The 245,301-nt window shown below is 47.3% G+C and overlaps 2 protein-coding genes and 3 non-coding genes across 5 annotated transcripts in view; 3 read left to right on the plus strand and 2 right to left on the minus strand.

Moving 5' to 3' along the window:
• LOC129380785 (uncharacterized) overlaps window positions 1-20,904 on the plus strand; it is a 215,359-nt gene extending 194,455 nt beyond the window's left edge. The window contains exon 4 of the mRNA XM_072285912.1: window positions 20,435-20,904. Within this exon, the coding sequence (XP_072142013.1) occupies window positions 20,435-20,835 (401 nt within the window). The 3' untranslated portion in view covers window positions 20,836-20,904. The remainder of the gene's footprint in view (window positions 1-20,434) is intronic.
• Window positions 17,663-17,851, minus strand: LOC126547475 (U2 spliceosomal RNA). Its single transcript, XR_007602728.2, has one exon. It is a non-coding gene; the product is annotated as a U2 spliceosomal RNA (small nuclear RNA).
• A 35,498-nt stretch (window positions 20,905-56,402) lies between the features above and the next one.
• LOC126547419 (uncharacterized) lies at window positions 56,403-204,378 on the plus strand. The gene is made up of 20 exons (XM_055063016.2): window positions 56,403-56,535; window positions 68,718-68,927; window positions 69,900-70,827; window positions 94,386-94,489; window positions 111,107-111,307; window positions 126,533-126,866; window positions 128,815-129,005; window positions 129,610-129,767; window positions 131,514-131,673; window positions 132,483-132,626; window positions 133,992-134,253; window positions 134,459-134,671; window positions 136,139-136,462; window positions 167,809-168,374; window positions 172,411-172,557; window positions 175,374-175,601; window positions 179,476-179,673; window positions 180,030-182,448; window positions 184,935-185,069; window positions 193,910-204,378. Exons 1-20 carry the CDS (start codon window positions 56,403-56,405, stop codon window positions 194,127-194,129), a joined length of 7,275 nt encoding a protein of 2,424 aa, XP_054918991.2. The 3' UTR covers window positions 194,130-204,378.
• TRNAY-GUA (transfer RNA tyrosine (anticodon GUA)) lies at window positions 156,534-156,608 on the minus strand. Its single transcript has one exon. It is a non-coding gene; the product is annotated as a tRNA-Tyr (tRNA).
• Window positions 204,379-214,481: 10,103 nt separating the features above from the next.
• On the plus strand, window positions 214,482-214,553 carry TRNAE-CUC (transfer RNA alanine (anticodon CGC)). Its single transcript has one exon. It is a non-coding gene; the product is annotated as a tRNA-Glu (tRNA).
• The last annotated feature ends 30,748 nt before the right edge of the window (window positions 214,554-245,301 follow it).

The following is a 245,301-nucleotide window of genomic DNA, read 5'->3' on the forward strand; positions in this document are numbered from 1 at the left end:
ACTGGCTTTTTGCACCCAATAGTTTGCGTCTAATAGAATGCCTTTGCAACTAGTGCCAGCTTGCGGTGCATTGCGCACAACGACCTTCTCCGTACGAGAGAGTGCTGGAGCCATGGTTGCGGCGTGCGTCGCCGCAATAACTTCTGCACACAGAGTTCGAATAACAGGGAGTCGCAGGCTGTTTGCATTTGTTCTTGCCCATTTACATTCATCCATCATCCGACGAGTTTACGCTTATAGAAACAGATATTCGCTATGTTTATGTTTATGTCTGTCGGTTGAATTCAACGTAAGAATGCGCCAAAATACGCGCGCATGCAGGGACACGCAGGATCTCTTCCGTCAGTATCATTCAGGTCGAGGGAAAAAAGTGCCTATTCCACTGAAAGAAATAAAAGCCAGAAATGTAAAAAAGTTCAGACCTGATTAGGAGAACGTGTTTGGCCTTCTACTGCACATTGGCGGAAGGAGAAGAATTTATACACTATTACATCATATAATTTCGTCGCGGGGAAACAAAGGAAGGCACAGAAGGGAAACAACATACTCAAGCGCTATGTATGTCTATACTATGTGACATTCCTAACTACGACAGCGTTAGAAATATCAGTATAGAAAGCAGTTCTCACTGATTGCAAAGTTTGACGACTCTACACTTGAGGCCTACCTTCGAGTCATCTTGCCTCGTTACCCGGTGGGAAACGATATCCACGCCGTATCTCTAATCCTCCTCGATTTGGTTCATGCTTGGACAAGCCAGTGATTTCCTTAAGCTGGCTTTGTGTTGATCCGCTGCGCTTCCTTTGCGTCACAGCAACGGCGGCGCTCGTTGTTAGTCAGCGAACTTCACTGCTTTATCTTTTGTGCAGTTAGTTGTGAGACTTATTTTTTAAATAAGGAAACAAAAACACTTCGGCAGTCTCGCGCCTAATCAGAGTGGTGTTGTTGTCTTACTCATCCGTCCTACACTTTTCACCTACACGATTGCTTCGTAAGGTTCTCCACACATTGTGCGAAAGCATTGCGGATTAAATATGAAAGAAACCTCCTTTATAAAGAAACCATTCGTTTGGTGAAGTGCCGCGCTTTGAAGGAGTGGAGGTAATAATGACCCGAATTATAGCCGTGCGTGCTATTAATTATTTTTTTCTTCTTCTAAATAACAAACAGGGACGGCGCACCTGTTCTGCAGAAACTGGTGAAACTGGTGAAAAAGTAAAGAAAAAGAATGGGAGTTCAGTTGCGAGCTGTATCAATAATAAAAAGGCAAGAAAGTTCTGAGAAACAAGCGATTCGAGGCGCGCTTCTGCTATAGAAACACCTTGAGCCAGAACTCATGGCTTGTCCCTTGGCGACATCCATTTTGTGGACACCGTGCAACGCACCCTGTTCTTTCCTTTTTTATTTAATCCGCCGCGCATTTGATCCACTTATGCAACGAAACGTTGCACCGTACTCTGGAGATTTCTCATGCTTCCACGCAAGAAGTCATTATTTAACAAAATAGTAAAAAAATAGCAATAACAATTCTCCTGGTATTAAATTAAAAATGAATGAAAGTAGTACGATGTTCTGTGAATGGTGTGTCGGATGGAGGCACCGCAATATCGTGTGCTACACTTACAGCACTTCGCAACAAGATTCGACCATTTGCCTGCAGGTTCTCTTTTTTTAATGAAGCGTTTTGTGTAGCATAAGTTTCAGACGCGACGATGTAGCCCTTTGTTTTCTAAGAATTAAAATAGAAGACTTGGCTGTGCCCGCGGCGAACATTACTTATCACACTCATTACGGCGTTACGGCTGGTTATTTATTTCCATTTGCGAGCGTCGTTTCAGTTTCGGAGAACTTCGATACTTCGCTTCAATGCTAGTGGCATATATCATTCAGGTTGGTCTTAACATAGACATTTTCTTTAATCTGTGAAAACGAAATGAGTGGCGAAATCCGGTGCGCATTTGCTTGCGTATGCGCACGCGCGTATTGTATGCGGTTGCAAGGGGGAGGGGGGGGGTATGCAGCGTCCTGCCTGTGTGTGCGAGCGCGGGCGCATGAATGTTTTTCTTGTGCGTATCAGGTAGCGGCTTTTGTATTACAGCTAATTAGCTACATTGTGATTGCTACTCATTCGCAATAAGTTCGCGAAACCTTTTGAAACCCATCCGCATATTTACGAAATAGCCGTACGGTATCAAAGGCGTGTAACCTGAACGATTCAGGAATCCCACATTCAGCATCGTTTGATAGCGATTCTTTGAAACTTCAACATTCTTGCAGTGCATGCAGCTACAGTTGCACGAACGAAGTGTGAATCAAATCCAGTTGCACCAAACTTCTTCGGAATCGCGAACGTTTATCATGCAACTTACCCTCGCACAGTATACAACACAGGCACCGCTGAAAGCGCTCGAAACCGCTAAGCGCCTCGCCGGCGCCTCTGTTTGCTGGACTACTGTCAGCACACGTTGTGAAGGCAACAAGCTACGGGCCTGAGAACGGTGATTATATAACACGAAGTTGTAGACTTTGGTTAGGTAATGTAATGATTCGATTTCCATCTCCAGTGGTTCCTGACCGTCCGCGCACAACTTTCGCCGTGGTCCACTTGCCGAAGCGTTGACTCCCGTTTTTACTTTCCTCTTGTTTTGCTGATCGTCTTGAATTGTCATCTCCCCCCCCCCCCCCCCCCCCCTTCCCCGTGTTCTCCCTGGAGTTCGCCGTATATGGGCTTCGTTCATCTATATTTCGCGGCGAATATCGCGCTCACTTGTGCAGAACCTTCTCAATTTTAAATCCATCTGCAGCATCGAAAGCGGCGCACACGACGTAGGCGAATTCAATGACTGACGTCGCGCTGTGCTTTAACCCTTTGAGGGTCAAGGAATTAAATATACGGTGCCACGAACAAGCCCCAAAATAGTTAATGCCGTATATTTACGGCGCCGTCTGTACGTTTAAAATGATGTTGAATTATGGTCTAGTATGAAACCTCGAGTATCACCACAGCTGCTGTCGATGCCTTAGGTGACGCGGAGCCGTCTGTGTAAACATGAACATATGTCTGGTATTCTGACCAGATGTACGCGAGAGCAAGTTGTTGTAGTCCGGCTGCAGAGCTTGTGGCTATTCGGGAAGCGATTCGCCACATCTGCGGGGAAAGACCTCAAGAGTGGTGCATTTTCACGGACTCAAAACCCGCGCTGCAAATTTTGGGATGCTTCCTGCGCCACACCGCATATCAGGTTCTGGCCCTGCAGATCACCGAGCTACTTTCATACGCTCAAGAAAAACACCACCGCATAGTGTTCCAATGGATCCCGGGACACTGTGGGCTCAACGGTAATGAGATGGCCGATGCTGCAGCAAGGCGCGCCCTCAGCAATGGCCTGCGAACTGTAGTGCCATTCTCCAGACCGGACATCACATGCCTCCTGTCGGAATTAATGAGGAGTGCGACGAGAAGATACTGGGCCCAGCCAGACTCTCGTCACGTCCGCCTTAAAAGCCTGGATCCCGATATGAAATTTCCTATTCTGCGTGGAATTCCACGCCCTCATACATGCCTGATACACAGACTGCGATTAGGCGTCGCCTTCACGCGCAAATATTTGCACATTACTGGACGGACAGACTCCCCGGACTGTTCAGTGTGTGGCGCTGTAGAGACTATAGAACATGTGCTCGTGGTGTTCCCTGAGTATGCGCGAGAAAGACTGATATTGGCAGATACATTGAGACATTTACACAATGGACCACTGTCGGAGGACCTCTTGCTAGGCGCGTGGCCACAGAGTTGGCAGACGACAGAGACAATGCGTGCACTTTCACGTTTCCTAGGTGACACGGGCCTGGACTCACGCCTGTGATACCAGTTGTGTAATGTGTCATTCACCTCGTTCCTCCCATTATCATCCCCCATTGTGACCCTTTTTCTTCCCCTCTTCCCCTTCCCTTACGTAGAGTAGCAGGCCAGATGCTCCATTATCCGGCCGACCTCTCTACATTTCCAATCATTAAAATACTTCTTCCTCCTTGTACGTTTAAAAAGCGCGCCAAGTTCCAAACTTTTCTTTTCTGTCATGTGCTGCCACTATGTGGGAATACAGGGAACTTTTTTCGCGCGCCTCCCTCTCTTTCTTTTCGTTGTATCATCATCATCATCATCAGCAGCAGCAGCAGCAGCAGCAGCAGCAGCAGCAGCAGCAGCAGCCTGGTTACGACCACTGCAGGGCAAAGGCCTCTCCCATACTTCTGCAACAACCCCGGTCATGTACTAATTGTGGCCATGTTATCCCTGCAAACTTCTTAATCTCATCCGCCCACCTAACTTTCTGCCGCCCCCTGCTACGCTTCCCTTCCATTGGAATCCAGTCCGTAACCCTTAATGACCATCGGTTATCTTCCCTCCTCATTACATGTCCTGCGCATGCCCACTTCTTTTTCTTGATTTCAACTAAGATGTCATTAACTCGCGTTTGTTCCCTCACCCAATCTGTTCTTTTCTTATCCCTTAACGTTACACCCATCATTCTTCTTTCCATAGCTCGTTGCGTCGTCCTCAATTTAAGTAGATCCCTTTTCGTAAGCCTCCAGGTTTCTGTCCCGTAGGTGAGTATTGGTAAGACACAGCTATTATACACTTTTCTCTTGAGGGATAATGGCAACCTGCTGTTCATGATCTGAGAATGCCTGCCAAACGCACCCCACCCCATTCCTTTTCTTCTGATTATTTCCGTCTCATGATCCGGATCCACCGTCACTACCTGCCCTAAGTAGATGTATTCTTTTACCACTTCCAGTGCCTCGCTACCTATTGTAAATTGCTGTTCTCTTCCGAGACTGTTGAACATTACTTTAGTTTTCTGCAGATTAATTTTTAGACCCACTCTTCTGCTTTGCCTCTCCAGGTCAGTGAGCATGCATTGCAATTGGTCCCCTGAGTTACTAAGCAAGGCAATATCGTCAGCGAATCGCAAGTTACTAAGGTATTCTCCATTAACTTTTATCCCCAATTCTTAACAATCCAGGTCTCTGAATACCTCCTGTAAACACGCTGTGAATAGCATTGGAGAGATCGTATCTCCCTGCCTGACGCCTTTCTTTATTGGGATTTTGTTGCTTTCTTTATGGAGGACTACGGTGGCTGTGGAGCCGCTATAGGTATCTTTCAGTATTTTTACATACGGCTCGTCTACATCCTGATTCCGTAATGCCTCCATGACTGCTGAGGTTTCGACAGAATCAAACGCTTTCTCGTAATCAATAAAAGCTATATATAAGGGTTGGTTATATTCCGCACATTTCTATTTCACCTGATTGATAGTGTGAATATGGTCTATTGTTGAGTAGCCTTTGCGGAATCCTGCCTGGTCCTTTGCTTGACAGAAGTCTAAGGTGTTCCTGATTCTATTTGCGATTACCTTAGTAAATAGTTTGTAGGCAACTGACAGTAAGCTGATAGGTCTATAATTTTTCAAGTCTTTGGCTTCATGTCTTTCGTTGTATGGTTTGTTTTAAAGCTAGTTTGCTCCCGCGCCTCTATATACTACCGCTGGTGCATTGGGGCATTGGTGTGCACGTGGGCGGTGTCAGTTTTTTGCGCTTGCAAAAGTGATGGCTCATTACTAATCGCTCAAAGGGCAACCGCCTCTTTCTCGGTCGTTTAGTGGTGCGCATAAGAAGGATGCGCATAAGAAGGTGCGCACGAGAAGGATGCTGCCGTGAATGCGTTTCCGTTGCTTTCTTTTTTGACACTCGTGAAAACTAATTGCCTCTGGTTGGCGATAAGATTAAGATTAGCGGAAGTTTGTCACACGTGCTTTTTTGACGGGCACAGAACCACATAGATTTCTTGAGTGCGCGCACCTACGCAGTTTGATTACGCTATGGACGTACATATTAGTGTAAGAGCAGGAACGTTTGAGTCTTGCAAAATATGCTCGTGTGTGCATCTTTAAGGCCTTGAAATATGTGTATAAAAATGCATCAAATTTATAATCTTTATAAGTTTATTTCCTTTTTTATTGTTATTATTCATGAATGAAGAGTACATATATACCAACACAAAATATTCTTTTCTCACTATACAGTCACCCTAGAAAAATTGAGGTAAATTTTTTTCGAAATAAGTCCCTAAGAAGAATTGGAATCTGCAATAAAAGAAATCGACCCTGAGCGGTCCCATCTACATTTACCCATTACCCATTTACAATATCAAAAGCACCACTCTTACCACGATAAGACGCTTGGTAAGCCAGAAAAAGCGCAATAACGAGCGACGGGTGCCGACAGCGCCTTGAAATTCCCGCGCCAGCTGACTGTGACGTCAAGGATTTTGACAGCATCTTCTAGCATCTAGTTAATTCTTTAGCAGTAGAGATAGACAGCATTGTGCCCTACAGGACCCAAAGACTGCGTGGCGAGTTTTGGGAACTTTTGCTGAGCCAAAGTGGCCCGAATACGAGAACGTACTTCGAAATCCGTGATGTCACAGTGACGTACCGGCCTTGAGGATTCGCTTCCCAACTCTGGGCCGTCCAGCAAGTCCACGACGCGCCAGGAAACTCAACCTCCCGGTTCCGTCGTGGGAGACGCCCACTCCATGAGAGTCCAAAGCTCTCGTGGCCTGCAGGACCTTGAATAGAGTTGATTTCCTTCCTTCCTTCCTTCCTTCCTTTGGCGTGAAGCTCAAAAACTGAAACTCTGACCTTCATTTTCTGTTCTAATAATCAACCTAATATTTCAAAATGAGCGACAACATAGTTTTAAAAGAACGCTTTATTCGTTTAAGCTGATTTAGCGTTTCGCTTCAGTGTCCCTTTAAGGGACAAAAAAGAAAAACACTAAATCAGTTCAGGCGGATAAAATATTCATTCAGAACTATATTTTCGCGAATTTCGCGGTAATTGGTAAACCATAGAAAACAAAACTGTCAAACACACAGTTTGTTTTTTTTATTTCACTCTGAAATCTCAGAGTTGGTGCGTCAGCGTGATGTTATTGATTCCAAAGTATTTTCTCGTATTACGGCTGTTTTAGCGCAGTGAACGTTATCGTAACCCTTAATGTTTCCTCTTTGGCTCCTTTAAAATACAATGTACTCCATCTTCAGCGCTAGAAAATTAACTATAGCAGGATACAACTTAAAAAAAAAAACAGAAGTTGGCAACCAAAGCACATGGACCGCGCGAGATTGTTACTCCGCCAGCCAATCACAGAAGTAAACACAATCGTCGTCATTCGACTATTTCAAAATGGCGTCGTACTTGATACCTCCGGAGCGTCTGCTGTTCTTGAAGAGTCTTTTCATTGGCGGAAGTGATGAGGTATGCAAGAGACACGGACAAAGTGTATGAAGTTTGAGCTTTTCACTCTTCAAAACTCGGCGGCACTGTTCATTTCACTGCTAACCCCGTTTTACTTCACTACCAACTGATGTGAAACTTGACAATAAATAGATGCAGCGAAGCATGCGTTTTATTTCAGTTCAATAAATAATGAAGCTTTCACCATTCCACTATAATAGACGAGTGAAAACGTACAAAATTACGCGCTCATAATTTCATTTTTGTGGTTACCACCTTATTTAGGTAACCAGGAAAGCTTTAGGTCCGAAATATTTGCAGCCTCGCGGAAGAACAGTGCCTGGCGGTTATGCGGGCGTGGGCGGGGCTTCACTGCAGACTTGAGTTGTATCCGACTGTAGGTTGGAGCAGGCGTCATCAAAATCAGTGACGTCACGGCGAGCCGGTACAGGAATTTTTGAGGTGACCTCGACATTCGTTTTTCGCTATTGCGTCTTTTCTCGCATATCAAACCGCCTCTCACGGTTAAAGTGGCTTTTTTTTTTCTTCTTTGGTATTGTATAATGATAGGTTACTCACACATCTCAACTGAATTGTCTCGTTATTTTTCCTTTAAGGAATAATTCCCTCGCGCGCTATGGAAATTTCGACATGTTTCGAAGCAAGCATTTTAGGGAACTGCATGCCTTATCGAGAGTGCAATCTACATGACGGTGTCAGGATAAAGGTTGAGTAAAATAGTCACGTAAATGTGACTGGTCGATCTCGGGGGCGTTGTAGTCTAACACGGCGTCTCGAAGCGCAAGCGGCCACGAGGGACGATTGGAAGATACTGGCACGCTCTCGCTTTTATACGCATACTTGACGGTATGCCACATGTCGCGCGCGAAAGACAGCGGTACAATTCTCGATTCGCGCGTCCCATTGATGTGCGGGTGGCCTAACGAAAAGCGGCTCGCGTGCCCATGCTTTCCCGCTCTTTTTGCGAATGCAGGCGCAGGACCCACATTAACAAACTGTTCTTGCGCTAGAATTGTCCGAAGAAAAAATTCTCGCCAATGCTGATGCTCGACATATTATCAGCGAAGGTAGCCGGCCGAGGACAAATATGTCGTACGAAAGAAAAGCTGCGTGAAGACGAATCCGGGGGCCAAATTCGCAAAGGTTTTTGTTCGTGAAAACTCTTGAAGATTGGTCGGCGACCTTGGCCGATAACGAGCTCACTGTCCCTATTGCACGTCTTTTGTGTTGTTTTGTGAATACTGCTGAATACGGGCCCTGGGCCCGAATTCACGAAGCTTTTCGTTCGTAAGTGATATTTGCCATTGGCCGGTCGCCTCCGCTAATAATATGTCCAGCATCAGGATTGACTTTAATTTACTCTTACGAACATTTATAGCGCAATAGCTTTTTCTAAATACAGGCCTGGTCTCTTAGAAAGGTTAAAAGTCTCTTCGTTGTTCGGGATGCACAGTTGTCGCTAGTCCATGAGCCAAGTACATATCGTAGGTCAAGGAAAAACTAATAGGATGATGTATACGGAACTACGGTCATCTTGCGCTGCAGCTAATTTATGCGTCACTTCTATCGGCTGGATTATACAAAACAAATCCCTTCAAGCCTATGTTGGTAAGAGTTTGTACTTAACTGTGGGCATGAATATGCGCTGTAGAAGTTTGCACCGCACATGTTAGCAATATTGGACGGTGATTGCTAGCGATGTTAGGGGGAGGAGATTTATGTATTGGGGTGACATACCGTGGTTCACATATACGCTATTCTCACTCATCTGTAAGAGAGGCGTCCTATTGTGATTACCCAACAATTACATTTAAGCGTAGTGAGACAGTACATTTGCAAGACCTAAGAAAGGCATTCGGTGGTTCACCTGGACCAAGAGTCTTTTGAGGTATTGAAGCCATCAAAGAAGATTTGTATACCGTGGGCAATAATTAAATTTTTTTGCCATATCTGTTGGTACAGTCCAAGTTGTCCCTGCGTATTAATCATCTAGGGCAGCTGGAGAGGAAAAAACAGTGTTGAAATACTATTAAAAAGATATGCTTTGTCCGCTGTGTTATGAATAATGACGCCGTCATTTGCGAAAGAGCAAGCAGAGGCATTATGCTTTCTGCTTTTTTTAATGTAGTTGAAGAAGTCTTTTCAGTTATCGTTGATGAGAAAGTGCAAACATTGGAGAACAGACGAGATTTCATTCAGCGGTTGTTGCTTTAAGTTTGCTGAGCCTTTCAGGTTAGCTATTCATTTACAATGCGCAGTAGGGGCCCTTAGTTCCTTCTGCATTAGTGTTTGGAATTTTTGTTGTTGTTGTTGTTGTTGTTGAACCACGGTGATTTTTTTTCGTTTATCTGGTTTGTTAGCGTCCCGGGAGTAACAAAAAACGGTCGCATAGTTGCAATATGTTTTTGCTAATTATTAACCAAATAACATTTGCATTATAACGTTCGGCAAGCGTTTCAAGGACGACGGCATAACCCATAATCACCTGATTTTTTTTATACTTTGCCTTGGCTTAATTATAGGTTCGCCGACGGGTGCTATCATTATTTTTTTCACGTTCCAGAATCATTTCACGAAGAATGGCTTTGGGATTATTTAAGCCGACTATGAGTGTAATAGACAAAACATTGTCTGGCCTGATTCCATTTTGCCGATTCATTTACAGGTTAGGTTCGGGTTGGGAAATTGATAAAATTTGTTACTTCTGCGTTCACTGCCCGGGTCTCTCCGTAGCACGGATGCTGCTGCATGCGATTAAAGCCTGGAAGATTAAAGTCCACTCCGAAAGTAATATAGCCTCGTTCAACTGTTTTAGCCAAAGCAGCAAATTTAGACAGGACAAGCCTTGTACTTGAACGAGGGTGGCAGAAAGATCAATATTCATTATTCTTTATTTCGAATGCTATGTGATAACTAAAGGGGCCAGTACACTGTATTGAACGGAAAATTTCAATGCAAGATTTTATTCTTTTTTCAATAAAACCCCCATAAATAATAGCGAATGCAAAAAAAAAAAATCCTTCATGGTTCGATAACGTCCGAATTTGGGCTTATTGGTTGCACGTTACGAATCTTGAACAGCGCAACACAAGAAAAGTACCATGGGGAAGAAGCAGCACATAGTGTTGTTTCCAAAAGCTTCTTCATTAAGAAACCCACACGTATAAATACGAAAAGAATAAATGAAATGAGACGATTACGTTTCAATGTCATGCCACTCCCACCGTTCAGGCCGAGATACCTTAACTTTTTAATGGGTAGCGGCAGTGACGTCATGCGTTGCGATGAAGTTCTCAAGCGACAAATCTCAATTGCTTCAATGATTTTCCTAGTCAACTTATATGCAGTGCCTGTGCAAAGTCATCGTGCACTTAAAATTTGAGCCACACTGCTAGCAGTGACTAATCTATTTTCTTGTCTCCTTGCAATCTGAGATTTCCCTCGTGCTTACTTAGCCCATTGCTAACGTTCCACCTAGTTTGCCCAGTGTAACTACCACTTGCCGCGGGATAGCGAAATGTCATATGCTACCCAATATGCACATGGCACTTTAACGTTACGATGCCTGCGATGCTTAATTTTTTGCTAAACTATTTTTGCAATACGAAGCACCCAATATGAGAGGTGCCGAAATAATCACCTTGACATTAGTGCGCTATGCAATCTTTAGGATGTGGGCGATTCCCGTGAAAATGCGAAATGACAGCTTGTCTTCTTTTTTTCTTTTCTTTTTGTTTTCTTTCTACCCAAATTGAACTTATCTTCCGGTTCTTTCCGCGACAGACGGTAATACCCTAGTTACACGGGCAGCTTAACCGGGGTTAAGCTTAATCGTGGTTAACTCGCTCAACCGGGGTTAACATGAACCGTAGTCCGCCAGAGTTACACGGGCTATCCCGATCCCGGTTTATGGTCTGATGATGCGTCACGTGATCTCTTGCGTACAGGCTTCATTTTGAATAATTTTTCTTCGAAATTTGATTAAAGTGGTACAAATATGTTATTTTTTCAGCAAAACAATTGTCATATTTGAGAGTTTTAACGTGTAAGACTGCGTTTTGCACGTGTAGGCTATTTATTTTCGATACTCCTGCTCTCAGTTGTGAGCATGCCTGGTGTGCATACAAATATATAAAAAGTCAGAATTAAGGGTCACAAATGGGTAAATATAAAATAAAATTAAGTCCACTGAACAAAAAGGTAAAGTATATTCTTAATGAACAAATGAATGTTTCAACTAACAAACATTGGTTACATAATTAAAGGGAGTACAACTTTACGCGAATGCACTTTGGAACTATGCGCTTGCATTTACAAAAAAAGAATAAAAAAGGAAGCAAAGGTAGTACTTTCAGGTGTTAACGTATGTACACTGCGATTTCACATTGCACAAGTTATCACAAAAAAGTACATGTTAAAAATACTGAAGTTATAAGTTTAAAAGCAGCGCCATCAAACTGGACAAGAAAGTGAAACGCACACAACCACACAGCGTTTGTGTGTGTCTCACTTGTCCAGTTTGATGGCGCTGTTCTTAAATTTTGAAATTCATGTGTATCCGTCATCTCCGTGTAGAGGCGTGCGTTTCGACTACTTGAGCGCAGAGCGGCCAGATTATCTTCCCAAATGCTTACCAGTGCCTCAGTTGTCGCGCCAGGCCAAAGTATACGCTTTTTGGAAGATATCTGGGAAGCGGCAGCGCTGCACCCGGGAGAAGTACCGTCCGCCATTTTGCCCGTTTTTGAAACGTCGGTTACACTTAACCGAGGTTGCCAAGCTCGGTTGGCGGTCAGCCGCGGTTAGCGACCTAACGGCTGTTTCGCCTGCCGTGTAACCGCGCTAACCGCGTTTAGCGATAACCGCGGTTAACGTAACCGCGATTAAGGTCGCCCGTGTAACAGGGGTATAGCAGGCCGTCAGAGCAACATGCAAACCGCCATCTTGCTATCTGAGAAATGAAGGCTTTTTTATACACGTGCGCACATGATGGGTAAAAAAAAAAAAAAAGCTGATTTTGTTTAAGTGCATTTATAAGGCAGAGGTGGACTAAGCTGCAGTTTACTGACTTAGAGCGGGCAGAACAAATGGGAAGGCAGCCTTTCTAGACCTCATTTTATACATCCAAGAAAGGTGCTCATTAGATGGCGTTAGTTCTATGCGCAAAGCACTTAGGTTCTAATTTGAGGTCGGCGCTGATTAGAGATTATCGTTTACACACCCATCGTGTTTTTCTATCCTTGTATTGTGTTCCGAAGCTGAAGTTTCAAGACGCTTTAATGCGGCAACCATCATTGAATAATTTACTATTTGTGGAGAAGCCGGTGAGAATTATTTGCCAATATTTCGAAGTACATTTGTATAAACTATTCAATAACAAGTAACAGAGCTGTTTACGTTCAACAGACTGGGAGGTTGTGGTGAGCTGTCCCTCATTTACCAAGCAATGCGGAAAATTTATCAAACTAAAATTTCAAAGACGAACTTTTGTGAGAGGGGCAATTAAGGCCACTGACTCGTGGAAACACTTTTATAGGCGCGCCTTACATGCATGAGTTTATTAAATGCGATTACTTACACCTCGGTGAAAACACCGGTGCATTTCTGTACATTCATTTTCTGTCCACTGCATACCTTTAAAACTTTGTCACCGTGGCAACCTTTTCAATATTATGGTGCTTGTATTACTTTCTCATAAAACATTACACTTTGAACATTACGTTGCCTCTGTGCTGTACTACTAGTATTTGCACCTGTAGGTCACTTGCTTATAGAGCGCGGGAGCGGTGCAGTCACTCACGTGTTTGCAACGCCTACCACGGGCCCCAGGCATGACACAACCTTCTTTGAGCATAAGCCTACAAGTGAGCAGGCCGTCGGAGCTTCCACATCTTGCTCTGCAGTTTTCCTTCCACGGCTCCCATTTACCAACGGTGTTTGGCGGGCATTTCAATACTCTTCAACCTTCAATGCTCAGACACGCCGAGCACTGAAGGCGTGCCTTTTTACTTCGTGGAGCCTGTATCACAAAGCAGCACCCGTTTGTGCTGCGCAACGAAATGTGCGGCAAGCGTAAGCCTGCAATCAGGCAGAACTCACTTCAATAACAGGGTCCACGTTCACGACGAACTTTTCGCTGATGCTGATGACGAACTTAATATTTGTGAAGGCAGGTCACCCGCTAAAGACTACCCGCTATTATTTTAAGATCGAGAGCATGTGGATTGCGTTCTAGATGCTCTCGGCTCAGTGGCCCGACTAGATGGCACGACACACACTTCGGAGCATAGAGCTCCTGCACTCTGGTCAAGTGCGCAATACGCTCTACATATGCGTGTGTTCTCTCTAATTCGCTTTTTCTCAGAGATCATTGCCATGCGTTCAATACGCCAACATCTTGATATCGCTGGAATAAAACTAGGAGTATCTTAATGGTAGCCTACAGCCTATGCCACTCCTGGTTGTTCACTGGAATGAAAAAAGTAGTAATCGGGCCGTATACATGATATGTCGCAGGGCCAGACATGTTTTTTTTTTCTGGTTTTCATAGCCATAAAGTTTGAGGAAAGTATGAGTCGAGAATCGAAGGCTTTAGTAACCCAGAAAGCCAGGGGAGCTGCAAATGGAGTTACACAGGCCAAATGTTTGAGGCCCCTTATCTCGCGTATTCGTCGGTTAATGATGTCCAGTTTGGTGCCGTCAGTACTAGTGACAGTGTACATTAAGTTCTTAAGGACTATTGTTCAAGCGTTGCCAATGGGTGGGATGACTTTCAGAACCAGTCACCAACCACTTCACCACCATGATATCCTGCTTTTTAGGGCGTAACTGAGTATGATTCGTATTTTACAGACAGTGTCCACGTTTTCGCTATGCCCAGAAGGTCGCCTCAATGCCACATAATGCCACCCGCCGTGCTATCTTTGTGGCTATGGCGTCGTGCTGCTCAGCTTGAGGTCGCGGGTTTCATCCCGGTCGCTGCGGCCGCATTTCGATTGGAAAAAAATCCAACAATGCTCGTGTACTTAGGTTTAGGTTCATGTTAAAGAACGCCAGGTGGTGAAATTAATCTGCAGTCTCCCGCTACGGCCTGCCTCATTATCAGATGATGGTCTGGGTACGTAAAACTGCAGAATTTATTTAACAAATCAAGCCATCAGAACTCCGTATTGTAAAGCAAGCTCTACTATTTGGGCTTAAAGTGAGCCATAGGCAGTTCACGTAATGTTTCGATAACACATTAGTGTCCACTCCCAGCTAAAAACACATGCTATTCAGTTATAGTCGAAACGTTTGCATCATGTTTGGTTATCCTAGTAGCTGTGAGACGGAGGACGGCCGACAGAAACGTAGCAGGACACCGGCCTGGTGTCGTGGCCCTGCGACGTTTCTTTAGTGCCTCTGTGGTGCGTCGTCCAATGAATCTCGAAGTCTCTGCACTAGCACATCGCCGTCATTGCGCGGCGCTTTGTCGCATCGACAAGGGCAAGGGAGGTTCCAATGCCGCGCAGCGTTTAGCCTCGCGGGCTGCGGACCTGCCTTGGTCGATGACGAGGCGAAAGGCGATCCGTCATCGCGGCGCGCTTCCGGCCGCCAGTACCCCCCACGCACGCACCGCTGCCCACGGCACGCAATCACGGCCGCCGAAAGTGCGCTCGCCAGCCAAGACGTGTCGCCCGCACACGAGCACCCACAAAGACGTGAGCGAGCGCTGTTCACGAGCGAGGAGAAGAAATTCAGTGCACACGTTTGACTATCTATTCCGCTCAGCACCCTCTTAGCCTCGAGTATCCAAAAGTTAGCCTCGAACAGCCGAGTGACATAACGTCATTTAGTCTTTAGTCGGCGATTCTAGTGATGGAGGGAACGGTGCCCACTGTTTAAAGAAAAAAAATCGTGGGCCCACAACATTCATATGGAGACGGATTCCCAACGAAGCTGTTTAGGCTGCATATATGGGCTGTATTCATGAGCTGCATACATTAGGAAATTATACATTTTTTCATACTGAACCACACTACGCCGAGACAAGCGCCGCGGCGGTCAGCGCACCTCCCATGCAACCGCTGCTGCGGCCGCGCCGGCACCTCCGATACGCGTGACGTTATAACCGCAGAAGCGCAGGCCACGTGCACAGGCTCTGTCGTCACACTATTTCCTCCTCTCCCCTACACGTTTCCATTGCTGCAGCGCCGTCACCACACCCGCTCCTCCTCTCCCCTACCCGTCTCCGTTACTCCAGTGCCGTCGCCACACTATTCCCCCTCTATCCTACCCGTTTCCATTGCTGCAGAGCCGTCGGCAAACGCTGTCCCCCTCTCCCCTACCCGTCTCCATTGGTCCAGCGCCGTCGCCAGAATGTTTCCTCCTCTCCCCTACCCGTCTCCATTGCGGCAGCGCCGTCGCCAACATGCTTTCGCCCTCTCCCCTACCCGTCTCCATTGCTTCAGTGCCGTCGCCACACTATTCCCCTCTCTCCTGCCCGTTTCCATTGCTGCAGCGCCGTCGCCACACTCGCCCCCTCCTCCCCAACCCGTCTCCATTGTTGCAGCGTCGCCACCACACTCGCTCCCTCTCTCCCCAACCCATCTCCATTGCTGTAGCGCTGTCAGCAAATGCTCTTCCTCTCTGCCCTACTCGTCTCCGTTGCTGCAGCGCCGTTGCCACACTATTTCCCCCTCTACCCTACCCGTCTCCATTGCTTCAGCGCTGTGGACACACTCTTTCATCCTCTTCCCTACGCCTCTCCATTGCTGCAGCGCCGTCGCCACACTCATTCTCGCTCTCCCCTACCCGTCTCGATTGCTGCAGCCGCGGCACCTCCGACGCGCGTGACGTTGTAACCACGGAAGCGCAGACCACGTGCACAGGCGCCATCGCCACATACTTTCCCCCTCTCCCCCAGATGGTCAACTGCGCGAGCATTCCTGTCCGCGATACGGACGCAAGCCGCTAGTGTAGCTTCTCTGGTAACGCACGCGGGGGATGCATACGGGGGCTAGAGGTAAAAAGCTTCACTGTAAAAAAAATTCTCGAGCTCGCGATCTACGAGTTGTCAGAAATATAAGGCGTATTACTGACACCTACTGTACCCTAACAGGCAAGCCAGTCTATTTTGTTTGCTGATGTGCTAGCATTTCTGCTAACTTCTGATTCCGCATTGTGACGCAGCCATATTTTCGTAGAGAGAAAGTATAAGAGACGCTGAGAAAAAAACTCGGCCTCCTTTGTCAGACAGAGAGAGTGTTTACACATAATATCAAGGAAGCAAAACGAAGAAACAAATGTCATGCAGAAGCGGCAGCTTGCTTAACCGTCACGTTGGCGTACATGTTTTTTCTTCTTTCTTTTTGGTATATACTGTAGGAGCACCTAATGCAGCTTTCTGTTCGTGCCATCATAATATGTACACATTTCGAGCGTCTCGCATTGGTGCAAGTCAAGAGTGCGTTACTGCCAGACGATACTTCAGCGGCAGGGAACGGGCTTCTTGCTCCAAACACGTACTAACAACGCTTATGTACTTTAGGAAACAGACTGAAGACACGTTCTTTATTGCCTGCGCTTTATTAGGTAATATTGAGCCATGAAAAACTCCCGGGCAACTGAAGGGTAAGCCATGATCTGACGCATGAGCCAAAGACAGTCTTCCATTTCCTGCCTCGCAAAAGATTTCGGAGAGGCTGCCAAGAATGCTATAACCTGTGATAACCATAAGGATATGTCGCCTCGAAATAAATAAGTCCGCTTGTCGAAACGTTGGCTCCTGCTTTCGCCGTGTTCTCTTTTTCTTCATGACCTGTGATTGACATTTATTTGACCACTGGTTACCGCCTTAGGAAAGGAACACCGTGAGGACACATAGCCACCCTCCACGTAATCCATGTATCGACCTGTCCCCATCAACACAAATTCTAAGCCAAGAGCGCCCAAAATAGGAATCTTTCTCAGCGCAGCGAATCCGCCTGCGGCTAAATACCTCGTTCTGTTTAATGACTGCCATGCCGACAGCGTTCTATACGAATATGCACCGGTGTTGGAATGATGAGCGCCTCCTCGCTACTTACAGAGCTTAGCCAACATGGTGAGATTGAGCAGGCTGTGTGCAAACATAGCGATTCAACAGGCGCAATATATTAGTTACGCGGGCTCCCCGTGCCCTTCAGGCGGTATACTCGAAGCATCAAGATGTGCTAGCCCTTTGTAGGATGCTGTGCCGGGAATAAGAGCAGGCAGGCGTTGTGCCCGTTCCGGTGGCAGTTGCCAGCCTGCTCCTTGGTTTCTTTTTACAGCGAAGCTGTGTATGGCTAGTTTCCAGTGGATCGATGTCCGTAGACCAAAAACTGTGGGCCGATTCCAAAGATAGTGCAATAGTGGGCCGACCCGCGGCGGAGGTGAAGCAGACTTCAGGCACTCCGCCACCTTGCAAAAATAAGTTTAATATATCAGGTTCAAATACAACCCGTATGAGATATTAGGCTGCTAAGAACAGATTTTATTCGAATGTTGAAGACAAACAGAACAGCGAGAGTGACAAGAAAAAAAGGGGAATGAAAAAGAAAGATACATAGAAGTCCAGGAAACCCGGGGAAAGTGCTAACAGAGTGGCACTATCGGTGGGCGACGTGGCGCTGGTAGATCTGCCGTGGCACGGCAATGGCGTCGCTGGCGGTCAACCTCTTGAAAAGCCGCAGGTAGGACCATGAGCAGGGCCGCCGCACCACGCGGTCGTTGGCGGGGTCCCAAGAGCCCAAGGCACCGACGATAACTGCGTGCAGCGTCACACGTTGGTACCGCTGGGCCAGATTGAGAGGGGCAGGCTCACCTTTAGTGATCATAGCGTGATGTGCGTTGATGAATGCCTGCGGGCCGTTGTCAAAAGGACAGCAGACATTTAAGATGACTTCCTCCTCGGCACGTGCGAGGACGATGTCAGAGCGAAGGTTGGTTTCACCGATTGGCCGGTTGTCGTAGAGAATGGTGAACCGATCCCGGCACGCCGTACGTAGACGCGACACGATGTAGTTGTGTCGTGCCGTGTACAGCGCACTCTTCGCCATGCAGTGACACAGGACGTGCGGTAGTGTCTCCGTGGCATAACTGTACACCCTGAATCGCTGATCGCGTTCGGCCGTCATCCACATACAGGCTCGATTGAGGTGAATGAGGTTGAGCCTAACCCTATGGATGAAACGCCAGTCCGCGAACCGGATGCAAGAATCTGTGTACATTAAGTGCGAAGTGGATGCAAGAATCCGTGTGCATTAAGTGCGAAGTGGCGGGCTCAGCGGCCACACACTGCAGGACATTGACCTGGTTTGGTTTGTCATGGGTTTGTCAGATTTCGATGGTAAAATGATGCATGCATGCCATCAGATGTGAATAATGTTTCTTTCATCACACAAATTCATTTGAAATATTCATAACTGCTACATTTATTTGCGCGTGAGAGCCCTGTGGATAAAAATCATTTGATGAAATTTAAGTAAACCGCAGCTCCGCGCTTAACCGAGCTTACGTGGCGTGCACTTAGGTTCGTCTTTGTCACGGCAATACGCTTATTCAGCAAAGCACGCTTTACAGTTGGAACTTTACGCATGTGCGATGTTTTCCCACTATCGATGCCTTGCTGAGGTGAAGCACGCTTCACAGGCTCCAAAAGACTGTATGCTCGCTTTTCAACGCGCACGCGGCACATTGCTGCAAGATTTGAAAGGTTATGAACACCGTTAACACCACAGGAAGTAAATCAGTTGCTGATAGTAATATTTCTAACCGTCGCTACTAATTTTAATAAACAAAATAGGAACATCTAAAATAGCTTTCGCAACAGTTTCGAAGGGAACAATTGTTTTAAAATAGCTAAACGTGAGCAACCACAAAGAGAAAGACGAGCTTGTTTCTTTCTATTTTGTTTCTGATTCCAAGTCCAGGTGCCGTAGCCTAAGTATTCATCCTTTACAACACATTTCATTTCTTATCATCCATCCCATCGAGCGGGGGCGGGACGGGGGATCATCAGCTGCAATCATGGCGGCTCCCGCTCGACGGAATCAACGGAACATTACAGAAGCACGGGTATGTGCGAGTCATTGAGAAAGGGCAAATAAGGTGAACATAAAATGAAATAAATAAAACTAAATATACAAGGGTTGTCTGAGTTAACGTTAGCAAACTTATTGAAAAGTGAAATCGTACGATATGCTGTTATGGAACCTACTAGGTTTGTTTATTAGTTCTCTTCCGCCGCTGGGCTAATTATTTCTGCTAATTCCCGGCAAATCAGAGAAAGTAATTTTACCACGTTTATATTTATGAATTAAGCGCGTTACTTCTGATAGGAAAACTGTTATTGTATCCTAAAAATGCCCCATTTAATCTTTTTCAGTGCGTTATGTCCTGCGCAACTATTTTTTACCGCGACTTGTAACGCGCGAAACACGAGAAGTGCCGCATGATTACGCGCCCGGTGGGCCACGGCACCAGTTGCCCCAAAACTTAGTTGACGGAACAAACTGCCCTCGTTCCCTGATACGGCAACCGCTGCAATGAGTACCACGCAACGTGTGGCAGCATAGGAGACAACCAAAGTATCCGGAGCGAGTACCAAAGCGTCACGATGTACTGCACCTACGTGACCACCGTCTGCGTCACGACGTCACGTCACATACACCTTGTGGTAAACGATGCCGGAACGGTTGGTTCAAAGCTATATGATAAATTATTTTGGCCCCTCGTATGCTAGCCAGTATTCTTCCTAGGTTTCCCGCTCCCGAGCCTTCACTTAATGCAAGAAATGAAAAGTAGAAAATGTCGTGTCAGTGCTCCTTTAACTCTCGCCACCGTCAGAACTAATCTCTCTGAGCTTGTCGTTGGAAGAGTTGAAGCTGCTTTACCGTACCTCACACTCCTGAATACATATTTAGGAGAGGAGGGTCAGAAAAGAGTCATTCAAAATTGTCACATTATATTTACTTGTGTTATGCTGGTTAACGACCAAAAAGCTTCATAAAAGGAATGAGTATGCAATAGTGACACTCCGGATTGTCTAGGGCTCACTTAACTAAAAGAGAGTCACTCATCATTTTCCTGTACTGACTTTTCTTTTTCAGACTGTTTGGTCCTCTTCCGAGCGCAGTATGCCGTCATCCAAAGCACTGACTTGGACAAAAAATACCTGGAGTGTCCTAAGCTGACCATCCTCTTCGAGGCACCGGCAGACACAACGCCCATTGTGCAGGTAGGGTCTCCTGTCTTTGTTACGTGTCCTGTTGGAATAATATTACTCGGAAGTATAAAAAAAAAACTACTGTTTTTGATTAATTTCTGTCACATTTGTGTAGCTACTTGTATGTTTAAACAAACATGGCAAAGTCGCAAAAAAGAAAAAAATGCCAGCCAGTATTTAAATCTGCAATTTATATGTTTTCTGTGTCATCGGCGTGCGATCGTATGCATTACTGTTGCTCGTGCATTATTAATATACCATTCTCACACAGCGCTGCTCATCTAATAATTGGAAACATACGAGAGGTGAAAAAACCAGAGCACCTAGAGACCTAAACTGCTTATTTTCAACTTGTATAAATACCTGAGCGAAGTTCAGAAAAGGAGTTAACGCGTGCTGAGAATTTCACAATTTAAAACATTAGGATACTAAAATTAAATGTTTCAAGGAGAGCTGTCGAAATGTTTAGCAGAGGCAGAGGGTGGAGCGAACAACAAGCGGATGTTGCGGCAGAAAGTGATCGCGTCCTCTGCAATCGTTACTTCAAAATAATTTGGAACGTCAACATTTTCAATGCACTCTCCAAATTGCTCTCAGAATTACCTCCCGTGATTCCGTGGCAGTGCTTTTACTTGTCAGGAGAATGGTGCATGCAGCAATGGTTGTAGAGAGAGGGTAATTCAAATGCCAAGGTGACGCCTGCTTTTCATTGACGTACTAAGAATGTAGGATCATGTGGCATAGGAGGAGATACGGTTCTATGTTCTACCTAAGGTGAACTGCAGCCTCTGAAACTCGCTGGGCGCGCACAGAAGCGCGCCTTGGAGAGCGCCACCTTCGTCGGCTACCGTTTGGCACGGCCCAGACGCACGCCCCACGGAAGTAGATGGAGACGGGGCTGTTCACTAAGCAGTTCACGCTGTTCACTCAGACTCTGGCGCTCTCGCTTCTTTTGAGCTAGCTTCGCGGAACACGTCCGCAATTAAGGACTGTTCATCGGCCACTATGTCGTCTCTGTCATCCACTCGGCGTCACGTTATGGCACGCCCTCACTTCGGCGCCCTGAACTTCAGCTCGGGAAATTCGTGCTCAACTTCTTTGGAAATCAGATGCGCAGTTTCCTCATACCAGCACTTCTGTCTGTTCTCTCTCAAATTACATGTCCGCCCTCCTGTTCACGCGTTCAGAATACATTTTTCGTGTGGTCAAGTCGCCGCTAGCGCGACGCACCAGTGACAATTTTCTGCAAGTAAAATTGTCCGCTACGTCATCAATTGTTGATACAGCCAGCATGCCAATAGCACGCACTGCAGTGGTTGTTTCTGACATTGAATTTTGATGGTCTGGGCTTCTTAGACCATGACACTCGCATCCCGTATCGCGAGCACGAGATCAGCACTCATTACCTAGCGAGGTGTAGCTGGCGCCTGCTTAAACAGGAAAGACGATGAGTTCTTGCGTTCCGCCTTTACCGGAATGCGGCTGCTGCAGCGAGAAATAGAACCGGCGGCCTCGTGTTCTGCACAGGAATACCATAGCCATAGCCAAAAACTGTACGCTGACAATTCTTTCAGTGAGGTTTAACGTCCGGTTTGTAGCTTAATGCAGATTGCCTCCGAGCAACGCACGTTTTGACAAGACAAAAGAGAAAGACAGGGGCAGCCCGGACTTATCTCGAGCTCGCGAGGGGGCATGTAACAGACACTTAAAGCACGGCAAATGATCAGTTTAAAGTAAAATAATTCTTCTATTGATGATAAGTCCACGTTAGAGGACCAAACCCGGATTAAATGTTGTCATAAGCATGATTACATGAATGCGTTGGCCACTATGTCAGTTGGTTTTTATCTCTTCTAACTACAAGGCCCTGCAGGCATAATGCGGGTGATGTGGGTTTGGTCCCCACCTGCGGCAAGTTATCTTTTCGTCCACTTTAATGTTCCCGTACGTAATTTTTTGTACATTTAAATTCAACATAAAGCATATTATTTGTGCTTTCTTTTTTTTCCTTGTCTGTTACTTCACAAAAGTCTGTGCTTCACAAAAGATCGGTCCCCTTAGATCTCCTTATTTTTTTCAATTGTTTCATAAATAAACATGCACGGAAAACAACATGAGTGTTTCTCCAGCGCAGGACCCTCTGTTTTCTGCTTCTTCTTCCTCGGACGATAACAATATATCGTGTAAAGCTTATAGGAGTGATGATTACTCACCATCGTCTTCCAAAGGGTTATGTGCTGTTATTTCTTTGAAGTGTGTATACATACATACATATATATATATATATATATATATATATATATATATATATATATATATATATATATATATATATATATGTACATATATATATATATATATATATCACCTAGTCTGGCGATCTCTGCTTGAGCGCTCCTTTACAGCGTGCAAGTGAATTCTGAAATTCTTAGGCCGTGTTCAATAACGTGCCCATCGAGAGGGATACAGAAATTACCGGAAGTTGTCAAAAAAGACGTTGCGACTAACGTTTTCAGCGGCGGAGCACTGACACAAAAAAAAAACGAGGCTGGCGACGACGCGAAAAAGCTTGGGCACGCGAAAAAAGCGGAAAGGCGAATTGATATTTCGGGAAAAAAAGTGAGGGACGGCATTAGGGCGCCCAGCGAGATTAAATTTCTGCCTTGTTTGTGCGACTGGAATGCTAGCAACAGGAAGCCGCGGGAAGCCGCAGCACCACCCTTGCATGGCCCACCTCCCGCTGTCGTACTTCTCGCGTACCGTCGCGTCAGACAGGGTTCGGCGAAGGCGTGCGAAATTTCTCTCGAATGCAGCCATGCTCCACCCCCAACTCCGATCTCGTATTTCCTGAAATAGGAAGCAGCACATCTGCGTAGCTGAACGAAATGCTCCCTTTAACCTATACTTCTTTATTCCCACTCGCCTCGCAAGTTAAGTGGTCGTTATAATACTGAATTTCCTCTGAAGTATTCACCTTAGCGCAAACGCAAAATTAGATGTCCGTAATGTTTTGAACATATCCGGTGATCCTACTTGGAAGCTTGCTTTCGAGTTCGTGTGAGCTCATGAACTCAGATTCCCTATGCCACTGCATCATGATGGCTGTATTGCAGCACTATGCGGCGCACTGAGAATGCACTAGCACAATCACTTCACAACGCTTTGACACGAGCTTCGACGCGAAAGGCATCGATCGGTGGCGCTGTTCTCATTCCTATCGTACAAAAGACGCCTTCCTTTTGAACAGCCCAGTCCGTGCGTACAAGCCCGTTTTTCAAGTCTTGCGAATGCTCCCGAAGCTTGGTTCCTGTTCAGAATGCTTCTCTTGTGCAAGTGCGGTCATCAATGGACCATCGCCACATCGTACATATCCTTCTCACAATGATAACCGTCATAAACACCGACCCTTCGAACGCAAGCCAATGAGGAAACGCTGCTGAGCAAGAGAACCTTTCTTTTAGATGTGATTCTCAAAGCTAGATTGGTTCGCATGAAACTCGATGTGGTGAGGCCCAATCACTCTTAAATGCTTCTTGCGATTCGCACATATGGTGTCTCTTGTTTGTCTTGTCTTCCTGAGTACTTTGGCTTCACGCATACAAGTGTTGAATCCTTTCAGTAGTGGACCAGCTCGCTCAAAAGAAACACACTTTGCCGTCATTTTTTTTTTTTTTTTGGCATCGCCCTCAGCGCACAAGGCTAGATGCGCTGTTCGTTCATACGTGGCATTTTTAAGTGCCCTGCGATCGCAGAGTCCAATCGATCATGTCAGGTGCCTTTTTTGTTTTCATTTTTAGAAGGCTTTCTTTAGGATGCAGAGACAATAATTACTTATCAAGTAGGAAGTCGGAATCTGCTGAATTACATGTTTTCTTTAGAATTTTCTAGGACTTTCTTATTGGAAATTTGGCCTCGAGTTAAAACTTGCAAACTTTGCTAGTCACTTCTTATTAATTATGCAATTAAGCAAACTGCAAAACTATATTGTGAATTGCTCCATACAAGAGCTAACAAGATACATTTGGTCGCATCCTCCTAGCTTGCTTCGTCATATATTTAAAACATGGCTGCAATTAGCTGGGTCACCCTGTATACCGTATGTCTAGTGTCCGAAGTACTCCACTTCTGCGCCTGTAGCGGATGCCCGCCAGGTACTTTGAACGTGGCCTAGAACAAACACGGTCCGCGAACGTGTAATGATAGGAGGAGGAAAGAGAAAAGCAGAAGGCATGGAGGTTAACCAGAATAACGTCCGGTTGGCTACTCTACACCGGGGGAATGGGGAAGGGGGAAACAAAGATAACAGAGAGAGAGAGAGAGGAGGGCAGGAAAGAAGGAAATTTCGTCGAGTTCGCTGACGCGTGTTGTCGTACAGAAATTGCATTAATAGTCACAGATGGTCGCACAAACCCGTCGTCCTTAAGAAACACAAAAGCGCCTTCACCACTTTATGGACCGACGGGCGATGGGGGCGGTGTTTCAGCAGCACCTGCACAGAAAGCGGCCGATTGTCCAGTTTTTGGAAAGCTTTGGCAAGTTCTTGTCTCTCTGGGGCATATCTTGGACAGTGGCACAGTTCGGGGTTCACTGCAGACATAATATATATTTTTGCTGCACCGTCAAACCAAAGTTTCCCCTCGAAACGAAGAAGGGAACCACGATTGCACGTCGGTAGGGAGAAAGACGCTAGGTTTTCAACGCGAAGGGGGTATCGCAAGTTAACTTTCAGCTTGGAGTTACCTACTGCGGCACTTTACCACTTAGAAAGCTTTTGAAGCGAATCAGCTGGGGAAAGAGCGGTAAAATGTTGAATAGGAAAGTGTTCATAAAGAACACCAACCTCAGATTGCAATGGGACGCAGCTGTTAGAAAGCCGTAAAATATTAAACGGGAAAGAGAACGCGAACCCCAGATAACAATGAGACACAGCTGTTACAAGGAAAAGGAAAGAAGGAAAAATACTTTTAAAGTGTCTACTAAACACTGCGAGCTGCGGATACCACGTGTTCTTGGTATTTTTTATAGGCCGACACTTATCTGTTTCCGAATTTTGCTCTAAAGGAGAGAAGTGTGGTTTGATTCGTTCTTGCTGAATATCCTTTTCTCGCACGACACATCTTCTGGTGGTTCCTCAACGCATGAGCGCGCAGATGCTCGTCGCGAAGGAAAGGGGCGAAACAATCAGACACGGCGGCGCTTGCGCTTTCATTCGCTTATTTGCCGGAGGCCTCAGCCGGCGTGAGCGGCGCGCCGACGTGCCCGGAATAAACATGAGCCCCGGAGTCTCACGGGTTGCCCTCCAGTGTCAATGTTTGTTGATCACTCATAGGCAGAGACCTGCGCCACTGCTCGCTGCTCCCCCGGGCGCCGCAGCAGCCGGCCGCCTCTGTTTGCCTTTGTGCCGAATCATTTGCCTGCTGCGGGCGTTACCACGTAGCAGAAGCGCACGAAACACGAGGAGACTGCCTTCCCGCAGCCTCGTCGGTCGGCGGGCCCGGTGACTCTTTTCTACTGCGAAGAGCGAGTGCCGTTGGGCGTCGCCCACGGGCCGTGTCCTACCGATTCGTTGGGATTCTCCTCAGCGTCCCAACTCGAGTGCTGCAAATGTGCCCACAGCACGCGAGAAAGCGCTGCGCGTTTGAAGGGGCACGCACACACACAAACGCTCGCATAGGAAGCATAGGAAGACGCAGGAGTGGCGGAAGAAAAAAAAAAAAGGAAATGCCCTCGTGCACATTGCCCCCTTCCCTCTACCGGATTTTTCTTGTTTTCCATTAGAGCGTTACGGTGTTCGAGAACAAGAAGTGGCCCCCTTTTTGCCGCGAATTTCTTTTGCATTTTTATCGCTCCCGTACGGCGGACCTCTGACACGAAAACGCGCGCAGAGAAAGCACACGCTCAGCCGTGACCGTGCGCCGGGATGCGCACGCAAACACCGTAAGCGGAACGAGCGGCACATACTGCGCGCGCCTCTCAGTGAAATTGGCGCACTCCGCGGCTGCATTGTTTCGGTTGCTTCTTGTTTCCGCGTGCCTCGTTTGACGCGAGTGGGTTTTAGCCGCCGTTGTCGGGGAAACGCTCCGGTAAACCTCCTTGGCGCTGCGTTATGCTCGACCTCAAGTCTTTCCGTTTACGTCACCTTTCTTTTCTTGTTTCCTCTTTTTATCTCTTGTCTATAAGGAAGCGCTCATCATCATCATCATCATCATCATCATCAGCCTGATTACGCCCACTGCAGGGCAAAGGCCTCTCCCATACTCCTCCAACTACCCCGGTCATGTACTAATTGTGGCCATGTTAATCCTCCAAACTTCCTAATCTCATCTGCCCACCTAACTTTCTGTCGCCCCCTGCTACGCTTCCCTTTCCTCGGAATCCAGTCGGTAACCCTTAATGACCATCGGTTATCTTCCCTCCTCATTACATGTCCTGCCCATGCCCATTTCTTTTTCTTGATTTCAACTAAGATGTCATTAACGCGCGTTTGTTCCCTCACCCAATCTGCTCTTTTCTTATCCCTTAACGTTACACCTATCATTCTTCTTTCCATAGCTCGTTGCGTCGTCCTCAATTTAAGTAGAACCCTTTTCGTAAGCCTCCAGGTTTCTGCCCCGTACGTGAGTACTGGTAAGACACAGCTGTTATACACTTTTCTCTTGAGGGATAATGGCAACCTGCTGTTCATGATCTGCGAATGCCTGCCAAACGCACCCCAGCCCATTCTTATTCTTCTGATTATTTCACTCTCATGATCTGGATCAGCAGTCACTAACTGTCCTAAGTAGATGTATTCTCTTACCACTTCCAGTGCCTCGCTACCTATCGTAAACTGCTGTTCCCTTCCAAGACTGTTAAACATTACTTTAGTTTTCTGCAGATTCATTTTTAGTCCCACCCTTCTGCTCTGCCTCTCCAGATCAGTGAGCATGCATTGCAGTTGGTCCCCTGAGTTACTAAGCAAAGCAATATCATCAGCGAAGCGCAAGTTACTAAGGTATTCTCCATTTACTCTTATCCCCAATTCTTCCCAATCCAGGTCTCTGAATACCTCCTGTAAACACGCTGTGAATAGCATTGGAGAGATCGTATCTCCCTGCCTGACGCCTTTCTTTATTGGGATTTTGTTGCTTTCTTTATGGAGGAGTACAGTGGCTGTGGAACCGCTATAGATATCTTTCAGTATTTTTACATACGGCTCGTCTACACCCTGATTCCGCAATGCCTCCATGACTGCTGAGGTTTCGACTGAATCAAACGCTTTCTCGTAATCAATGAAAGCTATATATAATGGTTGGTTATATTCCGCACATTTCTCTATCACCTGATTGATAGTGTGAATATGATCTATTGTTGAGAAGCCTTTACGGAATCCTGCCTGGTCTTTTGGTTGACGGAAGTCTAAGGTGTTCCGGATTCTATTTGCAATTACCTTAGTAAATACTTTGTAGGCAACAGACAGTAAGCTGATCGGTCTATAATTTTTCAAGTCTTTGGCGTCGCCTTTCTTATGGATTAGGATTATGTTAGCGTTCTTCCAAGATTCCGGTACGCTCGAGGTCTTGAGGCATTGTGTATACAGGGTGGCCAGTTTTTCTAGGACAATCTGCCCACCATCCTTCAGCAAATCTGCTGTTACCTGATCCTCCCCAGCTGCCTTCCCCCTTTGCATAGCTCCCAAGGCTTTCTTTACTTCTTCCGGCGTTACTTCTGGGATATCGAATTCCTCTAGATTATTCTCTCTTCCATTATCATCGTGGGTGCCACTCGTACTGTATAAATCTCTATAGAACTCCTCAGCCACTTGAACTATCTCATCCATATTAGTAATGATATTGCCGGCTTTGTCTCTTAACGCATACATCTGATTCTTGCCAATTCCTAGTTTCTTCTTCACTGCTTTTAGGCTTCCTCCGTTCCTGAGAGCTTGTTCAATTCTATCCATGTTATGCTTCCTTATGTCAGCTGTCTTACGCTTGTTGATTAACTTCGAAAGTTCTGCCAGTTCTATTCTAGCTGTAGGGTTAGAGGCTTTCATACATTGGCGTTTCTTGATCAGATCTTTCGTCTCCTGCGATAGCTTACTGGTATCCTGTCTAACGGAGTTACCACCGACTTCTATTGCACACTCCTTAATGATGCCCACAAGATTGTCGTTCATTGCTTCAACACTAAGGTCCTCTTCGTGACTTAAAGCCGAATACCTGTTCTGTAGCTTGATCTGGAATTCCTCTATTTTCCCTCTTAGCGCTAACTCATTGATCGGCTTCTTATGTACCAGTTTCTTCCGTTCCCTCCTCAGGTCTAGGCTAATCCGAGTTCTTACCATCCTGTGGTCACTGCAGCGCACCTTACCGAGCACGTCCACATCTTGTATGATGCCAGGGTTAGCGCAGAGTATGAAATCTATTTCATTTCTAGTCTCGCCGTTCGGGCTCCTCCATGTCCACTTTCGGCTATACCGCTTGCGGAAGAAGGTATTCATTATCCGCATATTATTCTGTTCTGCAAACTCTACTAATAACTCTCCCCTGCTATTCCTAGTGCCTATGCCATATTCCCCCACTGCCTTGTCTCCAGCATGCTTCTTGCCTACCTTGGCATTGAAATCGCCCATCAGTATAGTGTATTTTGTTTTCACTCTACCCATCGCCGATTCCACGTCTTCATAGAAGCTTTCGACTTCCTGGTCATCATGACTGGATGTAGGGGCGTAGACCTGTACAACCTTCATTTTGTACCTCTTATTAAGTTTCACAACAAGACATGCCACCCTCTCGTTAATGCTATAGAATTCCTGTATGTTACCAGCTATACTCTTATTAATCAGGAATCCGACTCCTAGTTCTCGTCTCTCCGCTAAGCCCCGGTAGCACAGGACGTGCCCGCTTCTTAACACTGTATATGCTTCTTTTGGCCTCCTAACTTCACTGAGCCCTATTATATCCCATTTACTGCCCTCTAATTCTTCCAATAGCACTGCTAGACTCGCCTCACTAGATAATGTTCTTGCGTTAAACGTTGCCAGGTTCATATTCCAATGGCGGCCTGTCCGGAGCCAGGGATTCTTAGCACCCTCTGCAGCGTCGCAGGTCTGACCGCCGCCGTGGTCAGTTGCTTCGCAGCTGCTGGGGACTGAGGGCCGGGGTTTGATTGTAGTGTTCATATAGGAGGTTGTGGCCAAGTACTGCACCAGGGTGGCCAATCCTGCTCTGGTGAGGGAGTGCGTTACCGGTTCTGGTCACCGGCATCAGGCCACACTCCAGGCCTGTTTATGCAATTTTATCAACACGCGGATTTATTATTATTATTATTATTTTTTTTTTTAATCCGGTGGAAAATTGCGCGGCACCGGGATTCGAACCACGGACCTCTTGCACGCGAGGCGGGTGTTCTACCTCTACGCCACCGCTGCACTCAAGGAAGCGCTAGCGTTATCTAAATTGTGCGGGCGAGGCTAGATTTTGTCAGCCCTGGTGGGTGGTAATCAAGATGAGTAAACATCTTTTTAGCCACGCCGCTTCCGTCAGTTGACCCATTGCGGCAGATTAATATCAGGCACTGCTGACGTAATTTTGACACCCTTTCTACTACCTGCATCTCCTACAGGAAAAAAAATATGGGGCAGCTTCGGACTAGTGGCATGAAGACTGGGCAAACAGCGAAGCTGATGGCGCCACCTCGGTTATTCTTAGTTCGGCTAAGTTTATGCGGGGTTATGCTTGGAGACTCGGCCAAGTTTTCTGCGTGGTGTCGTTGTTCGCCCCCAAAGAGCAATGAACACTCCGTCATTAAAGTATGTACAGTGTGTTGTATCGATCTTCTGCAAGTCGCTGACGTTTTGCTGCCGCTTCACCCACGTGATATTCCGGGTTGGACCTAACTCGTGGCATCCGTTCTCGAGTAGCGGCGCGACGGCTTTCGCGCCGCGCTTCCACTTCGGGAGTATCGCTCTTCTTCTGTCGCCCCATCTCCCTCCCTCTCACTTCGTCGAAGACCCGGCTGTTATGTCGGCGCGGCGGCGGAGCTGCTTTTATACCCCCGTGGTGACGTCACGGCTTCGATCTGCATCTGCGCATGCGCGGCCTTCGTGCGGCGAGCAAAGCTACGGTATGGTGGCTTGAACTTCTAGCCACCATAGCTACGGTGAAGCGGTGCCGTCGCGCGCGATGATGCTCGGCGACGTTTCGCTGCGCACGTTCGCCGGCCTAACCACCAGCTTAAACAGCGTCGCTGTTAAAAATCTACGATTGGCTTGATTGCACACTTCACTTCTTCACTTCCATCCTCTGAGTAAGCAGGCTAGTATTTCCTACTTCAACAGCGACAAACAAGCATTAACAAAAAAGTGTAATGCCACAATTCATTTTTCTTCACTTTCCCCTTTTACCACTTTCATGACTGTTTTGTAAACCATGTATCGTGATGATTCATTTCAGAGCAGCTCTAATCATGTACGTATTACGCCACCTGTCCTTCCTCTTTCGTTCAAGTGTAAACTTAAACTTCGCCCACTGTCTTACAGGAAACACAAACCCGCAAATTTTCGCGTGAAGGTCCGAATTTAAAAGAGGTTGGTGGCAGTGGTGTAGCTGCTTTTAGTAGCGCGACGTAAAATCGTAATATTGTGTTCTCGCGTGCTGCCGCGTAGCACGAGCTCGCGCATTGATCGCCGGAAGGAAAAAATGCAAAACGCTTGTGTACTTAGATGTAGGTGCACGTTAAGGAGCCCCACACGGTCAAAATTTATCCGGAATCCTACACTACGGAGTACCTCATAATCCACTGGGCAGTTCAGGGACGGTAAACTCCACAATTAGATAAAGTCTACGGACAGAAAATCCAGACGTTTATAGTTTCCCATAAAAAAACGAAGAGTAATAAGCACGTGTAGCTCCGCTCTAGTGCCCATTCCCAGTCACTGACCCCCCTCCCCCCCGTTCCCTCTCCTCTTCTGCCGTTTCTGTCATCAAACGGTAATACAGGCGCACTTTGACCGGCTCATGAGGCCGCGGAGCGTATAAACTGCCCGAAAACATTTGCCGGCCTCAGAGCTTTCGCAAAGCTCTGTCGGAGACACTCGTAGCGCGGGAGGCACAGGCGGAGTGGAGCGAGACAGCGCTTGCCCGCAGGAATTAATCCGGCAGTGGTGCTGTCTAATGGGTCCCGGCGGAGCAGGGACCCAGGGGCCGTTGCCTCCTCTCTGTCTGGCCACGTCCATCGCTCACAGACTGTCCCACATGGCGCAATTGTGGGCCCCACGCGGTGGGGAGACGCTCGGACCGCGATTCGGCGTTTAGTGACCGCACTTGGGCGCTAGGTATATCTCACACGCTGCGCCTGTCAACGCACGCCCACGCGGATGGTCCACATACCCCATTAGCGCATCCCGCGTGATGGATACAGGGAGCGTTTTTGCCGAACCCGGAGGCACGCTGTTGCATTATCTTCTTCGAATCCATTTGAACCCGAATGAACTGGTTCACAAAGCTCCGAATTGGTTCTAAACGCTATATTTATTCAGCAGAGCTGAACATGAAACCAACCGAAAAGCATGAACCCGAACTGAACCATAAAACGTTTCGGATTGACACCCTAGCAACACCACCGCATATGCCATAATTTTGCACAAAATTATGGCAAGGTGGCATACTTTATGAAAAAGAATGAAGTTGACAAGTGCTGGCAAGTCGTTGCAAGAAAGTGTAACCAGTGACGTTCATGCCAGTGAGCAGTAGAGCATTGAGAAGTATGAATGTCTACCAAGTACAATTGCCAGGTTGGAAACATCAGGACTTGGCTTAGAGACGCAGCTTGAAATCTTGAATTCTGTAGCAGAAACGTTGGACGGTTCTGCTAAAGAACTTTCAAATTCACTCGCGAAACGCATCCTCACCGTAGAGTAATATAGCAAACGTAAAGAGTGGACACTCCCGAGGCTCTTGCGACCGACTTTGGCTCTCAGCGCTCCTAGCGGAATCGGCGAAACTCACCAGCCTCCAAGACGACCGCCGCACGTCGCCGAATCTCAGACGCCACAATTTCATTTTCGTTTCTTCAACTTTTTGTGTGGGACCAGTAACGTTGCATGCACCAAGTGATTTCATGCAAGCGTCTGCGCCGCTGTTCCATATGTTGTATATGTTGTGACGACGAGTGCGCAAAGCTGTTGTTTCGCTTAATGTTAGTTTTATTTAAATTCACATTCATTATGTTTCAAGTTGTTAATTAGCGCAACAATCATGCCAACTGTTGATGAGGAAGTAGAACTTTATCGTTTGTAATATTGTACTTCTAATAATTCACACCAAAAAGAGTGCCATAAATAAATGTCATCTTCATTCAATATCAGTGAGCTTGCTGGGCAGCCGAGAACACTAAAATAGCAGACAAGAATTTATTGCAGCAAGATTGTAAGTGGCAGATACATGAAAACGGGAAGAAACTGCGAAATGCAAGTGACACGGGTGTCACACGGCACACTTTTAATCGCGATCAAGTCCGATCCGGATTGAATTTCTCGGTCGCGATTGATTCCTATGCGCAAGCTGCGCGAGTGAGCCAATTGCAGTCGATAATGTTGATCCGGATCGGGCTTGATCGCGATCGAAAGTGGTCGTGTGACACCGATATAATGGAGAATAGTCGGAAATTAATGGCGTACATAAAATAAGCTTCACACAAGCGTAACAGCAGACACAAGACGTGTTGTAAGTATGCAGATAATGAAAAAGAAAGCTGCACAGATAAGCCTGCAAATATTTACTCAGAATGGGATTGTCGTAGAAGGAATAAATATGACGCTTTCTTTTTGTACTTCGACGAAGGAAAGTGGTTTAATGCGGCAAAATTATGTGAATGGTTGCGTGCCAAAATAAAGTGACTACATAAGAAATTGGGCACGCACTAAGATTATCATCTTTAAGGCGTAATCCAGTGAGTCTCCCGTCAAACAGCTGCAAGATACTGGCATCTCAGCCAATTAAGCACTTCGACAGTTTTGGGGTCTTCACCTGCTCTCTTCGAAGCGTTGCAATCGTCTTCCGATACTTTGAATATGCCGGTGTTTCCGGTGCCTTTGAATATGCATGATGTCCTTTTTCTGTAGAGGATATTTTGAGGAAGGAGAAGTGGACATTCCTGCGAAACGTAGAATAACAGAGGCAAGGTAAGCGGTGCTGGAGCCTTCAAAGCTTTTGATGGAGATGCTACGATCCTTTGTGTAATGCATATTTTTCTGATCTAACACAGCGAGTGTTTCTGGTATTAATGTATGTCATCAAAAGGAATGGCTGTTAAGGAAGCACTGTAATAAATGCTGAGAAACAAGAAACTTTCTACGGTAAGGACTCCATACACAATTAAAACGTGGAAACACGTATGTTCAGCCCAATGCAAACAGCTAACAAAGCTCGAGTGCAGATATCTTGGTACAGAGGTTGAGAGAGTGCATTATTGCTATACTGCAAATATTGCACGTGTACGGCTTTAGATATATCCATATTTCTTTTGCAAAACTGGGGCACCATGCTTTTTCAGAAGCCGCTGCGGACTACCTTCTTCAATTAATCAACACAAAGCCCTCTGCACTGAACAGCATGTGTTCATAGGCCGCATTTCTTAACGAACCATTTTACTTGAAATAATGTAAGTTGGGCATGTTGGTGTTTCATTTCTGCATCTAGCTCACAACACAAGTCGGTTTTCACTCTGTCCTTGTCTTGTGTTGTGCGCTAGATGCAGAAATGAACTGTTTTATTTTCGAACTTCGTCATTGTATCGAATGTGCCTCGCAGTAACGGACGATGCCGCGTCGCTGGCATCACCACTGATTAATGCGCATGATAAGAAAAAAAAAAAAAGAAGAATGCAAAATGAAATTCAAGTTTACAAATGGGCAGCAGCTGTTTATGGCTTTATGGCTTCATGGCCGCCATGCCCCCCCCCCCCCCCCCCGCCTCTCGTCCATGCGGCTAATAGTGGCAAAACGAAATACGAAGAGAATGGCTTTAACAACGCGCAAAAGTACTTCCTGTAGCCTTACCGTGAAATGGCGACGAAGCAGTAGTGTCGGACGCTGGCAGAAAAGCCCGACAACGATCCTCGGGCGCATTTTACAGAGTAATGACATCATAGAATAAAGAATGGCGACATCGCGAGCCGCGCGATGGTGACGGCATGGATGACGGGATCTGACTGGCCGCCTGTCAAGCCGCTAGCCACGGCCGCAGCCGCAGCCACATTTTTCTTTATGTGTTCTGCCACCTAGAGGAATCGGCGAATCTCCGTAGCTCGGCCGCGAAACAGCTCCAGTGTCCACTCTTGTCGTTTACTATGGTAATCTATGCCCTCACATGAGGAGCGAGTGCGTTTGCCAAGAACAGGGAATGGCGATTACGACGTGGGCGCACGACGAGCGTACGAGCTTTTCCCTCTCGTCTCTTTAGAAGTGGGGCGCGCATTTTTCGACTTCAAGATTCTCTTAAGTGAGAAAAGACAGGCTGAGCTATCAGGCGCATGAGAAGTTCTTAACGTTTTTCTCAACGGTAGGGAATAAAGTTACAAGCCCATGTTCCGCCCATTTACTGCGCAAAACACGACAAACATTTCATGCCGATAAACCCGATTAAACCTATCCAGTGCTCCGCCCATTGTCCCGATTTTTCTTTGCATTTTCTGTCCAGACTTTGTGCAGATATTAGTGATGTGCCTGCCTTGGTTTTCTCAACTCTAGAAATGATGACCACATTTTTTCAGGTTGGTCTATAAACCACCAAGGGTTCTCATAACCAATATCTGCTTTCTTGAACAGTTTCTTTTTTCAGCTAAAGATGACATAAAGATTGTTCCTGGAAGCGATCTAAATATTAATCGATTGGAATATAATGCGAAACAAACATGTCTCACTAACGAATGCCGAATCTTAAGATGAGATTTTTTTAGAACTCCAAACGGAATTATGGAGAACTGATCTACGTTAGTCATTTTTATTCTAACCCATCATTCTCCAGCAATGCTTATAACGAACGTCATGTCTTCAAATATAATTAGTCATCTTCCAGACATTTCTCAAATGGATAAAGGAAGAATGTTTCAAAAAGAAAACGAGACGCGTACTTTCCATGTTAAATGCCAAAGAAAGCTACAACTTTGCGCGATCTTTCAAAGCGCTAGCTGATATGAATTACACAAAACGCGTGATTCAAAAATGGCCTACGAATAGTTCACAGAGAGCGTAGAAAGTAATTTACAACACCAGTTTTGAAATGAAGGCAAGACAAAGTAATCGTAGCATTAGATTATTCTAGGAGGTACGAAAACAAATAGGTAGCAAAAACGCACATTATGAGGATTTCTTCAAAACTAAATGTCCTAATGTGTTCATTGAGTTCAAAGAACTTGAATATAAGCCTGTTACGCAAACATTTTTTTCACAGGAAATTAAGTGGTTTGACCTTAGTAGATAGCAAGAAGATGTGTTTCAACGCATTCAGCGGGCAAATATCATCCAGTCAATCCTTCACAGTGACGAAAAAATTGAGGAATAATAATTTCCAGATAAATTTAATGAAGTTTTAGTTAGCTTACGCGTTATCTACAGCACATAGATGTCTAGAATGCACTACACTCATTAAGCTAACGAGATGTTTTATTTATAGCTGCAACAAATGAACAAAAGGTAGTTTTCCCTATAAAAATTCAGCAGAGACACTTAAGACTGCTTACGTGTGAGAATTCGGAACCATTATGATCGCTTAGGTGAAATGTTTTCGACGTGCATTAAAGCTCTTTTTGCTGAATAGGTGTGTGTGTGTGTTTGCGTATATGTTGTCCACAGGCTGTAAACATTCGGACCATTTCGGTCTGTCGTGACTACGTCGTCTTCTTTTGTGTTCCCTTCATTCGTTGTCTCAGGCGTGCTTTCCCGGGCGACCACGTTTCACAGCTGCCGCTGAAGTAAATGCTTCGCAGTGCATCGCAGTAGACACAACACCGATGAAATCCGAAGAGCAAGTGACGGGCGCGGGAGGCAGCAATGTGACGTGTACGATCACGCACGCACTAGGCACAACCTTAGTCAACCATAACCACGGGACACGGCTTTATTGATTGTATAGATGCCGCTTTATTCTGGGATGTCCTCCATAGAAATCTGCAAAAGTATGTTGATCTCAATTCTCACAGTATCCATATCTTCTTGTTCCGTGCAATGACGTACCATACGATATGTTTTTACTGATAGGCTTGCATAACTTATGGATAACTCGTATGCAATACCGAAATGCAGAAATAACAATTTCTTCAAGATCGCATTTCGCTCGAATGATTACGCACTTAAAGGACATTTACGATCAAGAGGAATGTCATCCGGATTGGTGTCAACTTTTGATCAGATGTTTAACTTCTCCTTTCAAGGCTTTGTTGTGATGGAAGATGTTGCTTTGTGTGACGTTTTCTTTGTATGCACTGCTCATATACCTGTCATCACTTATTGCCACCTGCTGCTCATAATATTGTAAATAGTTCCCGTACATGCATAATTACATTCATTGTAATAAATACCATGTTTGGAAAAAGAAAAGGCACTGTGGCGTCGGTGAAGCGTGCTTGACTCTCATCCCGGAGGCCCGTGTTCGATTCCCACCTAGACCGAATTTTTCTTTCGAAGCTATAATTTACGTTGTTTACACAAGCCTGCCTGACAAATTTGACGTCAATCCCAGCATTTTTTATGTATTTTTACTTCTCGCGCCGTCGGCCATTTTTGGTACCACCTTTCGGTCACGCCGCCGACGACAACGCCAGATTTTCGCGTAATGGGGCATATAATGCTTTCGCATTAATAGAAAAGTTCTGCAGAGCTCTCGAACCGTTTGTCTTTGGTGGACTTCGTAGGTAAGATATCAGGTATCTACCACTTAACACGCATCCTTGTTTTAATGCGGTCAACTGGTGCCGTTCCTAAAAATGCAAATCGCTGAGTTTATGGTCTTCTTTCCTGTGGCTGCACCCGCCGCGGTGTCTGGCTGGCTAGGGCGTTCTGGCGATCAGCATGTGGCTGTGGGCTCGAAATGCGGCCACTGTGGGTGTATTCTGATGGGGACGAAATGCGCAAAGCTCGTGTATATAAATTGAATCCCAGGCCGTCGCAATGGATCCGGTGCCATCAGCAACGGTGTGTCTCATGGCTCCATTGTTGGTGTGAGACGTTGAAAGCTATGAATCAATTCAAAGACGCTTTCAGTGTCGGAGCACGGGGACCCTGTGCGAAATCTGATAAGACAGTTGTGTACAGTACTTCAACCCCTCCTCTGTTCACTGGTCCCCCGAAAGACGACACGTGGATTCCGCACAGTCGGCTGGTGAGGATCAAGGCTCAGTTCAGACGAAGGGCCGAACGGAACAAACGCGAATGCAGCAGTTCGCTCCGAGGCACGAACGGTACGGGTCACGTTCGAGCGAGTTTATTTAGTTTATGTCATTCGCACTTCTTGCGACTGGACTTACGTAGGGCAAACGGGACGCCGCCTTAACGAACGTTTACGTGGGCATGCGTACTGTGTCAAGATTAAGACTGGTAGCAATCCAGCTGTTCATTGTGCAAAGTGTGGCTGTTCACCGCGTCTAAAAGGCACACGTGTGCTGAGAAGATACGGTGGTCAGATGGCCAGGGAAATCTTTGAGGCCTTTTCAATTTGTAAGTTAGGAGCCACTTGCGTAAGCAACCTTTGTATAGCTCTTTGCGATAAGGAACTTTAGTTCCTTAGAAGTTAGTCAGTTTCGATTATGTACATATTGTGTATATTACAGTTCCTTAGTTTCACGATTGACGCATGCGCAGCAGAGGCTGATTGACGATCACTCGCCTTCCCTTTCTTCATTTCTCTCTTTCAGCCTTTTGCGAATAGTATATGTTTGTGCGGGCTTCAGTAAAGATGTTGTTAACCGTCAACGCTGGTCCTGTGCTCTTCCTTGTCCGTCTTTTCTCTCTGTTTTTTTTTTTTTTTTTTGGCGCTGTTGAAAATGAATGCGCGAGATGCTCGAAGAATCCTCTATGAGCGTACCCTATTTGTGACCAGTTACCAGAGCCACAATTTTATTCCCTTTCTAGCCAAACCGATTCTCATCTTCTCGGAAATGACGATCGAAATGTGTTAAACTTCTATAGGCGATAATAATTCTGCCAGTACTTTCTAAAGCGGTTAAGAAGCTAATAAATATATGAACCAGCCACTTTTGTAAGCGTTCCGTACTAGTTAATTTTCAACATGCCTTTATGAAACAGTTGTGTCGATGTACTAATCCTTGCAAACCAATAATTGACGCCTAAAGTGTAAGTTGATATCTTTGTATCTTTTGATTCGTTAAAGATTTAAATTTTGTTGGTTTTTGAAAAAGACAACAATCGCAAGCCACTTCCTGCGAGCGAAGCAGCATACAAGCGGCAATCTTCTGGGTGGGGTAGTGGGACTCTGCCTATTCGGCGAGTAATAAATGATATAGGTACACTGCTGATGATGATCATTATTGGTGCATTGCCCTTTGTAGAGGGCGATAAGGCGGAAAATCCGGTTAGCGTTAGGCTGTTGCTCTGCTAAGCTCTAAGACGCGGGTTTGATTCCCGGCAGCGGCAGCCGCATTTCGATGGGGGCGAAATGCAACTACACCCGTGCACTTAGATTTAGGCGCACGTTGAAGAACTCCAGCTGGTCGAAATAAATCCGGTCCCCACTACGGCGTGCCTGGTAATCATATCGTGGCTTTCGCACGTAATACGCCAGAATATAAAGGAAATGTTTGCTTATGGGGTACATGAAAAGTCATTACAGTAAAAATATAGCGACAATAAAACATCGTGGAAAAAAAATGAAAATAAAACGAACATGAAAAAGCGGATACGAGCAAATCCATGCAGGGGATTCTCCTTTATGCTCTTGTCTACACTTCACGTTAGAAACAATAACGATTACACAATTTGTTAAAAGAGGCTCTTGATTAATAACTGGTTGCAGCAAGATAAAAAACCTTACGGTTTTATATGGTGAACCGCAAGCAAAAGCAGATTAAATGTAAATCATTCATATTCAAATTTCGACGCGTAAACGTAATCGCGACGTACGATATAAATTATATAATCAAGCTGTCACACATTATGCTTCAGGCCATCTCAGATAAAAGGTGGCTCCCTTTTTATGTAATAAGCAGAAAACACGCCTAAAATAACACGCAGTGATACAAAAAGCCTGCACCCGAAAACGATGTCACGAGAATAGGACTGCACGAAGGCCAGGAAAAGGCAAAAAAAATTCGACAGAGACACTTAAGACTGCTTACGTGTGGGATTGCGAAAGCCTTATAGTCGCTTTGGTGAAATGCTTTTTCTTTTTTGCGCGTTCCTTGTCCACGCAAGCTCTCGCTTGCGTCTTAACAGCGCATCTTTAAGGCCAAATGAAAACGCGCGAAGCGTCTCAATGCACTCGCTTGCCCGCGAGGAGTTCACAACTCGAAGGACCGCTCAGCGGCATTCAATTGGACATTAATGCTTTTCATTTTATACACTCATGACGTGGCGGCACGTGCTACCCATTGGCTGCGCCGACACGTGCCCAACAACGCACGCACTAGGCCGCACGTTCAGTTAGCCACATGACTGCGACGTGACGTGCGCAATGACGCACGCACTAGGCACACATTTAGTCAGCCAAAACCGTGGAGCCACCGTAGCGTCGGGAAAGCGTGCTCGTCTCGCACCCCGGAGGCCCGGGATCTATTCCGATCCAGATCGCAATTTACCTAACATTCTTTACAAAGGCATTAAATTACATTGTTTGCAGGAACCTCCGTAAGAAATGTGACGTCAATTCGATTTTTTTCTGTTTTGTCATTTCACTCTTTGCCGTCGGCCATTTTTGGCACCATCATTCGGTTACGCCGCCGACGACAACGCCTGATTTTCCGGTAATGGGACATATAATGCTTTCACATTAAAATCTAGCTGTTCTTGCGCAAAAATAACAGGTTGGCCAGGCCCTCCGGCTTCAAGCAGGTCTTCCTCTTTTGGAGTTCGTACTGTGATAGCAACGGTTCGTGGGCCCAGGGGCTCAACACACAGTGAGGGAGACGTGGCGACCCGACATTGCCTTTATCTGGCGTATAATAGGGTGCGAATGGCAGTTACCAGCACACAATACACGTGAACACATATAACACCTAGAAACACTTTAAATGTGCCTTCGCGGCGCGTATCTAATCGTCCGTGGCTACGCACTAGAGTTCGTCGACTTCGAGCGTCCATTGTCACTCCGCCGGCGACTCACCCACCCGTAGTACCACGGCGAGGTTTCACGGTAGGATGAATGACCGCGGCTGTGTTGGCAGCTGGCGAAGCTGCCGCGCCCAGGCACCAGGGAAGCAAGTGACGTCTGCCGCTCTGGCCTCGCGGAGCTTTACTGGCCCGTTGGCGGCGATCTCCGCTGGCTCCGGCCCACGGCAAGGGCCGTCAGCACGACTGGCAGCCGCGCGAGCCGTAGCGCTGTGTGGTTTCGGCGGCGGCCCTCAGGCGGGACCGCAAGCACGGCCAACAGGGCGAACCGTCAGCCGCCGGAGCCGTTCTGTGGCCTCGATGGTTCGCGGTGCTCGATAGTGCCCGAGCGGACCATCAGCCGCTCGCGTGCAGGCGGGCCCAGCTGGGTTCGTGAACAGTCAGTCGCCCAGGCGGACCGGTAGCCGCCCCGGACACCCCGCACACGTCCCACCAGGTCCTCCCCGGTCCAAGCTCCTTCCGCCGTCCGCCATCGAAGCCCGGCGCGCGCTCCTCCTAGCGCTCCACTCGTCACAGTACCCAGATGCACTAAAATTGGGTTCGCTACTTACGGATTGTTCTCTCTCAACAACAGGCAGTTTACTGGCGAAAGCTGCAGACAGGAACTTTCCCAAATTTACATATACTATGCAAAATGTTCCCAAGTCAATACAGGGACACATGCCCGTGGTGTGGCGCAATACCCACACTTTATCACATCACATGGGAGTGCAATACGATTAAGGCATTCCACAAAATAGAAAATCCGAGTGCGGAGCAGTGGGAGAGCGTGCTCTCCAGCGGCGACCCTAGCCTCCAACGGAGGCTGGTGGATCATGCCCGACGAGCAGCCACGCTCAGTGGGGCCCTGGAATAGGGGCGCCAACCATGCAGGCCGGAGATCGTCATCAATCAATAGAAGATGAAGACATCCGTCCTGACCGCTGAATTACTCTTTCTAGAGCAATAAAGTTTACTTTCTCCTCCTCCTCCTCCTCTCGCCGTATGTGTCAGCCTCACCTTCTGGGGGTCAGATCAGCTACAGTGTATAAGCAATAAAAGACCGAAATCTTTGTTTTTCCCATGTAAACATGAGTGATCTGGCTCATTGCCTGAGCGGTTATTTTTCCGCTGGTGCGCATGCATTTACCTTGATCGTACGATTCGGTCCTTTGAGGTCATTGAGCATGCGAATTCACAAATTCACGAATTCATACAGGTAGTCGAATTCATGAGCATACGGCATAAAATAAACGCACAAGTATAGCAATAGACACCTCTTGCGTTTGCGTTAAAATAGTATAATAGTATCGTGATTGGTAATCGTGCAATCGCAAAAGCGGTAACAGGGAAATGGTTTGAAAAGAGGTTTTTTGCATAATCTATTTTTCCTTAACTACGCGCAAACAATGCTCGTTTTCGTCGAAAAAAAAATGAGAAATTCATCTGTTTTTCTACTTTCTTTGCTTATGTATACTAAGAAGCTCTTCGCAAGTGTCCTTCAGCTTGGCACAGAATGCCTTGGACCATGCAATGCGCAACGTTAGCTTGTGCTCGAAGGCCCGACTCGAAGGCCCTTTAATGAGCGGGCCCGAGTCCGGCCGGGCCCGTGCCTTCAAGCCCGAGTCCGGTACGGGCCCACGGCCTCATGCCCGAGCCCGGTCTGGGCCCGCAGCTTCAAGCTCGGCCTTTCGGATCGGCCCGGGCCCATGCAGTGCTCTAACATTGCTTCGCTCTAAATCCAGAGGCATCTATTATCTGACTAACGGATAATACTACATTACAGAGAAAAAAATACTAGCCAATTTTTATCTTCTAGCTTCTACCGACCAAAATCTTTTAGTTACTCGATAAATACAGAATAGAAAAAAAGTATTATTTCACCGCGTGCCCTTGCCGCACAAAGTCTTTGTTGCATTACTCGCCATTTTCGCCACACCTCAACTCCCAACATAATTTGTAGATTATAACCTACATCGTGCGTGTTTTAACCGCCTATACGTAGCCACTAAAAGGCACTGCAAGCAGCTTCGGAGACATTCTTTGGCAATGCTCTGCGGCACGCTTGATGTACAACGCGAATTTTTGTATTGAAGCACTTGGACTGTGGGAGCGGTCCAGTGCCCCAGGTGAAGAAGGTATGACATATACAACGATATAAATCGCCCATGAGTACTGATGAATTGTTCTATCAACGAATGTTAGATGCATAGAATGAGAGTTAGTGCTCCTGGGAAAACTGCACTTGATTGGAAGTAATAAGCAGTCGTTCCTATGCTTAATCAGGCATGTGTGACAGACCTCTTGAAGTATTATCGTTCCGTTACTCCCTAATCTAGTACTGGGAGGTTGCAAAAACACGTGTTAAACAAGCGTCGAACTAACGTTGGGTCGAATTCATGAGGCTTTTATTTGGCAAGTTCTCTTCGCCATTGGCCCACCGCCTTCACTAATGATATGTCTAGCACCAGGACTGGCTGAACTTTTCTCTTACAAACAATTCTAGCGCAAGCAGCTTTTATGAATTCGGGCCCTGGGGCTGTATTCACAAAAAATCTTATTACGCTAGAAATATTCCTAAGAACAGGCACCAGCCAATTGTGTTACTGGCCATATCATTATTGGAGGTGGCCGGAAAATGCCGAAAATTTCTAACGAAAAGCTTTGTCAATTCGACCCTTGTAGCTAAATTCGCTAATCGTATGACCGTTTTGGGTGAAATGTTCTCTTATGAAAAATTCTAGTGTAAGAGCTTCTTCTGAATATATTCCCTGGTTTGCAGGGATGTTTCTTTCTAGAAGTTATGGTTTTCGCCAAAAAGTATGTCCACAGCGCACCGCTCCGCAGTCTGCTGTGAAGTGATTGCTGGCCTCTCATCATGCATTATTTTATGTGCGTGCACAGATCCATCTTTGTGGACCCATCTTCCCCGCAAGCCTATGAACCTCTTCCGCGTGTGGCTATTCTTGAACCCTTTAGAAGCGCGGGAGTTGAAAGTCACACATGTGGTTATTATCTCAGACATTGTGTCGCGCAGAAAAGGCACTCGCTGGTCACGTGATAAACAAGTCTTGCCATTTTACTTGTGGATTTCCTCAAGGCAACGTTCTCTCCCCACCTAAAATCTGTGACAGTACTCAGAGCCAACGGCAGCTGTCACGGACAGTCAACTGATCTGCGTGTTTTCCAATGAACCGTGCTGCCAGGAGTGCTCATTACTTTCTTTGCTGAATGTTCCACTTCGTGTAATGGATCAGTTGGAGAAGGGCCATCGAGTTGCTCTTCGAACGACACTGTGCCTTCCCCGTTTGGACTATCGACACACCTGTATTTGATATTGTGCTTCAAAGTGAGTTATAGCACTGCTTTGTTAACCAACTCTAAGGCCAGAAGCAAATCAAAGGTCCTTGCACCATATAGATCGCGTCTGTCGGATCCAAGAGCAAGAAAACGTTTTGAGCGATTACTGAGCAGAGCGAAGCCTTGCACCAGGAAAATTATATTTGCCTTACTTGATTTAGTGAATCTCGAGGAAGACGGTACCCTTGAGCGAGCAAGCAATCGTCCCGGATTACTGGTGTGCACCAGCTGACAGAGACCTTTCTAGGAGACCCATACATTGATTTCACGAGGTGTACACCGACGCTTCTGTTCAAGAAAAGAGTAGAGCCTCCGCGTTTTATTTCCCTTCAGCCTATGGCACAGCGTTCTCTTCAAATAGAATATACGGTGACATGAACATCTGTAGAACGGTTAAGAAATTATCATAAGTTTGAAGTATATTGTCCAACAGCCATAATAGTCAAAAGCTATTATCTATATGAGTGACTCCCCCGTGGCTCTCTGTAAGTTGTCCAGTCCCAACGTTGACTATCTTCTATTACCTTATTACATGAAGCATTCAAGACGATCCACGACATCAGATTTCAGGGGCAAACGCTAAAAGTTCAGTGGATTCCATCACGCATTCGTAGCTAAGGAAACGAGCCAGCTGATGCTTTGGCGACTTCAACACCCATTCTTCACTGCACTGGGGATACCTTGTGCAAATTCAACCACACTCGGCTGCCGTATACACCGCCACCTACAATTTTCACACCTGGATGAACGTGTCTCCAAATAATTATACTGTACATGAATGTTTGGCCATGCTGAACGTGCCTCGCAAAGTTCCTCCAAATTGCGCATCGTTTGTACTAATGTGGAGCATAACATGCACTGTCAAGAACGCGTGCTCAGTTCTTCAGGCCCACGTTGCGGACTCTGCCGTGATTTGTTTGAGCATTTGCTTTTGCAATATCCAACTTTCAACAGTCAGCGCTGTGGGCCACTGAGCAAGTTCCAGCAGGCTAACCTTTTCCGAACTGTGCTCAATAACTTAGGGAGCATGAACTATCCCTGAAAGGGGTTGTGGCATTGCATATTGTAGTGCATTGCAAATCCGGTGGGTGCGTCCCGCCCCCCCCCCCCTTTTTATTTTAATGAAGCAGCTATAATTAACAAGCACGTAAGCTTGTTGACAAAAATAGCAGAAGCCTACAACATAAGAATTGGAAATGGCACATGCATAAGTGAACCGCCCCATGATTCTCCAGGAGAAAGAATTTTATAACTTGCAACAATGTTGATAGTTTCACCTTTGACTACATCATTGCAGCTTGCCCTGTATCCTATGCATGTCCAGTTTTTGCTTTTGCTTTTTCTTGGACCTTTGGTTCTTATAAATATGCATGATGTTTTTTTTTTCTTTTAACAAAGTCAGTTGAGAGTCAGCGCCGTGTCGCCGTTCTTTTTGTATTTTATCCCTGTGCGTTTCAGCTATGTGCACATTCAAAATGAACCATTTTTACACCTGCTACAATATTTGCAGACGAGACACGACACGACAGGGACAAGCATATGGCACAGTATGCTGTTCTGTGGACGATGTTTTCAAGTTCATGTGTTTGCGTAGAATGCATCCCTCGACAGGCCGTACATCGCTTGCATCATGCGTGATGTGAGCGTGACCAGCAGTATCACGTGCACATTGTTTACAACAGCCTCCATGCTCCCCTTCATCCAGTAAAGTCAAGTAAAAGTGCACTTATGATCTACCTAAGTGACTACATCAACCCGGAGGCAAGTACAGGTTATGAAGCTGGCGACGTCGTTCGTGCAAGTTTTTTTACAATAGAAAAGTACAAAAGGAACATTTTGCTATCACTTAAAATTATAGTTTTATTTAAGAACACGAATAAATGCTTTGTCTTCAAACTTAGAAAGCAGCCCTAAGCCTTACTACGCAGTCAGAGGCATATCTTTAGGTACGTTTTACAACCACATGGTTCCCTTTCTTGGGCGGCCCCAAAAACCATGCTATGTTTCCACGGGAATTATCGTGACCAAAGGCACTGCGTGCATCGAATACTTTATTACGCAGTAAATCTGGGTCCCCTGCAAAAATAAACCAAATGTGCAGAGACAGCTAAGCAATAATCTACCTGTCAGAAGCTGCGGATTTGCTGCGTCGGCAGTATTCTTCTGATCCCGCAGCTGCCTTGTGTAGGACGCAAGAAAGCCACGTACGCAGCAAACGACACAGGGTGTCCGAAATGTCTGCAATACACTCTTGACGAGCAATAACACTGCCATGCTTTCGGCATAGAGAGTGAATCACAAAATATTTGATGGTGGTACTTTGCTAGCGCATTTACGAGCCATGACAATAAGCATAAGGAGTCGCATTGCGAGGACCACGCAGGCGGCCGGTTCTTAAGGCATAGGGGAATGTGTCGTTTATTTGTATCTGTAGTCTTCACTGTGTAACGAATTACACTTAGAATTAAGGTTGGAATTCCGTAAATTATATTTATTTATTTATAGACTGGTGATAGCCATAATTATTTTGTACTTTGTTGTCGGTGTCAAATATCGTAGGCCATCGGTTTTCCTCTGCGAAAGCGTGCGCGTTTTATATCTGACACTCGCTTTGTTTTCCATATGACCTTTTCCCACGAGAAGCCAAAGTTTATGGATCAATAAAAGACAAGGAAGCAATTTCGCTGGTGTCTCAGTGCTGCGCACATGAACATACCCTTCGCAGGGCCGTCCTGGGTTATCGTCGTTTACATCGAGGAACCGCGTGGTGACTGTAAACTGGGACAGGCCTCGCGTGCGGCAGCCCATCAAGCACGTCTCCTATACGAGGGGTGTATACGTTTTGTCCCTCAATTGGTTTCTTAAAAGGAATCGAAAATTCGATGACAATATTCTTTTTTTATTATTTTGGCTCGGACATCCGCAGAAAACTGATCGATGAAAGCTGCTTATACAAGACACGCCGCCCTGCGTGGCGTATAATGGGCCTTGCGTTTCGCCTTTACGCTATACACGCGTCCATTCGGGCGCTCATAGAGCAGCTCACCGCGTAAGCAGCGAGCAGACGTTCTGCTCCTGCTATCTTTTCTCCCGCCGCCTGTGCAGCGAACCTGTTAACGGGCCGAGTCATCAACGGAAAAGCTATCGCCGCGCCCATGATGGCGTCTTGCCGGGAACGTATTCCGGACGCCGTTTTCGGTGCTGCCGCCTCGGCAGAATGCGCCGCACAAATGGCAATTCGAGCCCGCTTCCGGGACGGCGGTGGCTACTCGTTTTCGCTTGCTGCTTCCTGTCCCAGGCGAATGTCGGGCATGCTGCTGCGGCACGTGACTCAGTTTTCACAATGTCCCCTGTTTTTCGTCATTTGTAACTTCTTTTTTATGTGAAGGCAGTGTAGGTGGCGAGAGGGCGGCAGGTGGTTAGTAGAAGAAGGCTTCATTTTCCTGCTGCAGTGCCAGCATCACTGTCGTGGTGTGTTCGATACGCTGTTTCTTTGCGACTTGCCATGACTGTCGAGTTCGCATCACGTGCAGAGTGCACGTCGTCAGCCATAAGGTGCCTGATCTTTTGGAGCGAAACGAGGATCAAGGGGGGGGGGGGGGGGGAGAGGGGAGGATGGGTATGGGCGCCAAGTATATTTAGGCGCAGTGAAGTAAAACTGTGCGCCACATGAAGGTACCGCTGCATATAAATGGAGATAAGGCCGTCTAATTTTTTTCTTTAATATGATATAGGATGTTTAAAAGAATTAAATTAAATTATGGGGTTTTACGTGCCAAAACCACTTTCTGATTATGAGGCACACCGTAGTGGGGGACTCCGGAAATTTCGACCACCTGGGGTTCTTTAACGTGCACCTAAATCTAAGTACACGCGTGTTTTCGCATTTCGCCCCCATCGAAATGCGGCCGCCGTGGCCGGGATTCGATCCCGCGACCTCGTGCTCAGCAGCCTAACACCATAGCCACTGAGCAACCACGGCGGGTTAGGATGTTTATGATGCTTCGCTTAAGTCCAAACTTTTTCAAACAGCCGCACCCTATTTATATGTAATACAGCCACTGCTTTTATTCAATTTTCTTCGCGTTATTACTTACACTTTTTTCTTGTCAAACAAACGAAATAAATTTGAGGATGCATTGGGCCACTGTTGAAATTAGACGGCAGAAAGTAAATTGCGGTTGGTTATATTTATTTATTTATTTATTTATTTATTTATTTATTTATGTATTTATTTATTTATTTATTTGAATACCTTCAGGGCCCGTAGGGCGTTACAGAAGGGAGTGGTAACACTAAATATAAAAAAAGAACACAAAGAAAATATCAGGTAACATATTCAAGCGCATTTTCAAAGTCTCTGGGGTCCATAATAGATACAGTGTAGGTGGGCAAGTGGTTCGAATCATTACAAGTTTGAACAACGAAAGAATTAAAGTGGTGGTTAGGGTGAAAACAAGGAGCAAACACTTTATGACGATGGTCGATACGAGATGATATGAATGAAGGATGGGAAAGTAATTCTTGCTTAAGACGAGGGTTATACTAGTAAATCTTATGAATAAGGATATTGATGATTTTCTGGCACTTGTAACGAAAGCTTTCTCATCTGACGACACTAGTGCAGCGGCCACGTTCTTGCTGCGAGACACCTCTCAAGCAGAGCTAGAGCCTAATCCAGGCATTTTTTTTCCCCGTGTGAAGTATTATTGGGCTCAATCCTCCGTGTCTTTGTACGGCACACCGAGTAGTATGGTCGAATTCCTACCTTCTAGTAGTGCGACTCAGGGTGCCTCTGTTAGGCGTATTGAAACGATAAATCGCGGCATAACACTTGTATATACAGTGCCGGCTCGTGGGTATCTCCAAGGCACACCGACATATTAACGTAATAGTGCGTGATATTCAATTTCTTCTTTGATGTATAATATTGTGCATGCAGCATTATCGTATGTGCCACCGGATGTTCCGGCTTATATAGCACGAAATTTAGAGCGACGAAGCACTGACAGTGAGTACGGCTCTGTTCTGCGTAATCAAATATTAAATCACGACCTAAAGACTAAATATGATGTCGTCTTGTAGGTATCTTTAAAGCGCGCGCACCACTTAACAGAAGGGCCCACGACATTCAACAGCTTCCTTCGTTTTCTATAAAAACTTGCATTTAGCCTACCCCATTCTTGCGTCACAGTTAAGTGCCTTTATTGACCACTCCTCCAGAATGGGTAAGCGAAACTGCGACACAAGGGGTGTAGAATGCTTAAATATACTTACATAGAAGTCATATACACCCTCGACAAGCACCATATATTGCCTTAGTTTTCGCCACATCCCTGCGTCGAGGTATCACACTATGCGTCCGCCTGATTATGGTGTTTCTGAAGCGAAGCTTAAAAGCGATGCTTTCTTTGCCTCCTCCTTCGACTTTTTGACTGCTGCTGCTGCTGTCGTCTTCCGCGCCGCATCGGGAGATGATTCAGACTGTGTAGATACGCGGCTGGGGCATGGCAGAGACAAAGTCGGCGCGAGAAACTCGTTTGGGCCTTTCTATCGCGTGGTATGCGCGCAATGCCATCTAGAGCACCCTGGTTGTCACCACACTACCCTCTTGACAGCTGTGATTATCTGTGACCCTCCTCAAAATAATTGCAAAAACTGCAGAGCTTACCTTTCTACTAACGTGCAAGTCCAGCGGGGACGTAGATAGAACTGCAGAGAGGAGGGGTGGATGATGCAGAGAATGGGCAGAACCGACGCAGTCACGAAACGAGCCTTGCCACTCTTCGCTCGCAACTCCCACGCAAGATGTACAAAATCGCCATCGCGGTTTTGCGCACATTATTGCAAATCCCTTGTAATCTATTGTCATTGAAAGTGCCCGTCTAGCCTGTACGCCCAATGACGCGCTTACATTCATTTATAACATTTTTTTCTGCTCATGTAAATTCGTTCTCCAGCTTTGGAAATTATTTCCGCGCGCGCGCGTGTGTGTGTGTGTGTGTGTGTGTGTGTGTGTGTGTGTGTGTGTGTGTGTGTGTGTGTGTGTGTGTGTGTGTGTGTGTGTGTGTGTGTGTGTGTGTGTGTGTGTGTGTGTGTGTGTGTGTGTGTGTGTGTGTGTGAGAGAGAGAGAGAGAGAGCGCGCGCGGGGGGGGGGGGTGATAACAGCTAGTTACCACTGCATATCACTTGTTTGCCCCGAGGGTAGTTCGTAATTAAGTTCTCCAGAAACAAAAAAAAAGAGCTGCTGCCTTAATAAGCCGGCAAACCGACCGGACACGGTTTACTCATTGAAATTTCAACATTTGAAGAACGACGTTAACCAAACTGCAGATAATAACTTCGACAATACGCCCATTTTTCGTAGTCGATCAGGCTCGATCGAACTCAAACTTCTGTTTGATCTTCCACTGTTTACACTGACGTGCAAGCACCAAAGGTCGAACATCACCTTATCTATGGCAAGTATGTGTTTCCTTGAAGGCAGGGGATCCAAAAATATGTAAGCTGAATGTCTTCCACTTGAGTTGACGATTCCACGTCCACTGTCACAAATCACGCGATTTGATTCAGTCAGTTCGTGGTGTTTGAAAGAGGCGCAAGATATTTGATGAACTGCAGGCTCGCCGCCATTAGAATGCCGTAGCATTGACTCATATCCACACACGTAGACGTAATATTCCACCCGTATCGACTTAGGTGCAAGAGAACACTGTCGCAGAAACCAAAGATTGGCTTAAGACGGCTACTGGTTCTTCAGGATTTTGTTGTGCTCTCAGGGCTCAATGAGAATAGCATGACGTCAGCTTCTTCTCCGGGACTGTTCACATCTAAAGAAAGCCGAGTGTCGGGCCGGGGGACGCTTACGCCCTCTTGGGTAACCGGGGAGTAACCGGAGGATAACCGGGGGGTTACCGGGGTATAACCGGGGGGTAACCGGTGGCAGCATGGTTTTGAACCAACGTCCTCCCGCAGCCGAGGCGAACGTTCAACTCCGAGGCCATGGCCACCATGTGCGCACGATACCGATTGTAACAGCGCATAATCTGTTGAATAGGCAAATGGAGTGCGCCGAAGGTAAAAGTAAACTCTTGCATCCGCTTTCGTCGGGAGAGCGGTAGCGGAATCTTCACGTACACACACCGAATTAGTGATCTAGCAATGTTTGAAATATATCATTCAATCGTCATGCATCTTGAACGCATTTCTCGCAGAATAAAGCTTTGATCATAAACTCATATCAAGCGCATTGTACAACGACGTGCAATGCGTGGTTGTAGCGTGCGTGCTTCCTTCGAACCCTTGCTATCTCTTAATTTACGGTGAACTGCTGCTTGTCAGCTCCCCCGCTAATTCGTAAAAGGCGATGTCAGCATCAAGTGACATACACAGAAAGCACTGTACTAGGTTAAGTTCGCCTTCCTGTTCCCGTAAATTTGGTACAGTAAGGTTGAAAAACTAAGTAAACAAGGTCTTTATTAGATCACTGATAAGACTAATAGAAGAGAAACGTTTAGTTCACGTATTCATCTTTAGCTAGCAAAAGTAGACCAGATCCTGAGGGTGACTAAATATTCCGCAGAGATGGAACGCTCGGCTTCTATGGAAGGAATGAAACCATTGCTCCATAAACGGTTCCGATGGTTTGTGGAGACGAACCCAAAGTTGATCTGTCGAAGGAGGTCGTCCTGCCACAGCTTCGGCTAGCGACGAGCGCCGCTACCGATAAAGGCGTCTCAGTAAACAAGCAGCACGAACGCTGCGACGCAGCGCTGTGCGATCATTTGGGCGAAGGACAAGACAGAGAAGCACACACTCGAAATGAACCATCTCGAATGAAACAGAATGGAGAAATAAAAAAATTGCTCGTTGTGCTTTGGGCGATCGGAACTGAAGCTTCGCCGACCCTTGGGGTGTGGCAAGTGCTTCGTCTCTTGGCCTCCGCTGGTGTGGTCCGCAAGAGTTTCTGTTTCCGGCGAATTCTTAGCCGGACCTGAATGCTTTGTTGTTGTTGAATGAAACAAACGGTGTCCTACTTTCGTTCGCAACTGCTCGAATTTTTGTGTGTGTGTGTGTGCTTGTGAAATGAAATTCGCAAGAGAATATAGAACGGTAGTGAGAGAGAAATTTATTTCTCAACAAATCCGGCGTTTCACCGCTATTTACTGCATTTCAGCAAGCTCTTTTCTCGAAGCAGAAAATACTTTCGTTTTATCCTTCTTTTTCACATGGGGGCGTATGTGACTGAAATTTCGAGGAAAGACACCTTGAAGTTTCACAAGATGCGCCGTATTTTTTTATTCATGAGGCTGTTGTAAAACCAAGATATTCAGAAAAATACGCTAACACACGATGAGTAGGACAGCGCGCCTTTTTATGCAGTCGACATATTTCCAGGTAAGCGGCCGCAGCTTCAGTGGCGGTTTCGTCGAAGCATTTTTTCTTCATATTGCGCCCTGGTTCATGCGCTCGTTCTCAGTGTTAAAATATTTTGGCCATATTTTGATAAGAAGCAAGAAAAAATTTTTATGAAAAACACTTACACTGGGTTGGCACAAGGAAACTCGTACGCCGAGATATTTCTCGAGAACGTTGTGGCATGAAGCGTTTTTTTTTTTTTTCACTAGCATCTGTATACACCTTGTATATAGCGGACCTAAAGAAATGCTTCAGCGTGATCTCACCAATACTCTTCAACATCGCAATGATCGGACTGGCTCGACGACTCAGCAAGATTGATGGCATCCAGCATGCAATATATGCTGACGACATCACGGTCTGGGTCAATCGAGGCTCCCTGGGGCATAAGCAAGAAAAATTGCAGGAAGCGGCCGAGTGCGTGGAAGAATACGTCAGAGCAAGGGGCCTGGCGTGCTCCACCGAAAAATCAGAAATCCTGAGAGTGGGAAGAAACCCCACCAAGGAAGAACTAATAGTAAAACTAGACGGACAAAACATACCTGAAAGGAGCATGATACGCGTCCTAGGCATGTGGATTCAAGGAAGCAAGAAATGCAGCCACACAATCAGCTTACTAAAAAAATCGACAGAACAAGTAAGCCGAATGATAACCAGGGTATCTCAAAGAAGAAGCGGAATGAGAGAAGAAGACACAATCAAGCTGGTCAGAAGCCTAGTGGTCAGCAGAGTCACGTACTCGCTCCCGTACCACAACATGACCAAGCACGAAAAAGAACAGACGGAAACGCTACTAAGGAAAGCGTATAAGACGGCGCTACATCTGCCTAGAAACACGCCCAACGATAAACTGTTACAGATGGGCCTAAGCAACACTTTCGAAGAACTCGCGGAAGCGCAGCTCATTGCACAGATCGCCAGGCTCCAGCAGACTGCCACCGGCCGCAAGCTCCTAAAAAGAATAGGGCATAACACAGACGGAATAGAGGATCGGGCTGCTAGCATCCCAGACAGCGTTCGCCAGACACTGGAGGTTAGCCCCCTACCGAGAAACATGGACCCGAATCTCCACGCCGCCAGAAGGCAGGCACGAGCAGATTTCGTGGAACGAAACCTAGCCGCACTAGAAAACACGGTATACACAGACGCGGCTGTATACCCATGGGACCGCAACACTAGAATGTTTAGAGTCGCGGCAGCAGTGGTAAACCACACGGGAGAACCAATTAGCTGCGCGACCCTGAGAAACTGCACGGTAACGGAGGGGGAGGAAGTCGCCGTAGCTCTAGCGGCGGTTGATGGTTACCGCAGGAACAAATCTCTGATAATTCTAACGGACTCCAAAGCAACATGCAGGAACTACACACAAGGCAGAGTTAGTAAGGAAGCACTGAGAATCCTCCTCAAAACAGAGCCTCCTAACAAAAAGATAAAACATAGGATCTTCTGGATACCGGCACACACCGGGATAGAGGGCAACTCAAGGGTGGACCGCCTAGTTCGCGAACTCACGCACCGAGCAGGGCAGTCGGAAACCCTAGAGGCCCCCTTAACGGTGGAGCCGACGTATGCAGAAATACTTAACTACTACAGAGGAAGGAGACTTAAATACCCCCCACCCCACACATCGCTCACACAACATGAGGCAGTAAGCTGGCGAAGACTGCAAGCAGGTACTTTCTTCAACCTGCACACATTACACAAAATGTTCCCTACCCAGTACAGGGATACATGTCCGTGGTGCGGAACAACCCCCACGTTATACCACATCACGTGGGAATGCAAGCGTAATTTCGCATTCCATAAAGTAAATAACCCAAGTGCGGAACAATGGGAGGGTCTGCTCACCAGCAGCGAGCTCACAGCCCAACGGGCAATTGTGCAGCACGCCTGCGAGGCAGCAAGACTCAGCGGTGCCCTGGAATAGGGGCGCCGACCTTGTGAAGCGGCCAGGACTCAAAACATGAAGAAACCGGCCCACCGCTAATCTCTCTGAGATATAGAGAAATAAAGTTTTTCCATTCCATTCCATTCCGCGACATCTTTACTAACATAACTTGTACAAGTAAAACTCTTGCTTGGGCTAGTTGGTTCATGCTTGAATTAGTAAATGCAAGGCGCAGAAGAACAGGACTCAAGAAGAACACACACGACAGGACCGGTGCCACTGGCAAGCTGAGACGGCGATCAGGAAGCCGCACAAAATAGCAGGATCGGTGCAAAAGCTTTGTTGAAAGAACGGACCCAATGTAGAAGAAATATGCTCAAGTAAAACTCTTTATTGGGCTAGTTGGTTCATGCTTGAATTAGTAAAGGCAAGGTGCAGAAGAACAGGACTCAAGAAGAACACACACGACGGGACCGGCGTCAACCTGATCGCCGTCTCAGCTTGCCAGTGGCGCCGGTCCTGTCGTGTGTGTTCTTTTTGAGTCCTGTTCTTCTGCACCTTGCCTTTACTAATTCAATAACTTGTACAGTTATGTTTGAGTTATCAACGTTTAAATAGTCGCGCGATGACGTTTACATTGAGCGTCTTGCCTAAAAAGGCTTGCGAAGTGTGGGAAATTGGCGAGTGGGTTGCCCAGACGTAGAGATCTCTCCGATAGGGTTCGCAACATGAGTTCTACTCTGATCAAGAGCTACTCGACTCTGCTGCGTACGTGTACCGAAGAAGGGGCAATAGTAACAGAACACTCGGCCACTTTTCACAAACACGCAGGACTAACTACGCTGGCCTCTGCTGCAAACTTTTACCATGTAGTGTTTCCGGAAGAGCTAGAAGAGGTCCGTAGATTGATGTTTGCTTGCCAGATGGAGTCGCGCGCTTGCTGTTGCGTTATTCCGGGACACTACTTTGATCGACACTTCTTGAACACTTCTGCATTTACTTCAGACATATCAACAGTGGTCGAACAAGGCATGTGTCTCAGGCTGGAGCCGAGGTTTCGGCAAGACGGCTGACAAAGACAAGTCCCCTCGTCAAAACGTTCGCTCAAGCCTTAGGGCTCTCATTCACACCGGCGACTCGCAGAGGTCGCGCGGCCGGTCACAAACGGTGGATTTGGTCGAAAAGTGGCGGTTTTGGGCCACTCGGGGGCTGCTCGATTTCGCAGTCGCGCGACTGAACTCGCGAAGCTGCTGAACCTATCCGCGGTGCTTATTTCGCTGTGGCGACGGGCAGGTCGTGTTGGCCGGTGTGAACGTCGGCGGCTGTGAGTTGATCGTTTGGTCGCCAGTCGCTGTCGGTCATGCGACCTCTGTCAGCGGCCGGTGAGAGTGAGCCCTTAGACGTCCCTTTTTAGACTACTGTCCATCGCGTCGAGTATCCATCTTCCTGGGAACCTCTGTCTCCGTTGGGTTGAGGCAGAGAGAGTCATGCGGAAAGCGAGCCTTCTGAGCAGGCCAAACCTCTTGTAGCAACATAAACAGCGACCTAAACGACGACGTAACATTTCTTTTTTTTTTTACATTTTAAAGGAGTACTGACACAAAATATTTCGATCTTGTTTTCCCCTGCAATAAGTAGCTAATGACCCAGTAATCGCGGCACGAAACATAATTTGCTTCCGAGCACGACGGGTAATTATTTGGAGTCTTGTTTGTAGTGACCAGTCCAAGTTTCGGTTTCAGAGAGCAACGAGATGGGCTGAAGAAGGAATGCGAACACAGCTGGGCACGTGATCGCACAAAACTGTGACGTGCGCACGCCAGCGCGCTTGCCGGTGCGCGAGCTTCTTATTGCCAGTTTGTCTGCTACGCCTGCACGTGCTTTGCGATGTTCTCGCCATCATCGTCGTCCTCGTTTTCGTCCTCCAGCGGCGGCTATTTCCTGCAGGCGGGAGTCGCCGCCGTATTAGACGTGGCCAAGCACTTGGGATTGGATCCACTACAAAGCAGCGACTCGGAAAGTGCGACCAGCGACAGCTATCAATATGTGTACGCACTGCTACAAGTACTAGACATTCGTTGATGGCGCTTTGGAAATGAAGCATATTCCGGATCAGGACACAAGGTGGGGTAAAAGTCGGCACAGCATCAGGCTTGGGGGTATGTAGTCTTGGTGGAAGATCATCGGACTGTTCTAAGCTCGGCGGGTTTTGTTTATGCCAGGCACGCTCAAAATGAAACGAGCAAATCTGGCTGCTCTTCAGCGGTGTTCATTCTAAGCGTCCAGCGGCGATCGCTGAGAAACGACATAGGCCTAGCTCGTTGGCCGTCGGATCCGAGGCCGACGGCACATGCGATCCGTCCGCAGCTCGTAATAAAGCACCTATATTCGTCAACACAATCAACGTTTGCACATTTATGTCGCTTTTAAGTGACAATACAATTAGTTTTCCCTACGCCGTTGGTAGCGATGAGAAAACACGTTAACCAGGCGAGCCACTTCGCAGAGACGATTGCTGCGGCGGCTGCGCTGACCGCTTGCGAGTCAAAATCACGCCAATGATTTACTATTTCGCGCAACGTTTTGTGACATGCACACTTTGAAGGTCACTTATCTCTGAGTTATTCTGTGTCAAAAACAAATTTTAGCAGATTTTTTGTGCTGCCGGGCCAATCGTGGTGGCGAGAAACTTGCTCGCAGGGCCCGCACCGACGGCAGCGCGAACTCGTGACGTAGCATTTTCTCGCTTGGTTACATTCCTTCCTTGATATCGATGTCGCGAGGTGCTACGTTTTGCAGTTGGCTGCGCGCACGCGTACCTTAAAATTGATTTGAAATATGTTTTAAGCTATATTGGCCGTTTATATTTTGCAGACGATGTGCGTGTGCCCACATAAAACGATCTCACACGTTAACTCGACTTCGAATTTTTGTGTCAGTGCTCCTTTTAGCAGAGAAAAACACATGACGATCCTCAGCATAGAACTCAAAAGAAGGCTTCAGCTAGGGGCCAACTCCGATTTCTCTATTGAAGTAAATGGAAAAGGCAGACAAATTTTTATAATACAGCCGCTGGGCCGATTTCAATGCAATTTAGTGCTTTTCAAAAAAAATAATTTCTAGTGACTTCCGCTAACAGAATATTGATTTAATGCCTTGAATTCCTTTAAGATATTGCCCGAAATTTACAAGCTTCAGAAAAATAGAAGCTCGAATTTTACAAATCAGTAACTCTGCATAGAAAGCAGATAGTGCAGTTCTATAAACTACATCTGTTAGAGCATCTAAAGTGGACAAACTTGATATATGAATTTACAGCCTACGTGAATTTGGTACAGTGATTACAGAGCTCTTGTAAAGGGTATACTCACAAATTAGTGATATACTTCAGAGGGGTGTATAATACATCGGTTTTGTCCGCTCTATATGTAATAATAGTTGCAGTTTACGGAATTGTGATATCCTTTTTCATTGCTTATTTACAGAGTTCTGAAACTTGACATTTTCAGTGCCTGAAGTTTTGAAATTTTCAACAATTTTTATTAAAAAGCTGGCGGCCTAATTAAACATTTGCTTTTTACAGTGATTATTTTTAATCGTTTTCTTTTAATTCAACAAAAATAACTATATGTATACATGAAAACTGGCGCAATGGTTGCTGACCAAACGATTTCTCCGTCCCTATGTATTTAGGTACATAGAGTTGTTCTTAAGGGTAGGCTAAAGATTCCTCTTAAGAGCAACTCTGGTCGCATGCCCCATAGGATTGGATTAGGTTAACGGGGGTTTAATAAGAAACGGTTGCAAACAGCAGGCCTCCGGCCATGACATTTCTGTTATGAAGAAACTAGCATTGTATGATAAAAATAGCTCTGCATGTTAAAAATAATAAATATACACAATATCAACCGAAAACGACACTCAAGCACGCGCGAACAAAAAACATATATTCTGAAGTTTTTCGCCTGATTCTGCAAACACCACAATACAACCGCGCAGGGAAGGTCAATGATTGTGTTCACATCGCCCTGCTGCTCTCCTTGTTCGCAATGTTCCACAAAGATGTCTAAGAGGCGTATAACGTAAGACTATTCTATTCTATTTATTCCAATCTCCTGACGTCAAATTCAAGGAACCACCGAAGCAAGAATCGGGCGGTGACCCACAGTGTTGTATGAACAGCCCAATTAAACACTTTTTTCGTTTATAGAAGGTCACTTTTGTTTGCTTTCAAAGCGAATAGCTTTTCCTACTTTGAAATATTTTTTTTCCTATATAAATGGCTGACAAAAGGCGAGCAGCGCGTGGAAGTGAAGAGGGTTTCTCTGGGGCCGAGTTAGCGCACTGAAACCGCATGAGGGGAGTGGGGCAGCGTCAGCGATCGGTCGGTCGGCTTCCGCGATGAGAGGGCACGCTTGTGTTGCTGGTGGTTTTAAATTATCTATCCTATATAATACGCTAACAAAATGTACTACTTTAAAAAGCAACTGAACAAACATTCGCGACGGCGATCAGGAATACGTTGCATCAAATTGGCTAGTGGACTTGGCCACAGCGCTGCCGTAGAAGCAAGCAGTAAAATATGGAATGACTCTGAAACTAGGCGTTAGAACTACGGAAAATAATATATATATATATATATATATATATATATATATATATATATATATATATATATATATATATATATATATATATATATATATATATATATATATATATATATATATATATATATATATATATATATATATGGGGGGCCAGTAAAAATCGGTGCCTGCCGAGGGAATGAATTTCGGTCATCGAAGATCACGCAGCTATCTTTAGCTGCTCCTAATGAAACAATTTAATAATGCATATGTGAATCAACTTCCGCATGTGACTCAGACAAAAAGTCAAGTGCGCTACACGAGAACTGCATATAAAGCGAGTCAGAGAAGTGCCACGCAGGTGTGAGCAATATAAGAACCAAATAATAAAAAAAAAAAGATGCACGTTACAGTCATGCCGTCCCGAGCTTTCAGTGTAACACTGAAATGTCTGGGCTCTGCGATACGATGGAGAAAAGCCTCAATTCACAAATACTTAACTTTCCTTTGATGGCTACGAGAGCACAGACTCCTAGCGCTGAGACGCGTTTACGAGCTGGCGCTCACGTGCTCGAATTTCCCGAACGTTGCTCTTTGGGATCCTCGTTTCCCGGTGTCACACACCTCGTCGTAGCAGTCGCGACACAGCCGTGTCCCAGGTGGCACACGACAAACATTTCGGAACGCCTGCTCCGTCTGTGGAAACTAGTTTGGCGGAGAAAGGCGGTGATTATAGCTGAAAAACAAAAGAAAGAACAAAAATCTGAAAGGGCTAGTGGTCTGAGTAACGCTCTTGTGACATCCGCGTGGTTCGTTTATGTTTATTGCACGTGTGAACAACATCGCGCGAGAGGAATACGAAAAACGGTGCTAGCTGAACGAGCTCATTTTTACTGTCCATAAAAAGTTTATATGAATGTTGTGGCATAACGAAAGTATAAGCGAACACAAGAACGTTTGTGGGTAGCGTAGCATTGGCGAGATGTATGTTAAGGCTGAAAATAGCAGTGATCAGATCATAGACAAATTCTTAGTTTCTACCTTGATGGAACGTTTATAACGGCCCGTTTTGAGGACAGGACACAGAAAGAATGCACACAGGACAGTCGCAGATCCTGTGTTCGGCGACTGTCCTTTGTGCATTCTTTCTGTGTTCTGTCCTCAAAACGCGCCGTTATAACCATGTTTCATCAAGCCAGCAACCAACTAGCCCATCTAAAGGGATGTCCTCACTTGCAGAAAAAAGCGCGCAAGGCGGCGTGCTTAAAAACGCGCGCCGCGAAAGGCGCTTTCGCGGCAAGAATTCTTTGCCGCGCGAGGATGGGTCCCGAACCCACTTTTTCGTGGCGCCTCGTTTTTGCAAACCCGAGCGAGCCAATCACAGGCGCCGAAGTCGTCACGTGGGCGGTGAGGTCAATGCTCTCGTCGGCAACAACGGCTGAAACGCGCGGGAATTCTCGCGGTCTCCCGAGGCATCTCGAGAGAGGGCGAGAACTCTCGCCTGCCCGCCGCTCTCCGCGACCGCCAACGCGCAGTGGTGTGCCCTTCGGAACGCGGCGCGTTTTTAAGCGCGCCGCCTTGCGCGCGCTTTTTTTTCCGCAAATGAGGGCGCACCTTTAGTCTGTTAATCTCCGTTTATAATCGCGGAAGCTTGCTATACACATGTTTGTAAAGGCAGGCCGCCCGCTGTGAACCTTTTCAAACTCCGTCAACACTTTTTCGAACGAGGCAACTGCGAGGAGGCGCAAATCCTGTAAAGGGCTTTACCTAGCGGCATGCCTAGTATGCTGCTCCAGACGGGTATGATGAAAAATCAAATTATACGCACACATCACAGGAAAACAACACATACACACAAGACGCACCACAACGCGATTGATACAAACTAATCAATGTATCTGATTGAGACCACTGTCACTATGGGAGGTTAAACGTGCGTTCGCTGGGCGAGACGCACGGGCAGCGTTAGTTGATGAGCCAACTGCGTGTCGTAGCTGAAGGCATGACAGTGTTTGATGAATATGCACTGCGGGCACGAGCACTACTCTTTCTGTGCGAATTGCCTGCAAGAGCAGACTAAGAGGGATACGTCATCCCTACGTTGCTCGTAGGGTACAGTGACGACCTTCATCCATCTAATCTTAAAATAGGAAGTGCGTGGTATTTTATCGAAAAGAAGGGTTTGCGCTCATAAATACCCGAAAATGTTTTGAAATGAATGCTGTCCAAAATAAACGATCAAATATACAATTCAAATGGCTTCTTGACCTCAGCGCAGTATAATCATACCAAACGTGCCTTCCAAAGCCTAAGCAGGAAAAACGGTAACATATGTTTTCCTTGGTTAGGTCGCCCAAGACAATTTTTACTCGATGTATTTACAGCAATAGGATTTCTTGCCTCTTTTTTTTTTGCGAAAGGTTCCTTTACACTGTTGCACACAATTACAGGTTCCAGTTGATACTTTTAAACGGTTAAGAGAGGCATGTCCTGTGATAACACGCAGAAGATAAAGCACTGTTAGCATTGTCACTAGCACGCAATAATGTTGCTCCACGGAACAAAAGCGTTGTGTTATCGCTGCGTTTGATCGCTGCAGGAACCGTAACACGGACTTGGAAGGCAACAAAGCGACAGTATACCGTTTTTTTTTTTCTTTTGCTTTCGTGCACGTAAACAATTAGCCAAACAAGCGGACAAGTAAGAGGTCTAGTAGAAGGGGCATTTCCACGCGGTAAAAAGCGCTTTCTCTTCTGGTAAATCTTATTAAAGCCGCTTATGCGCTATTCCTGACACGGAGGCAAAGCTGGGGTTCGAACAATGGGGTTGCTGCAAGAATCCTAGATACAAAAGTCTTTAAGGATGCCGCACATCTCGTAACCGCTATTTATTTAGCACCCCGTGAGTTCACTCATCGGAGCAAACGCAAGAGCACTTAATTTAGGGGTGCAATTTAGGTGTCACTGGTGGCGATGCAGTGCTTTGAGCTAAGAATATCCGAAGATCAAAGTTCTTTTTTTAAAACAACCCGTTGTTTCTCTCTCTCTCTCTCTCTCTCTTTTTTTTTTTTTACTGGTTGATGTTTTTTTATGTTTTTCAGTTATAAACGAACAGTCGGAAACCTAACCCTAAAGGTCAAACTACACGTACGCGTGTCAGCGCGCAAAAGCTCGCGCCCACGCGCCTCACGCATGCGCAGATTGTGCAGGACAGATGGTACGCGTCGAAGCACGGCGCGAGCCCAGCTATCTTCTCCAGACAAATATCGGTGCTCTGGCTGCCTCACAAAAATTCGAAATGATGTTTAACCAAGGCGAAAATGTGAGCCAAGTAGACACGCGATGCCGCCCGTCTTGTGGTTCAAAGCGCCATTCCAGTTCAACGCAAGGCGCGCGGGCGCGAGCTCTCGCGCACCGGCAAGCGTACGCGTAGCTTGGTCTTTAGAGATACATTTCTCTAGTTTTTACTTGTTGCTACTTTAGTTTCCTGAACGTACATCAAAGTGACATCACGTGGACGATCTTGCATTCCGTTAACACCTGGTTATGGCCCCCAACGGCCGCGAATCGTACCCGCATCCCATGTTCTATATAAAGTCTAAACTAAACAGGTGGGTTGCATTTTGTATGAGGTCACAGCCTGCATAGCTCAAGGTACGTGCGACCATTGACCTGATTGTCTATTGCCTTGTTCTAAAGGTATCTGCTGCAACGCCAACGAGCTACATGTGGTTCCAGTTGCAAAAAAGAAAGAGAAAGAGGTAGGGAGTTCAAGCAGACGCGTGTCCGGTTTGCTACCACACACAAGGGGAAGGAGTGAAGGGAAGAAAGAGGAAAAGGGAGGAGAGAATATCCGGATGTGCACATCGAGATCACGGTTTGTCACTGAAGTCAGTTGAATAGTGCTTAAATTCACGTCCCCCCCCCCCCCGGCCAAGACAACTGTAGCACTGGGGCACCAGCGCTGGAGGTGATTTTTTACCAGTGCTGCCTTGTGCGCGGTAGTAGTCCTACCGACCAATATCCCTAACTTCAAACATCATCAAGTTAATGGAGCGAATGGTCTTGTTTCGCTTAGATGTCAGGCTAGAGGAGCTGAATTTTTTCCCTGATGTCATGAGTGGCTTTCGTCGCCGCCGTTCGGCTCTGGACAGCATCTGAGACCTTGTCTCAGCACTCGAATTTGCTAAAGAAAACAAGCATTCCGCCTACATGCTCTTCCTAGACATACAGCAAGCTTTCGATTCAGTTCCGCATAAGGCGATTATTTTCGCTCTTGCAACCGCGGGAATTTCGGGTCGTCTGCTCCAGTTTGTGCATAATTTTCTATCGGAGCGCCGGATGAAAGTGCGTGTCGGAGGAGTAACTAGTGAATACCAAAATGTGAAGTGCGGTGTTCCACAGGGCAGAGTATTATCACCGCTTTTGTTTAACGCGGTACTCGCCACGCTTCCAAGTCGTTTGCCTCGAGATACTGACTTCCCTGTGAGCATAGCTGTCTACGCAGATGACATTGCTCTGTGGATAAGCGGCCCTTCGCACCTTGGTCCGCGGCTTCGTGCAAACTTGCAAAGAGCTCTCAACACTACTTCGGAGTACTTGGGTGAAGTTGGCCTGCTCATATCACCCGCTAAGTCGGCTGCAATAGCATATCACCCTAAACAACGCGCTCGTCGAACAATGAGCCCACTGTATTTTGACGAAACGCCTATAAACTGGGTGCTACAACACCGTTATTTGGGGTTAATTGTAGATGATCGCATCTCTTGGCGTCCTGCCGTTAAATCTGTACGACGCAAATCACGCTCCCTTCTTAAGTATGTGGCCGCCTTGACTGCTCGAGGTGCTCGTTGCGACCAAACAACGGCTCTTCAGGTGTACCAGTCATCTGTACTCTCAGGCATGCTGTACGCATTACCAATTTTGAACATACCACCTAGTTTGATGGCCCAACTGGAGCGAGATCATCGCATTGCCCTTCGACTAAGGCGCAATCTATTGCATTACTTACTGAAGCGCATCAGTTACCCCTGAGGCTGCAAGCAGATCAGAGAGCTCTATATCATATTGAGCGTCTGCACCGCGCATCGAATGGTCAATCGCTCCTTGATCGTCTGATTCACCGCCCATTATCTCGCATGGGAAAAATGGCGGCATTATTTATGGATATCACTATCATTTATGAACATGCTGCTTCACATACGTCTCCGCCTCCAAAAGGTATCACGAAACACGTATTCCCCATTTTCCTCACAATCCCTGACATGCACAAAAAGTCTGATATGGCTGTTTCGGCAATATTCCAATTGGCTCAGTCTCACTTGTTCGAAAAGTTTCCAGATTATCTTCAAGTTTTCACAGATGCATCTGTACACAACGACGGTCAAGGCGCCTCTGCAGCTTTTTACTGCCCTTCAACTCAAGTACGACGTATCTTTCAAATACCTCATCCAACTTCGTCAACAACTGCGGAACTAGCAGCGATTAATGTTGCACTGAAATACGTGCAAGAGGAGTTAATTACATCGAAGGTTGTCATCTTTACGGACTCCCGTGCTGCCCTTAGCAGGTTACAACGCAGTGAGCTTGATTGTCCGCTTGTGCGCAGCATTAATGACTCTGCGAGCAAAATTACATCACGTGGGGTATCTCTCGTTGCTCACTGGATGCCTTCACACGTAGGAATCGCCGGAAATGAAGAGGCTGATCGGCTCGCTTCAAGTTGCGTTCGTAACAACTGTGACTGCCCAGAAATCTTGTGTAAGCTTGATGACGCTCGTCTGCTGATTCGTCGCCACCTACTCAAGCAGCATCCAGATCAGCGCGTCGCAAATGGAACGTTCCCGCCCCGTGTTCGTGGTCGAGGCTTGCCTCGTCGCGCTAGAGCACGACTGCTCAAGCTGAGGGTTGGTTGCGTGAACGTGCACAAATGTTTATACAGACAAGGCCGTGCGGAAAGTCCATTGTGTACGTCTTGTGGCTGCTACGAGACACTTCAGCACCTTATATTTGGGTGTCCCGCTTTCAGTGCGCAGCGGATGTCGCTAGTGAGAAACTATCATCTCCTTGGCCTGCGGTGTGCGACACTCGAGGAATGTTTATACCCCAGTGGCTGTGCATCTAAACGTGATCAGGCCCATCGCGCCCTACTAACCTTTATAGAACTAACTAACTTAGGTTCACGTTTGTAGCATGAACATTCGACATTCCGTAGTAGCGTGTCCTTCAGTGACCGGCCCTACTGTGTGTGATCAGTACTGTACCCTAACGCTTCTTCCTTCGAAGATGGGAGGTGGCGGGTTCAAACACCTTCTAGTGTACATTGTGAACCGACTACCGGTGAAACGGTGATTACGTGCAGCTTTACTTGGCGTCTCATCATGGAGAACACAATTAGCCGCATAGCGAACTAGCCATGGATGTGGTTGATAATTGTGGAGGCTGTTCGACGTGGCGTCACTTTAATTCCGGCTGCAGAGTTCTACTTTAGTCTTTAGATTTGTCCTGTTGCAGTGTTCTACTTTGGTCTTTAGATTTGTCCTGTTGCTCTCCTTTCCTCTTTCCTTTTTCCTCCCCTCCTTCCTATCTTCCATTTCTGTGTTGCTGTCACCTCCCTTCAGAAGAGTAGGCAGGCGTTGTGCCCCTTCCGGTGGCAGTTGCCAGCCTGCTCCTCGCTTTCCTTTTCCTGATACCTGTGTATATGTGTATATGTGTTCAAAACAAATAGTAATAATAATTGTGCGCGGACAATTCTAACTCTCCAACTTTTATGGATGATTTAATCGCGATTGATCGGTTAATAGGTCATGAGCAAAAACAGGACAGCAGGTATTGTCGTACTGCTGCATGCATTTTCCCGAGGCAATGCACAAAACTGTAAGCAGCAGTGTTCCACTCAGATTCTTGGCATAGCATACTGTTTCATGAGCAACCTGAGCGTAAAGGTATAATTATTGAGTGAAGATTTCTTCGTTTTTCTGTTGTTTGACCTGTTTCACTACCGGATCCTTTGATTGAACGCATAACTGATATATATATATATATATATATATATATATATATATATATATAATGCCACCCCTCCACTGAAGGGTGGCATTGTGCCCTGCTTTGGAGATCGGTCCTTGAGCTTCAAATATTGGTTCTTGTCTTAAGACTACTACATGGGAGACATATGTAAGGCTCGTGCAGATATAAATGAACAATTTATTGTGGTCGCCGTAGCTTGAAGAGTTGATGGAACGTAAGAGTGGTCTGTGGAGGTGTAAATGACCAGCGCTGTGTTCGCCAGATGTTGACGAGTCGATGGATCCGTAGCCAGAAAGCGTAAAAACACTGAGGCAGAACCCATCTCGCGACGACAGTCGACGGCAATGCGTTAGCATTGAACCAATATAGCGCCACGACGTATTACCACAATCGAAATGAGGTGTGTATGAGGCGTATACTGCAGCGGGTCTCCTCTTTCGCGCTTCCCTGAGAACACTGGGCGCCATCTGGTACCGCCGCCGCGAAGCCTACTCGTGGCCTCCGAAATGCATGGCGCGCCGGTGCGTGCGAACGTTGAGAAACGCGTCATGCCGAGAACCAGGCTCTCCTCTCTCGCGCTTCTTTCCGAACACACTGCGCCATCTAGTGGCGCTGCCGAGAAGTACTCGCGTCGCCTCCGAGACGAGAAGCGTGGTGCGCTGGTGTGTACTAAGGCTGAGAATTGTTCCCTCGCTTGCTGCACACTCAGCAGTAAATACTCAGTGACCCAAAGTGGTGAGTCGTTCATTCAAAAGTGGCACATATACCCAGTGCATTTGTGGCGCAGCCAGCTAATGCGTGTGGTTGCACTCCTTCAGGAACTCCTGTGACGTGGGTTCAATTGCACTCAGCATTGGAGAAATTTAAGGGAATTTTTTTCGGCATTTCCAGTGGTACATACCTAGTTACCCAAGCTGGTGTCAAAGGTGTTCATTGAAGAGCGGCACACACCTTCTGGAACATATCCAGTAACCCAAGTTAGCACCAAAGAGATTCATTGAAGACTAGCGCAGATCGAGTGGCTCATGCCCAGTACTCCAAGTCGGCGTCAAAGAGTTTCTGGGTACCTACCCAGTCTGGGTACCTACTGGGTACCTACCCAGTAGACGCGCGACTGGGTACCTACCCAGTCGCGCGTCCACAGTGATCCATGTCAGCGTGAAAGAGCTTCGTCGAATAGCGGCAAGAATGTACACATTGCCACATACTCAGTGACCCAAGTTGGTCGGATGGCTGGTTTCGAAAACTGTTACTACAGCACAGCAGTATGATGCGCCACTTATTCCCCCAGTGACTATCCAGTGACGGAGATAGGCGGGGAAATGGCTAGATACAGACATACAAACACGTATAGATAGATACATAGATACATAACATGTATACATAGCCCCGAAAGTACGTGGTTACATTTCCAATAAGATGCACGCCCATTTCCTTTGCAACGTAAGCCTACCTTTCATTGCCGAATAGTAAAGCGTACGGAAAGACCCACACCGACGCAATACATGACGCGGTGCAGGCCAATCCTGTACTGTAAACCTAACGACGTTTATTCTGCACTATTGTGAAACTACTGCGTCATATTGATTCATAAGTTTTTAATATTGATAAACTGTTAAATTAATTTACCGTATTACTCATGGCTACAAAATTACAGTAACGATTGTAGGGTCATTGTAGGGCCTGATCTCAAGCAGATCGCAATCCAAGCTAGGCTACGAAGCGTATAGGCTGCATGGAAACAATGCAATCGAGTAAAATACAAGAGACATTGACGTCGAGAAAACAAATCAAAGGAGGCATTTTCTCAAGGACCTTAGATTCCTGGGAAATTAATGCGAAATAAAGGAAGTTTATAATGCTAATCTAGCACCCCCTCGATGCCAATAGAATATATATTTAGTCCGGCTTTTTGTAGTTTAGGTGCTTTTATTTGACATTCAGAACTTTCGGAAGTCTATAGTGTGAATGGGTATTTAAAGGGATTGTCCATTCTGCTGCTGAGAATGGGTAGTCACCAAGGTCCCTCAATCCTAACAATTTATTTTGTATTCTATAGGGATTCCAATAAATATTTTATGTAAATTCTATGTAATGTGTCCATTAGTCTCAGGACATATGGCCTTACATTTTTTGTGAACTAATGCTTACAGACTTGCTTGCTCATTGTAATAATTGTTTACTCTTTATACTCTGTAAAATTTTTGAAGCTTCCCTTACCCAATGCCCATTTTTCGGGCCTGTAAGGTATCTTGAGTAAATAAATAAATAAATAAAAACAAATGCTTAGGAATGTTCGCAAAAAAAAAAAAAAAAAACGTGTGTGGCAACTTATGTTCAGCAACAAGACCTAAAGAAATAGAATAATTGAACAAATTATATCTACAGAGACTTTTTAGACATCATATAGCCGTAAGGTCAAGACAGTTAAGATAACCAAAGCAGTCAGCATGAAATCTGCGAAACATCTATGGATCATGCAACTTCCTTCTTATAAGATGCAGCCCGGCTGTGCCTTTCGAAGCGAATCAGCCGCCGGCGCGAGCGGCTTCGTCGTACGAATCGCCTATACTGCTGACGATGAGGTTTTTCTCAGTTCCAGGAGGTGCGCCTTTCCGGCAGCGCAGCAGCGCAAGTCGAAGTGCTGGTGGAGACTGAGGCAGCTAAGGGTCTCGTTTTAGGCAACAGCTCTGTACTGCGGGCCTCGGGGAGAGACCGCTGGCTCGCGCTTCGAGCGCGGTCGTGCCGCTCCTGCTACTACCGAACCGTTGTTTACGCCTTGGACAGCCGCGAAGGTGAGTTGATCATCCCATTTGCGTGTGCACGCCCACGTTTTTTCATACGCAGCAAAAGATTGCCAAATGCGTCCACACATAGAACGATGCCTAACTCTTCTGCATGATGGTAAAAGTCAGTATGACGCCCACTGCTGCTTTTCGGGCAGTGAGAAAAGACCGTAAGCCGTCCATTACGTCTGGCCAGGATTCAGGGGTTCAGTCACCTACCAGACTGTTTTTTTTTTATTCTTAAGTAAAGTTGCACTCCTTGAGCGTAAAGATTGGGACACTGCTAGTACGAAAGGACCATGCATGACCTTTGCCTGCTTCGTGTCACAGCAAGGCAGCTTGGGTCTCCTTTTTGGTCCAATATTGCCCGAGCGGTAGTATACTGCTACTGTAGCTTAAGACAGTGAGCCAATATATGGTCAAGTGTTTGCCAGCGAGCTCGCAGGATTAATCTGAGCCTGAGCCGGCATTACAAGTGACCGTGTTGCACTTCCTCATAATGGAGTTCGGGCATACAGTGGCGGCGCAAAGCTGATCTACGGCAGGGTGTTCGCCGTGTCGCTTTATCCGCGACCAAACAACGCGCGGGCTAAAGCACCCCGAGAATTCTGGCGTTCCGCCTGCGTCACTGCAGATTGCGCCACTCGGCAGGTTGGGTCATTCATCTCAGCTCGCGGAGAGCGCCAGCAGCGTGGGCAACAACGTCTCGTGCCAGGCAATGTCCATGACTTATGCAGACGGCATTCATTACAGCTGGGCACAAGGGCTCGTCATTTTGCATCCTTCACAAGTAGCAAGTTATCAAACTACCCCCTTCCCTTTTTTTTCTACTTTCTGATAAAGATACACCGCAAGCATGCCGAATTCGGTTGGCATGTCTGTAGCTTCTACAAAAAAAAAAGCACGTTTCTCTAGAGACATCTCTCTCCCTCTCTTTGGAAAAGGTGTTGAAGCCGGCACGCATATTTTTGCGCCGCGCAGGTTGCAACGCGACACTCACCAGAACAAGAGGAGAATGGCACAGCCCCCACCATCCGGATTTCTACCCTCCGGGATTGCACTGTTTCATAACCATACTGGCACCCGTTGGACACCGCATACTGCTCCGTATCCCGTTCCTTGAGTTGCCGCCCGCAAAGGACCCCCGCTGTGAGCACGACAGCCTGGAGATTGGACCCCTGGCGGGCCGCGGGCCCAGCACCGTCGTGCTCTGCGGAAGCCGGCGGAACCTCACGTACCTGTCTCTCGACGAGAGGCTCTCCATCGCGTTCCACAGCGACCCCCTGCTGGAGGCCGAAGGCTGGACGGTCAAGTACGAGTTCGTCAGGCTCTGTCGGAACGAGACCCACGGCGAGGCGAACGGCCGCGTCTGCTATCCGCCCGGCAAGAGCACGTCGCTCCTTTACTCGGCTCCCGGCGACTGCCACTTTGCGCTGGTCGTGCCGCTGGGCTACGAGGTGCAGCTCAGCTTTAGCATGCTCCAGGTGTCGGCCGTGCGCGCTTCCTCGTCCTGCCCTGACAGCTTCCTCGAAGTGTCGTCCGGAGGCGTGGAGCACCGGTTCTGCGGCAACTGGACGGGAAGCCCCGAGCTGGCGGCGCTGCGATCCGCGGGCAACGCAATGACCATCCGTGTGCACCTCCAGGAACCAGCCGGGGGCCCCAGCTTGCTGGCGCTCAGTGCCGCCAGCCTGGGCTTCTGTGCCACGTACGACGCGGTGCTCGTGAACCAGTCTCTGGCGGAGGACTGCGAGTTCGGCTGGGTCTCCTGGGGGCTGCACTGCTACAGGGTGTTCAACGAAAGCCTCTCCTGGGCCAAGGCCAATGACGTGTGCGCCTTGCATGGCGGCCACTTAGCCAGTGTCACCGGAGAAGACGTGCAGTCGCTTCTGGATGCTATGCTGCTCGCGAGGTAAGAACTGCGCTCGGCTGTGGTAGTCCTAATCACCCTTCGTGCCACCGTGCGTGTTTCATACGGGCACTGCACAGCGGCACTGAGTATACTCTGAGCACAGATTGGGTGAATGAGCCAAAACTTTAGTGACATGCCTTTGGCCCATGAAAATCATGCTTATGACTTTGGCACGGTACACTGCATTACGCTCGGTTTATTTATATACACAAAGTTGAAACATGTAAACCACATAATAAAACAGAGCGACTAAATCAAATTACTCATGCATAGTATCAGTACTGTTATAAATACAGAAAACCGTTTTGTGGCTTGTCAGCAATATTCTGGTGGTCATGCGGACGAGTATCTTTATCCAGGATATTTCGAGTGGCCGGAACTACACGGATAATGAGGTGGGGTTCAAAGTTGTTCGATCCCAGTCATTTAACCTACAGAAAGAAAAAAAATAATTTGCCAATTGCTAACATAAACAGTGCAAACGAATTGCTTTCAGCCTTAAAAATAGCTTTTTTTTTTTAGATAGTAAAAATATCGGACACTAATCAAGTCATCGCGTGGGTGCTCACTGTTGTTTGCGTCTGTTACGGACAACTATTTATTCTGTGCAAAGTTATGCACGTGTCTTACACACATTAGATTAGTTCATTACGTGTTGCTTATCATATTATCTGCGACATACATTTCTGTGACATCTCTTCCCTGTTTGTTTGCATTAATTTCTTTCTTATGGGCTTCTATATCCTCTGAAACTTTCTGGTTAAACGTCGCGGCGGTATTGTTATATGCTCCGTGTAACTGTAGATCTGTGAAGTTAATTAAATTCTGGGGTTTTATGAGGCACGGCGTAATGGGGGACTTCGGAAATTTGGACCACCTGGGGTTCCTTAACGTGCACCTACATCTAAGTACACGGGTATTTTCGCATTTCGCTCCCATCGAAATGCGGCCGTCGTGGCTGGGATTCGATCCGGCGACCTCGTGCTTAGCAGCCCCACACTATAACCACTAAGCACGCACGGCGGGTGTCTGTGACGTTAACACTGCTTTTTATTGGCCTACTCATTTGTAACACTCATGTACATGTATTCTTAATCTTCGACAAGCTAAAGTCGGCACCTTCTATAAAGGCGTCATGGTCTAATTTCAACTTCTCTGATTAAATATACAAAGCCTTAGATATCTACCCGCCCTGATCAGAAATTCAATAAACCAACCTCAGTATTCAAGTCGAGCCTCATTGTTGGAAGCGACAAAACTTTTTAACTTTTTTTTTACCTTTTTTTGCTTTCGAATTTGCTTTCGCGGGACGCGTAGGTATAGATGAGAGAAACTCCTGAAGCCTGAGATGGCACTACTTTTTCCCAAATATATTGGCCTCATCTTCACAGCTTCCCCCCCCCCCCCGCCCCCCGCTTCGTGTCGCTAACACGGCGCGGCGCTCCGGCATCGCGGCGACCATATATATTCAAGAGCTGGCAACGATCTCGTAACAAGCTGCATATATGCGTAGCTGCTTCGACAGAGGAAATCACCAGCAACAGCAGCAGACAGCGAGACCCGTGTCCCCAAGGCACATGCGCGGCTCCTCTTTGACGTAACCCCTATAAAGGAAATAAACCACGGCGTCTGCACGGTCCCACAGCCACGAAGCGGCACCGCGTCTTCCGAACGTCAATTTCTCTGAGGCCGATACATCGCGGCGCGGGCGCAAAACTCACGCCGCTGAACCGTGCCGCGCCGCTTCCATGCGTGACGCTGCCAACTTGTTTGATCTTGGGCGGCGGGGGCGGCAGAGGCGGACAAGCACGTAGCGCCGAGGGCACTTGTGGGAACAGCAGAAGAAACAGCAGAGCGCTGGCTTCGGGAGATGTCGGCGGCGGGCAAATGGCCGCCTTGTGCGCGCGCCAGCGCCCCGCAGCCTCCCCCTCGCGAACTGGGCCGACAAACAAGGAACGCAGCGGGTTTCGACATAAATCACTGCGGACTCCGCAATCCTTCGGGTTTCTTTCTCGTAGTTTTTTTTTTTTTCAGAAAGGGATTACGGTATAGCCACTCGTACCCTGCAACCCTAGCAACGAGCGAAACGGGAAGCGTACCTTCGCATTTATATAGGCCCTTCTGACGACAGGAAACAGTGAGACAAGGAAACGAAATCCCCGAACAGCCGAAGCAGTTTTCCACTTGGTTGTGAGAGAAGTGTTTTATATTTCGGCGACGCCGACATCAGAGTACCTCGAATGTAACGCTGTCAGAACTGCCCCTTCACTTTAATTGATCACTGTGGGAAAACCTTACTGGTAACGAGAAGCTAGTTGTACTAGAAGGCCAAAAAACACTCCGAAATATTAGGATAACTTTGAAAGCACTCTCCGAATTCAGCTGTTGGTTGCGCTTCAGTGGCTCAAACAATGGAGTGTTTTCATTGCGATGACAATTATGCGGACACTCGAGGCGCGTTCACGCTGTCGCCACCGTCGTGCTGTCACAGTGTCGACTGCGTCTGCGCGGCCCGCAAACAAAGGCGCAGGAGGTCTCCAGAGACGTGAGAGACGCACAGTGTGTTTGGCTGCAAGAAAGACGAAGCCAAGTGGAGGCACCGTCTGGCTCCTCTCAGTCGACTTGTCATCGAAGCCAGGGCAGCTTTCTGCTTTCCACTGCTGCTGGCATGAGCGTAGTTCGCGCGAACACTGTATAGTGTTCCTGCTAAGCCGCTACGTGCATATACCACACCGTGGGGCACTGGTCCGAGCGCAATGGATAATAAACGCCCAGATACGCTGACCGCAGCGGTACGGTCTTTTGTTTCCTTTTCACGAACTGTGGGGATTAATATTTTTGGTTGTTAGTGTTGTCGATTGTTCGCACAGGAGAGTGATTGAAACCCGCAGAAGAAAGCTGATTCTCTCGTGAATATAAGCACCCGCAAGCTGCTTGTATACATAAAACATGAATAAATGTTCTTTGGATTCAATGTCATCCGAGTTATTATGAAGCCTCAGAGTATAGTACTCAATATACTCGACTGTTCTTAGATCTCTGAAGTAACCTTCGCGAATTATCTCTTCCCGCGACATACCAGTTACAATGCGTCCTTTATAACGAGGTTTCATTGATCGTGGCCTTCCGAACAGTAGAAAAGGGTTAATCGATTACGGAAATGGGCCTGCCGTTGAGAGAAAGTACTCGAAAGACCGCGCGGAGTGCGCCTGAAATTAAGGTCAGGCAAAACGCGCAGTGTCCAATTTTCTCAAACGCGTTGATGAGCAGTCGTGTTCAGTGCAGGCGTCATACTAAAGCGGTTCCTAATGGGAGCTTCATGTTTTCGCGCCAGAGCATTTTTTTTTAGGAAAAGGACACATTTGATGGCGGTAGCAGTGGCTCCGCTAAGTACACGTGACTCGGAAACGAATCACTTGTGACAAAGACACCCGTTCTAAGGGGCTCCTGTGCTACAAGCACGTGCACACGTGGGCATGGGCACACGCGTTCTACAGGGCCTTGCCAAAAAGTTCATGTTCAGCTACAACAAGCCCCAATATCCATTTTTAAGGAAACTGGAAGAGCCCGCAACATTCAAAAGAGCTCATTCGTGAAATGGGAGTAATTGGCTTTCTTTTTCAGCATTTCTTCATTGCACTCAGGTAGCTGCTTATTCTAACCCAGACCTTAGTTTCGTGCGGCGACAAATGCGGTGACAAGTAACTTTTAACAAATGGTATACTCGAAGCACATGTGCCATCACAAATGACATGCACGGATGTACGACGTCTTGCTTTGATAAACTTGGAAACTTCGCTGCTCCAATTATTATTCTTGTTTGTTCGTCTTACACATGCGCGCGCGCGCCCGCGCACATCATGTGATTCTTCATATTTCTTCGAATTGCTTTAGGCTACCTTTGCTGATTGGGTTCGTGACTGCATAAAAAATGTCTGCTACCATGATTTCTTCTGTTATTTGGGAGACGGGAAGCGTTTCATGAGACCATCATCTGCTTTGTTGACGATGTCGTTTATCACCCGCACCTTCATTCGTATTAGATGTTGCTCGTATTTTTTAATGGTATCGTGACATTGTCCTTCTGGTGACGGTACTCACTGCAAAACACTCTTAACGAAGCTTAGGCCGCGGCCAAGTTGTCATATTCTACCGAATAACTGACGCCGCGATAAGGGCGAGAGAGGACCAGGAGAAATGATGCTGCAAGCTAATTAACCGCATGCTTTTCTCTATTTAAGCAAGAATGAATATCCCCGCTTAAGTAAAAGGAGTACAAGACGAAGAATGTCAACATCGCACGAAGCGCAGGTTTATTCGGATGACGAAACACACAGAGACAACCAGCACTTCCTGCTTTGGTCACTGGGCCTCGAGCCCGTCGTATTTTTTCTCCTGATACACTTTTGTGTATACTTAGGAGAAATTCGAATTTTGGCTTTTTTTTTTTACAGTTTTCACGCCTGTACAAGCGTTAAACCAGTTGTTTGCGCTGAGCAATAATAAATCATTAAAGGTGCTCCGCACAGGAATTGCGCCGAGTGGCTGAGCGACTCTGAGGACAGAAGGCAAACGCCTCTCGGGATGATCGATTGTCGTCTGCAGTGCGGCCTCTATGAGTGCCACGCCTGCAAAGGCCTAGGTCTTTAAAAAAAGATCAAGCTGACATTAATCTTCCAGGGATCATTACTCAGCAGAAGAACGTATACGTTTCACGTGCGCAACTGATGAGCACTGTCAAGTCTTTCACCAAGCAATGACAGTCTTATAGTCTTACGTCAACACCTGGATTTTACTAGACTACGGTAATAACGTTCAGAGGCAGCTTCGATTTCACTTAAACTGAATAGTTAGCACATCGACTGCCTAAAAAAAAAAAAAGTATCTTTAAATTTCCGCGGAGCAGTTTCAGGACGCCCTAGTCTTACGCTTGAGGCGCGTAAACGCATACCTTTAATAAATATATGCATTAAAGAAGTATCGCTCGTAATTGAAAAATCGTTTCGGTTGTCCGTGCATAAGGTACCTGATGAAGAGCAACTGCGGTTCTCCAACAGTCACGTATCCGCTGCGTGTTTAATGGTGCAACCTTTTGACAGGCTTACATGCTATACTTCAAACGGCTGGGTTCCACAATGCCACACTTCTTCGCTTCTCCCATGTCACGCTTCTGCCGCACCCTGCAACCTACCTTATCCGTTCCTGCCAGCGTGGCGCCACGTGTGGAACATTGATCGGCTCCTTGACTTCTGTCCCTCCTTCTCCCTTTTCATTTAACGCAGACGTCGCCTGAAATTTGCGCATGTCTACTCACTGTGGGGAGAAATTGGACTGATAAGACTTTCCGCAACTACGCACCGCTCTTCGTTAACAAATGATGTCCGCGAAAAACTTAGTCAGAAAATGACGCCACCTCTCACAGATAACTGGCCGCCTGCTTCTTTCTTATTTGGTATCGCATGACGAAGAGAAAAACTAAGTGCCCCAGCTACCTATAAGATATGATTTTAAAAAAAGACAAACGAGAATGTTTTCAAGTAAACAGGTGTACGTGGAGCACAGAAACATCAAAATGAAAGCACAGGCCCTCCTAAAGCAGTACTTCCTTTTTTACATTACGCCAACAAACAAGTCGCAGTATCGCCCGAAATGCGAAGCATCGATTGCGATAGCAAAGTATTAGACGGCTATACGAAGTAAGGATAGTAGTTTTATTGGTCATTATAAGCTTGTAAACATTCGCTTACTAAGTTAACAAGCATGGCGTCACGCGTGCACAGGCAATCATGAACAGTTCCCACTCGATGACCGCGAGCACTCGCTGTGAAAGCGCTGGCGAGGAAGAGCGGCAGCAGCAGCGAGCGAATTGACGTTCGTGCTTCATCTCGCTTGAACTATAACTAAGGGTCGAGAACACAATGCATACCAAGATATCAGCCGTCGGTGTGCCTAGACTCTGTACCCATCGCAGATCGTTTTTAAGATATTGCCCGCGCGGCCGCGCTTCAAGCAGCCGCGCCGGAGTAGATTGACCCCCCCACCCCCGGGGGGGGGGGGGGGGGGGACTTATGGGCCATGGAAGATAGTGCGCTTTCTCCCTTGCGCGCGCGAGATCGCGCCACCATCCTCGACTGACCCTTTCAAGCCTTCACTCGCACCCACAGCGTACGGCGCGCTGCCACGATGTTATCGCACTTGGACGGAACATCACGATGACGGCGACGGCGGTAATGCTTCTGGAGTGTCCATATAAGCGTAAAAATAAAATGCAATTGAAGGCGTATAGTTGTTGCATAAATAATATTTATGTACCGTTTATTATTTCACTGTGTATATACGTAGAGTAGTTGAAAATGGAGCTGTTCAACGGCACATCTGTAGGGGTAACACAGATAGTATAGGGAGTCTTTCTCCTGCACTGCACGACAAACTAATGTAAACGAAGAGGTTCGAAACAACACGCTTCCGGCTACTAAGCTCATATTTTGGAGAACGAACTCATGTGACCTTATACAAGCACATAGATATTGTAGTGGTCGTTGACATCCTTATTTCCAGTCTCGATGACACTTTCTCTTTCACAGAACAGTATTCCTGAGACTACATGACACGCTGAGAAGTCGACATTTTTGAGCATCGCTGTTTATGAAAAAAGAAAGAAGTGATCGCACTTCTGATACCTAGTTCACTAAAAGAGAGATGAACTTTATTATGTCCTTGATGGGGTCCAGGGGTGGCGGGGGTTGGGAGACTAACCCCCCCAGTCCCCCCTCTTCTTCAGACGACGGCCAGTCCTTGCTTTCTGGCGGCGTTTTCGGCCATCCAGGCGGCCTAGAGCTGCTCCTTTTGGTCCAAGCTGAGCAGAAAAGTCTCCCGCGGCTCGGCAGTAGTTATGATGCGTGTAGCGTTAATGCGGTAGGTGTTAGTGGGTGAGGCTTTGGGGCATTGCCAGATAATGTGATCGAGGTCAGCGCGGGCCTCGCATGCTTTGCAGAGTGGGGAGTATGCATCGGGTAAATGCGTTTGTATAGCCCGGGGTTCGGGAAGGTTCACGTCTGAAGTAGTCACCAAGTGGTGGATTGAGATTTAATCAGTGTTTTATGTGCTGGGGGTAGCGTAACCGCTCTCTGCGGTAGTGGAGGAGGATTTCTCTGAACGTGACCATTCGGTCCCGCGCGTGACCGCGATGCAGAACAGAGGGCTGGTCAGGATCGGAAGCCTCAGGAGAAGGATGATGTGCCCGGTGTGCAAGAGCTCGGGCGGCATCATGGGCGGCTTCGTTTCCAGCCAGACCCGAGTGACCAGGAGCCCAGATGATCTGGACGTGGCGTTGCCTTGAGGAAGGAATGCCAGAAAGTATCTTCTGCGCTTGGGGCGCTATCACTCCTCTTGTGTAGTTGCGAATGACCGTCTTCGAATCGCTGAGGTTGCAGTGTGCATTGCTGGCGGCGTAGGCGAAGCGATGGCCGTTTCTTCTCCTTCTTCGGCTTGCGTGGTGAGAATTGATGCGGCCGCGGGGAGGTGGTACTGCGAGCCCGCGACTGCGACGACCGCCATGGCGTTTTGGTTGGAGTTTTCCACTGTGTCCATGTAGGCTACGTCAGCGGCTTGGTCGTAGCGCTTTTGTAGTCGTTTAGCTCTTTCTGCACGTCGCTCCGGATTGTGTTCAAGGTGCATATTGCGAGATATGGGCGGGATAACTAGCTGAGCGCGAATGTTTGGAGGGAACGGTACTTTTGGTCCGAATATGGTTGTGTAGGTTATGCCTAGGGTGCCTAGAATGTGCCTGCCCGTGGCGGAATTGGCGAGTCGTTCATATTGGCTAATAGGCTGAGCTTCAATAAGCTCGTCTGTGGTGTTGTGAATGCCGAGGGCGTCCAGATTCTCGTTAGAGGGGGAGATGGGAAGATGTAGGGCTTGTTTATAGGCCCTCTTGATCATGGTATTGAGTTTGAGCTTGTCAGTTGCATTGAGGCTAAGGTACGCGGCGACATAGGTGATCATGCTCAGGGCTTAGGTGGTTACCAAGCGTATAAGGCTGTTTTCTTTCATCCCGTGATGTCGATTTGTGATGCGTGCAATGAGGCGAGTGGTTTGGTGCACATAGTATCTAATTACTTGAGTATCTCCGTGTTTCTAGCGTTTTGTTGGATGCGTAAGCCAAGGATACGGGTGCTAGGTACAGTAGGTATGCGTTGCTGATGCACGTGGAGTTCTATCTCGGGGCGTGAGGGTCTGGACGTCGACCTCCCCAATTAGGCTTGTATAGAAGGAGCTCCGATTTTTGTGGGGAGCACTCCAGGCCGCGTGGTTCTACGTATGCAACAGCCTCGTTGATGGCTTGCTGCAGCGTGTCTTAGATGTCCCCGTCGCGGCATCCGGTGACCCACAGGGTGATATCGTCTGCGTATAGGCTATGCTTGAGGTTGGGGTGCTAGCTAATGCAGGCGGTAGTTCGAGCAAGGCCACGTTAAACAGAAAAGGGGACAGAACCGATCCTTGCGGCGTGCCTTTGCTGCTGAAGTGAATAATTGACGACTGCAACCATCCGATGGTGATGGTGGCCGTGCGACTTGTAAGGAAATTCTTGACGTAGTTATATGTTCGATGTCCAACCTGGAATTGTGCCAGTTGGTTCAGTATGGCCTCATGCGTGACGTTATCGAAGGCCTTGGTTAGGTCTAGCCCCAAGATGGCTCTGGTGTCCAGCCTGGAGCTTTTACCGCCATCGATAATTTGGTGCTTGAACTAAATCATGATATCTTGAGCAGAAAGTTTAGGGCGGAAGCCAACCATGGTATTGGGGAAGCGGTCGTTGTCGTTCATATGTATGTGTAAGCGTATGAGGATGACGTGTTCGAGGACCTTTCCGACACATGTAGTAAGGGAGATAGGGCGGAGGTTTTCGAGTAGGAGGCGCTTCCCTGGTTTGGGAATCAATAATTTTGGCTTCTTTCCATTGTGAGGGGACGTGTCCAGTTTCCCAGTATAGGGTTAAAATAAGCTGTGAGGGCTAGTACAGAATCCTCATCTAGGTTTCGAAGCATTTTATTAGTAATGCCATCAGGTCCCGGGGTGACTGTTTGGGCATGTTGGTAGGACATGAATGCAGCTTTTTGCGCACAAGACGAGGACGAAGAAGAGGCTGAGACACACGAACGCAGTGTGACACGTGAATCTTTGACACGTGATGTGTCACATATCCTGCTATATATGTGGTCACTTGTTTCAAAATAAAACAATGTTGTAATTCTGCGCTCGTGTGTCTCAGCCTCTTCTTCGTCCTCGTCTTGTGCGCAAAAAGCTGCATTCTGATACAGAGTCCATAACACCATTTTTTGATGCAATATACATTGTCAGCTGCCATGTACAGGTTGACTGTTCGAGTAACGTAATCAGTTTGAGGCGAGTACAACAGATGAACGAAAATGCCATGGTCAGTACCCGTTCGTTCATACTATGCGCAGTCATTGAGCGTTCGCAATAGTCCGTGTCGTTGCGAGGGGATTCTGCCGCTGCAGACCAATATTTCAACCAGTATTTTATCGGTGACGCCCATACCGTGCATGGCAAGCAAAGAAAGTCGTATCTGCAAGAAGTGTGTATACAATAACAGTGCGTTGCAATTGCTTGGGACGCATGTCGATGACAGATGCAGATATTAGCAGTATAGCAGTAACGTAAGAACTGTGCCTTGCAATTTCTCGTTGGCATGTGAAACTGCAGTTCTCTTTTTGTATACAGCAGGACGTTGCGTAAACGGGTCACTTGTCGCACGTTACTCACAACCACGCATCAGAGCACGCTGGCCGCGGCCCGAATGATGTGCTGCATGCCCAGCACTTCAAACTGCGCTGAGGCGCCATCGACTTCATCTTTGGGCTATTTTCGGTTCGTGATAGCACGGAGCCAATTTTGCTCTGCGTACCTCAAGTTTTTAATGTTGATAGCTATTCTGTTGATCACAAACGAGTTTTCACGCAATGCCTTCAGTCCGTCATCAAAAAACCCCTTTCTTCATAAAAAAAAAGAAATTCTTGTTCTCGACACTAATAAACGCGATCGGCTGCGAGTCACATATTATCACCACAGAACTTGTTTTTTTTCCTCTTACCCCCGTATTCAGAAATGCAACTTATGTTGAAGCCCATGCTTGACTTGATCTAAATGACGCCTATCGTGAACGCGCCAAAGGAAACGCAGTGAGCGTCTTTGGGCAAGTTAACGCCGGGTGTCATTTAAGCCAAGTCAAGCATGGGCTTCAACTTAAGTTGCATTTCTGAATACAGGGGTTAGAACCTGGAGCTGCAAGCATTGGAACGCTATGTACGAGTGAGCGCCATGCTTCGTAGTTTCTCTTCTCTGTATTGCGTCTGTGTTTTGCGCAGCCGTCCAAATATGCATTTCAACGAACTGTAGCAAGTATATGACTTATTAGAGTGAAAGAGCAAATTTCGTTCAGTATGTAGCCGAATTTCTCGTGTATTGAATAAACCTGAAACATTGGCACCGGGGAAGATTCGTGGATGAGCCGCGTCTACACATCCTGTGGCGTAAACGGATTGTAAGTAAACGCGTCCTAAAGTGCCTGTGTGAGCGCATTTATCAGAGGAAACGTAGGTTCTAATCCAATATCGCAATTACATCTCCTCGCCCATTCTCAAAAGCTAAAATTCTCGTATATTTATAATATAATTGTTATTTTTATTGGTCAGTAATAAGTGCCTGTTTGAAGAATTACCAACGCAATGAAACATCCACCTGGTATATTGTTGCGACACTATACCGCGGATATACACAATCGAAACTTACTTCCAAAGTGATTGACGGGCTCCTTGAGTGGTTGCTGCAAAGGTGCGTTACTCACGTTTGATGAACAAGCACACAAGCCACTATTGGATTCAGATGCGCTCAATTTCGTTGAGAGGGGCTCCTGTGCCAGCCTTACGTGAACATTTAGCGGCTCTGTTTACAACCAGTACTCACAAAATTATTTTCGAAAAAACTTTACATGGCTCCACAGTCCTCTTCACGCGTCAATTCCTGGCGTTGCAAGAGGAATGCAATATTATTAACTTCCTTTGCGAAGATGTATACCTTAATTTTCAGCACTTATGTATTCCATTCTCGAGTTCTTCAACTGTCTTATGTTAGCCCGGCTTTCCATTTAGCTTGTTCAGCTCACCTGAGCCTTGCACGCCTTACGCCCCAACTCGACATAAGGACTGAACTCAAATGAGATAAACAAGACTGGTGGAATTTCAGTCCAAAAAAGTGAAGGTGTGTTTTATTTTGTTAACATAGCGAGAATACATGTCACTTATGAACTGACTATAATTAATTACGCAGATTGATTGAAAACACATTTTACTGCCACTTTTGCGCAAGTATGTTGGTGCGCACATACCATGCTTGATGAAGAATACAATCCTTTTTTGTGCCTGCGGCGTTGAGGCAGGGCCTTGACGTTCCCCCGTGGGAGACCTGAGCCCAGGTCGCGTTAAACTTTGCCGGACGTGCAAGAAAGTTGTATCCATCCATCCATCCATTTTTTGTGCCTCATACCGGCTCTTAAAAAATTGTGAAGTTCTCTCGCTGCAAGTGCGCCATGTAGTTGGCATGCGAACAAGGTCAGCATCCATAAATGTCGGCTTGGCAGATGTGCGGATTTTTCTGCAGAGGTGAGCACCTATGTTATCTATAATTCCGCAGTACTGCACCAGGTGAGGAGGACTTCGTGTATAAATTATACCTGTGTAGTGGACAGTACTCATAGAGTCCCGTGGTGGAAGAAAAAGAGACTGTACTGGCGCTATCAGGCATATACACTCGACGATGCTAGCCGCGACATCAACGTAGTCTTCTGTTTAACAAATGGCAATTCTTTATGGGCCTTCTGTTCCTACACCAGTTTCATATTACAAGGTAGTGTAAAGTAAGATGACAGAGAACAAAAGTGAACTTGTATTGGCGTCAGAGATGCCACAGGCGCGTGCACGCTGCAGCTCCGGCATAGCTGTCTTGAACATCCGTAGAACCTATTTGCAGTGACAACTTTATACCTTCAGCTGTCGCGTTCGCGCACATTCACGGTGCGCCACAAATCCAAGCCGTGCCTTGCATGTTTTAGTAGATTAGCAGTGCTGGGTGTCTGTGAATCTGTGAACAAAGCCTGTGATTGCGATGACGAGAATGTTGTGCTGCTCTCATAGCCCGAAAATCGCGGGCTATGATCGGAATATGTTTGGGCTTGTTTATCGCTTGTATTTATTCTTATTTCACCACAGAAGAGAGGAATGAAATTGTACAAGGGCTATGAGATAGGGACCGTAGTGACGAGCTCAGGAATAGTTTCGGCAACTTGGAATTTCTAACGTGCACTTTAGGCACAGTATACGAGCGTTTTTTGCATAGCGTCCTCCTTGGAATGCGGCCTCTCTGCGGACTCGTGCGCAGTGACAGTATGACGCAATACCGCTCAGACAACACGACGGGTGACGTCTCGTTTGAGCAGTTATACACTCCCCACTTCACTACCATTAGTTTCGTCACATAACTTACGCGCGCAATAGTTAAGACAATTATGGAGTGTGCATGCGTTTCCCTGAATCTAGATTAACTTCGGCAAGTAACACTCACCATGTGTAACTTTCTCTATTATGCGCGATAATATTGGTTTGTTATGTTCTAAACGCTATCGAATAGTAAAAAATTGAAGGCCACGCGAGACCAATCATTGCATGAAAGAGAATTGTCGGCGAAAAATGAGCTTCAGTAAGCGAAATACCAGAATTCAGAAAGCCATTCGAAGCCAAAAGAAAGAAGTTTAGGCAAATTTGTGCCCGACGGTTAGTGCCCTAGAAATCACACTGGCGACACATAGTGACACTAGTAGCCAGATTTTCCTCTATTATTCTTAACATTAAACACTATGCTTTGCGAAACGCACAACTGCAGGCAACTTCATTTTTTTCCGTAAGCTTGCACTCTACGGCTACGCGAATTGCAGCGTGGTGTGCACGTGCCGGCGCCGTAGACGAAGAAGAAGCAGAGAGCGGTAGCGAGGCGCTCGTGGAGGTGCATTATGCTTTCGGTGCTTCCGTGGCTGTTCGACCTGTGTTGTCAGCTACCCAGCTTTGCCAAGGCTTTTTCTCCGAACTCGGGAATGGACAAGGAGACCTACTTGCGCACTGTGACGAAGCTCCAGTCGAGGATCCAGCGCCTCGAGGAGAACCTGGAGAACTCGCGCCTGGAGGCGGCGCAGAAGAACGCCATGCTCAAGGCGCTCCGCCAACTGTGCGTCGAGAAGGACGACCAGCTTCGAAGAGACATCGAGGAGGTGAACGAGATCCGCAAGGACTTTGAGGAACTCAAGCGGCTCTACGCTGAACGCTGTCGCCGCAAGACTTGTGCCATCATGTAAGAACTGCCGGTGTCACGCGCTGCCGCCGGAAACCTGCGCACCTTCCTGTCCGAACGCGTTCCGCGGCGGCGCTCCCACCCACTCTGCCGTGAAATTAAGGTCCCCACGAAGTCTTCGCGTAACACCTTCAGCGCTGCTCGACCGCCACATCTTTGTCACGAGAGACAACTGCCGCACCTCACCCGCAAGCTGCTAGTGCCCCATAGCGTCGCATTTCCCTCCTGCACAGCGTTCGGACGCCGTTCTTCGTCACCGACCACATGCCGCCTCGCTAGCTGTGTTAGGGCAATTTAAGATTGGACGCTCCGCTCTCTCAAGCTTCAAAACTGACGTTCGTAAAATTAAGAGGAAAAAAAAGATAGAAAGCAAATCCTACTGTTGCTCCTTTCAAGACTGGCGGGACGCGAGTGGAACTGTTTCTGTGCCTCCGGAGGACTTCGTAAATGCGTTTCACGTGTTTTGCCGTTCCGATCGTCTTTTAGTTTACCTTCTGTTTCTTCACTTTCTCTTTTTCTTTCTTTCCTCAGTCTCCTCAACGCAGGCTTTGTTTTTACGCGCCCACTGTACTTTCACTAAAAATAAAAAACGGGGTGACGTGACTTCGGTGTGCGTAAGACAATGACACCTCTTTTACTTTCTCTTTCCTACGTTGGAGCTACTGAGTCGCAGTGATTCGAAGGCACGTGTGTTAAACGCGGAGGGTCCAACAAAAAAATAAAGAAGGAAAGCAAACTTGTTTCAGGTTGAAGGCTCATCGATTTTGCTCCGATTCATTTAGGGTTCCTATTGGGGGACTACTAGCCCTTAGTGGCTATGGTGTTCCATTGCTAAGCACGAGGCCGCGGGATCAAATCTCGGCCACTGCGGCCGCATTCCGAATGCGGCGACATGCAGAAACGCCAGTGTTTCGTTCATTGGAAGCGCGTTAAAGATCCCCAGATGCTCAAAATTAATCCGGCGTCCCCCACTACGGCGTGCCGCATAATCAGATCTTAATTTTGGCACGTAAAACCCCAGATTGTATTTAATTGATCGGGGAAATAAGCTATAACGGGACCACAAACCGGTCACCAACAGCTAGCCTGTCTCTGAAACGGCTTAGCGATCCCTATGTATCACATTCCCCGAAAGCAGTAGAAAAACTTGCAGTGAAATTGCCACAGGCAAAGCTGAAGGCTTGCAACGCTTTTGCTTAGCAAGTGTTTGACGGCCGTCTTCGCTAATAGTATGTCCAACATCACGATTGGCTGGCATGTGCTCTTACGAACCATTTTAGCGTGAGAACTATTTTTGTGAAGACGGACCCTTGCTTTTAGCAAGACACCTTATCCTCGGCGCACTGCATCGGTTAAGACTCTGCCGCCATCATTCATTTAGAGTCCCACACTAGCAGTAACAAACACCGGTCATTTACTGCTTCTCATAAGTAAAAAAACAAATGGGCTGAGATGGGGCTCCATTTTGAAATGTTTTTCAGTTTCTCCACTTTTGTTGAATATCGCGGCTGCCCTTAGTATGTTGGACTGATCTGGCCATGGTAACGTCTTCGGTGTATTCTCCCAGATACTATCTGTTAAGAGTGTTCCTGCCATGTGATGCTTCACTTCGGAAGCTTCGCGGTTAATGCAGGCCCCAGAGCAATGGTTAGCTCCGGCCACTTCTTCCTTCTCTTCCTTAGTACGATGAACCGCGTTCTTGGCCATCGCCGTAGTGCATCGGTTTCGCTTTCTTACGCTAACATATTTTATGAAACAGCTTCCTATTCCAAATATTATTGTTCAACAGTGTTCTTAAAGCAGCGCTGCGGACGAGGGCGAAATGTACACAAACGACAGGATGGGCGCCCGACCGGTCGTCTGTGTACTTTTCATCCTCGTCCATGGCGCTGTTTAAAGAACACTTTCAAGATGAACCAACTCAGCCAGATCAAGGTATTGTTGTTATTCAACCATGGGGCGACTTCACTCTACTCTGTTCACGGTTCCTCATCCGCCACTGGTACATGTGGCCCGGTATTTGCAGTCGCAGTCATACCGAAGACTGGACGGGGAGGGGGCGACCGCCTACACACTTTCGACGTTGCCGTTTAGTTTGCCGTGAGAAAACGGATATACAAAAGATCGAGTGTATATAACCAGTTATTGTTCTTCATTTCTATATATCCGGCCCCAACGATGGAAGGAAATTAAAAAGAGGACGCTTGCGGAAAAAATGATCGCACCGTGAGCCAGTATAAAAATTTCGCCACTCGGAAGCGTCACTAAATGCATCACCATGCCGTCTTTCACTTCTATGCTGAACCAACTGTCTTTGTACCCCGTTATAACACAGACTTCAGGCGCTCTGAACGCATTAGTACACGTGAATGAGCAGTCTGCCACTATGCCCGTTTATGTAGTCACCCGTTCCTACGGCCTGTGTCCCTTGATTTCTGTCGCGCATGACTCTGTGGCACTCATCATGAATATAAGTGCTTGCGGCTCGCTTCCATTTCTTTCTTTTTTTTTAAGTGAACTGATTTTTTGGAAGAAATTCAGTTTGGCCTAGTTGGTATTTACTGCATATCATATTGACCGCAGATGAAGACGGGGACAGCGGAAGAGAACACAAAGACGACACGGACGGTAACTTTCAGCTGGTTTATTCACGGCAACCCGAGGCAATATACAGACAAATAGAACATGCGCAGAACGCAGCCACAAGGACACTCATCAGCCTAGCGTGGCAATCAATTATCGAAAAAATATATCTCTGAATGAAACAACCTAATGGAAGTATCACTAGCACAGTCTTGGCCTTTCTTTTTTATGTGATATGCCTCCATCAGTTCGCGTGCAGTCTAGTCCTGGCTTCTCCCGAGAATCTTTATCTCCTTGAAAAGTGTTTCACAGGGGCAGGCAAGTGCGCCTATTCATCTTTCGTTAACTTTTGTTCATGTTCCCTGGCTCGATCATTCAACCACCGTCCCGTCTGCCCTATGTAAGACTTGCCACAAACCAGGGGGATTTCGTACCCAACTCCTACATTGCATTTTGCATACGGCTTGGTATGGTTCTTGCCACAGCCTTGCCATCCTTTAGGATCACCGGAGGCGCGAGGGCAGAGCCGCTCCAGCTTAAAAGGGGCTGAAAAGACAAGGAGGACTCCAAACCTGCCTGCCACCTTCCTTAGGTTGTGAGTGACCCTGTGAACATACGGTACCACTTCAGGTCTTACGGCCATAGTAATCGTCCCCAGTCTTGCTTTGCTCCTAGATTGTTTTATCTTCTGCAGGAGTTCCCTGACTCTATGGTAACGCCACTGCTGGAAACCCTCCTGCCAACACCTCCTTGTCTAGGAGGTGTTGGCGTAACGCGAGCGTTCGCGTAACCAAGTGACGTGGAGGAACTGGAGGGAGGAGGAGAAGCTCTCGCTCTTTCGTCGCACGTCTCGCTGGCCGCCCGGTGGGGAGGCAGCCCATCGTGGACGATGCGGTGGCCGAGAAGTCAGCGGATTCTCGTCCACGAAATAGACGCGTAGTGCACCGTCTATAGAGGCTCCACCGATGGCCACATAGCGGGCGCTTTGGAAAGTATGTTCGGGATGCCGTAGCCGACAATGCTTTGCAGCAAGGATGGCTGAAGTTCGCGACTGAGATTCCCCTTTCGTTCGGGTGCCACACCACTACTTCAGCTGTGACAGGAGCAGGAAAGGCGCGGGCCTCCGTGAGAGCGGACATGTACACGATGTAACCGGAGCATGAGACAACGCCGTCCGCATACGTGCCAGGTGCGTCCCGCAGACAAGCGCAACGAAGCCGTTATAGGAAGTGGAACTTGTGTCAAGTAGCCGGCCTTCCCTTTGTTGAGTAATGCGATGTATCGATTGTTCTTTTTTAATTCTACTCTTGCCGTAATAATGTTTCTCTACGTCAATAATAGGCACACGTCGTCGTTGCAGACTTATATCTCAAACGACTCTGCACGTCACAATGCCTGCACACACTCTAGTGATGAATACATGTCACATCACCGAATACGTGCCGGAAAAATCGCCTAAGAACAGTAATTGGGTACACTAGTTAAGGAAGCCACCAAACGAACGTGTGAATTAAAGCTCCCCTTAGCGCTGCACCGTCAATGCAATTCCACTGCGTACGTCAACAAACTGCCCTTGCCGCTGCAGTTTTCATAATTTGAAATTCCCTTAGTAACCTGCTTGGACACGTACAAAGCTCAAGTTTTATCAACTTTTGAGGCTTTTCTCTTTTGTTCTTTTTTTCAGTGTTACGCAGGAGAGAAGGCACAAGATATATTTACAGGCGGAGTAGCGCCGGACTAGGCAAGCGGCCCTGGCGACAAGGCCGGGTTTAGTCCTTTGCGGCGTAGGCATTGCACACCTACGCCGCAATATGTATTAAGGAAGGATACAACTGGGTACAAAAATGCACACGCAAAAAGGCACTCAGCTGTGAAGCAAACAAAGCACTCTGCGTAGTAAGTCTGCTGAGACAGCATCAAGGTGTAATAACTTCACAAACATGACGCGAATTACTCAGCGAAAATCAAACAGCAATACGCTATGCAGCAGCTAACAGAAATTATCGCCCTGAGTGACCTCTTTTCTAATACATTTCCCAAGCAAGCACAATATCGAAGATTTCCTCGGGCGAAAAGACTAAAGCTGCTGGTAAAGCCACTAATCATTCCGATAAAACACAGCGCGATGTACGCCCCTTAGCAATAAAGCGGGGCCATCGCTCGTTCACTCGATCACTCGTCCGTTCGTTCGGGCTATTCGCTTACATTGACAATAATCGTCGATGGTCTATGCATAATATTTTATTGACCCTCTGTATTCAGTAAACTTTAGTTTTTAACGCTGACTCGCTATTAAGCCTAATGAGAACACATTACGCACTTTCAACCAATGTACAGTGACCTTTAATGACAACATGAATATATTTAACGCTTACTGCGGCTTCGATTTCGTTGAAATTTGGCAACAAGGTACATCCGGAAAAAACAAACACTGTCATAAGCGCCCCTTGCCACCTGCTGCAAAGAAGTGGGCCCGTATTCACGAAAAAGTACTTACGCTAGACGTGTTCGCACGGGCAGGTGTCGACCAATCGTAACAACGTACTATCGCGCTCAATATGAGCCGCAACACGCGAGGCCGTGCCGCAGCTACGCTCCCCATAAGAAAGTGGAGATGGATTCGCCATTCCAGAAATCCGCATACCCCCGTGCTTTACGTTGTCTGCTTTCCTCGCGAAGCGATAATACAGTGGCCCGCAGAGCAGTCCGTAAATCCTTGGCGCTTAGCGCAGCGTGCTCCGTCATGGCGCACGTTGCCCCAGCTCCATAATTATTTTTGTTTTTACGGCGACAGCAATTATATGGACACTCCAGGTACATTTCCGCAGTTTTCGTCGCCGTTATGTTCTGTATGCGGGCCGTATGCTGTAGATGCGAGTAAAAGCATGCAAGGGTGAGCCGAGGGTGGTGGCTTGATATCGCGCGCGCAAGGGAGCTACGCGGGGAGGCAGTGCGCCATCTTCCACCGCTCTCAAGGCACCGGTAGGGAGGCGTCTTACTCCGGCGGGGGCTGCGTATGACGCAGCTGAGCGCGGGTCCTATCTTGAAAGCGATCTGCCATGAGCACAGAGTCTAGGTGCGCCGAAGGCTTATAGCTTTGTGTGCGCTGTGTTCTCGCCGCTTAGCTCTCGTTGAAGCGAGAGGCAGCACGAAGGTCTATTCGTTCGCTGCTGCTGCCGCTCTTCCTCAATCCAGCGTTTTGACATCGAGTGTCCGCACGCATCGAGTGAGATATGCTTATGTTTGCCTGTGCGCGCGGGACACCATGCTTATTAATTTAGTTAGTAAACGAAAGCTTACGGGTTTATACGGCTGATAAAACAACTATCCTTACTTCGTATAGCTGCTTACTACTTTTCTGTCACAATCGATGCTTCGCCTTCAAGGCGAAACTGCTACTTTCTTTCTTTTTTTTTTATCCACCACCATGCAGTGGGAGATCCTCGTTGGACCAGTGCATTATCGCTCCGCGAGGAAAGCAGGTGACGGAAAGCAGGGGGTATGCGCGTTTCTCAAATGGCGAGCCCCTCTCCACTTTCTTTTTTTCTTGAGAGCGTCGCTGCAGCCACGGCTCGCGTGTTGCAGCTCACATTGAGCGCGATAGCACATATTAGCGAAGGTACTTGGCCAGTGGCAAACAGCACTTACGAACGAAAAGCTCTGTGAATTCGGTCCATGGACTGGTTTCGCTGCCTGCTGGCAAATGAATGACCGGACCACGTGGACTGAACGAAAAGCTGCACAGTGACACAAAGTCTATTATTGAGCGATACGACGAGAGTTGCGCGGAGATAATGTAGCGGCGATAGCTAAATATTTTTAAAACGTTGTAAGAACAAAAGTGAACCTGTAGATGCCCCTTTACCGTGCAAATTAACCCTACTGATCTCTAACGTGTCGTCAGATATTAGCGGCACCATGCAAATAAGCAAAGATGTTGACAAGGCTGGGCACACTTTGTGCGGACATTCCTTCCCCGGGTCACGACCAACTAAATGACACGCTGTGCGTCACGTGGCGCGAAGCATAGTGTAAGAGAAAACGACGGGCCACACATAGTAATTGTGGACGATGAGCAAAACGAGAACAAGGTGAAAGCGGGAGCCAACGTTTCGACAAGTAGACTTGTCTTCTTCAATGCGACATGTGCTTTCCTCGCCACAGTATATATAGGTGGGGTTCTTCTAAAGCGGACAGGGCTTAACGCGGGTGGGTGTGGCAACGAGCGAAGGTGTGTTAACGGCGAGAGTGTCGAATTGAAAATAAAGGAGTGCTGTGGAAGGCCAGGGACACGGCCATCTGTCAATCACGTGTCAACGGCCGTGTGTCAGCCGGCGTGTCAACGGCGTGTACAGTACCCCTCTATTACCTGTTTCGCTGGTGGTCGTGGGCTATCGTGTCTCTGAAAGAGATAATAGAAGGAGCGGCAAAAACCTATGCTCGTGAAAAAAAATATTAAAAGAAAATATTAAAATGGGGGAGGAGGAAAGAACTTTATTGTGTGCCCTGCGAGTTGGTGGGGAGGGCCAAAGGCCCCGCCTAGGTGACGGCCAGGAGTTCTTGGGTCCTGGCGGCATCCTCGGCCCGCTGGACGACCCATAGTTGATCTTCGAGAGCGGGGCTGAGCAGCACGGCTTCCCAGCGCGTGCGAAGGCTGCTGCTAGAAGCCGCGTTTTCTGTATTGTTATTTATCCCTCGGCATTCCCATAATATATGCTCCAGAGTGGCTCTGGATTCACATGTTTTGCATTTGTCCGTAGGGTATACATCCGGATATATGATGTGCGAGAGCGCAGGATTCGGATACGTCCTAGTTTGTAACTGCCGCCATGCGACAGACTGCTTTTTTGTCAATTTTGCGTGAGGTCGCGGGAATATGCGCCTCTGTAACCTATAATGTTTCGTAATGTCATTATATGTTGTCATTCTGTCCTCCCACTCCCACTCATTTACCGCACCGTCACGTCCGGAGGGTGTCGGGGCGTCACTTGCGACTGCGGCTCGGTCCGTAAGCCCTCGAGCCGCGTCGTGTGCCGCCTCGTTGTTGCCGTCCTCCGCGAGGGTGTGAGCGGGTGTCCAGGTGATGTATATCTTCCTTTTGTAATTTTGGCCTCCTGCAAGAAGAATTCGTAGTGCCTCCGGGGAGATTCGGCCGTTGGCAAAGTTTCTTATTGCCGTCTGAGAGTCGCTGACTATCATCATCATCATCATCATCATCATCATCATCAGCCTAGTTACGCCCACTGCAGGGCAAAGGCCTCTCCCATACTTCTCCAGCTACCCCGGTCATGTACTAATTGTGGCCATGTTGTCCCTGCAAACGTCTTAATGTCATCCGCCCACCTAACTTTCTGCCGCCCCCTACTACGCTTCCCTTCCCTTGGAATCCAGTCCGTAACCCTTAATGACCATCGGTTATCTTCCCTCCTCATTACATGTCCGGCCCATGCCCATTTCCTTTTCTTGATTTCAACTACGATGTCATTTACCCGTGTTTGTTCCCTCACCCAATCTGCTCTTTTCTTATCCCTTAACGTTACACCTATCATTCTTCTTTCCATAGCTCGTTGCGTCGTCCTCAATTTCAGCAGAACCCTTTTCGTAAGCCTCCAGGTTTCTGCTCCGTACGTGAGTACTGGTAAGACACAGCTGTTATACACTTTCCTCTTGAGGGATAGCGGCAACCTGCTGTTCATGATTTGAGAATGCCTGCCAAACGCACCCCAGCCCATTCTTATTCTTCTGGTTATTTCAGTCTCATGATCCGGGTCCGTGGTCACTACCTGCCCTAAGTAGATGTATTCCCTTACCACTTCCAGTGCCTCGCTACCTATCGTAAACTGCTGTTCTCTTCCGAGACTGTTAAACATTACTTTAGTTTTCTGTAGATTAATTTTCAGACCCACCCTTCTGCTTTGCCTCTCCAGGTCAGTGAGCATGCATTGCGATTGGTCTCCTGAGTTACTAAGCAAGGCAATATCATCAGCGAAACGCAAGTTCCTAAGGTATAATTCCTGTATGTTACCAGCTATGTTCTTATTAATCAGGAATCCGACTCCTAGTTCTCGTCTCTCTGCTAAGCCCCGGTAGCACAGGACGTGCCCGCTTTTTAGCACTGTATATGCTTCTTTTGGCCTCCTAACTTCACTGAGCCCTATTATATCCCATTTACTGCCCTCTAATTCCTCCAATAGGACTGCTAGACTCGCCTCACTAGATAACGTTCTAGCGTTAAACGTTGCCAGGTTCATATTCCAATGGCGGCCTGTCCGGAGCCAGGGATTCTTAGCACCCTCTGCAGCGTCGCAGGTCTGACCGCCGCCGTGGTCAGTTGCTTCGCAGCTGCTGGGGACTGAGGGCCGGGGTTTGATTGTTGGGTTCATATAGGATCGCTGACTATCACGGTTGCGTTAGTCTGAGCTGCTGCGAGTGCTATGGCTACTTCTTCAGCTATCTCGTTACTTGTGGTGCGTATCGTCGCGCACGTCTTGCACCGTTTCTCCCTATCGATTACGGCTGCCGTAAACCCCCGTCTGCGACTAATAAATAAAAAAGGGAAGAAACCAGAAGAAAGGAAAAACACACTAAGCAATCAAGCTACGTGTTGTTGCCTATAGCTTGGAATTTAGCATAGCGAATAGATTAGAAAGCTTCCTTTGAAACGTTTATGCCTATTGGTTGCAATGTCTTGAACTTATGGATAAGGTGTGATTCTCTGTATTTTCTTTCTCGTTCAGAACGGAAATTTGACCGTAAGATGTAGGGGGTGTTTAAGTTCATCAAAGTTATGACCTGGTTGGTTGAAATGCTCGGCGACGGCTTTGTGAAGCTTTTTAGCTGTGTCCGTGCGATGTCCGTTTAACCGACAAGTCCACTTGTCGAAACGTTGGCTCCTGCTTTCACCTTGTTCTCGTTTTGCTCATCGTCTTGAATTTCCATCTCCCGCCTTCTCCCTGTTTTCCCTGGATATAGTAATTGTGAAGGACACGAACGAGTTCGGTGAACTGTGCTGGGCTGCTTTAATAGAGAGAGTGGTTAATTAGAGGAAAGGCAGAGAGGTTGGCCAGAGGAACCTGCCTATGGTCTGCTACTCTAGAGTGGAGTAAAGGATAAGAGGGTAAAAACAGGAAAGTAGAAGAGGATGAGGAGTCATGATGAAAGACTGCGATCAGCTAAGCACCTGCTGTTCGATGTTGTACATGCGCAGTGTCCCTGAAAAGTGCACAAGAAGATGCTCACTATGTAGAAACAATAGGCTTTATATTTACACACAATTAGCACAAAGCCGTGGATATACGTACACACACAAACCAGCTACAGGTATTGCACGAAGATGTCATAGCCGCCGAAACAGGCTTGTAGATGTTCTTCCACGCGCCGATGATTTCATCTGTGGTGGGAAAACGATTGAAAAGCACGTCTAAACTTACTTGCCGTACCACAGCAAGCATCAAAACATTCATTATGACTGCGACAGTAAGCCCTATAATATTGCCAGAGCACGTGAAAAAGAACTAAAAGAAAGATATATATATATGTAATCTTTTTTTTTTCAGTACCGAGTACAAGAACCATCATCACACCTTCTGGATTGGTGGGAATGACCTGCAGTACGAAAATTGTTTCACCTGGGCTGACGGTCAGGAATTTGAGTACACACGTAAGTTCTGATCTCTATACAATTTAGATATTAATCAAAGGTGCCACGTATTCTGTGGCCATTAAGCTCAGTGTCGCGTGTATTCTAGCATGTGCCAGCGAACGTGACTCCAAGCTGCTGTCTTCGTAAGACGATCTCATTGAATGTCCTCATTATCAGCGTCTGCGAAGACGTTGACAGACGTGCTTTAGCCGTGGTCAAGCTACTTGTACCCCACAGTCGTACCCCATTTATATTCTGTTTTTTTTTTTCTGTTTACTCCACCCCAAGCCCACCCAACTTTTTTTTTTTCTGCGGACGATGTAATTCTGCGATTATTAGGACCTCTCAAGCTTGTTTCTGTCGCAGAGCACGAAATAGCATTCTAGTGCATGCAATCACATTTCACGTTGCTAACATCTCTGCACGTATGATTCAAAGACGGCATCTCCCGATTTCAACTGGAGGGGCAGGAATGAAACTGTTCTTCAGACAGGAAAACAGTGGCTAACGGTGAGGTGTCAGATGTTTTCAGAAACGAGTGCTGTTGAGTTACCATTTCTAGAGCACAAGCACAGCAGATGGCGAAGACAATTGACGAGGTCCATGTTTGACGGCGGACAGTGAAGAGGCAAGCAACATTCGAACAACACTGGCATTTCACGCATTCAGCCGACGCTACGCGAGCGTTCAGGCAGCATGTATGTGCTAGGAATAGTGTGTGCGCGCGCGTGTGTGTGTGTGTGTGTGTGTGTGTGTGTGTGTGTGTGTGTGTGTGTGTATGTGTGTGTGTGTGCGTGTGCGTGTGCGTGTGTGCGTGTGTGCGTGCGTGCGTGCGTGCGTGCGTGCGTGTCGGTATCGTAGGAAGGGTCATTGAAGCTCGAAACAAGGAAGGAGATCTGTGCCGCACGTGTAGTCCAGCAAGAACGCCGGAGCGGAGATCACTTTCACGCGTCGATCGCAGCATGCCGCTGCCCAAGCCTGTAACACGAGAAAGCACTTGCACCCTACGCGACTAGCTATCCATCGATAAGTTCGTTTCTTCCTTCCTTTCTTTCCTTGTTTCTTTCTTTCATTTTCTTTTCGCGTTCAGTTCCGAAGGGAGCCGCCGCCTTCTTAACTCTGATAAACGAGGCAAATCGGCTGAGCCGCATCCCTGGAAGCCAGGAATCTGCATCCCTCCTCCCTGCCTGCGTATTCCCTCTTCCATAGGCGCAACATGAACAATAACGTCCCTGCGAGGCGCTCGGCCCGTCCACGCGGATCTTCGCGAACCTCACGGAGCGCGCCAAGTTTCCGGCGCGGCGCGCGGACGAGCTTGGCGGCCTGCGCCATTCCTGCGCCCCCGCCTCTCCTCGTCGTCGCGCCCGGGGGCCGGATGTGGGCTTCTTCTCGCTCCCGTCTGAGAAACGACGCCTTCCTAGCATAGCGTAGTGTGTATGCGAGCGCCGTCGTTAACTCGTGGCGGGTGAGCCTCGCGTGCGCCGTGAAGAGGATCAGCGGCCGGAGATACCCGGGATCAGCGAGGCCCACTGTTGGAGAAGGTCGCCGGACGCTTCTCCTGCATGAGTCGAGGTGCGCGCTCGCCGCGTGGCTGCCCTACGCGCTGATTTACGGCCGCCGAGGCGCGCGCTCTCGCAGCGGCGAAATGCAGCGAAGGATCAACCGCTGTGCCGCCATGAGTTCTCGGCAAGGCCACCTCCGAAAGCGCGAATGCGCCTGCTGTGGCCTTCGCCAGCAGTATGTGCGTAATTTTTTTCATTCGGCACTTATAATACTTGCACTCTTTTTTTCTCTGGCGTGTGAAATAGCCCCAGTGTGTACCAGCACGTACTGTCGCTCCCAATATTCTGCTCTGTTTCTACGTTATGAATTGGACCTTGCCGTGTGTGGAAAGTGGGAAAAAATAGAATTGCTATAACGCGGTCGCTCGTGATTTGTCACTTTATGAAATTTCCTTTTGAGTAAAATATCTGCTCAAGCAATTCCATAGAACACTTGATGATTCATTTATTGGTCGGTGCTTTCCTTAGATAATGGTGCGTCAAGCAATGGTCAAAACGATTTGTGAGCTTGCACAGCACAAGCACTGCATTATACTGTACGCACATGGTGTCAGTTCAGGTAAAGAAAATGCACAACGCCGCTCTCAGAGAATGAAATTCTGGAGTCTTACGTGCCAGAATAATGACATGATTATGAGGCACGACGGGCGCATTAATTTTGACCATTTCGGGTTCTTTAACGTGCACCCAATGCACGGTACACGAGCGTTTTCTCATTCCGTCCCCATCGTAATGCGGCTTGCCGTGGCCGGTATCGAACCCACGAGCTCAGCAGCGCAACGCCATAGCCACTGGGCAATGCGCCGCTCTCGGCTTGCGCGTCAAGTTCTTTTGGTGAATACAAGAATGTTGACTTTCTCTGGCATATAGAATAACAGCACCTGCAGGCACGGCGTGCCTTGCATCAGCTGTGGCTGGTCCCGGCGTTCACATGCAGACAAACGAGTAAATGCGTCACGGGAGCTCGTGCGCGTTTGCGCTTCAGCACCACTGAATTTAATTACCGTGTTGTTGCGCATTGAGTTAAGAAAATAATGGCCAAGTATAAAAGCACCAACAAGTGCACCAGCAAAGAGCATTTTTCATGCGGCTTTTAAGCAAGCACTAGAAAATTTTGAGCTGTATAACGCAAGAATACGTGTCACACTCTGTCTTTGTTAATGCCGCCGCATACCTTGTTTTTCATTTTTTTTCATTTATATATTTATTTCAAATCTGTTATATTTCAAATCTTTTCTCACTCTCGCGCCATGGATGCATCAAGGTATCTCGCAACAAGTGCGTCCTCGTATGCCAAGCAGCATGCATGGCCGCGGGGAGCCGGCAATACTTGTTTGTTCGCCACATAAAGCGCGTTCCTCTAAGCTTCCATTTCCGTTCGCGCATGTTTTCGTTTACTCTTTCCAGGTTCAAACGCGGCGCGCAAAGCAGTGAAGCCACCTGCGCGAACGGTGTGCATCGTGCTGCGTGGCCGCAATAAGTTGTGGAATGCTGTGCGTGCGGCCCAGGAACGCAGCCGTCCCTTTGGACACCGCGTGTATTTTTTTCTTTTTAGTTTCTCGTCGCTGATGTTTCCTCTCTGTTGCGCTGCCCCAACTTCCATATATATATATATATAGATATATATATATATATATATATATATATATATATATATATATATATATATATATATATATATATATAGAGAGAGAGAGAGAGAGAGAGAGAGAGAGAGAGAGAGAGGCAACGTGCCCCTGTGTTTAACAGCGCCTTGTGCAGTGGTTCGGCAGAATCGCGACTTTCTCCACGAATCTCGCGGCCTATCGGGCACTCGAAAAGGGAAGGAGCAACGAGAAATAAGAGAGGGAGCAGACGATTCAATGTCTGTGCGCCGCCAAGGAATGCACCGACGCGAAAGTATTAAACGGGAGCGCGCACTGACATAAATAATTCAGCACGTCGAATCGTCGTCCGACATCGGAGGAGGACGGGAATAAAAGCGGCTTTAAAAAGAAAGCGATGGGCCTCGCAGAACCCACGCTACGGGCAAGCAGAGGAGGAGCCGGCTAGCAAAAGCAGACGGTTCGCTGACGATCGCGTGGCAGAGCCAAACCTAAAATAGATTTCCGGGTAATTGCATTTTTTGGCTTAGCGTGGCGCATTCTTTTCATTCTGCTGCGGTATATCTTAAGCAGCATTTCTTTAAGGGGAAGGAAGAAAGGTGGGGAGAGGGGTGAAGGGGCGTTGGCGGTTCCGGAGCGGTAGGCCTTTTCACTTGATCATAAGAAGAGTCGCGCAATAAAAAACAAAAGCGGAAAAGGAGGCAAGGGTTATGCAGGGGAAAACATACGTTTTATTCGGCTGGCGTAAGCAACGTACAATTCGTATATATGCTGAACTGAAGGCGTGTGCTGTAAGGTGAAAGGCGGGAATGGCATTTCTTTCTTTCTTCCTTTCTTTCTTTCTTTTCTTGTGTCCTGAGCTTCGCTAGGCTGATCTACATTAACTGCTTTAGAGACAGGTGACCTTTACGAGAACAACAACTTTTACCAAGCACAGGTTAGGGCTATATCCTTATTAGTTCACCCTTTGCGCTGGTGCCATGTCGGCAGTTATGGCTCGTAAGCAGTATTTGCTTTAGAGCGTGCAACGAACTTTCGCTTCGTAAGGGCTGTCTGTAAATTGATTGAAGGAGCGAAGCTCGAAGCCAATAACGTGATAAAGGTATACATTGGCTTCGTTTTGGATCTGTGTTTACACTACACGCTTAACATAAAAGCAAAATAGCGGCTTAATCTCCGAATATTTTTCCATGTTCCTTATTTTATCGCTTGTTATTCTGTCAAAAAAGATGCATACGTTTCTGTTTGGTTAGCTGCGTAAACGTTAAGGCTCGTTGTATGAAGCATAGGGATAAAAAACAAAAAAAAAAACAAGCTGGCTGTTGACGCTTTGCAGAAAACTTGGTTAGCTTCCCGTAAATGTTTACACACTCTCGCCATCTAGGAAAACCTGTACGACCTTTAGAAACGTAATTAGCCTTTGGTCGTCTTCTCGAGTTCATTAGGGCTTGGAAAAACCTGGCTGTACTGTTGTGGAAGACCTTTCATCCCTTGCAACGGGATTCGAGTTAAGCTAATTAAATATAAGTGAACTTAAAATGTTTTCCGGCCTTCTCGCAGTGCGCACATTGATTAAGAAAGATGCTGCATTCTCTTGCCTTTTTTAACATGTGCCTCTTCTACACTTGCATGCCTGGTACAAAGGAGGTGTCTCATGCACTGCAACGTTAGCTTGCACCAGCCGGGGAAGACCGGGTCTCTCATAATTGCTCTCCCGGGAGGCCGTTAGCGGCGGCAACATGGAGCCACAAACGCGCTCATGTGTAACAGCAGCGCGCGGAACGAAGCCACGTGCCTGTCCCGGTGCGGGCGAGAGTAGCCTCTCGGCGCTTTGACGAGAACAACAATGCTCGCCGCCGTCGTGGGAGCGACGCAGCAATTTTGCGATTTTGCTTCGAGGGAAAAGGCCCTTCGCTTCTGCGTCTACTTTGTGAAATAAGAGCCAGTATAGCAACGCGAGTTTTCATTTCATTTTCTGGCCCCGATTTAATTCTTTGAAGTGCGCAGCAACAACCTGCTTCGAACACGTCATTTGGCTGTCTAAAGAAAGGCTAGCACTATGTCTTTAATGCGTAACTTTTCGCCCGACTCTTGAACACATGGTTCGGGTGGAGAAACAGACCGCAGTTGGTGGTGTACAAGGCCATTGGTCCGCCAGTAGCTGGCAAAATGTACTTCCTATTCGTCCAGTATATACGTCTCCAGTCCTCCCCTTCTCCTCATCGTCAATAATCCTTATAAGTTCGTGCCATTTTCCTTTTTCCCAGTGCAGAGCAGCAGGTTAGAGCACATCAGCTTAGGGCGACCTGTTCTATAAATAAACTTGTCTCTTTCTCGCTGCTTTCCTCCTATGCATCCGTGGTTAATTGTCTTTTTTTTTTTTTGGCTGGACTTTCTTGTGCTTCCGCAAGATAAGCTAAAAACGATGGACGTGCAGGATTAACTCAGTACACTATTCTCTGTTCAGAGATCTCTTTAATACAGTACAGATACTGAAAGAAACCTGTCTACTTGACTCCACCTGCGCATTAGGCGCTTATGCCCGTGACGAATGCCAAACTAAGGTGGACGCAAAACTCCTCACGCGAGCACTGATGCATGTTGTTGGAATCGCACCGCTGGTACGAGTTGATGGGGTCTCGGTGCTGACGCCCGTTATTGCCAATGGGTCGCAAGCCCCAAGGGTAGCGTTGGCCTGGCGGCCTGGGGCACTGGAAGCATCCGAAGGTCCCGGCAAAGCAAGAGAAGACTGGTAACAGAACAACTTGTTTATTCTAACATAGCAAAAGGGCGGCCGGTCAGGTCGACCGAAGTGGAGAGACGGGAGAGCACGTAACTCAACAGTACAAATCGGAGCCTCTCTCCTGGCGTCCGGGGGCAGCTGCTCTTATACTCTCGGCGTCGCGGTCCAAAAGGGAAGGAGGGAAGGTCACGGGATGAAGGTCACGGGACGGCGGAGCATGAGCCCACGACGGCGCGAACTGTCGGGCCGAGAGACCTGCTGAACCGAGTGTAGTGACGCATCGCCAACCCTCACCCACACGACGGCGCGAACAGTTGAGCCGAGAGACGTCCAGGCTCCTCATTCGGGGAACTCCGCTCCCCGGCTGCCGCGCTTTGACAAGCGAGGGCACACACACACACACGCACACACGAAGACACGTGGCACTGAAACACGCCTGGACACGCTTGGCGGGTAGGCGTTGCGGCGGCGTCGAACAGGCCAAAATGTCCGCCGTTTTGAACAAAGCCCCGGCGTCCGTTGCATCCGCGCCGGCATTACCGCGCGTTGTAGGCGAAACGTAACAGACCGCCCCGCCGGGGGAAGGAGATCCCGATGGTCAGGGGACTGCATCCGCTGTCCGGAGGGATGTCGCTCGATGATGCTCATAACCGAAGTTGGGCGTCCTTTGGCTTTCTTGAGCGCAGCGCACAGAGAAGGCCTCGTTCTCACGTTCAGGTGCACACAGGACACTGCAAAGTGACTTCGGGAGAGTTGACATTTTTGTTCTCGTTTCCGGCAAGCGTTAGAACCACGCCAAAAGTCAACCGCTCAGTCAGCAAGCACGGCACAACCCTCACTAAGCCCTGCCAGGCTCTTTCCCCTTTTATACTGCTGCCTAGTTCCTTACAGTAGTTTAGCAGCACTCAGAACGCGTCCACAAATCGGAAAAATTGCACTAAAAAGCACATCATCACTTTGAAACACTACACAAAAGCAATAAGTTAAAAATCCTGCCTCAGGAAGAAAAACATCAGTAACAAACAATTTTGAGGCTGATTCCCACGTTAGGGGCTTCGACTTAAGCCATCGGCGTTACCGTTGAGACTCCCCTTTTTGTAACGCACCTCAAAGGAATATTGTTGCAAAGCGAGGCTCCAGCGCAGGAGGCGGCCATTTTTGGGAGAGATGGTCTGCAGCCATTGGAGAGGGCAGTGATCCGTTTCAATGATAAACCTCGAGCTAGCTAGGTAACATGACAATTTCTGAACGGCCCACACGATACACGCACACTCTTTCTTGGTGGCGCTATACGCCTGCTCACGACTGGTCAGCTTACGACTAGCATACAGGACGGGGTGTTCTACTTCTCCATTTTCCCGTTGGCACAGTACAACGCCCATGCCTCGCTCACTAGCATCACACTGAACAACGAACCCTTTTGTGTAGTCGGGTGATCGTAGCACAGGCTGGCTTGTTAGGGCGCTCTTTAGGGCGCTAAAAGCTCTTTCCTTCGTCTCATCCCAGACGACTGTTTGCGGCTCTGTCTTTCTTAGAGCATCCGTCAAGGGAGCCGCGATATCAGAGTACCTGGGGATGTACCTCTGATAGTAGCCGGCGACACCTAAGAACGACCGAATATCGGTCTTCGTGCGCGGTTGCGGGAAGTCTCGCACAGCGGCCACCTTTATTTCAGAGGGGCGGCGACGACCCCGACCAATCACGTGTCCGAGGTAGACAACCTCGGCCTGTGCTAACTGGCACTTGGGAGCCTTGACTGTCAAGCCCGCATCGCGCAGGCGGGTTAGCACTGCCCGCAAGTGCGCCATATGCTCAGGCCAGGATGCGGAGAATACCGCTACGTCGTCTAGATACGGTAAAGCGAATTCTTGCTGTCCCCGCAACACTTTATCCATGAGGCTTGAAAAGCAGTATGGCGCGTTCCTCAAACCAAAACTCAAAACTTTAGGACGGAATGTCCCCATTGGTGAAATGAACGCCGCATACCTACTAGCCTCTTCTGTAAGTGGAACCTGCCAATAACCCCTGACAAGATCTAGGGTGGAAATAAACTGAGCGCTACTCACTCTCTCAAGGCGCTCCTCGATGTTAGGGATCGGATAAATTTGATCCTTAGTGATGGAATTAAGCCTGCGGTAGTCGACGCAAGGACGAGGTTCCTTGCCCGGTACCTCAACTAAAATCAAAGGGGAGGTATAATCACTCTCACCCGCTTCAATAACACCGAGCTGTAGCATTTTCTTTACCTCAGCCTCCATAATATCGCTCTGGCGGGGTGACACCCGGTACGCCTTGGATCGTACTGGCTCTGGGGAGGTAAGTTCTATGTCATGAGTAAGGACAGAAGTCCTACCAGGCCTCTCAGAGAACAGACCTTGAAACTCTTGTAAGAGCTGGTGTAGTTCGGTTTTTTGCTCAGGCGACAGCGATGCTTTACTTATTAAGTCACTAATGACTTGATCGGTGTCTTTCCTGTTTGTCACTGAGCCTAGTCCCGGAAGCTCGACCGGAAGCTCTTCTAACTTTCCCGCATCTGGAATTTCCTCTCCAGTATCTGGTGCCTTTAACGCTACAGGCTCAATTTTATCCCGTTCGGGCGTGCTCCGAATACCAGCTTGCTGCGCCTCTGACCCTTTCTCATCGTTCAACAACGTCGGCCCCGCAACTACCGCCTTTGCAGCGAGCTCCCGAACCTTCGATCTGGTTAAGGCCTGAACGCTAGCCTCACCAAACAAAAGCCCCTTCTCGCGCAGGAGGTGATCGGACCTGTTCGAAAATAGGTACGGGTACTGGGGGGGCAGCATAGATGACACTGCGGCCTCCGTCTCAAGTGCTCCGAAAGGTCCTTCAATAAGCACTTTCGCTACCGGCAGACACACGCTATGAGCTTCCACTGCTTGCTTGATCCATGCGCACTCGCCCGTGAACATATCGGGTTCTACGTAAGAGGGGTGAACTACATCCATTGTAGCTGCGGTATCGCGAAGCACTCGGCACTCTTTCCCGTTCACGAGGAGGTCTCGCATGTAAGGCTCGAGAAGCTTCATGTTCTCGTCAGTGCTGCCTAATGAAAAAAACACGACTTTTGGTTTTGTTTCTGGGCACTGCGCCGAAAAGTGACCCGGCTTCTGGCACGTATAACACAGGCGCGCTTGCCTCGCCTCGAACCGCTTTCTGCGTTCGGCTTCGGCTGCCGCCGTCTCCTTACGTTCGGTCGGACACTGCGCCGAAAAGTGACCCGGCTTCTGGCACGTATAACAAACGCGCGCTTGCCTCATCTCGAACCGCTTTCTGCGTTCGGCTTCGGTTGCCGCCGTCTCCGTACGTTCGGTCGGACTGCTTTCACTCGCATCCGAACTACGTGTGTCCCCCTTTGCTCTCATGGGCGTGAACTTTGGCCTCTCAAACTTGGAGCCAAATTCACCCTTTTGACCGTCCTTAGCTCCGCGAGCCCGACGCGTCACAAACTCCTCGGCTAACTCAGCGGCTCTAGCCACCGTACTAACGTCTGGCCTATCCAAGACCCAGTACCGCACGTTCTCAGGTAACTGACTATAAAACTGTTCTAGCCCGAAACACTGCAGAACTTTCTCGTGGTCACCAAACGCTTTCTCTTCTTTGAGCCACTCCTGCATGTTTGACATAAGCCTGTAGGCAAACTCTGTATATGACTCACTTTTGCCTTTCTCATTTTCCCGAAACTTCCGACGGAACGCCTCCGCTGACAGCCGGTATTTTTTTAGCAGACTCGATTTCACTTTGTCGAAATCCTCTGCCTCCTCTCTCTCCAAGCGAGCGACTACGTCGGCCAAACTAAGGTGGACGCAAAACTCCTCACGCGAGCACTGATGCATGTTGTTGGAATCGCACCGCTGGTACGAGTTGATGGGGTCTCGGTGCTGACGCCCGTTATTGCCAATGGGTCGCAAGCCCCAAGGGTAGCGTTGGCCTGGCGGCCTGGGGCACTGGAAGCATCCGAAGGTCCCGGCAAAGCAAGAGAAGACTGGTAACAGAACAACTTGTTTATTCTAACATAGCAAAAGAGCGGCCGGTCAGGTCGACCGAAGTGGAGAGACGGGAGAGCACGTAACTCAACAGTACAAATCGGAGCCTCTCTCCTGGCGTCCGGGGGCAGCTGCTCTTATACTCTCGGCGTCGCGGTCCAAAAGGGAAGGAGGGAAGGTCACGGGATGAAGGTCACGGGACGGCGGAGCATGAGCCCACGACGGCGCGAACTGTCGGGCCGAGAGACCTGCTGAACCGAGTGTAGTGACGCATCGCCAACCCTCACCCACACGACGGCGCGAACAGTTGAGCCGAGAGACGTCCAGGCTCCTCATTCGGGGAACTCCGCTCCCCGGCTGCCGCGCTTTGACAAGCGAGGGCACACACACACACACGCACACACGAAGACACGTGGCACTGAAACACGCCTGGACACGCTTGGCGGGTAGGCGTTGCGGCGGCGTCGAACAGGCCAAAATGTCCGCCGTTTTGAACAAAGCCCCGGCGTCCGTTGCATCCGCGCCGGCATTACCGCGCGTTGTAGGCGAAACGTAACAATGTTAAAGAAGCAGCAAAAAAAAATGGCTGTGTATCTATCTTTTGGAGATTATTGCATAGCGACGTTAATACGATTAGCGATCTCTCTTATGGTGGGTGAGTAATTGATGATGATATACTGTATATGTTAAGCTCGGCACATACCTAATTTCACATTTCCAATGACCCGATTTGGCGTTAAAGAGGCTCATTAAAGAGCATCATATGCCCTTGGAAGTCGTGGACAGGTTGAAGTCAAGTGAGATATGTGCCAATGATGTGATGTCTGTAGATATTAATTGAGGGCGTGTTTTATTCTATCCCGCACGAGGACCTGCTTACAGCTGTACGCGATCTCATTGAAGAACAAGGGGAACTAGGCTTTATGAATTCATGCGCTCTGTAACTTGAGTCTTTTATGGAACTTCTCACGTTTTACCTGTCAAATACTATAGTGTCCTTTAAAATGGATCTTCTAATTCAGAAAAAGGGCATTTGCATCGGATCTATGGTTGCTCCTGTACTGCATCATGTTTTTTTATCCACATTTGGCAGTAATGTAATTAACAGGCTACAGGACAAACTAATTGTGCGCATTTCTAGGTATGTGGATAATTTTTTAGACTTTTAAGGTTACATTCCGATGATATTGGACTGTAGCACGAAGTGACACGGGCACAGACTAGAAGCAGACAGGACGAGCGCTCGTCCTTTCTGCTTCTAGTCTGTGTCCGTGTCACTTCGCGCTACAATCCAAAATCATGTTACCGTACCAACTCGCCCAACTTTCTATTCTTTTGCATTACATTCCGATGATAGACTAGTATCGAATGCGAGAAGGATTTTAACGTGTTTTGAAGAGTCTTCTCGGCATCTTAGGTGCAGTTATGAACTCTGCAAAGAAAACTTCAATGGATTTCTCGGTTTGGAAATTAAATTTTAGTGATGGTCATGTATGTTGGCGTTACTTCCCTAGATCGAAAAAAGCGCTCCTCCCGTACGAATCGTCCCACTCCAAATTATTTAAGTATGGCTTCCTTGTGCTTCACGAATGCTCTAAGCAAGAGCTGTACCCACTCTTTGCAGGAGATTTTTGATGCTCAGAAGGCGAGGTCAACGTAGGCAGGGTACCCGGCCTCACTTTTATTTTATTTATTTATTTGTACATACTGCAGCCCCATAGGAGGGCTATTGCAGGAGTGGGTAAAAACAGTGTTGAACAAAAATAAAGTGAAATCAACAATGACTCTTACAACATCGTTACAATCGTTTACAAAATCTTACAAATTGTTTTCATCGATTCATAAAAAGCAAAGACACAGCAATACGCACTCATAAAGTATAAACTAAACCTGATTTAAGTAGTTACATATACTGGTTTTCATAGACAGCACTTTCGAATTCGTTTATCGGGAGTGAACGAAGGCAGCCAGGCAAGGAATTCCATACTTCTATTGTGCGGGGAAAGAAGCTGTACTTGAAGGTATTTGTACGGGCATAGAGAGGGTTAAGATTAAGCTCGTGGAAATTACGCGTGCAAGAAGGCTTGGTGAAAGATATGCAAGCTGTGCTTGAAGTGTGGTATGACTTGTTAAGTATGTTGTGCAAGAATTTTAATGATTCCACATCACGACGTACTGAAAGTAATGTTAGATTCAGCGTAGGGAGGGCAGACGAGGGTGAAAAATAGCGGTCATACCGATGTAAAATGAAACGGACGGCTTTTTTCTGAACTGCTTCTAGTTTGATTATGTTGTTTTGGTTATGTGGGGACCAGACTGTAGCGGCATAATCGATAATGGGGCGAACAAGAGTTTTATACATTAAAAGTTTAGTTGCCTTCGGAGCCTTTTGCATAGTACGACGCAGGTATCCAAGCTGTTTTAGGGCCTTTGAACATGTTTGGTCAATGTGTGTAGTCCATGAGAGATTGTGAGTAAATGTTACGCCAAGGTATTTGTATTGTCGAACTCTGGTTAAAGGTGATCCATTCAAGGAATATGTCGCAATTACAGGTGCTGCTCTTTTCGTGAAGGACAAAACAACCGTTTTTTTAAAATTAATGTTCATTTTCCATTTTTCACACCAAGCACTGAAAGAGACAAAGGAATCATTTAATCGCTGAAAACTATTCGGGGAATCAATCACGTCGTATAAGACGCAATCGTCAGCATAAAGACGAATATTAGAGGAAACATGCTTTGGGAGGTCATTGACATAAATTAAAAACAATAAAGGACCAAGGACGGATCCTTGAGGAACCCCGGAGCCTACTTCAAGTATGGATGACCTTGCATAACTAAAGTCGACGTATTGGGACCGGTTAGAAAGAAAACTAGCGATCCAATTGACCAGATGGGAATTTTTTAGTATTGCATTTAATTTTTGCAAGAGGTGAGAATGAAGTAATGAACCGAATGCTTTAGAAAAATCAATGAAGATAGCATCAATCTGATTACCTAGATCCAACTGGTAAGCGATGTCATGGGTGAAGTCGGTTAACTGCGTGATAGTACTGAAACCACGTCTAAAGCCGTGCTGGACATTAGTTAGAATGGTGTTGGACTCCAGAAAATCTATTATGTGTTTGTAAATAATATGTTCCAGTATTTTGCACGATTGGGAAGTTAAAGAAATTGGTCTGTAATTCATTATGTCTGTCTTCCTGCCGGTTTTATACAAGGGTATTACTCTTGCAAGTTTCCATGATGAAGGAACGATTCCTGTATCTAGAGACTTATTGAATATAATTTCAAGATAGCGTGATGTCCATTGTGAATAGCGAAGTAAAAAGGAATTAGGAATGCCGTCGGGGCCACTAGACTTTTTTGTGTCTAAATTTAATATCAAATTAAGAACGCCATTAACATCAACGGAAATGTTGGAAATAGAAAGATCTGAATCATTATCGAAAGCAGGGCAGACATGGGAATAGTTTGCGTACACCGAATGGAAATATTCATTGAATGCATTGGAGATGCGTGCAGGATCATTTATAGTTTCATCATTGATGGTAAATGAAGATGAAGATTCAGTAGTAGGCATGACAGAACGCCAGAACTTCCGAGGATTATTTCTTAGTAATCCTGGCAGCTCGGTATGAAAGAAAAAATCTTTGGCCGTATTCATTTTCAAATTCAGTTCCTCTTTGGCAGAGGTGAATCTAGCAATTGCATCAGGGTCATTACTGCGTTTTGAGCGTCTCAGTCTTCTAACGCGGCGTGATAACTGCAAGATTTCTCTAGTCATCCAAGGAAGGGCACGATTTTTTTTCTTACTTTTTAACGGAACAAAGCGTCGAATACACAGCTTTATAATGTTTTCAAATTGGCGAACTAATGTATTCACGTCACAATCTTTACTAAGTGTGCAAAACGATTCAAAACGTTCTGATAAGACATCAAGAATAGACGTGTCGTCAGAGCGATTAAAGTCGAAAAAAGTTTGAATTTCGGCCCGCGGTTTACAAACTGTGCAGTTTAGCGATATAAACACTGCCCTGTGATCTGAAATTCCGTCAGTAATTTCACACTCAGACAGCTTATCAACAAGGTCTGAACTAATGAACACTAGGTCAAGAAGTGTGTTTTGTCTTGTTGCGCCATTGACTACTTGTGTAAGCCCAAAAGATAAAGAAAAGTTAATTAGTTCGCTACCTAAACGACTGTGATGCGATAGTGAGGGCCAATGAATATCTGGTGTGTTAAAGTCTCCCATTAGAATTAAGCTAGATGCATGAAAACTGTGCGTGTTGATGTAATCAGCTAGAAGAAAAATGTTATCAGGTGAGGAGGCAGGTGGATGGTAGAAAACAGAGACTATGATTGTTTTTTTGCCTAGGTATAATTTACACCAAACAGACTCAAGATCTGCTGGAGGACAGATAACTGAAAACTTTAAGTCCGATTTAAAAAACAGGGCGACACCGCCTCCCCTGCCAGTTTTGCGGTCTGATCGGACAGCTACATAGCCGGGTGGAGTGATTTCAGAGTCATATATGTGATCGTGAAGCCATGTTTCGGTGACACCAATGAAATGAGGGGAATAGGAGGCTACCAAGGAAAGAAACAGCGGGAACTTATTTACCAGACTTCTTGCATTAAAATTCAAGAAAGTAAGCTTGTACGGTTGTAGCTGAAACTTTTGCTTACAAAAATGACGAAAATGAAACCCGTGAAAACCGCGGACGACAATGAATCCTTGAAATGAAAAGAAGGTCGTAGTGATTCCTTATTTGCATGGCCTTTCTCATAACCTTAAGCTTGTGGCCACTAGGAATGACATCACGCTGGTGTTTTCTGCGCCGAGCAACCTGGTAAGGTTGTGCAAAGCATAAAAGGGGAGAGGAAAGATGTGAGCAGTTGCTGTGGAACAAAGCACACCACTTTTTTTCTCAAAATAAGTGTGCCTCATCGGTCGTGTATCACATATTTCGCTCAAGCGGATGGTCCTACGTTGGCCAGGCGAGCCGTAGTATCAATGAGCGCATTTATGAGCACCGCAATTTTCTTTCTACTGATACAGGAGGGAACTTGCCCTTGCATTGCAAAAAATGAGAATACCGACCAGTTTTACAGCGAAGCCGTATATGGCTAGCCGATTCGTCCGTCCACCCTTCCGTCTGTCGGTCGCCTGTCCGCCGAAAACTCCTCCGGCGCTACACCGTGCGCATGCGCGAGAAAAATAAATTGAGAAAGAGATGCGCACGATTAGCCAACACCACCTAGATAGCACAAAGCTTGTTTACTCCGATGCATAACGCCAGGCTACCTGGCCCGAAATTTCCATTGACAAGACTGGCGTGATGAAAGCGGTGACGTGAAAATCACTGTTGTCTACTCGGAAGCATCCCCATTAGATTCTGTAGTAGTCGGGCCAGGTAACATGACGTCATGAACTAGAGTGAAGAGGCCTTGTGCTATCTAGGTCGTGTTGGATTAGCTACGCCAGTAGTGACGTCGTTTCTCTCGGTGGCAGCCGAGAGCGCAAGCAGCAGTTTCTCTCCGGCTCCGAAATTGGTAGGCCGCGCGTCATACGTACTCCTTAGGAGCAGGCACCTTTTGATCAGCAAGGCCGCGAGGAGAACCGGGAACGAGCTCGTCTAGGCCATGCCGATGGCGCACCCTGGGCACAAGAACAAGCTCGTGCAGCCGAGCGCAAGCAGAAACTGCGTACAGAGGATCCGGCAGCCTACCAAGCCATCGTTTAATGAACCGTCGGGATAATTCCAGTGATAAACACCGGGGCCGCACGTTTGAGCTTCGCTGGTTAACCATTTGTACGGAGGGCTAGGGTGGTGATTTTTGATAGTATTTCGATTGTGGGGAGAGAGCGTAGAAGACTGGAAAAAAAATAAGCGAAGCGTTCCACATCAGAAAGTTGGTGCACATTCATGTGTGAGTGAACCTTCGATCGATCTCACTGATAAGGAATTTCAATTTTTAAATTGACCACGCTAATCCACGTGTTGTGGCACTTGTCGGGAGGGGGTGTGACTAGGCTTTTTTTGCGTTGATCTTTCATTCTAAAGCTTGTTACTCTTCTTGGTTTTCTACGCATGCGGGGCGGAGATTTATCGAATGTATTCGCGATAAATTTCAGTTGTAAGTCCAGCGTTGACCTGTGCGTTTCTGTTGTGCTCGCGTCTGTACTTGCTGCAACCCTCTGTACTGTCATTGGAAATGTTGGCCTCCTTAAAGCCGGCTGTTTTAAAATCTTGAAATGCGCTTTTCATTAAAGAATCACAAGATAAAGCAAGATCAAAATAATAACAAACAATATACACACTAACACAAGTCACAAACACACATGTAGTATCACCACAGGCACTAGCACGGGAGGCAAGGTCTAGCACTTGGGCCAGTCACCACGTCATTGTGAGTGGTCGAGGTAGTCTGTAGAGTTATGTCTTCACGTTAAGTGCGCCGAAGTCACTGACGCGACAGTAGCCAATCATTGTTCACAAACAAATGCGTATTCTTCTGCCGCCCTCGGGCTCCTGCTTTGGGTACTTGGAGGTTTACTTTGACTATCTTGACTACTGGAGGCACGTGCGTTTGATGATCTGCACAATGCACTGCGGATATACTACAGGCATTGCAGGCCTAACCTTGCAAGCGAGAGCGAGGTGAGGACTTGTGGCGTGCGCGGGCTCAATCAGATGAACTCCACCCGGCCCTCGCAGATTGGTTCCCTGGCTGGAGCAGTCACGGCGGCTATGGCGCCCAGCCCAGCGACGACGGCCTGGCGCAGCAGGACTGCGTCGAGGTGCGCGACGTGTTCCTGTTCCCCAGCAAGGGCCAGGGGCACACGGCCACCTTCTTCTGGAACGACCGGCACTGTGCGGTCGCCAACCCGTTCGTCTGCCAGCGGCTGCGCCAAGGTGGTAAGGGAAACACATTCCACCACACGCGCCCTAGGAGGCACAAGGCGGGAAACCGCACGTGGACGAATCAGACCAATTTTTTTAGAAGCTTGGTGCAGTAGCCCGCTGGGGCCGTGTTCACAAAGCTTTTGAATATTAAGAACCGTTTATCATTGATTGTTCGTCTTTACTGGCAATATACCGGCCATCACGATTGGCCGGTGCCTGCTTTGCGAATCATCTCGAATACAAAGAGCATTCTGATTAAAGGCCCAGTTTTTGACGAGAGGCTACTGACTACTACTGACTAGTGCAGTTTCTTAACTGAGAATTATACCAAATACTAATAAAAGATTTCAGAGCTGCGGACGTAACGCCCGTTATCGTGATATCGTTCAACATTGTCTTCGAATTTTTCTATTAAGTCTACATGGTGTTGTTTAAGGTTATGCTATGCTAGCATTTCATAATAATGAAAGCGCTCTCGACACCGAAAACCTTTTGATTCCTATAATTAAACTACAGCGAACACCAACTACGAAGACCACCAACTCCTCCTCTCGTTTAGACTCGCCTAAACCAGTACCCTTCTTTAAACTGTTTGGAGACTCCCACGCAATTTCTAAAGGATCCCTTGAGTAGGACAAAGACGTGTTCCAGCGCGTAAGGAAAACGTGAAAAGGTGCAGAGACAAAAGGACGACAGCAAAGGTAGAGCGTTGGTACCTTTGCTGTCGTCCTCTTGTCTATGCCCCTCTTTTTATTTTTCTTAGAATAAAAACAGGAATAGCGCAACACAGGACGAGCGAGTAAAGAGCACAGAACAGAGCGCGAAACGCAGGGCAGCGCTATGTCCTGTACTCTTTACTCGCTCATCCTATGTTGCGCTGTTCGTGTTTTTATTCTAAAGATGAACCAACCAGCCCCATTGAACACACTGCTTACCTTATTTTTCTTAGGCGCTGGAGCACGTCTCCGTCTAAATTCCAGCTAGCCCAACACTCTGCCTTAAAGCACTTGAGTACTCGAGTTATACCTGGGAAACTCCTAGAAACTCCTTAACAATGCAAAGCGGCTCCTCCATATTAAGCGTAGAGCTTGTATGCAGCAGCAGATGATGATGATTATGATCTCTATTGGCGTCTCCTTCGAAACTAAGCGACGAGAAACGGTCACCTAGCCGGCTAGAGCTAATCAGATCTACACTATCTACACTTCTGCGCAATATTGCACCATTTATACAGCGAAGCTGCTAGCCTCTCGGTGGTCGGCATTTTTCGTGTCCCTCCGTGAGCAGAAATTATGATAATCGGCAACGGCTCATACCCCCTAAACAAGCAAAAATGCAATTGCTCATCCCCCTCGTATTGCAATCGCTACAAGCACTCAGCAAAGTGAAGCGAACAGTGCATACATTCATTCTAATCATGCTTGCAACGTACAGAACAGCGTACATTTTAATGAAGAACAAGTTCAAAAGAAGGACCTATCATAATCAGCTATGGATCATACCCCCGAAGCAAGCAAAAATGCAATGGTTCATCTCATACCCCTGAAAGGCAGAGGCTACAGTCGCTCAGTAAATTGAAGCGAACAGTGCATACATTCATTAGAAATCACCCATGCAATACACAGAACAGTATACGTTTCAATAAAGCACAAGCTCAAAACAAGCATCAGAACCATAAATTAAGCATCGCATATCTCCCTCAGAAGTTTTAGTGGTAGTTTTGCAACAGCTTCGCTGGACATCCGCCTTCGCAGAGCCGGGATGGCGAGTCAATTTTTATTCAATTATATGGACACTCCAGGTACATTTCTGTTGTCGCCGTCGCCGTGAGGTTCCGTATAAAATCCAAGGACCATGAAATTGCCGCGCACCGTATGCTGTATGTGCGAGTGAAAACGTGCGCAGGTGAGCCGGTAATCGCGGCTTAACCTCGCGCGCGCACGAGAGGAAAGCGGGAAGGAAGCGCGGTCTTCCGTCGCGCTCAAGGCTCTGGGGGATGGTAAGGAGGGGGGGGGGCGCGTTCTACTCCGGGCCGCTGTATCTAGAAAGCCATCTGCGACGGTGACAAAACCCGCCGCGCAATTTGTCTTTTTTGTTGTTTTATTTTTTTTTTTGTTGTTGACGCCTAATGCCCGAGGCATAAATTAAATAAAAAGATTTAACTCTGTTTCCTGGATGAAGTTCAAGAGCGGCCGGTACAGAGGTCCATGAATCCAGCGCGTTAGGTGAGGTGATCCACCTGGGTAGTAGCCAAGGGTAGTAGCAGGCCTCGTGAAGGCCCGGACAGGTCCACAGGAGGTGATTCAGCGTTATCTCTGTGGCTGGGGCATGTGCAGAAGGGAAACCAGCGGGCGAGGCTGTACACCGGACGTCGAAGTGGCCTGCATGGCAGGAGTCAAGGCGGCGTCCAAGCGGATCCTCCTGAGCTCAACCTCCTCTGGGCGAGTTAAGCCGCAGGGAAAGTCCGATCCACGCGGAGGGATGAGTGCACGCGTGGAGCGCCGGGGTGATTGTTCGTGCAAGAGCAAGCTTTCCTTTGGGGAAAGACGAAGTAGAGGCAGCGGGTTTTGGACTTCCGCTGGATGGCAGACGGCATCTGCGCCTAGTTGGGCAGGTACAGATCGACCGGTCCACAGTACCCGGACAGGAAAGATTCTCGAATCGATAAGGTGGTGCACGTCTGAGGCTATATCTAGGAAGCCGGTCACTTTTCGTAGCTCTTGAACAGCCTACGTGAAGTATGTGTACATAAATCTGTTCGGCAGCAAGCAATGTAGCTGAGGTATCATGAGTGATAAACCATCCCGTATAGCTGCGAGCTCCGCCAATACAGAGGGAAACGGTGCCTCTGTAATATAGGAGCATGCCTTTTGCCCGTCAGGTAGCGTGGGGCATACGAGGCTGGTGTGCAAAACGCAGTCATCGATAGTTGCGTGTACGTATACCGCTACTGAATCACCGGTGGCTGGGAGGGCGGGTTCCTGCGCCACCTGACGGTTGGACTGTCGCAGGTGAGTCAGCGGTCGGTTGTCGCTGGCCTGGGTCTTAAGCTATGGCGGAATCTGTAGCAAGGGTGCGACAGGCTGTGGCAGTGTTGGATTGCAGTAGTCGGCTAAAGACGCTGCAGCAGCTACAGTTTGACTCTTTAAGCGGCGAACCATTCGAGGATGTTGCACGATTTCATCGATCGTGTTCAGCTGCGCTTCCGCCTGAAGTGTCGGGATAGCGGTGAGCCGAGGAAGGCGTGTGATCGTCCGCATGGCCTCTTGGTTCGCGGTTTCAAGCAGGTCTCTATATCTCTACGTGAGGTATTTAAACTGAGCTTGATAGACAAGCTGAGGTTGCAGGATCGACCGCACCAAAACGCTGGCCATTCGAGAACGAGCACCGCCGTTCTTTCGAGAAATGCGGTGGATAAATGCATGGTATTAACGCTTTTCCGACGTGCGGAGCGAACCCATGCAGTCGCAGAGCTAGATGCGTTCAGTTCGACTTCGATAACCCGGATTGTTGATACAGTGGGGATTGCTTGGCCATTTAGGCTCAAACAAATCGGTGTCTGCAGGAGGCGACAGTGACCTCGTCTACTGGCGATGAACATGAATAAAGTCTTTGTAGCAGAAAGGGTCAGTCTACGTGTGTACACCAGTCTAAGGTCTTGTTCAGGGCAGGTCTGCATGTAGTTAGTGTCTACACTGTCACATCGTCCGCGTACAGAAGGAAGAAGGTATCTGAAATATCGGTGAGCAATATGGCGATGTTAAACAGTATCGGAGCATGCAGCGAGCCCTGTAGTACACCCGGCTTCGAAACTAAATGTCCGGTTCTTTCCTTGCCGACTCGGATACAGAAGGGGCGGTGCAACAAAAAAGACATCACAAAGTCACAGACACGCGGCGGAAGTTGGAGCCATTGGATTATGCGAATTATCGCTGAGTGGCTAACGTTGTCATAAGCTTTATGAACGAACATCTATGGTGAGGAGGGATCGAATGCCGCCTGTTCTTCCTCCCACAAGCACCATGGAAGTCAAATGTTCTAGGCCATTTTCCGTGGCCAGGTGCAGTCGAAAGTCAACCTGGGCTGGATGGTACCAGGCGTGTTTTTCCAACCACCAGGAGATGCGCGATGCCAACTTGCGTTCAAGAAGCCTGCACAACGCTCACATTAGGGTGATAGGCCGAAGGTTAGACAGCTTGTCCGTTGGCCATCCTGGCTTCGGTATTGGCACAACCTCGGCATGCTTGCATAATTCAGGCAGCTCTCCGGTCGTCCAAATTACATTAGGCAAGTCAAGCAGCCACTGCATCGCAGGGTCATCAGTCTTCTTGAACACTTCATAAGAAATACCATCTGGGCCGGGCGCCTTGCGTATTTTTGCTTGGTCAATGGCTGCCTGGAGATATGCGATTGTAAACGGCGCTTGCATGCTTTCCATGTCTGACTGACTGGGAGTCGCGCCAACTTCCGGAGGAAGGTTATACGGACAGTCGAATCATGGCGGCGCCTGATCGTACTTTGGGAAGAAAGACCTGGCTACTTCTGGTACGAACTGGCTCTGCGTACATCCAGAAGACAGGCATACACTGGCTGCTGGGTCCGGCGTCCGACCGCCTAATTCCATGCTCCGGAACGCTCGCTAGGTCGAGGCGGACGAAAGAGATGGCCAAGCGTCGCGCACCAGTCCATCCACTGTTCCCGGGAGAGGTGCTTCTCGCAGCGGCAGGCTGATGCGGTGAGTCTATTTAGGTTCACATAAAGTTCAGCGGCGACCGGTTCTCGCTTTAAGGCTAGTTCTGCACAACGGCGTGCTGCCCACAGACGCAAAATATGTAAATTCGGGGGTGGATTGTTCGCCTCCACCCAGTCGGACTGCGTGGCGTCCTGCAACGCTGTGGTTAACACCTGCAACGGGTCAGACGGTGTAGCCGCGATCGAGGCATTCAATTCCTTGCAGAATAAATCTCAATTTCTAACGTAGCATCGACGGCGAAGTCGGCATTGGCTGACCGCGGACAAAACGATTATCAAGGGGTGGCGATCACTACCCCAACAGTCCGCCTCTCGATCCCAGGAAACAGCACGCGTACCAGCCACCACGGCGAGTAGAAGTGTCCGGGGTATTCAAAAGGACAACCTGCGCATTTGTAAACGTGTCTAACATAATATTGCAACGGAGGAAAGGTATATAGCCTCACGACTGATGAGGCGCATTCAAGTCTCCCCCGATCAGCACTGAGAACCCATGGTGACTTCAACGAAGATGAGCTAGCCACCCTAGCCGCAATCGAGGAGCACTGCCACTGTACGGACGCACGTAACATGACACCACAATCACGCCTGTGCGCGGGAGACGAACCAGCATTGCCACCACTTCTTGCCACTCGTTGCACCATGACAGTAGGGGCACTTGCGTCTGAGGATAAGAGGTCACAACATATAGTGCAACCTTGCCTGGGCGCCCCGTCGCTGTCTTGCAGCATTGATCAGGGATGGTTGAGGAAGCATATGCAGTAAATCTGGGGACGCGCGTAAGCAAGTTCGTCTCCTGTAGGAGCACGCACCAAGCGGAGAGCTTTCCCATGGCAAGGTGATGGCGAAGCTGTCCTATTTTATTGACATGCCCTTGGCAGTTGCACTGCAGGACACAATGCTGTCGCGTTGCTTTTGTAGGAGCAGTCGTTGTAGCGATGGGAGATTGGCCAGCAGCACCTTGAATAGCTCTTGCAGTTGCCAGGCCACTAAGTGGGTAAGCTCAGCTGGGCTCAGTTTGGCCTGTGTCGATACACAGGCGGAGAATGATGCAGGTGCTGAGTGCGACACGTCTGTTTCACGTGTCGTATTTCGTCCGGCGGATCGAGCGAGAATGAGAGAGAGAGAGATGCAAATGAGAGAAAGGCAGGGAGGTTAAGCGGAGTTAAAGCCTCCGGTTGGCTACCCTGCACTAGGTGAAGGGAAAGAGGAAGTAAAGACGGAAAGAAGTACGGGGACAAAAAGAAAGGCGTGAAGGAAAAGGACGGGATCATTATAGTCTTTCTAACAGGCCACTGCCACGTAAAAGGGTCAACAAAACCTTGACCGACTTTCGGTGTGACGACAGTTCATGTCGGCATTCCAAGGTTGTCTGTTCTGAAGGTGAATTCATTTTTCTCGGCAACCACTGCACCAAATTTGGCGAGATTGGTAGCATTTAAAAGAAAACTTAAATTATAGTGACTCTTGGTTTCGAATTTTTTATTTAGGTCGTCCACTTTTTACTAAAAATTGGCAAAAATCGCAAATTTTCAGAAAACGAAACTATCAAGTTTACAACTCTAACTCAGCAATTAAAAATGATACCACAATTATGTGAAGTGCATCTAATAGTACATCTAAAGCAGACAAAATTGATATGTCACAAGTGAATCTAAAAAAGTTTAGTAATATGGAAATACAGCTTTTGCGGAACCCTTGTATACAACGTAACGAATTCACGTAATATGTAAGTTGACATATAGAATTTGTCCGCTTTCAATGATCTAATGGATTCCGTTTACAGAACCGCGATATCTGTTTTTGATGCAAAGCTATTAACTTGTAAACTTTGTGATTCTATTTTTTTTTTTCAAACTTTCGAACTTTTGAAAATCTTTTTGACAAGATTCAGGCCCTAAATCGAAATTCCGCTTCCAACAGTCACTAGAATTTACCTTCTCTCCTTAAAATCCAACAAATTTCATTAAAATTGGTTCAGGGGTTATCTCAGAAAAGCATTTTTGCGTTTTAGATGTATTTGAATAAGCCGCGTCGGAGTTGAGCCCGAGCTAAAGCTTCCCCTTAACACATCCTGACACCGCTCACTACGATGGCTCCGGGTACAGCGACATCGTCAAGCGGGGCAAAGCACGTGCACAGTATGACACGACTTTGACTAAATTGACTAAATTGAATGACTCTTCGTTGGGTGAGGCGCGTGACTTCCTTTTGGGACTGAGTTATCTGTTGATCCAGCTTCGCCAGATCGTCTGCTGTCGTATCAGTCAATTTACTCAAAGTCGTGTCATGTTGCGCACGTGCTTTACCCTGCTGGCGATGTCGCTGTACAAGCCATTGTAGTGAGCGGTGCCAGGATGTGTTACTGTTGGTGTGTCTTCTGTGGGTGGGGGGGGGGGGGGGGGGGGAGGGAGGCAGCAATGAGAACCAATTGTTCGTTGGAATGACATTGTCCCTTTCATACGGTGTCATTGAATTCTGGCGGTGCTTGGGGCTGCGGCGGGATTTGATAGCCTTCTGTTTGACTGGACAGTCTTTGGACGTTATATCATGATCGTCCGTTTGGCAGAGTCCGCATTTGTATGTGGGTGTCTCGGGCGACTACATAGAGGCGTCTACGGCATGTGGACACGAGGCTAGCGTATGACCGGGACGGCAACACCAATAGCAGTGTGCCACCCTGGCTTATACACATGGAATTGCAAGGTGCATCCATAGTACGTAATTCGGCTCGGCGGAGTCCGAGAACCTTGGAGAGTGACCAGGCACGTGCGTCCGAGAACCATGTATAACGAGCAGTCACGACCATGTGGGTGGAATACTTCAAAGCGTCAATAAGGCTCTCCCGTGACTCCCCCGGGTCAACACCAGAAACCACATACCGACGCAAGTTAGAGCACTGCACGGACCCGGGCTCGGGTAGGTAAACTATCTCTATTGCGGGCCCGGGCCAGGCGCGGACCAAGGAGCTTCGGGCTCGGGTCGCGCCCGGCCTGGGTCAGCCCCGTAACAGGCCGGGTATGCTATTGGCAACTTTTGAAAACTGCCTACTATAGGTAGGAAAAACTTTAATTTCGTCAGCGTTAGGTGGGGTGATTAGGCGTTGTTTCTTCAGGCGGGCCAGATGGCCTTCAATCGATGTTTGATGGCGACCTCTTCAGCTCGTTCTATGGCCTGGAGTTGGGTGTCTAAGTTGACCTGCGCAGCATCCCCTCCCACGCTTCAAGTGAGGGAGAGGCCATCAGGTTAGGAGGAGGCTTGTCCTCCTCGCAGTCCCGTATTATGTGATTCAGTGTTGCTAGTTCCCCACATGATCTACATAATTGGCTCAACCGCGTGGACAGCGATGCACAGCCTGTGCTACTGCGGAGGAGGAGAAACGCGCTTGCCTCTTCCTCCCTCCCCCTACCACGCTCACTTTGCACCCCCCCCCCCCCACCTCGCTCCCGCACTAGCCATCTTTTGATCACGTGACCTCCAACATCGGGCATGCTGGAGGACGGCGCACATCAAACCAGCATCCTTCTCCTTCACTCAAGCAAGCTCTTTTCTGCATACACAGCAAATGGCTGTGCGTTCGACAGTGCGTTCCGAAAATTGCAATGCTAGTGAATAAGATCTGCGAAGTCTAACACAAGGTAGAAAAATTTAATTTATCGAAGCGACAGCTTTCGCGGTCATTGCTTTGTATTATTTCTAGCCTTACACCGGTTTGCCAGGAGTGAAAAGAGAGCTATCGCACCTCAACATGCTAGAGTCAGTATATGCCGTACTTACATTGCGCTGAATACCCTGCATGTTGAAACAAAATCGACACAGTCCGCCTTCACTTATATTACGAAACACAGTATTAAAGTTGATGCCTGAAAATTCAACCATTGGAATCAACCGGCATTGAAATAAAGCAACAAAAGTTGCTTGTTGCGCGGGAAATATGGCTCCATATGAGCGTTACCGTTGCGTGTCATCAATTTATATTTTATAGAGCGATACATTTCAAGCCAAGTTTATTCGCCTGAGTTCTGGTATTGTACGTTGCAATGTTTCTTTTTCTTTAAATACAATATTCAGAAAAAGTTGGTGGCGGTTGTGCACGTGAGTAGGGCCCTATTATTTCAATATATATTGCCGCGCAACTATTTCGCAAATGTAGGACAGGCTTTCATATCGCATGTAAACGCACGAGTATAATAGGTTGAATATATAACATTTCTTTCTATTTTACCTGCTCATTCATCATCAACAACGCCAGGCGAAGTCCTGACGCAGTCAAAACTATAGAAAATGTCATGTGCCGCGGATGGTATCTTCACAATTACCGAGAATCGGACCATGTTTCGCTTACGCTCAAGGGCTAACGGGGCGTACTGGGCCGGGCCGGGTACGGATCAGGTTTGAAACTACGGAGTCGGGCTCGGGCGGGCCGCCGCATAGCACTTTCGGGCTTGTGGGTGGCAGAGCTTGCAGGTGAGTGAGGCGGTCTACATCCAACGCATCCACACGGATATGCTGTTGCTGTGATGGTGAATTGAGAACGCTTGAAACGCAGTGGTTTTGAGGCAAGCGTCGCTGGCTGAGTGAAGGAGGCGATTTGATAGTTTTTATACGTCGAAGCATTCGCATGGTTTCACCACTACTTTGTACTTCGATTCGGAGCCGGACGATGCGGAAGCTGCCGAGGAGGGGCATTCCCGCTTGCTGGCCGGTGTTTCTGAAGCAGACGATGCACCTTTATCCAATTGTGAATCAGTCGTGCGCTTCGCACGACCATTCGGTCCGGAGGCAAGTGGTGGTGGTTTCGTCATTGGCTCCGCTGCAGGCGCCGGTACTGTTAAGTGTAAAAAATGAGGGCGCATTGCCGCAGCCAGACGCAACCAACGAGCCGCCGGGGGTGTCTTGACGAGCATTCCGCGCATAACTCTGAAGCGAGCGGCGTTAACGGTGGTCAGTCCAGGTCGTCGATGATGTCCAGAAGACGAGAGCCGAGGGGCGACTCCGCGGCCTCGCCCAAAGCTTCTGGCAGACCACTCCTTTGCCTGCGAGGCCAGGCAGCTAGTCCTGGTAACGTTCAGCCAAGGGCGGGGCCATGGTCGTAACATAGGTGAGGCGGCAACGGCTGGTGCACGGTGATGGCTTGCGAGCCGGTGCTATCAGCCGATTCGATTCATTGACCGATCGAAACACGTCCGCTCTTATCGGCAGCTGGTGAGCAAGTCCGCGCTGAGTTTTCGCGGCTTAGTTCGCGTGGATGCAAGACGCAGCACGAAGGTTATTTCTCTCACTTCTGCTGCCGCGCTTCCTCACTCCAGCGTTTTGACAGCGAGTTTCCGCTGTCATAAAGCGAGATGCGTTCGTGTTTGCTTCTGCGTGCGTGACATCATGCTTGTTTACTTAGTATGCTTATGTTTATAACATTATACGACCGATGAAACTACTATCCTTACTTCGTATAGCTGTCCGCTAATTTGAATCGATCCTTCGCCTCTCGGGTGAAACTGCGTCTTTTTTTATCTCTCTCTTGAGGCAGCATCTTGAAAATTGTAATTTTCGACATGCTTTTTGTTCTTTAGACAGGCTCTTCGTGTAGAATGAAATACCTATCACTAAACCATGTACAATTTACAATTTATGCGATTTATTTTCTCCACTAGTGCCTTACTTCTTTTTAAATAAAGGGGCTCCCCAAATTTGAAGATTTTAATTGAATTCCACATTTGGACAAAAACATTGGTGAGAAAAGAGATAAGCAGAACATCATCGCTGCAGACAGGATGTGCAAATGAGCTTGTAGCATTTGTTTCCACCCGTTAGCTTCCACTTAGTTTTCACTGTCCCATTCCTATGGGGCAGTCGTAAGATGGCATTACACCTCTAGTTGACGGAATATCTTTCGGCAATGTATCATAATAATGCCAACTGCAAAGTGCTTCCGCGTATGCTTCCATCCGCTTTGAAATTCAGCGCTTCGAGAGGTAGATTACGGGTCTTGCTGCTTGAATATCCTGGCTTTCCGTTACAATGTGCTGAGTCGTTTCCACACTTTTGCTGCAGCAGGCACATGCCTCACCCTTTTTCGAATATTTACTCCGGTATGTTCTTTCCTTCAGGCAGCCAGCTCCGCCCTGCCCTTTCTAGCAAAGCACGGCCCTTTATTTTATTGCACTGATTTCCCTCCTGATTTCTTTCTTGTTGCATTTGTAAGTCCCCGTCCTCTTTTTTGTGCCCATCCATTGCATCCCAATTCACTGTCTGTCACTTTCTTTTCGATGTCTACGGGTTGTCTGCTTACACTTTCAATTACCTTGTATTTGGTTGCCAAGTTTACTGACTTCTTCAGTCGCAGACATCCGACTACTCCACCATTACGCAATCGACAAGGGACACAACATCATCTACCAGTGGATACCGGGTCACTGCGGAATTTCGGGAAATGACAGGGCGGATGACGCTGCCCGGTCGGCCCATGATGGTGCCCAGATTGTACCCATACCGCTGTCAAGAACAGATGCAGCCACAAGTCTTCGCTCCCTCGCACGCGAGCTTACGCTAACTCTGTGGAACACCAGCGAATTCACGAACACACGTCTTCACAGATTGGATCCAAGTTTGCAACTCCGTCTTCCACCAGGGTTGCCACGAGCGGAAGCAACACTTCTGTGCCGTCTATGGCTCGGCGTGGCATTCACGAACTCCTATTCCTTGCGCATTGGAATGGCCGACAGCCCTGCTTGCGACACCTGCGGCTTCGAAGAGACGATCGCGCACCTCCTCTGTGACTGTCCACGTTACAATGTGCAAAGAAAAGTGCTCGTGACTGTGCTCGAAAAACTGGACAATCGCCCCTTCACAGAAGAGAAAGTTCTAGGACACTGGTCCAGACGGGTTTCGGCACTCAAGGCCTTAAGGGCCTTGCTCAAGTTCTTAAGAACATGTGAATTGTGCGAACGCCTTTGACTATTGTTGCGCGTAACATCGCGTTACTGTGTGCATTTTTCTTGTTTTTTTTTCTTCTCTCTTCCTTCTCCTTTTATTCCCTTTACCCCTTTATCCAGCACAGGGTATCCAGCCGGTATTTACACTGGCTAACCTCCCTGTCTTTCCTTCCCTTTTGTCTCTCTCTCTCTTACTGACTTCTTCCTCTATTCGTTGTCCACGCTGTTGAGGTGCGAATATTTGTGCACTTTAGTAGCTGATCTCCTTTCATGCATATGTTCCCGAGTCTTTCTTCAAAACTAATTTTGCTCTGCGCTTCTCTGACTTCAAACGAGACCCCAACCCATGTCGCCCTGGCCTGTCTCATTTGTGGTTTTTAATTGGGCTTCCAATGCCTATCGGCCCACCGACCTTTGGTTAACTTCCAATCTCGACAAGATCTTTGATTTCAAGCACAGAATGGCATTTGCAAATGTTAGCGCTAGCACCACTACTCCTTTCCGATTTCCTCGCACCATCTAATATTTACTGAAGCTCCAAATTTCTCTATGTTTAATTATTACTGCATTTCACCTTCCTTATGTGCTGTCTCATTAAGAGAAGATTGAAATGTTCACTCCAGCGTCCACGAAAATCTATGAAGAGAGCAATTAAAGCAAGCGCAGCGAGATTTGGAGAGGATGCTGCGCAAGCCACAATGATCAGTGGACGAAGTTAGAAGCATGTGGGAATTAGACGAGTGGTGATAAATTACGAACATTCTGGTAATTGCGCTTTCGAGCTGTATGGATGTAATGGTCTACAGAGCTTCGTTTCAGAACAATTGAGCGTATTTGGATGAACCATGGTAGCAATGAAGTGCCTTTTAGGAGCAGCGTGCGAGAAAATTTTTTAAGGTTCGGGTGTCCTTTGAGAGCGCTGTAGAAAAATTATCAATTTTGTGCTAATGATGCTTCATATCGATGCTTGCCGTCGTACTGAAAACGTCTGCCATATCGCAAACTGCCATGCGTAACAAGAGCAAACTTCGCAGAAATAATGTTTCGCTTACGAGAAAAATAGTGGAGGAATTGCAAAGTTGTAGGTGCATTAGGTGATATCGTACAAGATTTGCAAGCTAGGCTGGAGTTTTGAATACGTTACTTAAGATAGTTTATTAAATGTCAGATTTATTGCTGCAAACAAACTGATCTATTGAAACTACGCGCACACATATGGGAGACCCTCTACGCTTATAATCAATAGTCTAAAGGTTCATCAGGCAAACCTGGTCTAGTTGGCGAACGCTCATACCTGACAATAACAGCGCTAAAAAAGGACGATGACGAAGAAATGTAGGCAGTGCTCGTTGTGTGTGCCCACGTTTCTTCGCCCTCATCTATTTTAGCGCTCATTTTATCTAGTATGTGTAAAACTTGAGGACGAATAAACTTCGCCTTTAAGAGTGGAACGCGATAGCATTCAAGAATCCCTGACTACTTCTCACGCTTCCCGGCAACTGCAGCTTATGTAACCATAATCTTTTCCTGGAAACGCTGGCGGCGAACGCTATGCATGAAGGCGAGTTTTCTGGCTCTTTTTCTTTCTGTCCCCTCTAACGGCGGGCGCCGCCGCTGCCGCGGATGCACAGAGGCGAGCGCCATCGGGATGGTGTTGCAAGGAACCGAGCGCGGCGCAGCACTCCTACTAAGACAGACTTCAAACGGCAGCTGGAAAAGGGGTTTGTGTTTAAGTTAACAGAATGATGTTTTCATGTATATTCAAATTACAGTCGGATCCTATCATGTCTGTAGGTTGTGTGTAAGTCGTACTTAACAAATTTTCTGACGCATTTTACTTTGAGAAATTCAATCTGTTCAGTAACGCCTATGCACCACGCGGAGGGCCTGCGTGGTTCGGGATGAGTGGTTCAGGATTATTTTTCTCTAAGGGATAACGCCGCCAACGCCGACACCGGATTTCTCGGGACACAGGTCTCTTAACGCTGTCGCGTTCATAATATCAGAGCGGAAATTGCGAGCGGTCGTGCCGCTCAACACCAACGGCGCCGGTGCGATAGAGAGAGGTGGTGATGAAGGTGCACGAGGGTGTTGCGAAAATCTTTCACAGCAGCCAGAAACGCTTCTTCCCCTCCCTGCTAAAAAAAAAGTAAAGAAATATGCTCGCGCGCGGGGCACCAAGGCCTATCTGTCTCAAAATCTGCTTCGCTGGAGTTTGTGTCGCGATTCTACAAGGTCGCACGGATTCTGCCGTTTTCTTTTCTTTTACTTTTACTTTAGGTCGCGTCGTGCCTGAACCAAAGCGTAACATATGAATGAGCATGATTCGCCCATTGCCTAGCTCATAACAGTGGTTCGCATTAAAAATATGTGTAACAATGACGCTATAAGATGAAGAAAGGAACTCTCATGGCCAGCAGAGATGCGGAGGGGCAACTCTGGAGCTGGAATAATTTTTGAATCATTTCACGTTTTCAAACATCCGCAATATGGAATTGGAATGGAATGATCGCACCATTGGGGCAGACGGAATGGAAATAGAATGAGAGCCCGAGATTACGGAATGGAATTATAATGGAATTGGCGCATAGTTCTGGAGCGCTAATCGATCATCTTAAAGGATACTACAAAACTGATATATTTGCCAATTGCTCTCAACTATACTTGTCCAATTTCTTACATCTTTCATTTTTTACTGAATACCGGCTCTTTCAGTATCTGCCTTCAGGTGACTGCCTCTGCTGCAGTAATTACAAGGAAAACAGTATTCTACGCATTCTTCACTTCTGAAGACCCGGAAAACTTTCCGCGTTGCAAGATTTAGGCGCACCTAAAAAAAAAAACTTTCAGTTGCCCAAAATGATTCAGTTTAGCAAGCGCATGCATGGTTTATGACACAAGGACGGAGGCCAAAAACGATGTCGCAAGCTCTTGCACCCTGCATTCGTTAATCCATGGTGATTTGAAATACGCGCCATGTCTTTCCGTAGGCTGTCTAGTATCCAGAAGGTGCGTTAGCAGGTGGTCACAGAGGAGTGCTTGAAAAAAATGATGCAGCTTAAAACATGCCAGTAAATCTGAACCGAAAAAGATCGTTCTGCAAAACATAACCACGAGTTTCGCGTTTCGAGTGGACAGAAAAATAGTATGTGCGTGAAAAAATAAATATTACTTGTAATGTGGGGAAAATTCAAACAGATAACGTATTTTTGTTGTTGTTTGTTGTTACGATGCGCGCAAGCGCAAATAGTAAACAATTATAGAGAAAACGTTTCAGTTGCTTGATTAGGAGGAGTAAAATGAATCAGCTCTGCCACTTCAGTAGTGGGTACGGTCCGACTCTCATCATTCTGAGGAGTTAAAAGAAGCGGGACTAACCGGAACTTCCACTCTTCGCATTAGTGTGGCAATGGAATAGAAAGCAACTCTGGCGACTAGACGTTAAAGTTCTTAAGTGGCGTCCGTGCACCCGCACCGCATACCAGCTACGTTTGTCCTAATGGTTTCACCACGAAGCGTTCTCACTCTGTCGCTTTTACGGTTTTCCTTTCAGCCACTTTGGAGGTTGGACGCACTGTGGAGTGCAACCGTACGCTGGTGCTCAGCCCCGATCACAGCCGTGGCGTGGTGTCGAGCCCCAACTTTCCCGGTGCCTACCCCAACAGCCAGCGCTGCTCCGTCGAAATCCAGGCGCCAGCAGGGTTCCGCGTGGAACTACGCTTCAACGAATTCCTGCTCGAGGACCATCCAGGGTGCACCCACTTTCTCAACATTCTTTCTGCCGACTGCAGGACACGCCTGATCGCCTCTGCCGAATTTGACTGTCTTGAAGCGATGATTAGGTCTCGCCGTATACCCGCTGATCACTGTCATGCGACAGCAAATATGCGACTTTCAGCGCGATGTGAGGCAGAATAAATGAGACAGTGACGACAAAAGAAATTGAACGACACCGCCGCAAAATTTTCTCAATGGTGGCTGTCGCGGTGCAGCAGTCAGCGACTATAGTCCCACTTTGTAACTCTACAAAGCTGAACACAGCCAATGACTTTCGTCGCAAGTTTTATCGTTTCCTCTGGTCTTTCCGTTCCCCCTTTTCTTGCATGCGCTGTCACCAATGATTCAGATGTGCTGCTGTGTTGACGACTAGCATCATGGCAGCAATGTTCTTGCATCATCACCTTCAATCCGACTAGCGTTTCCTGTTACCCCATCTCCAGTGCAGAGCAGCCGGTTAAAGCGCAAAAACACGAGCCGACCTCCGTCTACCTTTCTATAAATAACTTCTGTTACTATTACTTGGCGCCCCTGCTGGTGCGCCGAAAGCCGCTTCGCCGGCCATTGCGCTATCAGTGGCTATCCCTCCTCCAGTACTTGTATGCAAACATGTGCGCATCTCTATATCTTCAGTTGGACTGAAAATAGTAAGCGCAGTCACAGAAGTCGTATCGCACGGATATAGTGTCCCTGTATATACTGGAACTCTATACCGGACTCGGGAGTCACATCAAATTCTTCCAGTAACTATTTAAAAACACTAAATCGCCTTGTGTATTCTTGTGCAACTTCTGTCATAAAAGTGTTTTCATGTTGAGTGTGATTTGTTGTTGTTTTCCTGTTTTCTTTGGTTTGCCCCTTCGCCTGTTATTGTGTCTTCGCTTTACTCGCTTTCGATGTATCAGAGAAGACGGTTTTTTTTTTTTTCTTGCTCATGCACTTCTTTTGTTTATGTGCGCTACGCACTCCTGTAATAGCCCGCAAGGGCTGACAGTATGAATAAATGAAACGAAATGAAAAAATCCGAGGACACCAAAGCACTTCTGATGAGTTGTGAATACGAAAGCAGTAATGTTCGGTTGGATGCCGCTGAGCGGTCCTTCGCGTTAGAATTCCTTGTGGGCAAGCGAGCGCGTTGAGAAGCTTGGCGCGTTTTGATTTGGCCTCACCGAGGCGCAGTTAGAACGCCGGCGAGAGCTTGCGCCGGCAAGGAACGCGCTCATAAAGCAGGCCTTCGAAGCGAGGGTGGCGTGGAGTCGCGGCGATGCCCTCTCCCCTCACGCGATATCGCGGCAGCAGGTGTACCCTTTCGCCAGCTCTGCTCCGTCGAGGCCCGAGCCAGCAAGCGCGAGCCAGTAAATGCCAGCCAGCGTCGCGCACGTGACGTGGCGTCGCAGCCAATGGGAAATTAGGAGCCGTGTCGCTGCTGCTACAGACGCCGCCGACTTTTTTGCTCGACGGGTCTTTTGACACTTTCGCATCAATGTACTTTGTTGGAAAAACTGACCCGCCGTGGTTGCTTACTGGCTTTGGCGTTGCGCTGCTAAACGCAAGGCGGCAGGATGAGATCCCGGCCGCGGCTGCCGCATTTTGATGTGGGCGAAGTGAAAAAACGCCCGTCTACTGTGCATTGGGTGCACGTTTAAGAAATCTAGGTGGCCGAAATTTATCCGGAGTCCCCCAATATGGTGTACCTCATAATCATGTCGTGGTTTTGGCACGTGAAACTCCAGAATATAATTTAAATTGAATTTAGAAAAGCTGGAGGGCAATGTCAATTCGTGATACTAAGCCGAAAGCCAAGGTTGAAACCGTTAGCATCTTCTTCAGCTGTTCGTGCTGGCAAGGTATTTGCTGCTGTTCGGAAAAACACTTTACTAAACCAACAGCATTGACCCCGTACTCCGTTCGTTTTTGCGTCGCGAGTGCCTCTGTTTGGAGGTGAAGCCTGGGCCAGTTGGCGTATATGAAAAGCAGAAAAGTCTATTTCTGTTATTATATATACGAAAAAAGATAGGTGCATGGGATGTCTACATCATCTCTCTAAACCTTGCGCAGGTGCGAATACGACTACGTTGAAATTGATGAACCCGATGAGGAACGCAGTAGCGGCCGCCTTTGCGGCGACTGGAGCGGAAGGGTGAAACTGCTGCGTCAGTACAGCCATGGCCGACGCCTTCGAGTTCATTTCGTCTCCGACTTCTCGCACGCCTTCAAAGGCTTCAAAGCAGAAGCTGTTCTCAGGCCAGGTACGGTCCCTGTATTTGCGCGTTTCTTGCACAGGATGTGAACTTTGGTGCTCATAGAAAAAAAGGTTGATTGGAACTCACAAGTAATCAAAAAGTGTAGCGTTTATAATGGCGTTGAGAATTGCTTATTGTCACAGCGCCCGTACTGTAGTGTTACAAATCATTTTGCTAATTTGTTCTGTTTGTTCGCACGGGAATGTGCTGGTATTTGCGAACAGTGACAAAAAGAGAAGCCTATATAATTCCGAAGAGGTTTTGCTGGCAACTGCAAACAATATCTGACCTCCTGCAGGGACAATCTGCAGGCTGGCCGCGCCAGAAGTTAGAAAAGTTATCTGCTCATCCTTTTTGCTCAGAACAAGTCAGCCAAATTTCACATTCTTATTTACAAAGAGGCCCGTTTTCGTGACAGCGATGGTATAAATAAATCGCGAGGCTTGGGAGAGACTTATTTGTATCTAGGGGGATGAACTGCATCATATGAGCAACTGACAGTGAAATGATGCGTCACCATTCAAGCAGAAGTTGCCCACATGCAGGTCGCATGCCTTCAAAGGTTTGTTTCGGCTCACGAGTAATTGGAGGCGCCCTTTTTTTCCCACAGAGGCGGTGCCGACGCAGCTGTGCGATGCGCGCCAGTTCCAGCGTTTCGCTGACCACTGCTACCTGACGGCCAGTTTCCCTGAAGTGTCCTGGGCCACAGCGCAGCGCGTCTGCAGCGAGTCGCAGGCCACGCTGGCCGCCGTCCGCACGGCGGCTCAGGTAAACCGCCCTGCCTTGCCTTGTCCAGCCAAGCAGGACTCACAAGAGCTCGGATGACACCGGTGTATCTCGTTGAGCTGTAGGCGAAATTGCGCGAACGGGCTTCCCCTAACACTTCAGGTGACAAAACCAACAAGGCCAAGGCATCTACGGACACATTTACGTCTTGTTTGACTGTACGAGAGGCATTTGCGAAGTGTGGAGACGGCCGTAAAGTTGCATCCTTACCACTTCACCACTATCCCAGGCTTAGTTTTACGGCGAATAGCAGTTATAAGCGAAAGAGTGTGTCGGCAGGCTTCGTCACGCTTTGGTTCTGGCGCGGCACCACGACATAAAAAGAGACATAATGCCCAGCCTGAGATTGAAGCAAAAATAGTGCATTTCCGAGCCCGCCATCCCAACCACTACATACAACTTGCATTGGGTGCTGAGAAACGCCGTCAGCTCTCTGTCGTGCTCATTGCGTGCACCGCGCCAACGCGCGCACGCGCAGCGTTGATCGAGACGTGGTGTCTGCGACGTTGGCGCACCTGCAGTGCGGTGCGCTCTTCCTTTGCTCTACCGGCATTCGCATTGCACTGCACGCGCTTTATGCGAAAATCGTTGGTTCAAGGAGCCAAATGAGCAAAAAGAAGAAAAAATGCGCCACGATCAAAGTCGAACTTAGTAAGGTTCATCTTTTGGAGAGTTCGCTAAGATGGCGTGTCTTGCATGTCCTGCTTGTTAATATGGTGCTATGTAGCTACGGACAGGGCACATCTGCTTCTACATTCAAGGAGTGTGTTTCTTCAGATTTAGGGCCGCCTCCTATCATTGCCCAGGGACTTAAGGAGTATTCCGGTTGCACTACTGTATTCTTAATGTTTTCCAGAATTGCCGGGCAGTTCTTCTCAAGATCAGGTGCGATGTTCTAAAAGTATCCCAGAGTCAACTGCTTGTGAAACTTGTTCATAATAATTGAGCTCTGAAATCATATAGTCACTCGATTCTGGCAATTTTCGCTCGCTCAGATCCTTTGGAGATCTGTGTTTTGTTTAGGCTAGGTAGGTTAGAGTTCCCCATAAACATTAGACCTCAAGCAGGGTGCCCAAGCTTACCGGCAAATATAGAGTCCGATTCAAACCTCTGTGTTCTGCAGGAGTTTGTTGCAGAACCACGGTGAGAGCTCAACCTTGGTGCTACTAGAGTTAATGTATATGGCTTCCTTTGTAGGGAGCCTTATGCTAGCTACTAGCAGCTCATTGAGGCGGTAAAATCCTCATGGCAGCCGACGTGAAACAGATTACAGCTGGTAGCGTCCACGTTTAGCCGTGAGCACTGGACGATCGCTTAATTGTTACGACTGGTTCGAATAATCGAGGTTACAAAAGTTCAGGGGCCGAATTCACAAAGCTTTTCGTTCGTAAGCGTTGCTTAAGCTAGGTGGTTTAGGGTTTCCTATAAACATTAGACCTCAAGCAGGGTGCCTATGCTTGCCGTTTGTAAGTGTTCTTTGCCATTGGCCGGCCGCCTCCATTAATAGTACAGCGTCAAGATTGTCTGGAATTTCTTCATACGAAGAATTCCAGCGTAAGATCCTTTTGTGAACACAGACCTAGTTGTATGGAAGAAGTTCTGCTCATGACGCTGCTGTCCTTGCACATTTATAGCCTTTTAAGTCACAGCAGCATGTTTTGCCTCGGCTTTAAGCAGGCACTGACGACGGTGTAGGCGGTCCACGCAATTTTATTCTCGTCGGTTTAGGAGGCGCACCTGAGGGCACTCGTGGCTGCCACCGAGGGCTCCGGCTCCGGCGCCTGGTACTGGCTGGGCGGCCGCAAAGTGGGCCAACGGGCAGACGCTGGCTCCTGGGTGGACGAGGCGAGTGCCGAGAACGCCGCCGACACCACCGAAGAGCCGCCCGGTGAGATACGCGACCCATGAAAGATGCTCTCTCTTCAGAGATATTTATTTTGTATCTCTTTTCACACCACATCGGGCCCTTTAGGACGCGAGTACATTCATTTAAGTGCATTGTCTTGTGCTCATTTCACCGATACGCGGAAACGTATGTCATTTGATCTGGGCTGTTATCGGTACACCCCTTTTTATTTGCGTTTGAGCTCAATCAACGAAATCTCAACTTTTGTTTGCCCTACGTTGAGAGTACAGTGCGAGCTTTCCTTCAAAATGTAGTCAAAGTAAAGACCGCTTGTAAGTGGTAGTTTTCTTTATTTGTCCATCAATGTAGATATTTTGGCTTGTTGGTGTAACATTTTGCAGTTTTTCTTGTAGAGCAGCAAGCACAAGGATGTAGAAGAGAAAACAGCGCCTGTGTGTGTGTCTGTTTTCTCTTCTGCGTCCTTGTGCTTCTTGCGCTACAAGAAAAAGTGCAAAATTGTCCATTTAGTCGTCCCTAGTATTTCCCACTGCGTTGTGTGAATGCTATTGAGCTAATACATGCTGACACATACAAATACGTACGATAACGGCAACAGAAAGTCGAGAATAACCCAGATTGCCACCTGTATGGAGAAGAGACACGTGTATACGTTTTGTTGACTGCTTTCCCTCGACAGTGCGGCCTAGCTCCTCTGATAACTTGCCGCCCGCCTTCAAGCACAAGGCAAATGTCGTCATTGCACCGCTTTCGGCGATATTTCTGCGTGACCAAAGCGCCAGTAATGTGCCTTCGAGAGGGCGCACGTGACTCCATTTCCTGATGCCCTCCAGGGGAAACGACCAGCTCTGGGACCAAGGGGACGCCTCTGTGCCTGGCATTGCAGTGGCGGCCCCAGCAGAACGGGAGCGACCTGCACTGGGCCTGGAAGCCGTGCGACCATTCCGGCCGATACATCTGCCAGAAGAAAGCCTTCAGTGAGTGCGCGCTGTCTTAGATCGATGCTCATCGGTACTCGCACTCGTGTGCGCGCGCTGAACTGACGCATCCCATGCGAGGCGGCCCGGTCGATAGCAGTCAGGCGGTACTTAAATGTTTTGCAATCGTGCAGCAGCCAACAGAATGGCGCCCTTAGGGGGCGATGGCGTGGAGGGCGCTTTATAGAGGCGCCTGCGTGAACTTGTGCGTTCTATTCCTGTTTGCAGTATAGCATTCTCCAGTAGATGGGTCCAACCGATTTATAACCTATTGCTTGCTTTAAGCGCTTCTGTTACTCTATTTCATCATTGTCAGAACAGGTGGACTTAGTCGCGAAAATCGTCAATACTAGCTTCAACACAATCGGTGTGACTGTCGTGCGCGCTCCGAAAGAAAGGTAAATTTTCACCCAGCGAGTTTCATACCGAACGACTTCGTTTTAGTTCTGGATCCCGGAAATACCTTGGGCTGGGCTGAATTCAGAAAGCTGTTCGTTCGTAACTGTTGTTTGATAGTGGGCGGCCACCTTTGCTAATTATATGAGCGATATAGGCGAGAATCGGCTCCTACGAACAGCTTTAGCGTAAAAGCTTCTTTGTGTGAATACGTTGCGTTTAGTAAGAAAGGAAGGAGCTTGGAAACCACATCACGGAAATTAAGTCCTTGGTTGTTTTTCTGTACCAACAAACGCTTGAAAGATGACACATGATCACGCTACGGCTATTTGACTGCACATGACCACAATATACATGCTCACTATTGGGAGCGTCCAGGAAATGCGCAAGCCGGTAAGTGGTTAGTGTCATTACCCCGACTTAAACAAAAAGTGACTACACCCAAAAAGTCTGCGGGTGAGTCAGACTGTAATGCCTGAATGACTAACGGTGAAGCAACGTTGTCTAAGGCATGCAGACGACATCATCCCGCCCAACTAACGTGAATGCTTCGAAGCAATTTATTTTTGTTCTCGCACATCGAACATAATGTCTCTTCATTGCAATACTCTCTCACCTATTTTCTCTGTCATATATACTATGATGTGTCGCGATGTTCGCCGCATATTGATGTCCCAAATTTTCTTTTTTGAAAGGTATAGAGGCTGGAAGAAAACGATATCAGTGGATCTAGGCTCCTAAATGAGAACTGTTCATGTAACCTTTGATAAATGGTCTAGCTCTTGGGACATGTGGCCGCTCCTTGCCGAAAGATATATATCACTGGTTCAACACTCACTCGGCACGTCCGTGCTGCATTCCTAAGTGCAGCTCGGCTGTGTTGAGCCCCTCGTACGCCGTGCACCTTCCATCGGATGAGGTGCAGTCGCCACAGACACACGACAGCGCGCTGTTCTTCCCCCGCTGCAGCGCTTCCTCAGGATTTGAACTCGACGCGCACGGAACCGTCGGGCACGCTCACGTCGCTGCACCACCCGGCGCACTACTTGAATGATCTGCACTACTCAGTGTCCATCGTGGGGCCACCTGGCTCGCGGGTACTGCTCTCCTTCTCTCGTTTGGACCTCGAGTGGCAGGCTGACTGCCTATACGACTACATCGAGATCGAGAGCCCGCACAGCCAGGTTGATCCCGTGCGCATCTGCGGACAGCACGAGGCCGACCTCGACAGGTGAGTCGGCGAGTCCAGTGGCAGCTGGAAAAATTGCGAACTTGCATACTCCACGAGAACCGAGGAACTGCCGGGTATTTTTCGAGTAAAAGAAAAAAAAAGCACTGTGCCTGTGCCTTCGGCAAACATTTTTCAAAGCTTTTTTTCAGGCAGCACTCGGTATGCTCTCATTGAATAGAGAAATCTTGCCGTTGCACTTGTGCAGGTTCGACCACTTCTCGGAGTCCAATGAGCTGCGACTGACTTTCCACTCGGACTACTCGGTTACAGCCACGGGCTTCGCAGCTAGCTGGACGACGGTTGATATGGCATCGCTGTGCCACGACCCGCCATCTACTCTCACTGCGTACAAAGACCGGCTGCAGTCGCTTATCTCGCCGCATTACCCGCACTTCTACCCCAACAGCATGCACTGCAGGTGAGCAAGACGGATGCGCGAAACCGTCCTTGTTGTAGCGAAGCAGCTAGGTGTTTATCGTCAATTTTACAATTACAAAGCTGGAAGAACGCATGTGGCGTTTGCTTCTTAACGGCATATTGCGGCAACGGATGGTACGGTTGGAAGCATGCAGTCAGCAGCGCTAGTTAGCGGTGGCGACATGGTAGCACACATGGGTGACAGCGTCATCAACAATGGGTCAGACGCGTGTGGCGGCAAATGAGTGTTCGTGCCGTACGGGCAGGTATTAGGGATGACCGAATCGGTGTCTGTGGACATTTTGCGGCGCAGCTGACGGATACATTTGCGGATTAACTTTTGTAGGTATAAAACGAGTAGAAGGGCGAACTGCTTAATGTTTACCTTCTCACGAAGGCAGTCATTGTCAAAAACCGAGTTGTCTCTATTTGGAAACGCTTCTTGGTAAGGCACACTTACTGCGACTGCGGGCTTGTGCACCTGAAATGCAAGAATGGACAAAAGAGCATCTGCGTTTATTTCATTTTTTTTTTCGTATTTTAATTTCGTCGGCCTCTCTGACGGTCTGTAATTGAAGGATGTGTGCTTGAGGGGATGTGCGCCCCGTGCATAATATTTTCTTCTGTGCTCAATTTCCTGCACCATCTTTTTTTTTTCTTTTCCATAGTTTAAGGCAGGGGACTGGGTCAACTTGTCTTCGTCAGGGACCAAGTCCCCTTGTGAAAATGTTTGCTCCAGGCTGAGGCTTCCCGTATTCGCCCGCTGCCGATTGCTTCGTCTCCATCTTTCTGTGAACCCCCAGTCTTAAGTGACAAGGGCTTACGCGATCTATCGCGGGCCTGATCAGGAGACAGATTGTGTCCTTTTGCCTCTCTTTGTGGGCATTTCTTGAATTTTCTGAATAACAAAGACGAAATCTAAATGCGAAAGGCGGCAGGAAATGGCAAACTATCTTTCGAAATATAGAATGTTTCTTCGATGTGCGTGGGGCCATAATATTCGTCTCTGATGTTCACGACAGCATGATCTAAAAAGCGCATTGGTTTAGCTAATCAAACAACTATATTACACAAATTCTCGAGGTAGGCGTAGATTCACGAAAGCAACCTAATTCCGCATTACGGATTGGTTTTCTTAGTAGCGCTATGCTATTATCACTTCATCTATATCAACCTTTCACTTCATTAAAATAGTCATTATTTAACGCATCACAGACACTTTCCGGAGTACTTTTGAAAAACAGACTTTACGTTATTGTGTAGTTCGTTTTCTCTTCACTCACCGTTTCCTTATGCCTTAATTTTTTTGCATGCTTTACATTATTCCACGTTCGCTCGCTCCAAGAGCGGCATCGATTTAGGTAGCAAGAAACACGCCTGTTCCTTGCTATCTGTGTCTTGTCTGCCTTGCTTTTACATCACCTCACACTTCAAGCGTTCCGTTACAGTGGCGAATTTTCTGTCCCAGGTACGTGATAAAGTCCGAGGCACCCAGCCTGCCGGTGTTGGTGACGGTGGAGGACCTGGACGTAGGCGTGCGGGAAGCCTCGGGTCACTGCCTGGGCGACCGGCTCAGCGTGAGGCTCAGCGCCACCACGGCCATAGGGAGCCCAGCCACAATCAGCCTGTGCGGCGGCGACCTGAGCGTGCAGCGTGGCTTCCAGCTGCTCTCGTACGGCGACACGCTCAAGCTGACTCTCGAGGCCCAGCAGCACAGGACGCGGAGGCACCGAGGGTTCAACATCACGTACCACGCACGTGAGTTGCAGGCAGCAGCATATGGTCGCACCTAGGCCGTCCTCTACGACAAAAAGAAAAGAAAACGAAAATTTTTCTAAGGCAGTAGAAAGTGGACTGTGCGCGTCTGCAACCAAAGCAGGAAAAAGAACCTTGGTCGTAATATCGCTAATAGAATATGATCGCAGTAAGAAAGACGTGCGCCTTCTTTCATGATGTAAAATAAGCAAGACAAGCGTAATTTTCTGTAAGACAATTCATTGTACAGCAAGCCCTCATTCGTGTTGTATGCTTGCGCCGCTTCCGCTTGCGTTTTCTTACGTGGTCTGTCAAAATAGTTAGTAGAACTAAGGGGCTAGATATTTAATGGAGCACCATCCGAATAAGAAAATTAACAGTCACTGACGACTAGGAATTTTCGAGTGAGGACTGCCGTAACGCGATGTCGTTCCCGCTACTTTTTAGCACTGCTTTTCCAACATAATGAAAGCGCGCCGACTTGCCGGGATTTTGTAAGCTCTCTTGGGCGCTTTATGTTTCACTATTCATATACAGTCTGAGGGGATAATTTACTTCTCATGGATATTAATAAGGTGTTCTCAATGCACAGGTGAATTTCAGCGCTTTTGAATAACCTCCGGGGGAAAGAGCAAACAAAAAAAAAAACAGAAAACGCAGGACCCACTTGTTTGGTCGTCCACATTGAGCCGGTTGCGATTAACGAAAGCTTCATTCCCACACTGTTATCGAACCTGTACACGTAAGGAGATAGAGCGTTCCAGTAAATCGACAGTTTTAGAATAGCGTTTGCAAGGAAACGTAAACTCATTTAATACGTAAAGGAATGGCGTTATCGTCACTTCTCATGCTCCATACGTTATTGTCTTCTTGTCAATTGCGTACGACAGGTTAATGTAGGTTATTTAACGAGTTTAATGCAGATAACGTTTACGTATGCTAGGAAATAGCGTTGTCAAACATGGCGGTAGCCTGATGATTCAGTGAAATTGTCTTAATTACTACGCTCTCGCTATCGTTGATCGCCAGTAACTATTGAAATGAGCTTTCCCTCTTCCATAAACTCCCCTACAATGCCAGTTATGAGCACATAGCCCATCGAGACTTTGAGATCGTTCGGCAATCCTGTCGTCCATATCGGCCTGACGAGACGCGTCGGCACCGAAACGCCAGGATGGCTGCTAATGTATTGACACGTGTACTTATCTTTATCGGGTGACCACGTTTCGCCGCCTAACAAATGTTATCGCACAGCGCGGCACGCGCCTGCATGTATCCGAAGTTCCTGGAAAGTTATCGATGCTTCTATCCGCTGTCTGTTGTCACCGAATCTTATGTTATCTGATTTCATCGCCTGACGCGACTGGTGTAGAACTTTGTGGAAGGCACGCGGGTCCCAACGATAAGTCTGGAACATTCGACGACTGCTGTATAAAAGCCGACGCGCTTGACCCGCTGATGAGATTTTCGCTATCGAGATTTTCGCCGCTATCGTTGTGCTATAAGTGTAGCCTGTTTTGTGGGCACAGGTTCGCCCAATGAAAGTTAGTTTTGTGGTTCACAGTATTGTTACTGTGTTCTTTAACGTCACCACCACGTGACAGTATTGTCTTTGCTTGGACATGTTTGGCACCGTGCGGTAAACGGCGCCCCTTATTTTTTACCGTCTTCTTTATACGCTTTCATTTCCCATAAGTGAAACTAAATGTCTTCAATGGACGCGCTTCGTAGCGAAGGGCTTGCGCTTAGCGTGTGTAAGGCGTCAAACGCGTTTATTAAAACTATACATTACGTACCCAAATTAGCGCACCCAAAGTTAGCGGAGGCTGTCGGCCCTGTCGCGTAAGGCCCCAAGCAGAGATTCCGCTGTGCGTTCTTCGCTGGCACTGGCGCTATTCTTGGGGTCACTTCAGTCAGCGATTTCTAAAGCTTTATAATCAGTAACTTTCCTCTTATTTCTTCATACTTGATGATAAAAGACAAGTTGCCGTCTAGCGTTTCCAGGTGCTCGGATCGAGAGCCAGTTACTGTCAGCCAAACGATGACAGATTGCACTCGTGATCTTTCAGAACATCATTTTTGTTCTTTCCACTTAGCGACTCCCAGCTAAATGTACACTGGGTGCCTCAGCTAACACTAGCCATGCTTTTAAGAAAAACCGGCTCAATAAACGTTCGCGAGACCTACGATGTTCGGTCATTAGTCCTTTTCCGTAACCAGGATCATTATTGTGTACTAATTACCTGGCTAATTAGAAAAGGTTCATCAAACAACTTCTCTAAATTTTTGAATGTCTATGCACTGCGCAATTATTTTTTTTTTCTCGGTGCACGACACATGAAAAGCGCCGCGCCCCGTGCGCAGCTACAACAGTGGTGCCAAAAGTAAGGTTAAGTAGCTAAATCCTTTCATTGCCCGACTCGGCAGCCGCCTTGTGTGCGCGTGCGTATATATGTGTGTGTGTGTGTGTGTGTGTGTGTGTGTGTGTGTGTGTGTGTGTGTGTGTGTGTGTGTGTGTGTGTGTGTGTGTGTGTGTGTGTGTGTGTGTGTGTGTGTGTGTGTGTGTGTGTGTGTGTGTGTGTGTGTGTGTGTGTGTTCAGGTCACGGTAAAATAGTTTCCAGCCCATGTGTTTTTCTTTTTTCCCTTTGCTGGACGCGACCAGGAAATTGATGTCTCTGCGTTTTTATCTATTAAATGTTTTCCCGCTAATTAGCACGCTTTGTTTACACGTATTTCATTTAAAGAACGAAGTAGTGTCTCCGCTTTCCGTAAGCAGTCGTATGCACGCCGCCGTCGCCAAGTGGATGTCAATGTATGCCTAAATCTCTCCAGCGTCCTCTAGACGTTGGTTTTCTTCTCCACGTGTATGGTATTGTGAAGGTGAAGCACGCTTTCAGGTGCCGATTCACGATTTGATTTGGCTATAGATATTTCCCATTACTACTTCTAACGCGTCGAAGGGCAAATCTTAAGAACTTAACAGTATCTGTGGGTGAGAAGCTTTGCCTCTTTATTTATTATCGTTTATATTCAACCGTAGTAACGAGGCTTTTTTTTTTCTTTTTAATCTTTGAAGTCTTTTCTTTGTTCGTTTAGCTGCCAGTACTAAATGATCTGGGTGGGCATGGCAGTTTTGTTTTCCTTATTTTTTTTTATCAGAGGAAGCGAATAGATATTCATTGTCATTATCACCATCAGAAAAATGGAGCATAAAAAAATGTACTATAACAAAAAGAGAAGCGGAACGTGTGCGGTGCATCTCAGCAACAAAAAATAAATGTCATCGTACCATACATACACAGTTTGTCGCACTACCTAAAGAAATTAGGAAGGAAAATCGTTGTCAGTGTCGTGTTTCCAGCTCCAAAAATTGTCAAGGCTGTGTACTCTAACAAATCCTATTGAGAAATCAACAAAAGCGTACAAAATGAACCACCGCAATCAGTTTGTCCAATGCGTTAAGGTGGTTGTGTATCGTATTACATTATCGTATGACATATCATATTTTGGTCAAGCTGGTCAGTACTTGAATATATGACTGCGTTAGCATGCGAACAATGTTAAACGAGACCTTTGCGGCTTCTTGGCGGCCCACTGCAGCACGTGTCGACGACAGTGTGGTAGATGTGTGACAGCCCACAAATCTCAGCACCAACGAACAAGAGAAATTATAATGATAGCAGAGTTGCAATGTGCGCACAATCAGTGTGTCAGTATGCTGTCCGTTTATTGACTTCAAAAGGAATTAGCCTTTCCGGATCCGTATGCTACGCATCTCATTCAGTAGGGGTTCGTTGCGGCCGCTGTGATAGTTCCTTGTGAGTGATTTTTGTTATGATCCCATCTCTACGTATAATCGCGCTGTTCTCGCTTCATAACACTTATATTGAAGTTAGCGCTCGTCCATGTCTGTCCTGCTGTCCCTGTGTTGCTGTCACCCTTCAAGCTTAGTAAATATCGTAACTGGGCCTCTCGTCTGGCCACATCGTAGCTGGGCGTCTCGTCTGGCCGCTGAAATCTCAGTCGCTGGGCGCATGAGTAGAGTATGTGAAGCATTTTATGAATCCATGACTACAAATAATTTAAGACCTCACGAATTATGTTTGAAATTGATAGTCATCACCGTGTGAAGACTATCAGTCTGTACACATGAGGGTACACTCATAAAAACTCCGCACACCGCAGGGTACAGGGCTTTTGTAAGTGGTGTTTATGCATACGACGCAAAATCAGAGTTAAACTTCGGTTTAGTAAGCAAAACATGTTTCTTAAGGATTACTGAATTTTAACAGGGAACCTATCCACGCGCCATCGTCCTGTGAAAATGTACTAAAAACTAGGGATAATCGAACAAAGCCAGATCACCTGCAACGCGCAGAACGAGATTGCGGCGTCAAAGCCTGCTGATCGCACACAAGGTACAATTGTACATATGCATGACTCTACTGCTGTCACTGGTGTATAGAAAACGAGAGAGCAGCTGAATGCATGTAAGGGTGCTCGGCACAATAAGGTTTGCGTTACGGGACGGCGTACTATCCCGCTGATGAGCTGAGGGGTCCCGTGCTCCCGTGTTCTTGTGTCCCGTGCTTCCAAGTATGCACAGAAATGTATTTCGGTAAATAATTTTTGTCTGAATTACTGTTTAAGGTATGAAAACCATGCACAGTGTAGCTTTAAAAAGATGTCAAGGACGTATCCGTGCAGATTTTTTTTTTTTTTCTGTCGGAGCAGTGGCGTGCCAACTGTTTTAAGAGTGGGGCGGGGTCGGGGTTGGGAGGGGGAGGGGGCGCCGCTCCCTTTCCCCTGTATCTCGATGCGTATATATATATATATATATATATATATATATATATATATATATATATATATATATATATATATAGGATGTTTCACGTAACTGGTGCCAAAGATTTAAAGAGAAGTGGTTAGCTACAGTTAAATGAAACCAACAGCATATGGTTTGCCGTCAAGTGGCGTTCCTTAGACTATATTTTATATTATTTCGCTTAATTAGTTAATTAACTAAGGTAAATTATTAAAAACATTTTTAATATTCACTTTAGCGGCAAGTTCGTTTCATTATATTGCAGAGGGGGTTCAGAAACGACCGATCCAATTTTTGGGGCAACGTACGTGCTGCGGGGCGATTTTTTTCGGCGTTTAAAAAAGCCCGTGAAATATGAAATAAAACCACGTGACTGCGCGCGTGCGCTATCGTATTGCGGCGCTCTCAACCGTGCGTCGAGCCTATATCGCCTATCAGGGACGACGGCGCTTCCTCTCCGTGTGCCACCGCCAAAGGTGCTGACGCACTGTGAGGCCGACGTCGCGGCCGCTCACTTCGCCACGGTGCGCGCGCACGGTTCTTTCGCACGAAGCGCGATTGAGAGCGCTATAGCGAACCAGCGCAGTCACGTGGTTTTATGTCATATTTTCGCGGGCCTTTTTAAACGACGAAAGAAATCACCACGCAGGTGTACGTTGCTACAAAAACATTGATCGGTCGTTCCTGAAGCCCCTCGTCAAAACGACGAAACGCACTTGGCCCTAAAGTGAATATTAAAAATGTTTCATAATTCATCTTGGTTAAATAAATAATTAAGCGGAGTATAAAAAATACTCTTAGGGGCGCCACATTATGGCAAACCACATGTCGTTGGTTTCATTCAGCTGCGGCTAACCACTTTGTTAAAATCCTAGGTTCAAGTTACGTGAAACCCCCTGTATATACATACACGCGAGAAGGGAAACCGAGAGTCTCGATTTTTGTTGATGGTGACCATGTAAAGTCAACAGATAACGAAGCCAAGGCAAGCATCGGCGAAGATAGCTGGGGTTGAAAATCAGATGCAAAACATAACAAATAAAAGGGAAATGAAAGTGCACAGTAACATAACTTGCCACCTGTGGGAGTGGAACCCGCAACCTCCACATTACGCGCGCGTTGTACTTCCAAGCGTGCTACGGTGTCGGCTATTTGAAGAAGAAGAAGAAACTTTATTAAAGAATAGTCCGGCAGTTTTTGCTGTGGTGGCCTCAGGTGGCGGCTCGAAGTCCTTGGACTCGGGCGGCATCTTCGGCTTGCCGGACGGCCCAGAGCTGGGTCGATAGCTGAGAGCTGATAGCCGCCTCCCAGCGGCGGCGACGCCTACGGAGAAGGTCCCCGGCGGCTCCCGTATCCGTGGCGGCGTCGGGAAGAAGCGAGCTCGAGTCTTCCCGTAGTCTGGCAACGGCCGCGATTATGGACGCGTCGCGGAACGCAGCTGGTTTGATTACCGTTGTTGCCGGCACATTCCCAGAGCATGTGTCGCAGCGTTGCTCTCTGTCCGCAAGTTTTACACGCGTCTGTTGGATATAAACGCGAATAGCAGTGGTGTAAGATAGCGGGGCTAGGGTAGGTGTGTGTCTGAAGCAAGCGTAAAGATAAGGCCTCGTTCCTGTTCAATTTATCGTGCGGTGGCGGGAATGTGCGTCTTTCAAGTCTGTAGTGTTGGGTGAGGTCTCTGAACGTGGTTAGGCGATCGCCCCACGCCCAGTGCGTTTCTTGTTGCTGTATTTCTGTTGTAGTGTCCCGATCGGGCAGATCCGATGGCCCGCTCTCGGGGGCGGAGGCGGCGGCCACATAATCAGCGGCGGCTGGGCGTGTGAGACCTCGAGCCGTGGCGTGGGCCGCCTCGTTGCCCGCGAGCGGAACATCGGTGTGTGCCGGGGTCCAGAGGAGGAAGACCGTAGAGTTTTGGGGTTGCGAGGGCGATGACGAGTCGCCGTCGTGAGAAATTTGGAGTATGCGGGCCGCTTCCCGCGAGACACGACCGCGCGCGAAGCCGCGGATTGCCGCCTGCGAGTCGCTGATCACGATCGCAGCGTTCGGCGCCGCGACGAGTGCTATCGCGGCTTCTTCGGCCGCCTCCGCGAGTCCCGTGGTCACCGTGGCGCTCGCGAGGCACTTACCCGTGCGGTCTACAGCCGCGATCGCGTGTGCGCTTCTCCCTCCTACATATCGCGCCGCGTCTACGTACACCACCTCGTTGCTGTTACCAAACTTCTTCTGAAGGTCGCTTGCTCGTTTGTTGCGTCTCCCGGCGTGGTGCGTCGGGTGCATGTTCTTGGGAAGCGGCGGGATGATCAGGTGGTCGCGGACAGAGGCAGGAACCGCCGTCTTTTTCCATGCTGAGTGTGGTACGTGATGCCGAGTGACTCGAGGATGCATCGACCTGCTTTTGACCTCGATAATCGTTCGTATAGCGCAACGTCGTGCGCCTCGATTAACTCGTTAAGTGAGTTGTGAACTCCGAGCTCTAGAAACTTGTCGTTGCTCGCGTTGAGTGGAACGCCGACCACCCTCTTGAAAGCCTTTCGGATCATGCATTCGACTTCGTTTTTTTTCTGACCCGATCCACTTCAGGTAGGGGGCAACATACGTTATGCGGCTTATCGCGTACGCCTGCACGAGACGGATCGCACACTCTTCACGCATACCATTGCGTCTGTTCGTGATGCGACGCAAGAGTCGGATCGTGTCATCTACCGAACGACGAAGTATTCGCACCGTCTCTCCGTTATGGCCGTTTGCCTGCAGGTGTAACCCTAGGATTCTAATTTTTTCTACGTGCGGTACGGGAGTACCATCTGCCAATGTAATGCGTATTTTGGAGTATTCCCGTTCCTCTTCGCGCAGGGTTTTACGACCTCTCCTTGTGGGTTTGTAGAGTAAGAGTTCGGACTAGGTAGCCGAGCACTCGAGGCCCGTTCCACGCAAGTAATTCTGAACCACATCTACTCCTGCCTGTAGCGTTCGCTTGACGTGACCGTCACATCCTCCTCCGGGAACCCAGAGGGTGATGTCATCCGCGTAGAGACTGTGATGCTATTTGAAGCAAAAAATATAGACGAAAAGATTAAGGAGATGCATAGAAAAATGCTAGATAAAGAACACCTGATCAAATCAAGCAGACTAGGTGACTATTTGTCGCGGCCCCGTTTCTAAGGGGAAGCCATGAAATCATCATCATCATCATCATGATCATCATCATCAACCGGAGCACACGAAGCGGCAGTAAAAGGCAGACCCCTTCGATCGTATAACTTAACGCATTACTAAGTGTGCAGCAGGCTTTCGCCTTCACGTGTTACAGGAATGTAACATGCTGCCAAACTTTTTTCACCTGCCGTGTTCTAAATATGGACATCAAATTTGTTCCAATTGGTTTTGGTCAATTAATTTACTCCTACGCTTGCGAGCGTTTACCAACCGACTGCATTTAGTAATACTGCAGAACCCACAGCGTTTGCACCCATTGAAATCGCTTTCGTCTAGAAAGAAAACAACATCAATCTTGTGAGCGCGATGTGAACTCTGTGATGGCCACTGTGTTGTGAAGCACAACAACGTAAAGACTACCACAGTGAAGGCAAACGTTGCCTATGCGTCGCGCAGCAAGTCAAGTCCGCTTACATGTAGTTTTTGACTAATTAAGTGCGTTCTAGAAGGACATTTTTGAAGCAACTTTCCTGCATTCGAAGTCGCTAAAATGTCGCCAATATTTATTTAGGTTGCTAAAAAGACGTCGGTCGTTAAATAGAAAGCTCTATCATCTTTCCAACCCCTATCCCCCATCCCCAGTGTAGGGTAGCAAACCGGAGACTCATATCTGGTTAACCTCCCTGCCTTTCCTCTTCATTCTCTCTCTCTCTCTCTTTGCCGCTAAACAAAACGAAAGCGGTTGCTAAATCTAACGACCAAACTGCTAAAATGGCTACACTGATTATTACAAACCGGTAAATAATCAATATCAATGCTGATTTTGTGTTTTCTGAGATGTTCAAGTTAGACTTGGCCTTAACTGTTTTGTTGGATTTGCCGGTGTGCAGCCAACAGTGCCGTTTTCAAAAGTGTGCGGGGGGGGGCGCAAAGAGCCCCCCCCCCCACTTTCAGAAGTGCCTCGGTAGATAAGTTTATGTGTCGGAGGTATATCACAGCGTCACGTCCAGGAATTTTGAACTATGCCCCTTCGAAAAGTTTGTTAAACTTCACCGCAATATGCCAGTGTAACTCAATGGGCAAAATTTTCCAAAAGTTATATTTCAATATATTGGCCGAGTTTCAACAAGACAAAATTAGCAACATCGAGAGAGTACTTCCTTCAACTAACATACCCATTTACGGCATTTATCCTAACTTCGCTCTTGCTTTATAGCAGTCTTTCGGTCAGGACCAAAACACTGCTATAACGCAGCACTACTTCTCGACTAAGACTCATAAATGTTTATATTCTTAAAAAGAAGCACCCTTTCAACGTTGCTAAAAGTAATTTTTTGAAACTAGGTCGATCTTTTGAGATACAAATTTTTAAAGTGCTGCCCATTGACTAAAACATGTTGGCGGGCTAGTTCTTTCTATCATGGACTGCCCATTGACTTACGCTGGTGTGTTACGGCGAAGTTCCACAGATTGCCAATTGGGCATTGTCCAAAATTCCTGGGTATAAGTTTCTAAATGTTTGACACCTGCACTACTATCATAAACTAATTAATAATGATCAGTCAGCGAAGCAACCTCCTTGGGCCTTGCTGTTTTCTTCCGTGCCTGTCGTTACTTAACATCCGAGAACGTTGCGTATTCTGGGCTCATTTAGTTCTTCTCTCCTCCGTACCTTGACTGGTTCTCGCAGTGATTTGAGTGATTCTTTCGAAACCGAGCTTTAATAGCGTTATCGCTGTGTTGACACTTGCAAGTGTAGATGCAAAAAAAACCTAGCCTGCATTACATTTGCGAACTTCAGCACATTCCGACAAACCACCTAAGGCAGGCGCACACTGCACCACGTGTGTGCATCGTCTCAGAAAAGGAATGTTAGCTTTCAACAAGCCTCGCAAGACGACAGACCGTGTGTCGCGACTAACTTCACTGAAATTTGTAATATATGGACGTTGTCGAGCGAAGCGAGAAGTGAAACACGTCCCGTTGCAGTTGCATTGGGCCTCTGTCATGGCAGGCTAAGTCAGTACTTAGCCTGCCATGTGAGTGCTTTTTTCTTGTCTGCTCAATCCTTTGTCTCCTTAATGGCATGTTAATGTTCCCTAACGGTTCATATTCTAACTCCTTATCAGATTCATATTTATGTGCAAAACCTTAATCTGTGAGTCCCCCCTAACATATTACGGCGCTGTACGGCTGTATACATAAAGTGCTAATTTTTCAACTGTCTTCCATTTAGCTTTACTTTGCCAGTTATGTTCAAAAATAAAAAAGGAGAAAAGAACGAGAACCTATAGCATCTTGAATGAGCATTCCCGCTTCGCGTGATTGCCCGCATAAGAACAGAATCCAAGCAAACTCTAATCAAGGACATACACAGCGTGTAATGAAGGCTCCATCGGCCTCTGCATCGCCATATCCCCCGATTCAACAAGAAAGGCACTTTAGTGATGCGCCGCCTAAACGCTTTATTTGTTCGGCCCTCGGGGCAGCCCTTGGCGCTCAGAGTGAAGCGACCGGGGACACGCTTGCCGTACTACGAAACTCACCGCTTAGTTACCGCTGCAATCTGCCCCCGTTGTAATTACCGGCAGAGAAGGGGAACTGCGACACCCTATCGGCTAGCCGGACTTTTCCCTGTATAAGCTCGTTAGCGACGTTCGCGTTATCCAAATTAAAAATCAATGCCCACCTCTGGCCAGGGGCACCGTAATGGCGTTCGGAGGTTCTATACAGTGCCCCGGCTCCAAATTCTTGAGCAGGAAGCGTTCACTGCGCAAATAAACGTTGCCAGCGCTCCGAAGTGCAAAGTGACCCTTGCTGTTATAGAACGCGAGTGACGGAGGATTCGTGGCAAAATAATCCGCAGCAGCGATCGGATATTGTGTTCTTGGTGTTTTTAAATATTAGCATCAGAATATAAAGTTCAGGCCTGACCTCGTGACGTCTAGGTCCATCCATGCGCTGTGCAGCGTTAACAGTGTGAGCCACAAAATTGAGTACGAGAGGTGTCGTAGATGTCGCTGCGTAAGTCGTCACAGTGTGAATTAAGGGCAAGACTAGCGTGAAAGGCTCATCACAATACGCACGGGTCGCCCAGAAAGTAATGCGTCGCTTTATTTTCTCTCAAAATAAATTCAAGCGCTAATATATAGCTATCTCATTACATCGTCTCTCACAATAATGTATCTCTTGTGTATATGTTTATTTGCATCTTTATTGAACAGATAGCACAAGTTAAGCCGCCCAGTGAAACTGGAATTACTATCTAAAACTCGTCCAAAAGAGCACGAAGAAAATACTGAGTTACTTGATGACCGTAGAAGAAAACCATAGCGAAAATCCACGAGCATTTATGGGGCTCTGACAAAAATCCTAACGACGAGCAGAGTTATTGAGGTTTGCGGCCGAACGTAAATATACAGACGACATTTTACTCGACGGTGCGCGCACTGACAAAAAAAAAAAGATTGACAGAACGACTGAATGGGGTGGCACCTGCGCTACTATCGTGCTCCAAGCAATACCATATAAAAAAGTCAAATTGTTTCGACTGAAAACCCAGTAGGCAATCACAAAAGTTGTTTATAAGGTAGTTAGGCCATCGCCTTGCGGGCGAGCTACGTGAAGTTTTGGGCTATAGTTGGTGTTGGGGATCCACTGGTGTTCTTTTTAGCACCAGAAAGATCATGAAAGACTGGAGATTTGGCGCTTTCAGACCTTTATCACTCCGGATCCCCTAAAAACGCAGTACGCCGAACATGGTCTGACAGTGAGAGCGTGATCATAATGCATTGTGGTTACGGCGGAAGACCGTGAACAATTAGCCGAAGGGCACGTAAGCGCTGATTTGGTTACATGGTTTTTGTTATTTGGGTCTAATCGTTCGACCAAAGATGGGTATTCTCTACATTGTTTCTTGTGCCTCTGCACTTTTACACCAACATTCTTAATCGGCCTAGCAGCTAGCCTTCTTATTTGTGTTGACGATGACAGTGCGGCCCGCAGAAGGTGCGCATGGTTTCAGGTATGCAACCCGAACTCGTACAAGTAAGCACAATTTTTAGTCCCACGTTGGCGTCAAGAGTACTTGCAGGACTATGGGGGGGGAGAGGGGGGGAATGGCTTTATGTATGCACAAGAAGTAATGATACGCACACCGTAAATTTCATGCGTTTTAATTAACATTCCAAAAGACACAAAAATATGGTAAACAATTTTTTCGAGAAGCCTCGTAAATGCCATCACACAGTGGCACTCAACACGACATACAAAACAGTAGAAGATAAAGTCGAAAGCCGAAACTGTCGGTGGCTGTAACCGTTTTCTTTTCCTAATTTTAAATTGGCATCTTATCATTTTGCTTTAGTGTACGGAAAACCAGCCAGACAAAGTACTGTTCAGTTTAGGCTGGATGTTTGTTGACTTCATTTTAATTAGGCAAACCAAATTGTAGTAATTGATAATATGAATTAATTTTAACGCGTGAAATTGACATCCGGGCTATTTACAGACACTGTCATTGAGGGCTCCGGATTAATTTAGGCCTCTTGGGTTCTTTACGGGCTCAAGAATATAAGAACGCAGACACTATTTTTTTTTCTGCTCCAACTTAACTGCTGCCACTGTAGCAGGGAATAGAACCTTCTCTTCTTCTTTCTTTTTTGTTTTTGTGGTCAGCAAGTAGAAGCCAATCGTCAGCTGATAAGCGGTTCTTAGGAAGGAACTTATAAACCTGAAGACGTCGTATACCTGATTAAAAGAAGTGGCTGACGCCTACTAGACGTGACGATAAATAATGAAGAAATTTTGCTTCAAACACTGTTAGTATACATATAGTGAGATCACTATCAGGCGTTCGGCATAGATTTTTAAACACTGGCCTAGTAATTACCGAGAAAAAGTGAACCTCTTTGGCAATGTCTATGAAATAAAGCCGCGTAAGAATTAAATCCCGTTTAAGAGGCCCCATACCACATTTAACAGAGGATTCCGTTTTCAGCTGGCAGTCGAAGGACAGCTTTCCGACAAAATCCCCTTTTCAGAAACGCGAAACGGTGCAAGACCTGCTGCTCATTATTCTTCGCCGGCTATCACGTCACTGATTCACAGTACGAGTTAATTATATGGGCACTCCAGGCGCATTTTTGCCGTCGCCGTGATGTTCTGTATAAAGTGCAAGGGCGACAACACCGTCGCCGCGCGCCATATGCTGTATGTGCGAGTGAAAGCACGCGAGGAAAGCCGATGATCGCGGCTCAATCTGGCGCGCGCGAAGGAAGAAAGCGAAGAGCAAGCGCGCCGTCCTCCGTAGCGCGAATTGCCATGGGCGGAATTGCCATGGGCGAATTGCCAGAGGGGTGGCATTGTGCTCCGGCAGCAACTGCATATTTTGCGACCGGGCGCAAGGGAAACTGACGATCGCGGCTCAATCTCGCACGCCGAAAGGAGCGAAGCGGGGAGGCAGCGCGGCAGGGAGTGGGGGCGGCTTCGACTCCGCCAGCGAGTCCGCAGTTTGCACGGCCGCGCGCAGTCGCACGCGCCGTATCTTGAACGCGATCTGCAGACGGCTCATACCTTTGTGCGCGCTGTGTTCTCGCCGCTCATGCGTAGAAGCGATAGACAGCACGAAGGTCACTCAACTCGCTGCTTCTGCGTTTTGAGAGCGAGTGTCCCTGCTCATCGAGAGTGGGGTTTCCATGTTTGCCTGTGCGCGTTGAGACCATGCTTGTTAATTCAGTTAGTAGGCGAATGTTCCCAAACTTATACGGCGGATAAAACTACTATCCTTACTTCGTATAGCTGTCTACTAATTTGCTATCGCAATCCATGCTTCGCCTTTCGAGCGAAACCACAACTTTTTTTAAGTACACTGAAAACGGAGCAGAGAGCGATATGGGGGGAAGGCAGGAAGGTTAACCAGAGGCCAGTTTCCGGTCTGCTACCCTGCACTGGGGGTGGGAGAGATAGTGGTTGTAAAGACGACAAAGAGCGGGAGGAGAAAAAGAGGAACAAGAAAAAAAAGAAAGAGGAAGGAAAAAAGGAAAACAAGTAAAAGAAATGCGTTCCAATCACAGGCGTTCTCGCAGACCGGTGGATCTCAAGAAGCGCGGTTCGCAGACGTTTAAGGCGGCATGAGTGATGGTTCTGTGCTCATTAAGCGTGTCCTCTCCTCAACGTCATCTTTCTATACTGGCATGAGCTAAGACTTCGCACGCCTTCGGGGAAATTCGAGCCTGCGTCTTGATCCTACTTCATGGCGCCCATCTTTTTTACCATTTGAACGTTGTGACATAACGCTACCGAGAGAGAGGTAGAGAGAGAAACGGGGTGGGAAGAGAACGAGGTTAACCGGAATGGGTTCCGGTTTGCTACTCTGCACTGGTGGAAGGGGAAGGGGAAATTAAAGACGGAAATAATAGCGAAGATACAAAGCAAAGGCACGAAAAATAAATAAACAGAGTAGATGGTGAACGTCCGTGACAACTACAGTCTCTCTAATAGGCTGCTCGAAGGCGAAACATTGAAGAATGCCTTGACAGACTTATGGAGGGACGACATGATAGGCCGGCGTTCCAGGACTTCCTGCTCCGACAGCGACCGGTCGTAAAAACGGGCCAGAGCGGTTGCGAGTGGCTGCCTGTATGCGCTGTATCGAGGACAACGGCAAAAAACGTGTTCAATAGTTTCCTCGCTGCCGCAATGGTCACACGCAGCACTATCTTCCCTTTTGATGCGGAAAGCAAGGGATTTCGTAAAAGCGACATCAGGCCACAGTCGGCAAAGCACTGTTGTCTCGAGTCGGGAAATCCAGGTGTAGAGCAAAGTTGAAGACCGAGTCCAGTCGATGTAGACGTGTGCTGCAAGTTAGGTGTGTTCCACAACGATTGTGTGGTATCATTTGCAAGCACTCAAAGTTTCGGTGTTGCATCTGTTCTTGACAGCGGGATCGGTTTCTGCATGCCGTCTTCATGAGCAGATCGAGCAGCTTTATCGACGTATTCATTTTTCATTAGGCCACAGTGGCAATGGAGCCACTGAAATGTGACGTCTTCTCCTTACTCCACGAGGCGATGAAGGATCTCAAGCTAATATCAGCGTACCATAGCGAACAAGACCTCAATATTTACCCTCAAAATGTGCATTGGTCGTATTTAGCAGGAAACTAATGACTTGGTACACCACATCCATCGACGTACAAAATATCTCTTACGTCAGGACGCACAGATTCTTAGGGATAATCATCGACCGTGACCTCTGTTGGAGTCCCCACGTGGCCTACCTAAAAAAAGCGCCTGACAGCCATATCTCATCTATTCAAGTTTCTTGGACGAAAAACCTGGGATAATTCAGTACACGTAATGATGCAACTGTACAGGGCTCTCTTAATTTCTCTGGTATATGAGGTACAGCTTGCTAGTGCTAACGAATATCTGCAGAACTAACATCCATACGTTCGGAAGTGTTCAGGCCCAGGCGCTTAGGGTTTGTCTAGGGTTACCACGATGTACATCAACAGCTGAAACCATTGCTATTGCGCATGACTACCTGCAGCCACGATTCACATTGTTACCGAAGCGCTCAGAGCACACGTCAGGCCCTTTGCTCGCGCCTCTTTCCACTACTCGCCTCACTTACAGAAGACCAACCACGCGCTTTTTTTTGTTAGACGATGCTGCCTAATCGTGTCTAACTTCCATCCGATTACACAGCTGCAGCGAGAGTTCTGTTTCTCCCTTGGTGCTTAGTTCAGCCAGAAGTTCAACTGACAGTACCGGGAATTCGAACGAAGGCACAACTCTCGTCACCAGCTCTACACCACTTTTCGCTGCTCTTGCTGTATGAAAAATACGACCATACCCATCTGTACACTGATGTCAACCACCGTGGACTGGTCTGTAGGATCAGTGGTTTTTCCTGCGAAAGTCACCATCGTAAATTTCAAGACATCTCATCAGACAACATCGACAGCCGCGGAGCTTGCTGCTCTTCGTGGCGCACTTGGCATAATTCGTGAGGAGCTACTTCGGAAATGGGGTGTTTTCAGTGACTCCAAGGCAGCTCTACATTAGTTGCTTTCCGCTTTACGCCGAGGACCCTACGAACAACTATTTCTAGCGCTACCGCTCAACCATCACAGTTACCATCCAACCATCTGCCACCTATGTGTGCGCGACATGGGTTAGCTAGGTTAGGTTCAGTTATCGCTCGAAAATCTGGCTCCTTGTAGTGGCGGTAACTATAAGGATGAGCAGTAATGCAATGCCAGAACGTTCTATTGCTTCTGCTACGCGGCTGGTGTGCATTCGCCACCTGGATGATTCCGCACACTGCGTCGCCAGCACGGTTGACTAGCGCCAAGCCTCTCGCAATCTACTGACGTCATGGCGTTCATGGTTATGTCATCTTCGACGACTGCAGAGGTCGGCGTCGCCATCGGACATCGAGCTAGAGCTTCTCTCGGTTTGGGTACGTAGGCTCCCCGCGTACGGGCTTGAGTGACCGTAACCGGGTGCGCTTCACACTGCACGTGCATATACTGGGGGACTCGCACAAGCACATGCACTGGAGCAGCGTGCGGGGAATCGCCTCCGCAAGCCCAAGTGGCTCACGCAATATCCTGGCAGTGTCCGTGAACGGCGCCGAAAACGAAAGAGCCTTGGTTTTCTCAAGAATGGTAGCGAAGGGACAGAAGTCCGTTTGAAGGGAGTTTTCAAATTCTTTTACTCTTCTTTCTATCAGTATTTACTACCGTAATCCATGTTTTACTCGTTCGCAAACACCGCCCTTTGTTTTGCTGTTTCTACTCTTTAACTGTACGTGCCTGCGCAATCATTACTCAAGGCTTGGGCAAACCAAGTCGGACGGAAAGTACGAAACGTTATTACGAAATGGGAGCTAATTAGGGCGACTAATTATTACTCACTGAAGAAAACAAAAATGCGGAACGAGGGGTGTGCACGAGTGCTCCGTTAATGGTTTCTCTGGCACATTGGGGATATGCCTCTTTTTTTTGTGCTTTTTCTTTCATCGCGCTTTTCACCCAGAACTGTTGTCGACTTCTCCCTTCCCTGCAGCATGTACTACTTCCCTTTCGCGACCTGCGGAATCGTGCTGTTCCGAGCCAGTGGCCATGAAAGGGAGGCCCTCCTCTCCAATTTCTTCGCCGGTTCGATTGGAGCGCCCCGCAGCGCTCGCAAATCTTTCCTTTCCATTGCGCGTGTCTGTAGTTTATTGCCCTCCTTCTTTGTTTTTGTTTTCTTTTCTCTTGAGTTGCGCTCAGATTGTGCGATCTCCGCAAAACGGTGCCGTGGGCCTCTCATGCAATACCTCTTGGAGCTATGAAGAGATTAACATAAAATGAAAGAGGAATTAAGCGCTTGCGGGGTTCCTCTATCGTGCCCCGATGAAATTCCTCACTTCGATGTTCATTCGAACGATTTCCTTCCCGAAGGTTTCTCCACCTGTTCTGCAGCTGTTCCCCCACTACCCTCCCGCCCCCCGTCTTCACAGTGGAGCGGCGCAGTTTCTTTGCAATTAGTGCCGGGCACTTCCTACTCGCGTGCTGCACGCGCGCACGCAATTATATATACGGCGTGCAAGACGCTTTTTCCGTGGGTTTCTCGGCACTTCTGGGCGCATAACGTTGTTGTTTTGTTCTTTTTCTTTAGGCATTGTCCTCTCTCAACTACCCCCTGCCTTCCTTGCCTTTGTTGAGCTTCTCTCTGCTCCCCATCCTCATCTGATGGAAAGTGATTAAAATTGGCCGTCGTTCGTCTCTCTGTCCTCAGTGAGAGAAAACAAAGAGAATATGCGCGCGCTTTAATTTCCCCGCGCCGGTTTATTAAGAAATATTGTGAGCTCTTGGCAAGGATAGAAGAAAACTGGTCTCGGCCAAGAAAGAAAGAAAGAAAGAAAGAAAAGGGCTGGGCCGCCTTATATTTTGGCCGCCTGTTGAAGGCGCTACTCCCCGTTGTTTCGTCGCTGTCCCTCGTCGTGGCAGTTGAGAAACGCCGAGTACGCCCTCGTCTCGACGATTGCTTTCTCTGCTCGCGATAAGTAAGACGCCATGGACAGATTTTTCACGGGGAAATAGCGGAAGACTCAGTCTATATATATATATTTATTTTTTTTTCCACATGTATTTCTTCTCCCGTGTCCATCCATTCCGAGCTCTTTGTCTCGCTGCTGCACTGAAACTAGGCGAGATATCTTTGTATCTCGTTATGTGTACTTTTCTTTCATTTCTCGAGATCCACGGCGCGCATGTTCATTCCACCTTGGTAGTCATTTTTCTCTAAAGAAAGGCCAGAAAGTTTCCACACCTTAGCGGAGCTGCAGAAGATGGAAGCAATGCGAGCGGAATTATGTGAGCAGGTTCGTCGGAGCTGACACTTTCTTCTCTCTCTCTCTCTCTCTCTCTCTACATCTCTCTCAAACTCGAGCAGTGTTTATTCTGCGGATGAACTAGAAACCAAGGCTTTTGTTCCACGTGTCAGCGTCTTTGTTGAAACTAATGCTGATTATTTCGAGCACTCTGTAGAACTCGGACAAAATGTTCCAAACAATGGCGGGCCAGTCGCGCAGAACATAGGCAACGATAGTAGTGAAGAACCATGCGGTAAGCAAACAAAGTAAGTTGAGAGAACCGCGCCGTGTTCCTCTTCTTGTTTTGCGGTTTTTGTTAAGAAGCACCGAAGTAACACGCCTGGCCATCAGTTTCATTTATTCACTTGGATATCGAAACAGTTTTTAAACTGTCACGATGAGATAAAAGAAGGAAAGTGTTATTGAGGCCACTGCTTGTCACAAAATATTCCTTTAAGTAATCAAACTATCGTCAATATTTGGGGTACAATATGCGGATAATAAGAAAGTTAAATTGCGTTTACACCATTAGGTGTTTCGTTGTTGTTGTTGTTGTTGTTGTTGTTGTTGTTGTTGTTGTTGTTGTTTCGGTTTAATTTTTGCCTAAGCTTCTTAGCCAATCATTTAGGCATCTCGCGTTTTTTCTCGTGAAAAGCGGGAATGATTCTCGCGAGGCGAAACGTAGGCGGTTTTGGTTTCAAACCCATGTCATCTGCGTACGGGGAAATGTGCAGCTATCAGCATTGCCATATGCTCCATGTGTCAGCAAGTCTGTGTTGCAGTTTAGACACAGTGTGTCTTGCTTACTGTCTTACTTACTGCACTAGTTCAGAAAGTGCAGCACTTTCGTATTCGCTTTTCTGCTGCAGCGCGCGGCCTCTGAACTCTGCCATTTCTTTTGCGAGAAAGCAAACCGAGTTATCCGCTAGTTCACGACCGGCATGCACTCGCTCGATAGGAGGTGCAGCCAAAGTGCAGCAACGTGGTAGCGGTGCTTCGAGCAGACGATCGACACTCTGTGTTAACAACGTTCAGCGAGATCTTCTTGCTGTCCGCAACGCCGACAGCGTGTTTCTAAGACAAGGAAACAGCTATGCTTTTACAAAGCGGAAGGTAAGGACAATTATTTGGGCGTCGTAATGTGGATGTGACGAGGTTTTATCTTTCGTCCTGCTTTTCTTGGTTGTCGATGCTGTCAGGGCTCATTCCTTAAAATAACGGCTTGTGGGAAGCGTTATTGCTCCTTTCTGTCTTTGGGACCACTGCAGATGACCAGCGTTTCACGCCTTTTGTTTAAGAAGCCGCAACTAGCCTCTAACCGACAGGAAGATGTGGTCTTGTCTAAGCAGACGCTCGATCTTTAGTGCATGTGCCCAGCTCACTTAAAAGTAAGACAATTCTTAATCTCCGGGGAGCAGCGTCAATGAAGAAAACACCCCAAGAATGCTGTGGCTATGAGAGAAGACCCTGCGACCGTAACAATTCAAACGATCCTGCAGACGCGCCAAGCGCGCCGAACAGACGACAAGGCTCGCACTTTTATATTCATTTTGGAAATACTTGCAGCGCTAGTCTCTGCACTGGGGCGGTGTAACGTAAAGCTATTCTAATCTGACGTAGTAGTTCTGCGGAAACCCGCAAGGTGGAGAGAAGTAATTAATAAAGGGAAAATCAGACATCCACCCGTTCGTAGCAATTGCTACAAAGGAAACCCATACGGGTTCCTCGAAAGAAAAGCCTCAGAGTTGAAGAAAAATTCGTCCTGGTCCGGGACTCGAACCCGGGACCACCGCCTTTACGGGGCAGCCACTCTACCATCTGAGCTAACCAGGCGGTTAGGAGATGGCAGGGCGAAGTCGAATTTGTCGACAACACACGAATTAGCTATTCCAATCTGTTTATATTCCGTTTCTGCCATCAGCCCTTCGCTATTGGTGAATTTCTTTCCGGGCTGCGCCCATTCCGCCTGTCCGTTAACCAACGTCACAGAACCGCGAAAACTCACCACGTCAAAGTGACGTGTACGTACTAAAGATGCATTAATATACCGAACAAAACCAACTTTTTATTTTTTGAATAGCCGGAGAGGGCCCCTTTCCCAAAGGAATAGAAGATGGCTGCTAATAGCTACAGGCCAATCGCTCTGGCACGGGCTACTCGCAGCTGTGCCAGGGAGTATGCATTTTTTGTGCATAATAAAAAGAATGCGTTGCAGTGTAGTGTTTTTGATCCCTTTCAGTGAATACATAGACTTTCTAAATAAATACCCTAGAGGGAAATGTGGCGCTAGTGTCTACGGGGGCTCTCATGAGCGTTGCCTCAACCTACATGGGAAGGATGGAAAGTACAGGCTTCGGATCGACTTCGATCTCTAGACTAGTGGCATTTGCTTGCGCCGCAGTAAATGAAGTTATACTCAAATATTATCGCATAGAATCTAATTTTATTTCTGCAGTATGTTATATAATGTACAACACGTTACATAAACGTTGTATGACTTTGAAATTGAAGCACGGTTTACTATGGTTTATCAACCGGGCACACCAGGGTATGCATTCTTCTGCGATTCTGTTCCCGATTTAACGCCAGAGAATAATTATTTATTCATTTTTACAACAGCAATAACAACCGTGCATGTACTTATATAAGAATACTCATCAAGTATTTATGGAAATAAAATTGTTGTGTTGTGAGAAAGTGTCGCGCCCTTGAGAGGAATGCTACAAGTATCGTCTGCTACGACGCCTGCTCACTACAAACGCGAGATTTTTCTCGAAGAAGACAGGCACTTGCGAAGTCTCTCACTCTTTCGAAAGGCTGCGTCGGCTGTCACGATTGCTGAACGTCTTCAACTACTTTTAAGCACATCTGCTGCAGTGCTAGCTAGGACACTTGTGGTCTCCTACGAGTATGCTTCATTATATTTTATATTGAGGTACCGTTTCCGAAGCGTTACGGCGTGGCTTTGCACTCACCCATTTTGCGACACTAGACTACAGCCAGGAAGCAGCAACCTTTCCTACCACACGTAAGTTTGTGGTCTCAAAGTCCTAAAACAGTCCTTGTATCAGTAGTGCCTATCTTTTCCTATTCTCAAGTTTCATAACGCTGCAGCGCCAACCTAACACACTTAACAAACCAAGGTGCAAACGGTCAAAACATATTCTTTCAACGTTTACGATGCCGTCGCTTTCTCGTCAGGGCTTCGACACCACACCGCGACACAAACATCATTCCAGCCGCTGGCCCAGCGCGCTATCGCCACTTCGAGCAACATAACAAAGGCAGAGAGCATTGCGTTGCACTGTCCCACTGTGGGTTATAGCAATTGCGCTTGGAGCGAAACCAACACTGCCAAAAAAATACTTGTGACTAGTTCGCCAGTCAACAGAATGCCAATCCGTAGCCTGTACTTCCCATCATTCCCATGATAGTTGAACGATCGCAGCGCCAGATTTCCGTTTAGTTATACTAATATGAAACTCTATGAGTGAATATAAGACATCGCTCTGCCAACTCTTCTTTGCTGAGGACCCGTCTTAGGGGCATTTTGTACTTTCCGTCCCACACCGCCGCAATTTTCTACCAGGTACTGCAAGCTGACCAAGGGAAAGCGGACCAATCGATATTCCTGCACCGCTCTCCTCGCCCGATTATCTGCCCTATCGACATCCTGTCCACTTCTGGGCGCCCCTAGCCTCTTGTTAGCCAATTATATAACAAAAACATGTCAAGTTAGGCAGTGCTATTTGCTTTGAAAGCAAACAAAAGTGATCTCTTATAATTGAGGAGACCATTTGATATTGATGTTTAAACAACGCTGCCGATCATCGCCTGATGCTCGAGTCGGTGGTTACGTAAGTTTCACGTCAGGAGAGTGGAATAAAATCTGAATGGAATAACTTTACCTTATGCGGCCCCTGCACTTGATCTTTCTGAACCGGCCCTGTATTCTCACAGCATCGCAACGGAACTAGTTCAGTAGGTGTACACAAACTGAAGAGTGTCAACAAATTCACATAATCATAGTCACTCCAGAACTTCCATTTAGCTTTTTCTTTGCGCGCTCGGCGCTGGGGCTTGGCCCCGGCGTCGCGGCATTATTTGTATCTGCCTCTCGCCTTCGGCCTCTTCATCCATTGTCCTTGGAACATAACACAATGTTTAGTTTGCCGCACGAGAACGGAATGGCATATCAACGCCCTGCGTGCACTGCATAAAAGGGGACTGATATTTCTTCGCCCAATCACAAAGCTTTACGAACGGATTTATATATTTACCAAATCTTGAAAGTATAGGGGGGGTACAGATAACACAATATTCGTAAGTCTTGGAAACCAGTTTTTTAATGTCGTGTGCAGCTAGCATTCATGAGATGCTGCGAGCGCGCAGAATGGCTTGCGTACCCTCATTACTGAACAGACCATGTTGAACCGTATAGAGCAGAAAAATGAAGTGCAAGTTCTTTGTTTTCCTTTCTTTTTGTTAATTAATTTCGGGGGTTTTGCGTGTCAAAAGAATGATCCGATTACGGGGCACGCCGTAGTGGGAGACTCCGGGTTAATTTTGACCACCTGGAGTTCTTTCACGTGCGCCTAAGTCCGAATACACGAACGTTTTGACATTTCGCCCCCACGGAAATGCGTCCGTCGTGGCCTCGTTCGCACGCGCGCTAGAAGCAGAATAACGGAGACACAAGGATACGGGACGTTATTTTGCTTGTGTTCGACCCTTTTCGTGCTTCAGTTCAATATGGCCAACAATTGCCAAATAGCCCGGCTTTCCTTTCTTGCTGTGTACTGAACTGCCTTTTCCTGCGGACGAAATTTTCTGTACGAGAACGCCAAAGATACGGCCTAGAAAATGCAACGTTGGAAACTGTTCCTATATACAGCGACGTGCGAGACAGGAGTCACTAAACATCGCCCAGCTATCACGAAATCAACATTTGCAGCCCCCCTTCCATAGGCCGTCATACACTCGTCTTTCTTTCGCGGCTGCGTAGCGGCAAAGAGAAAACGCTTCCGTTACGTGCATGCGTATCCCAACAGCAGTATATTTGAACATGAGGCAAGTTTCGTAATCGCGTCATCCTGTCGCTTTACATACAGGAGAAAACTCTTCCTGTTCTTATCGCTCGCCGAAAGCTGTTTTTTTCGTTTCGTCTCTCTTATGGCATACTTCTGAGCGGAATCACGGACAAAATGCTGATATTACAGACGATTTCATTTTAACGCGACAGCGTTGAGGAGCTCGTGTCGCAGAAAAGCCGGTGTCGTCGGCGTCGGCGGCGTTGGCCGTGAGCGATAAATCCCAGCAGGCACTTCATGAATAAAAAACAACTTGCAAGATGGGCTGGGTGGGAATCGAACCAGGGTCTCCGGAGTGTGAGACGGAGACGCTACCACTGAGCCATGAGTTCGATGCTTCAAAGCGGTACAAAAGCGCCTCTAGTGAATGCGGTGTTGCCTTAGAAAAGAGCTGTTTCTAAGGCTCAGGCGTGCGTCGCTTGCTCAGGCGCACATTTCGTTGCCGCGCCGAACGCTGCGTTGCTCGACGCTCACCGCGTCCGATGCGGGGCGCGTAGTCGCTGCGCCGCAGCCCATTGTCTTACACCCCTTGGCGGGTCGACGGGAACGCTGTCGCGTTCCACTCTTGAAGGCGAAGCTTAAGCGTCCTCCAATTTTTATCGCTACGGCAGTTTGCGTTGATGCGCGCAATGCCTCCGGCCCTGTGCACGCACGTCCTCGGGGAATCTTTTAGTAGAGCGTTCGGCATCGCAGAACCACGGCCATCGCTTAATGCTGTGGCACCATCTGGAAGACAGAAAGTAAGGAACTTTAGCGGCTACAGTGGTGTTTCTTGTTAGGCCTTGCAGCCTATAAAGCTATAGACAAGGTTTGTGTTTGTAAGCAAACAGCCGTAGTACATATGAAAAGAACAGACGTCTACGTCGACACTTTTCTTTTTCGCCCGCTTCAAACTGCAGTAATTTGCGCCGTAACTTTTTTGAAAACGTAGCCATATCCGTGAGTCTTGTCTGCCGAAAAAATCACGCCAATAAATCTTGTCGAGTGCTTCTTTAACACGCTCGGAATGATGACGGCAGCGTTGCCACATTTTCGCGGCGGCAAAGGTTTTGCGTAAGCTGTAAAATAACGCGTCTAACATTAGACAGTTTTATCTAAGCATCGCTTACAGTCCGCGCAGCTCAGATTTCACATACTGAGATATTGCATAGAGCGGCGTTGATTTAGGTTATCTATTATGGACAACGTACAAGAGTACTTATAGACAGCGGAGCTTCTGTATCAATTCTTAAGAAAAGCAACGATAACCCAACAGATGTATTCCGCGGGAGGTCAGTTCTTGTGCGTGGGTATGAAGTATTGTAAGTGGGCACACCTGGGCGGGGGGGGGGGGGGGGAGGAGTAAAGTACCAATCTAAAGAGGCAGAAGTTGTTGCGTTAGTTCTAGACACTGTGGAGTGCGACTTTCTCCTATCTCGTCCGGACATGAAGTTGTGATACCGAATATTTATTGGGACGATACGGTGTCTGTTGATCAAGAGGCTGACAAAACAGAGTCGGAACAAAAGAAGACCACCTACGGATGCTGAAGAAAGACAGTGTAATTCCTCAACTCCACTCCGAACTAGTATGCTTGGGAGGATATCCACCAGCGGCAACAAAGTTCGAAGTTCCATTTCACCTGTCCGACAAAACAGTTGTGAGAAAAAAGCCATACAACTTGACGAGAGAAAATAAGGCGTGGCTAAAAAAAGAGCTACAAAAAATTTTAGATGCTAATGAAATCCGCCCATCGGTGTCCCCCTTTGCTTCCCCTATCACCATTGCTCCAAAGCAAGACGGCAGCTGGCGGCTATGTACGGATTGCAGAGCAGTAAATAACCAAATCCTGTTGATTCATTTTCCAATGCCGAGTATTGACACTATCATCGATTAAACCAGCGTCTGTACCTGCTTTTCGCGGATAGACCTGTGCAAGGGCTTCTGGCAGGTGCCACTACAAGAAGACACCAAGCAATACACCGCATTTACGACTTCATTTGGCATATACGAATATAATCGCCTTCCTTTTGGATGGAAAAACTCACCTAGTTGGTTCCAAAAGATGATGAACACAGTTTTTAATCTCTACATTCGACGCTTCTGAAGCGTCTACGTAGACGGACATTATCATATGCTCTAAAGGTGAAAAGTTGCGTCAAGAACACATAGGTCACATTTTCGCAGCGTTGTCTGATACTAAGCTAAAAGTCAATTTCAAGAAGAGTGAGTTCTTCAAAACTAAGGTAACATTTCTTGGCCGAGTTTTGGACGGAACAATGAAGAATACGAGAGAAGAATCAGTAGCTCGCACTCGAAAACTAGCCAAAGCCGTACGATGCACGCTCACTTCGTGTGTGCGTTCATTCAAGATTACGCTCTCAAAAGTCGTTGTATGGCAAGATTGACTCAGAAGGATGTTCTCTTTTGTTCGACAGAAGTATGTGGTGACGCCTACCGAGAATTAGTCCGAATCATTTCTTGTGATCCTGAGTTGTGCTTACCAGACTTTGCGCTGCCTTTCGAATTGAATACCGATGAATCTCACTATGGAACGGGAGCAGTCTTGTATCAGAGAGACTCATCACGACCACCAAACCAACAGCTCCGTGTAGTTGAATACTATAGGTACACATTCGACAATATTGAATTGAACTATACCACGACAGGAAAAGAAGCTCTCTCCATTTTAAAAGCTTTCCGCTACTTCCGTTCATATTTGGACGGTGCAAAGTTCAAGCTATGCACAGATCATGAAGCACTAACGTACACATTGAAGACGGCCGAGCTGAAAGTAAAGATAGTCCATTGGGTGGGTGAGCCTCAATAATTTGATTTTGAAGTAGCTCATCACCCTGGAGCTTCTATGAAAAACGCGGATGCAAGGTCCCGATTAGCCATTATGCTTCCAGACACTTAGGAAGAGGCAGATGTTACAAAGATATGGGAAGGAACTGAGATTTTGCAACGTACTAAAAATGGACGAGTTGCCGTTCCTACTTCCTTGGTTCCAAAAATATTGGAGCTGTGTCATGACAGCCCCGAATCAGGGGGCCATGATTGCTTTTGGGTAACCTACATGAAATTGACAAAAAGGTTGTCATGGCCTCTTACGAAGCAAGAAACAAAAGGCTAGGTATTATTATTTCATAAGTGCCAGATTAACGAAGTAAAATTTAAACAGCCGACTCAGAAAATGGCTATGTTACACTATTCTAACAAGACATTTGAGGTTATTCATCTAGAATTCGCGGAACTACGAAAAAAGTCTGAAGGAGTCAAGAAGACACAAGCCTTCCTGTGTTGCATTGATGAGTGCACCAGGATGATTGCAGCAAGGGCTGGTGAAGAAGACGTTAACAGCGTAATTTCTTTTTTGAACAGGGAAATGCTTGGCAATGTAAAAGTAATTGTCTCCGGCGATGGACCGGCTTTCCGAAGTCGTCGGTTACAGGAATGGGCTGAAAAGCTTAACATCAACTTACGGTTCACTGCACCCTATCATCCCGCAGCAAATTGGCTAGCTGAAAGGGCTATCACTGACATCAAACAATAAATTAGCATGTATCCAGCATTCCCAAGTGGTTGAAAATGTCTGGAAGCGGCAGTAACTCACCACAACCGCTCGTATACAACTGGCCTGGGATTCTCTATTCGCTGCAACTGGGACACCACCTTATCTGCCGGCGAATTTAAGCTTGGTAGTGACAAGAACATAAAGCTCACAGAAGCAGCAACAACTGAAGATAGTAGATCAAGGTATCATGAAAGAATAAAGAGAAATTTCAACAAGAGTCAAAATACAACGTTACCAACACTCGACGTCGGTGACTTGGCACTGATAAAAAGAGGACCTAGCCTGAACGCGGCTTATAACGGGCCATTTCGTGTGATCAAGACGGCAAGTCAACAAGGACACTTAATGACCATATGGTACATTGGCCCCAATGACACCATGGAATCCGCTGCTCTTGGAAATATATTCAAGTATCATCCCAGGAGGGATGCAAACAGTACTGGGGAGAATGAAGCAATCCAATGACGGTCTGCAAATAGAAATTGAAACAAGACAGGGGGCAAGGTGAGAAAAGAGAATAAAGAGGAAACCCGCCGTGGTTGTTTAGTGTCTATGGTGTTGGGCTGCTAAGCACGAGATCGCGGGATTGAATACCGGCGATGGCGGCCGCATTTCGATGGGGGCGAAATGCAAAAACACCCGTGGTACTTAGATTTAGGTGCATATTCAAGAACCGCGGGTGGCCTAAATTTCCGGAGTCCCCCACTTCGGCGTGCCTCATAATCAGATCATGGTTTTGGCACGTAAAACCCCATAATTTAATTTTTAGAATAAAGAAGAAGTGCGATAGAACAAAATGGAGTCTTTGTTGTGCAGCTACTATGTGCAGTTTTATTACATATTTTACGATAGCAATTATATGGACACTCCAGGCGCATTTCTGCTGTCGCCGTGAGGTTCCGCAGAAAGTCTGAGGGCGATAAAATCGTCGCCTGGCGCCGTATGCTGTATGTGCCAGTGAAAGCGTGTGAGGGTGAGCCGGTGATCATGGCTCAATCTCGCTCACGAAAGGGAGGAAAGCGGGAAAGAAACGCGCCGTCTTCCGTCGAGCGCAAGGCTCTGGGAGGAGGGTAGAGAGGGGGGGCGGCGTTCTACTCCGGGCGGGCCGGGCGGCGGCGCGCGCCCGCCCGCGGGTCGCTGTATCTTGAACGCCATCTGCAACGGGTACACGGTCCGCCGTGCGCTGTGTGTTTTGGGGGTAATTCTCGTTGATGTGAGAGGCAGTTCGACGGTCAATTCGCTCGCTGCTGCTACCGCGCTTCCTCGCTCCAGCGTTTTGACAGAGAGTTTCCGCGGTCATCGAGTGAGATGCGTTCAGTTTGCTTGTGCGCGCGCAACACCATGCTTGTTAACTTATTTAGTGTGCCTATGTCTTTGAGATTATACGGCCGATAATACTGCTATCCTTATTTCGTATAGCTGTCCACTAATTTACTATCGCAATCGCTGCTTCGCCTTTCGGGCGAAACTGCAACTTCTTTCATAAGTGCGTATTCCTGAGAGGCAAGAGGCACGCCGTCCGCATGGCTGCAAAACGACAAAGCGAAGCGGACTCGCGCTCCGCTCACACCTTTTTATAGCGGAGCGGTGCAAATGTAGAAGCACAATTGTGCGCATCGCATGTAGCCTTATATGCCGTTTATCTGCTGGTGGCTTGAGCATTGTGCAGATGCGCACTATAGCGTTCCCGTTGAGCTGCTGCATGCAAATGGTTAGGGCACATTTGTTTGAGCGAAGCGAACCGTAAACGCTCAGCTAAATCTTTCTATTGTGTGCCTCTACGCAGAGCGCAATGGGAAGAAATAAATGGTAAAATAAGCCTCCACTTACTCTCATCGCACTTGTAGGACAAAGTATTAGCGTTATTTTATTGCCGTTATTGAGGACAAACGAATGTTTTGAAATCGCTTGACCTACGAAAGGACGTCATCGTTACCACTGAATTTACTTGATTTCTGTCCACCAAATGGCGCTGCAGCAGTTAGCGTAGGACGAAAAAGTAAGGAAGCTCTGCTGAAAGCAGTTGGAAAAAACCTTAAAAGACAAATACCAGACAGTTGGCGACAAAATAGAATGAATTTAATTTATAAAAGCAAGAGGGAAAAAGCTAGCATTCACTCATATACACCGTTGACCATTACATCGGTAATATACTGGTTAGCAATGCAGGGGATTAAATTAAAGCTGTAAGTATGGGCAAAGAATATCGGCATTTTGGGAGAACTTCAGAATGGCTTCAGAATAGGTAGGCGTCTGGATGATAACTTATTTGTCCTTACTCAGTGCATTGAAATATCCAGACAAGAAAGAAGGCTACTATATGCGGCTTTTTTATACATTACCGGAGCGTATGACAACGTAAACCGCAACATATTGTGGCATATTCTGTAAGGGGAAGGCATAGACAACGACTGTATACAGCTTTTGAGGGATATTTACCTAGAAAATACAGTTTACATAGAATGGGAAGGGATGAGCAGCGACCAAAGATTGAGCGAAAGGCAAAGGAAAGACAGGGAGGTTAACCAGAAATTATTTGCGGTTGGCAACCCTATACCAGGGGAGGGGCAAAGGAATGCGATAACTGAGAGAGAGAAAAACAATAAGAAAAATGAAAGAAAGAAATGACAATGCAGAACTGTTTCTGCGGCCACCGTCACGCAGTCTTCGAAGGCGTTCCTAGTGTTACACTGTGTCAACGTTTCATCCTACGTCATGCAGAGCAGCAAGCTGATATCATCAAGGGGCTGAGACAGGGGTGCCGTCTATCTCCTCTACTGTTTATGATGCACATGGCAAGGCTGGAAAGGACGCTAGAGGGAAGCAATATCGGGTTTAATACCTCATACAAACAGGCGAGTACAATAGTGGAGCAGTAGCTTCCATGTTTTTTTATGTGGACGACATTCTGTTGCCAGCCAACAAGCAAAGTGGTATGCAACGTCTGGCTGATATCGTTGGACAGGAAGGCGAGAATTTAGGTCTGAAATTAGGCGTTAAGAAAGTCGGCTGTTGTGGTATTCAATTAAAACAGTGAACAGACAGTGTCGATACAGGGCCAGGAAATACCTCGGGTGAAAGAATATAAATACCTTGGTCCCAGGCCAGGAAATCCCTCCTGGACAAGGACGAATTCTTCTTCAACTACGAGGCTTTTCTTTCGAGGAACCCGTATGGGTTTCCTTTGTATCAATTGCTACGATTGGGTGGATGTCTCATTTTCCCTTAATTAGTTACTTCTCTCCACCTTGAGGGTTTCCGCAGAACTATTACGTCAAACCTTAAACAATGTTTCTATAATACAGGTCAAAGAATTGAGTATTTACAGTTTAGTGTTACAAATATGTACGCTATAACACTTCCTGAATACGCTAGTTGGACGCTGTTAGGCGACGTTATAGTGCATGATATACATTGAATGCTGTTGTAGTTTGCCGTTAACAGTACATGATGCTGTTAAATACTTAGAGATGCTGTGTAACATACACAGGCTGTCCCACGCAAATTGTGCCAAAATTTAAAAATATGCAAGTGCCACATAGCTGCACAGAACCAAGGTAATGTTGTTTGCCGTCGCCTGCAGCAAGTCAGACTGATGTTTGTATTTCGCCTAATTACACGATTAGTTATTAATTAAATAACTTATAAAATGTTATAATCAGAGCAAAATTGTCAATCTGAAAATTGTTGGCTGTCATGGAACATTGTAGGCTGTCATGGAACGTGCTACTTAAATGTTTTTTCAAGCGTTGAGAAAGCCCGCAAAACACGAAAGAAAAAAAAATGTCGCGCCGCAGATTTTTTGCGTGCTCTTACGGGTTTCTTTCAGGCTTGGAAGAAATATTTAAGTAGACTTTTAAGTAAACAATAAATATAAAAATATTTTAAGTTCTCTCACATGTTACATGGGACGTTAGCCTGTATTAAAAAATATATTCAGTATTATCTGTACGCGTGAGAGCCTCAGAGAATCTTCAGTCTCAGCCTCCTCGCTTCATCGAACGTGGAAATAAATTCTGTTCAGTCCAACTAAAATGAGGAATCACGTGCTCTTTATCCTTCCTGAAGATCGGATACGTCCATGCAACCATGAACACATGGTTGCATCTAAAATTCCGCAAGGTTGCGCATGAACGCTTCAGATCTCATGGCAATCTTTATTAAACCTTTGTTGCTACGGGAGAGGCTAAGTCATCACTTTCACTGCTACGTCTTAGCTAAGTCGGCACTACGACTTGGCTAAGTCATTTATTCCGCTGTGATGGCCACTGTTGTGTTCTGAGTGTTTAAACGAATCCGTGTAATACTAGTCTACGCTTTTTAGAGGCTTACACAGCGTCACGCGTATGCCTTCCTAGCTTTTATTTTTCTTATCGGGCTGCTTTAGCTTAGTATTCTTGCTTATTATTTTATACCTTGTCAGCATTGCATTGTTCTCTAGGGTGAAACTTCTTTTTACGACCGTGATTCGTAAGCACCCTCGGACGCCTCAGCTAAAAGGGCCGCTGTACAAGTGTAATTCTGCCAGTAGTCAAACTTGTTGTCTGTACATCTGCTGCGTCGCGAAACTCGGGCATACCCGCAGCGCTCCGACGTTCCTCGCAGTGTCCGGCTCATCGCTGGAGACCACCCTGCAGCTGCCGGCTCGCGCTCGGGGCTTCGTGCAGAGCCTCAACTACCCGCACCGGCCGCCGCAGGGCTTGGCCTACAGCGTGCGCCTGCTGGCGCCGCTGGGACAGCGCGTCGAGCTGCGTTTCGTAAACCGCAGCGTTGCCCCGGCGGCCGCCGTCGCTGGCGCTGTCCACCTGTGGGACCCGTACCGGACCCCGCAGCTGGCGCTCAGACTCGGCGCTGGCGCCGACAATGCCACCGTCTCGTCCACGCTCCACACGCTGCGGCTATCGTACAGCGCCCCGGCGGCCCCATTCCAGGCCTACTTCATCACACGAAAAGGTGCGCGCGCGCGGTTGATCTCGCGGGAAGTCAGCGCCTGCTCAGCTGCTTCGACCACAATGTGATAGCTTATGTATCTAAGCATCAATATTGTGCTCATTTTTCTTGTATATTAAAGGCCTACGTGTTCCGATTGTGATGTCATAATGGAAGGCCGATGTTCCCATTGAATTCTGGGTTTTTACCTGACAAAACCACGATTTGATCATGAAGCACGCCGTAGTGGGGGACTCCGGTTTAAGTTTGACCAGCACGGGTGCTATAACGTGCCCCCAATGCGCGGTACAGGGGCGCTTCTGCATTTAGCCCCCATCGAAATGCGGCCGCCGGGATTTGATCCCGCGGCTTCGTGCTTAGCAGCGCAACACCATAGCCGCTAAGCCACCGCGGCGGGTGATGCTCCCATTGGGGACCATGCTTTCGATAAAACGTTGATTGCACTAAGTGTCACCCAAGTCCCCCGTCGAAAAGTATGCACTCTTGGCCTTGCGTCTTGATGTTACAGAGCTAAGCGTGCAGGTGTTTCGGGCTCTCAGACGTGTCAGTGGACTACGCTGCTCTCAAGCGCCTTGAATTCGTTCAACCGGACTGCATCCGGCAACAATAACAAGAATGAGTGCGATAACAAGTCATTGTTCTCTTTATCATAGCATGTCGCAAGTAACAGCGTGACCTGTCCGAAATATTTCCTTGTCTGCTATTCAGCGTGTTCCCGAAAACGTCGGGACAACTACGCGCAATTTCCTGAGAAATAATTCAAGTAGCGATAATTTTAATAAGGAGCCGTTTCGGTTATAATGTGATCGCTTTTATGCCTGGGCATCAATTTCTTTGTTATTTTTCTTGTATACAAAAGGAATTAACGTTATATATTGGTAGGTTGAAGTCACTGTTGTTTTTTTCTGGTTAGCACTCGAGATATTTGAAGTTCTTGTTCTCGAAGTTAGGATGATGTTAAAGTGTGTACCTTCTGAAGCCGCGTGCGAAGCTAAAGTCGCGTCACACCCGACGTCCAAATACAAATGTCGTCGGCATAAATGGAAAACCTAACGGTACGTGGAAGAATGTCGGCGAGCCCAATGAGTGTTAGATTGAAGAGCGTTGGGCTCTGTGCTCCGCCCTGAGGGACCCCACAGTTGCTGTAATACTGGGAGTTTGGGCCATCTCCGGAAAGGATAAAGAATGATCTCTTTTATAGGCAGCTACTAATCCATAAATAGACCTTGACGCCAAGTCCTACTGTCTCTAACGTACTGAAAATCGCTTCGTGTGTTACGTTATCATCTGCTCCTTTAACCTACAGAAACAGGGCAGCAGATAATCTTTTGCAGTACTTCTGGTGTTCGACGTACGTCACCAAGTCGATAACGTTGTCTACGGAAGAACGGCCACGCCTGAAACCGGCCGTTTTGTCTAGATACACCTGGTACCATTCTAATCGTGCTAGAACCATCCTCCCCATTAGTTTTCCGATGTGAAAAGTGTGCAGTGGTGGCATTTACCAGGAAACCAATGTCTCTATACGTGATATCTGTCGACAGACAGCTGATCTCGTGCAGCTCAAGTCACATATTTTTGGGGGTGGTTATTCACATAACTCTCTCCTGAACTCCTCTAGTGAATTATGTGAGAAAATGTCTGATCGGATTTTGTCATATGTTTAAGTTCCTAGCAGAAAAGACCTAGGAAGTGTCAATACAATCTGTGCTGCAACTGTAAAGGGTCATCTTTATTGTATTTCTGCGGCACTGCCTTCCGGCCATCTCCAACACTTGCGGAACTAACCTGAATACAATTAAAGGCATCCAAACCCAAGCCCTCAAGGTATGTCTTGGTCTACCATGGAGCGCGTCAACGACAGAAGTTATTAGAGTCACTCAAGATTACACTATTAGAACGCATATTACCACTGAAACAAAGCGTGTGCACATAAGACACTTCGCCCGGACCCCTACCCATGACCTCGCAAGTCTCCTAGTAGAAAGGCCCCACACGACATTCAGTGCAACTGTCTTCGCGCACCGTGCTTCTCTTAGGTCAGGTTACGCACCTGCGGAAAGACCGATTCCTCCATGGCGTGTGAGCCGTACTCAAGTAAACATCACAATCCCAGGACTTCAGAAAAATGCGGATTTACCGCCATCTGCACTCAAGCAACTTAGTTTGCTCCTCTTGTACAAGAAATACAGCGACTGCAAAAACGTTTACACTGATGGCTCAACTACATCAACCAGTTCCAGTGGCGCTGTAGCTATGCCAACTATGTCAATAACCCAATGGTTCAAGACTTCTCATATCACTACGTCTACAGCTGCAGAGCTCGCGGCTCTCCGTGGTGCGCTTCATGTGATAAATACAGAGTCCTGGAAAATGGACAATCTTCTGCGATTCAACGCCGGCCTTACATTGTGTACAGTCGTTTCTCCAACATGGAATTCACGATCAGCTGACATGCGAAATCATGGAACCTATCCATCACTTGAGAGAAAGACGCCACGATATCTATTTTCAATGGGTACCAGGCCATTGCGGTGTCAATGGAAATGATGACGCAGATAAGGCAGCTCGGACGTCAAACGAAGAAGACCGCTGCGTCCCCATTCCTCTGTAAGGACAGACGCTGCGAGACACCTTCGCATTCTAGCACGCACGCTCTCGTTAACTGAGTGGAATACCGCACACACGAGGTGCACAAGACTGCACAGACTAAACCTTGCGCTGCAACTCGGACCTCCAGCCAGACTCCACCGACGCAAAGCGTTTCTTCTGTGTCGGTTGTGGCTGAGAGTTGCCTTCACTAAAGCTTATTCTGCACTTATTGGAATGGCTGACAGTCCTGCATGTGATGTCTGCGGAGGCGAGGAGAACATTGACCATTTATTGTGCCACTGTCCTCAATTTGAAGCACAAAGACAATCTGTGTCCAACACATTCAGGAAACTAGATGATCGCCCTCTGAGCGAATGGACAATACTAGAACACCGTCCCCACCGATCATCGGCTCAAAAGGCAGTGAAGGCACTTTTGTGCTTTCTGAGAACGTCTGGTTTGTACGAGGACCTTTGACTCTGTAGTACTATATGTTCACGTCTCTATACCCCATCTCTCTCCTTTCTTTCTCTTCCCCTTATCTCTTCCCCCAGCGTAGGGTAGCCAACCGGACTCTTGACTGGTTAACATCCCTGCTTTCCTTATATATATATATATATATATATATATATATATATATATATATATATATATATATATATATCAGATTAGCACTCATTACGCGGATTTGCTCGTTCGTATTAAGAACCTCTCATGCGCCTTCTGCGCATGCTATGAAAACTCGTTAAATTGCTCCATGGCTATATTTTCGCCGTATGCTATAGAGGCACGTAGCGCGCAGTAGCGAAATTAGAAACGGTCGCTTTATTTCTTTCGGAACTTGTGACCGCATTGCAAAGTAATCTCATGCATTGTTAAAGTGGCACGTCCAGTAGTCTACTTCGTGCCTTAGTGACGTGTGCGATCAGGCGGTGCATACCGCGGTGATATAGACAAGGGAATAAAAGAGAAAATACTGGACACAGAGTGGCGCGTCGCTCAGAACAGGATCGGATAGGGCCGTGAACCAGTGAAGTCATCGTTGGTGACTCGTGCTTTGAAAAGTGTTTTATCTGTACACACTTATGGGGGCACCTCCATGGCTACTTTCTGCTTACACGACGTTTTGAAAGCTCGACAAAAGGCGTTTCAAGACTTCTTGTAGCTCATGCGGGCAGTCATACAGCGTCCCATAATTCGCTGCTACAGATTTTTTTAACTAGCGAGAGATAGAAATTACAAGCCTGAGGTTCTTGGGAGAGCACTTCGTCATACCTACGAGGAAGTGACCATACTTGAGGCTTATTTTTATTCAGCGCTGCAACCTTCAACAAAAGCCATAAGCAAACATATGTGATGTTATGACCCGATTACGTCATATTAAAAGTAATGAGCGCAATTGTACGCCATGCGTTCATTCACGTTCTTGACTGTCGCTCCTGCCCAGATCCTCTGTACCTGGACAAAACCGTGACGCTGCTGGCAGACGTCTCCCTGGACTCCTGTATGCCAAACCCTTGCCTTAACGGAGGATCCTGTATCGAAGACGTGACTTCCAAGAAGCGCCTCTGCAGTTGCACTCCGCCGTTCGCAGGTATGTATGAGTGCACGCAAACTTGACACCAGTGTAGGATAATTGGTTGCTAGATACGATATTCATTGCACTAACGAAAACCTGCACAAGAACAACTCAATAGATAGGCTGAGTTTTCTGGGACGCACGCGTTATGGAACTCTTACCAGGAAATAAGCAGGACTGGAAGGAAGAACACTCATTAACATTGCAGCACAGCAAAATGTACAAGTTTGCCAGGTATTGCTCTAGCAGATAAATGTTACACCACATAAAAACATTATGTAAGATCATTGGCGAAATCCGTCAAAACGTAAGGAAGAGCGAGGCGGTGTTCCCTACCGGACTGGTCACACACGGGGATTTATGCATATGCTTTTCAATATAACTGAAAGTGCAGGAACCGAAGAAAAGAATTTACTTCGGACTACGCGAACTTTCTTTGGAGGTTAGAAATGCACGCGAACTGACACCGGTTCCAGTGACCACGACGCAGTGCGCTCTCCATCGGCTTCGTAAATGTGTTAGTTCTTCTCCAATTGTGCACTTCTGTATAAGCTAGTAAGTCGCTTTTGACTGAAGTCGCTTTTGACGCAAACAGACGCTGCGGCTGGGCTGCGGTTGATGTCACGTGATTGTACTTTGCCCCTGTGGGACTCAAATGTCTTCACCATGTGTCGGTTGCGTTCGTTGTCTCCGGACATACGGATGCACCTGCCACCTGGGTTACCACGACGGGAACAGACCATGCTGTACCGTCTGTGGCTAGGTGTTGCCTTTATGAACTCGTATGCTTTCCTCATTGGAATGGCCAACAGCCCCACGTGCGACACATGCAACATCGACGAGACGCTCGCACATATTATCTGTGTCTGCCCGCGATACAGTGCTCAAAGACAAGTGATGTGCAGAGTACTAGACCAGTTAGACAATCGTCCACTATCAGAACTAAAAGCTTTAGGCCAATGCTCCGAAAGAACATCCGCGTTGAAGGCTTTACTCGCGTTATTAAGGTTCCTGCGGTCTACAGGGCTTCACGACAGACTGTAAGAATGCCGCCCCCTACCGCTCTGTAGTGTACGCGCTTTGTTCGTGCTTGTCTCTCTTTCTTTCTATCTCCCCCTTCCACTCTGTTTCTCTTTTTATCCCCCTTAACTCTTCCCCCTGCGCAGGGTAGCCAACCGGAACTACCTCTGGTTAACCTCCCTGCCTTTCTCTGCATTATCTTATCTCTCTCTCTTTGACTGAAGTATACCAGCTGGACTTGGACGTTGGACAAATTGAAGTTTGACATCGTTTCACAGTCACTTCCACCGATAGAGGAACGTAGGAAAGACAGGGAGGGCAACCAAGTCCAGTTACCTATTCCTGTTACCTGTTCTGTTTTAACCACGTGCATGCGTGGTTAGAAAAACTGTGTATAAGGGGAAAAAGTTCAAGAAATTAATGCGCACAGGAGAATGCAGAGCATGTCTTTTTTCGGCCAATCAAGGCTGTTTGCCTTTAAAATCTTTGCAGCGAACGTGTGGCTCTCTGGGCAGATGAAATATGAGACCATGCATTGCGAATATTTCCTCCCGTGAGGGGGCGCGTAGAAACGGCTCAGCCCACTTCTGATAGACAACGCTCTTGCGGCACCTACAAGCAAGAAACACTACATACTTTATAATTTTAATGCTTCACGGCGAGCCGGTCTAGTTGTAATTGATTCATCGTGAAAACTTTGCACTACACAAACAGGGAAAAAGAAAGATACACAAGGACTAGCGCTTTCTAACTGGTTTTATTATTCGGAATGTTGCGGCTCGAGGCGGCGTTTGGGCCAGGAATCCACCATTGCCCATCAACGAGTACGTCCAGTACTAGGAAGGAAAAAGGGTTTATTTTATATCAGTTACACTGACTCCAGATACGGAAGCGCACTCTATGCAGAAGCATATTAAACGTCTGAGTTCACATCTGGACACGTCAGCACCTTCTCACTGCACGAAAGGTGTCCGCTTATAATACCTTCGTCTTCCCTAGTTGACTAGACTAGGGAATCTGATGACTGCATCGCGGCCAATCACAATCGTATAATTGGTCGCAATATCCCACCTATGATATTGCACCGTTCCGCAGAATTTTGTCTCCGATGTTGCTAATATGCCCCCACATATTTAATGCAAGCGCGTAGCAATCTGGGAATCTGAGGTCGAAGCCGTTCCCACAGTAGCATTCGACGTTGGCCCTTTTCATCATTAGTTTAGGTTTTCAGGTGCTGATAGAGGGACGTTTTGTGGACCCGTCAACAGTCGGTGTCAACGCTGAGTTGAATTCTGGATAGGCGGTGATAGACGGGTTAGGTCGCCTCGTGGCAAACGTCTAATTAATGCCCTTGGCGGGGTTTAGACATAACAGGAAACATCAGACGTAAGTACCCTACAGATCTGCGCAAAACATCTCGGGATTCCATATAGGGCCCACATAGCGATCACGTGAACTTTAATGCTGGAACTATCAGCTTAAAAGTATTGCCAAGGTTATTTCTTTCGTGCAGAGCACTAATTCCCACCCGGCTTTCCACATACCGTCAGCACCTAGGCTGCGTTCTGCGCTCAGATGCATGCAGAAGTTGCAGTAAGTGCTGTTTGTTCCGTGCAGTTGCAGCAGGCTGCGGAGGTTACCGCTCTTTCTGTTCGAATTATTGAGAAAACATGTGGCACAGAGAAATAGACAAACCAGAGCATAGGTTTGAGCGCACTTCTGTTATTGTCTTTGTGCCGATACTTTGCTTTACCAACAAAGGGAGCCCGACGACTGAACAAAGACATTCTGCGACCCTCATTCTGTTGCAGCGATGTTCTGCCACGTGCACGTGTGCGACGTGGGCGACGCCTGCAACGGTCGTGGCAATTGCAGCGTGTCATCATCGGGGGCGCTTCAGTGCTCGTGCCAGCAGGGTTTTGAGGGTCCAGACTGCACCCAGACAGTAAACCCGTGCGCGGGACATCCCTGCGGGCCCCAGGGCCGCTGTGTCGCCCTCAATGGATCCTTCGTCTGTCACTGCAACATCTTCTTTGAAGGTACGCTCATTTTTTTAGCATTGTACCTACAGCTGGAGACTGGGTCGCCTCCAGCATGGAGAAATTCTGTAAAAGTTATACTTTTGACGAGACACTGACAGTCTGTGCCAATCTCCCGCATTCCTTGTTCTACACAAAACCCTACTATCTCCTTGCAGCCTAATGGAGTCGTGTACTATAATCTCATAGCTTAACGTTTTGACTTAAGCCAAGAACTTAGCATAAGCTGTATTTGACGCGCGAATACAATGCTGGAAGGCATGCGTTCATTTCAGGGGATTACCTTCGAGACCAGCGGCGCAGAATAATCTTGTCCGGAACGCGATGTCGCCACGTAGCCTGGCCAGCTCAGTGAGGGTCCGTCGGCAATCTTGCGCTCCCTGAAAGTCGTCTCATGCAGAGCCTGAAGGGGTGTGCCCGTGACAACCTACACAGCAACTGTTTCCCAGTTCTCTCAGCGTGCCTCGGTGGACTGTGTATACGTCCATTGCCCGTGGATTCTTCCGTGGCGCACTGGGCTAAGACGGTGCGATTAGTGTGAAGGTGCTGTTGACGCCGGCATCACTGTATTGCTTTAGGTGTAGTGCCTATTTAGACAGTGATGTGGGAATGTAGCTCACGAGATAAAAAGCATTTTTAATTTCCTCAGTTAGCTTTCGGCTGTTGCAGTGCATTGTATATTGACGACCATGTGCCTTGCTCCGCTCTGAGCGGTGGGAGTACAAAGGATGCTTCATACTCGTAGCATGTGGAGTTGTCGATTGAGTTGACCAAACGTTGACCACTTTTACGCATGCTCTTCTGTATTCGCTGTTACTTGTACAGCCTTATGGAGGCTTTATTACACTTATTCAGTCTTCCACGTCTGAACGACACAGTTGTTTTCTTTCACAAATCTCTATGAGGTTGTGCGCCCATCATACTTCGTGTACATATTTATTTCCACATGATAAACTAGCAAAGTGGCGCAAGTAAAATCTTGCAGTCGAAGTGTAATTATTTGTTTTCATTTAAAGCGAGAGACGGGGCTCTCAGTATTCGAAGGCATATATTTTCTGCCGTACAGCGTGCGACCTAGAATAAAATTTGTTGAACCTTAATTGGCATTTTTAATGGTGAACGCTGTTCTACAGATCACAAATGGGTCTTGAATGCCTTCCAGCAATCGGCAAGAAGGTCGGTCATCCCAAAATGTCGACGAGCAGAAAAAAAAAAAAGAAGTAATGCATTTGTCTCGGGGTGTGCGATTGAACTTGAAACTTCTACACAGCGGGCAAGGCGTTCTGCACAACCACTGCACAGCGGAAACTTTTTTTTTTGTGCTGTTGTCATTGTTACTGCCTGTCAGGCATAATATCCTTTTAGAAAGTAAGCGGGCAGGCTACCCGCATGCCATAGGTAGTGCTTACATCAAAGCGCTTAAAGTTCACCAACTCATCAAAACCACACTTAGTTAACACTGGTCTGCTTTTTAAACATTTGCCTCATGTGCTGTACATTATCGTTTTTTCAACTCTACATGTAAATCCGCGTTTCGGACACTTTTTCTAGTTTTCTAAATATGGCAGACTTTCTATATCATGTAGTACACCTCCTTCATTATCATGTGGGAGATACTGGGTACCGTGGGGCGTGATTGGTAGCTCCTTTTTTTAGTGTTCTCCTGAGTCTGTCTCAATGGAACACTAGCAAACATTTTTAACTGCGCGAACTGACGATCACAGAGAGGGCAAACAATGACAGGCGCAGACTCAGGCGCAGACTCAGGCGCAGAAGCCTGCGCCCGTCCTTGTTTGCCCTCCCTGTGATCATTTGTTCGCGCAGTTAAAGAGTGCTCATAATATGCACCAACTTATCCAACAACAAGTTCTTCTAAACTTCAATGGAACATGTCACGACAGTTGCAAAGATATGTTTCACAGTCTCTGGTTTTTTGCGCAGCAAGCTGCGATGAGACGTGCCACTTTGCGCACGCTTTGCGGAGTACTAAAGTCTGGCGTCGCGAGCGCTGGAACGCTATCCGCTACAGTGAAGAGTACTTGTGCGCGCAGACGTATTCATTTGGTGATTTATTAGCAACCTGGGCCGCTATAACGTAAAGCTATCCCAACTTTTTCTATTCCATTTCTGCAATCAGCCCTCCGCGATTGGTCACAAACTTTTTTGGACCACCCCGACTTCACCTGTCTGTGACGCGACGCCACGAAAACCGCGTTAGCTCCCCATCTGATATGGCGTGTACACACTGATTATGCATGTTTGGACCGAACAAAAAAAATTGTTATTTCTGATTCGACGCCTTTTCGCCATTAGACCTCGTCTATTGGTCAAAAGTTCTCGGGCTGCACCCACTTCACCTGCCTGTCACGCGACGTCACAAAACCGCAAAAGCTCCCCGCGTCGAAGTGACGTGTACGCGTTAAAGATGCATTTAATATGCCGAACAAAACTGAATTTTCTTCTGAATAGCCGCAGGCTGCCCCGTTCAGAAAGGAATAAAAGATGGCTGCCGCCGATCGCTCAGGCACTGGCTACACGTACCTGCCGGAGAGCATAGGTTTATTTGCGTACAATAACACTTTTTGCGTGGCCGTGTAACATTTTCGAGCACTTTCGGCACGTTTACGACCTAGCTCTGCCAACTCTTCTTTGCTGAGGATCCGTTTTAGCAGCATTCTTAACCTTCCGTTGCATGCCGCCGCGATTTTCGACCAGCCACCGCAACCTAAGTAAGGGAAAGCGGACCAATCGCACACGCCGGCACCACCCTCTTCATCTGGTTACAGATTTTCAGTGCACTGACTCGGCCCCATCGAATGCCTCTCCACTTGAGCGTGCTCCTCGCCTCTTGTCAGCCAATTAGATGAGACAAGCCGTTCAGTGTAGGCAATGTTATTCGTTTTTAAAGCCCACAAAAGTGACCCCCTATAAATGAGGAGAGCGATTGATTGGTCTGTTCAAATAACCATGCGGGTCGCAGCCCGGTGCTTGCGTCAGCGTTTACGCAAATTTGACGTCAAGAGATTGGAATAAAGACATATTGGAATAGTTTTACGTTATAGGGCCCCTGAAACACTTGTCAGACGAAATGTCAGTGAATGAGTGGTCTCGAAACATTACGGTATAGTGTCGATACATAGTAAATTTCAGAAATGTGTTTTGAAGTGCTTGTGTAAGTTTATTTCTCAGAGAAAACACATGTTCCATGTCGGCTATTGTCATTACATGTCGTTCGCGTTCAGAAGCGAAAACTCTCGTAGTTTTGTTAGTTGATAATTCGATTGCCTATATACGCTATCGAACGAGTTTTCATGCATCAATCGATGGCAGGAACGTTCGAAGAGTCAATAATCGCTAAAGGTTGCCTTTTTTTGTGGAACTTTTCAAGTTACTAGTCGAAACAGCATTATGCATATTTTTTTCAAAGAGCGTCAAACAGGCTTGCACAACATGAAGTAAGCTTGTTATTGTAAATTCTCCGGCGGGTATAGATGCAGGACGAAAAATATGTGGCGTATTTTTGTGTGGGTGAGGTAACCGTGTTCTCAGTAGACTTTCACACCGACTGCGCGCACCGCCAACAATACATTTCATTGCAGGCAATTTTTCTAGCGCCATTACACTGAATAATTTGGGCTTTTCTTGGCAACTGCAATAAAATGTAATGTCGATGTGCTAATTTTAGTAAGTTTGGCGTTACAATGTGCACTAAGAACCTTCCACGCTGCAGCTACCGTACAGACATCCCGCAAAGAAATTTCGAAGTGTTTTCAAGCATACTCATACATAAAACGTGCTAATAATTCGCGTTGACAGTCTGATAATTCGAAGCCGGCATGAACAACGATCGAACCTTCTTTTTTCTTTCTTTCAGGGCTGCGCTGCGAGAAGCAGCTGTTCCGTCTGCCGTACCGTCCTCTCAGTCAGAGGATGCTTGAGGAGCCCTTCTGGTTAGGGCTGATCACCGTCTCAGCTGTGCTTTTGCTCATATTGCTAGTCTACTGCATAAAACGCAAGTTCGCCGACAAGATTGAGAAGTTTCTGGCCGAAGAGATTGAACGCAGCAAAAACAGTTGAGTAGCATCTTCACTGCATTATTTTGCTACGTTGATCCGCTTATTGCAATGGGAACGTTTTCTTTCTTTCTTTTTTTTTCACGTCGAAAATATTTCGCGATTTATAATGCAGCAAGGAAGAAAGTAATTGATCATTCTTCATCGTTTGGTGTAGTGTATATTCGACGCGTGCAATGTGATGTATTTAGTTTGGTGATGCCGCTAGCCAAAATAGTCAAAGCAGTCGCCGACATGGTGTACAATGGCCGTATTCAAAGCCTGCCATTAAGCTCACCGTCCCGGAAGGTCAAACTCTCTTAACAGTCAGGCCAATGACGAAGGGCTTACTCGGGTGCAATGTGGCTGTTCGCAGATCCGTCGCCGCCCGCGACACGTTACAGCCTGAGTTCCACCCAGCCGAGCCTGACGCCCGCTAGTCTGAGCCCGCAGCCATGTCAGCGGTCACTGCTGAGCCGCATTCGGCGGCACAGCATCCGAAGTGCGCAGGGCGGTTCCAGCCCGTCCGACAAGGAGCAGGGGGCCTGCACGTTCAGCTTCGATGAGCTCCTCAAGCGATCGTCGCAGTCCTCCGGCTCTAAGAAGCAGTCAGCCAATTCCAGCGACAGCGACAACCCGATGCCTGGTACCAGCGGTCCGGGCCCGGCTCCTAAGGAGAAGGAGTCCGAGACCTCGCGAATCCTAGCCTCGCTGGTCACTTCGTCGAAATCGCCGGGAAAACGGAGGATGAGTCTAGATGAGTTTATCAAGCTCAGCGAGCGCAAGATACAGAGCATCAAGCGCGAGGAGACCCCTGGGGACATATCGGACGTGTCAGTTGCCAGCGAGGGCAGCATGGAGACTAGTTTTATCCAGAGGACCGCAGAATTTCACTCCATCCGGGAGCAGTCGCAGGAGCAAAATTCTTCTTCGGACAGCATAAGCGCGGGGCCTAAGACCAGTGAGGTGCAGGTCGAGGTGACGCCGATACCCGAGTCTCCTTCGCGATGCTCCACCGGGGCTGAAACCTTGTGTCGCCAGGACGCCGTGGCCAGTGGTGGCTCACGCTCACCGTCGCCGCGCTCTTTTGTCGAGCAACAGTCGTCCTCGTTGGAAGAGAAGGCCAAGGAGACGCCGAGTACGACGACGGCAACAGAGACGGCGATGGTGGCGGAAACGCTGGCAACTCCCAAGGCAGAGCCCGGTTCGCCTAAAGCTGCCGGAGGGGACCCAAAGGGTGCTTTCTTGGACCTGCTTCAGAAAACAATGATGGCCGCCTCACCGGCCGCGTTTCCCAAGTCCCCAACGAAGCAGCAGCAACAACAACAGCAGCAGCAGCAGCAGCAGCAACAGCAGGACTCAACGCAGGTGTCTATGCTGAGCCTACCGAAGGTGGGCAGCGGCTGCAAGCAGAAGGCCGCGGATCTGAGCGTCCCGAGGAAATATTCCGTCGACCTGCCGATGCCCAAGATCCTGATCACAGCCAACATGAGCTCCTGCGAGTCCGAGGAAGCGCCGAGCCCACCCAGAACTCCGAACCCATCCTGCAAGACCATGAACTACCTGAGTCCGCTCACCATCATGTGCTCCTCAGCGGACCGCACCATATCGGAGTCGAACCTCAGCACGTCCGGGTACTCTTCGCTCTCCAGCCCGGGACTGTCCAGGTGCAACTCGAGCAGTCCCATCGCTGACGAGCTGGAGAACCCCGCGCACCAGGGCCGGCGCGCCAGCGTCTCCCCCAAGAGCGGCCATTCGCTATCGCCCAACTACCTGTCATGCGGTGCCAAGGCGTTTCAGTTTCCGGTGGCCCAGGCCTATCCGTACCTCGAGGCACACCGGCCAACGTCTCCACTGCTGCAGAAGCGGAGGTCGTCCATAGGGGGAGCTCTGTGCCCTGCGACGCCGTCCCTCAAGGACCGTGTGACGCTCAAGGGCAAGTACCGCGCCACGCGGCATAACTACCAGACCACCAGCACAGAGGACTCTGTCGATGATGAGGGCATAGGCATCGACATCGCGGAAATTAGGATGAGCAAGTCATGCATCCGGGGCGGAGGCTCCGTGGACATCATCCTCGACACGGGAAAGTTCGACGTCCCCGAGCGAGACGTGTCCAGGGCCACGTCCCCGTTCGCCAAGAGCATCAGCTTCGAGAGCCCGCGCTGCCGTAAGGCGGACAAGCACCGCAAGGGAGAGAAGCACCGCCGTCCCACGCCGGGGAGCTCGCCCGGCATCACGCCCAGCTCCGAGTCGCTGCCCAACGAGCTGCTGGTGGCAGAGGCCAAGCTGTCGCGCAACCCGTCCAAGAGCAGCATGGCTGCTGCCGTGGCGGCCCACTCCACCTCCGACTCGGACGACGGCGAGCAGCGACCGCGGCGGCCCTGCAAGAGCCCCCGGGCCAGCAGCGCGCGGAGTCCCGTGGACGGCCGAGCCGCATCGCCCCTCTTCGTCTGCCAGCGCTCCTCGTCCTCGGACTCGCTTCCGTCCACCAACGAGGATCATATGGGCACCGATTGCTCGTCCACCGATTGCAGCGCCGACCGCGGCGGCCACCCCTTCTCCGAGCTGGCTATCGTCATCGACTCGTCGCACTGCGCGCCTGGTCAAACCATCGAGCTGATTCCGTGCCTGCCCCGCCTGCGCGTGCATCCGCCGCCGCAGCGTCGGGAGGAGGCCACAAACACTCAGCCGCCCTCGGCGCTGCCGTCGCTGCGGCTCATCTCGCCCGAGGGCAGCACCAGCAGGAGCCTGGACGAAACCGCGGAACCACGCTCGCCCAGGCCTCCCAGGAGGTAAGCAGTGTCTTTCGCCACGACGATGCGGCTTTACAGTTCAATGCAACGTGTCCACGTGTCTCAGCTTTATTAGTCATTGAATTTTTTGTAGGCGGAAGCCTCGTTCATAAAGATCAGCCTTTAACATACACACCAACATCTCATCAGATAGTTCGTGTGCGCGCCTGTGTGAAACACCAAAAAAGTTGCAGTTTCGCCTGAAAGGCCGAAACATAGATAGCGAAAGCAATATATTAAACTACACCAAGTAAATTGGCTGTATAAATTGCAGTAAACATTCGATTAGTAATTCAGTTGACAAGCACGGGGTCAAGCGCTCGCAGGCAAACATGAACATATATCAGTCGATGACCGCGAACACTCGTCACAACGCTGGTCTGACAAAGAGTGCGGGCAGTGGGGAGCAAACGCTTCGAGCGCCTCAGAAACTTGAGATTACACGACCTCCAACACAAAGCGAGCGGGAACATAGCATGCGTGAAGCCACCAGCCATCATCGGTTCCCCCACAGCTTTGCGCCCGCCACATATAACTCCAAAATATCGCGCCTGGCCTATGTATGCACTCAGTCGCGCGGAGGGCCATGCGTAACGACGGTCCGACTAGGGGAGGAGACGCGCGCTCACCTGCCCCATCCTCTAGCATGCGTTTTATCACGTGACCTCCAGCAATGGATGCGCATAACGACGGTGCTGATGAGTCCATCATGTTTCTCTATCGTTCTGTTACTGCGCCATACTGTTATACAAAGGACAAAAAATAGAGACTGACATACACTGCGCACACGTGTCAGTCTTTCTTTTTTTTCTTGTATAACAGCATAGCGCAGTAAACAGAGCGATATCTTGTCGACTAGTACCAGTCGAAACCTTATTGATAATCATGCTTCTCGGCTCACCCTCGCATGCTTTTTCTCGCACTCACAGCATACGGCTCATGGGGCGCGATAGGATCTTAGTACGCTTGAACTTTACCCGTAACATCACGGCGACAGTGAAAATTTCCCTGTAGTGTCGCTATAATTGCTATGGCAATGAAACTAAGTATCTTTAAACTGGTCCTACTCCCAAGAATACATCACATGAATGTTAAGATCGACTTGACGGCACGTCTCAAGGGGGTTGTGATTTCGGCGCCCTTCATCTCACTACAGAGCTCCATAACATGTTTTGCACAGCGGAAGGAAGTGAACTTTACCACTTATATAAGTGTCGATGCCCCATTCAAGAGAGCTCCCCGTCGATCTGAACATCCTGTATGCGTGGCCAGGAGCGGCCACAAAATTGATTGAGCAGGAGAACTGCCAAGATATCCTTTTACTTCGCCCTTTGAATCAGTGGGCTGTCGAGGTTGAGTGTCCATCAGTCGAAACGAAAATCTTTACGGCTGTCGCTAAAACCAAAATTTTTAGCAACAGCTGTAAATATGTACATTAATTCCAGTGACGTGGACGCCTACGCGCACTTTCATATAGGTGACTGCATCATGCTCAGAAAAATTTTTAGCTTTTACTAACGCTCGGATTAGGGGCCATCATAAGTCTCTAGCATCGGCAGATGCGTTGCCTGGTCTTATGGATGCGTTTCAATTAGTTTGAAGTTTATTTCAGGCAAACAGAAAAATGTCTGTCTCGCCCGAAAGGCGAAGCATTGATAGTGATATCAAAGTATTAGACAACTACAGTAACTACAAACAACTACAGTAAGGTTCTTAGCTTTATGGACAGTATAAATTGCATTAAACTTTCAATTCTAATTAAATGAACAAACATGGTGTCACGCGCGCACCGGAAAACACGAACAGATATCGACCGATGACTGCGAGCACTCGCTGTCACAACGCTGGCGTGATGAAGAGCGCCGGCAGCGGGGACCGAACGCTTCGTGCTGCTTCACGCCGAAAAGCAGCGCATAAAGCTACCAGCTATGTCCCTTCGCCCTTAAGCTTTTCACCCGCCACAGATTACCTCCAACATATGGCACGCGGGGAGACGTGAGCCCTCCTCTGCGTGCTTGATCACGTGACCTCCAACATTGCGCCCGCCGGTAGAGGGCACGCATCAAGTCACCATCCTTCTCGGCTCACCCTTGCGTGCTTTTCCTCGCACCCACATCATGCGACGTGCGGAGCGCGATCTTATGGCACTCGAACTTTATATGGAAGATCACGGCGACTGTGAAAGTTCACCTTGAGTGTCCATGTAATTTGTATTGCAATAAAGTGTACAGGTGCATAGTAGACCGGTGAAAAGGCAAGAAAGCCAGACAGAACGCCTGCCCCCCAAAATGACACAATGTTCAGCGTTATAATTCCATAAAAAGAGTTAATGGTACACGAAAATGATCTTAGGTCTGTGCATTTGGACCATTTGGGGTGTTACCTTTTTTTCCAGAGTAAACCCATCAATGTTGCACGTAGTGCTAGATCCGACTGCAGCCTACAACATCCTCCTCCTCCTTACCCATTCATATTTTACTTTCCAGATCTTCGCTGAGTCCTTCTGGAAATCAGAGCTCGTTTTCGGCCGGTGAAGGTAGCATTAGGATTCCAACGTCTCCAACACCAACTCATCACCAAATACTAAAGCGGCAAGAGGCGCTCGTGGAAGACGATGGCAGGTGAGTAGATTGAATATTATTTAGAATCGAGTTAGCCTAATCTAGCACCGATTTTAAACCTTCATGAGCGATACGACAAGATGAAAAAAAAGTCGGTGGGTCGCACGCATGTATGAGAATTTGTTATAAGCGAAGCTCTCTTTGTTGTTTACTAAAATGTCCTCACTTTCATTTTCGCTTCTAGTATATAGCCAACAATCCTTGCTCAGTGCACGCACTGGTCTCATTTTGTTTAGTAAACTTCTTTTTCCACACTCGGCTGCTTCTGTTACCATCTTCTGTTGCTTCTAATATAATAGAAGATGCTGGTGCCTATAGGTGGCGCCGGCTACTTCTTGCCGCTAGAGTCACTGGAAAAAATTTCAGAGTACCGCATTCGTTTTCCCCGCGCCGCCGACGCGTTCATTGGCCCAACCGTACCACGTGACTTTGGGGTGCCATATACCTTAAGCGCCGGGCGGGCCGGCTGAGTTAGAGCGCAGGCAGCGCAAGTTCCCTACGTTTTTTTTGTGTGTGTGTGTGTGTTCCGATTGTCGCGCTCGCATTTGACTGCAAGGAAATTATGCCTGGCTGCTGCGCTTTCGGATGCAGCAACCGAGCCGAGTCTGGAAAGACTTTTTTTCTCGATTCCGACCGGGAAAAATGACCGAGAGCGTCGTTCTGCGTGGTTACACAGAATCGGCCGGGAGAACTTCAAGCCTACAAAAAACACCCGCGTGTGCGAGGTATAATTACACCTTGCTTGTGCTTTTCGGCACTGTTTTAGAAGCACGCGGTGTTAGCGATGCTACGAAAATAGGAGTCCGTTGCAGGGATCGTTCGCGTCTTGCACGCTTGACGCGGGTGCACGTGTACGCGTTTGTTGCTCAACACACGCGGTTATTCCGTGCTCGTGGCACGCGAAGGCACACTTGTCGCGCGAGAATTCCGCGTCCTCACGTGCACCAGGTACTCGCATGATTTCTCCGCGCACGGGAGCACGCTCTCGCCTCGAGTCACTCGACCCATATGGCACTTGTTTTTCGCAGATCGTGACGATCGCAGTCAATAAAAACATGGTCAATACGAGGTCCATGATGCTTCCTTTCTTCCACTTATCCTTTGCTCATGTATACATACGCATTTCGAGCTTGAAACCAATGGCCAGGTGATATTCACAACACATGCTTCAAATTTTGAGCTTGAAAGCCGAGCACATGCAATGAACTGAAGTCAGCATACATATTATGTTTTATGTTGAAATGCTATGGTGCATACCCAAATAATGTTGTGCTTGATGCATAACAAGAAATACAAGACAACAGAACACCCAGTAGCTTTAGTTTCACTCTGTCACTATGCATGCTACATAAACCGCTCTAAAAGCGCAAGAATCTTATACACCGCCCATGCAACGTAGAAAGAAAAACGTTCTGCGTCACCAGCGGGCGTTCCTGCTTTTTTTTTTTTTTTTTACACAGGCAGCAAATCTTGGCAGTCTAAGAAAACAGTCATAAATAAGTTGAGAAGAGTAGCCGCTCATGAACGCACTAGACAGCCGCGTTCATAAATCGCAATGTAGCAAACTCTCGCTCATTATCAGTGTACAGAAGTACATATACGTTGCTGTAATCACGCAATTAGCTCATATTGGCCTTCTACAAGATTTAGTGCGCAAAATGGTCATCGAAGTTGGTTTTTACACCTGCTGTGCGCAGATCGTCTTACGATCACGGCCAAACACCGGTGAGCACACGGCAGTCGCAGTGTGTCGTGCGTATACGGCGGACGAAATCGCCCGGCAGAGTCGAGAACGCGCGGTATCCGTTTACAAACTATATTAAATGTATCCGATTAAGCTTGTGAAATTATACAATGAACGTACGTGCCTGTGACACTGTCAGGTGTTAGTTTCGTCCTGCTTGGAAACATTCAATAGAAGCCGACGGCGGTCCACGATGTTCATGCCCAAAAGCACAAGCTTGCTTCATTCCGGCTCGAAGTGACGAAATATTTCCTTCGTAGCTCGCTCCGCGGAAGGGGAAAAAAACGCGTGCTTAAGCTCCCGATAGCAGCGCTAAGCTGCTGCCCACAATCGTAGCTGAGTTCCAGCAGTAAACACGATCGGCGTGCAAAACAACCACCGGCTGCATTACTTCACACAAAATAACATTTTATTTTCGTTCTTAGCAACCATTATCTCCGGGCACAAAGTATTTGTACTTCAGTAAACACTCAACCCGATGTGTCACCGAATATCAAGCTCTTCCAACACGCCGGCCTTCCCGCGACGCAGTCGGCTTGGAAGGTATATGGCGGTGGCCGCTCAGTGTTGCCAGTCAAATCCCGACCTTTGCGGTACTCTGAAATTTTTTCCAGTGACTCTACTTGCCGCTTGTCGCGGCAATGGACAAATTTTCATTTCATTTCATTTATTATACCCCTCAGGGCCAAGGGCATTACAGAGGGGGAGTGGTAAATACAAAAAGGAGACAAAGACAGTTGGTTACATGAGTGTTTAAATGGCACCTGTATATACAATATTAGCTAAGGCTTCACGGAACTGTTCATAATTAATAAGGCCTACAATTTCGGCGGGAAGATGGTTCCAGTCACGCGAGGTTCGCGGCAGGAATGATTGTGAAAAACTTTTAGTGTTGCATGACAAAATACCAACTTTGTACTGATGATCAATGCGACGGGATACATAAATTGGATGGGGGATGAGGTGATCTCGTAGAGTATGGTGATGGTACAACTTGTGGAAGAGGGCAATACGAGACACTTTTCTGCGAGATGCCAGCGATGGGAGGCAAAGATTAGTTTTCATGTTAGTTATACTCGCTGTGCGGTTGTAGTTAGAAAGAATAAAACGTACAGAGTTATTTTGAACCATCTCGAGGTCAGTGATTAGGTTTTCATGAGCAGAGTCCCATACTGGAGTCGCGTATTCGAGTTTGGGTCGTATTAGTGTTTTATATAACAAAGGTTTCAAATTAGTAGGTACGTTGAAAAAGTTGCGACGTAGGCATCCAAGCATGCGATTAGCGTTTTTGATTATGTTTTCAGTATGAAGAGACCAGTTTAGGTTAGAAGTGATGTAAACACCAAGATATTTATATGAAGAAACTGATTCCAACGACATGTTGTTAATGTAGTACGACGGTATTATAGATGTTTTCCTAGAAACACGCATGACTTTGCATTTGTTAATATTGAGCTCCATTAACCATTCGTTGCACCAGTTCCCTATCGTGGTAAGGTCTGACTGAAGTAATTCAATATCGTTAGCATTGGTAACTTCTCTGAAGATGACGCAATCATCAGTGAATAGATGGATATGGGAGTTGATAAGCGAGGGAAGATCATTAATGTAAATTAGGAACAGTAGGGGTCCAAGGACGGAACCCTGTGGAACACCTGAACGGACTTCTGTAAAACCGGAGTTCATGCCGTTAACACAAACAAATTGCGAGCGGTTGAGAAGAAAACATTCAATCCATTTCAAAAGGTTACCGTCTATGTTAAGTTGTTTTAGCTTATGAAGTAATAGTTTGTGACACACCTTGTCGAATGCTTTTGAAAAATCTAAGAATATACAATCAGCTAGTGATGATTTGTCAAGAATATGGTGTAGTGCATGTGTAAATGATATTAATTGGGTTTCACAAGAGTAAGATTTCCGAAAACCGTGCTGTGCTGACGTAAAAAATGAGTTCAATTCAAGGAAATTAACCAGGTTAGTAAAAATAATATGTTCGAGCATTTTACAGCATGTACTGGTGAGAACAGAAGGTCCCCGGACTTATGTGTGTGGACAACATAGTGCTACTAGCAGACAATGCTATAGATTTACAGACACGTGCGAATACCTGTCGCAATGCAGCGACAAATCTAGGCCTTACCTTTAGCACACAGAAATCGGGAATTATGATCTTTAATGAAGAGACGAGTAATTACGCGGTGTCAATTCAACAGCAGGTCATACCCATAGTCAAAATAAATACTTTGGGCTATACATAAAACAAGAGAAAGACTTACTCAAGCACCCACCAAGATAATTTCAAAATAAAGTGGAAGTGGCATGAAGCATAATGAAACATAGAGCACTTTGGGGCAACAATAAATATGGGGCGGGGCCTGGAATTTAGGAAGAAATAATGGCGCCAGCGCTAGCATTCGCAAATGCCATTCTACGCTTTAAAAAATTGGAGGACGCTTAAGAGGAAGCTTTAGCTCGGGCCCAACTCCGACGCGGCCTATTCAAATACATGTAAAACGCAAAAACGTTTTTATGAGATAACCCCTGGACCGATTTTGATGAAATTTATTGCATTTGAAAGAGAAAGTTAAATTCTAGTGACTGTTGGAAGCGGAATTTCGATTTAGGGCTTGAATTTTCTTAAAACGATTTTCAAATATTTGACCGTTTGAAAAAAATAGAAGCACGAAGTTTACAAATTCATAGCTCTGCATCAAAAACTGATATCGCGGTTCTGTAAACGGCATCCATTCGATCATTCAAAGCGGACAAAATCAATGTGTCATTTTGCATCTTACGTGAATTTGTTACGTTGGTTACAACGGTTTTGCAAAAGTTGTATTTCCCTATGATTAAATTTTTTTATTTTCATGTGTCACATATCAATTTTGTCCGCTTTAGATGTACTATTAGATGCAATTCACAGAATTGTATTATCATTTTTAGTTGTTTAGTTACGGAGTTGTAAACTTGATAGTTTCGTTTTTTGAAAATTTTCGATTTTTGCCAATTTTTAATAAAAAATTGACGACCTAACTAAAATATTCGAAACCAACAGTCACTAGATTTTAAGTTTGTCTTTTAAATGCAACAAACATCGTCAAATTTGGTGCAGTGGTTGCCGAGAAAAACGAATTCTCCTTTTACATGTATTTAGATAGGGGCACTCGAGCTAAAGCTTCCTCTTAAGCTTCGCCTTCAAGAGTGAAACGCGACAGCGTTCCCGTCGACCCGCCAAGGGGTGTAAGACAATGCGCTACGGCGCAGCGATCACTTACGAGGCGCCCGGCATCGGACTTTGCACCCACCAATCACGTGGTGAGCGTCGAGCAACGCAGCGTTCGGCGCGGCAACGAAACGTGCGCCTGAGCAAGCGGAACGAACCAAAGAACTCGGTGTCTCGGAGGGGGAAACGATCTACGCCAGCCAAGCGTCGTGATCGGCACGGGCAGAGAGATATATAGATAGTGATGTGAAGAAAGGAAGGACGCTTGATTCTGCAACCCGTGAGAGAGCACGGCGAAGCGTCGTCAGGGGAGAGGGAGTCGGGGCCGCGACGCGCCTCGCACCGGTCCCCGCACAGCCCCAATGTGCGCGTGCAATGCGCGCGTGCAGCCCCAATGTACGGCGCCCCACCTGTCGAAGCAGCGCCGTACATTGAGAGGAGGGGGTCTTCTGTGTTTGCAGCAAGATGGCTCTGCGTGTGCGGAAAGCGCAGAAGAAATGTAGCGGAAACGTACTTCGCTACTCGTGTAACTGCAACTTCTGTAAGTTACATGCTCATAATTACCGATATACACCGCAGTATAACTTTCTACGGCACGTTTCTAAGACAACACCGCATTCACTAGAGGCGCTTTTGTACCGCTTTGAAGCATCGAACTCGTGGCTGAGTGGTAGCGTCTCCGCCTCACACTCCGGAGACCCTGGTTCGATTCCTACGCAGCCCATGTTAGTTGTTTTTATTTATGAATTGCCTGCTGGGATTTATCGCTCACGGACAACGCCGCGGACGCCGACACCGACGAACACCGGCTTTTCTGCGACAGCAGCTCCTTAACGCTATCGCGTTAAAATCGGATATCTTGTCGGGGTTGGAAGTTAACCAAATATCGGTAGGTGTTGGCTTTGGGAGCCCACGGCAAAATCACAAATGAGGCAGTGTAGGGTGACATGGGTTGGGCCTCGTTTGAAGTCTAAGAAGCGTAGAGCAAAATTAGTTTTGAATACTCCGAAAGATGGATCAATATAGGTGGGCGAATAAAGTTCACAAATATCTGAAGCTGAAAAGCGTGGACTCAGAATGGAGGAAGTGGTGAAGAAAGTTGGAAACCAAAGTACAGGGTAACTGAAAGGGCTAATACACAACCAGGAGTCATCAAAAAGAAAGTGAAAGAAGCACAGACAGTGAATTGAATGCAACTAATGGAAACAAAACAGACCATGGAGATTTACAAGAATGAAAAGAGAGAAATTAGAAGAGAAAATCTGTACAATAACACGAATGGAAATGCCTTGCTATATGAGGTTGTAGCTAGTTGCCTAACGGCAAGAACATACCGGAGCAAATATTCGCAACAGCATGAGGCATGTGTGTGCTGCAGCGAAAAATCCGGAGACACTCGACACCTGCTAATGGCATGCGAAGGGATACAGCCAGTGAGACCCGTAGGTAGCGTACACTTTCCAGAAGCGCTGGGATTTAAAGTGGACTGAAGCGTCAACCAGGCAGCAGTCGAGACGAGCAAAAGGCGTTTAGAGTATTGGTGGAAATAAAGCACGGAAGAGATTGATATGACTGGATGCGCCACAGGCATAAGTGGCGGTACAAGGTAGACATAGAAGCTTTGAGGGAGAGAAAAAAGATTAAAAAGATGTATACAGAAATGCTAGAATGAAAAGCTTGTATAGCATACCTGAGTAACTCAAACAGGCCAGGTGACTATTTGCCACCGCCCCGTTACAGAGGAGGTGTCAATAAATCGTCAGGATCATCACCAGGATAGCTTGGCAAAAAAAAAAAATCCGAATAGAATGCACATGTTAGAATCTATGTGAAGCGAAGCTGTAGTGAAGCGGTTAACTACATCTTTTACAAAACGGCGGGGCGTACAAGTGTGTTAACTTTCATCATATGCAGCATGCAACTTCATGCAATATCTATGTTTATCCACCACAAAGATCATAACTTTAATATATCGTGCAGTGTTTGGTCTTAATGCACTACACCGCTCACAAGCCATGCCGAAATGAAAGCGCCAAATCAGGCGGATGCCCCGTGTGAGACCTCTACGCAGCGATGCGACGAGGACGAAGGCGATGTATGACGCTTGTCGAGAAAAGAGTGGGAATGGCCGGTGTATGGCACAGAGAAGTACGACACATATCTAGATGCATTACGGATTCTATACTTCTCGTGTCACAGTGGCACATACCGAATCGATGAATCAATGATAATCAACTAAATCAAGGAATTCACTAAATATAATGCATCATTCCATTAACAGGTCGGGGCGCGTTATAGATACCAGCGAGCCGATATTATCTGTTCAAGTTTCATGTAGGAATGTATGTACTGATTTCTCTCCTTGTTTTTTCTTTTTTTGCAGAGGAGTGCTTTATCGCACTGTTTTGTCGGTCAGCGTACAAGGGTTATATAAGCCGGTTCGCTGTTACTATCATTCGGTAACCTGCCTGTATATATATATATATATATATATATATATATATATATATATATATATATATATATATATAGTCATATCATAAGTATAGCCAACAAACAATGACAACAAGGACGGCGTAGGGGGGAAATTGCTTGAGAGTTCTGAATTTAATTCAAGAAATTGTAAATAAATGGAAATGAAAGTGGATGAAAAAAACAACTGGCCGCAAGTGGGATACAAACTCGCGTCTTCGCATTACGCGTGCGATTCTCTTTTCCACTTGAGCTGCCGCGGCGCCGTTTTCCTGTCCACGTCATTGGGTTTTTTTTCTTTTTTTTTTTTTGCTGCTAGAACTAACCTTGGAAGTGTTAGCCAGTGCCACCACTCACAAGCCTTGGCGGCTGATGTGGAACATCCTTTCTGCCGCAGGCGTCAGGAGTACGCAAAATTTTTGGCTAAAGGCAAGTGGTCAACCCACACATGCTACCTGAAGGCATCAATGTTGTCGGGTTCGAGACGCTCGTTATGTAATGAACGAGAAGAAACTTGATATGACGAATAAAAATTGGACCCTTCGGTATCCTTTCTTCTCGTTCATCATTGTCTGTTGACAATGATATATATATGTATATATATATATATATATATATATATATATATATATATATATATATATATATATATATATATATATATATATATATATCCGCCGAGATACTGGCCGACCCAGCAGCCACGCCAAAATAGGCACAGAAAATTGTTCTTTAAGAATGTAACAAACTGTCCCGCAAAAAGCTGAATCATTCTATTCACTTCTCGTCTTTATATATATCCACACTCGGCTGCTTTTGATGCCGACTTCTTCACGTCTCTGTAGATGACTTCAATTCTCTGTTGCCGATTTAGTATTAGTATTAGTATAAGTATTAGTACGTCGCATTAGTATTTTAAACAGGAGAAAGCTCCGATTTAAAATACTAATGCTGCATGCCTGTACTTACCTTTATCGTGGAAGGCCGAATTTCGTGCAATAAACACAAATTGTTTTTATTACTCCCGAGTTAGGCGAAAGGACGTTTTATGCCTTCTAGAGGCGGCTATCTTCATTAATGGTTGCAGCACATGCTCCTTCACGCCCACCTTTTCTTAGCTTTATATCAAGGGATGGTGTACCCCCTCCCCCCCCCCCGCCCCCAACCACCACCATCACCACCGCCGTCATTCTTGTTAGTGTGACTTGAGAAAGTTTGATCGGTTTCCTTTTCAGGTGGTACCTCTCTAGACGCAGTGCTTGCTTAAACAGCGTGGCCACTTTTGGCTGAAGATACGCGCAAAGTGAAAAAGAACAGTAAAAGAATACCTTACCTCCGCGGTGCTGGGTTCCAGCCATGTTTTCTGAGAAGTGCGTTTCTTTTCTCTCTCGCGCATGGCAGCGATGAATCGGTCAGCGAGACCACGGTGCTCCTGCCGCGCAGCCCCAAGCAGCAGCCCGGTGGCGCCTCCCCGAGGAGCGGCGGCGACAGTGCCAGGGCGCGCACGCGGATGGGCTCGCCTTTTCCCTCATCCCTGGACTCGGCCGACGGTGGAACTCAAGGCGGGCGGGACGGTGACGCGACCGAGGACCTCTACGACTCCCCGGGGGACGTCGTCTGAGGAGCGCTAAGCGCTCTCGCCTGACGTGCGCGTTTTAGGCGCGCGTTTCAAGAGGCGCGGCTGCCTCGCTCTCGTGTTTCGAAGGGAGAGGCGTCTTAGGCGCTGGCGACCCACTGCCGAGATCTAGATAGTGTTCTCGAGTACCAAGCCGCAATCGTTAATATCGTTCTTACGCCCCGTGCTGTACCGAGAGCCACTTTCGGTTGACTTATTCTGCTGTGCGAAAGGCTCCCTTCGGGCTGCGGCAAGTGAGCAGCTGTGCGATGTTAGCTTCCCACATTTCACGTTTTCGGCGGCGGTGCGAAGCTCAGACACCGGCGTGAAAAAGCACGCACACCTTTGGTGCCACCCTCCACCCCACCCCCACCCCCCCCACCCCCGCGCATCGCTTCCCATCACTCCCGTCCATTATAAAGTCGACCATGCTTGCCCTCTGTTCTTTCGGAAATCCCTCAGGTGAGCTCCCTGACTGGTGCCTGATGTCATCAGTGTGGTCAGTAAAACAGGCTGCAGAGCAAATACTGACCACACGAAGAGGTCTTGAAATGGCGCTGAAATTTAAGGAAGAAATAAACTGCATCCACGACTCAGTGAGCTGTTCCCCTGCGATGGTCTGAATACCCGCGTGTCTACAGAAAGGGCTCTCGAACCAATCTCTTGCGTTGCTCAGCCACGCGTTTGGCAGATCGCGATCTACGTTGGCGCGAAACGTTGTGCAATGCGCTGCTCGCGGGTGTAGTCGCCACAGTGTAGTAGTGATCTGCATAGTTTTGGTGGCCCATTATGCAGCCGACCGAGAGTACAACACTTTTGGGCATGTGTGCGTGTGCGTGCCGGTCCTGTGTGCGACGGAGAGCACACGGACTCAACCAGCACCACTCCCTTAAGAGCGCAAGCAAGGCAGCCGCGCCGGCACTTTTCTCGACCGGGACGAAGCAGCGAATCGCCATACCTAGGTGAACAGCTGCTCGGCCCTGAGTGTTTTAAATAGCTTTTGTTATTTTCAATTTTGCTGTTTCAGCGCTACGCCGCGGATACTGCGTGCGCCATGCGTTAGTCGTAGTGGCCAAATGGAGCTCATTTCCTGTTTGATGCTCGGAAGCACAGGTGTACAAGGTGTCATGCTGCATCATATTCTTCTCTCAGAAAGCTCAGAGCTGCTGCTGCTGCTACTGCTGCTTTAGAGTGGAAGGAATGCACTTCATGATTTTTATATAAGGTCGTGTTCATTGTGCATACGCTATTGGAGGTATTCTATATGCAAGTACTGCGGCGAAAGTCGCTCACTTCGATAGAACTCTCTATGGGAAATAGAAACGAGGAGACGAAGTTGTTTTCTATGTTCGTGTCTGGTGCGGAGTCATTGTCATTGTTTAATTGACATGGTGCTGAACTGCTCGAGAATTTCCAATTCTGTGATTGATAGCAACGTTTCTGTTCTTTGCTTTAATCCACCACAGATGCATTCACATTGCCCTTGAAGAAAAATATAACGCGAAAATCACCAGTCCCTTCGCAAGAAAACCGAAACTGTGCATTGAATCTTGTATGCTGCAGTACTGTTGACGCCTCATTCACGTCGCTATAACTGTGACTGAAGCTGCGTTAAAAAAAAAAAGAAAAAAAAGATGAAGACGACGCTCTGTCTGGAGCAAGCAGTATTTATTTCTTGTGCTGGAAGGCATTTCAGTACACCTTCTGGCGTTCGTGCGCCGTAGATCGTAGCTCCTGTAGCGTCGCAATGTGGCCAGCTTATAGAAACTCCCCGCGATTCAGGGCTTGAAACCATGCGGTTTATAGATTCTTATTCTCAGAGTAGCATATGTAGAGTCACGCTCGGCCAACAGTGACCAATTCTTCAGATGCGAGCTACTAATGGCACAAGCCGAGTGTTAGTAATAGTGTTTAACTTTCGCGGCCAACAAGAAGGTAATAAATTCTAGCATGGTAGCTTCAGCTATACCCAAAGTTTGTTCGCGTGCGTGCGTGCGTGCGTGCGTGCGTGCGTGCGTGCGTGCGTGCGTGCGTGCGTGCGCGTGCGTGCGTGCGCGTGCGTGCATGCGTGCGTGCGCGTGCGTGCATGCGTGCGTGCGTGTGTGTGTGTGTGTGTGTGTGTGATTTTTTTTTTAGTTTTATCTCCTTCGTTCAAGATAAGGGCTAAATAGTGCAAGGTAACCCTTTCGACAAAATTAAGAGGCGTATCTATAAAGTACGCACAATTTGTCAAATAACTCCGCATTGGCACTAGAATGGCGGGCTTTCGTGCACGCTTGTATTGTAGACGTCACATCCGGAGTAATTGGATGCACCGCACCTATGAATTCGGTCTCCGATCCTTTTATTGAATAGGTTTTGTGTGTCTACTGTGACTTATCAAAGCTTCGCAATAAAATAACGAAGAAGTAATATACAGTAGGCGAACAAGACATGTCTCAAACTGGAGCCAACGTTTCGACAAGGAGAGAGACCCTTTGTCGAAACGTTGGCTGCAGCTTAAAGCATCTGCTCTTCGACTACTCTTTATTACCGTAACTTGGGTTCTCTGCGAGCAGGTGTAGTGTAGAAGAAACACATTGAGAAGGTGGTTCAGCAACTCCAAAGGGGGTGAGAACGTTCGTAGCTTGAAGCGAGGCGGTAGGCGATCTTTATTTATTGATGACCTACTGCGTGTGGTCACTGAGAAAGTAAGTAGTTCCGACCACCGCGCCAAAAGACCAAAACCGGATCGCAGAAGACCAGCGGCGGCACGAGAGAATTAATACGAGCACCGATGATAGCAATTGCAGTTAGCTTTCGGTAGCCTTTTCGAGAATTTTCATTAATTGTGCATTTATACCGCTCTTTGATGATGCGGTACTGCACAAAATTTTGCCGCGTATGCCGGTTATCTTAATTTTTGTGCTCATTATGGGGGAAAAAATGTAAGCTGCGGTTTGCAGAATTGATTGAAGGGGTCCCACATCCTAAAGCAGCACTGCGGTTATGAAGGACGTAATATTGGACGACTCTGGAATAATTTTGACCTCCTGGGTTTCTGTAATGGGCCACCTAAGCTGACGAGCGTTCTCGCATTCCACGCCTCGCATAATGCGGCCACCATGAGTGCGAATCGAACCTGCGACCTTGTGCTAAGCAGTAGAGCGTATTAGCCATCGCGGATGGCAAATAAAATTAACAGGTCATAAGGAACGGAAAGCTATTTTGGTTATTTAGTTAGTGTTGTCATGGTTCGTAATTTTGTTTTTGTTTAATTATTGCAACGGACTTGATGTCTGGATACTCCTCGTACAGTATGATATCTAAGGTGTGATACCCTGTAACATTCCTCAAGATATTAGACAGGGCCTTTTTTTTTCCTGCTAATAGCATTACTTTGGGATACCTACTTACTATTTGCTGTGACCGGCGCTCGGAACTCTATGATCACTACCGCCAAAGTAGCTGCCTAGTCGCTTTTCAATTTTGTTCGTTGAATGTAAAGTAGTTAGAATTTTTTTGTTTTTTTTTGTTTTGTTAGGTAGACGTGCTACCTCCACATTTGCCATGCTTATCGGAGGGTTCTCGACGTAATGTCAACATTTCGATATCTGTATGCGCGAACAATTGCGCCTGTATAAGCTTTACCACACTAAGTAAGCAGCGCGGCGCGTTATCTCGCATAATTGCAGTTTCTAGATAAATACTAAAAACCGTGCATGCGCACACGCGTCTGTACTCACGCCATCGTTGTGTAGGCTTAGCTAGCTTATCTTTAAGCTCGTTGTTAATTTGTTAAAATCACGAACCGCCCCTTTCCGCACTTATTGCGTTATGCAAAAAAGCTACTTTCTTTTTGTGCTTGGTGATTCACCACTTGATTTATTTATATTGGGAATATTGGCAACAAATATGCGGCCGGTCTTTCCACAACGACGGGTGCTTTATGCGCCCATTTCACCATATCAGGGCGTTTCCTTCCGTCTCAACGAACGGTATATGTCACCCCCCTCTTTTTTTCTTTTTTGCGTGCATAATTTTCTTTCGAGATGAAGTGACAGTGACACACTTATGTACGCAGAAGACAGATATGACGGTGAAATTCAATTTAGAAACGTAACCGCTTTTACGTACTTGCCGCAAGTACCAAAAAAAAAGGAAGAAATAAATATCTGCTTTCACCAAGCCTCCAGTGAACCATTTATCACATGTTCCGGTTCGGCATCGCCAGTGCGTGTTAATGGAACGGTTAGGTTCTGAATTTTGCGCGCCAGCGAGCGTTAGATCTTTTTAAACCAAGTTCACCAAGTTACCACGTATTTCTGACAGGAACTTGTAACGATACGCCAACTGTTTGGCGTTTGTCATTGCTTACCGACTGCTCTTGAACGATGTTCTACGAAGGGGCGCGAGAGAAAGAATGCGCTGGTAGGTAGTTTCGTAATGCTACGGATCACTGGGATGGCGGTATGCTGCCATATACGTAATGTATGTGTCTGCCGTGTCAACGTATACAAGGTGTCCCACGTATCTTGAGTCAAACATTGCATGTATGCAAATACCACGTAGCTGGACAGAACCAAGATAATGTTGCTTGGGGTCGCTTAGAGATACTCAAATTATTTTTTCCGCATTTCGCCTAATTAGATCATTAGTCTTGATTAAGCAATCAGTTTTTCAAACAAATTAGATGAAAAGCTCCCTATACAGCTTTCTGTTGCTCAATACGTGCTACATAAAAGTTTTTTCGAGCGTGAAAGAAGTCCGCAAATACACGCAAAATTGCCGCGTGACTGGCCGCTCGATGGATGGAACGCCTGGTCGGTCCTACGCTGCTTAGATTAATATAACAATTGGCAGAGCCGTAGATTATAGTTCGATGCTCGCATAGTCTCGTATAAAATTAACAAGAATTATCTAGAATGTGTCGCTTGTGTTCTGTTCTACTGATAATTCTACTAAGAAGGTACCTAGTCTACTCTGTTCTTCTCCGTCTTACGGCAAAAAAATGAACATATTATTATAAAATAAATAAATTAATTAAAATGTGGTAATAAGGTTTTTCATAATAAAGATAGGTTATTAATAAAAGATAAAAGTTATTGTCAAGGTTTCCTTCTTTCTAATAAAAGGAGCGTTGAATTTCACGATTTAAAAGAAATAATAATAATAAAGAGAAATCACGTGGCGTCAGACGAGCAGGTGGTGGTAATCGACGGCTGGGGAATGACGCATACTAGTTCTCGTGGCTACGTATTTCAACCATTCGCGTTAAATGTCTAGCCGTAATATTTCATTGGACGTTTAATTTTATTAAATTGCCGTTAACAATCTGTTGGCTTCTTAACATCTATTTTTGGTACGTATTGTGCACTACATTTAAGTTCAGGTGGACTCCCATATAAACGTATGTGCGACGCTTTTCAGGAGTGACGTGGATTTCCATCTTCGTTTCAGTACAGCAGGAGCAGCACTGAGCCTGCATTTCATCAGGACGCACCGATTGTGTGAGCTGATCATTAGCCGCGAGGCGAGCACCGTTACCTCTGACAAGCTTTACGCGCTAAAGGTATTAGCGGTTGTTAATACTTATTTAGGCTCACCATCAGCTTCATGGAGTAACTAAAAGAGAGGTGTCAGTCACTGGCGCGCCCTGCGTTACGCTTAAACGCGATAACATTCATCGCGCGTTGGACCTACTTTCGTACTTCTAAATGCGATCACAGTGCTCGGGAGATGTCATTAAGAGATCATACGAATATTGACTTGACGCGGTCATCTTATATTCCTTATTTTCTCGTTTCTTTCTTCCTCCCCTCAAAAAGCATACAATCATTCAGGGCTTTCTTGCGCATACAAACAAAGGTGTAAAGCGCGCAGCCACGATTCTGAGTAATTCCACACTCCAGAATGACCGTCCAAATTTAGGTAGGAAGTCTGCGATCTAAACACTTCCAGCTAAGGGCATCACGCGCACTATACAGTATGGAAGGCCCACTGTCGCGCGAGCAAACGCCTGAATTTTAACGATGCGCGATCACTTGTCGATAGCCATTTGCTGGACCGAGAGGCGCATCGTACGTGTGCGCCCGTCCCTAGTAACTTGGCTGTGAATGTAAACGAAGAGTTACCCCAGCGCGCCATTTGCCCACGTATGTTTTGTTTTACTCGCTGAGCTCAAAGAGACAGACTGTTTACGAAGTTTGACAGAGGATGTAAAAAATCTGTCCGCAGTTTTCTTTTTCTTCTTTTTTTTTTTACTATAAAGCGTCAACTTAACGAGTTTATTTTGCGCATTGCCCCCAGCTCGCAATAGCCCTCACGAAGAATGACATGGCGCAGGCCACTGATGCCTTGTCTGGTCGGCCGACGAGACGTGCGCTGAAGTGACGATGCACGGACAGTTTTTCTGTAGCATACATTAATTAATCAAACGGTTGGGATAAACGGGACAGTTGGCATCCGCCTGGGAACTTTCATTTACCGATTCATTCGCCCTCTCCCCATCATCTGTTCTCTCCTCATAGTAGTCTCTGTTATAGCAGACCGACTGCCCCGGAAAGGCATATCTGCGAAACGCGTATCAAGATGATCGATTTTTTTTTCCCAAGTAACCAAGCTTTCCAAGTAACCTGTATGGAGGGGTTTCCGTTGTATCTTCAGGCTCTTCGCAGGGGGGCTCTGACCTCGTCTGAGCCACTGAGCGCGGCGGGAAACCATGGTTCGTCTTCGCTGAGAGCCGTACACACTGCTCACAGGGACCAGTCAGTGGCTGACTCACCGAGGGGCGCGCAAGACGCAACCCAGTGCTGTTTCGTTTCGGGCGAAGTTGGAGGTTGCAGCTACTTTGGTGCTACCTGAGTAGTTACTGTGCTAAGCAACTCGCAGCGTTAACTGCACATAGTAGCCCGTTTCACCCGAATCCCTGTCGCATTCATCGTCAGACCCCTTTTTCGCGAACAAGTCAGTATTACATAACTCCCCATCTCTTGGAAACAATGAGGAAAGAAATCTTGGCGTTTGGCTCATCTAGCCCTCGATCTTTAAGTGTGTACATTTGACTGTTCACCGTGTTAAGCGCCCCCTTCTCAACCCGCTTTTTCTCTTCTTTCTCTCTCGCTAATCTTTTTTTTTTTTTTATATACGAGAGGGGTGGGGGTATCCGCCAGCGAACCATAAGTGAGGCATTCTGATATCGCCTGAGGTACTTGAGTTTGGAGATAAGTGACCGATATACTTTGCTCTCCCTGTGGCGAACAGTAATTATCATCAAGATACCTACTCGCAAACGCCTCACGCCTGCTAATATCGGTCTTCTTTAATATATTCTTCTTTTCCTTCACTGATTTCGTGTGATTTACCATCATCTCTTTTCATTTTTGGTAAACTTAGTTAGCTTTCTTTCTGAATAAGCCGTGCTCCTCGATAGCGTTAAACTGTTTTCCGGTCTTTGCAGCAAAACAAAAGTAGAGTATATGTATATAGGCAACAGCGCAGGCAACTGTACACGTCTAGCCCTCATGTGATTTGGTCGTCTTTCCGTTTGAGAATAACTGTGTGCCTTCAAATGCTTATAACTCTGTGTGTTGTAGTGCGGTTTTTGTGTGTTTTCATGCATTCAGTTGTACGTTGCTTTAAGAATTTGAATGTACATGCACACCCCGTACGCCCCTCTGTGTATCGTCGTCTCCACGCGAATCGTGCCCCATCAGATGTACATATCTCTTAAAGCAGTTAGCACAGCAGTTCACTCACTAAAACATGTAAGTACGCAGGCGTTTCCCCTTTATCAGAAATGACATTGCGATATGTGTCACACAAGTCACGTCACAATGTCAGAGCTAAGAAGAAAAAGAAAAAAACTCGATCAGAAGCTTCGACTATAACTATTTTGAACGGTTTTTGGTGCATGGCAGATGTAAAGCATCTCAGAGTTTTACTTGAAATGCATTCACCTCAACTCTCATTTCCCTAATTTAATTGTCAGCTCGTCCAAGGTGGTAATGGCTTTCCGCAGTTATACCCTCCCGAGTATTCCGGAGAGAACACTCGTGTCACTGTAAAATAACCGTTCACTTTTCTGATGGGTTTGACTCATTGCGGGCCGAGGCACTGCAGCTCTTTGCTACCACTCTACTATAGTTGTGACAACACGGTCGATGGGTGCTCTGAGCTAAAACTGCGAACTATGTTATTCTCTGTACTGATTCTTGGTTTCTTGCATGTGTGTTTGTGCACGCGTTTTCAGTCCTGTTCGTCGTGCAGGTAGTATTTGTGAGCCAGATAAAGTGTGAAGGAGTACGTTACTCCCTGTGTTAATCGTGAATATAAAATTAATTGCTTCATTCTTCTGCTGTGACATCCGGTTCGGCTGCTTATAAAGAAATGTCAGTGTCATGTTGTGAACAGCTTATTTCCTTGGATCTGCTAGCCTGCATTGTTCGTTTTTCTCCCCCTTTCTTCTTCTGCCTCCTTCTTGCAGGTGTAAGCGGCCGCCGTAGAGCAGCAGAAAACAGCTGTAGGCACACCCTGGATCTGTTTTGTTAAGATATTTAATCACATTTTGAGGAATAACTGAAGGTCATTTGAGATAGTCAAAGCCTTTCGTCGTACGTCGGTGTGCACATTGCCTATTGCAGCATTTTTGTAGTATTTTATTCTTCTTTTACGATCCTGTTAATGCATGGATAAACATAATTTGAAGCTTTTTAATATATATATATATATATATATATATCTGTGTCTGTACTATATCAATGTTGCAAATAATGAAAAAAAGCTCACGTAAAGGTGCATTGAGCAGAAATTTTTAAAAACTCAATTTTTAATTTTTTTTTTTTTATTTGCGACAGCTCATAAAGACATGGGGAAACACTACGAGCATCACCAGTGATAACACTGTTGAACTCCTTGTGTGTAATTTTTTTTTTTTTTGATTTGTGATAGAGGTGATATATAGATGTTTACCTAACAGAATATACGATGTTGTAGCTATCAGTAGGCCTCCAATGTCACAAAACACGACGTCATTTTTCTCTCTTCGGCGAGGCCAGTATTCCCCGTTACAGTCCGCCTTATTGCGTGAAGAAAGGTAGCTGCACCCAAACTTCGCAGGTTCTCCCGGGACATTTATTTTTCTATACACACGTATGTTCCTTGTAGTTAATTAACAGTGACGTGCGCTACAGAGGCCTTAAATGCACCAAATGCGCTTCCCACTTCGTCTCCAAAAATCCTAAACGTAATGCGTTGCACACGTTTGTATTTCACACACACTTTCTTTTTGTTTGCTTCCTTTGGAAACGTCAGTCCTTGTATCAGATCCATTATTTGCTCCACGCACTCGCTCCTCCCCAGCCGACAGCGTCACACAAAAACGAAGCAAGGCGGAACACAACATGTCGCCGGTGCCATGTCGCTCGCTCATATGCAACACCTCATTTGCCATGTCAGCCAAACGACTGCATTCGTTGTACAAGATATCCTTCTCTTTCCGTTGCCGTCGCAGACGTGGTTCTCAACAAGCATGAACTGCAGCGACAAAACGTTCTGGAAGGGCAGTGGAAAACAAACGTTTCCAGACGACTGTTTATCTATAATGCTTCAATGGTGCAATACACACTGCACACGCGTGCATGCATATGTGTGTACGTGTTGTATACATATGAATATATTATATACACAAATATACATGCAATATACACACACACACACACACACGCAAACCTTTAGTTCAGAGTTGTGTGCGAAGTGATCGGGCGAGCGCAGCAATGGCGCGAAAGGCGCGCTTCTGCTCGGCACCGCGCGCGTGTGTTCGCGCGAGGAGCTCCCACTGCTGCGCTGCCAATGAATGCCCCGCCCCTTCATTCATTCCCGTCCCCGAAAGCCCCGCGGGCCACTGCGAATGTGTATATACGGTGCTCGAAACTCAGATCTTTTCTCTTTCTCTTGTTGGAAAACATCATCCGTGTATAGTGGACCGATGCTGCGGCCGTTAGCTCTATTTTTTTATACGTTATTTTCTCCGCGACATGAACCGAGAGGTCAGGTTTGTCGTTTCGATGCATCACTCGCCCATGCCGGCGGCACTTCGCGCCGTCGGTGCGAAACCGGCGCTCATTCATGTCTGCACACGCCTGTTGCACGTGGTAATTGTTTTCTGTTACTCGGCCCGTTTCTTCTTTTCCGCCTCTCTCTCTCTCTCTTTCTCTCTCTCTCTCTCTCGTGTAATACGTTTCTTTCCTAATAAATTTATTACATCACCTGTTCATAATTGTCCTTGCTTCCGGCTGCTCGACCTGGATGCATCGGCGCCACTCAGCTGGTCGGGGACACAAACTTGTTAAGTGATATTTCACCGACTTCATATTTGATATTTCTTTGACATTTCAAACGACGAGAAGCCGTTTCGCCGAACGTCGCTCTGTCGAAGGACGTTTCTTCAAAAACACACTCGTTCTTCGACGCCGATTCGCGAGAGCTGTTCCAGCAAAATATTCTCTTATTCTGCACATGAGGAGGAGGCACAAGCCGAAGACGTGAACCCACGGCCCTTTATGGAATGAGAGGGCGGCACTCCTCCGGAGGCTCACCACAAGATGCCCGCGCTGCGCAGGGCTCTGTGCTGTACATGCGGGGCCGTATTCTCGTTCAGTGACTTTTGTAATCTGATTGAGAAAACCAGCCAGATTGGTGGTCACAGACAAAAGAAAACTTGTAAGCAGGCATGCCCGCTTTCTTCATGTTCCTTGACGTTTTGCTTCATACGCTTGGCAGATTGGGCAGCAACAACGTAGTGAAATTGACGAAAGTCTCGTCACTGCAGTCAGGTAGCCCACGCTGCGTGCTGAGGAAAACGAAAGTATTGGCAAATGTGATCGAACGAGAACGTGGCCCCTGCCATTTGCCAGAAATAGCGATTTGTTGCTGAGACCCTTGTTCCATATGCCCTTTAACCGCATGCCCCTTTCCCTTCTTTCAATCTCTTCACCAGGAGTGCCTGAGCTCACCGCGGCTTTCCTCCCCCTCCCCTCCCTCTCTATATCTTGTCTTTCTATTCCCTCTTTCCCGTTCCCCAGAGTAGGGTAGCCAACCAGACGCATTCCTGGTTAACATACCTGCCTTCTCTCTTTCTTTCCACCTCCTCCTCCTCTTTACCAGGTCTATGAGCCATCTCAACAATAAAATGTATTCCTATGACGATTACACGCACGTACAGCGTGCTTGGCGTTTCTATTTGCCAGACAATTCAAGTAAAGCTCTGAAACAGTGATTTATCTCAAGCATTCTCGCAAAAAGACAACGGCATTGACACTTTTGAAGGTTTATGGACTACCAAGAAGAGCCACGCGGGCGAAATGCTGCTCGTGGATCGCCAACCAAAGCAAAATCCATCCTCGACGATCGTAGTTCATTCAGCGTGCTAGCATTGTGTAGAATATATTCGCTGCAACGAAGTACGACTGAGGACACATTAAGAGAGTCGGCATATATAATATTTCTGCCGAAGCAAGCAACTCAGTTCTCTGGTACTGCGAAAGGCTCGCTTTAAAAAAAATTCACTGATATAGTTAATTAGCTATGATTGCGCTTTACACCACTGTTTATCAGCCAACCATTCTGGGCTCACACAGAGAGTTCGATAGTGCTCTATTAATGGATAACCAAATTTGGGAAATACCTGGCACTGCCCGGTTTATCTCCTCACGTGTGCGGAACTCGAGCAATGAGTAATAATATAGACGAGAAAACGATGCAATTAAGATTAATGAATATAAGGCTCCGGCAATTGTGTCACCTTTGCGGCATTTGTAATGTAATAATACGTCAAAGAGGACTAAGCTAGAATAAAAATTGTTTTTGTAGCGATAACTCTTATATGGGGGCAATTTCTATGTGCTTTCACCACGCCCCGATAACATCGCGATAAACTATGCATTGCAACATTGCAAAAAATATAAAAACGTTGATAACATAAAGCAGCCGTTCACTCAGAAACATGCAGCCAGCAGTAACGGCATTATCATGTTTTACGTAAACCTCATATTCTGAAAAGAAATAAAATAAGTGTTATAGCTGCTTTCGCACCTTCATTCGATTCGATCTTTTTTACTTGATTGATAAGTATGTCTAAAGCGCTGCTGAGCAACAAATGAAGCAGCAGACCTCGCCGTCGCCTTGCTCGCTGAGCTGCCGCGTTTGACAGTTTCTGCGGGGTTTGCAGCGTGCATAACGCGGACGTAGTCGGAGAGCGTGCTTGCGTCCGTGCATATAGCTCGCAAGCAACAGCAGGTAGATAACGCAGCATGATTCGTGCTGTCAAAATGTTGGAGCTACTGATGCGGCGATGCAGCAGATGAAAAATAATTTGCAGCGCAAAATAGGAAGTGCGTCGAGGAGTCGCGTCAACGTAGGGCGAACATCAGCGAAGCGCAGGTGGCAGCCAAACAAATGGCCAGCTGAGTCACAGAACCAGCGATGAGCTGGCAAAGAGGGCTCTTCGCCGCGGCCGGTATCAGCCATCACGATGTGATATTAGAGTTATGCTCAAATTGTTAAAGTCCGTGTGGTGTCCGATGGGTTTATATACTTTTGGTAGCCTAGCTCGTTGTACAAAAATTATGTTGAGGCCTTTGGCAGAAAAACGTGGTGGTTGTACAGTAGAAAGAAGGGTGCGAGCGCTAAGGAGCGGAAGAGGGACGGCGCCGAGGTTGGCGAGAGGAACGGTAGTAACTCGCGCCTACTCAACGCCTCCTAGATAACATGTCTGTGCACTCTGCTTTATGACGTCATGCTACTTGGACCGAGATTTTCGCTGTCAGGCCCGGCGTGACGAAAGCGGGGACGTCGAAATCAGCGCGGCTTACGCAGGAGCATTCCCATTAGATTCCATGGCATTCAGTCGGGTAAGGCAGCATGACGTCGTGGATCGAAGGGCACATTCCTTGTGCTACCTAGGAGGTGCTGGCCGACTGCGAAAGCGATGACGTCATCTGGCCTTTGAGTTGCAAAGAAGACAGCACACGCGCCAAGGCTGACATCATGCACCTGCGCTCGGTCGAGTGCGGTCCGCGAAAGCTTCGGTTGCACCGATGCCCACAGTATCTGCATTTTTCTTTTTTCGTCTAAATTGTAGTAAACAATAACTTAACGACGTTACAAACTTTCGGAATGTTAACATTAGAGTACCAACAGTAGAGTTACTTCCGGAAAGTGAGGAAATTGGTTTGAATTGACTTGTGCGAACACATATGTCCAATTTGCAGCTATATACGAGTATCCCATAGACCCTACGCAAAGCAACCGTGCCTTGAATTGATATGATAATGTAGCCGCCACCACGTCCTTTGACATAGTGATATCACTAGGAGTGACGATGTTCCCGTGACGTAATAACCGCAGCGTTGGCGGACACAAAAAAGGTGACAGCTTTCGTCCTGTTACATTTTTATTTATTTTAATTATGGGGTTTTACGTGCCAAAACCACTTTCTGATTATGAGGCACGCCGTAGTGGAGGACTCCGGAAATTTTGACCACCTAGGGTTCCTTAACATGCACCTAAATCTAAGTACCACGGGTGTTTTGGCATTTCGCCCCCATCGAAATGCGGCCGCCATGGCCGGGATTCGATCCCGCGACCTCGTGCTCAGCAGCCGAACGCCATAGCCACTGAGCAACCACGGCTGGTCACTAGCTAAAGTTCAAGAGCTTAACCATTTCATTATCATCATCATCATCAGCCTGGTTACACCCACTGCAGGGCAAAGGCCTCTCCCATACTTCTCCAACTACCCGGTCATGTACTAATTGTGGCCATGTCGTCCCTGCAAACTGCTTAATCTCATCCGCCCACCTAACTTTCTGCCGTTCCCTGCTACACTTCCCTTCCCTGGGAGTCCAGTCCGTAACCCTTAATGACCATCGGTTATCTTTCCTCCTCATTACATGTCCTGCCCATGCCCATTTCTTTTTCTTGATTTCAACTAAGATGTCATTACCTAGTGTTTGTTCCCTCACGCGATCTGCTCTTTTCTTATCCCTTAACGTTACAACCATCATTCTTCTTTCCATAGCTCGTTGCATCGTCCTCAATTTAAGTAGAACCCTTTTCGTAAGCCTCCAGGTTTCTGCCCCGTAGGTGAGTACTGGTAAGACAGTACTCACCTACGGACAGTACCCATAACCATTTAGGTGTTACATTAACCACTTATCTCAGATTGCACCATCTCCATATTTGCACCACTCCAGCTGTATTACGCAAATTGTTTTTTCTCAAAAGAAGCCTCGCTGTTTCAACTATGCCTACAAAGCTCCTAGCCTACAGAACTTTTATACGACCATTTCTTGAATATGCTAACACAGTCTTATTCCCACATTCGAAGACTAACATAACAAAATTGGAAGCAATACAAAGAAAGGCAATGAGGTTCATGCACAACAAATTTAAGTGCACATAGTCAATCACTAACCTTCTGGTTCAATCCGGGCTGAAAACGATGCCAGAACATGCACACTTGAAATTCTTGTTTCAACTACTAAAAGATAACTTGAATATGGATGCTTCAATATTTCTTGTGTCCGTCAACGCTGCGGTTATTACGTCACTGGAACAATGGACGCAAAAAGGTGACAGGACGAACGCTGTCACCTTTGTTGTGTCTGTACTCAGCTACGAACCGACTAGCCCGAGAACAAGTTTTGCTATGTCACACGTGAAAACACTTCGTTCGTTAAATAAACAAATGACGTCCCCATATGCACACAGCCCTCCGAGGCTTGGGCTGTCAGTTTCCACGTTAAATAGATATGTTTTCTCATTTTTGTTAAAAGTACAATCCGTTGTCACCATGCGTCGAGCTCGTGCGCACGCCGTGCATGCCGTGCCACGGTATTTGCGCTGACTTGAAATACTTTACTTTCTTGAACGCGCCACATTCCCTTGGCGGAGGGTCACGGATAAGGAGACAGCCGAGTGCGCACAAATCGCGGGTGCTCACGTGTGCACGCGCGCCACGTGTATCTGCACTGCGGTCCAATCGGCGTCCTTTGTTCGCGTTCTCTGCGCGACCGACAGCCCACAAATGAGACACCAGTCACGGAGCGCCTGTCGCGAGCCCAACGCGTCCGCTGGTGGCGTAATATGTGATCGACGGCGAAAGCGGTTTGCAGCAACGAAGCTGTTAGTCCCAGCCGAACCACTTTTTCGAGTCGCGAAAGACCGTGCGCGAAAAGCGCCTGCACCGAGAGCAAAGGAGCTCAAGAAACATCATTTGAATCGGAATGAGACTTTGCAGAAACACGTAAAATGTTACATGCCGTCTGCAGGAGTGCTCATAAGGACCTCAGTTAATTATGGAAGCAACAATGAAATTATCAAGTTATCAATATCGCAACTTCCAAGTAAACGCCTATGCGAGAGGTTTGAAACGACAGAGTAAGAGAATTAAAAGTCGGATAAGAATGAAAAAGACAGAATATAGTGAGTACCCTGCAGAAAATATATTTTGGAGACGTTACAAAGGTTTGAACATTCGAAAGAAATCGTACACTAACCCCTCCCTAATTGGACCAGGTAGCACAGATCACAGACAAACTATAAAGATGTAATAGTGTATGTATATATATATATATATATATATATATATATATATATATATATATATATATATACTACCCAGAACTACATGTGGGAATAAATATTGGCAAACATGCGAAAAACGTAGTGCAGCATCTGTGAGTACTTTTTTAATTGTGTGGATGAATCAGAACATGAAATATCAAATTATGTAGAATTCGCGAAAACGTAAATGAAGAGGTGAAATTGTTTGAGAAACTACCACTATACAGAGTAGGGCGTTCTTGAGGGCTATACTTGGTTGAGGGCTGCAGGAGCTGAATGAAAATTTCGAGCTGAAACTTTTAAGAAGCGTATTTGAGCCTATCTTAGAACCAATGTGCGCATGCATTGAAAAAAATACTTCAGAAAATTCGAAATATATTTTATTTGGGCCTGCTACTCGGAGCAGCACGGCGCCATCCAAGCCTTATATGAGGAAGTGACGAAAGGTGAAGAGAATCGAAAATGAAACGGATCGTTCGAAAATACGCCCACAGAAACCGACTTTTGTAACGATCCATTCCATTTGCCTTTTTTTTTTTTTGTTATCCGTCGCTCCGGTTGGCCGATCCCGCCGATAACGACGCCGTCGTCTCAGTAAGTGACAAATGGCGAAAAGAATAGAACCTGAAAGGGATGGTTACAAAAAAAAAAAAAATGAGCACGTGGGCCTAAAGCCTCTTTAGCAGGAAAGTGTGACAGCTTCGCCAGTCTTCTTTTAACCGCCGCGGTGGCTTAGCGGCTATGGTGTTGCGCTGCTAAGCCCGAGGTCGCGGGATCAAATCCCGGCCAAGGTCGATCCAAATAGGTCGCGAAGCTTCGGCCGAAAAGCGGTTCAGTACAGATTGTCACCGACATCAGCAAGGGGGGGTTATGGGAGCAGCGATTGAAGCGCGACTATGTTTGGAGGGAACAAACATTGGGAAAGAAAAAAGCGTTTTTTAATTCAAGCGAGACACAGTTAGATTCATGCAACGAAAATAAAATTCATGGTCAATTTTATATATTCGTGACGAGCTAGGAAATTCAAGTTTATTCCATTTTATTATTATTAATAAATGCATTTATTTTCAGCGCCCATCGTTAGAGGGGGCGTTGACGCCATTATCACTTGCAATGCAATGCACGTCTTGAAATGGGCAGAAAGGCGCACTCGTAAAGTTCACCTGTTGAAATACGCCCCCCTCACAGTTTGTGCTTTCTCGCTTGTCGTAGTTTGTCTGAAGTTGGTGACGCGGGTAGCTTCATCGCTTCTTAATCTGTTCAGTCAAAAGTAGTGGGTTAGACCGCCAGATAATTGTGTAGTTGTTCTCGTGCGACTGCGCCGGCCGACGGACTTGGCGTCCGACGATAGGATCAGCACTCTACACCTAAAGCTTTCGTCGGCCTCCAAAGGAAGTATGTTCTTTGCAGGGGTGCGATCTCGACAACCGTACGGCTGGCTTTTCCTGCATCGGTTTCCGCGCTGAAAGCTCCAAACGCCCATCAAGTCGAATGGCGGGGTATTTGAATATATAGCTCCAAAAGCAGGCCAACAAAACAAATTTCGCGCTTTCGAAAACCAAATGGCGTCACTTCTGCTTTTAACGGACATGGCGTCACATTATTTTTTCTTCCACCGGAAGTGTTCCCACCGCATACAGATGGCGCTAAGCCCCATGAACCTCCGATGGACCGCCATGTGTTGAACGTATGGGCTGCTATGGAAGCTTCGCTACCAGGTATATTTACCTTGTACCGGCCGCGGCGGGCCCTATTTCGATGGGGGCGAAATGCAAAAGCGCCCGTGTTCCCATACATTGGGTGCCACAGTAAAAATACACTGGTCAAAATTAATCTAGCCCCCCCCCCCCCCCCCCCCCGCTACGACGTGCCTCATAATAATATCGCGCTTTTTGGCACGTAAGACCCCCGAATTGAATTCATTCATTTACCGAATAACAAGAGCTAGTAAAGAACGCAAAGGCTTAAAGCTAATAATAATGGCTGTAAACTTGGTCAGGCAAGCCGAAATGTTATAGGGAAATGTCCAAAGTAAGTCCACTCGAATAATTGACTTTGTCCCGTTAAGGACATGCCAAAAGTGCCCATTGCACAAAGTGGCATGTGCCAAATTGGGCTGCATGGGGATATGCCCCGGCAAAGTGTGGACTTGTAAGGAATATCCACGGGGTGGAGTTTTTGTCACTGGTGTAGTCAACTGAGCTTTAATAGGATGTGGGACCGGGCTATATATAGTTGCTGTTGCATTATTACAAATAATGGACGAGACGTTCCCTTATTTCTCACTCTGCTCGGTTGCCAGCTTTAAGCGTGCACTCGCACGCACGCACATACATTTGGCCTTTTCATGGGTTTGAGAATTCTGCTTTGTTTGTCAGAGGTAAGCAGCCCTGCTCATCGCAGAATGCGGTTGCTGCATATTCCCGTTTACTACGGGAATATACAGCAGCAACGAACCCACGTTGCTGCTGTGTGTCCGTTATTGAGTGCACCCATGCAGTGCGGTTGTTATTGCTCATAGACGTATTTACCGGAGGGGGAGGGGGGAGGGTGCAAAGTATGCAAAGTAGGCTATTTGCCCCCCCCCCCCCCCCCCCCCGCCGCACACACTTTTGATAGCGGGCACTGTCGGCTGCATGCTGGAAAGTCCAACAAAACTTCAGCTGAAGCTAAATTTTCTTCCTTGACAGAGTGGTGACCGTAAGTAATGCTTTCTTTTCTATGCATTCCCTGCTTGGACAACGAGGATTGTCTTTTGTGCCTCCTCGGGACGCACTGTAGCGGACTACGCGTGGGATTCGCCATGCGCGCTCGCGTTGCGCCGAACCCCTGGCGCTGGGCAGTTCCCGCCCTAACAGATGTCAGCTCGTGTTACTTGCACGATGCCCATTTTTCTTTTCACCACTATATCCGTATTTGAAAACACAATCAGCTTCCTATATATATAACCTGCGGGCGAGGGGGAAATCCGGATAAAATATTATAATCAGCCGCGCCCAACGACTGGCGTGCCTCAAGTCATGAAATCGTTAGATTATCAAATGCTGGAACTATTTAATCTCCCAGAAATAGCCTACATAACGTTTAAGTCTCGGTATCTTATCGCCATCAAAAATATATTCAAACCTCTTATAGGTATAACTGTCGAATTTCATAATGTAATCACACGACTTATCGTAGATATATTCATGAAAATGACCTTGGTCGAACGTGCAGACGCCATTTCAATACCGATAGAACACTGACTTCAATTTTTTCTAAAGGCATGTATCACTTTCGATCGATTTCATTTTGAGGCAGTTTCAAAATAAGAGCTACACTAAGAGCACTACAAGTAACTACAGAACCCTCTTTTTTTGTTATGCGTGATATATTAGGTTCGCCGGGTGTCCTCCCTGAACTAAAGGAAGCAGCTTCGTTATGTCTGGCGACTGTAAGGACGAAGTAATGGGTTATGTGTAGGCAAAGTTCAAAATAGATGAGTATATAAGGAGCATTGCGATAAGCAGTGGGCGTGTTGCACATGCGCACTGCTTGACTTCCAGGCATGATAGTGCACTCCAGTACATGCTCTACTGCGGCTACTAGGTGGGATCAGGGACCTCTGTGAGGAACTCATTGCCTTCTGTCCCTGCATTATCTTGAAACTTGATATAGTCGAAAAAATAAACGCAAATTCAAATAATTTTTGTGGCCCCCATGGTTCGCAATGTGTGATTGATAAACGTCTGGGAAATATAAAAATAACTGATAGGCGCATTTCCAGGCTATTTCACTTATTGTAGTGTTTCTCAATATATATATACATATATATATATACAGGCACGTACCCAGGATTCTTTTTCGGGGGGGCCCAACCCAAGGTAACTTTTCTATGCATATGAGGGGGGGTACCTTTACTAGTACAAATGTGAATAACGCCCACCATTCACCATAAAAGCGCGTAAACCCACAAAAGAGAAATTAAATAAGGCGTATTTTACAGGTACGCCTGTGCGATACAAACTGCTCCCGACGCCTAGAAACTTCATCATACACGTCACACAGATTACTCAGTCATCTTAGCTTCAGCGCATCTACATTAAAAGTGAAGCATTCAACTCGTCTAAACTCCCACGTGCGATTTGTCTCTGGAACAGTCTCCCCGATTACACGAGTAGTTGCAGAAGCTGACCGTGAAAAATTGCGGCACTCGTTCAAATAGCTTATCCTGTGTTAACCCATGCTATCATACTCACTCTTTCGTTTTCTCTTAATTTTTTGCCTTGCACTATAGTACATTTGTTTACTAACGTAATGAGTTGTTTCTGTTGATCTGATAAACGGCTGCATGTGGTTAATATGTTTCTGCAATTTTTATTCTGTGCACGTGGCTGGGTTTTTTTTTTTTCAATTTTGATATTGTCGCGAGTTTGTCACGTTTATGTGCGTACTTTGTTCTATGCCACCTTTACTCAGACCCATGTAGGGGCCTTGTAAAGTATTTTCAAACTGCAAATAATAAATAAATGAATAAATAGTCCGGTTTCTCGCTGGTGCGTGGAAATAAATTTGCGCTGTAAGTGCAACTAGGTGTGTGTGTGCATGTCCTTACTAATTTAATTAAAGAAATAATAAATCATTCAAAATGAAATGGATGAAAAAACAACTGGCCGCATATGGGATACGAACGCATGTCTTCGCATTACGGCTAACACTCCGGGGGTAAGTTTTAGTAGTAAAAGGTATACCCCAGAAAGCGGATGGGAAAACGGCGCCGCGGTAGCTCAATCGGTAGAGCATCGCACGCTCAATGCGAAGACGTGGGATCGTTCCCCACCTGCGGCAAGTTGCTTTTTCACACACTTTCAATTTCATTAATTTATCATTTCTTTAATTCAATTAGTAAGTGCGAGTAATTTCCCCTTTGTTGTCCTTGGTGCCTTTGTTGGCTTCTTATGATATTGTCACGTGGTAGTGACAGTAAAGAAAGCAGCAAAACTGTGATTCACGAAACTAGCATTTTATTGGGCGAACTTGTGCCCTCAAAAGCAGACTGCACTCAAAGAACAACGATAGCGGCGAACACACTCGGCGATCGGCGAAAATCTGATCAGCGGGTCAAGCGCGTCGGCTTTTATACATCAGACTTTGAACGTTCCAGAGTAGTCTCTGGGACCCGCGTGTCTTCCACAAAGTTCTACACTATTCGCATCGCTCATACATGTAATCAGATTACACAAGGTTCGGTGACAGACAGCGGATGTAACCATCGATAACATTCCACAAACTTCCGATACATGTAGGCGCGTCCTGCGCTGTGCGATAACGTGACAGGCCATGAAACGTGGTCGCCCGATAAAGATAAAGTAGTACAAGTGGCAATATATATCTATATGAGAGAGAGTCAGATACTTTGCGGTTTTCCACCCCCACAACTCGAGAAATAGTTGGTACGCCACTGTTATTACTTTTGTTGTCGGGAGACGTTGAGTCAAACCTTGGCCCTGATCCTATTCTCGTCGAATTACGAGAACTTTCTGCGGCACAGTTAACGCTGATGAGTGAAGCGCAGGGACTACACAGCCAACTATTAGCAACGAAGGAAGCCCCATGTGACCTAAGAGAATGGCCGATATTAAAAAGCACTGCCATTCTCTGCCACCCCTCCAAGCCGAACTGGAACTTATCAAAAAAATAACGTCACCCATACAGCACGCCTAACAGATGACATTGGATGATGCCGAAAACAGGTCGCGACGTAATAATCTAATCTTCTACGGCCTTCCAGACGCCAAACCATCTGAATCGCATGCCGAATCTGAGCAAATCATTCGCCGTTGCCGTGACCACTTAGGTACAGATATTAACCCTAAAGAAACTGCTCGCGTGCGTCGCTTAGGTCGCCACACGGGGGGGAGATGTAGGCCGATAATAGCAAAGTTCACGTTCTACAAAACCAAAAGACGGGAACCTTTCAAACGGACGAAAGTTTAAAGTAACGACCTACAGCATAGGTGAGGATTTTTCACGCAGGGTTCAGAATGCCAGAAGTCACTTAGTCACGTTTGCAAGACACAAGTCTTGCAAACATCCCTTATTCCCAAACTATATAACACTGCCCATCGGCTCGGAACGCTATATATTCAATGAAACCTCAAAAACAGTGCAAGAAATTCAATAGCAACCGGGTCAGCATCAAGCAGTTATCGTCAATTTTCGCCCTAGACCAAAAGCTAATTAACCTTTCTTTTTCCGTAATCTTCACAAACATTCCAAGTTTCATACCTAAACGTGAACACCTGTCTCATCTTCTCAAGTCTTCGGATAGCAGTGTCCTGATACTAACAGAAACATGGCTATCGAGCGACGTTTCCGACGCAGAAGTGCTCGCAGATCGACCGAATTTCAATGTTTACCGGAAAGACCGTAAAAGCACTCGCGGTGTCGATGTTCTTATTGCAGCCAGTAAGCAATTACCACGTTCTGCAATTAACATTGACTCCGATTCAGAAATTTTATAGGTGTTAGTTCGAGCTTTACCGCAGTCTGTATAATCGGGCATTTGCTTTAAATGGGGGCCATTTAACAATCCCAACTTTACTTTTCTCGCGCACTTAATAATATTTTAAGCCAGCTTACATTGGCACATCCTAAAGCCGATCTCGTTCTTTTTGGCAATTTCAATTTTCCTGGCATTACTTGGAGCGGTGAAGCTGCTGCAGCTAACACAACAAAAGCTAGAGATTTTCTTGATATTTGCCTTGACTATAACCTAACACAGAGTTAGTAACTCAGCCAACGCCTGTCACGTGCGATTCCTCTAACATTTTGGATTTAATAATAACAATCCATCCCCGATAACCTGACTTCGAATCCCTATCTCCGCGAACTTAGTGACCACAAAGTTATTCATGTAGACTTTAGTTTCAGCCCTATTGCCCATCACACGCACAAAAAAAAAAAACAATAACCTTATGCGACAACGGTAATTATGATGCCATAAATAATAAACTTAGCACTTTCTTGTCGACATTTGAGACTAATTTTTACCATTTTTCTGTTCAGAAAAACTGGCTCAGCTTTAAGCAGAATCTAACCGAGCTAATACCTATGTTCATTCCTAAACTACTATCCGTGCAAAAAGTCAAAACAATGGTTTAACGAAACTTTGCACCGCTTAGATAACAATACAAAACGTTTATTCCGGAATACCAAACTCAAAGGAGGCGCCAAAAACTGCGACAAATATGATGGAGCTGAAAAAGCTTATCTCACAGCAATCCGTAACAGCAAATTTGTTTTAAGTAACAGTGACTTGCCTAATATGTGAACTAATAACTCCCGCAAGTCTTGGCAGATAATTAACCCCCAAGCAGTAGTTACTACCACATTAACGGCTCTGGAGAGGTTATATTAGGCGCGAAATGCGCCGATGCTTTCAACAACACTTTTTCACCTGTCTTCACTAAAGAAGTGAACACTTCTTTCCATGTCATGTATCACATCTTTCTTGCCTGTAATCAGTTTTTCTGTTGATGGTATCTCGCGCCTCAACGAAAATATCAAGTTGTCATCAGCATCTGGACTGCAAAACATTAACGCGAAACTAGAAAAATATAGGGCACATTGCTCGGGCTTATTTTGTTTTATTATTTTCGCAACCTCTTTCAACAGGCATCATTCCAGATGACTGGAAAGTAGGAACGGTCGTTCCCATCTTCAAATCAGGTAACAAAAACTCACCTCTGAACTACCGACCAATGTCCTCGGCCAGCGTACCTTGTAAATTCATGGAGCACGTCATTTACTCTTACGTTATGAATTTCCTCGACTCTCACAACTTATTTCACCATTGTCAACATGGGTTTCGTAGGGGTCTCTCCTGCGAAACTCAGCTTGCCATCTTTGTTCATGACCTTCATACCAACATTGACCTTAACGTACACACCGACTCCACATTCCTTGGCTTCGCGAAAGCCTTTTATAAAGTACGCCACAAACGCCTCATTTTAGAATTGTCCATCTTAAACTTGCACCCGGATGTACTGAATTGGATAAAAGAATTCTTGACTAACTGTTCACAACTAGTGTTCACAAATAACAAATGGTCCAGCCCACTTTCAGTGTCATCGGGTGTGTCTCAAGGCTCTGTCCCCAGTCATCTTCTATTTCTAATATACATTAACGGCCTACCTTTGCATGTACTTTCTAATATCCGAATGTTTGCTGACGACTGCGTTATTTACCAAGCCATTGCTAGCCCATCTGACCACATGATTTTACAAAGACCTCGACCACATCCTACAATGGTGTGACGACTGGCTAATGTCCCTAAACCCTACTAAATGCAAGCTCATTTTCTTCACTCGTAGTCAAAATGCCCTTCACTTCACTTATAACATAGCTAACGTCCCCGTTGAATCAGTAACCACTCATGAATACCTTGTAGTTACCATACTTAACAATATGTCCTGGAAGGCGCACATTGCTTAAGCCACGTCATCAGCTAAAAGAACTTTGGGTTTCTTAAAACGTCATTTACGTAACGCTCCGAGACACGTAAAACTACTTGCTTACAAATAATTAGTCACAGCTAAGTTAGAGTACGCATCTCCCATCTGGAACCCACCCAAAGTAGGTCTCACAAATATTTTTTAGAATCCGTTCAATATCGTGCTGCCAGGTTCATTCATGCGTCGCATTCATGTGAAATCAGCACTGCCTCCTTCAAAGCCGAGTGTAGCTTATCACCTTTGTCTTGTCGCCGACCCGTTGCAACCCTCTCTCTAGTTCACAAGTTTTTTCACTCGCGACTTAATTATCCTTACATTATCCCTGCAACTCACCTATCTCATCGCACTGGTCATGCGCTACAAGTTCCTCGACCACGTGGCTGTACTAAAACATTTCCTGCTTCATGTTTTCCCAGAGCAGCAAAAGACTGGAACGGCCTTTGTCACATCATCGCCACTATCACCTGCCCATCAAGCTTCATGCACATATCAGATGTAACAACACATTGATCCTTGTGACAACAATATTGCTTGTACAAAAACCCACCCTTTATGTAATACCCCCTCGGGGGTCTTTGAGAAATAACAATTAACTGAAATGAAATGAAATACTAGCAATGGTCGTCGCCACTGCGGCACAACGACTGCAGGCGCCTTTTCGGGCCGGGAAACATGCAGAACTCTTTCGTCGGAAGGCGCAATGACAGGATGAGAAATAAAATTGAAAACGTGTTGGTAGAGAGCCTAAAACCGTGTTGTCTGATTTAGCAGGATATCTTTGGTTGGGCAGGGTGGTTGTGTATACGTGCGGACAGCTACCCACTCCGTCAAAAAGGTGAAAAAAATGCGGATTTTATCTACAAGTCCACACATAACATTATTGATGAAGCCGCATATTCTGCACACCCGCGTTCGTGCATTTTTCGCACTTCGCTCAATCGCCTTCAACATGGACCTATCGTAGCTCATTATGAATTGTGAGGTACGCAAGAGAGTGCATGCTGGAATAAACCTACACGGAGGCAAACGCTGACGCCAAGTGTCGACCATTCTACAGTACGCTCTTTGGCTACTTGGTAACAATTTATTAGAAAGGTGGAAAGAGGAGTGAGAGTGCGCAACGATGTTTGGTTTGTGATCGATCGATGGAGTGCAATACAGGTAGGTAGGGCAAACGCACGCTGCATCTTTACCTGCGACTCAATATCCCGTAAGAAAAATGATGTATACTGCACCGACCGAAATGTTCTCAAGCTGATAAGTTTGTGCAGACATTACGGAGCGCTATCAGCGCTGAAGCCTGGAAAGAGCGATTTAAAGGTTGACTTCCGACAAAAAACGACGAGGAATATTATTACAATATCATTGAGCGATGCTCAAGAGACGAGCCGCCGCGAGAACGACGATGAAGTTGGTCAGCGCCCTTGGCGCGAGCGAGTGTCGGCCTGGCTGTCTGGCTCCAGTGTAAATAGCCTGTAATTAGCCTCTTTCGTCTGTGTCTTTCCACACGTGACATTCTGGTGGAGGTTAGCGATCCCCGTCCTCGCCACGGAACTCCGAAGTGGTCGGCACATAGAGCTTGTCACCATGCCTCCCGGTGACGAGCCCCCCTCTGCAATGGCTTGAGCTTGTCCGACTGCTCCAATCGTCACGATTGCCCAACATCGCGACCCTGGTGTGTTCTCTCGCCTGGAGGGACAGGACGTTAACAAATGTATCAAGCTCTAAGAACACGCCAGTGCTAATAACAGGTGGGACCCAACGATTATGCTCGCCAATGTCATATTTTATCTCGGCGGCACCCCACGCGTGTGGCACCAAACGCACGACGACGAGATAACCAGTTGGGACAGTTTCAAAGAAAAGCTACGGGAACTGTTCGGCGACCCCATTGTGCGCAAGGTTGCCGCGAGAAAGCCTCTTGCGTCTCGTGTTCAGACATCTACAGAGCCATACGTTTCATACATCCTCGATGTCTTGGCTCTATGCCGCATAGCTGACGATAATATGTCCGAAGCAGATAAAGTAGCACATGTGCTAAAAGGCATCGCCGACGACGCGTTCAATTTGCTTGTTTTCAGCAACGTCTCGACTGTCGACGCCATCATAAAAGAATGCCGTCGCCTTGAACAAGTTAAGGCCGCCGTATCTCACACTACATCACGCGGCTACCCAACACTGCTGCAACGTCGACATGTGAGGGTCGATCGCGTCAGACCACCACTTGTGACGACGTCACCCGTATTGTTCGCCGCGAACTCGAGGCCGCCTGTTCGCCAGCTTTCTCCACGACGCCTCCCGATCGGCCAGCAACCACCATTGCGATGATTCAGGGCGTCGTCAGACAGGAATTTGATAACATGGGTCTGAACTCCGTGTGTTCCACTTCTCAACCCACCGTACCCCAGTTCTCTAGCGGCCCTCCTCCTCCCCGGCAGTCCTTTTCTGCCACATCTCGCCGCAACCAGTCCGAATGGCGTGCCTCTGATGACAGGCCGATCTGCTTCCACTGCTGTCGCATCGGCCACGTCGCTCGTCAACGCCGCAACCGATGGCAACCACCTCCTCGGGCATACGCCGCCGCTGCTTATTCCCGCACCTTTGGACCTTCTGTTCCCTGTACCACTCGCCGTGCACCCACTGCCGCTGATGCTCCTGCTCCGAACCTTCGCTACAGCCGCTCGCCCTCACCTCGACGCCATCAGTCTCGTTCGCCCCAACCCCGTCGGTTGTCTTCACCGCCTATCGCCGCTCGGATCCAGCCGGAAAACTAGGCACTGCAGCTTCTGGAGGTGAAGCTGCGTTGTCGACCCTGCCCTCAAATCCTCTGCTCACGTTACCTACGAACCAAAACCTTCTTGTCGTTGACGTTGACAGCTATCCTGTCACGGCACTCCTCGATACAGGAGCACATATTTATATTATGAGTGCTGCCTTCCGACGACGACTGAACAAGCTCCTCACCCCAGCGTCGGCACGCGTCGTCCGGGTTGCGGATGGCGGTACTGTGACTATCATCGGCATGTGTACGGCACGTGTCAGCATCGCCAGCCGCCACACTCCTGTCCTCTTCACCGTAATTGCTCATTGCCCCCACGACCTCATTCTCGGCCTCGATTTTCTCTCCGCACATTCTGCCTCGTCACTCCTCTGCCCGACATTGCACTATAGTATGACGTTACCGTGCCTCACAGTATACTTACTATTACTACGAACCGCACTCTCATGCCTGTCTTTAACTTTGGATTGGAAAAGTAAATTCTACCGCAATGTATTTACCTTGCCACCGTTGATTTTTTCGGCGACCATCACGTGGCAACGTTATCGACCGATGGTTCTCGCGAGCTTGGCAGGCCCCTCGCGCCAGCCTCGGGCGCCGATCCCAACATAAAGAAAATGGTTGCGACGGACCTGTCCTCTGCGCAGGCTGAAGACCTTTGCCAAGTATTATCGTCCTACCGAGATATTTTCGACTTCGACGATCGCCCTTTAGGCCAGACGCTCGCAGTCAAGCATCGGATTCTTACTGGCGATGCTACGCCTATTCACCGACGACCGTATCGAGTTTCTGCGTCGGAACGCCGAGCAATTGAAAGTGAAGTGAACAAAATGCTAGATAAAAACGTCATTGAGCCTTCTTCGAGTCCCAGGGCGTCACCTGTGGTGTTGGTTAAGAAGGACGGTACGTAGCGCTTCTGTGTAGACTACCGTCATCTGAACAACATTACAAAGAAAGACGTCTACCCGCTCCCCCGTATAGACGACGCTCTTGACTGCCTGCATGGTTCCAGCTATTTTTCTTCTATTGATCTTCGTTCTGGATACTGGCATATTGCTGTTGACGATATGGACAGAGAAAAAACCGCGTTCATCACACCTGATGGCCTATACCAATTTAAAGTAATGCCGTTTGGATTATGCAACTCCCCTGCCACCTTTGAGCTTATGATGGACTCCTTTCTCCAAAGTTTCAAATGGTCCACATGCCTCTGCTACCTCGACGACATCATCATCTTCTCGCCAACGTTCGACACTCACTTTGAGCGTCTAACAACTGTACTTGATGTATTTCGAAAGGCGAAGCTGCAACTTAACTCGTCCAAATGTCGTTTTGGACACCGCCAAATTACTCTTCCGGGCCATCTCGTTGACGTTTCCGGGGTACAGCCTGATCCCGACAAAACTCGCGCTGTCCGAGAGTTTCCGGTTCCGAAGACAGCCGCAAACGTTTGAAGTTTTGTAGGGCTATGCTCGTACTTTCGTCGTTTTGTTCCAGATTTTGCGGCAATTGCTAGACCCCTCACTAATCTTTTGAAGAAAGGCGTACAATTCTCGTGGGGTACTGCAAAAGCCGCCGCCTTCTCTCGTCTCGTCACTCTTCTAACCTCACCACCCATTCTCGCCCACTTCGACCTTGATGCCCCTACAGAATTGCGTACAGATGCCAGCGGTCATGGCGTAGGTGCCGTCTTAGCCCAGCGTCAGCGTGGCCAGGATCGCGTTATTGCTTATGCGAGCCGCCTCCTAGCACCATCGGAGCGCAACTATTCCATTACGGAAAGAGAATGCCTTGCTGTTGTCTGGGAGGTTGCGAAGTTCCGTCCTTACCTTTACTGTCGCCCTTCTTCGGTAGTCACTGACCATCATGCTCTCTGCTGGCTCTCATCGCTAAAATATCCTACAGGCCGGCTTGGTCGATGGGCTTTGAGGCTACAAGAATGTTCATATTCCGTGGTGTACAAGTCTGGCCGCCTGCACGAAGACACTGACAGTTTGTCGCGTTACCCTGTTAACGACTCTGACTCCTCCAATATTGCCAGTGCTTCTTGCGTATTCTCTGTATCACAGCTGCATCATTTCGCCGACGAGCAACGTCGTGACGCCTACATCAGAGCACTCATCTATCGTTTTGAACACTCTCCGGCCGATGCTGCTCTACGCCTCTTCGTCCTCCACGACGGTACTCTGTACCGTCGTAACCTTCATCCGGACGGCTCTGAGTTGCTACTTGTAATACCTAAACACATCCGCTCCAACGCTTTAGAAGAGCTTCACGACGCACTAACGGCAGGACACCTCGGCGTATCTCGAACCTATGACCGTGTACGTCGCCATTTTTTCTGGCCGGGCCTTGCCCGTTCCGTACGACGTTACCTCGGCGCTTGTGAACTTTGCCAACGCCGCAAGAAGCCTTCCCAGCTCCCCGCTGATTACCTGCAGCCGCTCGATATCCCTGCCAAGCCCTTCCATCATGTCGGCTTAGACCTTCTCGGCCCATTTCCGGAATCCACATCAGGAAAAAAGTGGGTTGCAGTCACGGCGGACTGCGCGACCCGCTACGCCGTAACCCGTGCTCTTCCGACCAGTTGCGCAACTGATGTTGCGGACTTCCTCCTACATGATATCATTTTGATGCATGGTGCTCCGTGTCAATTGCTAACAGACCGTGGCAGTACGTTTTTGGCCAAAGTCATTGACGACATCATGCGTGCCTGCTCAATACAGCATAAATTTACCACCTCCTACCACCCCCAAACGAACGGCCTCACTGAGCGTTTGAAACGCACCCTTACAGACATGCTATCCAAATACGTTTCAGACGACCACCGTGACTGGGACCTGGCTCTACCTTACATTACCTTTGCGTGCAACTCTTCCCGTCTCGAAACGGCTGGCTTTTCCCCGTTTTACCTCTTGTATGGCCGAGAACCGACGCTACCACTGGACACAGTGCTTCCGTCCGCCACAGCTTCAGCTAGCGATTATACCCGTGATGCAATTGCCCATGCTGCCCATGCTCGCCAACTTGCGCGCGCTCGTCTACAAGTGTCTCAAGACAAACAGAAGCAACGCTATGACTTCCGTCACCGTGATGTCCATTTTGTGCCCGGCACCCTCGTGTTATTTTGGTCACCATCGTGTAAAGTTGGCATTTGTGAAAAAGTGCTTTCCTGTTACACAGGCCCATATCGCGTGCTCCGCCAAGTGACCGATGTCACCTATGAAATCGTTCTAGCCACGCCCACTACGTCCTCCACTGTGACAACCAGTGACATTGTCCACGTCGCCCGACTCAAGGCCTACAACTCTTCACGCGCCTTGGATATTTAACAGCACCGTGACGGCGCTTTTGCCGCCAGGGGGAGGGGGGTAGTATTACGATATCATCGAGCGATGCTCAAGAGAGCAGCCGCCGCGAGAACGACAATGAAGTTGGTCTGTGCCCTTGGCGCGAACGAGTGTCCGCCTGGCTGCCTGGCTCCGGTGTCATCATCATCATCAGCAGCCTGGTTACGCCCACTGCAGGGCAAAGGCCTCTCCCATACCTCTCCAACAACCCCGGTCATGTACTAATTGTGGCCATGTCGTCCCTGCAAACTTCTTAATCTCATCCGCCCATTTAACTTTCTGCCGCCCCCTGCTACGCTTCCCTTCCCTTGGAATCCAGTCCGTAACCCCTAATGACCATCGGTTATCTTCCCTCCTTATTACATGTCCTGCCCATGCCCATTTCTTTTTCTTGATTTCAACTAAGATGTTATTAACTCGCGTTTGCTCCCTCACCCAATCTGTTCTTTTCTTATCCCTTAACGTTACACCCATCATTCTTCTTTCCATAGCTCGTTGCGTCGTCCTCAATTTAAGTAGAACCCTTGTCGTAAGCCTCCAGGTTTCTACCCCGTAGGTGAGTACTGGTAAGACACAGCTATTATACACTTTTCTCTTGAGGGATAATGGCAACCTGCTGTTCATGATCTGAGAATGCCTGCCAAACGCACCCCAGCCAATTCTTATTCTTCTGATTATTTCCGTCTCATGATCCGGATCCGCCGTCACTACCTGCCCTAAGTAGATGTATTCCTTTACCACTTCCAGTGCCTCGCTACCTATTGTAAATTTCTGTTCTCTTCCGAGACTATTAAACATTACTTTAGTTTTCTGCAGATTAATTTTTAGACCCACTCTTCTGCTTTGCCTCTCCAGGTCAGTGAGCATGCATTGCAATTGGTCCCCTGAGTTACTAAGCAAGGCAATATCATCAGCGAATCGCAAGTTACTAAGGTATTCTCCATTAACTTTTATCCCCCATTCTTCCCAATCCAGGTCTCTGAATACCTCCTGTAAACACGTTGTGAATAGCATTGGAGAGATCGTATCTCCCTGCCTCACGCCTTTCTTTATTGGAATTTTGTTGCTTTCTTTATGGAGGACTATGGTGGCTGTGGAGCCGCTATAGATATCTTTCAGTATTTTTACATACGGCTCGTCTACACCCTGATTCCGTAATGCCTCCATGACTGCTGAGGTTTCGACAGAATCAAACGCTTTCTCGTAATCAATGAAAGCTATATTATAAGGGTTGGTTATATTCCGCACATTTCTCTATCACCTGATTGATAGTGTGAATATGGTCTATTGTCGAGTAGCCTTTACGGAAACCTGCCTGGTCCTTTGCTTGACAGGAATCTAAGGTGTTCCTGATTCTATTTGCGATTACCTTAGTAAATAGTTTGTAGGCAACTGACAGTAAGCTGATCGGTCTATAATTTTTCAAGTCTTTGGCGTCCCCTTTCTTATGGATTAGGATTATGTTAGCGTTTTTCCAAGATTCCGGTACGCTCGAGGTCATGAGGCATTGCGTAAACAGGGTGGCCAGTTTCTCTAGAACAATATGCCCACCATCTTTCAACAAATCTGCTGTTACCTGATCCTCCCCAGCTGCCTTCCCCCTTTGCATAGCTCCCAAGGCTTTCTTTACTTCTTCCGGCGTTACCTGTGGGATTTCGAATTCCTCTGGACTATTATCTCTTCCATTATCGTCGTGGGTGCCACTGGTACTGTATAAATCTCTATAGAACTCCTCAGCCACTTGAACTATCTCATCCATATTAGTAATGATATTGCCGGCTTTGTCTTTTAACGCATACATCTGATTCTTGCCAACTCCTAGTTTCTTCTTCACTCCTTTTAGGCTTCCTCCGTTCCTGAGAGCATGTTCAATTCTATCCATATTATACTTCCTTATGTCAGCTGTCTTACGCTTGTTGATTAACTTCGAAAGTTTCGCCAGTTCTATTCTAGCTGTAGGGTTAGAGGCTTTCATACGTTGGCGTTTCTTGATCAGATCTGTCGTCTCCGGCGATAGCGTACTGGTATCCTGTCTAACGGAGTTACCACCGACTTCTACTTCACACTCCTTAATGATGCCCACAAGGTTGTCGTTCATTGCTTCAACACTAAGGTCCTCTTCCTGAGTTAAAGCCGAATACCTGTTCTGTAGCTTGATCTGGAATTCCTCTATTTTCCCTCTTACCGCTAACTCATCGATCGGCTTCTTATGTAACAGTTTCTTCCGTTCCCTCCTCAGGTCTAGGCTAATTCGAGTTCTTACCATCCTATGGTCACTGCAGTGCACCTTGCTGAGCACGTCCACATCTTGTATGATGCCAGGGTTAGCGCAGAGTATGAAGTCTATTTCATTTCTAGTCTCGCCGTTCGGGCTCCTCCACGTCCACTTTCGGCTATCCCGCTTGCTGAAGAAGGTATTCATGCTCCGGTGTAAATAGCCTCTTTTGTTTGTGTCTTTCCACACGTAACAATATGTTTGTAAATAATAATAATAATAATAATAATAATAATAATAATAATAATAATAATAATAATAATAATAATGGTAATAATAACAGAATTCCAGAGGAAATATTGTGCGATCACGTGTACATCAAAATTATTGTGCTGTTGAAGTCATATTTCTTTTCAAGAAAGTCATTTCAGTGCGGCATAATTTGGTTTGCTTCACTCAGAGGTTGTGCCCCAGTTTAGAAGTTTTTAGGCTGAAAAGTTGGTGCCTTGGGTTGCGGGCTTTTAAAGAGTAACCCGGCTTCTCCGATGAACGTGCTATGCAGCAAGGCATCACACGTACGGCGATGCTGCGCTGGCAACGTGCTTCCTGCCTTGACGCTTCGCTGAACACACGAAAGCGGCAGGGGGAAGCGCACGAGCCACGCTGCATACATGTATACACTCGTAAGTGATGGAATAGGGTGTTTCTCCACCTTTTCTATGGCCTGTCCGCATTTATTTATTTATTTATTTATTTATTTATTTATTCATCGAGGAAGTTGTCAGGGCACTATGCCGAACGTGTACTTTGTGCACTGATATAAACATAGTGAGTCTTCTAGAGCCTCGCACGTGACTGCTTTCGCACCACGTTGATGCAGAAGTTGCAGGTATAGACGCGTGCTCTCAAAACTTTCCAGAAGGCAAAACTTGCGAATTTACTTCGCGGACTGTAGAAGCACAACATGGAATTGAGTGAGGCGTTGCACAGGTCGCGCACAGACTTGTACGGGCATGCACGCATCGATTTCTGCCTAGAGTGCGAAGGTCGGAAGAAAACGTGGAAATACACACGCACACACACAAAAAGGGAACAGTTTTTTTTTCGTTTCTGCTTTTTGTTTTCTTCAGCAATAAAATTAAGTTAGTTAGTTAGTTAGTTAGTCGGTTAGTTAGTCAGTTAGTTAGTTAATTATTTAGTTAGTTAGTTAGTTAGTTAGTTAGTTAGTTAGTTAGTTAGTTAGTTAGTTAGTTAGTTAGTTAGTTAGTTAGTTAGTTAGTTAGTTAGTTAGTTAGTTAGTTAGTTAGTTAGTTAGTTAGTTAGTTAGTTAGTTAGTTAGTTAGTTAGTACCTGTGTCACACGGGCACATTTGGAAGGCCTTCCAGCCGACGGCCTTCGATACGCCACAACTCTATCGACTCAAAGGAGTTTTCGCGCTGCTACACGGCACTTTTCAAAGTCCGTTGAGTGGTTCAGGCGTGTCTCGTAAAATTGTGTGGCGCTGCGGATCTTTATTTTCGTTTTCATGTCACGTTATGTTAAACAACATTAAAACCACTTGAAAGCACTATAATTTCTTTTTATGTTTGTTTATACATTAAAAAAAGGCACATGGAGTAGAGGGAGAGTGTACTAGGCAACGTGGAGGAATGAATGAACACAAGCACGTCGCTGTTGTCGAGAGTATGCGCAGTTCGCACATATCAAGTGGCAAACATACTTTATTGAATAATTAATAAAACCCATATATAGTGTTTTTAGAGTGTTTTGGTTTGATTTGTTCTTACCGTGAGTACGAGCGCACTGTGAACGAGAGGACATGTTCGCGATGTTTCCGCTTCCGTTGCTCAAAGGCCATCGAGATTTCGATAGAGTTGTAGGGTGCTCCGTTGACTCGATAGACTATTGACTCGCCGGCCTTCGAAACCGCCCGTGTAGCAGCTCGAACTTGACCTTTGAGTCAACTGGCTATCGGTTGGAAGGGCTACCAAACGCCCGTGTGACACGGGTATTAGTTGGTTAGTTAGTTAGTTAGTTAGTTAGTTAGTTAGTTAGTTAGTTAGTTAGTTAGTTAGTTAGTTAGTTAGTTAGTTAGTTAGTTAGTTAGTTAGTTAAATCTGTTTTATTGACGCTCAATCGACTTAGGCGATGCTGGGCCAGCCACAGGGTGTTTGAAAATCAAATGTAAAACCAGCAAAAGCTGCTTTGATCTAGAGTATACATGAAATGTCTGTTTCATCTAAAAGCTAAGCAAGTCAGTCACGGGCACCAGTGGATCGTCTCCTAAAATTAAAGCGTGGTGTAAAGGTATACGTAGTTGATATAATTTGTGCAAAGTTTTAATCCGTGTACATGGGGTTAAAATTTGCATCACGGTTAAAAGTTCGTGACGCTTCTCGCATGCTGATTGTTCTTCCTTTCTAAGTAGAATATTGTGTGTGAGGTATGTGTGCCCAATTCGAAGTCGACATAAGATTATTTCAATGAACAGTTCTTGGCGATGACACGACTTCCACTCTCCAAGCACAGCCTTAGATGTGGCTTGTTACTTGGGCAGAAGTCCCATTCGTGTTGCCATTTTGATGCCAAGGCCTTCCGTATCGCTCGAATGCTATCTTTAAATGGTATTGTTGTATAGGTTATCTTTCTGTGTGCTGCCATGGACGCACATTCATCCGCGTTTTCATTCCCTGTTATCCCTACATGGCTTGGGACCCAGCATAAATGGATGGATCTTCCGCGTTTGTTAGAAACCAGCATGTTTAGTATATCGCCTAGCAGGGTTCAGATTCGGATTTTAGATTTATGGCCTTTAGTGCACGTAAAGAATGAGTATATATTACTGCATTGCTGTGCTTATCGGCAATATATTTTAGCAAGAAAATAAAAAAGAGCAGAGAAACAGCACAAATTTGTTGAGGAAGCTTTCAAGGTTGTGGCGTCAAATTTTCACGCTCCGAACAACGGCTCCTCACAGGAAGCCAATAGCATGTAGCGTTGAAAGACGCGGGGAAAGGATTGTTGGCACCGCTCTTGTTTATATGGCGTGGCTTGCTCATGGTAAAACTGATCGCGAGAATATATACAAGCATTCTGCTTTGTTAGGCGCTGCCCAACTTCACAGAACCATGCGAAGCTGTACAACGAACAAAATGTATTTTAAGCACTTAAATCCTATCATCGATAGACCTGTTGTGAGCTCAGGTTCCGTTGCTCTTGTGTGCCAGGGTAACGTGTCGACTTTTCCGGCGTTAGGGAAATATCTGAATATCTGCAAAGATAATTCATACGTGACGACCACATGAGGGGGGAGTGCACTTCAGGAATATAGCACTCGAGCGGAAACAACGATGGACTTAAATACGGAATTCTTTTCCTTTTAAACAAAAAGCTTTCTTAGCGAGTTACCCCCCCCTCTTTTTTCCGTATGGAATGTTTCTACCCTCTTTTGTGGGCAGATCCCGGAGATAGTGCAGTCTAAATATGGGCGCCGATCCCGAAGATATATATGGGATTATATACAGGGAGGTGTCTAGGGTTACTCGTGGGTGACTAAAAGGTCAAACCCATTTTTGTAGGGCCAGTGGTATGGGTGCAGGTAGCACCGCCGTGCAGTAGCACTGTACGCTGTGCGGTGGTAAGGGGAGCGTTCTCGCATTGTTCCTTTATGACAGCTAGTGTTTTGAGACGCTGTCGCTGAGAGGCTGCGGCTCCAGTCGAAGACGCAGACGCTGTCATCTAGACGCTGTGGTCCACTCAGAATAAATTATGTGGTGTACACACACCATTCTCACCCTCAACTCACTCAGGAAGACTTTGTATTCCATCGACTTCAAGTGGAGGTTGAATCGCCTCCCAACTTTCTCAGTTGGTAAGTGGGAGAAATAGCAAACACGTCAGAGTTTTTGAGTGGTATAAAACAAAAGCGGGGACGCTGGTCAATTTACTGGTAAGCTAAATGTCCACGGACCACACGAATTACTTTGCCTGTCGATGAAGAGACTCTCGTAAGCTCAACGCTCGTGCATAGGGTGCCTCGAACCAACTCGAGCAGCTTTCCCACGGAAACTTAACAAGACAGTGAGTGAATGAGTGAAGAAACTTTATTGCAGGCCCGGCCAGGACGCGAACTCGTCGCGCACCCGGTTAGTCCCACGTCGGGACCGGCAGGTCTAGCCCACCAGCCCGGTCGCGGGCACGCCCGACAGCTAGGATTTGCTTGTCCAGAGCGGGACTACGCAGAAGCAAGCCCACTCCTCCTTGATCAACTTGGGGTATGTCGACCCGCACTCCCAAAGCATGTGCGCTAGAGTGGAGGTCTGCCCGCAGGACGGGCAGGCGTCGTCGCGATACACGTCCGGGTAAGCCTCGTGGAGAACGGACAGACACGGATATGTGCTGGTCTGTAGAAGTCTAAGCGTAACGGCTTGCGCCCTATTCAACTTGGGGTGAGGGGGTGGAAATACCCTTCTAGACATGTAAAAAAATGTAATAATCTCGTTGTGAGTAGCGGGAGCGTCCCTATGGCCGTAGAGAGGAGTGCAGTCAGCGCTCCTTATAGAGGAAGCGCGGTCGGTGAAGTCACGCGCAGCCTCGTGAGCAGACTCATTGAGGTTCAGGGGAGCACCCTCGACCGATCCTACGTGAGCGGGAAACCAGTGAATTGAATGATGTGTGAGAGCATATGGACTCGAGCCGCTAAGAAGACGAGCAGCTTGCTTGGCGATGCAACCCTTCTGAAAAGCCTTAACTGCCGTTTTGGAATCACTATATATCTAGGACCCACAGCAGGGCGATGGCGGCTTGCTCGGCGACTCCGGGTTCTGAAGTGCGAATCGAGGCGCCGTTGGAAATCTTGCCGCTGGAGTCGACCACAACGACGGCAAAGGTCTTCCCGTCGCTGTACTCCGCGGCGTCGACGAAGCTTGTTCTAATGTCTTGTTGCTTGATCTGTTGCTGAAGCGCGCGAGGCCGGCCGCGCATCTGAGCGTTGGCCTGTTCGGTCACCCGCCTGCCTGTTCTTCTATTTTTGGATTTAACCGGGTTTGGTGGGCTCCAGGTGAATTCTTGCGTTCCTTCTGAACTTCGACATGGCACCAATATTGGACTACGGCAAGGTGAGAAATTTTGTTCGACAATCTGCGACGCATTTCAAGCAATTGGGCTTACGGCACCTATAGGCTAGACTTGTGACGCAGTTAACGAAAAACAGCGCATCCGTCGTGGCGCAGTTAATTAGAATTAATGACTCGTACTGGGAGATGTTTGCGACGCCTGCTATGAGCCCACAATATTATTTTCACTTATTTCGGTAGTTTTTGGGCACGCTGGTCGCATATGGCACTGTGAAGCAGTTTCGCGTGCCCTGAATCTTACTGGGTCAAGTTTTGGCGCTTTCTCTAACCCCCAGCATTATTGTAACTAATTTCGTTACTTCTTGAGGTAGTTTTCAAGCGCAGCGGTCGCGCCTGGCGTTGTGACGCGGTTAGCGAAAAGCAGCTCGGTCTTAGTACTCAGTTAAGTTTCGCACCTTAATGCAATGACAAGTTAGTGACGCTTTTTCTGACGCCCAACATAGTTGAAAATTAATTTCGGTACATTTTGTTACTTATGACGCACGCTCGCCGCGCCTCGCCTTGTGACGCAGTTAGCGAAAGGCAGCTCGGCTGTGTGGCGCAGTTTTTTCAGCGTGTACTGAATCTTACTGGGACAAGATCGTGGTGCATTCTGTCCCCCAACATGATTGTAATTAATTTCGTGGCATTTTAGGATAATCTTGAGGCACTCGCCACGCCTGTCGTGACGCAGCGAAAAGCAGCTCGACCACGGTGAGTTAGTTTGGCGTGTACTGAATCTTACTCCGACAAGTTTGTGACAATTTCTATGGCCCCGCAACATTTTAAACCTTCTTTCGGTACTCACGCGTGTCGAAAACGCGACGAGCAATTGCCAAGAGTGATAACACGGGAGTGTGTTGCTTGCGCCAGCAGAACGCGCAAAAGATAACGCCATGGTGCTCAAGCACCAGGAACTTGTAACTCGAAAATTCTGTCTTCTGAACGACTGAAGACAGGCTTTGCACCTACGCATTTCGAGGTTGCGGGATCGAATCCCAGCCACGGCGGCCGCATTTCGATGGGGGCGAAATGCGTAAACACCCGTGTACTTAGATTTAGGTGCACGTTAAAGAACCCCAGGTGGCCGAAATTTCCGGAGTCCTCCACTACGGCGTGCCTCATAATCAGAAAGTGGTTTTGGCACGTAAAACCCCATAATTTATTTTTTATTATTATTTTTTTTTTTGCACCTACGCATTTGTCTTGAGTGCGAATAGAAGGAGTTCTGCGAGCGTCCAGCATGGTCTGGTTCAGGGCCTGTATTGTGGTCACCTCTGTGTATTCGTAGCGTACTATCGCGTCGATTGTAGCCAAATTCTTTTGGAAACGCGCAGTAGCCCATGTATTCGTGCTCTGAAACTGCAGGAAATGAGTCCCGGGAAGAGGTGACTGCTTAGAAATAGGATGTTTTCGTGGTATGTAGGGTATTGCTTGAGATGAATCGGGTATTTTCTACTCCATTTATGTAAAAGCTAACTGCTTTTGTTTGTAATGCCGCCCATTCACCACTTTTGCACGTTTCATCTCTACACGCATTATTTGTATGTGTTAATACCAAAATGACACATGTTTGTAATTTACTTTTTTCAGCTAACGTCTTCCTACGGAGCTTCGTACGGGAACTACTGCTGCTTACCTGGTGTCACAACGTTGGATGAATGCACAAAAAGCCCGCAACGAGCATAATAAAATAAACATATCCTCATTTGACAAGGCGTCTTGCGTCTTTATGAAATTGCACCTGGCACGTATTCGATGGAGGCTTGTCAAGATCGTTCCCAACCTTTTTTACTTAATAATAAAGCGATTTCGCACGAAAACCGCGCGCGGTTGAGCTGTAGAAGCAAAAAAAAGAAAGAAAAAGCGCCGATCAGAGCCGCAGGCGTAAGGGCCGATTTACGCTCGAGCCGCCCATCGCCGCAAGCCGCACCGTACGCTTGCGGTCGCGCGAAATATTGCACGTATCCAGCACTTGTGCACAAATTACCATTTACACTGTGTGCACAGTGTATACTTTACACAATATAAACCGAAATTTGTGCACAAGTCTTTGATACGTGCAATCTTTCGCGCGACCGCACGCGTGCGGTGCGGCTTGCGGTGATGGGCGGCTCGAGCGTAAATCGGCCCTAACGCGTACCAGCTGAGCGTTCAAAACGCACGCACCCAAAACCGAAATGATCGGAAGTGTGGTTCAGGTATTTACGCTGGCGTCTTGGTGCGCTGCAGTCAATTGGTCCGCTGGGCTCTATGGGAGTGTCCGCTCTTGTTGTATTCCTTTCTCTATGCCGCTATCACTTGCAATGCAATGCAATGTAGCTCTTGAAGAGGGCAGAAAGCCGCGCTCGTAAAGTTCACCTGTTACAATACGCCCCCCACACATTTTGTTGTTTTGCTTGTCGACGTTTGTCTGAATTTGGTGACGCGGGTATCGTTTCTTAACCTGTTCAGTCAAAAGTAGTGAGTTACAACCACCCGATAATTGTTTAGTTGTTTTCGTGCGACTGCGCTGGCCGACGGGCTTGGCGTCGGACGATAGGACCAGCACTCTATACCTAAAAGCTTTCGTCGGCCTCCAAAGAAAGTATGTTCTGTGCAGGGGTGAGATTTCGACACCCTTACGGCTGACCTTTTCCTGCATCGCTTTCCGCGCTGAAAGCTCAAAAGCTCAACATATACAGCTTTAATGGCAGGCCACCAAAACAAATTTCGCGCCTTTGAGAACAAAATGACGTCAATTTTGTTTTTGACGGATAGGGCGTAAGGTTATTTTTTCTTCCGCGGGAAGTGTTCTCTCGTCACACAGATGGCGCTGAGCAGAATTTTTCAAAGGCAAAGACGAGGTTGTACTTGAGGGAAAAAAAGAGCATGAAAGGGAACCAGATGGAAAAGGAGCTGGTGCTGACAAATTTCAACTGGAAGGAAGCCGAAGAGAAAATTCCGAGGTGCGCAGCCACAGGGCTAGACGAGGTTCCTGTTAGGTTGATTAATGAACTAGATCCAAAAAGTAAGGAAGCTCTGCTGAAAGCAGTAGAAGAAAGTTTAAAAGACGAATACCACACAGCTGGTGACAAAGTATAATGAATTTAATTTAGAAAGGTAAGGGGGAGAAAGATAGAATTCACTCGTATAGACCGTTGACCATTACATCGGTAATATACTGGTTAGCAATGCAGGCAATCAAATTAAAGCTTCAAGCATGGGCAGAGAATAATGGCATTTTGGGAGAACTTCAGAACGGCCTCAGAATAGGTAGGCGTCTGGATGATAACTTATTTGTCCTTCCTCGGTGTATTGAAATATCCAGAGTAGAAAGGAGATCGTTATATGTGGCCTTTTTATACATTACAGGAGCGTATGACAACGTAGACCACAACATTTTGTAGGATATTCTGCATGGAAGGCGAAGGCTTGCGAGTCCGGAAGGGGAAGGCTTACAGTAAAATGGATTATGAAAAGTAACTGAGGAATATGGAAGAAAGTAAATGGACTGGGAGAGTTTTCAGGTATTTGTACAGGAAAGACATTGATTCAGAGTGGAGAAAAAGAACTAGGAAGCGCACCAGCAAGTATGCAACCTGTGTGGTGAGCAACATGCAAACAAAGAATGTCAAGCGGAAAGTCGGAGAAGCTGAGCTAATCTCATGGGTGGCGGCAGTGGAAAAGAAACCTGCTATGAGTAACTACTCAAGAGGAAAAAACGAAATCAGGAAAGAAACAATTTATGATACCTCAAAGGGAAGCTCATTACTTTTCGAAGCGAGGTGAGGATGCCTTAGAATACTCACTTATAAAGCAAGATATAAGAAGGAAGAAGAAGCATGTGCTTGCTGTGGTAAAGCTAGGGAAACGATGGAGCATGTTTTATTAGAATGTGAAGATATCTGCCCAGCGGTCGATTTAGGCATCGCTGGCCTCCTTGAAGCGCTTGAGTTGAGCGAGAGCAAGGGGAAAGTAAACATGTCCGCAGTGGAGATTAGTAAGAGGCGATGGGAAGATTCGTGGAAGAAAGTATAGGGGGAAACGACAAACAACGGAGGCGTACAAAAACAAAGTTCACAATATATGGAAGCTTCGCTACCAGGCATGGAGGAAAGAAACAAAATAGGAGAGGCCCTGACGTCTCGTTTTTGAAGCCGGAAATGCAGTCATGTTGGCGTGCCAGTTCTCTCTGCGCCTCCAATCAGCTCGCCGGAGCAGATAGGCGCGAGCTTTGAACTTGCATTGCTACAAGCCGCCGGAAGTGTGCGCTGGCGACGCGCGTCAGAACAAAGGCTGCGAAACTTCTGTAACAGTTTTGGTGAAGAAGACGCCCTGCTGTGCTTTTCCGTTGCACGTTTAAGACGACGACGAAGACCCACGCCGTAATTACTTCGGTTGGTCGCTGACCTGCACTCACGCTCATAGAACCTAAACACAACTTTCAAGCTTGCACACCACGCTTCAGAGTCAGCTTGTCTTGCGAACAGAATGTGCTGTCAGAAAGAGACGGCTCGGAAAACCTTATCTCGCATTTCAGAGGCCGAGAGCGGCAGTGAGGGCTTCAGAAGCGCGGTTGCTATGGCAACGTTGACGTTTGGGGTACCAGTCTCAGTGCTCCTTTGCGAAAAACAGCACGTCAATTCCTACACCTTCTCCAACACGTCCGTACTGGCCGGGGCTTCTCCTATGCTTTCCTTCCTCCATGCTATCAGGCAAAACCTACCAGGTATATTTACCTTCTAAAATGTTCGATGATCGCCAAGTCTGCTACATGTGTCTCTCAAATTATTTACCTCAGTATATCGCAAAATGCCAACACGTATAGAGCTGCGCTCAAATTTCGCATTAGGGAGTATTGTAATCACAGGCGGAGAGTTTTCATTTTTCCGGGGGGTGGAGGGGTGGGGGTGCGACCAGCTTTCCGAACCCCCCCCCTATATATATATATATATATATATATATATATATATATATTTCTTGCACTTGAAGAAACTTCGTGTGACCACGAAGAATTGAGTGCTGAAGTGAACGCGTTATATGTGTATATACAAGATCTCATAGTGGGAGACATTTCAATTTCACAGTCCGAGTCCTCTCGGTGGTGTAATCTTACTTCGTGTAATTGTAGCATAATTGGCTATCACTAATTAATACTGCTTCGCCTTTCCGGCGAAACTGCAGCCTCTCTCTCTCTCTCTCTCTCTCTTTTTTTTTTTTGTCAGTCCGAGTATAAGCGCTCCTGTTCATTCTGATTTCGAGTGAATCCGGCTTGGCCTCATTTCGGTTACTGAGTGAATTATACAATGTTCCCCAATTATCATGCACCAAGAATTAAAAAAAGAGCAGTTGCATTACTCTAAGAAAACCTATGTGCATATTGTTTCCAGTACAGTGGAGTGCCCACCAGCAATTATTTCGTTATTGAGATTTAATTCAGTAATTGCAACTAATTATCTAACTCGAGAAGTACTGTGCTAATTTTCAAAGTGTCAACGAGGCATTTGTAGGCAACCCAAAATAACATCTAAATGCGGTGTTTTCAGCGACGTACTAACTGCGTGCAATTTTTTCCGCCTGGCAAAGAAATCTCACGAAGTATGAAAAATACCACGTGAGTACGCTCCCACCCGCTTGATAAGGCAGCGCCCTCAAATAAGCTGATTGAAAGCAACTGCATTGCCTATGGTAAACCCGAAGAGACAGCGCATCACCTTGATAATCGTACGGAAGGAGCGCCAACAGCAGGTTTCGCGGCTTCGCGGCTATTCCTTCCTCTCATTTCTACGTCGCACTTATTATCCGTCTCTCAAGGCCGACTGATCCCATTGGTAACAAAAGCCCCTGCTAACGCGGCCAAAGCGCCGCTCGGTCTATGCACGCAAGAAATGCGAATAGCAATGTAATAGGCATAGAATGTTTCAAAATCCCGGCATTGCTCGCACCGCATCGAAAGAGTGCGAGCGAAGCTATATATTTCGCGCCAGAAACTTGCTTCGGACAAAAACCAAATTAAAGTGACCGTTTTATTTTTCATGAAAGTGTATACGTGCTGCAAAAACAGGTTCGTGTCAATAAATAAAAGCGAAATAAACAGACCGGGAAGCCACCAACGTGTAGAGAAAAGGCAAAACTGATGCGTTCACGAAAGTAAATATATCACTTTCAAATTAGCCGGATTGGCAATGAGAATGTCTACACAAAAAAAAAAGGAAAGAAAAAAAAACTACAAAAAAAAAATAAACATCAGATTTTAGCGTGCCCTTATTATCTGTGAATTCGTAAGCTCCGTTGAACACCAGCCTAGAGGACGTGTTCGAATAGGTCTCATTTTGCAACTATGCAGTACTGAGTCCGTTTTATCATCAGTAGCTTCCTTGATGACCGACGCCGGAATTCTACGGCTGACATCCGTTATCCTTGCCTTGAACTAATCTGACGTCCGTCTCAATCTTGTAAGCACGATCTTTCACCTAACCCAAAAGAAAGAAATCGAGCAGAGAGAGTACGTCAGGCGGCCTGTAGCCGGCCAATTTACAGACCCGTGGCTTCTAATTTATTGCGCACGAAAAGTGGCATCCAGCCGGTTTCGTGCTCAGCTGCTGTTGTGTGCTGGCTGATACGACAGAAGTGGAATACGTGACAGCGGGACTTCGCTGAGAAACTCATCCACCACTCCTTCAACGATTTCGTTCACGTAACGCTGTCCAGTTCAGTGTGTGATCGAAGAAGATGGGACTGATTATAGCACTGGCGTAAATTCCGAACTACACATTGAGCGACCACTGGTACTGGTGCCAATTGCGCTTTACCCAGTGTAAATTGGAGTCCCTCCAATAGTGTGCCTTATGTAAATTCACCTAGGCTTTTCTGCGAAAATTGGCTTCATCTGTGCACATGATGTCGCTCAAAAAGTGCGGTGATTCATCGGCTTTTGTGAGTACCCTATTCGAGAAATCTAGACGATTCTACAGGTCCCTATCTTCTAAGTATTGGTGCTGGTTAAGGTGGTACGGGTGAAAGGCTGTCATTTATAATCCTCAAAACTGCTGACTTAGAAATTGGTGATTGGGTGGCCACGTCCCCGCACGCTAGCAAGAGGGTTTGAGGCCATAAATGCTAGAACATCCATGCGTAGGCTGGGACTCAAAGACGAAGTTCTTCTCCGCCGTTGTTTCTTGAAGCTGCCGGTTTGTCTCAGGTTTTCATAATTTCTTATGGCAGTCGATGCGTTTGGTCTATCGCCACACTTCCATGACTGCATGACTGATATATATATATATATATATATATATATATATATATATATATATATATATATATATATATATATATATATATATATGCGCGGCCTTCCTCTTGTCATTTGAAGATCCCAAGGCAAGGGTCATGTTTACCTATACTGCTCATTAGAGAAACACATGGCGACTGGGACGAAACAAAACGCATCTTTAAATTTTTGCACTGACGTTGTGAATAAGCTTTTGTGGTGATAGATCTTATGGCAAAAAAACAAAAAACAAAAAAAAACATCCGTGCACTTTATATACGCTAAGACAACAGCTATCACAGCTTGTTTCCAACTAACACCAAACGCGACGTGTTACTTCGGTCGGGGCGCGGCAGATAAGGCACCAGCTCGATCACGATGTTTTTCTTCATTTCCTTTATTTCGTTCTGGATAATTCAGAGGGAGCCTGTTCGAGGGCGCTGCTTTATAATCCGGGTGGGAGCGCAGTCACGTGGTGTTCTCCAGAATTCGCGGTGTTTATTTATCAGTCGGAAAAAAAAATTAGTACGCAATTAGTACGTCGCTGAAAATACCGCAGTTATATGTTCCTTGGTTGTGCCTTCAAATGCCTCATTGACACTTTGATAATTAGAACAGTACGTCACGAGTTAGATAATTAATTACAATTGCGTAATTAAATCTCAGTAACGAAAAATTACTGGCAGCTACTCCACTGTACTGTAAAAAAACATGCACTAGGTTTCCTTCGAGTAACGCATTGCTCTTTTTTAAAATCTTGGTGCACGATAGTTAATTGGAACACCCTGCATACATTTATTATCTTTGCATTCAACTGACGATGTTTCCATCCTTAATAAATGTAAATTATTAGAAATGTTCTTTTTTTCCTGAGTCGTTAGCATTGCTTACAGGAAAGAGAAGCAATGCTGACAACACTCACATGCATTTCATACACTGTTGATAAAAGACTGCTGAAGGGGTCACTGAAGTCTATAGGTTTTTTTTATGGTCAAAAAAGCACGCAAAGCAATTTGAAGCGTGGTGAACATACAGCAACATATTCATTCTCAAGGCATAGGCTATCCATACCTTTAGAAATAATTTTTAATTGGCTACCTCCATCTCTTTCAAAAATATATTAAGGCGGAATCCTTTAATGGCTCATTGTCAAGGTCATCTGCCGTTAGCAGAAACTGTCACAGCTTTCCGGCCTCCTGATTGGTCTCCTCTGTGTCGTGACGTCACTGTCGCTGGGCGCAGGTGTGCGCCTCCTGATTGGCTCGCGTGCGTGACGTCACTGTCGTCAAGTGCAGGTGTCGGGGTGGTTCGGCGCCGCGCGGGATGACTCATCACATCGGCACGCGTGGCGGCCGTGTGTTCGACGGTGCGCCCTGACGTCACTGTCGTCAGGCGCTTGAGGTGACCTCCCGATTGGGCTCTGTGTGGCCTGACGTCACTGTCGCGAGGCGCGCGTGGCGACCGTCTGCTTGGGTGTGGTGTGGCGGCGGCGGTCGCGGCAGTTTATTTTGCGGTATCGTGTGGGAAGGATGCCTCGTCTCGCCAAACCAGTGCCTCCCAACACGCGACGTGCGGCAGCCGCTGAACGCAAGCGGCGCTCAAGAGAGGCTGAGCGTATACGTTGCATGCATCAGGGCGGCGAGGCGCGTCCGTCACCACAGAGTCCAGGCACGTGACGGTCCAAGAGAGGCAATGCGTTTGAAGCGATTCGCTGCATCTCCGGGTACCAAGGCAAATGAAGCTCAAAAGCGCCGTGACCGCCATCTTGCCGCGGCAAGCCGAGCAAGTACAAGTCAATCGAGCGAAGTGGATGATGAGGATGGCCAACTATACCCCGTAAAAAAAGCCCCAGTAATATTTCAAGTGAGAAGGTCGAGGAAAGTCAAAACACACCTCAAACAATATGGGTTACAAAGCTCTGGTAATGGCACTTTAGGTGTGCGTTGGGGGGGGGGGGGGGGGGAGTCTCAACCCCCACCGGAAAACTCCGGAGGGGGCTCGGACCCTGGAGCTACTCCGTAGTCGGCACCTATGATTGTAATCATCGGTTATTTTTTTATTTCACAAGTTCGAGAGGTACCTTGACAGAGTGGAGGACAAAGTATGGATCGAAAATTGCTGGTTTGCTTTGGTGGCTACAGTTGCAAGATTCTCACTACGAGGAGCTGTGTTTGAGCAACCTCTTTGCGACCGTGAGTTCGGTAGCGCGCGTGGCAGTGTGCGTTGTGGCTTGGAGGACGCGGAATGTTATAGTCAGAAGCTAGCTGTCCCAAGGCAAAAAATTGGCGAGACACTCAGACATACTGTTATGAACCCGCAGATCAAACTCTCGGTTCTCCCACCAGAAAATAGGTTGGGCACCTACAATTTGGAACCGCAAGCACAGAAAGACGAGGAGCTTGAAGAGTACCGCACGCATTTCTGGGAAGCGCAACGTTGATCTCGGTTCGACACCAGTAATACCATAGTAAAGCCGGTGCCACACGGGGCACACTCGATTGCGATCGAGCCCTATCGCGATTGAATTACTTGATTATGATTGCCTCCTTTGCGCAAACGTTGCAACAGCTGCGTAGATTCTTGTAACGACGAGTGCCTGTCCTGTTCAGTATCATCTTTGTCTTTGTTGATTTGCACACGTTTAACTTCGCTCAAAAAAGACATCTTACCGCATAAAGATTTTCGTGGCGTTTAGGGGCATTTAACAGTTGAGAGAAAGTATCAACAACTGCTCGTGTAAGGCGAATCACGAACTAAACCACGCTGAACCGAAATCAAATAGTGGCGTGCCCGCAGAAGCCACCTAGTGCGAATGAGAGGAATCACAGATTCGTACATTTTTAAAGCTTTCTTGTTATTATTCATTTGTAATAAATTTGTTATTGTCACATATTTATAACTACTGAATATTAACAACACTCACCACCAGTGTCTCGGGTATACTCTTTCTAGATGAAATGCGGAACTTGAAGGATCTTGCCGCGGTTTCAGCCGGATTCAGCGGTCTCGGCAGTTTCAGGCAACGCCTCCTATAATATACTATGCCTGGAACGTGAGCCGCAAACGCGCTGCCCTTCCCTCGCCTGTACTCTCCTCCTTTTGGTACGGTGGCGAGCGCCTCTCGCGGCCAGCCCCTGTAAACACGCCGGTGGCGCGGCTACCGGGAGCGACGTCGGCAGCCAAGCGGCTGGCGCGTCGTGAGCAGACGACATCGTGCGTTTTCACCGTTGCTGCGTGCAGACGACGACACACATGTGACGTTTTTTATCGCTGCGACGAGATGAAAAATTGCTGAATAAAGTAAACTTCACTTTCTTGAAACTCTTTTTTTTATTGGAAACTGAGCCACAGGCGAATGGTGGTAAGTTCGTCTGCTAAACCCGTCAGCTTTGCCTTCGTTCGCGTGATGCTTGCTCGCCGTCTGTTACTGCAGAGACGGTATTTTTATTTCAGTACCATCAGGGCCTGAAATTATGTTACAGAGCCGGTGGGTGTTTACTGTATGTGTGTGTCCGCCTTACTAACCTTTAGTGATTTACACGCGCAACGATGCGTTGCTGTTGCGTACCAGGCTGCCCGTCAAGTTGGGGACGGAAGCAACCGGGGGTGTCCTTCCACGAGGTGCCAGCGGAAAACGCTTTGCGTACAGAGTGGCTGAGAGCTATATCAAGAGACGCTTTGCCGATCATTACTATCTCGGACTGCTCTGTTGTGTGCAGCCTCCACTTCCGTCCTACGGATTTCAAGGAGAACTTCACGAAGCGACTTCTGAAACCCGGTACGGTACCCAGTGTGTTCGCTGAACGGACACCGTGCCTTGCACAAACTGAGAGCACGACAGTGTCCGTTGTGTTCGGCGAACGGACACGGTGCCTCGCACAAAGCGAGAGCGGGACGGAACCTCAAGGCAGGGCGCGAAAACGTAAGCGTGCCCCTTCGAGTGCTTCGTTGCCTTGCGGACCACCGGAATGCGCAAATGAAGGAAATCAAGGACCAGCCACGCCTCCAGGGCACGAAAGTAACGAGAATAACACTGAAGGAACCGAGCCAACGCGCCATGCCATTCAACTTCAGCGAGAGGAAACCACGATGAATGATCTAACAGCCGAGAATTCCGGTAGCTTGAATGCACCACGTACAGGGATGGTGCATGCCAAACGCTCTTACAAGACACAGACACCCCTGAAGTTGTATTCCTCGACCTATTTTGTCCAGCGCAAGCGGTGGCGCGATAAAGAACGAGCGCTCAAAGCGAAAAATGAGAGGCTGAGTAGGACTGTAGAATCCTACAAACAGGAACTACTCAAGCTGAAAGAAGCAGCACACGTTGGTACATTCCTAGAAGTGACGTCCGATGCCGATAAAGGAAATTTAAAGGCACTCCTAATCGTTGACCAGGTAAAGAACTACAGAAAGAAAAAGCCACAATGGTCAGAAACAACGCTGCGACATAGCATCGTACTCCGAAATTTGTCAGCGAAGGCGTACGAGTACTTGCGCTCCGAAGACCTGCTGAGGTTGCCTTGCAACAAGACCCTCCAAAAATACATCGGCGCGGCTTCCGGAGAAGTTGGCTTTACTCAGCTAGTTCGTTGCCGCCTGGAAACAGAAATATTAGCGCTTGAAACGCCACAGTCAAAAGTTTGTTCACTTATCATAGACGAAATGAGAATTCGCCAGAAACTACAATACCACAAACAAAGGGACGCGTTCATTGGCGACGTCAACATGGGCGCGGAACTGCAACACCTTGTCCCAAACTCTCAGAATGAGTGCCTGGCAAACTCTGTCCTCTGCTTCTTGCTCTGCGGGCTCCACGGTCGATACAAGATACCTGTCGGGTATTTCTTCACAAAGGGGTGCACAGGGGAGCAACTAGCAGAAGTCATGCGCCATGTCATCGAGAAAACGTCGGAGATTGGCTTCGATGTCGTCCGCGTTGTCACAGATAATCACAAGATAAATGTGACAGCTATGCAAATTTTGTGTGATGGAGTCCTGCGTATACGCGCTCCGCACCCTGCAGATCTGACTAAGCATATCTTTCTGGCTTTTGATCAAAGCCATATAATCAAAAATGTGAGATCGCAATTTCTGGCGAAAGACATCGGCGGAGAAAAAGAGATATCATCGAAGTACCTAAAGATGGTGCACAGAATGCAGAAGAACTTAACAGTAAAGCCAATCAGGTTCCTCACGCGAAAGCACCTCTACCCGTCCAATATTGAAAAGATGAGCGTGAAACTGGCCGTGCAGTTGCTGTCGGCCGCAGTAATTGGGGCCATCAAATATTTGAAAGACCAAGCAGGGCACACTGCGGACATTGAGTTTGCATCGGCAGGGCCTACAATCCACTTTCTGGAAGCGATGCAGAAATGGTTTACTCTAATGGACATAAGCAATTGCCAGCAGTTCATTCATTGTAACAACGATGATTGCCGTCCATTCAGTGATGGGGATGATCCAAGGCTCGACTGGCTGGAACACGCTTTCATCGCGTACATTGAAGATCTGAGGGATGCCAGCAAGACTGAAAACTTTTTCAGCAAGGAGACGTGTCATGCTCTGATATTCACAACGCAATCAAATGTTGCTTGCATCCGCCATCTGCTGACTGAGAAGCAATTTAGCTTTGTTCTTACCCGCAAAATGTCGAGTGATCCTATCGAGGCAATGTTTGGATTCTTGCGGCGTAGTGCTGGATGTGATGATGCCCTAGACGTCAGGAGCACAATATGCGGTCTCGAAAAGATGTTGAAAACAGGCATCATAGCCGGTTCCAGTGGCAGCAATGTGCAGAGTTCGGCAAGTTTCACATCAAAGCAGCTTCTTCCAATTCAGCACGAGCGCCATACGACCGCAGGCACCGCCGAGCGCATTTTGAACATAGCAGCAATGAGTCTAAGAGAGCACTGTTTGTCAGACAGACCACTTGTCTCGAACCCCGACATTGCCAGCGTGGCCATGATGGGAGGGTTCATTGTTCGAGCTGTAAGCGAGCGCATTCCCTGTGCTGACTGCGTTGCAATGCTTCAGGCACCAAAGAGCAGTGCTCCCGCTCATGGTCTCATCACTCACCAGGATCGCGGCGGCCTTTTCTACCCGACGGAGGAGCTCGTCAAAGTTCTTATAGGTCTTCGCAGATTTGCGGACTGCATACTGTCGCAGCGACGGTCAGTCGAGAAGCCTCTCGAAGTATGCGTGCAGAGGACAGTGCAAGAGCTCATGAGCCTGCCCGTCTTGACCTGCGGCAACACCGATTCAGACCACCGCAAGGGCCTGTTGGAACTCATCGCAAGAAAGCTCATTAGGCCACTTTTTGCAAACTATGCGCAAGCAAAAACCGACACGAATGCTGTCGTCAAGTTTC

Source organism: Dermacentor andersoni, chromosome 1 (genome assembly GCF_023375885.2).
Source record: "Dermacentor andersoni chromosome 1, qqDerAnde1_hic_scaffold, whole genome shotgun sequence".
Taxonomy (NCBI): domain Eukaryota; kingdom Metazoa; phylum Arthropoda; class Arachnida; order Ixodida; family Ixodidae; genus Dermacentor; species Dermacentor andersoni.

Bases quoted from the DNA above. Each gene is read 5' to 3' on its own strand.
- LOC126547419 (XM_055063016.2), top strand. From the start codon at position 56,403: ATGTTCTCGCCATCATCGTCGTCCTCGTTTTCGTCCTCCAGCGGCGGC. The intron at 68,928-69,899 runs GTGAGTTGATCA...TGCGCCGCGCAG, and splicing joins CGCCTTGGACAGCCGCGAAG to GTTGCAACGCGACACTCACC. The intron at 185,070-193,909 runs GTGAGTAGATTG...CGCGCATGGCAG, and splicing joins CTCGTGGAAGACGATGGCAG to CGATGAATCGGTCAGCGAGA.